Raw genomic sequence first — 288,358 nt, 5'->3', positions numbered from 1 at the left:
AACGGGACTCATCGAACCAGGAGACCCGTCTCCAACCATCCAAGGTCCAGTGCCGATGTTCTTTCGCTCAGCTGAGGTATAGATTTTTGTGTAGTACTGTTAGTAATGGGACTCTGGTGGTTCGGCGGCTCCCATAACCTATTGCAGCTAATTATCGGCTGATGGACTTGGTGGAAACGTTTCTGGCGCCTCCATTGTTGAAGTCGGCAGTGATTGGTGCCACCGTCGCTTTTCGGTTGGCTGAAACAATGCGAGACAGACGTCGACGGCCACGTTTATCCACCACCTTTCTCCGCCCACGGCACAGATGTTTCGGGAATGACGTATTCCCAATACACTCTTGACACTGTTGAACGGGGATAGTGCGATTTCTGTACCACCTCCTCGATAGAGAACCCACGAGTCGAGCACCCACTCATCCCTCTTTCAAAGTCGGTTAACCCACGACGTTTATCCATACTGACATCGAATTACCGTCTACGTAAATGCAGTGTACTTATATACCTGCTAAGCGGCGGGTTCGTCTACTAGCGAGAGGGATGACAGCGTCGCGTTACCCAGGAACCAGGATTTCTGTCCTTTCAATGTTTTTAATATTCTTAAGGAACTTTCTACCAAATTTCTGTTTTTAGGGTAGGCCATCTTTTCTTTTTGCCTTTTGGGACTGGTGTTAAACAAATCCCATCAAATACCCGTAATGTGAACATCACGGGAAATTTTCGTAAGCTTGTTAAATACAAATAGTTTTTTAACCTCTGCTTTTTTCGATAATTGAAAGTGCCTGAAATGTAACGCAATATGTACAATACATAATATGTAAGCTAATTACGTGTTCCTGAACTTTTGAGCACTAGTATACTGTTAAAAAATGACTCAACTAACAGCGTATATGCAGGTTAGGCATTAAGCGCCAGCGTAACTAAGCTTATGAGCGGACTGTATGGTTAAAATCGCTGTGCTATTGGCGAAAGAGAGCACCCTCTACCAAGCACCCAACTAACTGATTTTTTTCTCTTTAACTTTATTAGTCCTCCTAGGAATTTTATAGTGATGTCACTAACCACTTGATGAACTATTATGCCAAGAGCACCACGGAACCCGATCCCGAATCCCTTTAACCAGCATCCCGAATATTCTGCTTCTAAGCAAGAGATTCGGGATGTTGGTTAGAGCTGTGATTCTTCTGAATGACAAAGGACAACCTATGTGATGAAAAACTCCCTACGCGATTTCATCTGGGAAATCGGCTCTTATCTAACATACCCCAACTTGTCTCGGCACTCTGCAATTGAAAAGCCTGAACACGCTATTGTTCTAGGGTTTTAGGCGCATCAGTAATTTAGATCATATTGCGCAACATGTCTATAAATTGTATGTATTGTGTGGTCGATTTGTCCTTTGGATGGAAGAAAAATCCGAGTTTCCGGGGTAAAAACCCCATCCTCGCCTGAGACTGACTAACTCATCCACGTTCTGAAAAAGATCCATAAAAATTCCTCGCCTCATTGAGAGGATTCGAACTCACGTCTTTTCCATCCGTTGTGGGGAGGACGGTGATTATATCAACCGTACTACCAGCGAGAGTAAGGTCAAGGTGGACAATGAAAATGTTGCCCACACCTGAACACCACCAGAGGCCTTCACAAAGGGCAACACGCACTCTGGATCTATGGACTCACTAATTCGCAAGACTACCTCGACATCCATATACGCTCATCGGTGGTAAAAAGTATGAAACGAGATTTTTCAGACCACATATATTTCTTCTGCACCAGCACCCAATCACTGTCGCCATTAACAACACCGCAACGAACAGATATATCTGTTCAGTATGGACACAATGAGCTTATGGAGTGCAGTATGGTTACATGAGCCCATTGTCCAAGTTTCCTAGTGCAGTGCTGGTTGATATGGCTACCTCCCGTCCAGCGGTTAAGGCGTCAGTGATTTTATGCGGTGCTAACTTTCGATATTTGCTTGTCGCAGGAATAAAGTTGTCAGTGCCGATGATGGAATACAACATTGGATTACGTTGTGCCTGCGTTGTGCTTTTCACTGTAGATTTTTCCGGTCTATAACTACCGAGTACAGTATGAGCCCTTGACACACTCTGCATTGATTAACGCATCATTTCTGCTGTTGCCCTTAGGAATACTCCCACTGCACACACTGACAATTGTCTCTCCGATGAATCGCCCGCTTTTCCCATAGTAAATAATTAATGATGACACCAAGGTTACAGGCCGTCCTTATAGATAAACTCGTTTCCACCCATTAGTGAGTGAATGACTTCCTCTTCCATTAGATTTCAGAGGAAGTACTCACATACCGAAATATAAAAATAAAATAAATATTAGTATTAATGGTCCCAAGCGTTAATACCAATTAACACTTTTCAAAGGCATAATACACGGTAAGCGTTCACTAGCCAATTTGCATGTTGTGCAGGCTGAAAAACAGATCTAAATCATGGGTGTAGGACCTTACTCCTTCTATCTGAGAGAGAGAGACTTAAGTACAGCCTCGATTGAAGAGGACTTCAGAAACTGCTGCTGCTGTCATAGATAGAAATCGAATACAGGCCTCTCTAAACGAGTGGGAGGACAGTGCTATAGAGGACAACCTTGAGAGTTGGAAAGGGTAAAGGGCCGGCAGTGTCGAATGTAAGAATAAGCGAAATAAGCCATGGCTTGGTCCCACGCTATTCGGGGGAATTTGCAGTTTCATTTTGTCAGGATAAAAATCTATACGTACATACATATTTTAAGGCTTCTTCAGAAGATTTAGCGTAGGACCTCGTCATGTCTAAATCTGGTCCTGATGGCTCAACTGAACTGGCAATAATGGGTTACGCTTAAAATCTTCTTCCTTTTTTTTTTTTTTTTTTTTCTTTTGGAGTGGGGCATCGTCTAGTGGAACCAAATTATATGGTACAGTATTTATTTAATCTTAATAGCCGCAACATGGCTCAACTTCGAACAATTTCCGGTGGAAAAGATCTGAGTTCGAGTCCCATCATGACGTGAGAAATTTTTATGGGCCTCTTTCACAACGTGGCTGAGTTAGTCGGTCTTAGGTGAAGGCAGCATGGTTTTTCGTCCAGCAGAACAGAAAATCGACCACAGAATACACGCAATTTGCAGACAATATACACGGAGAAATATGGCCTTAGCTGCTGATTCTCCTAAAATCCAACAACAACCAACAGTTCCTCCGATACCCACACAATCACATTGAAATTGTTTTTTCTTCTCCGGACAGTTTTGTTATGAAGCCTTTTCTTGTAAAAGCTTTTTTCGATCATTTAGTATTAATATAACCCTTAATTCTTTTCAAGTCCTAAATATCTCGATCAAGTCACCACTAAAAAGCTTGTTTTCTTTGAATTAGAAGACTGATGTCTTTTGTCACCTGTGAATTATCCTAAAAAAGACTTAGTAGAAAGTTTTAGCCGATGATTATAAATAAATATATAAAAGCAAAATTCTATTGTCTTTTCATTTCTACCAAGTAAGACCATGCACTATTAATTTTGCATTTTTACACCTATTTGGACAATCTTCAATATAATACATTCATATAAGAATAATTTTTTTCCCCACACACAATAGCTGTCATTATAATTACCTCACTTTATACCTGGAAAAACTCGTTCTTTAGCAAGAATTAATTGCGAACTGGTTATCATCTTCGCTTCAGTTTCTTCGACTCAGCAATTGTTTTGTATGATCTGGTTTAAAGACAGTGCGTCCTAGTTTTCTTGCAAGGTAGTCAACTAGCTCTGACAGAAAGCCTTCTGGTATACAAAGGTGAAAATGCACGCTTTCGGGTGAATGAAGTCTCATGTTGCTTTTCTTTAAGTGTGATTTATGGGGTATCATTTAAATAATCACCAACTACAGTAGGAATGCCTAAGTATGTAAATCTATTATCATCTTTTCTGAATAATAGATGGCAAAGATAATTTGTACGTTCAGTTGCGATCAAATTATTTCCCATTCGTAATCCCGGTATTTTGAAATAGCTTTCAAATTATGTTCCCCTAATGTGCATGGTATGAAGGATGAATGGGTTGTCATTGAACCTTTGTAGTTTTAAAATGTGCTTGAGGAATAACAACAGGATTTATACAAAAAAAAAAAACAACAACAACAACAAAAAACGCAGCCCTTATCTCCAGAATGTTATCGTATTTGTCATGTGTTGATAACATCGGAGGATTTAGTATCTTCATACGAAACCAGATGGCATTCAGAAAATTGTCCACACTGATAAGGGATGATCGTGATTCAGACAGAAAGTGATTGCTTTGGAGAAATCCAACGAGGTTACAGATATAAAGATTTCACGAAATGAGGTCGGAATATTTGAAAAATAAAATTTTTCCAGAGATAGTAAAAGAAGGAAAGTTGGGTATTTTCAAAATACGAATAAATAAGTGAACCTAGATAAATGCAAAAAATCACTGTTTCAATTGGAAGGAAAATAACATGAAAGGCAATTAAAGATGGACGTCAACCAATCACTACAGATGAGGCTTTTTTTTTCTTTATGACTGGTTTCTTTACCAGCCAAATTTATTTCCTTTTGTAGTTTTGATTAATGGTTCTTCATCTATTTTGGTCAGACATCTATGATTAGGTTTCTAAACTTTCCCCCTTTGTTAACTCAGGATGCGAGGATGTTCAAAGAAAGTGCATCACCTAGGAATTTCACATTTCTAACCCTTTTTTCGCGATGGTATGTTACATTAATGACTAGCATCACAAATAGAAATATAAACAAAAGATATTTGAGGATATTGTTCTGAAGCTTCATCTCTGATACCTTCTTTTGTTAACTGATTGATTTATGAGTTCTTGGCGTAAGAGCTATTGTGGCTAAAATGCGCCTTGAAGGTTTTACCTGATACCTTCTTTTGTTGACACCTAGAAAAGTCAACAGTAAATGCTACAGTAAGCGCACCATTGGTGGTTTGCTGTTGTAGTGGGGTTTTAGGAGAATCAGTAACTAAGGCCATACTGCTCCGTATATACTGTTTGTAAATTGCGTGTGTTCTGTGGTCAATTTTCTGTTTGATGGATGAAAAACCCGAGTGTCTGGGAGAAAAAACAACTCTATTCTCGCCTGAAACCGATGAACTCAACCACGTTTTGAAAAAGGCCCATTAAAATTCTTCATGTCATCGACAGGACTCGAACTCAGGTCTTTTCCATCCCTTGTGGGAAGGACGCCGATTCTATCAACTGTGGTACCCACGAGGGCTTGGTGGATGTACAATGGTAGTGGTATGTGGGAAAGATATTGTATATTTCTACATATAGGTTGACCTTAGAAGAACTAAGAAATTGTCTAAAATTTTCAAGTGTCGACTTATGCGATATAAAATCCTAAGCTTGAATTAAAGGAACGTGCTTCATGTTAGAAACATAATATTTTAATAAATATATTTATATTTTTTTTACATATATATTTTAAATAAAATATATATTGCTGATCACTTTTAAAACCCATGAATTTATTCATTTTCTTCATTAGAGGGAAAACAGTTCGTGAAATTCGTGAGGAATTGTTTCCTGGTTTACTTTTGAGTTCTTGGAAAGTAAACGTTTGAGATGTCAATTTATAATAGCAACACTTTCTATATTGAAGTCCTATTTACACAGAAACTAATTAAAAATGCGCTCGAGGAATAACAACAGGATTTATTGCAGTAGTAAGGCAATAAGGAATGGCTCGGTTACATAATCAAAGCATCCCATGTAAAAATATAACATCAATAAGAGCATTCAAACCCATACCTGTAGATTTTGGTTTCGTGAACTTCTACATAAGGAAATACGCTTACCGCTTTATTTACAATTTGTCACTACATAGTGTAATAAAATATAACAGTGTACACTTGTAAAAGTCATTGGGCCTTTTCCAACTCGGTGTGAGATGGAAAAGGTCCCGGTTCGAATCCCGTCAGCGACGCGAGAAACTTTTATAGGATTTTTGCACTCTGTTGCTGAGTTACTTGGTTTCAGGCAAGGACAGCAAGGTTTTTCCTCCTGGAAACTTGGGTTCTTTCGTCCAGCAAAACAGGCAAATCGACCAGAGAACACAATCAATTTATGGACATAATACACATAGTTGGATGAAGTTGTTTGTGAACATTGTAGCTCACAGAACTCAACACAAACTTCAGTACCTCTATCAAAACATATGCCATACTTTTCTTTTACCACTATCTTACAAATGCAGTATTTTGCTGTTTCAAATAATTTAAATGATATCTACCGTACATTCCAGCGCATGAGCCGACTTCTGGTTTTTTTTTTTTTTCGTTGAAAATTTGTACTAATCATATACACTGAGCGATAACTGAATTATGACCACCCCTATGAAAACTGAATGCGACCCGTTGGCCACATGAGGTACGAGCGTGCGCAGTTAGTCGACCTACGTAGCATAGATAAGGTGTCAGTGGTTCAGTAAGTAGTACAATTCCGAGCGTGATGGGCAAAAGGAAGGATTTATCGGACTTTGATAAAGGGCAGATTGTGGGTGCTCAACGAGCTGGTGCCTCGATTTCCCAAACGGCTGAACTGGTGCGGTGTTCGAGAGCCGCCGTTGTTAAAGTGTACCAGGACTGGCTTCAAAATGGTCAAACAACGACCCGACGGCAAAACTGCAAAGGTCAGCGAAAGGTTTATGTTCGAGGTGAGCGCCGGGTCCGACGACTCGTACAGGCGAACAGGCGCAGCACTGTTGAAGAGTTCACTACCCAATACAACATGGGCCAACCCGGAACAATATCTGGTATGACCATTGGTCGCACGCTCGCACGTATGGGCTATATCAGCAGACGACCCCTACGGCATCCTCTCCTAACCAAGATTCATCGGCGTAAAAGACTCGCCTGGTGCAAAGAGCATGCAAGTTGGACGTTAGAAGACTGGAAGAAGGTGTGCTGGTCGGATGAGTCACGTTATTTATTCCACACCGTGGATGGTCGTGTACGGATTTGGCGTCAACAACACGAGGCTCTTCATCCATCATGTATGGTATTAAAAGTGCAGGCCGGTGGAGGGGTTGTATGGTGTGGGGCATGTTTCACTGGCAGGAACTTGAACCCCTGGTGCATCTGGAACAACAACAACGTATCACTGGTCTCCGCGATTGTCAACTGCTTGCTGGCTGTGTACACCCCGCTATGTTACACTTTTTCCCGACGGTGTCTTCCAAGATGACAATGCGCCGAGCCATCGGGCACTTGATGTGCAGGAATGGTTTGAGCAACACAGTTCTGACTTCCAGCATATCGATTGGCCTCCGAACTCCCTCGATATCAATCCCATAGAGCACTTGTGGGACACTATGGAAAGGCATATCAGGCGTCTGGGTACACCAATCACCTCTACACCTGCATTGCTGACCGCATTACACACAGCTTGGTTGGCCATACCTCCCGAACGCTTCCGACATCTTGTTGAATCAACCACGTCGGATAGCTGCTGTACTGAGGGCAGAAGGAGGACCTACGAAGTATTAGGTAGGTGGTTATAATTCAGTGATCACTCAATGTATTATTCGCAATATAAATCGATTCTTTTTTTAGTCAGAAATGAGTTAATTCTTGGGTTGACCTGATATGATATATTTTTTAAAAAAGTGGTGTATTACAGTAAAATGTAAAGTTGGTATTGAATTAGGTACCATCCCTCCATAAAATTCAGATCTAGCCTAAATGACAATTATTGTTTGTTCAGAAACTACAAGTCTCGTCTGCATGAACTCATTTTAAAGATGATGATGAAGAGCTAAAAGCAGTTGAAGAAGCCTGGTTTGATCCAGAATTTTTGATCATCCTTGTAGGAAAGAATGATTTAATAATATTGTCTTTATATTTACAATTATTGATAAAGCAAATGTGATCTATAGCATAATTATTGATAAACTTCAAGGAAGGATAGAGTAAACTATCGGGCTAAGCGATCCTGTTTGATAGAGTATCACAAGAAGCTTACAAAGATGTAAAGATGGACAATCATCAGACGGACTGATTCATTCACATTGAATTCCTTTCACATAAAAATTTCCACATTGAATTCAAAGCACATAAAAATTTATTGTTGCTGGGTTCTTATGGAGGCTCTTTGGCACCATGACATGTGGCTGACTCGATGATTGGGGTGATCATTACGTGTTCCACATGCCACATATCTTTGACTTTCTGTCTTAGGCTGCGTACAGGGTTGTTAAAATTAAAGTATCCCTATGTAGGGGGCTCTGGAGCGAGTTCGAAGGATCGTACTGAAGAGAAATTTGGACAATTTGTACAATAGAGAATGCGCTCGCCATTTATTGGAAAAAAAAAATAGTTACAAAATTTGTCACTATATGGCGCTGTGGCAATACAAATCACTTGAACAGCGCTACAATTGTTCAATGTGTCCTCCATTTTGGTCAACAACAGTTTCCATTCGAAGAACAGCATTTTCTACAGCAGAACGTAACATATCAACTGGAATAGCCAGCACATGACGTCTAATGCTGTCCTTCAGATCTGCCAGAGATTGAAATCCTTCCCGATACATCTGGTTCTTCAATAAACCCCGCAACCAGAAATCGCACGGGGTGAGGTTCAGTGATCGGGGTAGCCAAGGTGTCTGGAAACAACGGCGGATGACCCTTTCGTCTGTAAAGTGCTGCCTTAGCAATCTTTGGATACAACTGCGGCTGTGGGGTGGTGCAGCTTCTTGCATAAATATGGTATCCTGAAGGCACCCACGTTGTTGCAGCTCTGGTATTGCGAAATTTGCCAGCATCTCATAATATCGCTGTCCAGTGACGGAACAGGTGGGGGTTCAGTCGGTGTTACCTGTTCAAAAAAATATGGCCCAATCATGAATGTGGCCATAAATCCATACCACACTGTCACTTTTGGAGAATGCAACGGGACCTCTTCGATAACTCGAGGGTTTTCTGTTGCGCAAATGCGACAGTTGTGCGTATTCACTTGTCCATTTAAGCAGAAGTGGGCTTCATCGCTCCAAAGGATTTTCCATGGCCAAGTGATATCCACTGTCATTCGCGCCAGAAACTGAATTGCGTATGTGAAACGAATATCTGCATCACCATGCTTTAGCTACTGTAGCATGTGCATCTTGTAAGGATAGTACCGCAACACCTGACGTATTACTAGGAATACGGCATGTCCACTTCACGAGAAACAGCTGGCACACTTGCGCTACCACATGGAGATTGACTCGATAAATCCACGACAGCCATAGCCACATCTTCAACACAGGAGTCCACTCATTTTCGACCTCTACCTGGTTGAACACCAAGATGTCCTGTCGCTTCAAATTTCGCAATCATTTTGCGGACAGCACAAACAGTCATAGGTCCACGTGGGCGTTATGCGCTTCTGACGCCAGAATCCTCTGATAGCCGCAGCTGCATTGTTGTTCTTCTGATAGTACAGCTTCACTAATAGCGCCTTTTCCTGCAACGTTGTTGGCATTGCTGCTGTAGTGCAGGCAAACATCTACTGTATGATTTTGAAGAGACTGCTTTGCTTTTATACAGTACAGTAGAGCTGAGTAGTGCATAGTGCATAGCGTTAGGGTAAGGCGCCACCTGTGATTTCTCACATCTGAGCTGAGTAGCGGCCCTGTGGCAATAACTTGGCTCACGAAAGGAAGGCTAACTAAGATAGTTACGCAATACAGTGACACTAAGATAGTTATGCGCCATACAGTGACAAATTTTGTAACTAATTTTTTTTCTAATAAATGGCGAGCGCATTCTTTATTGTACCTGTTGTCCAAATTTCTCTTCAGTACGAGCCTTAGAACTCGCTCCAGAGGCCTCTACATAGGGATACTTTAATTTTAATAACCCTGTACTTCGTAATATTTTCCTCTTATGTTTCTGGAGGTTGCTCCAGTTGGGCACCTCTATGTCGATCAGGTAGGCCATTTCCTTCTTGTCTATGAGAATTATGTCTGGTCTGTTGTTCGGGATCGTCTTGGCACAGTCCCAGTATAGTTTGTGAGTAGAAGTCTCTATACTGCCTGAGGCTCTTACTTGTCATACAGTAAGCTTTTTTTTTGTTCAGCTGTGTGTGTGTCTCTTCCTCAGCTATGAATACATAAATACGTTACGATATCTATATAATATCGGTTTAGATACACCATAGACAACTCTTAAAGAAAAAGTACGATCGTAGTGTGAAAGGCATCATTTCATCTATATCTCATATTGTGCTCATCCTTCACGAGTTACCAAGTATTTCATTACTCCGAATAAGTAACGCTTCACTAATACAGAAGACTATTGTTATTTTTTCTCAGTGGGCGCCACCACCCAGACGGACCGTTTCAAAGCTAGTTGGCTGCTCATCGGTGGGAGCTATCACACTACGATCGTTGTTTTTCTTTAAGAGTTGTCTATGGTGTATTTATACCGATATCATATAGATATAGAATCTTAAAATATTATGCCTATTATTGTTGTATTCAGTTTATTTAAATAAATACGTTAAATATGGAAATCAAGAATGGTACTGCGTGGTCGTGTTAGATAAACAGAGCGCGTGATCACGCTTAAAGAGAAGCTTGTTTTACGACAGTCAAACAAGCTTCTGTTACGTATTTTTGTATTAGTTATGTATTATACATAACCCGCATCCTTCTTCTCCCGTTGACTGAATAAATATCATTAGGAGGAAAATTGTTTTAATGTATAGACTAGGGGGCTTTTCCCCCTACTCCAAAATAAAGTACAGAAGCTTTCGACACTGTGTATGTCTCTTCCTCAGCTATGAACAGGGCTGTAGTGGAGGATTACGCCGTGTACCTTCTGGATTTTTTTAGGTGAATAGCGTATACAGTACCTTCAGAGCCAAAATATTATGACTAGCGAGCCGTTATGCAAATCGAAGCAACTGCAGGTGAACTGCGGCGCGTGTTCGGGTCGGAACACGATATAAAAAACACCTGATATTGAGCTCCGTTAATCAGCGTTACTCTGGTTCCTCAGATGGGAAAAGCAGCGGACTTAAGCGAGTTAGGCGAAGTCCAAATTGTAATGGGCAGACGACTGGCTCAGAACAACGGCACAGCTGGTGGAATGCTCACGGTAGGCCTTGGTTAGTACCTACCGAAAGTGGTCCGAGGAGGGGAAACCCACGAACCGCCAGCGAGGTGTTGGACGACCACGGCTCATTGATGCTTGAAGTGATGAGCGAAGACTCTCCCGGATGGTACGGCAACAAAAGGGCGACTGTGGCGCAACTATCCGAAAATTGGAATGCTGGTGACGGTGAGCCAAAACATTATGACCAGCGAATCGTTATGCAAATGGCAGCAACTGCAGGTGAACTACGAAGCATGCGTGGGTCGGGACACGGGAACTGACTTAAGCGAGTTTGACAAAGTCCAAATTGTAATGGTCAGACGACTGGGTCACAGCATATCCGAAACGGCAGGGATGGTGGGATGCTCATGGTAGGCCGTGGTTAGTACCTACCGAAAGTGGTCCGAGGAGGAAAAACCCGCGAAATGCCAGCGAGATGTTGGATGACCACGGCTCATCGATGCTTGAGGTGAGCGAAGGCTCTCCCGGATGGTACGTGGCCACAGAAGGGCGACTGTGGCACAACTAACCGGTAATTGGATAATGTGTCACAACATACACACGCACAGTACATCGAACTCTGCTGAAAATGGGGCTGGGTCTGCATAGCCACAGGCCGCTCTGAGTACCCATGCTAACCACGGTTCACCGGCGACAGCCTACAATGGGCATGCGAGCATCGAAAGTGGACCATAAATGATTGGAAGAAGCTCATCTGCTCCTATGAACACGTTTCTTCTTGCACCGTGTGGACTGCCAGGTACGTGTGCGTTGTTTACTTAGGGAAGTGATGCCGCTTGGATGCACCGTGAGATGAATTCAAGCCGGTGGCGGCAGTGTCATGCTTTGGGTGATGATCTGCTGGGATACCCTGGGTCCTCCAGTCATCCATGTTCTGGGCACTCTGACGTCTACCACCTACCTAAACATCATTGCTGACCAAGTACACCCTTTCAGGGCAATGGTCTTTCCCTCTGGCGATGCCATGTTTCAGCAGGATAATGCGAAATGCCACACTGCCCGGATTGTTCGAGACTGGTTCGCAGAACATGAGGAAGACTTCCAGGTATTGCCCTGTCCTCCAAATTCCCCAGACATCGATCCCATTGAGCATCTGTGGTTTGTGTTCGAACAGCAACTTCGATCTGCGGCATCTCAACCACGGACCTTACAGAAGTTAAAGGATCTGCTGATTACTTGTTGGTACCAGATACCACAAGACACATTTAGAAATCTTGTAGTATCCATGCCTCTCGCTGGGTACAAGCTGTTTTGGCTGCACGTGGAGGACCAACGTCATACACTGGTGTGCAAAATTTAAGGACCAACCAGGTTTTCACTGCAGCTTCTCATAGGAGTAGCCTGGATATGGGAAAAGCATACCATAGGAACCTCGTGAGGTACAGAAATGAAGGAAACAACACTGACACAACAGCGGAAACAAAACGGTACAGAGGGGACTTTATTCAAAAATGGGAACATAGCACTGCCTACCAAGATATAGGTGCAATACTGCCAAAGATGGAACAAGGGGAAGAGGTGGTCCTCAGTAGGAGATATGGCCACCCCTAATGTCAATGCAGGTTTTGCACCATCTGTCCATACTTATAACAATGTTGTTGATAAGTTCTTGCGGTAGCATCGTCCATTCCTCTGTGAGCGCCATCTTCAGCTGGTGAACATTTTCTGGTGGGTGTGGACATGCTGCTGGGCGTCTCCCCAGAGCGTCCCATATGTGTTCGATGGGATTTAGATTGGTGGAACGGGCAGGCCAATCCATACGAACAATGTCCTCACTTTCCAAAAGCATATCAACAGCTGAAGTGCGATGGGGTGTGGCGTTATCATCCATAACACGAACTCGGGGCCAATTGCACCTCGGAACAGACGCACACTGGGAAGGATTACCTCAGTACAGTAGCGTGCACCGGTTACCGTACCGCATTCCAGTATTCGGAGTTGTGTACGTCCATCCAAATTAACGCCGCCCCAGACGAGAACACCTCGACAGCCATATCGATCCCTTTCAGTGATATTTTCGGGGTGATACCGTGTGCCAACCTCTCGCCAGATCAGCTGACGTCCAGAATCGCTGCTGAGACTGAATCTACTCTCATCAGTAAAGAGTACCTTTAGTAAAGATTTTCTGGTGTAACCTTTAGAAATAGTGTTGGTCCTTAAGTTTTGCACACCAGTGTATTAGGTAGATGGTCATAATGTTTTGGCTCATTGGTGTATATATGTGTGTGAATGTTACGTAAGCTCTGATACGTAACATTCATAGAGTATAGCTTCTGCTAATTTTACGACTACAGCACTGGCTATGAATACATAAATACGTTACATATGGAAATCGGGAATGGTACCGCGTGGTCATCTTAGATAAAGAAAGCGGGGTTGTTACGTATTACTATGTAATCTGCATGCTTCTCCCATTGGCTGAATAAATCTCACTAGGAGGAAAATTATTTTAATGTATGGAAAGAAACAAAAATAAAAAACGCGGATTAGGCTGAAGGAATGGATGTAGCCCAAAGCAATTCACAAAGAGAGTAAATCTTGAAATAAACAACAGCAGTGAAGTTATAGTATATCCAAAAATAAGTCCAATAAGGGAAGGACAAATTGAAAAGGCAAATCTTTTAACACCAGAATGGTGTCAGAGGCTATTAGTTGATACATACATCGCCATGCAGAAGAAGGATCAAGACTAAGTTGCGGAATGCTTAAGGTAGTAAGAGTCTGAGAAATACATCATCTGTTATAAGCCATTTTGGCATATTCTTGAAAGGCAGCAAAAATTTAGTTCATGAGGTCATCAAGGTGATAGATGAGGAAGAGGCAACAGGATGTATTTACGTTTTTGATATGTTTACAATTTGATTGCTTGTATTAACATTAGTATTCCTATGATTAAAAACGGCATGGCAGAAGGTTTGAAGGACTTGGAAATTATCGTTAGAAGAAATGAGTAGTACCTCACATCTAAGAGACAGGTTTGGAACTGTTACCTTTAGTGCCGATTTTAGGTCCTCGTGAAGATGGGGCCGTCGTGAGCAGCACAGTTGGTAGGATCGCGTCCTCCCCACACCGGATGGAAAAGACCCGAGTTCGAGTTCGGTCGATGATCGGCGGAATGTTTATGGGTCTTTTTCATGAGGTTGCTGAATTAGTCGGTCTCATGAGAATGAAATATGGTTTTGATCCCGGAAATTCTGGTTTTTCATCCAGCAAACAGAAAATCAATCACAGAACACAATTAAGAGACAATATACACGGAGAAATATGGCTTTAGTCGCTGATGCTCCTAAAAATTCTACTACAACGACAACAATATGAAGATGGCATTCAAAAAAAGATCTGAGAAGAGTACTCAAGTAGGCCTCATCGACAGGAGACAGTATTGGTCGTATTAATGAAATTCCGCTGTATTGGCAACAAATTTGTCTCAGCTACGCAGTATAGCTGAGACAAATCAGAGATATAAATGCTGGAGGCTTACTGCCAAATACACTGTCTGCGTGGATAGAACAGTGGTATCGTAACCGTCCTCCCAACACCGGGTGGAAAAGGCCCGGGTTCGAATCCCGTCAATGACGCGAGGAACTTTAATGGGCTTTTTTCACTCCGTGGCTGAGTTAGTCGGTCTCAGGTGTAGATAGCAAGGTTTTTCTCACAGAAACTAGGGTTTTTCGTCCAGCAAAACAGACAAATCAACCATAGAACACACGCAATTAACAGACATAAAACACAGAGCATGGCAGATGAATTTAATTATTCGGGGTAGCCTAAATATAATAATAGTTTTGCCGAATACACTGACTCGGCTTTCAGTGGTGTCGGAATGAGCTCCATGATTGAAAATAACATAGTAAATCATGAAAAGATATAAAGACTGTGTTCACTCAATGACAGGTAGATGGATCAGAATGGGATGGAAAGGAATCTGTAGTAAGTTGCCACAGCGGGTGCGTTCATTCGCAAAATAGGCGAAAGAGTGGAGCAACCAAAGCAAACCATTGGCAATGTACACTAATGGAATGCAAAATTGTAATGTGACCTACAATTAGGTAATTTTAATTACTATTTGTCAAAACGGATAGTGAGATCAAATTTCAAATAAACCTTAGTGAATTGACTTAAGAGACAATTAACACAGCTATTGTAAGTATACGATCAACAACCACCAGAAAAAAAATCTATAGAATGGATTACCATAGTTGCACATCTCTTCTCCATGAAATGTAAATTGTTACAGTGTGTGCGTTTTATGTACTAAAGCAAAAAGGCTATGAGGAGCCTCTAAAGACACAATATTGTGTCTCTTGTAAACGGTGTATTCTCTGATCGATTTGCCTGTTTGCTGGAGGAGAGACCCGAATTTCCTGGAACAAAAACCAATCACGTAAACATTGGGCGAGACCGTCTAACTAGGCCACGATAAAAAAAAAAAGGCCACAAAAGTTCCTTGAGTCATTGAGTCATTTATGGGATTTTTTCGCCTGGTGAGGGAAGAAGGCGATTATATCTACTATGCTACTCGCGAAGACACAAGAAATTCCCGTCACTTTTTATCCTTGTTTTTTTTTATAGAGAACTGCTGCATTGGTAGAGTAGTCAGAGAAAGTGAAGTGGAGTGATGAATCAGGATGCACAGTACTGGGTGTACCTGGGTGTGACATATGCTCAAGAACGATTTCAATCTGCACCAACAATGAAAATCAGTGTTGTGATCCGTTCGTATGGACTGGATTTACTGGTTCAAACTATTTCTATTGGTTGATTAATAAAACGATGAATGCAAGATGTTTACTATGATATTCTGAGCAATCATGCTTCACCTGCATTATTATTGTTGTTTGGAGAGAGTTTTATTTTATCAACATGACAATGCTCCATGTCACAAAGCACAATCATAATGGTAGTTTTTTAAGACATACAACCTCCTGCAGATCCCCAGAACCAGCCTGCCCAACAACCACATTCACTCCAAGGAGTCCACTCCAACAACAACAATTGGTCAATAGATTTAATCCCTCACCCATAAATTAACTGTTGACAGCACCTCTTGCCAGTATGCACATCCAGTTGTGGTGAATTTTATGAATTTCTTATTAATTTTAAGTATAAAGGATTTTAGATTAAATTTCCGCATGTAAATTTAACCTAATATCCTTGAGACTTAAAATTCGTAATTAATGATTATTGGAATATAATTAAAATTGTTACCCCTTCTATTTTTATACCCCTAACAGCATGGTCTGATGATGGGTATCTGTAAGATGCCTGAAATGTCACCTTAAATGTATAACGGTTTGGGCTATAAGCTTAATAAACTACTGTATATTATTAATTTCACGCGGTATGAGAGTGATTATTAATTAATCTTCATGGAAAACAACCACGTAACATCTTCCCTAATTATATTACGACAAAGACACCCCATGGTGAGAAGAAGCTACGCACCATCAGCAGAAGAGAGACGTGGATTCTCCATATAGCCACCAGATCTCGCACTGGAGAAACAGTAGTATCTGAATAGCTATTACAACAGGAAGTTCAGCTCCACGACAGAAGGAAGGTGAGGCATTGTCAGTCTCTCCCCACATGAAGCACAGAGCCCACCCAGGTTAGTAAGAAGGAGCCAAGGAGTGTAGGTTCCTGGATATATAAATCCTGTGGCGAGAGGGAAGCGGCCGCCATCAGCAGATCTCATCTGGATGCAAGGAGTATCCAGGTCAGGAAGCGCAATCCAGACAATCAAGGGGATGATGCCTGACGTAGTCATCCCACGACGATGTCCATTGATTCGCCATCAGCAATGACTTCACAGTCTTCAGTTCCCAATTATAACGGTCACGAGTGGCGTTGGAAAAGAGAAACGGTGACAGAATTCATGAATTCCATGTGGAATAGGTAGAATCCCACTCGGCTAGGCTGAAGTCAATGGGTATTGCGGTACAGTACGCTGTGGCACCCGTGGCATATTGGCCGAGTTGAAGAGTTGGAGATGAGATATGTCAGAGGACTAAAGGCTGTAGTCGTAATCATTAGGTGTTGCTGTATCCATCTGTTGACTAAGTGGGTAGCACAGTGGTATCGTCACCGTCCTCTACACAGGTGGAAAAGGCCCAAGTTCGAATCCCGTGGATGACACTAGGAACTTCAATGGGCTTTTATTTTTACTCCGTGCCTGAGTTAGTCGGTCTCAGGCGAGATAGCAAGGTTTTTTCCCCAGAAACTAGGCTTTTTTTTTTTGTCCAGCAAAACAGGCAAATAGACCAGAGAACGCACACAAATTACAGACACATTACATTTTTTTTTTTTAATGTAAATCCCAAACACGAAATATATTAGAACCTATAGTACTTAGTATCGTGCTTGGGTTGGAGGTTGAGAAGTTGAAATAAGATATTTCTTTACATTGGACTTGAACTTCTGTAGACTGTAATTTTCAGAAAATAGGTATGAAGGAAGATTGTTCCAGAAAACGGCAGTTCAATGAATAAACGAGGAAGATGAAAAGTTGATTGTGTGGGTTTGAAGTTGGACAGTAAATGGATGTAGGCTGCTGGCAGCACGTGTTCGGACTGTTTTGAAAGAGAGAGCGGGAATTATAGAAGCCAATTCAGAAGAACAGTGCCGATGTAAGTATCTGTAGAAAAGGCATGCAGCAGAAACAGTACGCCGATGAGACAGCGAGTAGACTCTTTTAGAGATGAATCATTAATTAACCTAACTGCCCTCTTCTGAATGGAATCAAGAAGCCTGAGAGAGGTTTTTGGGGCACAACTCCAGATGTGGGAACAATATTCCATGGTAGGGCGGATTCGCGATTTATACAGAGGGAGCAGATGTTTGGAAGAAAAGTAACGCCAAGAGCAAAAGAGAAAACCAAGTTTTTTAAATGCAAAGGAAGCAATATTTGTAATGTGCTTGTACGAAGAGAGATTAGAAGTCAGGGTAATCCCCAAAAGAGATATATCATTTTGCCTAGAAATCGGAGTGTCACTAAAGATAAGCATAGGAGCAGAAGAATCGTTTTTGCAAGATATAAAACAAGACTGAGTTTTAGAAGGGATGAAATCAACTAAGTTGTCTTTGCCCCACTAGAGAATTAACTGAAGATCGGCATTTAAGGAATAGGTAGCAGATTTTCGAGAAGTTGAAGTTGATTGAGCAGGACAAGGTTTCTCAAAATGGAAAGTGGAATGCAATATGTTATCATCACCAAAACTATGGATAGGATTTCCAGTCAATGGAAAAAGGTCATTAACATACAAGTGGAAAAGAATGGGGAAAAGAACTGTACCTTGGGGGACACCGGCATTAGTGGAGAAGTTAGAAGACAGAGAGACATCTACCATCACCCTCAGTGAGCGATCAGAGAGAAAAGTGGATAACCAATTACAAAAAACAGTTGGCAAACCATAAGATGGAAGCTTGTTTAGAAGACCTTTATGCCAAACACGATCGAAAGCCTTTGAGATGTCAAGAGAAACTACTTGTGTTTCACCGAACCTTTCCATTGAATTAGTCCATAAATGGGTAACATAAGCCAGAATATCACCAGTGGATCGACACTGACGGAATCCATACTGGAGGTCGTTGATCAGACGGAAGGTTTCTAGGTAGTTTAAAAGTTGGCGGTTAATTGATTTCTCCATTACTTCAGAAAGAGTAGAAATAATTGCAATGGGACAATAATTGGATGGGAGGGATTTGTCACCCTTTTTAGGAACTGGCTGGGTATAAGCAAATTTCCAAGCAGAAGGAAAAACACCTTTGGAATAAAGTGAAAAAAGGCGGAAGAAAATAGGTTCAGGAGCACTGGTTTTGAAAAAGTGGAGAAATACCATCGGGACTTGGAGCTTTCTTAGCATCAAGATTCGTCAAAATCCTTCTGACATCCTTTTGATGAAGACCACAGAAGGCATTGAATGGAGCGTGTTGGGAATGATGGGAGGTGTTTTACCAAGATAATATATGAGTTGGAAGGAAAATGGGATACTAGCAGGTCAGCTTTATCCTTTGCTGAAGTGACAACAGAACCATCTGGTTTGGACAGAGGTGGGAGCAGAGATAGGTAAAAGTTGCGGCCAAATAGCTTTGGCAAGAGTCTCAGAATGCTCGGCTACCATTAGGGCAAGAAGCAAGTTTTCTACTCTTAGCCTGTTCAAAATCTAGTTTGGACTGATTAATAACTCTTTACAATTGTTGCGAGCTTTGGTGTAGACAGAAAATGAAACTCAAGAATTAGAAATAAGCCAATTACGATATGCAACATTCTTCTCTTGAACAGCCTTAGCACATTTATTGGAAAACGAAGGTTTAGATAACGGACGAGATTTTAAAGTGGAGTGTGGGATAAAGGATTCCATTCCTGCAAGAATAAGGTATAAGGTATGTTAGTGTTTAACGGCTCCTGGGATTTCTCCCATCTCCGCGGGTGTACATTGTATCGGGGCCAGAGATTTGAAGTGTGTGGGGGTCATGTGCTGTATATTGTGTTGTGCCCTTTGTTCCTCACTGACACGATCTGAGCAGACTTTGCATTCAGAAGTGTTGAAACAGTAATCTGAACAAGGAAAAGAAGAAAAGAACTCTCGCAGGTCATCCCATTTTGCATTCTTGTAATGCCAAACAACACGAGGTTGGGAATAGCTATGAGATAAAGGCTGCATTGGAGAAGAGACAATCACCAAATTGTGATCTGATGTGCCTAAAGGACCTCTCACTTCGACCATGTACTTAGAAGGGTTGTTTGTGAGAAAAAGATCAAGCGTGTTGGCTGCATGGTTAATATTGTCCGGCATTCTTGTAGGTAAATGAACAATCTGTTCAAGGTCATTAGTAATTGCAAAAGCCTCAGCATCTCGACCAGCTGGGTTGGTGTGACTCGAAAACGGAAGCCAGCTGGATTTGTGAACATTTAAATCACCAAGAAAAGTTACTTCACTGTTAGGAAAGTTGGACTGGAGAAAGTCAAGTTGCAAAGAGAGGAAGTCAAAGAGCTCCAAGTGATTAGTGGAGTTGGGAGAACGGTTGAGACAACAGATGAATTTGACACAATGGGGTAAAGAGATTTTAAGCCAGAAAAGATCAAAGAGAGAAGATTCCAAATTGCCAAGTCTCTGCTAGGGAATATCAGAAAGGTCATACGCACAAGTACCACCTTTGAAGTGAAAGGAATCATACAGCGAATAATTTTGGCATCTGAGATGGGCAGTAGTTGAATCAACCGATAACAGAGATTCTGTCAGAAAAAGTACATGGGGTTTGGCAGACTGCAAGTGGAAATGGACATCGTTGAAATTAGAATTGAGACCACGTATATTTGTGAAATCAATTAGGAAGTGTTTGGGAGGTTTAGATCTTTTCGCAGATAAGCTTACTCTATTAATTTGACAATTCATGGTATATTGAATAGTAAGAAAAGTGTGGGTGGGGAATATGCTGGATGAAATTTTTGGATATGATGTACACATGGTAAGAATATACCCAGATCCTTGACATAAAGTGCCCTCGACAATGCTCTCCGCATACACACCACTTGGACTCCCTCCAGTCACTATCTGGCAGAGTAGAGGTAGCAGAATTATACACTAGGTGATCCGAAATCCTCCTAGAGAGTTACCAATAGGTTCGGTCCAGTGTACTAGCTAGCGTCCGGCCTGCGATCACCGTTTTAGAGCTGTACCCTAGAAATGTAAGGAATATTGGATCTCGCCATGATGTTCATCATAACCTCATAAGTCGTCAATCATACTGCATGATGTGAATTGGGGTCACAAATGTGCAAATGTGACCCCAATTCACAAAGGAGGATCAAAGGCTGACACAAGTAATTATAGACCTGTGAGCTTGACTTCTGTTCCAAGAAAATTAATGGAGGCACTGGTTAAAGACGCACTGCAGGATCATTTAGACAAGACTTCAGTTATAGCTCAGACACAGCATGGTTTTGTTAAGGGGAAGTCTTGCCTGACCAACTTGATTGGATACTATGATGCAGTCACAAAAGAACTGGATGCAGGGAATAACTTTGATATTATATACTTGGATCTTAGAAAGGCTTTTGATACTGTTGCACATGGAAGACTGCTACACAAATTGGAGCAGTGTGACATTGGAGGCAAATTGCTGCTATGGATAAAGGGGTGGTTGAGGGGGAGAAGACAGAGAGTGGTAATCAATGGACACTGCTCATCGTGGACTGATGTTATTAGTGGAGTCCCTCAGGGCTCAGTGTTGGGTCCATTATTGTTTTCTGTATTTATAAATGATATTGATGATGGTATATCGGGATTAATGTCCAAGTTTGCAGACGATACAAAGGTTGGCAGGGTTGTCAAGGACACTACTGACACTATGCTTCTGCAACAGGATCTGGAAAGGTTGAGCAGATGGGCTGAGAGGTGGCAAATGAAGTTTAACATTGACAAATGTAAAGTACTACACATGGGAAACAGCAACCCCAGAGCAACGTATCAACTCTATAGTACAACACTGACAGTGGTAGAGAATGAAAGGGACTTGGGGGTGGTTGTGCAGGCAGATATGAAGTTCCCTGAGCAGTGCAGACGGGCTGCAAGAGTAGCTCATGGAGTATTGTCAATGATATACAGGAATTTTTCCAGCAGGGATAAGGAGGTGATTATTCCATTGTATAAGGCGATGGTCAGGCCACACCTAGAGTACTGTATACAGGTCTGGAGGCCTCATTTCAAGAAGGATGTAGAGCTGCTGGAACGAGTACAGAGAAGGGCAACAAGATTAGTGAATGGAACAAAGGGGTGCTCTTACGAAGAAAGGCTTAAGTTTTGCAAATTACAGTGTCTGGAGACTAGGCACCAGCGAGGTGATCTGATAGAGGTGTATAAAGCCTTGAATGGTTTAAGCATGCTCAATGCTGATGGGATTCTTCCTCTAGCTCAGAATAATCACCTGAGAGGGCATAAATTCAAATTGAGGAAAGACAGATGTAGGATAGACGTGCGGAAATTTGCCTTTAGCCAGCGAGTGGTTGGTTGGTGGAACAGACTTCCATCCCTTGTGGTGGAGGTTGATAGCCTAAATAAGTTTAAGGCTCAGCTGGACAGGTATTTTGAACGAACAGAGGGGTGAAGTGGAAGTGGTTTTTTTTTTTTTTTTTTTTTTTTTTGGCTGATGCTGCATAAGCTTGCTTTCTTGCATCAAATGCCTCTACTAATGCTAATGCTAAATGCTAATGATGGAAGAGATGGGGATGGGTTGACCGGAACTTAGCTCTAGAGACTAAACATGGGTTCCACCAGTGGTGGTATTGCACCAGTTTATGAGCGTCATCTACCACCTAGTACTGCCTGGTAACATAGAGGGGTGGCATTCCTCCATGTGGTGCGGACGCCGCACCTCGACCCCTGCTTACGGTGGTTCACACCTGGGTGGTCACCTATCATGTACTTGTGCATGGAGCTTATACCCAGGATTACTAACAGTCCCACCATCCTGAAGGTGCAAGCAAAGGATTTGGCTGTCACAGAGCGTCCGGACTTCGCCGAAATTGGGTCCACTTGACTTGAGTGTCACCCGAATATCAGTTCCATCAGAGTTTTAGACTCCCAAATAGCAAGTACAGCTTGTCTGGCAAATCTGAGAGAATGCCTGTGACAGTCTCAAGGACGAAATGGGCATATAAAAGAAATTATGGATGTCTCTAATATTAGTTTGAGTTTGAGTTTGCATTCGTGTTTTCAGATTAGTACGCCGTTTGAACAGGTCAGTGGCAAAGGTAAAGAAGGCTCTCTAAAGCCTTCGAAATGCAACGATGAATGTGTTTCTGCAATTCGCCGGATTTTACCCGAAAAAAAGTTATAATGAAATAATTAAATTATAGAATAATAAAGATATAGATATGTTCAAAAAATTACATTCATTTAAGTCAGCTGAATAGATAAGTGGTATATTTATTCTCCTCATGTTCATGTAATTGATATGATCGCAATGTCTATATGTGCTAGAGGAAAACCGAAAACAGATCTGGAATCAGTGTCCAAATCCAAAGATCTTTCTAGTTCACAATTTTTTTCTTTTTTTTTTTTTTTTTTGACTTGTTGACCTATATAATTTGCGAATGGCTCCGTACTGTGCATGGCCCAGGTCAAATCATTTGTTCGAAAAGTAAACGAAATAATTTATAGTTTTCTCTATAGTTCAGAATTTTCAATGATAAAAAATTTAGCATTTTTATTCATGCTCTTCAATATTATAGAGAACCAGACGTAAGAGCCAATAAAATCCCAAGAGTTTGTTTGGGTGTCGAGAGTAAATGTGCTTCTTAATTTTGAAATTGTAGCGCGGCTTAACTTTGTATGTTTTACAGCAATAAAAAATTTAATTAATTGTTTACAATTAAAAAAAAAATCATTATAGTTATGATAATGTGGTAAAAGGTTATTTTAGGAAATAAAATATCAGATGTGCTATATAATACCTTCATTTTAAGTGCCAATTAGTAAAACAGGTAAGTTTTTTAGTATAGCGATACTCGACAAAATCTCTACCACTTGCTAAAAGTGTTCGAAGGTCATTTTTTGGAGTTTTATATGTATATATACACACACACGCACATTTTTTTTTTTTTTTATGTGAACCCCAAACACGAGAGGTATTGGAACCTATAGTACTTAGTACCGTGCTTGGGTTAATATATATATATATATATATAGAAACGCACACATATACATATATATATATAGAAATACACCCACCCCTATTTACATATCCACATAGAAGTGGCTTAATAAAAATAGTTAGAAATCGTTAAGTTAAAATATTAATTCCAAAACAAGTAAAAGTAAAAAATACATGACACTGTGAGCAATAAAGCAAAGCAAATCAAATCGGGAGCTGTAATTATTATTATTATTAGCCATATGGTGCAAGGAAGCCTGAGACTTATGCTGCACTGGCCTAAAAAAAAAATTGAGTTACCCTGACAGAGAGAGAGAGAGAAGTATAAAGGAATCACCAAGAAAGAGAATAATGATGATATCCAACTCAGGATCCTGGGTGTGCCAAGCCAATACTCAAGAGATGTGAACCCCCGGGATAAACTATTTTCCACATGGCACTTTCAGTCTGTCTGCATTATTTATTTCCCCACCAGTACCAACAACAAAACTCAATTAATCAAATAGGCTATTTTCACGATAAAGCCATCGATTTTGCTGCAGCTGGCTAAACTATTGATATTGATTACAGCATGATTGAATGGCTAGCTGTGGTCTTGGTTCTTGCCAACCAATACTTCTTGCGCATTAACTTTAACAAGGTAGTATCCGCAGTATCACAGCTTCCAGTATTATCATATTAATTGGTCTGTGATGATTCTTACATGTAATATTGCTTACATTAGTTACTTTAAGAATTCCACCAAATTGTGACTTTTCTGCTTTTACCAACTTAATTGTCTCAAGATTGTTATCTTTTTTTCTTAGATACTCTTATCTACTAAATTTTGCTAATTTTAATTTCAGTTCATTGTTTGTTATTTAATATGAGAAAGAACAGTCAGCGATGGTTTCTTCAGTTACTTATCCAGTTAAACACTCTTTAATATATACAATAAGCTACTAGTTTGTCTTGTGACCGGCTTTGGGCATTTTCACTTATTTTACGCAATAAAACATTAAAAACAACTTTCGTAATTCATTATAACATAATTTATATTATTATTACCACTAAGGAATTACAGTAGCGTGGTATTTAATAGTTATGCATAATGCAAGAATTATTTTTGTTTCTCTGTGGGAAGGGCTTGTTGCTTTTAAATCAGTATATTGTTATTGCTTTTATCATTATATATTTTACTTATACGCTTATATATTTAGGTTGTAGTATATTGACGTTATGACAGTGGTTTAGTACTCTCCTTAGAAAAGCTCATGTCAGACATGTCTCTTGGTAAAAAAAAAAGTTAATTTTCTTAAACCTGGGAGTAGTGGTCCCCCCCCCCCCAACATTATTGGTGATCTGGGAGAAAAAGTATTCCACGTGTTATTTTTATATTTGTGAAACACAAAGTGAAGAAAAAATTGTACAAAAACTTATTGTTTTTTTTTTTTTTTTTTTTTATGTAAACCCCAAACACGAGAGGTATTAGAACCTATAGTACTTAGTACCGTGCTTGGGTTGGAGGTTGAGAAGACGAAAGAAGATATTTGTTGACATTTGACTTGAACTTCTGTAGACTGTAATTTTCAGGAAATACGTATGAAGGAAGGTTGTTCCAGAAAACAGCAGTTGAATGAATAAACGAGGAAGATGAAAAGTTGGTTCTGTGAGTTTGAAGTTGGACAGTAAATGGATGTTGGCTGGTGGCGGCACGTGTTTGGACAGTTTTGAAAGAGAGAGTGGGAATTATAGAAGCCAATTCAGAAGAACAGTGCCCATGGAAGTATCTGTAGAAGAGGCATGCAGCAGAAACAGTACGTCTAGGAGAGAGCGAGTGGAGAGACTCTGTTAGAGATGAATCATTAATTAACCTAACTGCCCTCTTCTGAATGGAATCAAGAAGCCTGAGAGAGGTTTTGGGGGCACCACCCCCAAAACCTCTCTCAGGCTTCTCAGAAGAATATTGTTCCCAGATGTGGGAACAATATTCCACGGCAGGGCGGATTTGCGATTTATACAGAGTGAGCAGCTGTTTGGAAGAAAAGTAACGCCGAGAGCGAAAGAGTAAACCAAGTTTTTTAGATGCGGAAGAAGCAATATTTGTAATGTGCTTGTACTAAGAGAGATTAGAAGTCAGGGTAATCCCCAAAAGAGATATATCATTTTTCCTAGAAATCAGAATGTCACTAAAGATAAGCAGAGGAGCAGAAGAATCCTTTTTGCGAGATATAAGACAAGACTGAGTTTTAGAAGGGTTGAAATCAACTAAGTTGTCTTTGCCCCACTGGAGAAATACCTGAAGATTGGCATTTAAGGAATTGGTTGCAGATTTTTGAGAAGTTGAAGCTGGTTGAGCAGGACAAAGTTTCTCAAAATGGAAAGTGGAATGCAATGTACTATCATTGGCAAAACTATGGATAGGATTTCCAGTCAATGGAAGAAGGTCATTATTATGTAAGAGGAAAAGAGTGGGGGAAAGAACTGAACCTTGGGGGACACCGGCATTAGTGGAGAAGTTAGAAGACAGAGAGCCATCTACCATCACCCTCAGTGAACGATCACAGAGAAAACTGGATAATCAATTACTAAAAACAATTGGCAAACCATAAGATGGAAGCTTGTTTAGAAGACCTTTATGCCAAACACGATTGAAAGCCTTTGAGATGTCAAGAACAACTACTTGTGTTTCCCCGAACCTTTCCATTCTTGCTTATGGGTAACATAAGCAAGAATATCACCAGTGGATCGATACTGACAGAATCCATACTGGCGATCGTTGATCAGACGGAAGGTTTCTAGGTAGTTTAAGAGTTGGCGGTTAATTGATTTCTCCATTACTTTAGAAAGAGTAGAAGTAATTGCAATGGGACAATAATTGGATGGGAGGGATTTGTCACCCTTTTTAGGAACTGGCTGGATATGAGCAAATTTCCAAGCAGAAGGAAAAACGCCTTTGGAATAAGAAAGTGAAAAAAGGCGGCAAAGAATAGGAGTAAGTTCAGGAGCACAGGTTTTGAGAACAAGTGGAGAAATACCATCGGGACCTGGAGCTTTCTTAGCATCAAGATTCGTCAAAATCCTTCTGACATCCTTTTGACGGAAGACCACAGGAGGCATTGAATGGAGCGTGTTGGGATTGGTGGGAGGTGTTTTACCAAGATCATTAATACATGAGTTGGAAGAAAAATGGGATGCTAGCAGGTCAGCTTTATCCTTGGCTGAAGTGGCAACAGAACCATCTGGTTTGGACAGAGGTGGGAGCAGAGATGGGCAAAAGTTGCAGCCAATAGCTTTGGCAAGAGACCAGAATGCTTGGGTGCCATTAGGGCAAGAAGCAAGTTTTCTACTCTTAGCCTGTTCAAACTCTAGTTTGGACTGATTAATAACTGCTTTACAATTGTTGCGAGCTTTGGTGTAGACAGAAAATGAAACTCAAGAATTAGAAACAAGCCAATTATGATATGCAACATTCTTCTCTTGAACAGCCTTAGCACATTTATTGGAAAACCAAGGTTTAGTTAAAGGACGAGATTTTAAAGTGGAGTGTGGGATAAAGGATTCCATTCCTGCAAGAATAATTTCACTGACATGATCTGAGCAAACGTTGACATCAGAAGTTTTGAAACAGTAATCTGACCAAGGAAGAGAAGAAAAGAACTCTCGCAGGTCATCCCATTTTGCATTCTTGTAATGCCAAACAACACGAGGTTGGGAATAGCCATGAGATAAAGGTTCCATTGGAGAAGAGACAATCACCAAGTTGTGATCTGAAGTGCAACTCTCGCAGGTCATCCCATTTTGCATTCTTGTAATGCCAAACAACACGAGGTTGGGAATAGCCATGAGATAAATGTTCCATTGGAGAAGAGACAATCACCAAGTTGTGATCTGAAGTGCCGAAAGGACCTCTCACTTCGACCGTGTACTTAGAAGTTGGGAATAGCCATGAGAGGTTGGGAAGTTGGGAATAGCCATGAGATAAATGTTCCATTGGAGAAGAGACAATCACCAAGTTGTGATCTGAAGTGCCGAAAGGACCTCTCACTTCGACCGTGTACTTAGAAGTTGTTTGCGAGAAAAATATCAAGCATATTGGCTGTATGATTAGGATTATCCAGTATTCTTGTAGGTAAATGAACAATCTGTGCAAGGTCATTAATAATTGCAAAAGCCTCAGCATCTCGACCAGCTGGGTCGGTGTGACCGGAAAATGGAAGCCAACTGGAGTTGTGAAGATTAAAATCACCAAGGAAAATTACCTCACTGTTAGGAAAGTTGGACTGGAGAAAGTCAAGTTGCAAAGAGAGGAAGTCAAAGAGCTCCAAGTAATTAGTGGAATTGGGAGAACGGTAGAGACAACAGATGAATTTGACGCAATGAGGTAGAGAGATTTTAAGCCCGAGAAGATCAAAGAGAGGAGATTCCAAATTGCCAAGTCTCTGACAGGGAATATCAGAACGGACATATGCACAAGTACCACCTTTAAGGCGAAAGGAATCATACAGCGAATAATTTGGGCATCTGAGATGAGCAGTAGTTGAATCAACCGATAACTGAGATTCTGTCAGAAAAAGTACATTGGGTTTGGCAGACTGCAAGTGGAAATGGACATTGTTGTAAGTAAAGGAAGAATATGTTTCTTGTACAGTTACATTTTAACAGAATGAAAACATCATCAAAAACAAACAAAATATAAGTACATGTAAGTCAAAATGCATATTTATGGATTTTTATATTAATGATGCTTAATTTCAAACTGCAGTTTAACTAAAATTCATACACAATATCTGGCATGACCAGGACTTGCAATTATGAGATTTAGTCCATTCTTGACATCATAGATCATAATTAGTATTAGTGAAACTTGCATTATCATTTTAGAAAATTTTGAAGCATGGACTCACCTAGGAGCACTACAGAGGCTTGCAATTTCTGTAAATTATGACTGTATGATATTTGCATTATGCATTTCTGCACCTTTCATAGTTTTGTTATTTTCCAATGCTTAGTTGGGATAAAATTCATATCTTGATTAATTTCTCTTTAACAGATATTTTAAGTCTTCATTCTGAACTACTCCAGAATTGATTGTGGTGCAATGCTTTTTAGATAAATTTGTCAAGGTAACTCTGAACTTCATATAGCTATAGACTGTTTTATCATTCTTTGATCACAATTTCCAGTTAAGCACACCAAAAATCATGACAAACTAAAGAATAGTTAAAGAAATTTGACACCAACATTAATGGTGGTGTTGGGAGAATTACTATCCAAAAACTAGAACATACACAAAGAAAAATCTCTGTATAGAACAATGGGTAAATCAGAAATAAGTGGTTATGATATTTACACTTAGAGGGGGTGGTGGGAAAAGGCACTGAGAATGAGTTTGGTAAACAGTGATTTCATCAAAAATAAATGTGGTGGTGGTCTGTTTTTGCTTCCAATGCATAATCTACTTCTAAAGTGATTTAAACCTTACTGTAGATTCAAAAAGTACCTATAAGAAGATAAGAAATATCTTGTTTTGTTATAATAGTATGGTTTTTTTTTTTTTTTCTTGGTGAGGTTATTCAAAAAGCAGTTTTCTTGATCTATTCACTAATAGATCACAAAACCATAATTCAATCTTTTATCTTCAAAATGTATATTTATGTATATTATATATGTATGATTACCAATATTTATTTAATTATGGGTAATAATAACTGATAGACCATCTTGCATATGTTTTTTAAGATATATTTATCAGAAATATATTTGTATTCTGTTTATACAGAATGAGTATTCAAATGATGACATAAATAAATGAAACATTGATTGTTGGATGATTAATTTTGCAAATACACCATTAACAATTTTTTTCACCAAGAACATTTATATATCATTTGAAAGGCTTTGATGAGAAATAAAGCATTAAATAAGCTAATTTTTTATTACAAAATTATGCAATTCAATGAGATGTATAAATGCTTTTGGCTGTTTTACAAGGTTTTCAAGTTAGCTGTTTCACTATTATGGTGTGGTAGTAGATCACAATGAATGTTTTAGCCAGTTTAATAATATTTTTAACAGCGTAACATATGGATCAATGAGTTTATTGCATACATACTATTTGCTGGTAGATTGGTTAAATCATCTTAATGTTCTCTCTCTCCTTAAAATGAACTGGAAATGTGATCTACTTATATTGAAGTACAGTGCATACTGCTTATTATGATTGTGGATAATTTTATCACTTTTATGAGTTCCTGATCAGACATACGAATAACTAGAAAAAGATGTTTATTGTAATCAGCACTTCGGTTTTTGTTATCACTTTTTTGTTTTGTTGTGTTTTGCACATGTGTAATGGAAGTGATTACATAACATCCTAAAGTCTGACGCATTGCGTGGGTGATATAGTTATTGTAGTTACTGATATATACAGTTCATATGATTGTTGGTGTCGTTACTCTCTGGAAGAAAGTACTGTATCTGTACTCCTCCCAGTTGCTGTTTTACAGTAGAATGTTAATCCATTTCTAATTCTATTTCTAACATTTTCTTTATTTTTAATGGTTCACATGGATTTACAGAAACATTATGACAGTTAAATTAAGTATTTTATATTGCTTGATTTTAATATTTTCTTTCTGTCCATTTCCACCTTTTTATATACACATTTCTGCTCTGCATCAATAAGCAATTGATGTAGAGCAAAATGTGGCACTTGCATCTTTGTTTCTTCAGTTGTTATCGGTTTAGCTGAGTCCTGAAGTGATCACATTAAGTGGGATCCACTGTATTTTCTGTCATATTGACATTGCTATATTGTTTATAGATGTGGTTTATTGCAACTATTCATTTACTAGAGTTTGAATAATTCCAGCCCATAATGAGATTCTATAAACATATGTAGTATAATAAAATTACTGTGTGCTTTGCTATGATATTTATAGTTCTCATTAAACTGAAAAAAAAAAAAAAAAAAAAAAAACTTGACATTTAGTTCCATTCATTCCAGATCTGCATTTTCATATGTATCCGAAAAGAGTAAATATGAGCACCAATCCAAACAGCAGTGTGAAACGTAAAATAAAACGAAAACCAACCCTGGTGCTTTGCCGCAAACCAGTTATAAATTCACATGATCGCAGTCATCGATCACTACTTCAACTTTCCCTATCTGGATGTAAGTATAAAAGAAAGCATATCATTTTTACCTAGCTAAAGGCAATTTTTTTTTTTTCCCCTAGAAATATTTACTCTTTAAGGGTTAAAATAATAAAGTTATTAAGTAATCAGACATTAAGTGTCAGTTTTGGATATGATTGTACAGATTATGTATGCAGGTGATCATAAGCATTGTAGTAATGTTTCACGCCATAATTTTTTCAGATTTACATGAAATTTTTATAATTACGTATAATTTATTTGTGGCTTCTTTACTATTTATTCAGAATTTTATGGAATTCCTAAATCTTTACGTGATAAGTGGTATTCATGTTAATATGACCATCAGTCACATTAGCATGCAAATCACATTATGGGGAACATGACAACAGACTTTTCAATATTGGGGTATTAGACATTTTATTTTTATTGAGAAATTGGTTGTTACATCAGAGCAAACTCTTGTAGGTGCACCCAGTGCAAAATTCAATTTTGAAAATCCCCAGATGCATGATCCTTTATTGCACCTTCCCCCATGCCAGACTTAAATCAACTTTATGGTCTAGGAAATTGTTATAATGAATTTTTGAGAATGTGATTATCTTCTTCTTCTAGTTCTCTGCCTTCAGGCAGGTTCAGGGCTTCTTTGACACCATGCTTCTCTATCTTTTAATTCCTGCATAATTTCCTCTTCCCATACAATCCATCATTCCAATTCTCCTTCTCCCAGCAGCTCTCTTCCCATACATCTTCCCCTCAGTTACTTTCCTCAATATGCTTTCTCTTCTCAGTACATGTTCTATAAAATTCTTTTACTAACATTCCCTCTTCACCTACTTTCCTCAAAACTTCCTCATTTCCACCCATTTCACCCTTTCCATTCTTCTCCACACCCACATCTCAAATGCTTTGAACTGTCTAATCTCCTCTCTTCCCAGTGTCTATTAGAAACTTTCAAGTATTATTACCTTTTTATATTAATAAAAAGGTAATAATACTGTTTTAGCCCCTATTACTTTTTTATAGGGGCCAAGGGGATGTGCAAGTGGAATACATGAACCCACCAATTCACCAAACCACTCTCCATCCTAATTCCACTTTCACCCCCACGGGGTGGCCCCTGGCACCTGAGCAACTTAGAGGGAGGTTGGGTTTCAGCCCCAGCATGAATCTAGGTCAGGTGCAGACAAGAGAAGGAAGGATATGTAGGGCCTTCCCTTCAACATGCTATGATGACATGGCCTACATATCTGGTTACCAGTAGGTAGGCTGGTAATCTGAGTTTTGGTGGCAGGGGAACCTAAGGTCAATGGCAGCAAACAGCTTCAGTTAGAGGAAGCTACTGCAAACAGGGAAAGCAATGGGGAACTACCCTGTAAAGTAAACATATCCCAAGAAATCCAACGATGAGTGAGCAAGAGAAGACTGGATGAACTGGAAAAGACAAAGGTGGAGACAGCTTATCAGAGGAAGTGACCCAGTTACAAGACTGAATTACTGGATGATGATATTAATAAAAACAATACTAATATTAGTCATCCATCCCCCATACCTATGAAATATAAAAATTGTTATACTTTTGTTTCAATTTAATTTTGCCAAAAAAGTTCATCACTGTGTTAGCCAAAGGCTCCCCATAATCTGCCTTAGCATGCTGAATTCCCTGAGTAACTTGATTACAGTCTATATGTACTGTAGGATTCTGCATTGCCTACCTGCTGATGCGCCAATAAAACTCAACCAACCAACCAACCAGCATTGCCTACCAATTAATAATCACTCCATACATTTTTCTTCTCTGCCACTAAACTTATCAGTCCATCTGATATCCATTTTGACTTTAACCTTGAACCACACCTCTTTGTTGGTATAAAACCTTTTACTAGCTTCTAAGAATACTTCCCAGAATTAACTATATTAGGTCACTTGATATCTTTAGTAATAGTGTGAATGATCCAAAATTGGTTGCTGTTAAGCTGAATAAATATTTTACATGCACATCTGAGATTTAATTGATATTTTAACAAATACAAATACTACTTCCTATATGAAATTTGGAGGGGCCCAAATTATTGGGTGCCTTGGGGTTCTAAGGGTCCACTCAATATTTTGGTACCCCTAAAAAGCTGAAATATTCATCTGAATGTACTAAATTTTGTAGCATTAGAAGACCCCAAAATACTACAGAATCTTGGGCGTACATTGCACATGAATTATTAAATTCATGTGTTAAAACAACATTTCATTTATAAATAAATTTCCGTTGTGGGCTGAGGTTCACGAACAGGAGGATTTGTGCTTAAAGATATAACTACATTGGTTTCAAAACTCACACTATACATCCAGTTCATGATATGGTTGCAGCCACCCATTGCTACTGTGCTGTTAGAAGAGAGGCTTTGAAAAGGACAAAATACTTCATTATCTTTTAGAATGCTTTAAGGGTTTTTGAAAACCCTCCAAAGGTTTTCAAAAGCTCCTGGCTTGTAACTCCATAGGTTATATACCACTGATTTAGTTAATACAGGGTGTCTCAAAAATATTGCTACAAACGTTTAGGGGAGGAAGGTAACATCTAAAGGAATGCGAATCGCATAGGAACCCATAACCGGAAACGTCACCGTAAGTCAGTAGACGGCGCTGTTCATCAGTTCGTGAGATGGAAAATTTCTGGTTTACTCATTCAATCAGCAGTCGCCGCACGAAGAGCATGCATCAATATACGAACTGTGAGCTGGCAGACATGCGCCTAGTGTATGCATTAGCAGAGAGCAATGGACAAGCCACTCAACGAATTTATGGAGAACGCTTCCCAGACAGACATGTACCAGACCACCGTTTGTTTGCGTGTGTGCATCAAAATTTGTGCGATTATGGGTCATTTATAGGTAACAGGAGTAGTGCGAGCAGACCACGTTCGACACGAACTCCTGCCATGGAAGAAAGTGTGTTGAATGGCGTCCAGAATAATCCTACTACCAGCACACATGCTGTTGCCTCTGCCTTAGGTGTGTCTCATTGCAGTGTACAACGTGTCTGGCATGACGATTACTTACACCCCTTTCATCTCCAAAAGGGTTCAGTTACTGCTCCCCCAAGATCATCCTGCACGTGTGGCTTTTGCGCAGTGGTTTCTCCAAGAAAGTGTTCAAGACTTGAATTTTCCAGCCTATGTTTTGTTCATGGATGAGGCTTATTTCACTCGGGAAGGCTAATTCAATCAGCACAATGCTCATGTGTGGGCTCACGACAACCCACACGGTGTGTGCCCCCGTATGGTACAACATCGCTTCGCAATAAATGTGTGGGCAGGTATGGTCGGTGACTGCTTAGTCGGCCCATACCTGTTACCATCCCGCATGAACTCTGCTAAATATTGGATCTTTCTTGAACAAGTTCTGCCAGCGTTACTTGACGATGGTTTCCAGCAAATGTGAGATGCAACATTTGGTTTCAACATGACGGGGCACCTGCCCAATATGGAAGGTGTGTTTGTGACCATTTGAACAGGCATTTTGGGCTTCGATGGATTGGCCGTGGTGGACCCGTTGGCTGGCCCCTACACTCACCTGATTTATCGAGCCTTGATTTCTTTCTGTGGGGCCCTCAAATCTGCCGTGTATGAATCGCCTGTGGAGATGGAAATGGATCTCGTGGTGAGACTCGTCTGCGCTGCTGCTACTGTCAAAGAAACTCCAGGTGTGTTCAACCATGTCCGTGTTGGTGTCACGCATGCATCACGTCTCATGGTGGAACCTTCGAGCATCTGTTGTAACATCATGAAATGCATCCATCTCGTACTCCATTGTTAATATTATGTCAAATAAATGTTTGCCACTAATTACTGTCTTGTGTCATTTCTGCTTCTTGTGCCCCTACTACTACTTTCCTGTTGTGTTTCCGGCTATGGGTTCCTATGCGATTCACATTCTTTTAGATGTTACCTACCTCCCCTAAATGTTTGTACCAATATTTTTGAGACACCCTGTATAATTATACTTCAAATAAATTTCAAACTTTTACTGTAATTCTTTTGATAGTTGATGTTATTATTTAAAAAAAAACCAAATGACATTACTAATATATTGATATATTTATATATTAGCTAACTTGAAAAAAAAGGTCAAGACTCTTCTTGGCAACAACAAGGCATTAGCACAGGCTCTTTCAGTAGCAAGATGTGAAATTCATATGCTAGACCAACAGAATTTAGAGTTGAAAAAGCAACTCTCCTTAAATTTTTCTCAGGTAAGAAAAATTTCATAATTATATTTTGTATAAATATATTTTGTGTAAATATATTCACATACAATATTCCTTAACTGATCATTCTTCTAGGCAGCGGTTCCCAAACTTCTGAGATCTACAGACCCCTTAAAAATTAAAAAAAGTTTGCAGACCCCTATATATATATATATATATATATATTTTATATTTTATAATGAATTATAAAATATATATAAAATATATTTTATATATATTTTATAATGAAACTCGTGATTCTATCAGTATATTTTTAGGAAAATAAACACATATTACTTAATACCATCTGAAAGTTTCGCAACTCTCTGGTCTCCAGAGGTCTGTGGACCCCAGTTCGGGAAATGCTGTTCTAAGGTAATCCTTGAACAGCATGATGCATAGGTAAACTGTATTGTTTGAAGATAAAAAAGCTCTTAAAATGTAAGTTGGTATTATTACTTATTGCCCAATTGGAATTATGTACATAATAGGATCAAATGTTTAGTGTTATTTTCTTGCCACTTCTTCAGAGGCTGCAAAGGCAATAACTAAGGGTTATTATTATTGAATTATTAAAATTTTTAGTAGAATTAAATAGTAGAAGTTTTAGTAAATCAAAGTTAGATCTAATTTGAAGAATTATATTTTAAGGTTAATTTTTATATAGTAAATAACAATAATACATGAAGGCTTACCTTTGCAATATTACCATCACAGAAGATCACTTCAGTCACAGGAACTTAATTTGTTTATGGGTGAATATATATATATATACACACACACATATACACTGTGGTTTACTTGACCTACTACTAAGCAGAATCAACAACACCGTTACAACACAAATTTATAGAAAACCTACTGACACTGGATCTATCCTATGTTTCTCATTTAACCACTCCTTTAAATGCAAAAATAGGTGTCCTGAAGGCTTCATCCTGAGGATCTGCCACCTCTGAAAAGGCTAGGCTCTCAAGGATGAAATCCTCTAGATAATACACATCATCAGTAACTGTGGTTAGCCACATAAACTCATAATCATGATCTTTCATGATCTACTACAACATAGTAGATCACGAAAACAGTAAAAAACACAATAGAAAAATTCTCCAACAATATTCCTCACGAGGATAAACAATTCATCACCCTCCCCTATGCACACATATCAGCAAAGAAATAGCTCAAATAGCAAAATTTTTATCAGGTATACTAAAACCACAACAATAAAAGACACTAAAAAAAACCTCATCTCAACCTCTTCCTCCCCCCCAATACCCTCACCACTAAAAACCCTGTACTGGCTACAGTATCCTAAAGCCTACATAGGACAGACCCAGCTTACTGTACATGGACAGATACCACAAATGGGTATTTTCCAAAAAATCAGTACTGGCCACAGAAAGATACCATAACCGTACACTCTACAAAGAAGGCTTTTTTAAGAGGCGCCACAAATAACATTAATCAAAAACAGTTACAGCAAAAAGCCTACATACATATCTTTACCACAAATGATAGAGTTATTATGAATAGAGTCCTAGCCCATATTAAAAATAAGTTTAAACTTCTTAACCCCAACCAAATAACTCCTCCTCCCCCTGCCAACTAAGAAGTAGACTACAACATAGTAGATCAATTCCTACCAACCATCTTAGAAACAGAAGATCTTAACTGGCAAAGGTTTCCACCAGTATTTTGATTATGTAATTTGGTTCATTTATTTAACTTTGGCTTATCCTATTCTATTTTAATTTAAACAGTTTCTTTTATATCTATTTATTTAATTTTTATCACATATCCTTAAATACATATCAACACTCCCCATTAAGTCAATACAGTCAGTCCTCATATAGCATGATAGTTGTGTTCCTAGAAACCCTTGTGCAATGCAAAATCGTGCAATATAAACAACAGGCCCTATGGGAAAAATAGGGTTAGGTGCCGACCACCCAAGATTGAACACACATTGGTAACCAAATTATTACCAAACACAATAAATAAAATACTTACGTATTTTATAACGATTAAAATACGTAATAAAAAATATTATAATTTTTATAATATTTTTATTATTATTATATTATATTTTATTATAATATAATAAATAATAAAATAATAAAAAATACGTAAGTATTTTTTACGAATAAAATACTTACGTATTTTATTACGACTATTACGTAATAAAATATTGTTAATGCTTTTTCTTCTATCGTAAGCAAACTTGTTTTTTGTTTGATTTTCTATCCAAACAGATGACAGCCATTCCATCTCTTCCAATTCTTTGTGTTTTAATCTTTTGGATTTTAATTACACTTTGAGTTGTTCCTGCTATGAAAGTTGTTTTTATTTTCTCCGCATTCTTTCTAATTCTCAGTGTTGCCTCATTTAGGTCTGTAGCACGTGCAATATCACATGGTCTTTCATTTCGCTCAAAGCGTTTCACAATTTCATATTTTTTCTCTATCGACAGAGACGGACTGGCCATAAGCCTTACCGGGAAAACCCCGGTGGCCGGTGTGATTTTGGCCATAAACCATAGTATGAGGCCACTATAAATTTTCCCAGGTAAGAATTTTTGACCCAGTCCGCCTCTGTTTATTGATATTGCTTTTCTTTTTCTCTCTGAATCTGCAGTGTCTTCACCAGGACGCTTCCTTTTCACACCTTTTAAGTATTTTACTCATTTTTAGGGAATAAAGCACAATTACAAAACGAGGAGGCAAGCTTGATACACATAAACAAAGCTGCGCACGTGCAGCAACTGAATAAACAACACCGTAAAGGCAGAGATACACTATTAACACCTCACATTTTACTAAAGCACATTTCTAGGGGTTACTACCATAAAACAATAAAAACAATTTCCAGTTGCGTTTCTGCTAGTGGAATCTGTTATAAACTGGTAGTAAACTCGATCTAATTGCATTTGTGATTATACCGATAGCTGGAATTATGTTGGTTTTTACGTTATTATTGTGAAATATGTTTCCCCTTCACTGATATAAAAAACAAATACATTTTTAGAATCTTCTCTTCATTCCTATCGTATTGCGTTCAGTTGGGGTGATTCCGCGTTCGACTGCCATTTCTTGTAAACACAAAGGCGAATCGTGCATAAGCGAATTCAGTTCGTGTTATATAAGATATCGTTCCCCTATTTATAAATCGTGTATAATCGAATTCGTGTAGTGTAAACACGTGTTATACGAGGACTGACAGTACCTGCAGTACCCTCAGGGCACAAGTAAATCCTGGGATCAAGACTGTAACAGATAATCCCTTATACTCTTTTTCACCAAACCGGCTGGTAATAAGATTAAATAAACCACAGTGTATATATATGTTTAATCCAAAAAAAAATCAAGTTCTTGTGACCGAAGTGATCTTTTGTGATGGTGATATTGCAAAGACAACTGGTTAGTCTTTACATATTATTGTTATCTACTATATAAAAATTAACCTTAAAACAAAATTCTTCAAATTAGATCTAAGTTTTATTTACTAAAACTTTTAATTCTACTAAAAAGTTTCAGAATTCCATAATAACAGTGGCTGCATGCAGAGGCAAAAGTGATTCTTGCACTGCTTCGATTAGAATGAGCAGCAGTCTTGGAAAGCAAGGTAATTGAGTTTTCCAAGACTGTTCGGAGTCATAGTGAAACAAGTAAATACATGCTGTGTTAGAGTAACTAAGAGTAGAAACAGGTGCATGTATACTTAGATGTACACCAATGCTAGGAGTATAGTTAATAAATTCTATGACCTTGAAGTGCTAGTAAAGACATCAAAGGCAGATATTGTTGGGATATCGGAGACTTGATGTCACACAGATATAAGCAGTGCAGAATCGAATTTGGGGACTACAGTGTGTACAGGAAGGATAGACAGGACAGGAAGGGAGGAGGGGTTATGCTGTAAGTTAAGAAATAAATAAAATTTAAGGAAGTGCATCCAATTGACGTTGCTGGACAATGCAGTGTTGAGTCTGTTTGGTGTGAAATAAGCACTGGGAAAGGAAAAATGAGAGTAGGTGTGTGGTATAGGCCTAATCAATCTGATGAGTATAATGAGCAATTGTGCAGAGAAATAGAGTGGGCCAGTAAATCAGAATGTCTTATAATGGAGGATTTTAACTTTCCAGATATTGACTGGATTTATTGGATTACATGTTTTCTACAGCAACATGTTTGAGAGGCAACCAGAAGGAGTAATACTCTTGATCTGATTATCAGCAGTTATTATTCATGAATTAAGAATTTGCAGATAAAAGAACCACTGGGTGATAGTGATCACAATGTACTGATTTGGGAATTACTTAAAGATGTAACTACCATCAAGGCTAAAGGGAAGGGCTTTTGCTTTTGTAAAGGTGACTACAGAGGTTGCAGACAATTTTTAAATTCTGTACAGTGGGATCAACTGATGATGTTACCAACGTTGAATTCTAAATGGGAAGCCTTCAGGGACTTAATTTTGGAGTCTACTAGGCTTTTCATTCCAATTAAGAAATACTGTTCAAAGTTTAGGCCTAAATGGATGTCAGATGAATTAATGAGGCTCATGGCAGAGAAGTAAAATGTATGGGATGCATATAAAGTATCAGTTGACACAAAAGCCTATGGCAGGTATAAATTAGTCTGTAATCAAGTCATAAAGGAGGTTAGACAGGCAAAGGCAGATTATGAGAAATCTTTGGCAAAGGATGCAAAGAAAAACAGCAAAGAGTTCTTTACTTATGTAAACTCTAGGAAAGGGATGAGTCAGATTGGACCACTTAACACAGGTGGGTTGACTATTGATGCTCATGCTCAGGTAGCCGATAAACTGAATGAGTATTTTGCATCTACGTTCACACATGAGGAGTTATTCAATGAAGGGAGTGCCAGAAGTTTATCAAATTCTAACAGGGAGCTAAGTGATTTTGTAATAACTGAGAGCAAAGTGGAGGAGAAATTGTTGAAGTTAAAGATAAGGAAGGCCCTGGGGTAGATGGGATCTATCGAGTTATATTAAAGGAGGTAGCAAAAGAAGTAAGCAAACCCTTAGCCATAATTATGAGAGCTTCCTTGGACTCAGGAGAGGTCCCCATGGACTGGAAGTGTGAAAATATATCACCAATTCACAAAGGAGGTTCAAAAGGTGACACAAGTAACTACAGGCCTGTTAGTTTAACTTGTGTTCTGGGGAAAATAATGGAATCGCTGGTTAAAGAAGCTTCTTTCACCAGTGCTTCTTTAACCAGATCTAGACAAGACTGCAGTAATAGTCAACACAGAGCATGGGTTTGTCAAAGGGAGGTCTTGTCTGACTAATTTGATTGGATACTATGATGGGGTCACAAAGAAAATGAATGCCAAAAACAATTTTGATATCATATACTTGGATTTCAGTAAAGTTTTTGATACTGTTGCACATGAAAGACTGCTGTACAAATTGGAGAGGTATGACATTAAGGGTAAGTTGCGACAATGGATAAAGGGATAGTTGAGTGGGAGATGACAGAGAGTGGTAATAAATGGACACTGCTCTTTGTGGACAAATGTTATTAGTGAAGTTCTCCAGGGTTTGGTGTTGGGCCCATTGTTGTTCTGTATATTTATCAATGATATTGATGAAGATACATTGGGTTTAATGTCCAAGTTTGCAGATGATACAAAGGTTGGCAGTGTTGTTAACGACAGTAAAGACAGTCGTTAACTCCAACTGGATCTAGATAATTTGGAAAAATGGGCTGAGAAGTGTCAACTGAAGTTTAACATTGACAAATGCAAAGTACTGCATATGAGTAGCAATAACCAAAGAGAAATGTACCAACTGTTTGCTCAACCCATTCAAAGCCTTGAATGGGTTGAGCATGCTGAATTCTATGGGATCCTTCCACTTGTTCAGATTATGAACCTAAGGGGGCATAAATTCAAATTAAGAAAGGACAGATGTAGAATAGATGTGCGGAAATTTGCCTTTAGCCATCGGGTGGTTAATTGCTGGAACAAACTTCCATCTGTCGTTGTGGAAGTTGATAAGTTGAATAAATTTAAGGAACTGGACAGGCATTTGGAGGGAATGGTGTAATTTTTTTTTTTTTTTTTTTGGCTGATACTGCATAAGCTCATATACTTGCTTTCTTGCACTACTACTGCTACACTCAGGGAAGTGGAAAGTGAAAAAGACCTGGGGTTAATTGTGCAGTCAAATATGAAGTTCGCTGAGCAGTGCAGACAGGTGCCAGGGCAGGTCATGGAGTCTTGTCAATGATATATAGGAATTTTGCTAGCGGGGACAGGGAGGTGATTATACCGTTATACAAAGCAATTGTCAGGCCACACCTAGAGTACTGTGTACAGATCTGGAGGCCTTATTTTAGGAAGGATGTAGAGTTGCTAGAACGAGTACAAAGAAGGGCAACAAGATTGGTGAGGGGAACAAAGGGGTGCTCTTACCAAGAAAGGCTTAAACTCTGCAAATCGCAGCGCCTGGAGAGTAGGCACCTGCGAGGTGATCTGATTGAGGTGTATAAGGCCTTGAATGGCTTGGACAAGCTGAATGCTGATGGGATTCTTCCTCTTTCTCAGACTAAGAACCTGAGGGGGGGGCACAGTTTCAAATTGAGGAAAGATAGTTGTAGAATAGATTTGCGGAAACTTGCCTTTAGCTAGCAGATAGTTGATTGGTGGAACAGGCTTTTCCATCTTTTGTTGTGGAAGCTGCCTAAATAAATTTAAGGCTGAGCTGGACAGGCATTTGGAACGAATGGAGGGGTGTTTTTTTTTTTTTTTGGCTGATGCTGCATAAGCTTGCTTTCTTGCATCGTATGCCTCTGCTAATGCTAATAATAACCCTTTGTTACTGTGTTTACAGTCACAGAAGAAAAGGTAAAAAATGGACATGAAATGCTTGACCACATTATATACATATTTCCAATTGAGAAATAAATATAATAATACCAATGTAGCCTTTAGCTAGCAGATAGTTGATTGGTGGAACAGGCTTCCATCTTTTGTTGTGGAAGCTGCCTAAATAAATTTAAGGCTGAGCTGGACAGGCATTTGGAACGAATGGAGGGTTTTTTTTTTTTTTTTGTCTGATGCTGCATAAGCTTGCTTTCTTGCATCGTATGCCTCTGCTAATGCTAATAATAACCCTTTGTTACTGTGTTTACAGTCACAGAAGAAAAGGTAAAAAATTGACATGAAATGCTTGACCACATTACATACATATTTCCAATTGAGAAATAAATATAATAATACCAATGTAGGTTTTGAGTGTTATTTTCAAATGATCATTCTTCCCATGTTTTATGGAATAGTCTCTTTTCTTAACTAATGGGGTTTTTTTTACTGATTTGGGTATGCGAAATGTACATTTTAAGTATCTGTGCCAATAGCAAATGGGACAATTTTTGGTCCACTTAATCTACAAGGTCCAGCAGTATGTCCAACTACACTGGTGGTGCAAAACTTAAGGATCAACATTATTTCTAAAGGTTACAAACCACAAAATCTTTACTTAAGGTACTCTTTATTAATGAGGTAGATTCAGTCTCAGCAGCAATTCTGGATATCAGCTTATCTCGCGAGGTTGGCACACAGTATCATCCTGCAAACATCACTGAAAGGGATTGATGTGGATGTGTTCTCGTCCGGGGAGGAGTTATCTTGGATGTGCATACACAACTCCAGATACTGGTAGGCAGTACTGTAACTGGTGCACGCTACTGTACTGAGGTAATCCTTCCCCATGTGCGTCTGTTCCGAAGTGCCATTGGCCCTGAGTTCGTGTTATTATTATTAGCTATATGGTGCATGGAACCCTGAGGCTTATGCTGCACCAGCCAAAAAAAATCTCCGAGTTACCTTGAGAGAGAGAGAGAGAGTCAAAAGTAGAAGGGAATCACCAAGAAAGAGAAGAATGATGATATCCAGCTCAGGAGCCTGGGTGTGCCAAGCCCTTACTCACCAGATGTTGAGCCCCTGGGGTTATGAATGATAACGTCACACCCCATTGCACTGCAGTTGTTGATATGCTTTTGGAAAGTGAGGACATTGTTCATATGGATTGGCCTGCCTGTTCCACTGATCTAAATCCCATCGAACAAGAACACATATGGAACACACTGCAGAGACACCTAGCAGCACGCCCACACCCACCAGAAAATTTTCACCAGCTGAATGTGGTGCTGACAGAGGAATGGACGATGTTACCACAAGAACTTATCAACAACATTGTTCTAAGTATGGGCAGGTGGTGCAAAGCCTGCATCGACATTAGGGGTGCCCATACCTCCTACTGAGGACCACATCTTTCCTTTTTTCCATCTTTGGCAGTGATGCACCTATATCTTGGTAGGCAGTGCTATGTTGCCATTATTGAATAAAGTCCCCTCTGTACCGTTTTGTTTCCGTTGTTGTGTCGGTGTTGTTTCCTTCATCATTTCTGTACTACACAAGGTTCTTTTGGTATGCTTTTCCCATATCCAGGTCACTCCTATGAGAAGCTACAAGTGAAAACCTGACTGGTCCTTAAAAATTTTGCACACCAGTGTATTATCAAAATGGTTTAAAAAAAAAAAATCATAGAAGCATGACTTTATTTTTGGCATTTTTAAGTTGCTTTATTTCATTCAGCAATATTTCAAATAGAGGAACAAAAATTCCAGTTAAAATTAACTGCCATGAAATCTGGCAGTCATATCTCACCCTTTCCAGTTTGACTTGTTTTGAAATCCCCCTGCTGTCTCACATAATGTTCGTTCATACAATAAATTGTATGAATCAGGAAGCATCTACTGTCCACAAGACAGTAGATGCTTTCTGTTATGCATTACATCATAAATGTTTCAAGCAGGTGGCCTAGAAAACCCAAATATGATTTTCCCATATTGCATAGGTACACAAAACTATCTAGTAGTTAATTAAGCTACTTTATTTACAAGCTCTTTTGTTTCCTTCATTATATTCTTCTAGGGGGATAAACTATATGACAGTTCCCAAAAATGGTCCTTGAGGTTGTCACAGAGATTCTCTCAGATATACAAGACAAGCTGTACTTACTACCTGGGAGTCTAAAACGTTGATGGAACTGATATTCGGGTGACACTCAAGTCAAGTGCAAGATAGTGGGACTGTTATTAATCATGGGTATAACCCCCATGCGCAAGCACACTGTGGGTGACCACCCAGGTGTGAACCAACGTAAGCAGGGGGTCAAGGTGTGGCGCCCACACCACATAGAAGAATGCCGCCCCTCTGTGTTACCAGGCAATACTAGGAGGTAGATGACTCTCATGAACTGGTGCAATACCACCACTTTGCTTATTGGAGGCTTGAAGCGGTGGAACCCATGTTTAGTCTCCAGAGCTAAGTTCCAGTCAACTCTTCCCCATCTCTTCCATCATGCAGTATGACTGATGGTTTTGAGGTTATGATGGACATCATGGCGAGATCCAATCTTCCTTACATTTCGAGGGTATATCTCTAAAATGGTGTTCGCAGGCCGGTCGCTAATTAGTACACTGTACCAAACCTATTGGTAACTCTTTAGGAGGCTTCTGGATCAGCTAGTATATAATCTTGCTATCTCTACTCTGTCAATAGTGACTGAAGGGAGTCCGAGTAGTGTGTATGAAGGGGGCATTGTCAAGGCGACGTTATGTCAAGGATTTGGGTATATTCTTACCATGTGTACACCATATCCAAAAATTTCATACAGCATGCCCCCCCCCTCATTTTTCTTACTATTGAATACACCATGAATTGTCAAATTAATAGAGTAAGCTTCTCTGCGAAAAGATCTAAATCTCACAATCACTTCCTAGTTCATTTCACAAATATATGTGGTCTCGATTCAAATCTGAATGATGTCCATTTTCACTTGCAGTCTGCCAAACCCTATGTACTTTTCTGACAGAATCTGTTATTGGTTGATTCAACTACTGCTCATCTCAGTTGCCCAAATTATTTACTGTATGATTCCTTTTGCCTCAAAGGTAGTATCTGTGCATATGTCCATTCCGACATTCTGTGTCAGAGACTTGGTAATTTGGAATCTCCTCTTTTCGATCTGTGGCTTAAAATCTGTCTATCTCATTGTGTCAAATTCATCTGTTGTCTCTACTGTTCTCCCAACTCCAATAATCACTTGAAGCTCTTTGACTTCCTCTCTTTGAAACTTGACTTTCTCCATGAAATGGAGTGGACTGTATCGGAATCATAACGCTATCACTCAAAGAAGTAAACCGTCAACATTAAATGCACGTTGAAAAATGTATGCCTGAGTCAATTCATTCAGGAAATATGGTCAAACTGGCAGAAAATGGAATCGATGCACTAGTAGAACTTGCTGAGCTGGTAGGAGGGGAAGGTTTGAATGATGTGACTACTGAAGACATTCAAGAATTACTTGTAGAAAAAGAGGTTGCAAAGCAGATTTGGTGGAAATGGCATCAGAGGTAAACCAACTCAATTCAGAGGATGCTAGTGCAGATGAACATTCTGCAGTTCTAAATTTTACAGTAAAAAGCATTCAGTAAGGCATAAACATAGCTAAGCAATAAAGAGCCGTATACTGTATAATGATACTATGCATAGTGCTCTAGCAAATTTTGTTATAGCTCATTCAGTTTCATTTTAACAATGGTTGCCTTAATTGGTTTGGGCGGTCTTTTTCAATTATATAAGTGTGGGATCCAGATTAAAATTAGGCTTAAAATTTTCTGTTAATGGATTTAAAATAATCCATACTAAAATACGTATGAAACCCTATATCAGTGATTTTCAACCGGGGTGCCGCAACAACATTCCAGGGGTGCCATGTAATTTGGGTTTAAGTTACTTAAACTTATTATTATTATTTAATTTATATTTTTATTTCATTATAAAAAGGTGTACAGTATCTTTTTAATTTTGTATTGATGTTTACTTAGTACCTCTGTATAAAGAATAAAATTATATATATATAATTTGTATTATGAAATGTAATTTTTAAAATTTTATTATTGTAATAAATATCATATGACATATATATTTTTTAATATTATATATTAAAAAGGGGCTGCCGCAAAATAAAAAAAATTACTTAGCGGTGCCGTTATTAAAAAGAGGTTGAAAACCACTGCCCTGTATCGTTGGTTGGGGAACAGTAGTGACTTCGAAATATATTGCATAATTTGATATTAAGTCATTAATTTGATATAAAATTATTGAGGATATAATACATTTGTTAATTTTGTAAAAAAAAAAAAAAAAAAATTGTTAAATAAATGCAGCAATATCCTTTCATCTATTTATGAAAGGATATTCCTTTCAGGTGCAATCCTTTCCTTCAATTTTCTAAGCTATTTTTCTGTAGCCCTCTATTATAAACAGTATCTACCATTAGTTGGAGACACAGATAAGAGAGGGCAGCACATACTAGCAAAATTTGAAGAGTTTGTACATCAAAGGAATATAACGTAAGAAGTAACCTTCAAATTTTACATCAACATGTTTGGTATCTGGGCATGATGCACTTTTTTTCTTTTTATGTGAACCCCAAACACGAGAGGTATTAGAACCTATAGTACTTAGTACCGTGCTTGGGTTAGAGGTTGAAAAGACGAAAGAAGATATTTGTTGACATTGGACTTGAACTTCTGTAGATTGTAATTTTCAGGAAATACGTATGAAGGAAGATTGTTCCAGAAAACGGCAGTTGAATAAATAAACGAGGAAGATGAAAAGTTGGTTCTGTGGGTTTGAAGTTGGACAGTAAATGGATGTTGGCTGGTGGCGGCACGTGTTCGGACTGTTTTGAAAGAGAGAGCGGGAATTATAGAAGCCAATTCAGAAGAACAGTGCCCGTGGAAGTATCTGTAGAAGAGTCATGCAGCAGAAACACTACGTCTATGAGAAAGCAAGTGGAGAGACTCTGTTAGAGATGAATCATTAATTAACTTAACTGCCCTCTTCTGAATGGAATCAAAAAGCCTGAGAGAGGTTTTGGGGGCACCACCCCAGATGTGGGAACAATATTCCATGGCTGGGCGGATTTGCGATTTATACAGAGTGAGCAGCTGTTTGGAAGAAAAGTAACGGCGAGAGCGAAAGAGAAAACCAAGTTTTTTAGATGCAGAGGAAGCAATATTTGTAATGTGCTTGTGCCAAGAGAGATTAGAAATCAGGGTAATCCCCAAAAGAGATATATCATTTTGCCTAGAAATCGGAGTGTCACTAAAGATAAGCATAGTAGCAGAAGAATCCTTTTTGCGAGATATAAGACAAGACTGAGTTTTAGAAGGGATGAAATCAACTAAGTTGTCTTTGCTCCACTGGAGAATTACCTGAAGATCGGCATTTAAGGAATTGGTAACAGATTGTCGAGAAGTTGAAGCTGATTGAGCAGGACAAGGTTTCTCAAAATGGAAAGTGGAATGCAATGTGCTATCATCAACAAAACTACGGATAGGATTTCCAGTCAATGGAAGAAGGTCATTAATATACAAGAGGAAAAGAGTGGGGAAAAGAACTGAACCTTGGGGGACACCGGCATTAGTGGAGAAGTTAGAAGACAGAGAGCCATCTATCATCACCCTCAGTGAGCGATCAGAGAGAAAACTGGATAACCAATTACTAAAACAGTTGGCAAACCATAAGATGGAAGCTTGTTTAGAAGACCTTTATGCCAAACGCGATCAAAAGTCTTTGAGATGTCAAGAGCAACTACTTGTGTTTCACCGAACCTTTCCATTGAATTGATCCATAAATGGGTAACATAAGCCAAAATATCACCAGTGGAGCGACACTGACGGAATCCATACTGGCAATCGTTGATCAGACGGAAGGTTTCTAGGTAGTTTAAGAGTTGGCGGTTAATTGATTTCTCCATTACTTTAGAAAGAGTAGAAGTAATTGCAATGGGACGATAATTGGATGGGAGGGATTTGTCACCCTTTTTAGGAACTGGCTGGATATGAGCAAATTTCCAAGCAGAAGGAAAAACACCTTTGGAATAAGAAAGTGAAAAAAGGCGACAAAGAATAGGAGTAAGTTCAGGAGCACAGGTTTTGAGAAGAAGTGGAGAAATACCATCAGGACCTGGAGCTTTCTTAGCATCAAGATTCATCAAAATCTCTCTGATATCCTTTTGACGGAAGATCACAGGAGGCATTGAATGGAGTGTGTTGGGATTGGTGGGAGGTGTTTTACCAAGATCATTAATACATCAGCTGGAAGAAAAATGGGATGCTAGCAGGTCAGCTTTATCCTTAGCTGAAGTGACAACAGAACCATCTGGTTTGGACAGAGGTGGGAGCAGAGATGGGCAAAAGTTGTGGTCAATAGCTTTGGTAAGAGACCAGAATGCTCGGCTACCATTAGGGCAAGAAGCAAGTTTTCTACTCTTAGCCTGTTCAAACTCTAGTTTGGACTGATTAATAACTGCTTTACAATTGTTGCGAGCTTTGGTGTAGGCAGAAAATGAAACTGGAGAATTAGAAACAAGCCAATTACGATATGCAACATTCTTCTCTTCAACTTGAACAGCCTTAGCACATTTATTGGAAAACCAAGGTTTAGATAAAGGACGAGACTTTAAAGTGGAGTGTGGGATAAAGGATTCCATTCCTGCAAGAATAAGTTCACTGACACGATCTGAGCAAACGTTGACATCAGAAGTTTTGAAACAGTAATCCGACCAAGGAAAAGAAGAAAAGAAGTCTCGCAGGTCATCCCATTTTGCATTCTTGTAATGCCAAACAACACGAGGTTGGGAATAGCCATGAAATAAAGGTTCCATTGGAGAAGAGACAATCACCAAGTTGTGATCTGAAGTGCCTAAAGGACCTCTCACTTCAACCGTGTACTTAGAAGGGTTGTTTGTGGGAAAAAGATAAAGCGTATTGGCTGTATGATTAGGATTGTCCGGTATTCTTGTAGGTAAATGAACAATCTGTGCTAGGTCATTAGTAATTGCAAAAGCTTCAGCATCTCAACCTGCTGGGTCAGTGTGACTAGTAAACGGAAGCCAGCTGGAGTTGTGAACATTAAAATCACCAAGGAAAATTACCTCACTGTTAGGAAAGTTGGACTGGAGAAAGTCAAGTTGCAAAGAGAGGAAGTCAAAGAGCTCCAAGTGATTAGTGGAGTTGGGAGAACGGTAGAGACAACAGATGAATTTGACACAATGAGGTAGAGAGATTTTAAGCCAGAGAAGATCAAAGAGAGGAGATTCCAAATTGCCAAGTCTTTGACAGGGAATATCAGAATGGTCATATGCACAAGTACCACCTTTGAGGCAAAAGGAATCATACAGCGAATAAGGCATCTGAGATGGGCAGTAGTTTGAATCAACGGATAACTGAGATTCTGTCAGAAAAAGTACATGGGGTTTGGCAGACTGCAAGTGGAAATGGACATCGTTGAAATTAGAATTGAGACCACGTATATTTGTGAAATGAATTAGGAAGTGCTTGGGAGGTTTAGATCTTTTCGCAGATAAGCTTGCTCTATTAGTTTGACAATTCATGGTGTATTCAATAGTAAGAAAAAGTGGGTGGGACATGCTGTATGAAGTAATGAAATTTTTGGATATAGCGTACACGTGGTAAGAATATACCTAGATCCTTGACATAACGTGGCCTCGACAATGCTCCCCGCATACACACTACTCGGACTCCCTCCAGTCACTATCTGGCAGAGTAGAGGCAGCAAGATTATACACTAGCTGATCCGGAAACCTCCTAGAGAGTTACCAATAGGTTCGGTCCGGTGTACTAACTAGCGGCTGGCCTGCGAGCACCGTTTTAGAGCTGTACCCTCGAAATGTAAGGAATATTGGATCTCGCCACAACGTTCATCATAACCTCAAAAGTCATCAATCATACTGCATGATGGAAGAGATAGGGAAGGGTTGACTGGAACTTAGCTCTAGAGACTAAACATGGGTTCCACCACTTCAAGCCTCCAATAAGCAAAGTGGTGGTATTTCACCAGTTGATGAGAGTCATCTACCACCTAGTACTGCCTGGTAACATAGAGGGGCGTCGTTCCTCCATGTGGTGTGGGCGCCACACCTCGACCCCTGCTTACATTGGTTCGCACCTGGGTGGTCACCCACCATGTATTTGTGCATGGAGGCACTTGCCATATAAAGCTCATGTACGAAAACCTTACTTTGTTTGTACCACTAAAATGGTTAAACTGTATCCCATATTTTAATTTATAATAATACAGTACTGCAAAGACATTGTTGATGCCATTGTATCTTCTAACCTGTAGGTAAGGTGTATATATGTGTGTGCGTGTTTTTTATTTATTTTTATTTTTTATTATTATATTTGATTCTTGGTGTAAATAAGAATCATTTTGTTATTATTTATGCATATCATGATTTGATATAAGCCTTCTGCTATCCATATTGGATACATTGTCTCCAGTCAATTGTGTATTTCCCTGGCACAACAAATAAATGGATATTAATTAATTTATTTATTTATGGTAACAAATAAATTACAATTATTTTTACAATTCCTTGTAAATTAATATGTTCACATTATATATCTGATGTTTGGTAAAATGCAGTTACTGGTGTTAAGATAGTTGTTCTTGTTTCTCTGTACTGTTTAATGTGATTTATTAAGCAGGATATCCTACAGTTCTACAGCTGAGAACTCCAAATTAACAACAGAGAATCTGTCTTTTTTCTTTGGCTTGGCCTTCTTCATCTTCCTCTAGTAGTATAGTTGGTGAAAAATAGTTTCCTTAACTTTTTGCAAAACCTCAGTTTTTCATCACCTTTTTTTTTTTTTTTTTTTTTTTTACAAAATACAGTCAGTCCTCGTATAGCACGATAGTTGTGTTCCTAGAAACCCTCGTGCAATATAAACAACAGGCCCTATGGGAAAAATAGGGTTAGGTGCCGACCCCCCAAGATTGAACACACATTTGTAACCAAAACATTACCAAGCACAATAAATAATCGTAATAAAATACATATGTATTTTATTACGACTATTACGTAATAAAATATTGCTAATGCTTTTGCTTCTATCGTAAGCAAACTTGTTTTTTGTTTGATTTTCTATCTAAACAGTTGATACCGTTGCATCTCTTCCAATTCTTTGTGTCTTAATCTAATGGATTTTAATTACACTTTGAGTTGTTCCTGCTATGAAAGTTGTTTTTATTTTTTCTGCATTCTTTGTAATTCTCGGCGTTGCCTCATTTAGGTCTGTAGCACGTGCAATATCACATGGTCTTTCATTTCACTCCAAGTGTTTCATAGTTTCATATTTTTTCTCTATCGACAGTGGCAGACTGGCCATAAGTCTTACCGGGGAAACTCTGGTGGGCCAGAGGCCGGTGTGATTTTGGCCATAAACCGTGGTATGAGGCCACTATAAATTTTCCCGGGTAAGAATTTTTGACCCAGTCCGCCTCTGTTTATCGATATTGCTTCTTTTTTTTTTCTCTCTGAATCTGCAGTGTCTTTATCAGGACGCTTTCTTTTCACACCTTTTAAGTATTTTACTCATTTTTAGGGAATAAAGGACAATTACAAAATGAGGAGGCGCGCTCGATACACATAAACAAAGCTGCGCGCGTGTAACAACTGAATAAACAACACCGTAAAGGCAGAGATACACTATTAACACCTCGCATTTTACTAAAGCACATTTCTAGGGGTTAACCATAAAACAATAAAAACAATTTCCAGTTGCGTTTCTGCTAGTGGAATCTGTTATAAACTGATAGTAAACTCGATCTAATTGCATTTGCGATTATACCGATAGCTGGAATTGTGTTGGTTTTTACGTTATTATGGTGAAATGTGTTTCCCCTTCACTCATATAAAACACATAAATACATTTTCAGAATCTTCTCATCATTCCTATCATGTTGCGTTCAGTTGGGGTGATTCTGCGTTCGATTGCCATTTCTTGTAAACACAAAGGCGAATCGTGCATAAGCGAATTCGGTTCGTGTTATATAAGATATCGTTCCCCTATTTATAAATCGTGTATGATCGAATTTGTGTAATGTGAACACGTGTTATACGAGGACTGACTGTATAATAAAACCACATTAAAATTGGAATTTTTTTGAAAATTTAGAATTTCTGCAATGTTTTCATTAATAAATTGGCTGTCAGGTGCAGTGTGCTATAATAGTTTATGTTACAAAATAGAAATGCGGGATAATAGTGTTCTCTGTTGTGTGGTGATTTGATAATATTAGGGGTGATCATTTAATTCGCAGACTGGTGCAAGATTTCATGTTTACCTCGCAAACTTTTCATAACTGCCTCTAGAGATGCCCTCCTTGATTCCTGCTGAGCAGACTCTGTGTGCACATACCAATACTTGTCGAGCTAGTCTTGCGTGGAGAGTTTTTTTTTAGCCACATGTCGCTGACGATCGTTTTGAAGCAAGTATCATGTTGGACATACAAATTGAACAGCGATATGTGATTCGTTATTTTGTCAGACAGAGCTTAAATGCATTGGGAACAGCTAAAGAGATGAATGAAGCATATGGTATTGAGTGTCTTGGTAGGATGGCGATATTTAAATGGTACAAGCGATTCATTAAAGGCCGTGAGCCTGTTGCAGATGACCCAGGACCTGGTCAGCCTTCCTCCTCAACAACTGAGCAAATCCAAAAGCCCAGGAAATCTTGGATGAAGATAGGCGAATTATACTTCGTGAATTGGCCATTAGAATGTCCATTTCATACGGTACTTTAAAATTTTGTGAATCTGTGCCTACTGGATTCCACACAATTTGACTCCAGACAAAAACAGCAAAGAGTAGACTTGTGCAAAAAAATGTTTGATTGTTGTGAAACACAGGGTAAAAACTTATTAAATCAAATAGCAACTTGTGACGAAACTTGGATTTTTCTCTATGATCCAGAGACAAAATAACAGTCAAGTGAGTGGAAGCATTCTGATTCACCAAGACCTAAGAAATTTCGAACTTCTCATTCGGCTGACAAACAAATGGTTCTTGTGTTTTTTGACATAAAAGGCATTCTTGTTACACATTTTTGTGCTTCGTGGAACAACTATGAATAAGGAAGCATACTCTGAGGTTCTCAGAGCCAAACTGCGCCATGCCATTCTTGGAAAACCATTAACTTTCTGGTGTGAAGTGATTTCTCGATCAAGACAATGCCAGGTCCCATATGGCTAATATTCTGCAGCCAATGATCACTGCCATAGGTAGCCAAGGTTCTACCACATCTCCCTTATTCACTGGACTTAGCCCTGTGTGACTTCTTCCTGTTTCCACGTCTGAAGAAAGCTCTGGAAGGCAAGCTTTTCTCATCCAAAAACAATGCTTGCAGAGACACAGTGGAAGCACTTCAGTCTTTCGAAAAATGGCTTACAAGAAGCATTTAATGCGCAGGTACGACAGTGGCAAAAGTGTGTGATTTTAAGGGAGAGTATTTCGAGAAGGAGAAATACACAGAAGATTCAGATGATGACAATTAAGATAAGATTTTGCACCAGTCCATGAATTAAATGATCATTTTTCGTATTAGTGGTAAATGATGCAAGGAAACAAGCAAGCTTATATAGCATTATCAAAAAAAAGAAAAGAAAAGAAAAAGACTTCTACATCACCTGTACATTTCCTTTAATAATTTGCCTAGCTCTTCCTTAACTTTACTTACTTCCACATTTTCAAAAATGTGGAAGTAAGTAAATCTTATATCGATGGTTCGACAATGAAGGTTTGTGCCAACAATCAACTACCCACTAGCTGAAAGCCAATTTTTGCACATCTGTCCTGCAACCATACTTCCTCAATTTATATTTATGTTCCTCACATGTGTTGTCTGAGCAAGAGTAAGGATGCCATCATAATTTAGCTTACTCTATCCATTCAAAGTCTAAATCACCTCAGTGAATCTCTTTGCAAGTATCTAGTTTCCAGATGTTGCAATTTACAGAACTGAAGTCTCTCTTGGTATCCAAGAGTACCCTTTTGTTCCCCTCACTAATCTCATTGCTATTCTCTGCACACATTCCAACAGATCCACACCCTTCCTAAAATGAAGTTTCCACTCTCTATGCAGTATCAAAATGTGGCCTAACTATTTTTTGGTTTGCTTTTGGTTTTTTTTTTTTAGGAGTATTAGCAACTAAGGCCATATTGCTCCGGGATATGCGGTGGTCATTCCCTGACCTTTCCGCATCTTCTGTATTTGGTGGTGACGGGCTCGAACCCCGGTCTAATCAAGAAGCGTGTGCTACGCACTGCTGCTCCTTCCCACCTGGCTACGGAGGCGCCTGCCTAACTATTGCCTTATACATTGGAATAATCATCTCCTTATCTCTGCTGCCAGAATTCCTATATATCATTGTGAAAATCCCATGAGCTGTCTGCCTGTTTGCACTGTCAGAGAACTTTATATCTGACGGCTAGTTATCACCAGGTCTTTTTTTATTACTACTCATATGCAGTACCTTGCATTTGTCAATGTTAAACTTCAATTGTCATTAGCCCACCTACCTAATTTTTCTAGATCTTGTTGCAGTAATATATCCTGATCACTGTCATTAACCAACCACCCTATCAACCTTTGTATCATCTGCAAACTTAGCCTAATAGGCCTTCATCAATATCATTGATAAATATTGAAAACAATAATGAGGCCCAGCACTGAACCTAGAGTGACTCCACTAATAACATTAGTCCAAGAAGAGCAATGCTCATTGATAACCACTCTCTGTTTTCTTTCATTCATCCATCCCTTTTATCCTTAGCAGTGACTTGTCCCTAATAGGCCTAATGACTCGAATGAGTACAATGAACAATTGTACAGAGAAATAGGGTGGGCTAGTAAATCAGAATGTCTTATAATGGGGGATTTTAACTTCTCAGATGTTGACTGGAACTTGTGGGTTGGTCACTCTCACACTACTAAGACTTTTGTGGATTTATTGGATGATTGTTTTCTTCAGCAGCATGTTCGAGAGGCAACCAGAGAAGGTAATACTCTTGATATGGTTATCAGCAGTGATCATTCGTGTATTAAGAATTTGCAGATAAAGGAACCACTAGGTGGCAGTGATCACAGTGTACTGATGTGGGATTTACTTAAAGATATAATTACCATCAGGGGTTTTTGCTTCTGTAAAGGTGAGTACAGTGGTCTCAGACAGTTTTTAAATTCTGTAGAGTGGGATCAACCGACGATGTTACCAACAGTAAATTCTAAGTGGGAAGCATTCAAGGAATTAATCGTGGAAGCTACTAAAAGTTTCATACCTATTAAGAAATATTGTTCAAGGTTTAAGCCTAAATGGTTATCAAACGAACTAATGAGACTCGTGACAGAGAAGGAAAATGCATGGGATGCATTTATCAAGCAACTCAGAAGCCTATGGCAGATATAAGCTAGTCTGTAATCAGGTGACAAAGGAGGTTAGGCAGGCGAAGGCGGATTACGAGAAATCTTTGGCAAAAGATGCTAAGAAAAACAGCAAGGATTTCTTTACTTATATAAACTCTAAAAGGAAGGGGATGAATCTGATTGGTCCACTTGATATCGATGGTTCAACTGTTGATGATCCTGCTCAGATAGCAAACAAACTGAATGAGTATTTTGCATCTACATTCGCACATGAAGAGTTATTAAGGTTTGAAAATGGCAGAAGGTTATCAAATTGTAGCAGGGTGCTTAATGATTTTGTAATAACAGATCAAAGTGGAGGAGAAATTGTTGAAGTTAAGAAAGGCACCTGAGGTGGATGGGATCTATCCAGTTATATTAAAGGAGGCGGCAAACCCTTAGCGATAATTATGAGAGCATACTTGGACTCAGGGGAGGTCCCCATGGACTGGAGATGTGCAAATGTATCCCCAATTCACAAAGGGGGATCGAAGGGTGACACAAGTAATTACAGACGTTAGTTTAACTTCTGTTCCGGGTAAAATAATGGAGTCACTGGTTAAAGATGCATTGCAGGATCATCTAGACAAGACTGCAGCAATAATTCAGACACAGCATGGGTTTGTTAAGAGAAAGTCTTGTCTGACAAATTTGATAGGATATTATGATATGGTTACAAAGGAACTGGATGCAAAAAATAATTTTGATATCATATACAGTGGATTCCGGTTATTTGGGCTACCGGTTAATCGGATCAGCCGTTTATTTGGGGCAAATCTTAAAAAACAGAAACCAATCAAGAAAATAGCCAGGGTTTACTTTGCTTAATTGGGACAGCATGCTGTTTAATCGGAGCAGGAGACCGCAGCACTGGAGATTATCCTACGATTGTCTCGGACGGTACTATGTGGTTCGGTCGAAATTCTGGAGGTCACAACCACAAAGCAAAAACAATTAGCAGTCACCTGTTTATTGGGCTTTTCTGTTAGCGAAATCTATCATAAATGGACAGTAAACCCGTCTTACTGAATTTGCGATAATACTGACAGCTGGAATTCTGAGTTATTATGGTGAAATGTGTTTACACTTCCATGGAATCTTCAATCGTATAAAAAAATTAATTTTAAGATCTTCTCTTCATTCCTATTTTTAAAGCTTTGTAACTCGTTACTCCGTTCTCACTTGCGCTTATCATGTTAGTTGCAATTTGCGTGTGCCGTGTTCTTTGCTATTGATTGCTTATCTTTTTACTGTTTTAAATTTTAACCCCCACCCACAAATGTCAGTAAACAGAAATGTCAACTAGTTCGTATGTGCATATTACAGTATGTATTAATTATTTCGATTATCACGTATATTCTTCCGATTTTCACGGATTTTCACATATTTTTTAATTGGTAAGGTAATAAAGGGTAAATTTCTGCTTAATATATGTTTGCTTTTATAACCTGTGGATAATATTCCTCCTATTTTTGCTAATTAGAATTGCTATTTAATAGAATTAAAATTCAATTCACAAACGTGATCACAATGACCGGCGCTTACTGCACATTGTATAGTGAACGGTACTTTACTATGTTGAGTTCGTCGTAATGTGATTTGATTGTACAGCGAACCAATTGTAAAGGGGGGGGGGGGTACATTGCATTTTTAACTATTTACGTGAAACGTCGGATAATTGGGGCAGCCGCTTAATCGAGCCAAAATGCACTAGTCCCGATGTGTCCCAAATAACTGGAATGGACTGTATTTGGATTTCAGGAAAGCTTTTGACACTGTTGTACATGGAAGACTTGTATGAATGGAGCAGAATGGTATTAAGGGTAAGTTGGTACAACGGATAAAAGAATGGTTGATTGGGAGAAGACAGAGGGTGGTAATCAGTGGGTGCTGCTCTTCGTGGACTAATGTTATTAGTGGAGTCCCACAGGGTTCGGTGTTGTTTTGTATATTTATCAATGACATTGATGAAGGTATATCAGGCTTAGTGTCGAAGTTTGCAGATGATAAAAAGGTTGGCAGGGTTGTTAATGACAGTAATGGCAGTGTGCTACTGCAACAGGATCTAGAAAATTTGGGCAGATGGGCTAAGAAGTGGCAACTGAAATTTAACCTTGACAAATGCAAAGTACTGTATATGGGTAGAAGTAACCCTAGAGAAACGTACCAACTGTGTGGTACTACACTTAAGGTGGTAGAAAATGAAAAAGACCTGGGAGTAATTGTGCAGTCGGATATGAAGTTTTCTGAGCAATGCAGACAGGCTGTCGGGGCAGGTCATGGGGTTTTGTCAAAGATATATAGAAATTTTGCTGGCAGGGAAAAGGAGGTGATTGTCCCTCTGTATAAGGCAATGGTCAGGCCACGCCTTGATTACTGCATACAAGTCTGGAAGCCTCATTTTAGGAAGGATGTAGATTTGCTTGAGTGTGTACAGAGAAGGGCAACAAGATTGGTGAGGGGAATGAAGGGATCCTCTTACCAAGAGAGACTTAAGTTCTGCAAATTGCAGTGGCTGGAGGTGTATGGGTTGAGAAAATACAGATGTAGAATAGATGTGTGGAAATTTTCCTTTAGCCAGCGGGTGGTTAATTGCTGGAACAAACTTCCATCTGTCGTTGTGGAAGTTGATAGGTTGAATAAATTTAAGGAGGAACTGGACAGGCATTTGGAGGGAATGGTGTGATTTTTTTTTTTTGGCTGATGCTGCATAAGCTCATACACTTGCTTTCTTGCATCACATGCCACTACTACTACTACTGATGCCACACATCTCCAATTTGTGTAGCAGGCCTTTTATGTGGAACAGTATTAGTATATTCTGAAATCTAAGTATATGATGTTAAACTTAATTTTTGCGTCCGATTCCTTTGTCACTCTGTCATAGTATCCAATCAGATTGGTCAGGCAAAATCTACTGTTAACAAATCCATTGTGTGATTTCTGCATAACTCCACTCATTACTGTATAACTCATCACCTGTCAAGGTGGTCCTGCAGTACTTCTTTAAAAAGTGACTCCATTATTTTCCCTGTAACAAAATTTAAGCTTACAGATCTTTCATCAACCTTTGATACCTCTTGTGAACTGGGAATGCAGTCATACATTCCCAGGGGTTCACATCTGGTGAATATGAGCTTGGCACTCCCAGGGTCCTAAGCTGGATATCATCATTCTTCTGTTTCGTGGTGATTTCCTTCTACTTCTGACACTCTCTCTCTCTCTCTCTCTCTCTCTCTCTCTCTCTCTCTCTCTCTCTCTCTCTCTCTCTCTCTCTCTCTCTCTCTCTCGTGGCAAATGCCTGAGGCTTCCTTGATATAGCTAATAAAAATAATCTCCAGTCCACAGAGACCTCCCCTGAATCCAAAGATACATAAGGCTAAAGGTTTACTGACCTCCAACACCACCACCCGAAGTCAGCCATGGAGAGACTGACAGTTGCTCAGAAAGGAGGATGGGGCCTGATAGACTCCCATCAAGCAACAGAAAACAATGATTACAAACCTGAAGGATTATTTCCAGAAACACACAGCAGCACTCCACCAGGCCATAAGGAAGATAGACAAGCGGTATGCCCACTCAACCTAAGCAAGTAGTCCCCTCCTAACCAGGAGGCACAAACGAAGCTAGAAAGATGGGTAGAGAAGGTACTCATGGTAGGAATTACAATGATCTCCATCAAGATCACATAGATAAAATTGCTTCCAATGCATGGCTCATGAGCGGGATGCTCTTCCCCAAGACTGAAGGATTCGTGCTTGCCATCCAAGACCAGGTAGTCAACACCAGAAACTATAGAAAATACATCGCCAAGGAGCCCAGAATGTCCGATGACACATGTCGACGATGCCATCAGGCCTCAGAAATAATCTAACACATCACTGCGGGATGCAAGGGGATCACCCAGACTGAGTACACTTATAGACACGACCAGATAGCCAGGATAATACATCAGAAGCTAGCAAGGAAATACCAGCTGATCTAAGAAAGTGTACCATACTACGAGTACGAATCCCAGGCAGTACTAGAGACCCCAATCTGCAAGCTGTACTGGGACCATGCTATAAACAGATAAGACAATCCTGCACAACAGACCAGATATAACCCTTGTGGACAAGAAGGAAAAGGCTACCTATCTGATTGACATAGCGGTACCCAACATTGGCAACCTGCAGAAAACCCATGGGGAAAAGGTCAGGGAGTACACGAACCTAAGACAGGAGATCAAAGAGATGTGGCATATGCAACAAGTTACAACCATCCTGATCGTCGTGTCAACCACAGGTATGGTGCCAAATACCCTACATAGCAGCCTAGCAGCAATAGGCCTCTCAGCAAACACCTACAAGGAACTCCAAGAAAGTCGCAATCTTGAACATCTGTAGGATAGTCAGAGAGTTCCATAGAAAGAAATGCAAAAATAGATGTTGCATATCATGGTGACAATGTTGTCATATGTGCTGAATGTTTATTTGCAAATGTTGTCATAGGTTATTTGCATCTATTGTCATATATTTCCAGATAGCAAAATGAAAAAAAAAAAAAAAAAAAAATCAGTTGTGGAAGAACAAAAACAAGAGGCATTATTGGTGAAATTGCACAGATCGAAATTGCACACAAAGAAGAGGTAGTGATAGCTCTGAAAAATAGCATCTGTAGCAATCATTTTCAATTGCTACAGATGGAGTAATCAGGATGATTCCAAGCTGTATCCCATTATGGTGACCTTTTGTAATAAAATTAAAAAAAAATAGTCAAATCAAAAGTAGTCACTCTCAGTGGCAGCATTCAAAGGTGACTACAAGGTACAACATTGGACATCTACTAACCAACCTGAAAGCATATAGGATTCCTTCAAAAAACTGTTTGGCACTCACTGTTAATAATGTGGTTGTTATAGTAGGCTTAAAAGCTGGAGTAGCAAAGGTATTAAAAGAAGAGATTGAGCACTTGGTGGTAATATACTGTCCTTGTCATCTTATTAATTTGTGTGCTGAAAAGGGAGCTACATGCCTTCCTGTGAAAGTGGATGAATACTCTGTGGAAATTTACTATCCAGGTAAAAGTGTGACAGGAAGGATAGAATTAAACAATTTCAATTGATTCATGCCACTGAAGTTAAAAAATAAAATAAAAGATTTTGATGCTGTATGTATACATTGTCTGCTTTGATTAAATATGAATCTAGACATAGAACAGTAGTAACCTTTGACAAGTCTGTTTAAAAAAAAAACTAGTTTAGAAGTGATAAAAAAGGCCACATAAGCACTTTTCAGAGTTATCAGATTTAAAAGTACAGCATGCAATCACTAGTCAGTCACTGACTCATTGAAATCCAATTCATGATCCAAAAGAAGTTTTGAAAGAAGGCAAATTAATAAACTCCCCAAGAAAAAGAGCCTCTGAATCGCAAACTTCTGCTGAAAGTAAACCCAAATAGGCAAAGCAAGTTGATAATTCTAGGTGTATTATCCACATTGGTTGAAAAACTTAGATTCTTAAATTGCAAATGTAAATAGTCTAGCTCAGTGGTTTTCAACCTGTTTTTCAATAACGGCACCCCTAAGTAATGTATTTTATTTTGTGGCATCCCTACTCAATTTCCTGCCTGTTTGATCTGATTTTCTCTCTCTCTCTCTGTATATATATACTGGTCAATTGATTTAATGCTTCAATATTGGTCAATTTAATCTATTTTCTGGTATTTATTTATTTATAGGTATTTGAGTGTATATGGAACAGGTTAACAAGTTAGCATATGTGGGCTAACTTTAGCCTGGGGGCCTGTTAGCTCACACATGCTAACTTGTTAACCTATAAATAAATAAATAACATTAATAAATAAATACCAGAAAATAGATTAAATCGACCAATATTGAAGCATTAAATCAATTGACCAGTATTATTTCATGCATGTATAATGTCAAATTGCCACATGACAATAGCATTAACGTAGCACGTGATAAAGAAATAATCATATACACTTTACCAGAATTTAAATCATAAGCTTTAATAAGAACACAATATATATATATTAGTCAATTTTATATAATTTAATGGTATTTATCTGTAGGGAATTAGGTGTATATGGACCAAGTTAGTAACGGTAAAGTAGGTTTAGTTTGGGGGGGGGCCTATATAACGTTATATTAATGAAATGGAAATAAAATCAAAATGAACTTAAAAATAAATGCAAATGATGCTGTACAATGAAAATAATAATGATAATAAACAATGTAAAATGCAAATAACATTCCCTCACCTGGCCATCGGTCTGCTACTTCATCGGGGGCTTTGAGCAGAACGATAACCAGACTAAAGGAATGTCTCATACCTACCCGTTTCTGTTGTCCCCATTCCAGTTATTAATTTTTTAAGTGATAGTATTATAATTGAAATTAATAGATCTATTAATTTTGCATTTATTGCATTTTGCATTCATTTTTAAGTTTATTTTGATTTTATTTCCATTTCATTAATATAACGTTATATAGGCCCCCCAAGCTAAACCTAGTTTACCATTACTAACTTGGTAGCTTGGTCCATATACACCTAATTCCCTACAGATAAATACTATTAAATTATATAAAATTGGCTAATATAATTTCATGCACGTATAATGTCTAATTGCAATATGTACAATAGCATTAACGTTGCACAACTGATAAATACCTAATACTGTAAACTTAACCAGATATCATTATTATAATCTTCAAAAAGAACACAATATATATATATATATATATATATATATATATATATGTTATATGATATTTATTACGATAATATAATTATAAAAATTACATTTCATAATACAAATTATATATATATACAAGTAAACACCAGTTATAGATCACCACAAAATTAAAAAGATACTGTACACCTTTTTTAATGAAATAAACATAAATTAAAAAAGTTACTTAACTTAAACCCAAATTTACGTGGCACCCCGGTTGAAAACCACTGGTCTAGCTGTTACAGTTTCAGGTTCATAACGTTGTTGAAAACAAACTAAGGAGCAACACAGTTTAAGTACATTCTTGTGCATTCTAGTCTCTCTCCAGATGTAAATTGGATATTACAATCCTACAAGAAAATAGCCAGAGTAAGTCATACCTTCATTGTGGTATGACCTGACTGCTTATAAAATATTTGAGGAGTAATAAAAAATTTTTTTACAGAAATTAAAAAAAAAAAAAAAAAAAAAGTCATCTAGAATTATCATTATTATAAGTAGGAGGTAGTAGTGGCAAGCCCGTAAAACATAGCAAAAAAAAAAAAACTCCACCTCTCCATCCCCTCCAGTAATTTGTCTAGTTCTTCCTTGAATTTATTCAAACTACCCACTTTGACAACAACAGATGGAACCATTGCTCAATCCATTCATCTCCTTGTGTGCCTCACAGGTGTCTAGTCTCTCTCCAGATTCTGTAATTTGCAGAACTGAAGCCTTTCATTCTCTTCACCAATCTCGTTGCCTCTCTCTGCCTCCATTCCAGCAGATCTACATCCTTCCTAAAATGAGGCCTCTAGCCCTTTATGTTATGATGGAACATGTTTGCTGGAAGAAAACCATTATAGTAACTTTTGCTCTTCTGCTAATTTTTTGTGACCAATTGATTGCTCCAGCTTAGAATTCATCTTTGGGCAAAATATATGCTTAAAAAATAAACTGCTAATTTTGAGGATCTATTGGCACAAAAAAAAAAAAAAATATATATATATATACAGGGTGTCTCAAAAATATTGGTACAAATGTTTAGGGGAAGTAGGTAACATCTAAAGGAATGTGAATCGCAAAGGAACCCATAACCAGAAACGTCACCGTAAGTCGGTACACGTCGCTGTTCATCAGTTCGCAAGAGGGTAAATTTCTTCGTAGTCGCCGCAAGAAGAACATGCATCGATATACGAACTGTGAGCTGGCATACATGCACCTAATGTATGGATTAGCAGAGGCCCACACGGTGTGCGCCCCCATGCGGCACAACATCGCTTCGCAATAATGTGTGGGCAGGTATGGTCGGTGACTGCTTAGTCGGCCCATACCTGTTACCATCCCGCATGAACTCCACTAAATATTGGCTCTTTCTTGAATAAGTTCTACCAGGGTTACTTGACGATGTTCCAGTAAATGTGAGATGCAACATTTGGTTTCAACATGATGGGGCACCTGCCCATTATGGAAGGTGTGTTCGTGACCATTTGAACAGGCGTTTTGGGCGTCGGTGGATTGGCCGTGGTGGACCCGTTGCCTGGCTCCAACGCTCACCTGATTTATCGAGCCTTGATTTCTTTCTGTGGGGGGGCCTCAAATCTATCGTGTATGAATCGCCTGTGGAGACGGAAATGGATCTCGTGGCGAGACTCGTCTGCGCTGCTGCTATTGTCAAAGAAACTCCAGGTGTGTTCGACCGTGTCTGCCAATGCATGCTGCGTCGGTGTCACGCATGCATCGCGTCTCATGGCGGAACCTTCGAGCATCTGTTGTAAAATCATGAAATGCATCCATCTCGTACTCCATTGTTAATATTATGTCAAATAAATGTTTGACAGTAATTACTGTCTTGTGTCATTTCTGCTTCTTGTGCCTCTGCTACTACTTTCCCTTGACGTTTCCGGTTATGGGTTCCTATGCGATTCACATTCCTTTAGATGTTACCTACCTCCCCTAAATGTTTGTACCAATATTTTTGAGACACCCTGTATATATGTAAAAATAATAATAATTTATATGTTTAATTGAAACATGATTAGATGGAGGAGCCTTTTTTTTCCCTCAGTTACTAGGTATTTAGAGAAACAAAGAAAGGGGTTTGCTATTTAAACTTGCTTTAATGTAATAAAGGTGAAACTTAGATACAGAATTTTTTTGCTATTGCAACATAATGAAAATCTGATATCTATTATGTTACAGTCATTAATCACCTAAGAGATATCAGGTTTAAAAAATCAGTTTTGAAAAAAAGACCTTGCGTCTAAGTTAACCCCTTCCCGGAACATTTTTTTCCAGAAAATTTTATTTTATTTTATTATTTATTTTACTTTTTTATTTTACAGATTAAAAGTATGCATCATGCGAATACTCGTTGCATAGTTTTTTATGTTATTTATTAATTCTTTTGTAGAAAATACATGGATGTAATTAACCCATTGGGCTATCCCAAGTTATCTTGGGTACTCCAAAAAGTGTGTAAATTATACAGATTTTTAAAATTAATTAGCGCTTGAGCTAAAAGAAAGGCACAGAAAAAGTCTTCATTACTCATTATATAAATAAATTTAAAAAAACAAGTGGAATGCACAAGCAGTAATCGCGAACTAACTACTTTCTGACACACAGACACCAAAAGTGGACAGGCGAGGTAAGCGTCGCTTGCAGGCGGCAGTTCAAGAGGATGCTGAAATATTTTTCAATATTGTTTTTGTGAATTCTTTTTGTGGGTTCATTATTCTGCATTTAAGACGGCAAATAATATTTTTATTACTGACAGCACAGGAACACGTGCTACTGTTCTGACATTGCTGTACAATATAAGTAAAATGAAAGCCAGTTGTTTGCTGCAAGGCATAAGAAAATCCTGAGAAAACTCGGGATTTACCTGCCTAATGCAAAATTAGCCAGATAAATACCAGAGAAAATACGTTTCAGTCCTAAATTTGGAGGTATTATTGTTTGCTTTGGGTATTATTGTATCCCAAGATATTTAGTGTCCAAATAACATTTAAAACTAAAAACAAGATATCTCAGGATAATCCATGAAGGGGTTAAATCCTGCACATTAAAACAAATTTTAAAATAAAATGATGACAGCATTTTCAATGAAGGGATCACCATTTCAAATTAAAAAGATGAAACTAAAATAATTGCAATAAATATGCCAAAAAATACTAGTGTATTTTGTGAAATCTCACTTCTGTAACCCTTCCTTATTATCCCTAGGGAGGTGAGAGTCTCCTTTATTATGTCATCAAAATTACTGCAGAAATTAGCATTAGCATTAGTAGAGGCATTTGATGCAAGAAAGCAAGCTTATGCAGCATCAGCCAAAAAAAAAAAAAAAAAAAAACCACTTCCACTTCACCCCTCTGTTCGTTCAAAATACCTGTCCAGCTGAGCCTTAAACTTATTTAGGCAATCAACTTCCACGACAAGGGATGGAAGTCTGTTCCACCAACCAACCACCCGCTGGCTAAAGGCAAATTTCCGCACGTCTATCCTACATCTGTCTTTCCTCAATTTGAATTTATGCCCTCTCAGGTGATTATTCTGAGCGAGAGGAAGAATCCCATCAGCATTGAGCATGCTCAAACCATTCAAGGCTTTATACACCTCTATCAGATCACCTCGCTGGTGCCTAGTCTCCAGACACTGTAATTTGCAAAACTTAAGCCTTTCTTCGTAAGAGCACCCCTTTGTTCCATTCACTAATCTTGTTGCCCTTCTCTGTACTCGTTCCAGCAGCTCTACATCCTTCTTGAAATGAGGCCTCCAGACCTGTATACAGTACTCTAGGTGTGGCCTGACCATTGCCTTATACAAGGGAATAATCACCTCCTTATCCCTGCTAGAAAAATTCCTATATATCATTGACAATACACCATGAGCTACTCTTGCAGCCTGTCTGCACTGCTCAGAGAACTTCATATCTGCCTGCACAACCACCTCCAGGTCCCTTTCATTCTCTACCACTGTCAGTGTAGTACCACAGAGTTGATACATTGCTCTGGGGTTGCTGTTTCCCATGTGTAGTACTTTACATTTGTCAATGTTAAACTTCATTTGCCACCTCTCAGCCCATCTGCTCAACCTTTCCAGATCCTGTTGCAGCAGCATAGTGTCAGTAGTGTCCTTGACAACCCTGCCTACCTTTGTATTGTCTGCAAACTTCGACATTAAGCTTGATATACCATCATCAATATCATTTATGAATACAGAAAACAATAATGGACCCAACACTGAGCCCTGAGGAACTCCACTAATAACATTAGTCCACGACGAGCAGTGTCCATTGATTACCACTCTCTGTCTTCTCCCCCTCAGCCACCCCTTTATCCACAGCAGCAATTTGCCTCCAATGTCACACTGCTCCAATTTGTGCAGCAGTCTTCCATGTGCAACAGTATCAAAAGCCTTTCTAAGATCCAAGTATATAATATCAAATGCAACTCATGCATGCCTCAGTTGCATGCCTCACATGCAACTGTGTTTCATACAGTAATAATGAAAGCGAATGACAGAAATTTAATAAAATAAGCTTTAATACTGCATAAGTATAAATTTAAATGCAGAATAACAATAAAAATGGAAAAATTGAATTCTTTAATGCAGAAAAATGGCGTTAAATATATTGATAGCTGTGATATCCAGATATGGTTGTATGTTGTGTGAGCAAGTTCTCTCCCTGTAATCTGGAACTCATAGGTTCATCTTGACTCAAGCTGAGCATAGCATAATCATTGTTTTCTGTAATCTGATCCTAAATAGAGTTGCATAACTTTATTGGTCTTATAAAGAAAGATGAGACATGCTTATTCCATGCTGGCCATAACTCTATAAGGATATGTTTCTCCTTTTACAATATTCGTAGAAGAATAAGAGAAATTTACCTCAACATGATACATCAAACACACTTCCGGACATTAGCGCAAAATGATTACAGTAAAAACTAAATTGAAAACAATTAAAATTAATTTTAAAAAAGTTTAACATAAATTTTGAAAAAAAGATTTTCCTTCCTCACATGCAACTGTGTTTCATACAGTAATAATGAAAGCGAATGACAGAAATTTAATAAAATAAGCTTTAATACTGCATAAGTATAAATCTAAATGCAGAATAACAATAAAAATGGAAAAATTAATCACTTTTTTAAATTAATTTTTATTTGTGTTCAATTGATTTTTTAATTGTTTTCAATTGATTTTTTACTGTAATGATTTTGCATTAGTGTTATATTCATTTTAATTTCTAGAGAGTGTCTTATGGAAATTTTCTATGTATCATATTGGGGTAAATTTCTCTTATACTTCTATAAATATTGAAATCAAAGTAGAACATATTGAGCACCAAAGCTCTGGTTTATACTATCCTTTTAACAATAATAAATTGCAGGTTTATCATTATCAGCAATAACATGGATTTATGACTTTTCATTTACTAGCTTCTGAAGACAAAGCTACAAAAAATGTGCCTTCATTTGCAGTCCCTTACCACTTTGCTACAGGAATCAATTGAAATGTTTGATGTACCTACTATTTTTCAAGAAAGTAGGTAAGCTGTAATTGTCTTACATTTTTATTTAACCAGTTTTGAAAATTGATTTTTAAGTTTTGAATATATAAACAAACATAAATTACAGGTAGCCCTTGGATATGGCAGATTACATTTCTAGAAAAGGTGCTTTAAATTGAAATGCACAAGTCTTTATTTGTAAAAACAATGATATAATAGGGGATGACTTTTGTGACAAAGGGTCTGATATGTACATTTTTATTGATATGAATATACATAGCATGTTTAATCAACTACTAAGTATATAAAAAAGTACCATGTTTTCCAGACCATAAGATAATTTTTCCTTGGAAAATATTGCTTAAAATTCCATTTGTTCTATGGTCCAATGGTATACTAGGCACATGCAGTGATGTTTTTATTTCTAGCTGTGGCTAGAGAAAGTATGGCCAAAAGCATCCAGGTAACCTCTTGAAAAAAAGCTAAAAAATGAGTTAAACACTAAGTTAACTGTAATTCAGTTCCATTTGGTCTTATTCATTGGCCAGTGAGCATCTTGACTTAACATATATATGCTTGAGGGGTGAGTCAATTGGATGGAGATATGAAATCATAATTTGACACGAGCAGGACAATTGACACAACCAACCAGTTCACAAACATGTGAATGCATCTTTCAGTAAATTTGTAAAATCTGTAATGTGCTTGATAGATGGCACCAAACACGTTACACTATTTGGGTTGTAATGTTAGTGATGACAAGTGTGTAATGAGTTTTTGGTGTTCTGCAATGAAAGCCTCATTCTACATTGGCATTTTCTTTAGCAAGCACTTTGGAATCTTTCAAATATAATTGCCTTGTAAAAAAAATGGAGTACATCTTATCTTCCACAAAATATGGTATATAATGATGTTTATTATTGTACCTACTTTCATCATCCACTCTTCCAGTTATCACTTTTCTCTTCGCTTCTAATGTAATGGCCTTTCTACACATGCTTAATCTGAATATACTTCACCTGTGTAAAGTCTGAGAATCTGTTATTTTTGGCATGTCATCCGTAGGAGGATAGTACCTCATTGGTGCAGCATCGGAAAACCTGATGATTTAACTCGCAATATTACTAGTGTTACACTGATTTCAGTAAGTGTTGCTTATTAATAGTACGTTATTGAGCAACTTGTGGTGTATAGCCTCACAATTTGAAAGGTCATGTCTTTTTTTTTTTCTATACTATAAATAATTTTACAGCGGGAGTGCTGAAACACATGCTCTACGAGTAGACTGGAGTTCAAGCCCCTGACTACTAAATATGGTCAATCTGACAACCTGCACTGGACCAGCATGGCAGATTGTGGTCCATTTCCCTCAACATGATCATTGAGGAGGCTTCCATCCTGCAGTGAATTGATAATGGCTGCAGTTTATAAAAAATATGAATACAAATTTTTAAGGATGAAATAAATCAAAAATGTTTAGAAATCACCAAAAATTTGTATATGCAATGTGATGTGTAGTTTGCATTAGTAATCAAAATAAATTTCACTCAGCCACCTACAATATACTGGAATCATGTGTATATCCTTTACTCTCTTGAAGAAAAAATAGTTAATCATGTTAAAAGGACAATAGTATGATTACATTGAACAGTTTTTTTTTTTTTTTTTTTTTACTGCAGCTATCAAAACCACACAGGTTCACTCCACTTGACTATATCTTAAACAAGAAATAAAAGTTAAGTTCTACTGCTTGAATGTACAAAAAATAATCAACAAACTGTTTATAATGTTAGGGCCTGGCTTTCCCTGAATTCACACAGGTGTGAAACTAAGTTTTTTATAAGGTATCAAAATAATCTACTACTATATTCCTCTTTTTTTCTTTTTTTTTTAACTCAAATAAATTCACTGCAATAAGCATAAAAAACAACAATATTTATTTGCTTTACTAGAATTTATATTATAGTCCTCCTGAATTTAGTCAAAATACAAGTGGAAATTTTTAATATCTAATTAAAACAAATGTAGTTAAATGAAATTTAATGTCTTCAATTCTTATTAAAATTAATACAAAAAAAACTGTCAAGTTGCATTATTATATGACAATTGCAGAGCCATCATGTCTAATATTTTAAACACTAAAAGATAATGTAAAGTTTTTACATTATATATTTACATAAAAAGATACCAGTTTGATCCGTTCTTATGAAACAGAAATGTTTCATGCTTCCCCAGAAGAAAAAAATGGATTGAAAAGAATAAAGGTAAAACTATTCTAGAATTAGTTTTCAACTATAGAGGCATAATTCATTATGAATTTATAATGGTATATTCATTATGAATATACCAGGAAGTCAAACTGATAATAAGACTATGTACTTAGAAAAACATTGTTGTTATTTGGTTTTTAGGAGCATTAGCAACTAAGGTCATATTGCTCTGGGGATATGCGGTGGTTATTCCCTGACCTTTCCGCATCCTCCGTATTTGGTGGTCACGGGCTCGAACTCCGGTCTAATCAAGAAGTGTGTGGTACGCACTGCCGCTCCTGCCCACCTGGCTATGGAGGCGCCATTAGAAAAACGTACTTATCAGTATGCATTTGAGAGAAGCAATCAGAAGGAAGAGATCTGATCTCTGAGCAAGAAAAAATTGTAAATTATTTCATGACACTTCTGCTCATCATGTGAACATAATTTCTTACCATGAATTTTTACCAACCAAAAAAAAAAAAAAAAAAAAGGACTTAGAGAAGGGTGGGTTTTTTTTTTTTTATTATTATATAACTGATGGAAATGTGTAAATAGCCAAATTAATATTTTTGAAAATTCATTGTGAATTGTAAATATTATTTTTTACAAATATTTTACTTTAATAAAAGTTCACTTCTGGAACTTTTTGATTGTGTGTTTTATATAATGTCCTCTATGACAGTATAGTGACAAACCACTTGTCACTCATTTGTAGAGATCTGGGTTTGATTCCTATCTATGACCAAACGAATTTCTAAAGTCTTCTTCAGTGTAGGGCCCCGAGTGCCAAGCGATTTTCTTTGCGTTATATAGAGTGCTCTTTCCTAGCAATAAAGTTTCACTTTTTTTCTAGAGACTTTTCTCTTTTGTTCACTTCAAGTAGTTCTTTACTTAAAGTATTGAAGTAAGAACTCAGAAAGGAAATTTACCTTTCTTTATTTAGTGTGTGTATATATATATATATATATATATACATATACAGTCGGACCTCTGTTCAACAAACTTTCATATAGCGAACTTTTTTGATTTCCCCCTGGTCGTTATAATGAAGAAAATTTCCATATAACGAACTGATTTCGAAAGACCTGGGTACGCATTGTTTGCCCCTCTAGCCTTTAGGCAATAAAGCTGATGCTGTAGAAAGGACGAATTAAGAGTTAAAAGGATTAAGCATTAATCCCTTTAGCTTTTAATAGCTAAAGGCTTTGATTCCACGAATTAAGAACTAAAATATTTTACAATTTAATGGTGCCTGTAAAATCCTGCAGGAGGAAACTCAAGGCTAGTTTTAATGCAGGATAGAAAAAGATCGAAGTTTGGGAGAGGCCTTTGATTTGTTTAAGTTTAAGTTTAAGGCCTTTGAATTGTATAAGTTTTACTTCTTTTTAGCAATGGCTAAAAAGAAGTAAAACTTATACAATTTATACACTACTATGCTGAGAAGTCCCGCTGGTAAGCTTTCCACAGCCATTGGCAAAGATTAAAGGCATATTCCTACACAGGCATTGGCTCTGGTCAACCTATTTTCTTCTGTAAGCATCCTATTAGAGAATTAGGAGAGAATGATTTCCCTTTATCTTGGAAATTCATGTTGTTTCGAAGAAATTAGTCATCCACACTTTCACTAAATTTCACCTGTCTCTGTTTACATGGTAGCTACAAGTGGTCCCTAATTTCAACTTTGTTTTAACTGCTATGCAAGTAACCTTACAGTGTCTAAGAGGAAATCCTTGAGTGTAGTGTGAAAAAGTAGAAGTGCTTAATAGTGTAGATTTCGGCGTTAAAAAAAAAGAAATCACTTTAAAATTTGATGTCCCTGCCAGTAGCGTGTCAGCCATTCTGAAAAACCCTGTTTCGATTCTCAAACTGTTTGAGCAAACGTGATCCAGTCTGAAGCATGCGAAATTATGCCTTTGGGAAGATGTAGATGAAGCAGTTTTTAAGTGAAGTCGATTCGAGACCAAAACACGCCGATATCAGTGCTATTAATAAAAGAAAAGGCTATGGAATATGCATCTTTTCTGGGGCACAAAACATTCCAAGCCAGTTCTGGTTGGCTGGACAAATTTAAAGAGCATCATGGCTTACTCGAAAAAGTTATTTCTGATGAAAGTGGAGTTGCAATCGAAAACTGTACTCATTGGAAAGAAACAGTTTTGAAAAAAATTATGGAGGACTAAGAGTCCAAAGACATTCAACACTGATTAAACATGTCTATTTTTGAAGTGTTTGCCGAACAAAACACTGACTTTTAAAGGTGATAAATGTTTAGGTGGTAAAAATAGTAAAGAGAGAATTACACTCTTGGTTGCAAATATGGCTGGTAATGAAAAACTGAAGCTTTTGGTAATAGGCAAAAGTAAATAACCCCGATGTTTCAAAGGAGTAAAGTCGTTAGGGTTGGGCTACAACTACAACAATAAACCCTAAATAACAAGCGAAATTTTTGAGCCGTGAATTTTAAATTTCGATAGAACGATGACGAAAGAAAACAAAAATTGCATTAATTGTCAACAGCTGCCCTACCCACCTTCACTCTGTAATTTCGAAACTTAGAAGTGTGAAGCCTGTTTTCTTCCTTCTGAATAATTCGTCTTAACTGCAGCCAGTGGACCAAGGCATTATCAAGAATTTGAAAATGCACTACCGAAGGTGCATCTGAAAAATATTATACTGAGAATAAAAACCAACCAACCTATAGATTCTGTTATAAATTTGCAGTTGGGCATATCAGGGTTGGCGAAAGTGTGAAGTCAACATGTGATGGAAACAATGATTAAGAATTGTTTCGCAAAAGCAGGTTTTGCTAAAATGCTGATTAACAGAGATGAGTGGGATGAACTACTAGAAGATGTTGAGCAATCTTAGGAAGAGTTCCAAGAACTAATGACAATGTCGATGATGAGTTGGATGAAAATGAGGGCAATATTAAACATTCCAAACAAATGTTGGCAGCATTTGAAACTTTGCATCAAGACCTTCAGTGGGGAGAAAAAGTAACAGAAAATATATCTGAATGTTTAAAGTTTAAACAAATGCAAACATTTTTATGAACGGTGTACAGTAGAATCCAGTGTACAACAAAAAATAACCAAATATTTTACGACATAATTCTTAAAAGTGTACTAATAAATTGTGGGCATCATGTAAGTAGTCATAGTCATTTCTTAATATGTTATGTATTAATAAACTGTTTTAAAATGTTAGAAAATTTATTCATTCCCACTTCTTTTCCTATACAGAGTGTCTCAAAAATATTGGTACAAACGTTTAGGGGAGGTAGGTAACATCTAAAGGAATGTGAATCGCATAGGAACCCATAACCGGAAACGTCACTATAAGTCGGTAGACAGTGCTGTTCATCAGTTCACGAGAGGGAAAATTTCTGGTTTACTCATTCAAACAGTAGTCGCCGCACGAAGAGCATGCATCGATATATGAACTGTGAGCTGGCAGACATGCACCTAGTGTATGGATTAGCAGAGGGCAATGGACGAGCCGCTCAATGAATTTATGGAGAACGCTTCCCAGACAGACATGTGCTGGACCATAGGGACATAGGGATCCTCTTACCAAGGGAGGCTTAAGTTCTGCAAATTGCAGTGGCTGGAGACTAGGCACCAGTGCGGTGATCTGATTGAGGTATATAAGGCCTTGAATGGGTTGAGCACGCCGAATTCTGATGGGATCCTTCCACTTGTTCAGATTACGAACCTAAGGGGGCATAAATTCAAATTAAGAAAAGACAGATGTAGAATAGATGTGCGGAAATTTGCCTTTAGCCAGCAGGTGGTTAATTGCTGGAACAAACTTCCATCTGTCATTGTGGAAGTTGATAGGTTGAATAAATTTAAGGAGGAACTGGACAGGCATTTGGAGGGAATGGTGTGATTTTTTTTTTTTTTTTTTTGGCTGATGCTGCATAAGCTCATACACATGCTTTCTTGCATCACATGCCACTACTACTACTACTACTACCACCACTGTTTGTTTGCCATTGTGCCGTGTGCATCAAAATTTGTGCGATTATGAGTCATTTAGAGGTAACAGGAGTAGTGCAGGCAGACCACGTTCGACGCGAACTCCCGCCATGAAAGAAAGTGTGTTGAATGCCATCCAGAATAATCCTACTACCATCACACGTGCCGTTGCCTCTGCCTTAGGAGTGTCTCGTTGCAGTGTACAGCATGTCTGGCACGACGATTCCTTACACCCCTTTCATCTCCTAAGGGTTCAGTTATTGCTCCCCAAGATCATCCTGCACGTGTGGCTTTTGCGCAGCGGTTTCTCCAAGAAAGTGTTCAAGACTTGAATTTTCCAGCCTATGTTTTGTTCACAGATGAAGCTTATTTCACTCGGGAAGGCTTATTCAATCAGCACAATGCTCATGTGTGGGCTCACGACAACCCACACGACGTGCATCCCCATGTGGCACAACATCACTTCGCAATAAATGTGTGGGCAGGTATGTCGGTGACTGCTTAGTCGGCCCATACCTGTTACCATCCCACATGAACTCCGCTAAATATCAGATCTTTCTTGAACAAGTTCTACCAGGGTTACTTGACGATGTTCCAGAAAATGTGAGACGCAACATTTGGTTTCAACATGACGGGGCACCTGCCCATTATGGAAGGTGTGTTCGTGACCATTTGAGCAGGCGTTTTGGGCGTCGATGGATTGGCCGTGGTGGACCCTTTGCCTGGCCCCAACGCTCACCTGATTTATCGAGCCTTGATTTCTTTCTGTGAGGGGCCCTCAAATCTATCGTGTGTGAATCGCCTGTGCAGACGGAAATGGATCTCGTGGCAAGACTCGTCTGTGCTGCTGTCAAAGAAACTCCAGGTGTGTTTGACCGTGTCTGCCAATGCATGCTGCGTCGGTGTCACGCATGCATCGCGTCTCATGGCGGAACCTTCAAGCATCTGTTGTAACATCATGAAATGCATCCATCTCATACTCCATTGTTAATATTATGTCAAATAAATGTTTGCCAGTAATTACTGTCTTGTGTCATTTCTGCTTCTTGTGCCTCTGCTACTACTTTCCCGTGACATTTCCGGTTATGGGTTCCTATGCGATTCACATTTCTTTAGATGTTACCTACCTCCTCTAAGTGTTTGTACCAATATTTTTGAGACACTCTGTATTTCTGAATTTACAGAAACGTTGATGAAAACAGTATTTTTCATTTTTGAAAATGCCATATTTCTTTATAACAAAATTTTTGTATAATGAATTTTTTCGAGATGACAATCGATTTCGTTATATAGAGGTCTGACTGTATATATATTAATTACTAACAAACTCTGACTTCTATAACTGCTTGGTCACTGGTGGCACTGCTCCTGCCTCCATAACCTGGGAGAAGAAAGTCACTCTCCCAGGGCTAAAAGGAGCAACAATGGACTTAAAATATTTGGAATCTATTGCTGGATCATCCAAAATAGTGAAGTGACTTCAATCCAGAGACCTAGTAGAAACAGCCAACTCCAAACATTCTGAGTGGCTATTAAAGACAACTACATTTGGTGGGCTGCCATTGTCTATTAGTCCCCACAATACCTTAAATTCATAGAAAGGAGTAATTACAGATCTACTTGTAGTGTCTGAGGACGAATTAGTTCAGGAACTGAGTAATCAGTGCAAGGTGCATAATGATTAAAAAAGATGGAAATCTATCCCAACTCATTCCATCATTTTAACCTTCACACTCCTGATTTGCCATCCACAGTAAAAGCTGGCTATTTAAACAGCCAAATTCGGCCATGCATTCCGAATCCTCTTCGTTGTTTTTAATGCCAGAAATAGGACCACTCCCAGCAGGCATGCAGAGGTGATGCAATCTGGCCTATATGTGTATCGAAGGATCATACACAAGCAGATTGCTCAGCTACAACTCCGGTTTGTCCCAACTGCAAAGGGTTGCCCATCCTGCCTTTTCTAAATCATGTAATATGTGGAAAACTAGAAAGAAAATTCAAAAGTACAAAATTGAACATAAAGTGACAGATCCTGAGGCAAGCAGATAAATTTTGTTGACCATGCCTAGTCTGTCTTATGCATCTCGCACCCGAAGCCATCTTTCAGCTGCGGTTCAAACTTTTTTTTTTTTTTTGTTTGTTTGGTAGTTGTTGGCGCATCGGCTTCTGTGGCCATAATGTGCCTCCCAAGGTTTTTGCAGTACTTTGATCCAAGCCCGAAGCGGGATTTGAACCCGCGACCTTTGGGTTACCAGGCAGCCACTTTACCCACCCGGCTAGCCCGGTCGGCGGTTCAAACTGATGTAGCAATACCACCAAACACCTCTGGTGAATTGGGTTAAAGCAACCTTATCAGCCTCCACAAAAGATTCTTCTAAAACTAAAACCAGCAAAGCAACTAACATTCCAATTAGTATCCCACTGATACCCAGTGGTTTTCACCTTTATTTTAATAATGGCACCCCTAAGTAATTTATTTTATTTTGTGGCATCCCTACTCAATTTTCTGCCTGTTAGATCCAATTCTTTCTCTGTGTGTGTATATATATCTAATAATAAAAAATATGTCATATGATAGACTCTCGAAATAACAACACCTTCTGGGATTCAAGGTGCCATTATTTTGATTTTTCTGTTATCTAGAAAGATTTATTTTTAATGTGTTTAAAGCAGAAGTAATGAGGCCAAATAAGAAATAGAGAGATTAGGAATGCAATTTTATTAACTGCACATAAAAAAAAAACATAAACATGTTGACGATCCAATGTTATTCTGCCATTAATACACTTCTGCTTACGCCCCATTCTATTTTCTTTATTATATCAAGTTTAGTCTGCACAGGTAGCACAATGGTATCGTCACCGTCCTCCTCGCACCAGGTGGAAAAGGCCTGGGTTTGAATCCTGTCCGTGGCTGAGTTAGTGGGTCTCAGGCGTAGGTAGCAAGATTTTTCCCCCAGAAACTGGGGTTTTTCGTCAAGAAAAACATGCAAATCAAGCAGAAAACATATGCAATTTACAGACACAATATACCATGGGTATATGAATTAACATTCCAGTGACCCTAATGTAATACAGTAATACCCCGACTTACGCTACCCCGACTTACGCGAACTCGGAGTTACGCGGTTCTTGATTTTTTCGTTTGGCAACGCTGCCGCCCACTATCTTCAAGGTCGTTTTTCATATGTTATCGATATACGGTGCGACGGCGGAGAATGAGAGCGAAAGATGAACAAAATTCAACTTTGCTGCTTTTATGTTTTTTATATCAGTGAAGGGGAAACACATTTCACCATAATAACGTAAAAACCAACACAATTCCAGCTATCGGTATAATTGCAAATGCAATTAGATCGAGTTTACTACCAGTTTATAACAGATTTCACTAGCAGAAACGCAACTGGATTTTTATTGTTTTATGGTAGTAACCCCTAGAAATGTGAGGTGTTAATAGTGTATCTCTGCCTTTATGGTGTTGTTTATTCAGTTGCTACGTGCGCGCAGCTTTGTTTATGTGTATCAAGCGTGCCTCCTCGTTTTGTAATTGTGCTTTATTCCCTAAAAATGAGTAAAATACTTAATTAAAAGGTGTGAAAAGGAAGCGTCCTGGTGAAGACACTGCAGATTCAGAGAGAAAAAAAAAAGCAATATCGATAAACAGAGGCGGACTGGATCAAAAATTCTTACCCGGGAAAATTTATAGTGGCCTCATACTATGGTTTATGGCCAAAATCACACTGGCCCACCGAGGTTTCCCCGGTAAGGCTTATGGCCAGTCCGCCTCTGTCGATAGAGAAAAAATATGAAATTGTGAAACGCTTTGAGCGAAATGAAAGACCATGTGATATTGCACGTACTACAGACCTAAATGAAGCAACGGCGAAAAGCACATGACAATTGCAAACTTGAGAGGTTGAAAATTGAAAAGGGCTTAAAAATTTTAGAAAACATAGACTCCAACGAAGAACGCGTTATAGCTACAAAGCAAGGAATAAAAAAATTATTAGCTTGCTACGAAGAAATTCTGCGTGAAAAAAAGAACGCGCTGTGTCGTCAGACGAATTTGTGAGATTTTATGAAGCCATCGACATCGAAATAACTTTTTTACGTAAGTCATTTGTTTTTTTTAATACATATTTTGTATTAATATGTATAAAGAACTGCAATTTTATTAATATTTTTCTTCTAAACTAGTGTTTTTGTTAGTCCTTGGTCCCAATTAAGCAACATTTATATGTATTTATATGCAAAGTTGTACCCCGACTTACGCGAATTCGACTTACGCGATTTTCGTCGGACCCACCTATCGCGTAACTTCGGGGTATTACTGTAGTTTGGATTATATCAAGTTTGTCACTAAGCTTTAATGTTGTTCTTTTCTTCTCTGTATGAGGTTTATTAACTTTAGGAGCCATAGTGAGGAGTTTTTAATATAAAATAAATGTAAAACAGTGTTATAATCCATGATATCAGTACAGAATTCACTTTGAAAATGGCAAACGTAAACAAATACACTAATCACGTGACTTGCTGTTTTCTTTTTTCGCCACTGCAAGATATCTGCGCTGTTATATACATCCGATCTCAATGTGCCATTATTTCAACAGTCTACTGTATAACTATACACAAAATTACAGTTCATAATACAAATTATATATATATATAATAATTTTATTCTTTATATAGAGATACTAAATAAACATCAATTATAGATCACCACAAAATTAAAAAGATACCATACACCTTTTTATAATGAAATAAATATATAAATTTTTTTTAAAAAATAAGTTTAAGTAACTTAAACCCAAATTACATAGCACCCCTGAAATTTTGTTGCGGCACCCCGGTTGAAAACTACTGCTCTAACTGCATCACATGACAGCAAAAAATCAGACACTACCAAAGACAGTAAGAAAATGAAATTGCCAACCAACAGTATTGAAGTATATGCACACTCTGATCATGAAGAACCTATATTAGAGCTTCATGCGAATGACACTATGGATACTGGACGCCCCTCCTTCCCAAAAAAAGAACAAAAAAAATACCCATCACACAAAAAGAAGTCTGATGAATTGTCCCCAGCTAAACCTAAATAATGCATAACATCATACAATGGAACCGCAGAGGACTAAGCAGTCATTCCGATGACTGAAGGGATTTATTAGCTCAATTCAATCCCATAGGCGTATGCCTCCAGGAGACATTCTTGCCACCCAAAATTTCGCTAAAATTCTCAAATTATACGATCTATAGACAAAAAAGATAGGAACTCAGAGTCTTCAGTACATGGAGGAGTAGCCATTCTTGTTAATTCTAATGTACCATCCAGACCAGTCCAATTAAGAACCAATCTAGAAGCTGTGGCTGCACGCATTGCAGTGGGTATTTCAGTTACCCTTGTTTCCATTTATATTCCACTATCTCTACTACTTTCACAACCATATCTTGACAACCTCTTTACTCAACTCCAATTTGTCTTTTCGGTGACTTTAATGGACATGCATTGTGGGGGAGTCCACCACAATGGACATAAAAGGCAAATTGATTGAGGAATTTATAAATAACAATGATCTTAATTTACTCATCTCCTACCTATATCCACCTAACTACAGGATCTACTTCTGCAGTTGATTTGTCAATTTGTTCACCATCGATCTTTCCAATTATGACGTGGTCGGTATTATCCGATCCCTTTAATAGTGGTCACTTTCCAATCATTTGCTTAATACAAACAGTGGTAACTCAAAATCCTGATCAACGATCCAATTGGAAGTTTAATAAAGGGCATTGGGATGGCTATTCTTCCAAAATCCTTTTAGATAGAATTTTTGTTCAACAGAAACCAATTGATGATGTTACCACTTACATAACCAACCAGACTGCGGCTAATGCTTCGATTGCAAAATCCAAGACATATCATACCCACCGAGGTGCCTCCGTAGCCAGGTGGGAAGGAGCAGCAGTGCGTAGCACACGCTTCTTGATTAGACCGGGGTACGAGCCCGTCACTACCAAATACGGAGGATGCGGAAAGGTCAGCGAATTACCACCGCATATCCCAGAGCAATATGGCCTTAGTTGCTAATGCTCCTAAAAACCAAATAACAAACAAACAAATTATACCCACCGAAATCACTGGTGGAATACAGAGTGCTTTAATGCCAAACAGGAGAAAAATCGTGCTTGGAATAATTTCCATATGTATTCTACCACCAGTAACTTAATTGCATATAAGAGACTGAAGCAAAACCAAGACAAATTAGATGTAAAGTGAAATGTGATTCATGGATTGCCTTTGCCTCAATGATAACAAGAGGCGCCAACTTATGGCTCATCTGGAGAAGGATACAAGCCCTAAATGGCAAATTTGTTCGGCTGCCCTCTCCAATACTTCATTGGAAGGTTGCTAATGCATTAGCACAATGGTTTTAAACCGAGGTGCCGCAACAACATTCTTGGGGTTCCGGGTAATTTTGGTTTAAGTTACTTAAAGTATTATTATTTTTTATTTATTTATTTTTATTTGAAATTTATACATTTATTTCATTATAAAAAGGTGTATGGTATCCATTGTGCCGTATCTTTTTAATTTTGCGGTGATCTATAATTGATCTTTATTTAGTATCTTTATATAAAGAATAAAATTTTTATATAGTTATATATTGAAAGGTCAAAAACCACTGTGTTGGGTATTTCTTTTGTCCTAGGGGTGCCCTGAAAAAAATTACTGGGACACTAAGAGTGCCGTGAACCAAGAAAGTTTGGGAACCTCTGCATTAGCAGAATGGCATAAAATCAACTTCTTCACGCACCGCTCCTTCCCACATAACCAACCCTTTACATTAACAGAACTTAAAGAATCATTAAATAGTGCCGCAGGCCCTAATGGTATTCATTACATTATGCTGAAGCATTTACCTGAAAAGAACTTACACACCTTGTTGATCTTCTGTGAAAATGCCTGTCCTTCTTCCTGGTGCCATTCTTTCATTATTGCCATACCAAAACCAGGCAGAGATCCTTCCCTGGTTCAAGATTATAGGCCCATATCTCTCACAAGTTGCTGGAGTAAAATTTTCGAAAGGATGGTCCACACAAGGCTCACTTATATCATGGAGTCACAGAATCTGCTGCCGAATGACATCCTCAATGCCTTTGTCAGGAAACATCATCTGGTTATGGTCAACTTAGACCTTGAAAAAGCATTTGACACAACCTGGCATCGTGGTATTCTTATGGATATTTACCATCTGGGATAATTCAAAATTTCCTGCAATTGCATTCTTTTCAGGTCCGATATAAAAACATACTCTCTGCTTCTCACATTCGGGAAGGAGTCCCGCAGGGATCGATACTTAGTCCAACACTATTTGCAATCCAAGTTAGCAGCACGACAGAAGATATCCCAAAAACTGTTGAAACATGTATGTACGCAGGCAACCTTACCATTTCCTGTCAGTCTCAAAGTATCAATACCATCGAACGGCAGCTCCAACTTGCCATAAACAAAATAGAATCCTGGACTTCGGAACAGTTATCAACTATCAGAAAAGAAAAGAAAAGAAATGTACTGCCGCTCACTTTTGCAAGCGACAGGTTCTGCAATTCCACTTTTCACTACCGTTAGATTTCTTTGACTGATATTATACAGCAAGCTGAACTTCCAAACTCACATTACTCACTTAAAAACTACATGTCTAAAGCATACAAACATACTTCGATCAGTCTCATCTGTGTTCTGGGGAGCTGATTGATATACTTTAATGCATCTTTACAGAACTTTAATGCGGTCACGTTTAGATTATGGTTGTCCAGTATATGACTCTGCCAGAAGCACTACTTTACAATGTCTAAATGTGATCCACTACAGTGCTCTTCAGGACTTCTCCAATTTTTTTGGGTGCTTTCAGGACTTCTCCAATCCAAAGTCTTTATATTGAAGCACATGATCCTCCATTACATCTTCGTAGGAAAACATTACTACTACAATATGCTGCTAAGATCCAGAGTCTTCCATCGCACTCCAGTGGGGAGTATCTTTATACTCGGTGGGATTTTTTTCTATGAGAGCCAGCCAAATGAAAATAGACCTGCTTCACTCAGGATTAAAGTGCTTGTTCAGAGTTGGAATATCGATTTCAGTGATATTTTTCAGGACACAACTGCAGCTGTTCCACCTTGGGCGTACATTTCTATCTCTTACGATGTACACTTTCTTCAGTGGGGAAAGAATGTCATACCTCCCTGGCCAATATCAGGCAGTTGCACTCAGCTCACTCTACTCTGAATTCCCATGCCTATGAAATCTATATGGATGGATCAAAAATTGCCAGTATGGTAGGTGCTGCTGCAGTGTTTCATTCACTTACTGTTACAGCCTCGTTACCATTAGCATGCAGCTTCACAGCTGAATTATATGCCATCAAATTAACACTTAGTAAAATTATTGAGCTTTCCATCTCATCTGCCATAATTTACACCGACTCCCTCAGTGCTATCTCTGCCATAAGGAAGAATTTCTGATCTTCTCATCCTATCACGAAAGACATTCATTCCCAGCTATTCTCCTGCAGCATGTCCAATCAGTTTTTGCTGAATCCCTGGCTATTCTGGCATTCTAGGAAATGAAAGTGCTGATCTTGCCACTAAACATCCCCAGTTATCTCTCTCACAACATCCTCAGGTTCCTCGCACTGACTATAAACCCATCATTCGCAAAGCATGCTTCGATAATTGGTCACATATATAATGTGTGTGTGTGTGTGTTATGGGTGTTTAATGGCACATAAGCTGCACTGGCTATAGTGCGCCTACATATATAATTGGTCCAACAATAAACTGTACCAAATAAAAAAATATCCAAAGCTGTGGCTCTCTGGCTTAAGACGAGACAGACGAAAGGAAGTGGTATTGGCAAGACTCAGAATTGGACACACTCATCTCTTCCTGTTATTGGGAGAAAACCCACCTCAGTGCTCATCCTGTCAGACGCAACTTACGGTCTGTCATTTTTTGGTTGATTGTCCCTTGCATTCAACCATCTGATCAAACACTTTTCAATCATTCTCCATGTTGAATGTATTACCTGATTTATCTAATTTCTTAGGAAATGAAGCAAATATTGAAGAACTTTTATTGTATCTAAAACATATTGGCTTGTACAGGAGCATATGATTTAACATCTACAACTATATGTTGCCTGTAAATAAACAACGAACAGACATAATTTGGCCTCAGTAGCCCTTGTATCATTAAGCCCAATACCAACAACAACAACAACTTCAGCGTAGGTCATTAGCTGATCTTAGACAGAGGAAGTGGGGTTTCCTCTGCAAATTATTCTGTGTTTTTCAGCCTGCATAGCATGCAAATCAGCCCATGAATGCACACGTGTACAGAATAATACATAATGGCTCAATATGGTTAAGTTGCGGATGCACATAAAACATAACTTGTGGTGGAAAACACCTTGTATAATATCAATTTATTTGCAAGTACTTAATGCATTGGAGATAGACCAATTTTAAATGAGCTATTACTTAACATATCTGATATTACTATTGGACATATCTACTTGTTCATTTTATTCAAAAAAATGTATGTGAAGAATTTGCCACCTTAAACCATCACTATTGGCATTTGAACAGTGATGGCTTAAGGTGGCAAATCTATGAAAAAGTCACTCTGAGAATTCACATATATTTGTGTACCTTTTGGTTTTCCCTTGATTACTTTCTGGCTCTAGACTATAGTCTAACAAATATACAATGATTATCCCCTTATAATCATTGTACAGTCCATTCCGGTTATTTGGGACACATCGGGACTAGTGCATTTTGGCCCGATTAAGCAGCTGCCCCAATTATCCGAAGTTCACGTAAATAGTTAAAAATACAATGTACCTCCCCCCTTTACAATTAGCTCACTGTACAATCAAATCACATTACAACGAACTCAACATAGTAAAGTACCGTTCACTAAACGATGTAAAGTAAGCGCCGGTCATTGTGATCACGTTTGTGAATTGAATTTTTAATTTTATTAAACAGCGATTCTAATTAGCAAAAATAGGAGGAATATTATCCACAGGCTATAAAAGCAAAGATATATTAAGCACAAATTTACCTTACCAATTAAAAAATTAAATGATACGTGAAAATCGGAAGAATATACATGATAATCAGAATAATTAATACGTACTGTAATATGTACCTACGAACTAGTTGACATTTCTGTTCACTAACATTTGTGGAGGGGGGTTAAAATTTAAAACAGTAAAAAGATAAGCAATCAATAACAAAGAACACAGCACACACAAATTGCAAGTAACACAATATGTGCAAGTGAGAACAGAGTAGCGAGTTACAAAGCTTTAAAAATAGGAATGAAGAGAAGATCTGAAAATTAATTTTTTTATATGATTGAAGATTTCATGGAAGTGTAAACACATTTCACCATAATAACCCACAGAATTCCAGCTGTCGGTATTATCGCGAATTCAGTAAGATCGAGTTTACCGTCCATTTATGATAGATTTCACTAACAGAAAAGCCCAATAAACAGGTGACTGCTAATTGTTTTTATTGTTTTATGGTTGTGACCTCCAGAATTTTGACCGAACCATGTGGTACCATTGGAGACAATCATAGGGTAATCTCCAGTGCTGCGGTCTCCTGCCCCGATTAAACGGCATGCTGTCCCAATTAAGCGAAGTAAACCCTGGCTATTTTCTCGATTGGTTTCTGTTTTTTAAGATTTGCCCCAAATAAACGGCTGTTCCGATTAACTGGTGGTCCAATTAACCGGAATCCACTGTATATTTGTTAGACTATATAATCTACATAAATCGCTATCACATCAAAATGAGAACTCTATGAATAGTGAAAATCTGAGTGCTTCAACCCACATGAAATGTGAAAAAAAAAAAAAAAGGTAAACTGCAGCCATTATCAACCCACTACAAGATGGAAGCCTCCTCAACAATTCATGTTGAGGGAAATGTGATCTATCTATAATTCTTAAAGGAATGCAGATAATATCACTTCACTTTCAGTGAAGTGATATTATCAGGCGTCAAGTGATATTGTCAAGTGATATTTTCAGGCCTGAATTGCTATCATTATTACACCATCAACTTTACTCTAAAACATCTGTGAATCATCTATATTCTTTTAAGAAATATGAAAGACATATTACACTCTACACATTCACAATTTTGATTGAACTGCATAGCATTCACTAAAAGAACAACGTAAACTTTTTTTCTACAAAAGTTTGCCTTATTTAACATTTCTTGTTATTAATTAATGTGACTTTCTAAGTGATTAATTTTTCCATTTTTATTGCTATTCTGCATTTAAATTTATACTTATGCAGTATCAGAGCTTATTTTATTAAATATCTGTCATTTGCTTTCATTATTACTGTATGAGACAGAGTTGCGCATGTGCTGAATGGCAGCTTTGGTGAAGAATCTTTAAAGAAACAAGATTGCAGATTTGAGCAGACATCACCAGATGTTCCTGAAAAAGAGGATGAAGGAATGGAAAATGAAAATCACAACTGTCCCTTCAATATGACAAGGATTTCAGAGCAGTCATATATTCCAGATGAATCAACTTTACCACCACTTCTATTTAGTGATGAAGTGGAAGGATCATATAAAAATGATGGTAAATAATCTATTGTGAATGCATGCACATAAAAATTTTGATTGATAGTTGAAACATTAGTTACAATTAGATGTAAATTATTAATGTTTTTCAGAAATGCCAAGAATATATAAAAGCACGACCTACTTAGCACTAATTTAATTACCAAGGATGACTGAGATGTACACTGGAATACCTGTCAACTTTAAGAATTCAGAAACTGGAAAATTTTTAATACAGTTTTCTGCCAGAAAAAAAATGTAAGGTAACCTTGGCAAAAAATTATTATGATGGCAAATCACTTGTCACTTGTGTGTGTGTGTGTGGAGATCTGGGTTCGATTTGGGTCCCCTTAATTTACACTAAAGTGTACACTTTAGTGTAAATTCAGTCTACTTTCAGATTGACTGCATTGATTATATAAAGAGAGAAATCTAAAAACAATCAAAAATATAGATAATTTAATTTTGCTATTTGTCCGTAGCATTTAAGAGTGTTAAAATCAAATTCTCTGTCAGGAAACGGATTAATATTATTATATTATCCATACATAAATAGTAGATATCTATGAGAATACATATACACACACTACTTCAGTTTAGGTGAGATTTTTAAATGAAGTGTCTTTGAATTGGGCTGCGTTAAAATTTAAATTAAAAAAAAAAAAAAAAAACGACTTTTATGATGGATTATATTTAATCCAACTCCGCCCTCCCCTCCCCCTTCCAAAGGAAAAAATATGTCAGACTATCACATTTTGATGTGATTACTGCAGTGCAACTGTTCACAAGCATAAGAACAAATTATGATCTCTCGTGGTGTAATATTTATTTAACTCGGAATGCATTGAAAGAAAAATAAACAACACTTTCTTCTTATAAAATGGAAGGATATATAGTGTCAGATACCCAGTATATTTGACAAAAATACTCATGAAAAGAAAACAATCCTAAAAAATTTTAACCTTCTAGTGGGCATATCAGAAGAATCATGGCATCCTGCACATTGGTGTACAGATTTCACCAATCAGGTTTTTTAGGATAAACAACCAGAAATAGTTGAAATAGGGAATTTAAAAGTCTGTTCTTAATTCTGATACTATATTTGATAATAATATCAAAAAATATCATTAGAATCAACAGACTTATTATTCAAAAAATTATTCCAGCACTGAGCATTGAAGACATTGTTGACTCATTATAGTTGGAATTAAAACTGTCCCTATTCTGTGGCCAAGCTTCTTTTTTTTTTATATGAATTTAACGTAGTTTAGCTAATATGCCTATTGATATTTGTGAATGTTTTATAATACTGTTATTAGTGTAACTGCATATTTTCTTATAGGTTATTACACATAAAAAAACTTCTTTTTTTTTTTTTTTTTTTTTTTTTCTTGTCAGTTTACTCAGAAAGCAACATTGTGATTGCCTTGTCATACTGGTGGGAATTCGGGACAAGGGCTTAAAACAAGGTTTGAGAACTCCATGGGTGCTTTTTTGTGCACCTGGGTTAGCGTTAAGTATATACCAAACCATCTAGCAGTTTTGTGCCTCTTAGTGAAAGAAGCTATGTCAGTTTCTTTATAATCAGAAGAAAAAATCATTGAATGAAATCTAGTTCTATTACCTCATTTACTCATTTTATGTTATTTTTATCTCATTTCTATGTTACCACTTTCCCCCACTTTAACTTTGAAACACATCATAAAATTGCTTCATTTATTAATTTTTCTAATTTTTTTTATTAGATGATGGAATAAAAAAGTCAAAAAGCAAGTCCAGATCTCAGACCAACTCTGTTTCATGCGCCAAAAGAACTAAATCCAGAAGCCAGGTGATGTCGAGCAGTTCTGAACTAGCAGATACCCAAGCCAAAGAGTTCTGTGAAGTAAATTCACCTGTTACACATAACCTTGAAGAACAGCACTGCACCTATCAGAAATGGTATAGTATTTCAAATGTTGATCATTTGGGAGACTGTTTGTCAGGGGTAGCCAATCCTCAACATAATAACATTTCGAAGATACCAGTTTATAAGCCAGGAAATAGTTCTTTGGATTATTTGCACAATACTGCCATCCCTGATAGTAATTCAAGACAGTCACATGCACCAACAAAAGGTGAATTAACTCAAACTAATGAGAAATTAAAAACCCCAGAAGAACAAAAAGAAAACACTTCTGCAGCTGCACAGATAACACCAAGATTGTCTGACTTCATTTCAAAACGCAATGGAAAGAAAAGTGATGCAGAAATTATGAAACATGATGAGAAGAACAAAATTTGCAGACCATCAAAACGAGATACTTTTGTAATTGTTCCTCTTAAGGAAACAAATCTCAGAAGGGAGACATTTGTAGTGTCAGAGTGCCCATATGTTTCAGAAATAGCTAAGGCTTCTGTGGTAAATTGTCAAGGAATTGCTCCAGTAACAGTCGCTCGTGATTTGCATCAGTCGAGAAATATGGATGGAGAAATGATAACTGGTGAAAATTTACAGGAAATCCCTGTCTCCAAAGAAGCAACAACTAAAACACTTGCTAAAGAAAATTCAGTTCCTTCTGCAAAAACAAATATGGAACCTTCACAGTTACCACAAGAATTTAATCCAAACGAAACCTGCTTTCTTCTTGATGATATGGAATTAACTTGTTCGGTTGGTAATTTTTTAATACCAGAGCATGATCCAAAGCTAATTACAAATACAGTTGTAATTCAGAAACCACCACTAAAAAATGGAACAGAATATACAGATAGCAATAAAAGTGTTCCAAAAGGAGCAGCTGAAACTATTTCCACAGAAGCACATTCACTTAGAGCATTAGATAATGAACCTCCTGTATCTCGAAAAAGCATTCTTGTTAATAGTGTCTCATCAGGAAATAACAAAAGAAAAAGTGTAACATTTTCAAATGGGAGTATTTCAGAAGGAGATAATAGTCAAAAAGATCCAGACTATTTTCCAAAAAAACAAACTTTTAGAAAATCTTCTAAAAGGAAGAGTTTAAAGCATAGGGAAAATCTTCCCAAAGAACGAAAGAAAACATCTGCGGTTCCAGAGAGCAAAATACCATTATCAAAACGACCCCATAATATGAAGGAAACCCATGACCTTGTGGATAGTGTTTCTCAGGAAAGTGTTCCCTTAGATCATGAGCCTCCTACTAAATACACCATGAGAGAGGGAGAGAGTCTTTCAAAAGATGCATGTGACATAGAAGAGAGTGAGTCTGTTCAGTCATCTGAGAAAGAAAATGCTAAGCAGTGCATCTCTGTATCAAATAATGATACATTATCAAAGGATAACACAAATTTAGACAAAGAAAAGGAAATTCACTCAGAAGTTCTTCCAAATGTAGCAGATACTTCTGAAATAGTCTCACCTTTAAAACTTAAAAAGGGTATTGAAGAAAAAGAACCCAGCAAAGAAAAAGAACCTGAAACATCCCTTGTAGCTCAAGATCATTGCACAAATAATATTAATGTAATCCCTGTTAATAAGAAAACAGATGGCAATGGTAAATGTGAAGTTATAAGTAATATCTCTAAAAGAAAAAATCCTGAAAATGATATTGAACTTTTAGAAGATACAGAGGGCGTTTGCAAAAAAAATGTCCAAAATGTTAAACCACAAAGAAAAACAGAAAGAAAGCAACGTACCAAAAAACAGAGTGAAGTATCCTCACTTCATTGTCAGGAATTAGGCAGTCCAACCAAAGTACCTGAATCACCTCCTGAAGTTTTGGGCAAAAATGCAAGTCCTGAACAGTCTGCTATTCAAAGAAAATCTGTTAGGCTTTCTGTTAAGGATGGAAAACTAACAACGGTTGATTCTGCTGCTAGCATTATTTGTACTACTGCTGCCAGTCTCCCAAGAAAATCATTAAAGAGAAATAGACAGTTCACATGCAGGTCTGAAAGATCCCTCTCCTTGGATGACGTAGCTGAATTAACAAATAATAAACAAGCAAATGCTGTCGTAGCCAAGAAAAATGCCAGTGAGTTGAATGCTAAACTGAATACTAACAAAATTAAAGAAAGCCTAAAAGAAACCAGTGCTGCCTTACAAATCCCTTCAAAGAAAATACTAATATCTCAGAAAAATTCAAGTAGTATTCAGATTAATAGCGTTCATCTAAATGATCCCTGTACCAGTGGCTTTAGTAGGAAATTAAAAAATAGGAAATCTCATTATAGGGCCAAAAAAGATAAACTTACTAATACAGATATATTTTCCAAAGAAAACACAGCACCATCTAACAATAGTGAACCAATTTTTGACAGTGTTCTAACGACTGATAAAGATATTAATAAAATACAAAACATGAAAATTGTTGTTAAAAAATTAGACATTTATCCGGTCCCTACTGTGTTACAGGAAAATAATGCTTCCGAGAAATCTGCACCAATTGTTGAGGTAGGAACAAAGAAGAGTTCTGCTACACATGATATTAAAAAATGTGAACCTAAATCAGGTACCAATTCTTTTTTCTTTTTTCCTTTTTTTTTTTTTTTAATGGCTTGTTACAACTGAAATTTCTTTGTCTTATTTTTTATTAACTTATAACTGATCATAATATGTTATTTTATCAGTATAATTTAAAGCGATGATGGCATTATATTCTCTCTCACACATACACATGCACTCTCAAATATTCCCCTCATACACCACATGCACAAGGTCTTATGAAAAAAATTCCAGACCATATGTTTTAATTTGCTTAGTACATTTAGCAGCTATACAACTGTCAAAGAAGTTTCTATGTGACCTAATGCAGTCCCTCGCAGGTAACACAGTGGTTACGATTACTGCCATTTTATATGATTGTAAGTTTGAATCCTGTCAAGAAAGGAAAAAAAAATATTTTTATTTTTTACATTTTTTTCCTGCACTTATGATTTAGTAGTCTTGAACAGGGGGTTGCATGGTTGCCCCTTTGTAACAGGTTTTTTCTTACATTAAACACAGACAAACTGACCAGATGATACACACAATTTACAGGCAACATATACTGATATATTTAGTTTTGTTGGCAAAAACACACGCACACACACACACACACACACAACATGATACAGTGAAATCAGCGATTCTGCCATTGTTGAAGCATCTGTGGAAATCTTGGGTTTTGAATGCCACAAGTATACAGTTGTGCCTCCGTATCTGCTGATTCAGTTACCTACGGTTAACTACCATGGGAAAAAAATTTAAAAAACGAAAAAACTTAACACGTACTACTCGCATGTCCAATAGGATGCTTCCCTTTATTTTTTACAATGTCGCATGTGGTTTGGTCACCAACATTATAATGGTTCTTTAGAGATTTAATGGATGCACCATTTTCAAACTTTTTAATAATTTCAAGTTTTTGTTTAGTTTGAAAGCACAACTCTTCCACTTGCCCATCATTTTTGCAATTTCTAAACAAAAAAAAAAAAAAAAAATTCCGACATCCCTGACATAAATAACGAAACAAAATTTGTCCTTTTGCGGTGCAACAGAACACAACAATTGATGTGATACACGCCAGCTCTTGTCAGTTATTTACGACTTGCAAAATATCTGTTTATACTTATTCTAGTTATTATTTGAATTTTATGATTTCTGGTTGTTGTTTTTTTTTTTTTTTATTTGGAGTCTTGAAGTGTCCCCGTAAATCGAGAGTCTGCTGTACTTTATTATTACCGTATTTAATATTGGTAATGTCTTACTGTGTGTTTAATTTATTAATTAAATTTTATTATATGTATGTATGTACAAGAAAATCACATTATATATGGGGTCAGCAGGTGTTCACTTATATCCGTGGTTTCAGCCATCCACGGTAGGTCTTGGAACATATCCCCTGCGGATACAGGGGTCTAACTGTATCTTATTCTTGAATCATGATGATGCTATCAAATCTCCTCTTCTTCACTGCTAACATCAAAAAATACAATGAACATGCTTTTTCCATGTTGAAACAAACTTGTCTATTCTTTTTTCCTTTGGTCTGCATGCACACACACATCCACATATGCACAAGAAAAACCTACTTTTTTGTCACCTGTGACAGTGACCTTTGAATTCTCTCTCTCTCTCTCTCTCTCAACAAATGAAGCATGAATTTTGCAGCAATCCATTGCATGTTCAAATCTTGCATCAGGGTGCTTTGTCATGATCTAAATAAGACAACAATTCCCACTTCATTAACAAAATCATGAATAGTGATTTTTTTTTTTTTGTAAACATTTTTTTCCCATTTTTCACCCATTTTTTGTAAACAAGTTCTTTGATTTCTATTACATTTCCAGCTGTTTTGCTTGAGAATGTACATCGTGAAGTTTTTCAGCATCAGCAAAAATCATTTCACTTTTTAGCACCTCTCCAATTTTGAGTTCTGCACATTGTTTTCATTCTAAAAACAAGTTTTAACATTTCCTGTTGGGTTTTTTTTTTTTTTTGCTTCTTCTTTCCTCCTAGTGTAACCTTTTTACAAGTTTCCCAAACATGTCATCATCATCATCAGCCATTTTCAATCCACTACAGGATGAAGGCCTCTCCAGCAACTTTCCAGTTCCTTCTGTTTTGAGCACTGGCCATCCATTTACTACCCAAAAACTCATGAATTTCATCTATCCATCTCCGCCTTTGTCTTCCAGGTTTTCTTCTAGCTCCTCTTGGGTATCATTCTGTTATTTTCTTAGTCCATCTGTCGTCATATTCTTCGAGCTATGTGTCCTGCCCAAGACCATTTTAGTTCTTTAGTTTTGATAAGAATGTCCTTTACTTGAGTTTGCTGCCTAATCCATGTGTTTCTCTTCTTATCTAACAGTCTGATTCCCAATATAATTCATTCCATTCTTCGCTGTGTAGTTCTCAGCTTCTCTTCCATTCTTTTGGCGAGTGCCCAAGTTTCACTTCCATAAGTCATGGTGGGGAGTATACATTGATTCATTATTTTATGTTTCAGACAAACTGGGATATTGCTCTTCAATAAGTGACTATATTTCCTGAATGCTATCCATCCAAAATTTATTCTTCTCTTGACTTCCAGCCATTTATCATTATTACAGCTAATAACTTGTCCCAGATAAGTATATGACTCCACCTTTTCAATTACTGCTCCTTCAATCATTATTTCCCTTTCTGTGGCATACTTGTTCATCATTACTTTTGTTTTAGCCATATTCATCTTTAGTCCAAAATCCTTACTAACTGTGCGTAACTGATTAAGATTTTCCTCTAATTCTTTGGGATCGTGGCTTATGACCACAATGTCATCTGCAAATCGTAAATGGTTTAGGTACTCTCCGTTCACATTGACTCCTTTCTGCGACCAGTCTAATCTTCTGAAAGCTTCCTCAAGGGCAGCAGTAAACAGCTTCGGAGATATTGTGTCTCCTTGTCGAACTCCTTTCTCGATTTTAAATTTCCTACTGTCTTTGTCTAGTCTAATAAAGGAGGTAGCACTCTCATATATTTTCTTCAAAATCATAATATATGGGGTACCTATGCCTTGTATTTCCAGTGCCCGAAACATTGCCTTATGCTGTATGGAGTCAAATGCCTTTTCATAATCCACAAATGCCAGGCATAATGGTGTTTTATATTCATTTGCTTTCTCCATTAGCTGTGATATTACGTGAAGATGGTCCATAGTTGAGAATCCTGTCCTAAAGCCAGCTTGCTCTTTCGGTTGATTCTCGTCAAGTATTCTTTCTAATCCGTTAGTAATGACCCTTGTGAACAACTTGTAGATGTGGGATAACAAGCTAATTGGTCTATAATTTCCAATTTCTGATTTATCTCCTTTCTTATGCAGCAAAACTATGATTGCATTATTCCACTGCTTAGGCGTCACACCTTTTCTAATACACTTTGTGAAGAGCCTTGCCAGTTTTTGTGTTATGTCTCTTCCTCCCAATTTTAACAACTCTACAGTAACTTCATCTTCCCCCGGGGCTTTCTGATTCTTCATTTTCTTCAATGCATGTACTACCTCATCAGGAAGAATATTGGGTATGTCGTATGGGTTGCTAATTTGCAATCCATCTTCCCCACTGCTGGCATTATTCCCTTGTTCCTTGTATAATTCTCTATAGAAGTCTTCTGCCATTTGAATTATGCCTTCTCTGCTGTTTATAAGTACACCCTCGCTATTCTTCAGTTTCAGTATCATTTGTCCTTCTGTATTACTGCTCATGGCTGCTGATTTAAATCCTTTGTTTTCCCTTAATGCTTGTTCTACTTTTCTTGTGTTAAATCTTCTTATGTCCTCTCTGAGTCTCTTTCTAATGGCTTTGCATAACTCAGTATACTCAATTTTCTCCCTGTCAGTGTTTTTCTTGCTCTTCATTTGTCGTCTTCGGTTCATCATGACAAGTGTTTCTTGACTAATTTTTTCTTCTTCAGATTTCTTTTTCCCTATAGATTTCTTGGGCTTTATCACTTTCAGAAAGTTGTAATATTCCTCGTCGATATCTTGGTCCTGAGCAGTCTGCAGAAGCTCAAACTTGTTCTTGAGTTCCAGTACATACTGCTTTTTCTCCTCCTCTGTTATCTCAAAGACCTTTGTATTATTTACTCGAGTCAGTTTTTTCCTTTCCTTTCTTACATCTATATCAAGTATACATCTTACCATTCTGTGATCACTTCCAACATTTACCTTATTCAGGACGGTAACATCATTCACAATATATCTTCTGTTAGTGAGGACGAAGTCGATTTCATTAGTTGTTAATCCATTTGGACTCTTCCATGTCCACTTTCTGTTCACCCTTTTCTTGAAAAAAGTGTTCATTACTCACAGTCCTTGAGATTCTGCAAATTCCACAAGTCTTTCATTTCTTTGACCAATTCCAAAATTTCCTATAGTTCCCCTTTCTGCGCTGTTTTGTCTTTTTCCAACCTTAGCATTGAAGTCTCCCATAATAATAGTGTAGTGGGTTTTCTGCTCATCTAGAAGACTCTCAATTTCAGTGTACATTTCTTCAACCTCTTCATCATCATGGCTCGATGTTGGTGCATAAATCATTATAATCTTTAGCTTGTACCTCTTAGAAATCTTGAGTATTAGTCTTGACACCCTTGGTGATGTACTTTTGAATTCCAAAATGTTGTTTTTAAAATCTTTATGGACCAGAAACCCAACTCCACCTTCACTCCTTTCACTGTTTCCATTGGTGTACAGCAGATTTCCACTTGATAAACTTAAAAGTGATTCATTTCTTCTTCTTGTTTCAGCCAAACCGATGATATTCCAATTCACATTTTCTAATTCCTTTTTCAGCTCTAATATCCTGTCTTCACTGATGAGTGATCTTACGTTATAACAGGCCAAGTTCAGTTTCCGTGCATGGCAGCCTGGTCGTACCCAGAGATTCTTAGCACCCTCTGCTTCCACTCTGTTCCTCTCGCTGCCGTAAGAGGGAGAGTGAAAGCTGCTGGGGACTGAGGGCCATTTGTTTCGTCGTGCTGTCATATGCTGGAGGGTTTGGTCTTTTCCTCTTCACGCCGACCAGGCGTCTTGAAGAGGAAACCATGTATGGCATCCTAATAGTATGCTCAGTGAAATGAGTTCCTTCATAAAATTTTAACTTTTTAAAAAAAATTAATGCTTTTAAATATTAATTTATTCATGTTCTGATTGTCCAGCAGTAAAGTTATTGTCAAAACTTAATCTAAAAATCTTTTAAAAAATAAACATGCCATTACTTTCTTTTTTAGCAGTACTATTCTCTACATTTAATTTTTAATACTTAATTCAATTTCATCAACTTCTGGATCTGAATTCCATAGAATTTCTTTAATTTTGACTTTTGTAACAAAAATTGAGTGAAAATGGCTGACGGGTGTGATGTCTTCCCTCGCCGGTTTTCGAAGCTATTTTCATTGTTTCATCAACCAAATTCTGTCTACTGATTTGTTGGAAATACACATTGGTAACACATACTGGAAAAATATCTGTATGAAAATCTTTTCTGAGCCATTTCTGGGCAGAACGTGGCAAAACATAACCTAATATACCAGTAACAAGTGCGAAACAATGAGTGCAAAGACAAAAAGCGGGAAATGCAAGTAAAAAAATCTACAACCACTGTATAAGACGCACCCAGTTTTTAGACCCCAAATTTTTCGAAAAAAGGTGCATCTTATACATGGGGAAATACGGTATATATATAATAATAATAAATAATAAAAAAATAAATAAATAACAAAAAAATAAAATACTAATAATAATAACAAAAAAATAAAATAATAATAATAATAACAAAAAATTTTAAAAAAATAATGTAGCAGATGAACTTTATACACTGGTGTGCAAAATTTAAGGACCAGTCAGGTTTTCACCTGTAGCTTCTCATAGGAGTGGCCTGGTTATGGGAAAAGCATACCAAAGGAACCTCGTGAGGTACAGAAATGATGAAGGAAACAAAACTGACATGACATTGTAAACAAAAAGAAAGTGGCAACATAGCACTGCATACCATGATACAGATGCATCACTGCCAAAGATGGAACAAAGGGAAGAGGAGGTCTTCAGTAGGAGATGTTGTTGTTATTATTTGGTTTTTAGGAGCATTAGCAACTAAGGCCATATTGCTCCGGGATATGCGGTGGTCATTTGCTGACCTTTCCGCATCCTCCATATTTGGTGCCTCATGGGCTTGAACCCCGGTATAATCAAGAAGAGTGTGCTATGCACTGCTGCTCCTGCCCACCTGGCTATGGAGGTGCCCAGTAGGAGATATGGCCACCCCTAATGTCGATGTGGGCTTTGCATTGCCTGTCCATACTTAGAACAATGTTGTTGATAAGTTCTTGCGGCAACATTGTCCATTCCTCTGTCAGCACCATCTTCAGCTGGTGAACATTTTCTGGTGGGTGTGGATGTGCCGTTAGGCATCTCCCCAGAGTGTCCCATATGTGTTCGATGGGATTTAGATCAGTAGAATGGGCAGGCCAATCCATACAGACAATGTCCTCACTTTTCAAAAGCATATCAACAGCTGCAGTGCTATGGGATGTGGCATTATCATCCATAAACACGAACTCGGGGCCAATGGCACCTTGAAACAGACGCACATGGGGAAGTATTACCTCGGTACACTAGCGTGCACTGGTTACAGTATCTGGAGTTGCGTACATCCATCCAAGATAACGCCTCCCCCAAACAAGAACACCTCGACTGCCATATCGATCCCTTTCAGTGATGTTTGTGAGGTAATACCGTGTGCCAAACTCTCGCCAGATTAGCTGACATCCAGAATCACTGCTGAGACTGAATCTACTCTCATCAGTAAAAAGTACCTGAAGTAAAGATTTTGTGGTTGTAACCTTTAGAAATGGTGTTGTTCCTCAAGTTTTACACACCAGTGTACTAACTGCGGCAGTTATCTTGCAAGAAATTTGGAAACTTTTTATTATATTTAAAACTCTGACAACTCAAATATTCAAAACTTGTGAACAGATGTATTTGACAGAATTTGGTAGAGAGGGTTTAAGCCAGAGGAGATTCCAAATTACCAAGTCTCTGACAGGGAATATCAGAATGGACATGTGCACAAAAACCACTTTGCTACTCTTGCAGTGCAGATGGTCTGCAAGAGTAGCTCATAGTGTCTTGTAAATGATATACAGGAATTTTTCTAGCAGGGATAAGGAGGTGATTATCCTCTTGTATAAGGCAATGGTCAGCCCACACCATGAGTACTGTATACAGGTCTGGAGGCCTCATTTTAAGAAGGATGTAGAGCTGTTGAAATGAGTACAGAGGAGGGCAACAAGATTAGTGAATGGAACAAAGGGTTGCTCTTACAAAGAAAGGCTTAAGTTTTGCAAATTACAGTGTCTGGAGACTAGGCACCTGCGAGGTGATGATTGAGGTGTATAAAGCCTTGAATGGTTTGAGCATGCTCAGTGCTGATGGGATTCTTCCTCTTGCTCAGAATAATTGTCTGAGAGGGCATAAATTCAAATTGAGGAAAGACAGATGTAGGATAGATGTGTGGAAGTTTGCTTTTAACCAACGGGTAGTTGGTTGGTGGAACAGACTTCCATCCTTTGTTGTAGAAGTTGATAGCCTAAATAAATTTAAGGCTGAGCTGGACAGTATTTGGAACGAATGGAGGGGTGAAATGGGAGCGGTTTTTTTTTTTTGGCTGATGCTGCATAAGCTTGCTTTCTTGCATCATATGCCTCTACTAATGCTAATACAACGAATAATTTGGACAACTGAAATGAGCAGTGGTTGAATCAACTGATAGCTGAGATTCTGTTAGAAAAGGTACATAGGGTTTGACAGACTGTAAAGTAAATGGAAATGAACAAGGAAGTGTTTGGGAACTTTAGGTTTCTTCGCAGATAAGTTTGCTCTATTAGTTTGAAAATTCATGGTGTATTCAGTAGTAGGAAAAGGTGGAGAGGACATGCTGTATGAAGCAATGAAAATTTTGGATATCGTGTACACATGGTAAGAATATACCCAGCTCCTATACAATGCCCCTCGCACACACGCACACACACTACTCAGACTCCCTCCATTCACTATCTGGCAGAATAGAGGCAGTGAGATTATACGCTAGCTGATCTGAAAGCCTCCTAGAGAGTTACTAATAGATTCAGTCTGGTGTACTAACTAGTGACCGGCCTGCGAATTCCGTTTTATAACTGTACCCTCGAAATGTAAGGAAGATTGGATCTCTCCATGATGTCCATCATAACCTCAAAAGACATCAATCATACTGCATGATGGAAGAGATGGGGGAGGTTTTGCCGGAGCTTTGCTCTGGGCGGCACACCTCTATCCCTGCTTACATTGCTTTACACCTGGGTAGTCACTCACAGTGTGCTGTATTTCAGGACTTGCACATGAGGATTATACTCAGGGCTACTAACAGTCCCATCATTGTGAAGGTGCAAGCAGAGAATTTGACTGTCATAGACCAACTGGACTTTGTCAAAATTAGGTCCACTTGACTTGAGTGTCACCCGAATATCAGTTCCATCAGCATTTTAGACTCCCAGGTAGCAAGCACAGCTTGTCATGTGTGAGCGAATGTTTGCAGCACCCTCAAGGACCAATCTGTCCAACATCACATGAACAAGAACTAAGTATTGTTGACCACTTTATTTTTTTATTTCAAGTTCCTCTGTACTGCTTATAAGGCAGCAGTGCTATTTCCTTAAAATTTATACTTCTTTTAATGAAAGGACTGGCCTTGAAAAATAAGTCTGTAAAATTTCTTGTGCCACTTACATTATGTTATTTACCTCCCGCAGCGTGAGTTTTAACTTCTATACCTTTGTCTCACCATCCTTATTCTTAATAGGACAACTTAATGAGCTTCTTCAGATTCTTCACAGTAGAGATTAAGGTCCTCTATTTTAGCTGCACTGAATCTCTCACCTCCACTGATTTCATACATAATGTGATGCATATCTCAATACAGATTGCCGAAATTAGCCAATACTGTGTGGGGAACATAGATACTCAAAATTTTCAGTGGTGTGACTACTTTGCTCATAGACTGTCAGTTCAGATTGTCTATATTGTGCATTATGATACAAGCATGTGTTCACCGATTGATTTGTGCTATAAAAAACAGAATAACTGTAAAAGTTTTGGAATACTAAGTTGTTCAACTGTTACATTGTGTGTCTCCCAACTCGACTAATCACTTGGAACTCTTTGACTTTCTCCAGTCTACTGGCTTCTGTTTTCTAGTCACATGCATCCAGCTGGTCAAGATGCTGAGGCTTTTGCAATTACTAGTGACTTCTGGGCGCCTCCATAGCCAGGTGGGAAGGAGCAACAGTGCGTAGCACACGTTTCTTGATTAGACCGGGGTTCGAGCCTGTCACCACCAAATATGGAGGATGCGGAAAGGTAAGGGAACGACCACTGCATAATCCCGGAGCAATATGGCCTTAGTTGCTAATGCTCCTAAAAACCAAACAAACAAACTAGTGACCTCACACAGATTGTTCATTTACCTACCATAATACCAGACAATCCTCCTAACCACATGGCCAGCACGATCTTTTTCTCACAAACAACCCTTCTAAGTACACGATTGAGGTGAGTGGCCCTCTAGGCACTGCAGATCACCACTTGATGGTCTCTTCTCCAATGGAGCCTTTCTCTCATGGCCATTCCCATCTCGTGTTGTTTACGATTACAAGAATGAAAAATGAGATGATCTGTGAGATTTCTTTTCTTTGTTTCCTTGGTCAGATTACTGTTTCAAAACTTCTGAGGTCAATATTTGCTCAGATCATGTTGGTGAAATTATTATTGTACATATGGAATCCTTTATTCCACACTCCACCTTAAAATCTTGTCCTTTATTTAAACCTTGGTTTTCCAATAAATATGCTAAAGCTGTCCAAGAGAAGAATATTGCATATCGTAATTGGCTTGTTTCCAAATCTTCAGTTTCGTTTTCTGCCTACACCAAAGCTCGCAACATTGTAAAGCAGTTATTAATCAGTCCAAAATAGATTTCGAACAGGCTGAATAGAAGTTACCCAAATGGTGACCGAGCATTCTGGTCCCTTGCGCAAAGCTATTGGCCGCAACTTTTGCCCATCTCTGTTCCCACCTCTGTCAAAACCAGATGGTTCTATTGCCACTTCAGCCAAAGATAAAGCTGACCTACTAGCTTCCTATTTTTCTTCCAACTCATCTATTAATCATCTTGGTAAACTACCTCCCACCATTCCCAGTAGGCTGCATTCAATGCCTCCAGTAGACTTCCATCAAAATGATGTAAGAAAGATTTTGAGGAATCTTGATGCTAAGAAAGCTCCAGATTCTAATGGTATTTTTCCAATTGTTTTCAAAACTTCTGCTCCTGAACTTACTCCTGTTCTGTGTTGCCTTTTTTCCCTTTTTTTATTCCAGAGGTGTTTTTCCTTCTGCCTGGAAATTTGCTTATATCTTGCCAGATCCTACAAAGGGTGACAAATCCATCCCATCCGATTATCATCCATTGCAATTACTTCCAATCCTTCTAAAGTAGTGGAGAAATCAATTAACTGCCAATTCTTAAACTACCTAGAAACTTTTCATCTTAACTACGATCACCAATATGGATTCCATCAGTGTCCATCCACTGATGATATTCTGGCTTATGTTACCCATCTATAAATAAAATATAAATGCTCAAGGCATAATATATTATGAGTTTAAAATTCACTATAAAATAGTGTAAATGCACCATAGTGAAGTCATAATGAACAACTACGCAAGTAGTGTAAAGACATCGATTTAATTGTATCTCGTATTGTGACTAGCTTTACAACAAGTGGCCCTGAAATTGTACCATCCCCGTTCAACAGTATCAAGAGCATATTGAGAATATGCCATTTCTGGAATAACATCTCATCATGGACAGCGCCGTGGGTGGAGAAAGGTGGTGGATGAGCGTGGCTGTCAACGTATGTCTCGCATTGTTTCAGCCAACCAAAGAACGATAGTGGCACAAATCGCCGCCGACTTCAAAAAGGGAGGTGCCAGGAAATGTCTCCACCAAGAGCATCAGGCGATCATTAGCCACAAAAGGTTATGGGAGCCGCCAACCCACCAGAGTCCCATTGCTATCACCATGACACAAGACTCTACGCCTCAACTGGCCAAAAGAACATCAGCACTGGACCTTGGACGATTGGAAACAGGTCTCCTCATCTGATGAGTCCCATTTCCAGTTATTTTGAGCAGACAGGAGGGGGTGTATCTGGCAGAAACTGCATGAAGGTATGCACCCGTCATGTCAACAAGGAACTGTTCAAGCATGTGGACAGTTGGTAATGGCCAGAGAGTGTTCAACTGGCACATCTTGGGACCTCTAGTACGTCTAGAAGCATCTCTGAATGGTCCAGGTTACATGTCCATCCTTGCAGACCATCTGCATCCCTTCATGGTCATTGTGCACCCATAGGGCAATGGACTATTCCAGCAGGACAATGCACCTCCCCACAGAGCAACGGTGACTAGAACATGGTTTGAAGAGCATTTTGCAGATTTTACCACCATGGAATGGCTTCAACTGTCATGAATCCTGTGGAAAAGTCCGTTTGAGCTATGGATCTGCCACCCACGAATGCAACGGAATTATGGGCAGCGGGGGAGCAATCATGGATGAAAATACCTGTGGAACGCTTTCATGAACTAGTAGACTCAATGCCTCATCATGTGACTGCCCTTATCCAGGCAAAATATAAGCCCACTCATTACTAGGTAGGTACCCCATGATTTCTGTCCACACTGTACATTGCATTCCGCTTTTCAGTTTGAGAAACCTTGCTCTGCTCAAACAGCTTCAACTTCTTGAATATCCACTACCAATTCCTTAAATGCTGATCTCTAGTGGGGCAAAGATTACTTAGTGGATTTCCCTTCTAAAACTCAGTCCTGTCTTATATCTCGCAAAAGGGATTCTACTGCTCCTATGCTTATGTTCAATGACACTGATTTCTAGGCAGGATCATACAGCTCTATTGGGGATTACTTTGACTTATAATCTCTCTTGGCATAAGAACATTACAAATATTGTGTTCTCCATATCTAAAAAACTGGGTTTTCTCTTTCGCTCTCGGCGTTACTTTTCTTCCAAACAACTGTTTACTCTGTACAAATCGCAAATCTGCCCTATCATGGAATAGTGTTTAAAACTTGCACATCTGAGGCAGTACCCCAAAATATCTGTCAGACTTATAGATTCCATTCAAAAGCAGGCAGTTAGGTTAATTAATGACTCATCTCTAACAAAGTCTCTCCACTCTCTGTCTCACAGACATTCTGCTTCTGCTGAATGCCTTTTCTATAGATACCTCCATGGACACTGTTCTCCTGAATTGCCTCCTATAATTCCAGCTCTCTCTTTCAAAGCAGTCTGTACATGTGCTGCAATCAGTCAGCATCCTTTTACTGTCCAACTTCAAACTCACAGAACCAACTTTTCTTCTTCCTCATTTATTCATTCAACTTCCGTTTTCTGGAACAACCTTCCTTCATATTTATTTCCTGAAAATTACAATCTACAGAAGTTCAAATATCCACCAATTTCTTTTTTCATCTTCTCAACCTCCAACCCTTGCACTGTACTAAGTACTATTATAGGTTCTAATACCTCTTGAGGTATTAAAACCTATTTCTAGAGAGGTGTATGATATGTCTACAAAGACATATTATACAGCTCTCTGGAACAGAAGTCTTAACTTTGAATTTCTTAACCACATTATCTTAATTCTAACTACTTGCACAAAAAAACTGAAATTAAATAGCCACATAGAGCTGTGAGATAGCCTCAAGCATTTTAAGCACTTATGACCGTTTTTAACCGATGCTAATTTTTTTTTTTTTTTTTTTTTTTTTTTGCTGGACTCTAGGTGCAAATTATATGTACATGGTGATTATTTTAAATGAGAACAAAGATGAAAATGCAGATAACTTTGAGTAAAAGAATGCTAGAGACATGGAAATTTACAAATTCTTTATTTTGGCACAACATTGCCATCTGTGGACAACCTGTTTTTTATGTTTGGTAATTGAAATATCGAAAATTTTCTTTTCAGTTTGTTGCAGACTATAACATTCATTCAGTAACATTATTTAATAATAATAATATTTACAGATTATTTCAATATTTAAAAAATGAGGTGGATTATTATTTAACCTGATTGCTCTCTTTTGAATGGGGTCTGGAAGCCTGAGAGAGGTTTTGGAGGCACCATCCTAGGGAACAATATTCCATGGTTAGGTACATTTGCAATTTGTACAGAGTGAACAGCTGTTTGGAAGAAACGTAATGCTGAGAGCGAAAGATAAGACCCAGTTTTTTTAGATGCAGAAGAAGCAATATTTGTGATATGGTGATGCCAAGAGAGAGATTAGAATTCAGGGTTATCCCTAATAGAGATATGTAATCTTGTCTAGGAACCTGATTGTCATTGAAGATAAGCATAGGAGCAGAAGAATCCTTTTTTTGCAAGATATAAGATAGGACTAAGTTTTGGAAGGATTGAAATCAACTAAGTTATCTTTGCCCCACTGGAGAATTGGCTGGAGATTAGCATTTAAGGAACTGATAGTGGATATTTGAGAAGTTGAAGCTGTTTGAGCAGGGCAAGGTTTCTCAAACTGGAAGGTAGAATGCAATGTGCTATCATCAGCTGGAGTTGTGAACATTAAAATTACCAAGGACAATTACATCACTGTTAGGAAAGTTGACTGGAGAAAGTCAAGTTTCAAAGAGTTCCAAATGATTAGTGGAGTTGGGAGAACAAATGAGGCAATAGATGAATTTGCAGAATGTGGTAGAGAGATTTTAAGCTAGAGAAGGTCGAAAAGAGAAGATTCCAAATTACTATGTTGCTGACAGGGAATATCAGGGTGCACGTGTACAAGTACCACCTTTGAAGTGAAAAATCGTACACTGATTAATTAGGACAACAGATCAGCAGTGGTTGAATCAACTGATAATGGGGTTTCTGTTAGAAAAAATTACATGGGGGTTTATTAAACTGTAAGTGGAAATGGACATCATTGAGATTGGAACTGAGACCATATATATTTGTGAAGTGAATGAGGAAGTGTTTCATAGTGTACATTAAAAAGAATGTGTGTGTACAATGTGAATGCTTCCAGCACATTCTGTAATTGTTTTAATTAAATTCTACATTTCATTTTTAAGAAAATTGTACTGTATTGCAAACAGGGTTGCATTTTGATTAGATAACACTATAATTATTAGCCCAGGCAAAAAAAAAAAAAAAAAAAAAAAAAAAATTCAATGGGAAATATTCATAAATGTTGGTACAGGTAGTTCTCGACTTTACGAGTTAATTCGTTCCTAGCGTGTGCTCATAAAGCGGGAATTTATTTCTTGTAGACATAATGTTAAAAATAGGGGTTACGTTGTCAACAATGAAATTAGTTAGCTAATTAGTTTGTTTAAACAATGATTGATTTATCCAAAGAAATGAAAACGTAGCCTGTAAAATCAAGTAAATTATAATAATAGAGAAATTATTTATGACTTACAAATGTTAAAGAATGTTTATTCTTCATCATCAACTAAATGCACACTCGTTGATCACTCATTAGCATTAGCATTGTATATCATTGACAATACTCCATGAGCTACTCTTGCAGCCCGTCTGCACTGCTCAGAGAACTTCATATCTGCCTGCACAACCACCCCAAGTCCCTTTCATTCTCTACCACTGTCAGTGTAGTACCACAGAGTTGATACGTTGCTCTGGGGTTGCTGTTTCCCATGTGTAGTACTTTACATTTGTCAATGTTAAACTTCATTTGCCACCTCTCAGCCCATCTGCTCAACCTTTCCAGATCCTGTTGCAGCAGCATAGTGTCAGTAGTGTCCTTGACAACCCTGCCAACCTTTGTATCGTCTGCAAACTTGGACATTAAGCTTGATACACCATCATCAATATCATTTATAAATACAGAAAACAATAATGGACCCAACACTGAGCCCTGAGGGACTCCACTAATAACATTAGTCCACGATGAGCAGTGTCCATTGATTACCACTCTCTGTCTTCTTCCCCCTCAACCACCCCTTTATCCATAGCAGCAATTTGCCTCCAATGTCACACTGCTCCAATTTGTGTAGCAGTCTTCCATGTGCAACAGTATCAAAAGCCTTTCTAAGATCCAAGTATATAATATCAAAGTTATTCCCTGCATCCAGTTCTTTTGTGACTGCATCATAGTATCCAATCAAGTTGGTCAGGCAAGACTTCCCCTTAACAAAACCATGCTGTGTCTGAGCTATAACTGAAGTCTTGTCTAAATGATCCTGCAGTGCTTCTTTAACCAATGCCTCCATTAATTTTCCTGGAACAGAAGTTAAGCTCACAGGTCTATAATTACTTGTGTCAGCCTTTGATCCTCCTTTGTGAATTGGGGTCACATTTGCACATTTCCAGTCTATGGGTACCTCCCCTGAGTCCAAGGAAGCTCTCATAATTATGGCTAAGGGTTTGCTTACTTCCTTTGCTGCCTCCTTTAATATAACTGGATAGATCCCATCCACCCCGGGTGCCTTTCTTGTGTTTATCTTCAACAGTTTCTCCTCCACTTTACTCCCAGTTATTTCAAGATTCTGTAGCTTACTGCTAGAGTTGAATACACCTCTGGCATTCCCCTTGCTGAATAACTCCTCATGTGTGAATGTCGATGCAAAATATTCATTTAGTTTGTTAGCTACCTGAGCAGGATCATCAACAGTTGACCCATCAATATCAAGTGGACCAATCTGATTCATCCCCTTCCTTCTAGAGTTTACATAAGTAAAGAACTCTTTGCTGTTTTTCTTTGCATCCCTTGCCAAGGATTTCTCGTAATCTGCCTTCGCCTGCCTAACCTCCTTTGTAACTTGGTTGCATATCAACTTGTATCTATCATAGGCTTCTGTGTCATGTGTTAATTTGTAAGTATCCCATGCATTTTTCTTCTCTGCCATATGCCTCATTAGTTCATCTGACATCCATTTTGGCCTAAACCTTGAACAATATTTCTTAGTTGGTATGTAAAGCCTAGTAGCTTCCAAGATAAGTTCTTTGAATGCTTCCCATTTTGAATTTGCTGTTGGTAACATCATCAGTTGGTCCCACTGTATAGAATTTAAATACTGTCTCAGTCCATCGTAGTCGCCTTTACGGAAGCAATAACCCTTCCCTTTACCCCTAATGGTAGTTACCTCTTTGAGTAAATCCCACTTCAGCACACTGTGATCACTGCCACCTAGTGGTTCATTTATCTGCAGATTCTTAATGCATGAAGAATCACTGCTGATAATCAAATCAAGAGTATTACTCCCTCTAGTTGCCTCCCGAACATGCTGATGTAGAAAACAATCATCCAATAAATCCACAAAAGCCATGCTAGTGTGTGAGTAACCAGCCCCCAAATTCCAGTCAACATCTGGGAAATTAAAATCTCCCATTATAAGACTCTCTGATTTACTGGCCCACTCTATTTCCCTGTACAGTTCCTTATTATACTCATCAGAGTCATTAGGCCTATAGCACGCTCCTACTCTCAATTTTGATCTCCCAATGCTTGTCACACCAAACTGACTCAACACTGCACTGTCCAGCGATGTCGACTGGCTTCACTTCCTTGGTTTTTATGTGTTTCTTAACTAATAGCATAACCCCTCCCCCCTTCCTATCCTGTCTATCCTTTCTGTAGACGTTGTACTCCCCAAATTGCAGTTCTGCATCCCTTATATCTGTGTGACACCTCGTCTCTGATATCCCAACAATATCTGCCTTTGATGTTTTGAGCAATACCTCAAATTCATCAAATTTATTTACTAAACTCCTAGCATTGGTGTACACGCAAGTATACCTGCACCTGTTTCTATTCTTAGCTACCCTAACACAACCCATGTGTTTACTTGTACCGCAATGGCTCCCAGCAGTCTCTGAAATACCATGCATCTTGTTTTTCAGGCTTCTGCTCATTCTAATAGAAGCAGTGCAAGAATCTCTTTCACCTCTGCCAGTTGCTACTGTCAATCTATTGGTCTTTGTCTCCCCCCAAGCTAGCAGTTTTCCGACCCACCTAACACTGCCTCGATAGCATCAGCAAATATTCTTGCACCCTTTCTATTTAAGTGTATCCCATCCCTGTAGAAGCAATCTCTCCTGTTAACAAGTACAGTCCAGGCTGAAAAAAATTCTACCCCTTGAGCCTTGCACAATCTTTCCAGGGCCGAATTGATCGACAAGGCTCTCATCGTATACTCCCTCCTATCGTGTCTGGGCAGAATTGCAGACACTTTCAAATTCAATCCTAATTCTCAGCTTTTGTTCAACAGTGACCTGTACTTGTTAAGTAATTCTGCCGGTCTCCTACTCTTAATATTATTAGTGCCAACGTGTACAACTATATCACCTTTTGTGCCCTTAAAAGATGATATTCGCTCTACAACGTCATCAACCTTTGCCCCTGGCAGACATACCCTGGTCCTGTTCCACCTATCTTTTTTACAAAGCATGTTCCCCGTTTCCCTGACAATAGAGTCACCAACAACTACTAGTTCCTTCGGGACCAGCGCATTCTGCCTTGGGGGTTGTCTCTGTGTCACACGATGCCCAAGTGCAAGCTCTGGCGTTGATGTGGGCAGCTGAGAGCTTGATGGGTAGATCACGCTCTCATTATTGGCTCAGCACTCAGTTTGTTGCACAAGGAGTCGTCTTCTTCAGAAATGCTTCAAGAGGCGTTTATTTCCAAGATAGTCTTCTCTTTTCTTTATAAATTTCAATAGCATGCATAAGCATTTTTTAACGAATCGCACAAATCGCAACTAACACGATTTGCGTGAGTAACAAGTTTACGAAGCTTTAAAAAAAAAAGGAATGAAGAGAAGATTCTGAAATTTTATTTATGTTTTTATACGATTGAAGATTTCGGTAAAGGGGAAGCGCATTTCACCATAATAACGTAAAAAACCGCAATTCCAGCTATCGGTACTATAGCAAGTGCAATAACATGCCATTTACTACCCGTTTATAATTGCTTGCAGTAACAGAAAAGCCCAATAAACCAGAAAGTGTAAATTGTTTTATGGTCATGACTTCCAGAAATGTGCTTTAGAAAAATATCACAAAGCCATTCAAAATTGGTTCTTATAACATATGATAACAATGAAAGTGTAGTGCGTTTAATGATTTGAATTGGTAACTAATACAATTTACTCTATAAAAATGACCTTTTAGGAGTTATATAGCGAGAATTTAAACTGCTGAAGTTGTGGAATGAATTATCAAAAAACAATGTGTTATTGGGTTCACATTACGATATTTTCGCGATACGATGGCAATGGATTAATATCATAAAGCGGGGTACACTGTATTGTATAGATATGTGCATGGTTTGAAATGCGGTATTTATGAATGTTCATATTTTCAATTTTGTTGATACTGGATACTTGTGGGGGAAAAAAAACTCGTAAAGCGAGAACTGCCTGTATTATAAGTTTCTGATTGTTGGAGATGTGTATCAGATGAAAATAAAATTATTTAATTTTCATCAATAGATCGGTGCAACTTCTGACAGTACAAAATTGTATGCAATTCCATTGTTAATTTACATAAGGTGTGTCATTATGGAAGAAGGGCTGGGAAAAACCATCTTGATTATGTATAAAACATATTTTGCATGTATGGAAGAAAAATGTATTTATAATATAGTGCACTGAATTGGATTCATTTATTATAGCGAATTGAATTTCTGAGAAAGATGGTAGCTGTTCTGACAAAATACAGAAGCATGAGCTGTGATCTATTTCCAAACTTAAAAGCATAAAAATTTAATATATTGTTGATGTTTTAAGTTGTTTTAAATTTCTTGTCATTCAGATTTGGTTTCTATAAAGCTGAATTTATTTTATACACAGGTTTGACAAATGCTTCTTCTCCAAACTTAATACAGTCACTTGGTGATGAAGCTGATGGTTGCAAGAGAAGAAGAAGAAGAGTGACATCAGTTTCTTATAAGGAGCCTTCATTACAAAAGTAAGATCATCTCACTTGCTTTCTTAATAAATGGGTGGATGATGTTTAACTTTTATATCACTGAATCGAAGTGATTTTTTTTTACTATTTATATGCAGTAAAAAAAAACCTATAATTTAGGCAATTAAATCAGAACTTGTAGAAATGATCAGCATGAGATAAGGTAGACTTTATTCTCTCTCTCTCTGTTGATAATAATTGGCCTTCATTAAGGATTTGCACAATTCATGAACTTGGAAGACAAAGGTAAAGTTTCGGCACAGGAGCCATTCTGTAGGTGATATCCAGATTAACCTTGAAAAGCCTTGTAAATAGCCTTGTTGCATAACTTCTTCCAAATTGCAATCCCTTGCAGATAGCATGGTTGATGTCCTGATCACACTGAGTCAAAAAGACCTGAATTCAAATCCTGTCAATGACATGAGCAATTTTTACAGGCTTGCTTTCTTTCTTCCTTTTTTTTTTTTTTTTTTTTTTTTCACAACATAGCTGAGTTCGTTGGTCTCAGGTGAGGGTGGCATGGTTTTTCCCTCACAGAAACAAAAGTTTTTCATCCATAAAACAGGCAAATCAACCGCAGAACACACAATTTACAGACATAATATATATGGCACAATATGGTCTAAGTTGCTGATGTGCCTAAAATCCTACAAACAGCGACAGCAGCCAACCAATTTGAAACATAAACATTCAAACTAAAGGAAATATTGTTTCATTTTTGCAAACTGACAGCATACTAGATAGTAACGAGTTAATAGTTTTGAAGTTGGGAAAGCAATATTCACATTCATTTAGATAAATTCCATATTAAATATTACTATACTACTATGGAGTGCAGAAGTGCAAGCAGTTCGTAGTTTTAATATGAAATGTGAAGCGGTGCTCATTTTTAATGAAAATCCAGATACTTGGAGTTGCAAGAAGCCAATCTAAATACCATAAAATTCCTTTACCATGAACTTCTCGGTTCATGGTAAAGGGATGTCACCAACTAGTGACATGCCACCAGGGCTTTAATGGCATCAGAACAGGTTAATTGACAGCTCCACCAACTAGTGACTGGAAATAGGTTTGTCACAATCCACTAGATTTCGACATCATACTGTCATCCCTGCTTGCACCTGTGTCAAAATTTCAGTACAGTGAATCGCTTCACTGTACTGAAATTTTGTTTTAATAAATAAATTCTATGCACTTTTCTGACACACATCTCATTTTATTATCAACTTTAAAATCAATAATAAATAAAATGGCAACATATGTGCTACCAGTGTAATTATACACTATTTGTCATTACAATTGTCTCACCTGATTAGATTTAATCAAAAATTTGCATGAATAACTGTGGCTATGTAGATGTAAATGATTAGCATGTCAAGCTGATTGCTGCAGTAAACCACCCCAATGTTGGAATCCAAAGTTGCTATAAAACGTGTAAATGTTAGCAGGGAGGCAAAAATTAGCAAATCTAAGAGTGTGCAATGCCTTTAACACATGTAAGGTAACATTATTTACAGTTGACAGTCTTTGAAAAAGGTTGGATCATTGAGTTGTCAGAGGCTAGATAGTCAGCATGCCAAATTTCCATTTATCTGAATTGTAAAGCCCCATTGGTTGGATGCTATTGGCAGTAATGGGTACTGAAAAGTACTCAGACATGCCACCAGGGCTGTAATGGCATCAGAATAGGTTAATTGACAGCTCCACCAACTAGTGACTGGAAATAGGTTTGTCACAATCCACTAGATTTCCGACATCATACTGTCATCCTTGCTTGCACCTGTGTCAGAGAGAATCTTTAGCAGATGACTGAAAAGTTAGACTGCATTCTCACAGTCCATTGCCTCATCTGCCTCTGACACTATCTCATCATTGTCAGCATTTGTAGTGGCACAAGGAGAGAGCTGCTTGGGAACAAGAAGAGTATCACATCATATTTAGCTATGAGTTATGTTTCTGTTTCAGATTTTTAAGAGCCACATACACATTTATTTCACAGATTGTACATCTGTTTTGCTTATTAAGGGTTCATTGTTAAAATTGTGAAATGCTTCCTGCATCATGTTTCAGATAATTTCCTGCTTTTTTCACAACTGTGATATACATAGTACACAATCTCTCTCTCACCTAATGTAGTGTCCAATGTGAAGTTTTTTATCCATTAGATCATTCTAACATTTTTTTTCTATACAAACCAGGTGAGAAGAGTGAACTGGCTAATTAATGCTCACTTGTAATAACCATACCATAAAGTGATACTTTAGAATATGAATAAATGACTTTCTTTAAAAGTATTCAGAGTTTCTTGATGATTATGCTGCTTGAAAAGATGAAACCAACACTAGAAACCATAAAAATTCCATTACAAATATCATTGACAACTTATAAATATAATCACAAAGCCAAAAATGGGATGGCATACAAGGGGGCACAAAAAATCTGTACCTTACCTAGAAAGGTGAAACTTCACAGGAACTTTAATCCTTTTCTATGTACTCTCCATGTATAGTAACACATTCCTCCCATCTATATATCAGTTGTTTAATGCCTTGATCAGAGAAGTCCACACTTTTTTGCCTGAAACCACGATTCCACTTCATCGATGACTTCCTGAGACGAATCAAAGCGGTGTCCACGCAATGGTTTCTTCATTTCTTGAAACAAGAAGTCTGATGGTGCTTGGTCAGGAGAATAGAGTGGGTGCTGCAATAGTTCAAAGCCATACTGGGCAACAAAGTTGTTGGTGACAATGGTTGTGTGAGCCGACGCATTGTCTGACAGAAAACAGACACCTTTAGTTAACATTCTATGCCTTTTCATCATAAAAGCATCGCGTAACTTTTTCAAAAGATTTCTGTAGTATTCTCGGGTAAGTGTGGAACCACGAGGTAGGTAATCTGTCAGGATAAACCCTTTACTGTCTCAAAACACGGACAACATCACCTTCCTCGCAGATGGAGTGGTCTTTGCCTTTTTCGGAGGTGGGGAGGAGGTGTGCTTCCACTGCTTTGACGTGTCTTTAGTCTCTGAATCATGCTGGTACACCCAGCAGTTGGCGAGAACATTGCATTTGACATTGCGTCTGCAAAGGCATCAGAAATCTTGGGCTGGAATCCATTGTGTGGAGACCTTAGACGTATGCAGATGGTCGTGTAAAATGCTGTGGACAGATCCATAACTAATTCCGACTGCATTTGCGATGAAATGAATTGTCACATGTCTCACTCAGCACCAGCTGCTCAACCTTTGCAACCCTCTCACTGTCTGTGGATGTTGATGGCCTTCCTTCTCTTTGCTCATCCAAGACACTTGTGTGGCTGCTGGAACTCCCATTTTCACTTTTTTACAGTTTCATAGGATGGACAATTCTGCCCATACCCACTTTCATTTCTTCGTCAATTTCCTGAGCTTTCTTGCCCTGCAAAGGCAGGAACTTGATCACTGCTCGATACTCCACTTTGTGAACAATAGTGTCCTTGCCTCAGATTCCATTCTCCACCTCTGGTGTACAATCACCTATGGGAATGAAATTTCACATGTTAGTTTTTGAATATATAGACAACTTATATTAAAATGACTCCTTCCTGCTGATGTTTTATCAAGGTCAGGGTATGAACTTTTTGATACCCCCTCATATATAGCTTCATACTCCAGATTAATTTATCAGAATCTGTGACTCCTCTGTTTCATCTTCATAACATATTTTTTTCCATCTTTTTTTTTTTTTTTTTTTGCAGGAGGGTACAACATTAAAATTAGGATTTTTAAAAAATTCTATGAATTTCCTCTTATTTTCATTAATGAATAAGGCTGTATTAAACACCTGAGAATAGTTTGCCATAATTGTTCAGTTATCCATAAAACAAATCAAACTTTATTCTCCAACTTTTTAATTTCTAAAACAATGCATACAATTCTGCCCAGGATGATACTATCTCACAATTTAGAAAGCAGAAGATTAATAAATGCTCGAAGTTTATTAAAAACTAATATGATTAAAGATTTATTTTCAAAGAAAATAAATTTACAGGATGGCAACTCTTCTAACAACCTTTGCTGATAGAATCTAGAAATATAACTCAAAATACTGCCCCTCCTGACTATAAATTAGTAAAGGCCATCATCAAGTACAGCTATAAAAGCTAATGAGAGACAAGTACAGAGACAATACATCACGAACATCAAAATTATATTAGCATTAGCATTAATTGAGGCATATGATGCAAGAAAGCAAACTTATACAGCATCAACTAAAAAAAAACCCTTCCCATTTTGCCCATTCAGTCACTCCAAATGTTTGTCTAGTTCAGCTTTAAATTTATTTAAGCTGTCAGCTTCCACAATAACAGATGAATTTGAATCTATGCCCCCTCAGGTTCTTAACCTCAGCAAATGGAAGTATCCTGTCAGCATTGAGCCTGCTCAAACAATTCAAGGCCTTATACACCTCAATCAGATCACCTTGCAGGCGCCTAGTTTCCAGATGCCGCAACTTACAGAATTTAAGCCTCTCCTGGGAAGAGAATCCATTTGTTCCTCTCACCAATCTTTTGCCCTTCTCTGTACTCGTTCTAGCAACTCTACATCCTTCCTGAGATGAGGCCTCCAGACCTGTATGCACTACTCGAGGCGTGGCCTGACCATTGCCTTATACAAAGGGATAATCACCGCCTTGTCTCTGCTAGCAAAATTCCTATATATATCATTGGCAAAACTCCATGACCTGCTCTGGCAGACCGTCTGCACTATCCAGAGAACTTCATATCTGACTGCACAGTTACCCCAGGTCTTTTTCATTCTCCACCTCCCTGAGTGTAGTACCACACAGTTGGTATGTTTCTCTTGGGTTACTGCTACTCCATGTACAGTACTTTGCATTTGTCAATGTTAAATTTCAGTTGCCAGTTCTCAGCCCATCTGTCTAACTTTTCAAGATCCTATTGCAGTAGAATACTGTCTTTAGTGTCATTAACAACCCTGCCAACCTTTGTATCATCTGCAAACTTTAACATTAAGCTTGATATACCTTCATCGATATCATTCATAAATACACAAAACAACAATGGGCCTAGCACCGAACCCTGAGGACTCCACTAATAACATTAGTCCATGTAGAGTAGTGTCCATTTATTACCACTCTCTGTCTTCTTCCACTCAACCATCCCTTTATCCATTCCAGCAACTTGCCCTTAATGCCATACCTCTCCAATTTGTAAAGCAGTCTTCCATGTGCAACAGTATCAAAAGCTTTCCTGAAATCCAAGTATATGACATCAAAATTATTTTTTTGCATCCAATTCCTTTGTGACCACATAATAGTATCCAATCAAATTGGTCAGACAAGACTTCCTCTTAACAAACCCATGCGATGTCTGAACTATTACTGCTGTCTTGTCTATGTGATCCTGTATCACCTCTTTAACCAGTGACTCCATTATTTTCCCCAGAACAGAAGTTAAACTAACGGGTCTATAATTAAATGATTATAGACCCGTTATAGTGCCACCCTTTGAACCACCATTTGTGAATTGGGGATACATTTGCACATTTCCAGTCCATGGGGACCTCCCCTGAATCTGAGGATGCTCTCATAATTATGGCTAAGGGTTTGCTAACTTCTCTTGCTGCCTCCTTCAGTATAACTGGATAGATTCCATCCACCCCAGGTGCCTTTTTTATGTTTAACTTCACCAATTTCTCCTCTACTTTGCTCTCTGTTATTACAAAATCACTTAGCTCCCTGTTAGAGTTTGATAAACTTTTGTCATTCCCCTCCTTGAATAACTCCTTATGTGTTAATATGGATGAAAAATACTCATTCAGTTTATCAGCTCCTTGAGCAGGATCATCAATAGTCAAACCATCTATGTTAAATGGACCAATCTGATTCATCCCCTTCCATCTAGGGTTTACATAAGTAAAGAACTCTTTGCTGTTTTTCTTTGCATCCTTTGCCAAAGATTTCTCGTAATCTATCTTTGCCTGCCTAACCTCCTTTGTGACTTGATTACAGACTAGCATATACCTGCCGTGGGCTTCTGTGTCACCTGATAATTTATATGCATCCCATGCATTTTTCTTCTCTGCCAAGAGCCTCATTAATTCATCTGACATCCATTAGGCCTTGAACAGTATTTCTTAGGTTGTATGAAAAGCCTAGCAGCCTCCAAGTCCCCAAAGGCTTTCCATTTAGAATTCACTGTTGATAACATCATCAGTTGATCCACTGTATAGAATTTAAAAACTGTCTGAGACCACTGCAGTCACCTTTAGGAAAGCAAAACCCTTCCCTTTACCCTTGATGATTAAGTAAATTCCACATCAGTACACTGTGATCACTGTCACCTAGTTGTTCTTTTATCTTCATATTCTTAATGCGTGAATAATCACTGCTGATAATCAAATCAAGAGTATTACTCCCTCTGGTTGCCCCTCGAACATGTTGCTGTAGAAAACAATCCTCCATTAAATCCACAAAAGTTTTGCTAGCTAGCAAGTGACCAAACCACAAGTTCCACTCAATATTTGGAAAGTTAAAATCCCCCATTACAAGACATTCTGATTTAAGTCATTAGGCCTATAACACACTCCTACTCTCATTTTCCCTTTCCCAGTGTTTATGTCACACCAAACAGACTCAACATTGCACTGTCCACACTTGTCAACTGGATGCACTTCCTTAGATTTTGTTTCTTAACTAACAGCATAACCCCTCCTCCCTTCCTACCCTGTCTATCCTTTCTGTACACATTGTGCTCCCCAAATTCCAATTCTGCACTGCTTGTATCTGTGTGACACGATGTCTCTGATATCCCAACAATATCTGACTTTGATGCCCTGATCAGCACTTCAAATTCATCAAATTTATTTACTATAATTCTAGCATTGGTGTACATGCAAGTATACATGCACTTGTTCTTAGTCTTAGTTACCCTAACACAGCCCATATATTTACTTGTTCCATGATGACTCCCAGTAGCTCTTCAAATCCTCAGCAACTTGCTCTCTAGGCTGCTGCTCATTTCAATAGAAGCAATGCAAGAATCACTTTTAGCTCTGCCTGTGGCTACTGTTACTCTTTTAGTCTGTGATTCCCCCCCCAAGCTAGTAGTTTTCCGACCCGCCTAACACTGCCTCGATATCATCAGCAAATATTCTTGCACTCCCCTTCTATTTAAGTGTATCCCATCCTTGTAAAAGTGGTCTCTCCTGTTAGCAAGCATAGATCACGCTGAAAAAAATTCTATCCCGTGAGCCTTGCACGGGATAGAATTGTTTGACAAGGTTCTCATCATATACTCCCTCCTATCGTGTCTGGGCAGCATTGCAGACACTTTCAAATTTAACCCTAACTTGTGACTTTTTTTCAGCATTGACCTGTACTTGTTAAGTAAATCTGCAGATCTATCACTCTTAAGGTCATTAGTGCCAACATGTACAACATCACCTTTTGTGCCCTTAAAAAGATATCTGCCCTGAAACATCATCGACTTCTACCCTTTGCAGACATACCCTGCTCATGTTCCACCTATCCTTTTTGCAGAATATATTCCCTGTCTCCCTGACAATATAGTTACCAACAATAACTATTTCCTGTGGGACCAATGCATTCTGCCTTGGAGATTGCCACTGTGTTGCCTGATGCACAGGAGTGAGCTCTGGCATTGAGTTGGGCAGCTGAGAACTTGATGGGCCTCTCATATTAATTTCTTCAAGGGTATATACCCTAAATGGTTATATGCATTAGGGCAGTGGTTTTCAACCAGGGTGTCATGTAATTTGGGTTTAAGTTACTTAAAAACTTATATACATATATTTGAAATTTATACATTTATTTCATTATAAAAAGGTGTACATATCCATTGAACCGTACTTTTTAATTTTGTGGTGATCTATAATTGATGTTTATTTAGTACCTCTACATAAAGAATAAAATTATTATATAAGTATATATAATTTGTATTATGAATTGTAATTTTGTTTATAATTATATTATAATTATGTTCATAATTATTATAATAACCATCATATAACATATTTTTTAATATTATATATATACACAGAGAATCGGTTTATTAAAAGGTCGAAAACTACTGTGTTAGGTATTTCTTTGGCCTAGGGGTTACCGTGAAAAAATTACTGGGACACTAAGGACGTCGTGAACCGAGAAAGTTTGGGAACCTCTGCATTAGGGCATATGCCCTAAATGGTTGAGGAAGATGAACTGATTAATAGCTATTATTGTAGCCATATTGCATAAGCATTTCATAAGTGCAGTAAAAAAGCATTAATGTAGTTCTACCAACATTGTGCTGTTGATGTGATGTGGTTTGTATGTCAATACAGTCTAATTGTTAAGCTTCAAATATTTAATACACTCATAGCATAAGCTGTGTGACTTTAGGAATAAATTTGGTAAATTGTGGACTTAGTTTGGTAGCCATCTGACTCTAACACCAATTCCTAAGGCCAAAGCATGTTCTCTTAGAGCATTTGAAAGTCTGCTAAACAGAATTCATAGATAGCAAGTAATCATTTGTTTTTTGAAGCATTAAGTTAAATATTATTTAATGTTAACTTAAATATAATTGTATCTGGAGAACCAATTCATCATTATTTTTACCATCTAATAGTGCTATTCAGAGGAGAGGAAAAGTTTTTTTTTTTTTAACTAAAATATTAAAGTTATGTGTTTTAGGCCACTTGTCCCTGGGTGGAGAAGTAAGCTTGAAATATAACAGGACATGCTTGGCATTTTAACAATTCTTCATAGCAATGTTGAGTATAAGAGAAAAAACTGAGTTCAGATCTTTTCTTTCTGCTGAAACTTTGAAAATGCTCGTGGCATCCAAGTCCGTTGTTATAAACAAAATTTTATTAATGAATTAATAAGAGGAGTTTACCTCAATATAGTACGTGGAACATTTCCGTATGATACCCTCCAGAAATTAAAACGGAAAAAACGAAAAAATCGACAACTTACCGGTACATTAAAGTAAAATATAAATAATTAAATAATTAAAGTAAAATATAAATAATTAAATAATTAAAGTAAAATATAAATAATTAAATAATCAATTTAACACAATTCAAAACAATTAAAATTCAAATTAACGCAATTAAAAGAATCTAACGAAAATATTCAAAACGATTTTCCTTCCTGAAGCTGACAATGCTTTTCGACCGACTGTCGTGATCACAGGAATGAAAATTACCGACTCAGGCTAAACCTGCAACTTAAATAGTGATTATATGTCTTCGCGCATGCGCGTAAAGGTCCACGCATCGGAGATCAAATATGGCCGCCGAACATTAACAGAATTCTCGTGTAATTTAATTTCAACGGTTTCTGCAATTAATAGTCGCGTATAATTACGTTGAACGTTAAGTATTTTGGCCTCGTTAAATAAAAAAGTATGTTTTTCGTTAATGGCATGAAAGGTTAATTCTGACGCTGCTGAACGAGAAGCACGAACTGAGGCTTCGTGTTGATTTACACGAATATTAAGAGAAAACCGCGTCGAACCCTGGTAAGACGAGTCGCAATCACCACAAGAAATGTTGTATACTAGATCATTAATTTGTGTTGCGAACGCGGAAAGAACCGAGCGATTGTTCAGTATAGTGTGTAACTTCCGTATAGGCCTAGCTATAATTTTAAATTCGGTATCTTTAAAGAATCTATTAAGTTGTTTGTGCCACTGTTCAACATATGGGACAGAAATAAAGTATTTTTTGATATTACCATTGTTGATTGGTGTAGTATTTTTTATCCTATCCTTAGCTTGTACCCTAATTCGATTTATTGTGTTAATGGGATAACCCCTGTTCAAGAATCTGCTAGTTAATATTTGTATTTCTGAGTCCAAAGCAGAATCCGTCGTTGAATATTTATAGGCATTTAGAAATTGATTAAAGATAATCGATCTTTTGTAGGTGAACGGGTGGTAGCTATTATAATGAAGAAGCATACCGGTGTTTGTGGGTTTTCGATAGATGCTAAATTGTATTTTGTTCGAGTCACGGGTAAGCGTGAAATTTAGAAAGTTTAATGACTTAGTATCCGTATCTTCCCTTTCCAATGTAAATTTGAGTCTAGAATGAATATTATTAAACGAGTGTAAAATGTCTTGGATAGTACTACTATCAGTAATAACTAGAACATCGTCTAAATACCTCCCATAGTATGTGATACGGGGACGAAAAGGTGTCAAATGTATCTGCTCAATCGTTGAGAGATAGATCTCTGACATTAAGCCACTCAGGCTCAAACCCATTGGTAATCCAAAAATTTGTTTGTACACCTTGTCTCGAAAGGTGATGTAGTTAGCCTCAGCTAATAGTTTAATTAAGTGAAAAATTTCCTTAATGGGCAGCTTCGTATAATTAATCGGTGTCGAGTTTTTATTTAACATATCCCAAATAATATCTAATGTGTATTCAACCCGTTCACCTACAAAAGATCGATTATCTTTAATCAATTTCTAAATGCCTATAAATATTCAACGACGGATTCTGCTTTGGACTCAGAAATACAAATATTAACTAGCAGATTCTTGAACAGGGGTTATCCCATTAACACAATAAATCGAATTAGGGTACAAGCTAAGGATAGGATAAAAAATACTACACCAATCAACAATGGTAATATCAAAAAATACTTTATTTCTGTCCCATATGTTGAACAGTGGCACAAACAACTTAATAGATTCTTTAAAGATACCGAATTTAAAATTATAGCTAGGCCTATACGGAAGTTACACACTATACTGAACAATCGCTCGGTTCTTTCCGCGTTCGCAACACAAATTAATGATCTAGTATACAACATTTCTTGTGGTGATTGCGACTCGTCTTACCAGGGTTCGACGCGGTTTTCTCTTAATATTCGTGTAAATCAACACGAAGCCTCAGTTCGTGCTTCTCGTTCAGCAGGCCTATACGGAAGTTACACACTATACTGAACAATCGCTCGGTTCTTTCCGCGTTCGCAACACAAATTAATGATCTAGTATACAACATTTCTTGTGGTGATTGCGACTCGTCTTACCAGGGTTCGACGCGGTTTTCTCTTAATATTCGTGTAAATCAACACGAAGCCTCAGTTCGTGCTTCTCGTTCAGCAGCGTCAGAATTAGCCTTTCATGCCATTAACGAAAAACATACTTTTTTATTTAACGAGGCCAAAATACTTAACGTTCAACGTAATTATACGTGACTATTAATTGCAGAAACCGTTGAAATTAAATTACACGAGAATTCTGTTAATGTTCGGCGGCCATATTTGATCTCCGATGCGTGGACCTTTACGCGCATGCGCGAAGACATATAATCACTATTTAAGTTGCAGGTTTAGCCTGAGTCGGTAATTTTCATTCCTGTGATCACGACAGTCGGTCGAAAAGCATTGTCAGCTTCAGGAAGGAAAATCGTTTTGAATATTTTCGTTAGATTCTTTTAATTGCGTTAATTTGAATTTTAATTGTTTTGAATTGTGTTAAATTGATTATTTAATTATTTATATTTTACTTTAATTATTTAATTATTTATATTTTACTTTAATGTACCGGTAAGTTGTCGATTTTTTCGTTTTTTCCGTTTTAATTTCTGGAGGGTATCATACGGAAGTGTTCCACGTACTATATTGAGGTAAACTCCTCTTATTAATTCACTAATATTATTATCAACGTAGAACTTATTGAGTATTACAGCTCTGATTCATACTATCTAAACAAAATTTTAATAAATATTTCTGAAGGGAGTGAAGCCTGCAACATATAACTTAACATTATATCTTAAAACAATCATAATCAGCTGTTGTCATTGGTAAGCTAATGTTTGAAAGCATACTGTACTGTTGAACAGTGTCCTGTGTATGCTGTATTTTAATTTAAAATGTTTATGTTATCAGTGAAATTTAATTTCTAGTGCAGAGCTTTTTTTTTTTTTTTTTTTTTTTTTTTTTGCCTGTTTTAGCCGAAAAATCTTTTTTTTTTTTTCCTTTATAGTTACGTAATCTAGAGTCAAACTCTAGAGTGACTTTAGCTTTACTAGAGTCAAAAGTTGGAAGGTATGCATATGCAGTAAACTCCTGTTATAATACTTCTGTTTATTGTATTATCTCACTTTTAACAGTGTTTTTGCTTCTGGTCCCATGATCAGTCCTATTAAGTACCATGTATTTTTTAATGGCTGTAGCACTTAAATACAATATTTAAATACTTCCCTCTTATATTGCTTTTTAAAGTCACAAGAAGGAATTAACCTAGATGTAACCTTCCTTCCTCTTGATTTTTTACTTTGAGAAAGGCATAATAAAGATTAGACTTGTACAGTTTTGTTTACCTCATAGAAATAATATCTGGCACAGGTGATGTTTATTTTATACATAACTCGAAACTCTGAAGGTTGATCTTTACAGCTCAGTGTCTAACTATTTATCACTGCATTTGGATGCTCTCCTCAGCATTTTTTAAATTTGATATTATTTGTCTCCTTTCCTTGTTAGTACAGTACAGTACAGTTTCATACATTAATACTCAAGATTTATTTATGAAATTTTAAAATTTTCATTCTTTTTAAGCAAAAAAAATGTTGAAGGTGCCAAGCGCAGTACATTAAATAAGCAAATTTTCAACTTGATGTAAACCATTGCATCATAAACACATAAAAAAAGCAAAAAGTAGCTACCATAATATTGATGAAAAATGGCTTCAGCTTATAGTGCTTTTTGGGCCACTTCAAAAGCTCTATAAGAAGTTTATCGCCGTGAATACTGTGATAACAGTATTCATGGTGATTACCATGAATGCTGATCATAGAAGATCATAGTCTTTCTACGGAATTCTGCTATAATTGTTTGACCCAAGCTGTATGTGGAATCACCACTTTGAATGGATTTTACTGCTGCTAATTCAAACTTAATTTTGTTCTGAGATGTAGTTGAGGTTTTGGTAAGTGAAACTTTTTGCAAAGAAAAGATGCTTTTTGCAACTGGAGTGTATTGTAATACTATATGCCTGCTGAGAGATTTAGAAAAATAATGTCATAATACATATTGCATCCTTTCTGAAGGTCAAGTAGATGTACAGTGTATCAAAAAGGTAAGTTCCCTACCTTTTACAAAAAACTGATGTCATATCAAAGTGTGTGTACAGATAACCAAGCATATCAACTAATTTTCCGTATAATCACTTAGTTTATTTAAGCAGTTATCACAGCATATGATCAAATTTGTTATACTATTGCAGAAGGAAGTTGTACCCTACTGCATAAACAATGTTTTCACTGTCGGTTGAGCATCCTTCTTGGATTGAAACTGCTGGCCCTGAAAATGTTTCTTTAACCTGCTGGATGGATGGAAATCAGAGGGAGAAAGGCTTCAATCTGTATGGTGGATGGTCCAGAATAGCCTGTGTTTGGTGCACTGTGTGTAGTCATGTATTGTCTTGAAATCACTATTAGAAGTCACCAGAAATGACCAGGTCTGCTGGTCATTTCACTTATGGTTTATGCAGTGAGTATAAAAAATTTGATTGTAAGCTTGTCAAGTGCCTAAATAAATCAAGCTGAAACATAGTTATCTCCAACCAATTGTACATACTATGTTTTGTTCAATACAATAATGCACTTTATTAATAAAAGGAAAGTGCTTCATTTTTTGATGCAGCCTCACATCTATACCATTCTTCGGTTGCACCATTTTCAAGACTACTAATTCTTACTGCAGTCATTTTAAAATCATTAAACAATTATATTAATGTATGATATTTGTTGTGAAAATTATAATATATATATATTTTTTTTTTTCCCTCATATAAAGCAGAGATGGACACATCAGCTGGAGAGCAACATTTAAGAATTAGGCAGTAATCAAGAACTTTGTACATGCGTTAACATATATACAGGGTGCCCAGGCTAGAGGTATCCAAGAATAGACACATACCTCAGCATCTATAAGGAATATTAAAATAATTTTTTTGTTATTATACAGAGTAACCAAGAAGTTTTTATGAAAGTTAATAAAGTTCAATATGGGCACCTTTTGTAGCTCGACAGATGTCAAAACGATACTCGAGCTCTTGCCATGCGTTTTCCAACATCTGAGGCGTAATTAGAGCAACTGCTTCAACGATATGCTGTTTCAAATCCCAAACTTTTCTCTGGTACACACAGTCTTTAATAAAGCCCCATAGTTTTTTTTTTTTTTTTCCCCATGGTCATGTCTATTTTTTTTTTTTTTTTTTTTTTTTTTTTGTGCCCTTCTTTGTGCATTCCTAACCAGACATTGACTTTTGGTGTGTCCCTTTCATTTTCGATCACTTGGTGAGGATTCTCTGTACCCCAAATGTGGCAAAATGTGACGAAACAAATCTGGGAGAGATTTCCTATTGACTGCACTTTCATATGAGAAAATATAATGAGTGGTTCTTGCATTATAAGCCGTTATTTTTGGATACCTCTAGCCCAGACACCCTGTATATATAAGAAAGTTATAAAAATTAAGTGAGAGGGGAAAAAAAACCGACAGAGGGAAATGTAAAGAGCACAAGATGCCAAACTAGTAGAGAAAGGATAGAAAGAAATAGTATTGAGTGGATGAAAGGGAAAGAAGCTGAAAAAAACCTGTGATACTTTGAATTATACAAAATTAAAAGTTGAATTAGAATGGAAAAAATATTTTATATTTTGTGAAATCTGAAGATGAGAGAAGTAAGAGGTAGACTAGTAAAAAAAAAAAAATGTATGCTATAAATAATTGATACATACATTGACTTATTATTATTTATTATTTTAATTTTGTTATACTGTTTATTTAATTCTACCTTAATTTTTCACATACACTGCATTAGGACTACACTCCCTATCTTTATGGAAGGATTTGCTGCTTTTACCCTCCACATTATTTTATTTTTTTTCCCCATATTGTTTTCACTCTAACAGAGTATCCTCTTTTAATATTTTTTCTTCCATAGCTATACATAGGCATAGAAACCCAGTTTATTGATACATAATCAAGTGTAGTCCCCAATGAATTACCTTATTTATGTATCAATTATTTATATTATTCATCAATTTTATTTATTTTTTTTTACTAGTCTTTACTTTCTCTCATCTTTAGATTTCTCTTGCATCAAAAAATAAAATATTTTTTCCATTCTCTTATTTGATGCATGCTTGTGTATTATAATCATTAATATTAATCATTTATTTTTACTTTTCCTTTTAGCTTCATTCTATCTAATTGGCTTTCTTATTCAGCTTTTAATTTTGTATAATTCAAAGTATCACTTAAATTTTTTTTGCCTTCTTTCCCTTTCATCCACTCTAAATACTTATCTTTCTTTCTATCCTTTCTCTACTAGTTTGGCACCTTGTGCTGTTTACATTTCCATCTGTCAGGGGTTTTTTTTGTTTTTTTTTCTCTCACTTAATTTTTATAACTTGTTTATATACTTTTGTATCCTTTGTTGCTGCTTTGTGCACCTAGGTACAATTGCCATATAACTAAATACTTATATATTCCCATTTTTTCCATGTATATAATTTAAAAAAACTACCTTCAGCTGGCGAAATCCTCTGTGGAAATGGATGCCCTTCCCTAGCTCAAAAGCTTTAATTTTTTTCTATTTCTGATATGAGGGATAAATGTTATAATTTATCATTATTTTAACAGGAAATTACGTCAAGGAGACCATGTATTTAGCATACCACAATAATGAGGATGACACAGCCATAAAAAAACTATAATGGTAAGATTATTGCTCTAAAATCTTTTGTCATTCTTTAACACTTAGAACTATTTATCACTCTTTTAAATTTGCATGTTTATTTTATACTTTTCCATAATGATATTTGGCTCAGTGACATTTTATTAGAACATGTCCTTAAAAAAATAAAATGCAGTATGAAATAGTTAGTAGTTGCCCGCATACCTCCAGTTTCTATGTTAATCATTTTGATTACTGTGTTTAGCATAGAGGATGGTGGTGCACAGAAATTTCTTTCATTGATATTAATTTGAAGAATGTGCACAATTACAAAAATTATGTTGATTGCAATCCAAATTCACAGATACAGCAGTGTGAGCAAATCTGCCATCTTTTCCTGTTTTCCAATACATTCAATATTGTGTGTCTTAAACAATTTTATGGAAAATTTACTTCCAGATTTGGGTGAGTTTTTTTTGTTTTTCAAATACTGGCCTGCTGAATTTATCAACATAAGCTTCTGAGCTGCTGTTAAGTGGCTCTGAATCACCTTAACTCTAAACACAGTGGATGCTGAACACATGATTTGTGTGGTTTGGTTTCTTGTTTTTTACCACAATGTATCACTTAAATTCTTCAGTGGACCCAAAGCATTATACAATGCTTTTAAATTTTTTAAAATATTTAAATTAAAAATTTAAATATTGTTTAATTAAAGTATTTTGCTAGATATACACAGGAGAACTTCTATAAGTCAATTGTTATTAACTTGAATTGGATTTGTTTTATCCAGTTAAATTTTTTTATCCATAAGTTGAAGTTTCAGGTAAATGTATTGTCCAATATTGATATTTTGCTATTCTCAATATTGATATTCTCAACCATCAGTTTTTCCAAGATTATTTTTATTATCATAAAATGTCAAAGTAATGACTTATTCAGTAAAACAAAATCAGTTTATAATGTACCTTTATGTAAAAATGCTTCATTTTAACAAATGTCATTACAGTGAAAATACACCCTACCCTCCATATTCATGAATGACAAATTTTGTTTGGTCTTTTGAAAATAGACCCTTTGAAACTGAAATCTATGTTCTGTGCAGTGGAGCTACACTCTCATGCTACACCAGATTAGCATGTGAGTTATTGTTTGAATGGCAACATCTCACAAAGTACAGATTTTGTTTTTGGATATTTTATATAAATGAATTTTTTTCAAAAAAATATCCAAAAATGCTAATGCTATTTGGTCTTAACACAGCAGTACAAATTTTGCCTTCACAACAAGTAACCGTGATATTGCACTATTTTCAAACAAATCACATCACCAAAAGGTTAATTGGGATTTGTTGGTTCCTTTTCATAAAAAAGGTGCTCTCTTTTAAATAAATGGGGATTAACTGTTTAATGCCATTTTTTTAAAAATAGTGCAATACCAAGGCAATTCACTACGAAGGCAACGGTTATTCTGCTGTTTTCAATAAAATTATTGCATTAAATCTTGCTGGCTAGAAAACAATCAAAAGGACAAGACAGTCATCTCTGTCCTTTCAATTGTCCAAAAATAGTATGCTGGCAAACTGTTGCTGGACATTGAGCAGAGAAGGCCCCTAATAATTACAAAAAAAAAAAAAAAATTTGACTGTTTTTACATGATTTTAATATGTGGGAGAAATTTAAAATTTTTCAAAATTTAAATAAAATTTAAAAGTTTAGTAAGCATAACTTCATTCTTCTCTAAATCTGCATATACTAGACACTATCTGACTTCAGATTTGGATTCAGCTCATCATGATCTATGTGATGTACTATATGTTGGGGAGGAAAAATTAAAATTTGTTGTTCAGTGTTATTTAATCCAATGTTTAGAAATATGCTTCTAGTCAGTGAGCTAGTAAAAAATATATATATTATGCATGTACAAGTATTTATTAACTGCTTTTTTTTTTTTTTTTTTAACTTGTGTTCATTGTTAGAATAGACAGTTTCTTACTAAGGGCATTTAAAAATGTGGCATTTGATTTTCTAGTTTAAAAAATAAAGTTAATTTAAAATTACAGTGAATTAGATTTTTATCAGTTTTGCTTATTTACAGGTTATCATCCTTGGAGAAATGAAGCTGTTCAAGATAAAAATTGATATATTTTTAGCATTGCTAAATTACTAGTATTTCATGTAATTTTAATTGAGAATTCCACTGTTGTATAGTTTTTACAAAGCTGTTTGTTTCTTACAGTAGATATAGACTTTATTTTAAAAACTTCTTAAGTTTTTCTTTACTCTTATAAAGGCTATAGGATATGTTTACCTCTCCAGTGTTTCATATACTTTAATAATACAGTCAGTTGGAGATGGCATTTTGTTGTATATACTAAGTTATGTGTTCAAGTATTTGTGATTGTTAAAAAATCTGTAAATATATTTTACTATCAATATATCTTACAATTATTACTACCTTCTTCATGGACATAAATATTATTTTTATTTTATTTTTTTTTTGTAGGATTATTTAATTGCCTGACAAGCACCTTTTGTAACACTTAATCTGTAAAGAGCTTTCTTGTATCATTCATTACTTCTACTAGAACACAATAGTTGTGTTGTTAGTGTGGCAATTTTTAACTTTAATTAGTACTCTTATTTTCTTTATAAACATTTTTGGGAAATTTTAGCAGGCATAAAAATTCTCTTTTATGCTAACCTTGAATTTAACTAATTTACAGAAGTTTTGGATATACAGATTAAATAGCAGAGGGTGTTATAGTGTTCAGGAAACAAACTACTTATGACCAAGTGAATGGTGTAATTATTCATATATATATAAGCACAAAAACTAATAGCACTTTGAGACTGTTGCTGTTAAAATAAATTTTAATTATTCTGATAAAAAGAATCCTCTGAGGTGGGGGGTTGGTTTAAAAAAAAAAAACTGACACACCAACCAAATAAAACCTTATTTACAATAAAATAAATGTAAAATATATGACTATTTGCAATGTACTGATGAGTTAAAATATGATGCTGCCTTTTAAAGCCTACATGCCATCTTTTTCAACCAAAATTGCTCGCCTAATGCTGTCTTGTTTATAACACAAAGGCATGTAGACAGTAAGGATCTCATGGGACAGACACCCAATGGATGGGCTAGTCATCCCCAGTGGGGTAATAAAGACATGCACATGTGATTGTGAGTTCACTGTTCAGTAATGATGATGTGGAGAGCTACATAACCATCCCTGTGTCTGAAAAGTGGACTTGCAATCACATGGAATGACACTAAATAAAGCTTTATTTAGTGTCATTCTTGTTTTGTTTCTTTTTTTTTTTTACTTTTTGTAAAAAAAGTAAAACTCATTTTTACAAAAAAGTAAATTTTTGTTTTTTGTTTACTTGATCAAAGAACTTTACTCCAGAAAAGAGCAAGTATTTTACATTGCAGTTGTCATGTTTAGAATCATTGATTAAATTTAAATTACTGCATAATTTTAATTTAAATGCCTCTGACTGACAATCTTTGTGATAATACTGAACAGATACCTAAATTCTGTGAAGAATTTGCGAACCGTTATGTTTGAAAGCATTGCAACTTTATCTAGGCTGATTTGTGCAGGGGAACTATTCAGCATTATATAGTGTTTGTATAATTTTTTCATGGCTGCTCATTATGACTTGTAAAATGCAGTACAAAAAGCATGAAATATATCTGTAAAAGAATAATTATAATTGTTTAAGCTCTGCCCACCATCATAATTAAATATTTATTATGAATGGCATTTATTTCTCAATTATAATAATTTAACAATTGCACTATAAACAGTGGCTTCTGATATTTATAGCAGTTTCATTCTATTCCTCAGAGTTGTGTACATTCAAAATGTGACGGCATTTTGAATAAATTGTCAGATTTGCAGTCTTTGTCTCTAATGAAATGAACTAAATTTTTATCACATAAAAATATTAATTTTTCTGAAGTAATTCTAGTAATTTAGTTAAGGCCATTTTGAGTGCAAGGTGATTTGATTCCCCTGCTTCTCATTCTTAGTAGCAATACAATACACAATTTCACAATGCAATTTCTCAAAATACTATATTAGTTAGACTTAAAAATAAAGAAGATGTGAGATATAATAGTAGATTGTTTTAATCTAATAATTTTTTCCCCTGAAGAAGGAAATAAAATTAACTACTTCATACTTATTGAAATGTGTGCTTATTAATATAACCAAATACACAGACATTTCTTGGAGTGATATATTATTATTTAATAAAATGTACTGGCATGTATTACCAATAGCAAAAATGATCAAAAAATGTGAATGCATTACATTACATTTATTTTTATAAGCAATATTTTTGGTTTAAGAATAGACACATGAAGGAAATAAACTGCATCAACTTTAATAAAACAAATTATAATACATTGCACATACAAAGTTATAAATAGTAAATGCAAATTCCAAATGAACATGTAATCTGTTTTTGTCTTTGTTCGTTTAATTAATTTTATATCAATAATGTCTGTTAAATTACCAATTAGAAAAATATTTAAGAAGTGAGTTTTTCTTTTAAATAACTGCTCTTCAAAAATTGATAGATAAATTCCTTTCAGAAAATGTACAAATTATGTACCTGCTTTAAAAATTACTAAAATATTTGATAGGATGTTTAAAGGTTGAAGAAAAACCTATATATTGAGTAAACTGAAAACATCTTTAAAGAGATACAATCTTTTAAAGATGACATAAAAAGCTAATTTAAAACTAGTTATTTTTTTAAAAAAAACTTCTATGTAGAGTAAAGTTTACCAGTATTAGTAGTATTGACCAATGGATAATCCTTGAGGATAATCTTCCAGAAATTCTCCATCTCTGAAAATGTTCTCTACTCATATCATCGGTAGTGTTTCACTGATAATATTTCACAGTATAAAAACATTTCTCTCAGTTGTTACATTTAAAGTGGATTAATTATATGCAGAAATTCACATCAAAAATAAATAATTTGGTAATTTTTTTGTAAACAAAGAGACAATTTCTACTCATAACCAAAGTTACAAGATATAATGAAATAATTTAACAGTGCTTACTTTCTAGTACATTATTCAAAACAAATTAAACGTATATAGTATGCCTAAAGTACACATACCAAAATAGCATTATGACTAAGCCACATAGTTTTCAATCCTAAGCAAACTACTATAAAAAGATTTGTGTTTAGCTATTTGCATAGCAGACATAAGGAAAGCACAGTAATGTTGGAAAACTTTCTAGAGATAAAAAATATTCTACTGGAGCAGTAAAGGTTTTTTAGGTTTGTGATATTTATACTACTCATTATGTGCAAACAAAAAAAATTCAGTTAAGTTAGTTTTTAAGCGTATGAAATATGAACAAGAGTTAAATGATTAATAGTAAGTGAAAATTTTCATTACAACGATACACTTTACAATTTTTAAATGTTTTTAGAAAGCACCAGTGAAAGATCATTTGCCTGCTGAAACTGGTCTCTTCTACCGACTCACAAACAGGACTGTAAGATTTGTGAAAAGTTCAAAAAAGCAGTACTTGTAGAGCTAACAAACCTGAAGCTTTTTTTTTTTTGTTGTTGTAGAAACACTGGGTATGTGAAAAGCCAGACTTGGAAACTAAATGCAAACCAAATGTCATGGTCTGGCTCTGATCTGGAGTAATGTACTCAGTTAAAAGTATACACTGCAAGATTGAGCCTGAACAATGCCACAAATATGAGCTGTTGTTAATTGTCTTTCTGGTTTATCTCTGTGAAAAAACAGTTATAATTAAAATATAAATTTTTCTGGTTGCAGTGGGCATATGGGGTATATAAATGGAAATTTATATTTATAAATAATTCAAAAGAACAAAGATGTATTTGCTGGAGTCCCATATCGTAAGGGGTACCATAAGGACTTGCATATGGATGGTAAAATAGCAACTAAAGTTAATGCTTCTGAATGTAAAGTCATGCATTTGGGGAAGAAATCATGGCATCACTTATAAGCTAAGGTGAAAAGAGCTAAATCCTAATATCCAAGTCTAATGCAGTGTAAACAGGTGGCTAGGAAGGCACATGGAATCCTTTCCATGATTTCTAGGATATTTTCTAGTAGGGAGAAGGATATTGTTATCCCTTTATACAACATGATGGCTAGACTGCATCTGGAAGAAAGAAAGTACCTAAAAAAAGACATGACTTCTGGAGAGGATTCAAGATTAGTGATGAGTTCAAATCAGTGCACTTATGAAGAGCATCTTAGATGTGGATTGCAAAATTTGACAGCTAGACATCTAAAGGGAGATCTGATTGAAGAGATTGGGCAAAATGTGGAAAGTCTGCTCTCCCTCATAGGTGAGACAAGAACTAGGGGCACAAATATAAAATCTCAGAGAAAAATAACAGAAAGCTAGATCTCATGAAATTCACCTATGGGCAGCAGATTGTTGGACACTGGAATATGTTGCCTGCCAGTATGGCAGATCCAGTGAGCCAGCTAAATTTAATAAGTTTCTTCCCCCTGCTCAAAGTGAAGCACCCTCACTCACCCTTGGAATTAGATGGCTACCTAGTGGGAATGGGAATAGTACGAATATTCTGTTTTTTTATATATAATATATATACATTAAACCTCAAAAAGCAAGCCTCCGTACAAAATTTAGTCATACTTAACCAATAAATACTGTTCAGATTTTCATTTTAGAAACTGGGGGCCAAAAAACTTAAGTTCTGTAAGTTCAAAATTTTAAATCTTAAAAAAATATATTATTTTTAATGTTAAAAAGTCTTAAAAAAAGAATAATCTTGGGTTGTAGCTTAACAAAAGGTAAGCTTAAACCCAAAAGTATTCTTTTTCATGTGTTCCTTACTAAAGAACTTTTTAAGTAGTATCTGAAATATAAATGCATCCTCTATTGTAGGAAATGAAATACTGTCGAGAAGTTTAAAAATTATAAATTATGGTTAAACGGCAAGTCAGAAGATTTACTTATAAATTGATTTTGGTTTTTTTTTTTTTTTTTTTTTTGCAAGCCTTGTGATGTGAGCTGCATCTTTCCATGCATTCATTTATTTATTTATTCCTCATGGTAAACTCACTCTGTTAAGTTAGCTTTAAAAATAGTGTTGAATGTGACATCAGCTCAGATATCCATCTAAAGCCAATGCTATGTGTATCAGAGTTATTTTATATCAGGCTAACTTTGATACACTCTCAGATTACCCCAAAGAAAAACATCACATGGATTATGTCTGGGGGACACAAACCATGTGTATTTATGTCCTTTGGGGGATACAAACCACAGTATAACACTACCCCTGAAAATCATTGTGAAATAAACCATTATGAAACAAAGAAGAGCAAATTTCATTGATGTCACTTCATAATACCACCCATTCTGGTATGATATATATAAACTACTATAAAAACAAAAATTTTACAAATTAATTGACATTTACATTAATCATTAAAAATTTGCATAATAGTCAATTCATAGATATTTCATTTATTGTATAAAACAGAATTTTTATGCTCACAACAGTGTGGGTTGGTTAATTTATCCAGCCTGTTTGGCTTTTTCACAAACTTCCTGGGGTTTTTTTATAAGCCTTATTCTTTCAATTTTTATTTCTATATATTTCCTCAATTTAACTTTCCATAAACAAATGTTTTCTATATACAACTTGACAGATCATTAGAAAACAACCCTTGGATGTCAGGTTACATATCACTATAATTTCTTGTAACAATTAACAGACCTTATTAAAATAACTTAAAATAAAATACAATATAAAATATATAAATAAATAAAGCACTAAAACAATGTAAAAATAAGAAAGCGTTAAAATAAGATAAAATAGTAGCTTTTGGAGCAAGGTATCCCTTCATCAGCTCCTGACGAAACGACAACTGACACCTATTTTTTTTTTATTTTAATGCTTTTATTGTTTTTAAAATTTATTTTAATAAAGTTTGTCAGTTGTTACAAGAAATTATATTGATAGACTACAAGATTCTTTAGACATTTTAACAGCAATGCCCAAAACTAGATACAAAGCATGAACTGTGACTGTCATTTTTTTTTTTTTTTTTTTTTTAATCTAGGTTATCACTTTTTTAGCAGATGAGGAAATAGTTTACTAATCCAAATCAGCCAGAAATTGAACTGAAGAGGGACATTATGATAAATATACCACAGAAGTCAACACCAGCCAGTGAAGTGTTTATCAAACTACTACTAGAGAGGTTGAATAGCAAAAAAAAAAAACCCTGAATGTGGACGTGTTCAAAGAAAATGCAGATATCGCAATGGGGGGGAAGACTGTCTTTTGAGCGAAAAAAAATTGGGAATTATTTTAAAATTGTATAAAAGCACATATAATACAAAACATGTAACTAATAAATGCAATTTTCCCTCATTAACTTTTTCCTACTTCCATTTTATATGTAGATAAAGTGCATTTAGAATTAATTATCCAAATCCTGATTTTTTTTTTTTGGATAAACGGGATTCTACTGTAATCGCAATTTTTTTAGAAAGGAAATATAATTACACAGATACTGTGTGAATGAATGGTGGAGATTCTATTGGTAAGTGGACAAGAACCATATAACTCACAGCTTGCCAAGCTATGGGTTGTACAAACCCTGCATTTTCACAACGAATAGCATGATTTCCACCCCCACACACATAAATTGTAAACTTTAATTCATGTATAAGATTTATGAGTATATCATTAGTGTGCACTAGAAATATAGTTTGCCCTTTATATTAGAAATAATTGTCTCTGCTAGTTATGTCATTGCCCTTGTCTGGTTTATAGCAATTCCCAAAAATGGCTGATGTTGTGTCAACTTTCACATGTGTTTTCATCTCTCAAACTTTATCATGAGAGCAAGTGTTTTGATCATTGGAATCAGTTGATTGTACATTCGCTGTTGCACCAGCAGTAGTATCTTTTGGCAGCTGGAAAAAATGTACAAGTCTCTTTGGGTTTAGTTTGTGTAACTGACTAGATTTTTTGATCTTATGATCGTCGTCTGTGCATTTCATATCTTCTACATCCTCCTCTTCAATAACTTCCATAGAGATCTGGTATTTCACTACATCACTGCCATAAAGAGGTGAACTTGCATCCTTTGAACCTGAACATGCAGAATCATCTTCTTCCAGAGTTAAATGGATCTCCTCAAAATCTGCTTCTTTTTCACCTTCTTGCACATTATTACAGTTTGGGTACTCCAAATTTTCTTCCCTTGAATATTCTTCTGTAACAGAAGTTTTGTTCTTTAGTTCACCCTCAGAATTATCAGAAGATTGGTCCACAACATGCTTTTCACCTGATTGTTTACAACTGAGGGTTGTAACATTTGTTTGTTCAGAAGAATGATTTTGATCATGGTCAGATGTAGGTACATGATTGTATACAGCATTATTTTTCTCCCTTGATAATTTGCGGTTTTGTCTGCTGTTATGCGATTCCACAGAGTCTGAATTTTTTGAATTGCCTCGTTTTACACTCAGCTGTATAAATGGCAGGCTCATCCAGCTTGTTTGAGAGAGAAAACGATGTTTTCGGCGCCCTTCACCAGCAGCAGCAGGACTCTTATGGGATACTCCATGCGAATTCTGACCTATAGAAAAGGAAAAATCTTTCTGTAACTGAGAAACATGAAAACAGGGTTATTTTTTATAATGCATGCTAAAAGAAATTGCAGAGTTAAATTAAAACGATACTGTAAACATAATTATTCTTAAGCTATTCACAATGCATCTTATGAGGAAGTAACTTTCATTTGGTATCATTATAACATAAGTAGATGACTATTGACTTTTTTTGCTTCAGTGCTCCCATCTTGAAGTATTCTGATCGGAATGCTCTGATCTGATCACTTCCCTCAGAATGCTTCAAGCTTCTTAAAAGGATGTCAGAATATTAGAAGGAAATCCATTCAGATAAGTTGTAATTGTATTTTTAGGCATCAATATATATTCTTTTTAATTTTCAATTTTCAAGAATGGCTCTTTAGAGAAAGAAGTTTGACACACAATGCCTGACAACTTTGACCCTTAAAAATGTCTGACCAAATACAGGGTGGCGACTGAATGATATAAAACAAAAATAACTTTTACAAACACATGTTTTTTTAATTTTTTATTATTTTATTTGGAAATATAATTAATGGATTTTTTTTTAGTATTATGTGTGAAAATCAACATCCCTTGAATGACCACCATTTTCCTGCTCACAAATACAGGCTCTTTCCACAGCGTTTTCCATGACGTACACAAGATTTCAGGTTGTATACATCGGATTTTGGCTCGAATGTTCTCCTTAAGTTCTTGAATTGTTCGAGGTTTATTTACGTCTGACCAAATACATAAAAACAAATGAAAATAAAAAGTGTAAAGCAAACATTCTTAATTCATGGGATGATATTTATACTCAAAAAATGTTAACGAATCACTCTCCTTTCTGTTAATATCTATAAATTTTGTATTTGGCAATATCTACTCTTCCTTTTACACATTTTTCTAATCTTGAATGTCCAACTTCCACTTACTCAGATAACTTCCATTCTTGTAAATTTAATTATAATCATGTATCATGCTTACTGTATGAGGTGATAAAAAAAAATTTTGCATCTTGAAATGTCAGCATCATAATGAGTCAGTGATTTGTTTGTGACATGTTTTAGTGACATGCTTGATGACTCATCTAGACATGGTAACATATGAATCACTCATTTATCTGCAGTCAGTCTGAATAGAGTATTATGTGTTTCATCACATTTTAAAATAAGACAAAACACTAATTTTTCTAATTTTAAACAAATTTGTTTCTAGGAAAAAAAATGTTAGGAAAAAGAGCAAGTCATTTAGAGATACATAGCGTCTTCTCTTCATATTCAGTGATTTGCAAACTTTCAAAAGAGCCACTTATCCATTGAAAATGGCCACCCTTCAACTTCTGAAATCAATGTTTCTATCACTTGTTCATGAACTGATCTGGAGTAACTGACATTTAACTATCTGAAGTTGCTAGTGAAATTGCTATTTCTTGTGTGGACATGTCAATCAATTTTAAGACAAGATCTGGGAATACAAAACATTTCAGTTTGTGCTTGCATCCTAACCTATGATTGCAGAGAACAGCAAGTTCTCAGGATCTTTGTCAATATGCCAATGCTGATCTACACTATTTCTTCTATCATTACTGGTGAAAAAACTGTGGGTGTATGGCTATGACCCAATCCTCTCAATACAAGGCTGTCTTTTCTAAGGCTGAAGTGTCAATCAAATATGAAGATCATGCTTATTCCATTTTCTATTCAGGGCACTGTTCATTATGAATCTGTCCTGCATGGTCAAGCAATGAACCAGGAATACTACAAAACATTTCTACCATAAATGTTGCCAATGTACCATTAAACAACAAATCAAATCAAACCACAATTGCACAAAACGGTTTAGAGAAAATGATTGAAAAAGTGGACTTTGGTGCTTGTATCGTGACAAATCCCTGCATACTCAATGCTTCCCATTCAAGAATTTCTTCTGAGGCACTTCACTGCCCCTATCCACCATAATTACTAGATTTAGTTCCCTGCAATCCCCCCCCCCAAAGCTTAAATTCTTCCTTGACAGGTCACAGATTTGCAAAAACTGAAGAAATTATTCAGAACAGGAACTGTTAACAATTCCAAAAAAAAGCCTATCAAGAATGTTTCCAGAAGTTGCAAAAGCATTGGAATCAGTATATACTGTGTCAAGAAGACTACTTTGAATGAGTTCATTCCAAATAACCAGTAAGCTTCATCAGTTACCAAATATTAATTATTCCCAAGCTTTTTGATCATATTTCATATTTCTGCAGAGAAACAGTGATATTTTTGGTCGTTTCTCTAACACTTCAAGTATTTACCTTTGACAGGTATGAAACAAGAAGAGAGAAAAATATTTAAAAGGCTTAAATGGTCAAGGGCTGACCATATCCAGAGAACTGACAACAGATAAACAAAGATAATTCACTATACCTGCTTAAAAAAAGAGAAAAATAGAAGACAGAGAGAGACTGATGGAATAAAAAGTTCACAGCAAATTGCAGTGGATAAGAATGGCTCAGTTAACTGGAGTGACCATCATTGATGGACCAGACCAGCCTGAAAATAGTGATGAGGTATAAAACCCAAAGACAAAACAACTTGATTTAAAAAAAGATGTAATTTTAACATTAGAATATCGTAATAAATGATCACCCTGTATAAGCATAAACTTAGTTATAAAGAATAAATAATATGGAAGTAATCCATAAAAACAGTGTTATAATATAAACACAGCAAGTACAAACACAAAATGAATTTTTAAATTAAGAGTTAAATGCAAAAAGGTCAAATTCTTTTATAGAAAACCTAAAGCAATTCAGAATGAATGTCATGATATGTTATAATCTGGTTAAAGTCACTAACAATTGAATTAATGACACACTGGTAGATTTAATTTTCATTCTTCATTGTCAAATACTTTCCATAGGACCATTTTATGACTTTCCTTATAAATGAATATAGAGCTGTTACCATTTTAGTAATTTATTATAAATATACAGGGTGTTTCAGTTAAACGTTTCAGAACTTCTAAGAGGGGTAGGGTACATCCTGACAACTCGAAATCATATAGCAATGTGGGGTCGGAAATGCTTTCCTGAAGCGGTGTTGTACACAGAAGCACCATAAAAAGAAAAGAGACCGTAAGTGAGAAATCGTTTTAATAATACATGAAAAGAAGCAAAAGGTATATGGATTAAAGTAAGTGTTCGAAGTTTCTTCAACCTCATATTGCTTTCGCACAGTGGTACCTTGGAAAATGTGCTACAAATCCCCTTTTTCCTGCTGAAGTGTTGTTTTCCGATGAGGCATCCTTCACAAGGGAAGGAATTTTCAACACGCATAACGACCATATCTGGGCGGTCGAGAACCCGCATGCAATACGACGTCGTGCAGCACAGATTCGATTTTCGGTCAATGTATGGGCCGGTATTATGGGAGATCACCTCATCGGACCTTACCTGTTACCGTGTCGTCTAACCGGACCTATCTACTTGATCTTTCTGCAGCAAGTATTGCCACAACTTTTGAGAGATGAACAGATTTCTGCATCGACGCAACAGACAATGTGGTTCCAACACGATGGAGCCCCTGCCCATTATAGCGGAGATGTTCGTAACTACCTGGATGTCACATTTGGTCAACAGTGGATCGGACGTGGTGGTCCCGTGCGTTGGCCTGCTCGGTCACCCGACCTATCATGTCTTGATTTTTATTTCTGGGGTCATATGAAATCGCTAGTTTATGACACCCCTGTTGACAATGCTGAGGAGCTGGTTGCAAGAATCGCAGTAGCTGCCGAAGAAATTCGAAATTCGCCTGGAGTATTCCAGAATGTTCGGATGTCCATGCGTCGGAGATGTGAGGCGTGCATTGTAGCCCGTGGAAGAAACTTCGAACACTTACTTTAATCCATGTACCTTTTGCTTCTTTTCATGTATTATTAAAACGATTTCTCACTTACGGTCTCTTTTCTTTTTATGGTGCTTCTGTGTGCAACACCGCTTCAGGAAAGCATTTCCGACCCCACATTGCTATATGATTTCGAGTTGTCAGGATGTACCCTACCCCTCTTAGAAGTTCTGAAACGTTTAACTGAAACACCCTGTATAGAAATTACTGCTTTAACCACTGTAGTAAAATAAGAATTAGAATTTTACAATTTATTTGGGATTCTTAGAATTATATGGGTTCAGGAGGATGAAAAGTTGCGGTTTCAGTACAGTGAGACAACTGTGACCTGCCTCGATGTAAAGAACCGTGGGTTGAGGTTGCAAAGGCCTAGGAGGGCTTACTATGAATTTTTGATTGGGAGAACAAAGGTATGGCTAACATGTGAAATGTTTATGAAAATATGGCAAATACTTAGAACATATAACTGGAAAGTATAAGGCCTGCATTCTGGCCAGCACTAAGCAGCTGTAGTCGAGAACAGGTAGTAAAGTAACCAGTTTTTGGATATTAATGACTGTTTTATATGTAATGCACAGTGAATTAAGTAAAAGGTAGTAAGCAAATGAATTATAACTAATAACATAGAAAAAATATATATATAATTAATGAATAAATAAATACAGTCAGTCCTCATATAACATGTGTTTACACTATACGATTTATAAATTGGGGAACGATATCGTATATAACATGAACCAAATTCACTTATGCACAATTCACCTTTGGGTTTACAAGCAATGGCAGTCAAACATGGAATCACCCCAACCGAACGCAACACGATAGGAATGAAGAGAAGATTCTGAAAATGTATTTATGTTTTTTATATCAGTAAAGAGGAAACACATTCCAGCTATCGGTATTATCGCAAATGCAATTAGATCGAGTTTACTACCCGTTTATAACAGATTCCACTAGCAGAAATGCAACTGGAAATTGTTTTTATTTTTTTATGGTAGTGACCTCCAGAAATGTGCTTTAGTAAATTTGATCTAGTGAGGTGTTAATAGTGTGTCTCTGTCTTTACGGTGTTGAGCAAAATGAAAGAATGTGATATTGCACGTGCTAAAGGCCTAAATGAAGCAACACCAAGAATTAGAAAGAATGCAGAGAAAATAAAAACAACTTTCATAGCAGGAACAACTCCAAGTGTAACAAAATCCATTAGATCAAGACAAGGAATTGGAAGAGATGGAACGGCTGTCATCTGTTTGAACAGAAGATCAAACAAAGAACAAGTTTGCTTATGATAGAAGCAAAAGCATTAGCAATATTTTATTATGTAATAGTTGTAATAAAATATGTAAGTATTTTATTATATTTATTTATTGTGTTTGGTAATGTTTTGGTTACAAATGTGTGTTCAACTTGAGTGGTTGGCAACTAACCCTATTTTTCTCATGGGGCCTGTTATTTATAATGCACGATTTTGCATTGCACGAGGGTTTCTAGGAACATAACTATCGTGCTATACGAGGACTGACTGTAAAGGATAATCAAAAACCAAGGTACATGTTATCAAGAAACCACAACATGGTTCCATGATCATGTTGTGGCTTCTTGATAAGATAACATGTTCTCAGTTTATGATTATCCTTTATTTATTTATTCATTAATTATATATACTGTATATTTTTTTCCTATGTTATTAATTATAATTCATTTGCATTAACCTTCTCTTAACCCCACTGTTCATTACATATAAAATAGCCATTATTATCCAAAAACTGATTACTTAATGTACTATTCTCTAAAATTATAATACAGTCGATTCCGGTTATTTGGGACACATCGGGACTAGTGCATTCTGGCCCGATTAAGCGGCTGCCCCAATTATCCGAAGTTTCACGTAAATAGTTAAAAATACAATGCCCCCCTTTACAATTGGTTCACTGTACAATCAAATCACGTTATGATGGAGTCACCATTGTAAAGTAGTACCGTTCACTACACGATGTGTAATAATAAGCGACGGTCATTGTGATCACGTTTGTGAATTGAATTTTAATTCAATTAAACCGCGATTCTAATTAGCAAAAATAGGAGGAATCCACAGGCTATAAAAGTAAAGATATATTAAGTACAAATTTACCCTTTATTACCTTACCAATTAAAAAATTAAATGATACGTGAAATTCGGAAGAATATACATGATAATTGGAAGAATTAATATGTACTGTAATATGTACATATTAACTAAACTAGTTGACGTTTCTGTTCACTGTCATTTGTGGGTGGGAGTTAAAATTTAAAACATTAAAAGATAAGCAATCAATAACAAAGAACACGGCACACAAATTGCAAGTAACACGATACGCACAAGTGAGAACAGAGTAACAAATTACGAAGCTTTAAAAATAGGAATGAAGAGCAGATTCTGAAAATTATTTTTTTTTATATGATTGAAGATTCCATAGAAGTGTAAACACATTTTATCATAATAACCCACAGAATTCCAGCTGTCGGTATTAGCGCAAATTCAATAAGATCGAGTTTACTATCAGTTTATGATAGATTTCACTAACACAAAAGCCCAATTACAGGTGACTGCTAATTGTTTTTATTGTTTTATGGTTGTGACCTCCAGAAATCCGACCGAACTACTTGTACGGTCGGAGACAATCATAGGGTAATCTTCAGTGCTGCGGTCTCCTACCCCGATTAAACGGCATTTTGTCCCAATTAAGTGAAGTAAACCCTGGCTATTTTCTCGATTGGGTTCTGTTTTTTAAGATTTGCCCCAAATAAATGGCTGCCCCGATTAACCGGTGGCTCAAATAACCGGAATCCACTGTATATATATATATATATATATTCAGATTACAAGAAAAAAAGTTGTAACTAATTTTGTATATATATATATTATACAAAATATGGTAATACCTCTTTTACAATGACTTAAGGGAAGTAATTTTTCGCAGTGAGCCTCAATTAATCTCCTGTACAGATTGTCTACTTCTGTAGACAATAACAGAAGTAGACAATAGCAAATTCAATAACATCAATATTTCATTATTGAAAATTTTTTCCCCTCTCTCTTACCTGTTGTCATATTTGGCATTGATTTGGTCGATGATCCCCTTCCTGAACGAGAACGAAAACTCAGTGAAGCTGAAATTTAAAAAGAAAAAAAAAAAAAAAATGGATTGTATAAGTTATATTTTTATTTTCTCTGTTTCATTTAAAAAACATAAGCAATATACTTTATACACATAAAAGCTTTCAAAATCTATTTTTTAGACAAGGACAATCAGTGGCAATTCCAGGATTTTTTTCAATGTTACCTGTGAGGAAACATATTTTCCTCACAGGTAACATTGGAAAGCTGAATGATCTGACTTTCAAATTTTTACCCAAGGAAATATATCATATATCAAATCAACCTACAAATTTATCCCACCAAAAAAAAAAATTAGAAAAATAAATGCCTTACTTAGGTTGGGGAGAGGGGAAGGGAATACCATCACTAAGATTAATTTGCTTAGCAAAATTGACTAACAAATATACAGCCAAAGTAACTGACAGACATTTCACCAGTGATTAATATCAACAAAATAAGCTAATAAAACATTTGTTAGGGACCACTATTAATACTGCATCAGACTTTTAATAATAAGAGTAAGTCAGTTGGGTTGGGCTATTTGACAACTGGAATTTGCTTGATGGGCCTGAGAAATTTAAAGAAAATTTAAGTATTCATTTATTGGCATTTCAACAGATTTATTTTCAATTTTTCATTCATTTTGTGTGTTCATCAATTATAAAATTATCAACAGAAATTAAATGGTAGCCTGCTTATCTAGAAATTTTGCTGGTTGCCAATGCATTGCAAATTTAATTACATTTTTTGATTTTTTTTTTTGTCATGCAAACTGAAATTTTTAAAATTTTAAATTCCTTTTAATGAGAGCTGCTCTGATTTCTTCCAAAGCCAAAGTGATTTTCCAGTCAAACCATGAAGGTAGCTAAGTTCAGTAGTAGATAGGTTCACAGTTATCTCAGTGGTTTAGCTGCAACTAAAATCTGAGGCTATGGAGAATGTCCTAGGCACGTGAAATGAGTATTAGTGGCAAACAGTGCAAGAAAGAAAGTTTGGGTTGTTTTTTTTTTTATGAAAATCCCAAACATGAAAGGTATAAAAACATATAGTACCTAGTACCATGCATGGGTAAGGAGATGGGGAGGGAGGGTGGAGATACCAGAAACTTTGCTCTGATGACTAAATATGGCTTTCAGCACTTCAGGCTTCTAATAAGCAAAGTGGCATTGTACTAGTTGATGAGAGTCATCTACCACCTAGTATTAGTACTAGTAAGTAGTATTATATTATAGTATAGTAATTATTAGTATTTTATTGTATTATTAGTGCTATTTTATATTAGTAGTGGTACTAGTTAGTATTAGTACTAGTAGTAATAAGCATAGGTTGAAGAAAAAGGAGGAGGGTACAGTATTGCAGGGGGAAGAACACTTCCTGTATCACCTATCCATCCCCTCTAATTGTTTACTTCTTTGAATTTATTCAAACAACACCAGATGGTTCCAAGAATCAACCACCAATTCACTGAAGGCAAGCCTCTATCTATCTGCAACCATCCTTCCTCAATCTGAATTTATGCTCCCCTCACATATATGTAGTTTGAGTAAGAAGAAGAATGCCATCAGCATTGAGTTTGCTCAGTTCATTCTGTAGACTAAGCACCTGCCATTACCTGTTCAGTTTGTCAGCAACACGAGCAGGATCATCAATAGTTAAACCATTGACATCAAGTGAACTAATATGATTCAATCCTTCCTTCTGCTGTTAATATAAGTAAAGATGTCTTTGCTACTTTTATTTGCCAGAGGCTTCTTGTAATCTGCCTTAATCTCCTCTGACTTGATTACATACTAGTTTATATCTACCATAGCCTTCTGTATCACCTGATAATTTATATGCATCCCATGCATTTTTATTTTCTGCCACAAGTCTCATCGGTTCATCTGACATTCACTTAGGTCTAAGCCTCATACAGTATATCTTAATATGAAAAGCCTAGTAGTTTCTACGATTACTTGCCTGAATGCTTCCCATTTAGAACTGCTGTCGGTAACATCATCAGTTGGTCCCACTGGATAGAATTTAAAAACTGTCTGAGACTATTGTAATCAACCTTATGAAAGCAAAAGCCCTTCCCTTTACCATTAACAGTAGTTATGTCTTTTAAGTAAATCTCACATCAGTACACTGTGATCACTGCCACCCAATGGGTCTTTTACCTGTAGATTCTTAATGCATGAAGAATTGCTGCTGATAATCGGATCAAGAAGAGCTTCCTCTTGTTGCATCTCTAACATGCTGCTGCAGAAAGCAGTCATTCAATAAATCTACAAAAGTATTGCAAGAGTCACACAAGCTCCAGTCAATTTCTGGAAAGTTACAAATCCCACATTATAAGACATTCTGATTTACTAATCCACTATTTCTCTGTACAGTTGTTTGTTATACTCATCACGGTCATTAGGCCTATAACTCACTCCTACTCTCATTTTCCTTTTCCCAGTGCTTATGTCACACCAAACTGACTCAGCATTGCACTGCTTTAGATTTAATATGCTTCTTAACTAAGAGCATAAACCCTCCTGTCCTGTCTATTCACACTGTACTCCCCAATATCCCCCTACCTATTCTTTTTGCACAATATTTTTCCCATTTCCCTGACAAATCACCTGGTAGTCCTTTCCTTTGAATCAGTTGTAAATAAATCTCACTCCAGTGGGTAAAACTGAAGTAAAAAAGTTATTTCTATTTTAATTTTAACTTGACTTTTCATCTGGAAAAAAGGATAATTACCTTTTAACATAATACCTGTTAACAATAGTACAGTGAGGTATAATTATTATTATTATTATTATTAATAGCCATATGGTGCAAGGAAGCCTGAGGCTTATGCTGCACAAGCCAAAAAAAAAATCCCGAGTTACCCTGAGAGAGAGAGAGAGTCAGAAGAAGAAAGGAATCACCAAGAAAGAGAAGGAGGATGATATCCAGCTCAGGACCCTGGGTGTGCCAAGCCCATACTCACGAGATGTGAGCCCCTGGGGCTATGTTAGCAGTGTAAAATGAGTAAATATGTTGTTCTCCAGTCTGCAACATCTATAACATCCTTAGCTTTCAGATATACTAGGGGTACTTGATGCGTACAGTATTTCTCACATGTAATCTGAAATAGAATGAAATACAATCAGTTCCACACCAAACAAGTATGATGAGGTACTTACCCCCACTATATGTGTAACTAGGTTCTCCACATACAATCTCTTTATAACCCTGTCGGAACGATGGACTCCTGAAGGCATAGATAATAGGATTGCAGGCAGAATTCATATAACCACACCAATAAGCCTATAATGAATAAAACAAAACAAGCTGGCTAGTTAGTTATTTCCATATACAAAATATTGACATTTTTTAACAAATAAGGAATATGATTAAAGTAAAAATTGCAATAAAAGAGTATTCTGTTTTTTAAGGTTACTGTACATTAAAATACCTATTTAATAATGTTTTAGTGGATATATTGGTAATAAAAAGTTTACTGATTTCTCCTCCCCACTTAGAGAGAGAGAGATAATCTTTATTACCCTTCACGGCCATAAAGCCAGGTGCTTACTCTGTCTGACATGTTTTGTCTACCCTAATATTAGTTGCATATGCCCAGCCTGGGTAGTTTTATAATGTCATAACTCTGAGTATAAGCACTGCCATTTGATGTTCCCACTGAACCTTGACAATCATATAAGTTCAGCTACCATTAATGATTTCACTAGTCAAGCAAAGCTTATCCCCACCCTGCCCATACAGCCACAGCCTCTCCTTCCTCCCTCCCTCTACTATTCTTGCTGCCTTCTAAGTAACAGGTTTTCAAAGTGAGGTCCACAAGAGCTTGTTGGGGTTCTATGACATTTTTAATGAGGGAGGGAGAAAGATGATTTTATGATCTTTGTTGAGTTTGTTTTTATTTTTTAATTAAAAAGTTTGAACAGATAACAAGTTAAAAGTTTGGAATGAAATTATTGAGATGTACTACATATTACAGTATCTTAATATGAATTGAGAAATATCCAAGGTTCAGAACTCCTACAGCAGCAGTTGTTAAGTTTCTTTTTATTGTAAATTTAATTTTTAATTTGTACACACATATTATTGTTTTTAATTTATTAAATTAGTAATATGTTTAAAGATATTAGAATTCTGTAGATTTATTTGCAGAAGAGTTCCATGGAAGCTTTAAACTTGCAAAAAGGTTCTTAAGCAAAAAATAAAAGTTTGAAAAACTGGTCTAAGCCACAACCTACAGTAGGATTGATAACTGTTCTGATAAAACTTATTTCTCAACTCTTGCCTAAGGTTGAGGATCAAGATTTTTTTAAAATAAATTTAGGATTTAAAATAACTGTACAGAAATTGAATACAGTACTTAAATTTCTTACCTCCATATTGCTTCTAATAATTAGGCACTTCAGATTATATTATTATAGATACTGGTAGGTTGGAGCCTTTACACCAGTTCTTATCAAATCTACTGACACCAATGCTAAGGTTTTATAGCAATGGCCAGCTTCAGGGCAAATAATTTACTTTTTAAATTTAAGTAATTTTCATGGATTACTTAAAGATATTCAATCATTTGAGGTGGTATGGATATTTGAAAATTAGTTTACTGCTGATTACTAGTGATGAACTTTACTCAAAATGTATTCAGTTTAATATTGACCATAATATTCATAATGGCGGCAGCATCATCAGCATTCATAGCATACAATGTGATATCATATTCAAATCCAGCTCTATCCCCCACTTATTTTTTTTCTGCAGTATGGACAAGTGACATACTGGCATATTTTCATTACAAAATAATAATAATAAAATAGTATCATTCTGTGTGGCAGTCATGAATACTAGTCATTTCTTTTGCTCCTTGAATAATTGCTATAAGTGGTCTGCCAGTTCAGCATCATTAGATTAGAATTACTAATCTTGTTGGGTAATCCTGAGCTTTAGTGTTGTTAACTCCCAAGTTTTGAATGCAAAAAAAAAGAACAAAAAATGGAAGAATATAAAATGAACCTAGTATAAAAAAAATCAAAAGGAGTAATTTTTCACTTTTATTTAATCTTATAACAATGTCCATTTAATGTATTTTAATTAACTGAGAAGATACCTAATGTGAAGTTGCTATGTGATGTTTTAACATCACATAGCAACTTTATAGGGAAAGGGAAAACAATTTTATCCTTTTAAACATGATTCAGAAACAAATATTATAGAAACAGATTGAATTCAACCATTTCAATCCTTGTTTTTGAAGAAAACCAAAGATGGGAAACTAGTTTCACAATCTTTATATGGCATGACTTGCCACATTCATGAATATTGCATAATAATAATCAGATCATGCAATGATTTGCATATTTTCTTGGAAATATGTCCCCATCATCTAGTACTGTGCTACAGACTGCACTGTGGGAAATGTTCATATAGATTAGATTATGATTTTATCGGCACATTAGCATCTAAGGCTATTATGCGCCAGGAGATGTATTCATATAGAATTTTTTTTTTTTTTTTTTTTTTTTATTCAGATTGACCAATGAAATCACATCCTGTAGTTATGCACATTTTGCATAACTCACTCAGTACTTATTTACTGTAAAGTATAATCATACTTTTCACCTTTGCTGTAAAAGAAATGTGGTCTTATGTCAATTGTACATATCATAAATTATAAAACAGACAACCGACAAAGTTATATCTGAATACCAAACAATATTTCATATTATTGTTATCAAAGGCAGAAAAAACAAATAATCAGTTACAACAAATAACAACATTATGCTTAACTTGAAGTTACTGCTATCTTTCAGCTAGAGAGAGAGAGAGAGAGAGAGAGAGAGAGAGAGTTTTACGCATGTTAGTAATACATCTGCACATCAACCACAAAAACTCAGTAGGGTATAATAATTCATGAAATGCTGAGACTGACATGCAAAAGTACTTAAAAATCTAAGAATTATCTTGATTTATACAGTAAACCATTGATATAATGAATACCAGACCGAGGGAGGAAAAGCAGTTTCACAGAAATTGCTTTTCCTCCCTTGCCAGTTTATTGTGTATCTTTATATAAAAATGGTTCATTTAATGAATATCACTGAAATTAAAAAATGTAATCGTTATACCATTTTGTTTAAAGAAAATCTTTTAAACAATATGACATACACTTTTGGATCTTCTTTGATCTTTATCATCTGGCAATGCTTTACTAACTGAGTAGTTAATTGTCTGTTTGAGATTAGTGAGTTTTCATTTGTATACCTTCCTGAAAGCTCATTTCAGCAATTTTGGAAAGGACAGGGATTGTTTACACAGTTACGTATTTAATGAAACACTGGTGTTGAAGCTGTTTGTTTACAGCTTTGCATGAAGAAATACAATAGTGCACATTGCATCAGCTGACTGTTCAGATTATTAGTTTTATAAATTTGAAAACAGAAAAGACTGCAGTTTCAGATATATACTGTATATATATATATATATTTTTTTTTTTTTTTTTTAATGCAAACCCCAAAACATGAACGGTATTAGAACATACAGTACTTAGTACTGTGCAGGTTGAAGGTTGGGAAGATGGAAGAAGTTGATGTTAGACTTGAAATTCTGTAGATTATAATTTTTGTAAAATATGTGTGAAGAAAGGTTATTCCAGAAAACTGAAGTTGAAGGGATAAATGAGGAAGAAGGAAAGTTGGTTATGTGAGTTTGAAGTTGAACAGTAAATAGATGCTGACTGATAGAGGCATATGTTTGGACTGGATTTGAAGAGAGAGAAGTGGAATATCAGAAGCCAATTCAGGACAGTGCCCATGGAAGTATATAGAAAAGGCATGCAGCAGAAAAAGAAAGTCTATGAATCAGTGAGTGGAGAGACTTTGTAAGAGATAGGTCATTAATTAATCTGATTGCCCTCTTTTTAATGAGGTCTAAAAGCCCTGAAAGGTTTTGGAAGCATCATCCCCAGATGTGGGAACAATATTCCATAGTAAGGTAGATTTGAGATTTGTACAGTGAGTAGCTGTTTAAAAGAAAAGTAACATTGAAGAGTAAGCAATATTTGTGATGTACTTATGCCAAGAGAGATTAGAAGTCAAGGTAATCCTTAATAGAGATATGTGATCTTGTCTAGAAAGCTATGTGTCATTGAAGATAAGCTGTAACCTTTTCACAAGATAAGATTTTCAGTCCTAAACCTAAGACTGAGGTTTAGGACTGAAAATAACAAAGTTATTTGTCCCACTGGAGAATTATCTGGAGATCAGCATTTAATATTTGTGAATTGGTAGTGGATATTTGAGAAGTTTAAGCCATTTGTGCAGGGAAAGGTTTCTCAAACAAATGAATAAATGTTATATTTCATCGAATATAACAAGCAAAAAAAAACTATTTTTTAATTTTTTAATTAAAAAAATATAAAATTACATTTAATAAGTTTTGTTATAATCATTTTGTAATATTGTTACTTATTACTGCATTCACTGTAATGAAATTTCATTGTAATGAATATATTGTGTTCACCTACACAAATGCATTATATTGTACAGTGATATTTCACTGTATTTTGAAATTTCAGATGAAAAAGTTCTACTAATAACCATGAGCTCATTTAGAGGATGAACCTATTTGGCAATATATTGTAAATTAAACAATGCTATGATGCCCCAGTGCTGCACTCTTCTAATTGCAAACAGACGGATAACAGAGACAAAGAAGAGCAAGCTTTCATTCCTGGTATGTGTGTGTTTGGGAACAGAACAGAGAAAAATGTGGAAGTCATAAGTGCTATTACTCTAAAAGGGCAATAAAATACGATGTTGAATACTTCTGCAACCAGTATGAAGATAGCCCCTTAGAGGTGTGTGAGGGATTTTTTTGGTGCAATGGCTGTTCTGTTCATAATGTGCCAGTTCTTGTGGATTTTTTTTCGTTTCTTGTGCTTTACAAGTGCATTCACAGGAGATTTTTACGTTTGGTGTCAAAAACCTGAAGCTGCTATATCACCTTATTTTTTATAAGGTGATAAACTAAAAAAACTAAAAAGAAAGAAAAATACAGTAGTTACTTAAGCTCTACTGTGTCTACCTCCTCTGTAACTAACTCTTCCATCAACCAGATCATCCCTGTTATGTCTACATGTGCCAAGGATCATATATGGTCTTATTTCCATTATTAAATTAAAGGGAAATTAAGTGCATGCATATTTTTATACATATCATTTACTTTATTGATTTTTCCTATTCCTGTTGCATAAAAATTGTGTTTCTGTATTTTCCAACTTGCCTTGAACATAACTCATCTTTTTTTCCATTACTTTTAAGTATTTGCCATTTTTTTTTTTTTTTTTTAACTCCTTCCTTCCACAGTAAAAGATATACTAATTTTCCAAAACAATACATATGGCTTAAATAGCTGGAAAAATCTGCACTTTTTTTTTTTGTTGTGACAGGTCCCTTTTTCATATCTCTGTTTTGTAGGTCCCTTTTTCATATCTCTTTTCCAGTGATGAGCAGTAAAGTCATCCATGAAAGACAATCCAATCAGATACTAGAAATAGAAATGTCAGTGGAGGCCTGAACTCCTACATAATGCCCACGCATGAATTGCAAAATTTCGGATTATCTGAATAGGAATAGTTTGTTTACCTTTGAAATTCAATACTCACTTGGGTAGAAGCAGTCACCAGTGCAATTTAGAATAGCTGAAAGTGACACAAAACAGTGACAAATGAAAAGGGGAAAAACGATCTTGAATCAAAGGATAATGGGTTAAAAGATTAATACATTGTTATAATTTGCTTGTCACAAAAACAAGCAAACCATAATGTGCTAAAAGATGCATTTTGCATTCTACCTGATTTACTGATTCAAATTTGTGTGCACTAAAAGTGACACCAAATTTTCGAACTTGCCTGGAATGTAACCTACCTTTTCTACTACTGTAATATTTTCCGTTTACAGATTTTCTAAATGCGAGAGTTTGCCTAAGCTGTGTGATGAGCAAGAGGGCATTACCCCACTTGCCTTAAAAGTATATGCTCTGTGTCCCACTTGCCTAAACATATATGCTCTATGCCCACTTGCTCTAATCACATTTCTATTGTGTGTAGGTAACCGTATCCTATTTTTTCGGAGAAATAAAATTATAAAAATGGACTTCAAAAACATAATGAAAGAAATAAACAAAAATAAAAATACAGTAATAAAAAAATTTAGTTAATAAACAGTTTATTTTTCTTTATCTATAAATGTTTTGATATCAAATAAAGAAATAAACAAGTTTAAAATACAAATAAGAATTATTAAAATTTAAATTATACTAATCATTCAGTGGAAGAAAGTAACCAACTGTTTGCACAAAAGTATGTAAATCGATGTCCTCGTCTTGTCTATCTGCTGTTAATTGCATTAATTTCTTATTAAGGCCCTCATATTTATGGTTTCTACAAGGTGGAAGATTTCTAACATTTACTAATCCTAGTATTCTCTTAAAGTTAGCTTATGGTTTTTTTAAATGGGTAATCATCTTCCAATATCAACATGATGGTGCCCACAGATTTATTTAAGGCATAATGCCATCCTTCCACATGATTTATTGTCGAAGTACCAAATTAGCATGATGATTCCAAAATGATGGTGAAAAGCAAGCAGTGGGTCCAATCTGATATGTTTCGAAGTATTTTATGAGCTCTTCACACTTTTAATATAAAGGATGTTCTGGCGGTGGACATTCTCGAATGATTCCTTCCCAAGCTTCCTATTGTTCATCTAAAGAAACAAATGCCAATCCCACCTAAATGTTGTCTGCCAAATTGCTTGAAATAAACAGCCCTTAACATCAGCATCAGAAAAGTTTCTTCTATGGATCTGATGACAGCACTTTCGTAATCAACTTGGAATTTTCTTGTTTGAAATATTGTCCCAATTTGCAATGCTTTCTGTTGAATTAATCAAAACATGCAATTCTAAGTTGATTTTGACTTATCTGGAAGAAGAATATAAAGAAATGGAAACATTTGGTCTCTATGCATGGCATGAAGAGTATACAGTTGGAAAAATAATCGAGGAACAACTTTAAATGTTCCATCCACGTAAATAGCATTTCAGCATGGTCTGATAATAGGAATCGGTAAGATCCTGAACCAGCCAGCACACCAGCTATAAATTATACTCTTAATATTATTATATAATAATAATTATGTTATAATATAATAATAACCTTAATAGGTATTATCCCCCCCCTGTAAAGAGCAAATGTCATTAGAGGGATTGCAATTATATACTTGCTTAGAGCAACTGACAGTAGCACCCCCCCCTTACCACTGGGACGTGATTAGGGCAGGTTACCATTATGGCAAGTGACCATTAGTGCTTCTGAGATTAGGGCAAGCAAGAGATACTTGTATTCTAGCTATATACTATAGGTGAGCTGGATGGGGATAGTGTGTGCCCCCTTGTTAAATTTGTGGGGATTATTCGAGTCCCCTTGTTAAAAAATTAGTTGGATAAATGCGATCCTTACCTGAAATTCTTCTTGGGTGGCCTCCCTGTTTACCTATTAGAAATGATTTGAAAATGGGAATTTGTGGTGCATTTATCCACAAGTCTTGTATTATACTTATTGATATCATACTTTACAACCTCTAAGCTAATCACAGCAAATACGTTTAACAACCTGGGGTGATACTTCCCCCCAAACTCAATATTCAAACTGGACTACACTGGAACACTACTGCTGTTGTTAAATTTTTCAAAATTTTAAGATGGTCATTGCCCATTACAAGTTTGAGAAGATTCTTAAATATTCATGACTCCAAATTTCAGTACCAATGAAAACTGGTGTACAATCTTTGCAGCTGTTAGTAAAAACTTTTGACAGATAATATATTTAATCTTATTTTTGTAGCAATACTACCCATAAAAATTGCTGCAAACTGTAACTGATAATGCCAAAAGTGGGGCTAACTGCCTGCATACAAACACAAAAAATAATAATAATTAATTAAACTATATAATGAAATAAAATAAAAATACCAAATTTAGCAAGTGGATAACCTGCACTCACCCAGATAAGCGACACAGGATCCTATGATATAAGAGGCAACTTTGCCTAAAAATCATGCAAGCATTCCCCTCCCCCAATCCCTCATTGCACCAACTGTCGGCCTAATACAGGTAACAAGAAAGAAAAATACAGCAACACAAAGTGTTTTTGATGTACTCTGTATCTGTGTGTAAATAATTTTTCAACAATGAAATCGATTTTTAAGTCATTAAATAAAACTGTTCATATTAATAATATTTAAAGTTGGCTACAATGTGTGTTTAAACCAGCTGCTAAAGTTAGATAATATCTAATTATTTCAGCACCACCACAATCTGCCAGGATCGCAGAGCAGAAAACTGAGAGATGCTTCACACAGAGAGAAAGATTCACTTCCATCCTTTTCTTTTTTTTTTTTCATTCCCTTGAAATTTTTAGTCCCACCCTCCCTTTTCAGGAAAAATTTTAGTGTGCTCCTGGAGACCAGCCTGGGTCTGCTTATGTTACAAAAAAGTTGTTTTAGCATTAACGAAATGCAATCTCTTTAAACCCAGAAGCTCATATTTGTTGAGCATGGGCTCGGCACACCCAGGGTCCTGAGTGGATATCATTCTTCTCTTTCTTGGTAATTTCCCTTCTACTTCTGACTCTTGTTTTTTCTCTCTCTCTCTGGGTAATCAGATTTTTTTTTTTTTTTTTTTTTGGCTGGTGCAGCATAAGCCTCAGGCTTCCATGCACCATATAGCTAATAATAATAATAATAATAATAATATCCCTCTATTGCACTTCCCCAATACGAAATTATGCATCCCGAATATGAATTTTTGGTTGGGCCAATGCTTAAACTTGAAAGAAATGTCAAGCGTTTGTGCTTCCATCTAGTGGTAAGTCACTAACAGTTTTATTTATTTTTATGTTGTGTGATACAGTACAGCGAAACCAGCATGGAAGTACCATCTCATAAGATCAGGAAAAATGTGGTGCTCACTACAATTTCACGATTAATAAACGGCACTAATACGATTTTAACAACTTCGAAACAAATATTTTATATACTTAAAAAATAAACAATTCTTATAACCATTTTTTTAAAGGTTTTCCTCATGTCAAAATTACGTTAAATTAATTAAAATTAAAAGTTGAGTTTAATCTTATTTTTGTTTAATTGTATTTTTGTATACTCAACTTAATTTTAATTCAGTTAACTTATGTTCTTTTTTAAGTTAAAAGTTTACGTTTTAACTTTTAACCTGTAAACTTTTAAAGTTAAAACTTTCTGAAAAATTGTATGACATTTTTAATCGTACTGCACAGTAAACTGTAAAGAAAACCATATATGAATTATGAAAAGTAGAACTTTTTTATCCTCTTTTATGACTGACAGGATTTAAATTGGTAACTAAATCCAATGGTCATAGCGGAAAAAACTTCGCGTTTACCACAAATTGCCTTCATATTGCCCTATTTTTAAACAAACGGTATTAAACAACAGGTTAATCTGCCATCCAGTGGCGGATCCAGAAAAAAAAATGACAGGAGGGGCACCATTTTGTGCACTAGAATGGCGATCACATTAGTATCAGTGCTAATGCTGTAGTCAGTTGAAAATAATAGATTGCAAAAATAGATAAAATTCTATGTTAACAATGAAAAAATAAATTTTTGTAGCTAAATGAAATTTAAACGATTGGTGTATATTTTCAGAAAAATGACAGGGGGAACGTGCCCGATGCCCCTACCCTGAATCCGCAACTCCTGATGTCTTTCCCATTTTGTCGGCTCTGAGGGTTGGCCTTGCGATTGGCTTCCAAATTAACACCGCCTGTCTCTATGCATGAGTCAACCGAAGTACAGTATGTAATTCGTTCTCACTTCAACTAGATCCGACCAGCGTCGGTACAACCGAACCCGGGCGCCAAAAATAAGCCATTCAAAGAAATCTTTTCCTTCCAAGAAATGTGATTGTGTCAAAGTTTAGCGACGCTTCCCCCAGCGACAGCTGTTGATAACTGTTCGACCTTGAAAGAAACTATGATTCCACTTAAAAGCAACACTACTCCAAGAATCGCACTCAGTCTCGCTGTATGACTTGATAAGTTTCCGCAACGGTACTTTTAAAGGACTCATTAAGCCTATACTGTTGCTTTTCTTTTTGTTGATACCTTTGCTCTACTGATAATAAGTTCATTTCATCCCTAGTTATAGCTTAAATAAAGAACCATTGTAATATGACAAAGCAGAAAATTCTCGTCAGAACGAAGGTCTTTTATATTTACATAGTTATACGATTTTCCAGAGAATGTCGCTAGCTTCAGTGAACAATCTTTTAGTGTTGGAAGTTTTAGGATGGTGAGTTGAGGGAATTATGCCGTTCAAGGTCCCACAAGAATTCTTTTAAAATTCCCTAATTGGAAAAAAAAAACCTCAATTTTACAGAAAGTAGATAAACCTCACTGTCATTCACTACAAAATAAATCAATCTCAGTGAGGTTAAACGTACGTGACGGCTTGACGTCAGGAAAAACACCCGGCTGTAAAAGTCAGTACCATTTATTATTATTATTGCTTTTATATTATTTCTCCCTGATTGGAGGTTCCATCTCGTGACGAGTATTGCTACCAAGTATACAGGGTGGCTGTTGTTATGTCTGGTGTTACTTATTATTATTAGCCATATTGGTCAAGGAAGCCTGAGGCTTATGCTGCACCAGTCAAAAAAAATAAATAAATAAAATTTCTGAGTTACCCTGAGAGAGAAGTAGAAGGGAATCACCAAGAAAGAAAAGAATAATGATATCCAGCTCAAGACCCTAGGTGTGCCAAGCCATACCAGATGTGAGTCCCTGGGGGGGGGGGGGGGTGTTATTATTGAGAAATCCCAAAACGGAGGAATGAGCTGTTGCAAAGATTTTTATTTACAGTAGCACGTTTCAAACTGTGGTGTTTAACTTTGAAATATTTAAAGTACTTATATTAAAATATCTAAACGTACTCCACTAGGAAAGATGCAGTACATTTGGATAACGTATAGGTTAGTGCAATTGCATCATTTTAATTCGTAGCCATCTACCAAAGTACAGTAGTTAAATTGGCACCGTTTTAATTATATCTCATATTCTGTGAATACCTTCACAACGAATTGCCATGATATTGTACTACCTCGAATCAGTAACGCTTCACCAGTGGAGAAGACTAATGTTACTTATTCTCGGCGGATACTACCACCACCCACACGGCTCCGTTTCGAAGATTATTGGCCTCTCTTCGGTGGGTGGGTAGGTGCCCAGGTGTTTCAATAGTGACAACCCAGTTATGAAGTATAACTCCACTCGTGAAGTATTCACAATATGAAATATAATTAAAACGATACCAATTTGACTATTTTAGTAAATGGCTACGAATTAAACTGATGCAACTGCACTAACCTATTTGTCAGTCATTCTACCACGTAGCTTTAGCCCTAAAATACTTTATAGTACATTTGTATATCAAAATGCTGAAAATTCTCCAAGCGCACAAAAGACTAAAATATGTAATTTACAATATTATTGACATCCTGGACACTAAATGTTTAAAAAAAAAAAAAAAACTTTAAAATATCAGTATAAAGCTTAATATATTCCTATATATGTACACAGTTTGACTTCAAAAATATTAATTTATAAATATTTTATTTTGTACAATTATACATTATAAAATAGATGTTTTAGCTGAGGTAACGAAACGTTTATAATCATGCTACGACAGGATTTTATTTTTATTATAGCGGTATATGTGTTTGTGTGTACTTCTATGTTGCTATAGGTATGTGTACACTTAACTGTGTGTATACTTCTATGTTGCTTTCGCTTTTCCATTATTATGAGTTAATAAACATTGCGTCAATTTGGCCAATAAGGTTTTTGAAACTAGTTTTTCCCTACTACTACTACTCAAGGAAAGTTCACTCTTTTTTTTTTTTTTTACTTAAAGTTCAGGAGGGGAAAGGGGAGGAAAAACGAAACGTTTTCAGAAACCGATCGAACAACAAAAAAGTCTCTTTCTCTTTTTAAACCTATTATTATTATTATTTTAATACAGTACTAATATTATACCTTACTGGTTTTCATTTTTTTATATTTCGACTACATTTCAGTTTTAATTCTGATTTATGTATACAACTTTAGCTTCCGTAGGTTTAAAAACGTAATAAATTACATCCCGTGAGCTGATATTTATATCCATTTAAACATCAGGGTAAGCATTTGACCTTCACGTTAACTATATAAAAAGTACTAATAGGTATCCGTCATTAAAGTTCATTGTGGATGAAAGCATAATAGGGTAGTTAGCACTGACATTACCACCTTTTCAAGTGCCTTCGGTGGCATAACTACATCTTTGCAATTATGGAAAGTAAAATAAAACAGAACGTCGAAAGCGCCTTGCAAAATTCGTAATTTTTGGTCCATTAAAAATTATAGAAGTTAATTAATAACAGGACTTTTAAAGTTGCATAAGTTTATTACAATTAATATCACTTCCCGCCGAACTTCTGAAAATTTAATTCAAAAATTCGGAGAGAGATGATCTGGCAAGGATGATGGTAGGGCAGGTCCGGGTGGTAATACGGGTGCAATGCATCCAGCCCTACCAGTAAAAAGGCTCCTGCCCTCAGTCCCAAAAAAGAAGACCGGATAGACTAAACTCCAGCCATGATGGTAGGTCAGTCGTAAGCTGTGGGAACTGGTAACCAGAGCCTTAAACGTACTCAAGGAAGCGTCTCGAGAGATGTCTGCTATCTGGAGCTAACAGCCAGTTTCCGCAGATAGGTGACATCCAAGAAACTCTCTCAATCTTGTTGTGCTTATGGGGTATCAGCAACTTATGTTTATACCAATGCGCGTCTGCTCAAGGAAAGCTGTATACGTTGTTTCGGCTGAAAAACCCGGAATAACTCACTGCAAAATCCCTACTTCTTCCACCCAAGATCGGCTAACTACAGCCCATAGGATGTCGAATTATTATAAAATATTATGCATGGAGTGTAGAACGATTTCTGGCAAGTACACAGTGTATCAGCGATAAAAAAAAGTTTGGAAAGAATTGCTTTAATCCCTCACGAAAAGCAATGGCTAATGTAGGATGATCTAGAGAAATGAATGACCGCATCAATCTCCACACCTGAGGGAAGCATCTTAACTGTTCAAAGGCATTGGTAGATGATCTTTGAGTTTTTCAGGGCTTTTCAAAAGTGCCATAAAATTTTTGAAATAACGCTATTCTAAATAGGACTCAACTGCTCGACAGATTCCTTCAAATTGAGGTTACCCTTCGGATAGCGTGAGCTATCCGAAAAATGATCTAAAATCTCTGGTCTGCAATAAAAATATCTCGTTGAACATATTTAGGATGATTTAAGACGAAGTGGGGAATGTCGACCTCCTCGGGAGGGGGGAGATTTATAACCATACGGCCTTATCACCAGCATAAGAGCTCACTTATTTCGCATGGAGGTTAAAAATGTAAAATTTTAAGTAACCGAATGGCACATCTGGTGAGTATGGACTTGGCACACCCAGAGGCCTGAGCTCAATATCATCATTCTTTTCTCTCTCTCTCTCTCTCAGGGTAACTGAGATTTTTTTTTTTTTTTTTTTCGCTTGCTGCAGCAAAAACCTCAGGCTTCCTTGCACCATATGGCTAATAATAATAAAAATCTTATTTTTAATAATCAAGTATGCACGTGACACTATCGATGCAGGTGACCAACCGGAAGTTACACTATACTGCGGTACTTTCTGGGGTCTGGTTTAGCTGTCAGGGTAACCAATAATCAAATTTATAGTACTGACCCCTTCCGTTTTTCAGCAGCCGTGATATGATTATTATTCAGAAAAATACAGGCACCTTTCTTGCAAAACAAAGTACGAGGGTGTCACTCAAAAAGTTATCTGCCTCGGTAATAAACAATGTAGCCTATTTTTAATTATTTTTTTCCCCTCAGTATATATCCCCTTGAATTCAATATACGTCCTCCATTTTGAGGGCAAAGAGGAAACACCTGGAAAAAAAAAAACAGTCTTTATTTTAGTTTCTGAGCCATTTAGCGTCTTTGAAACCGTCATAATTTGATAATCGATTATCACGCAGGCATTTCTTCTGATTTCTTTAGTGGAAATAATCATTACAGATTAGATCTGGACTGTAAAGCAAGTGATTTAATTTCTGGAATCTGCGGTCTCTTAAAACAGCAATTTCCTTTTTGTTTTTTTATTTCCGTTTTCTCTGTTCCTTTATAGAACTCTTAAATTTTTTTAAGAACAGCAGCATAAGCATCTCCAGTGATTGTTATAATAAATCTCAGTGATGAATCCCCGTTTCATCTCCAGCTAAAATTCTTGAAAAAACCTTTGTAGATCTGCATCATGTACGTGAAAATTTTCCTTCTAAATTTGAACTCTGCACTATTTCTGAAGAGGTATGAACATTCTTGGCACCCAGAATGAACTAACCAAAACATGGTCAAGTATTCGTGGAGGATGATCAGTACCGACCCCTCAGAAACATTACATTTTCTGCCAATCGTAGACACTTTAATACTGCCTAACCAGGTCTTCAATTGGTACGTTTCTGGGGTTTTCACTTACGATGGGCGTCCCGAGCGGGGGAATCATTTATCACGGCAGGAAGGAATCTAAAGGGAAATTTAAAATATGTGCCCTAAATAACATTCTGAGATGGAAAAAAGAAAAAAATTTAGTCGTTTATATTTTGACGGTAAGAAAGAAAATAAAGACCAGAATTTATTCAACCGTTTATCGATCCCATTTAAACTGCCTAGATAAAAATTTTTTAACAGGTGTTCCACATATAGATTTGATGCTTTCACAAAACTTTTGGTCCATTCTCTTCTTTTATCAAAAATCTGATGATGGCTAGATGCTCCAATTCCGTGACATCCACGTTTTTGTTTGGATTGACACTAAATCCCTTCCGTACTTCCACACTTCACTGTACTGAGCTAGAACTACGCAAATAAGATACAAACATTTATAAAAATATGATAACACAGTTTTTTTCTCTCTATTTTATTCATAAAGTAAAATCTTACTGAATGTCCTCTAGCAACTGAGTCCTTATAGCAATATTATTCCACAAAACAATTAAACAGAATTCCGACAAGTACATATTTTCTAGTGGACACCAGTGCATATCAAGCAAGAAATCTAGCTATGATAGAATGACGTTACTTCTAAAGAATTTCTCTAGTTAACAAAATTATCTTAATTTCGACAAAATTAGCCTATGCTGGAGCACTGAGTGCAGTTTGATCCTCAAAATTATTTTCTATTTTATTCCTATATTTGGTGTGCGCTCTTTTGTCCGAATCTCGCGACACTGCAGAACAAACGTCTAGGGCAGCACAATTAGCGTGAGAACGGAACAGCTTAGCAACGAACGTAGGATAGCCCTTATTATAAATAAATACTGAAGTTTCCTCTGTAGTCATAATTGGAGTCGCCCTTCACACACGCGTATAGCAAAGTGCACCATACCAGTAGCGTTGTAATTGCACCTAACGACAGGCCGACTGACGCCATTCCTAGAGCAAAAATAATGACTGGATGTCACCAGACTGAGAACCCGCCAGCTGAGTAATGACCACAATCATTCTAGAAAACAACCAGACATATCGGAGCGGTCACTCTAATTGTTTCCCCTTGCCTGACCAATATAACTGCCACCTCTTTCATCTAGTGATGGACATATATCCAAAATTACGTTAGCTGATCAACACATTATATTGATGGCAATAAAAATATAAATTAGTTGGTTGACACATTCCACTCTTAACTTTGTGAACTACAAGGATCGTTAATTAAGAGCACTAATGTCTAATATTTATCCGATAAGCAAAGAGCAGGTTTGTGAAAGTACCCAATACACCGGACTTCAAATAAGGCTGGGCAGAAATTTACTGTTTCTCTTAGTGCTGCGCACTGCCGGTTGAATAACTTCTGGAGTATTTATATTCTATCTGATCGTCAAAATAAAAATCACTACGAATTTCTTTTTTCCATCTAGGAATGTTATTTATTTAGGACGCATCTCTTAAATTTCCCTTTACATTCCTTCCTGTCTTGATACAAATCTCTTATGTTCGCTTCCTCTACTGCACCCTGTAAAAGTTAACGTTCTCTATTTCCTTACACTACACATAACGTTTCTTTATTCATGACCTCATTCTGAACTAATGATTAGAATTCACTTTTAATTGCTGCTACTTCGAAAGATCAGCTTGCAATATGAAAAAAAGTGATCGTAACGAAGTTCGTTGCAATGTCTTGTTATAGCTAATTACAAGAAAAAAAATTAACAGAACAACGGGGAGTTCAGCTAAAGAAAATTATTATAAAGAGGTATAAACTTACCAGCGGATTCATAATCAGAGGCATCTTAGATTTATTCTTCATAAATGCTAGAGTAGTGGAATAGATGATGAAAGGTGTCCAGCATATCAGGAAGCAGGCTAGAACCAGGAAAAGAGTGATTGATATCTTTCTTTGTTGATTAACTGAATTTTCCGGATTAATGTTTGAAGTTTCTCTGATACGATTCATGTGATCGTGAATCTCTTTAAAGATATTATAATAGCAAAAGGACATTACCCCCAAGGGAATGATGTAGTTCGTAGTGGTGATTACAAGGGAATGAGAATACATCAGGGAATTTCTCGGAATTGCCGGTCCACACTGAGATGTCCCTTTCTTGAACTCAATTCTGCTCCATCCAACGAGTGGTGAAATCGCGCACACTGCAGCCCATATCCAAGCAGCTGCAATCATCATTCGTATCCGTCGAGGTGTCATGGCCCTACTGAAGGGCCTAGTGATAGACATGTACTTGTGGATACTGATATACATCAATGTATGGATGGAACAAATGAGAAGCAGAGCCATTGTGAATCCATTGAACTGGCAAAGTTCGTGTCCAAAAATCCATTCTCCACGAATGATGGTTGTGAGAGACACTGGCATGTTGAGAACTCCCACCAAGATGTCCGTCACCGCAAGATTAATAATGAACATGTTAGTTCTAGTTCGCATGCCTCTGTGTCTTACTATTGTCAGGATAACCATAGTATTTCCTGCAATGGCCACAATCATAAAAACCACCATAGCAATAGACAGTGGAACCACAGCTTTAATTCCGTGATAATAGTAAGTCCCGTTTTCTTTGATGGGATCCTCTGTGTCGTTAATACTTATATTCACAGGGAATGTCATTCGGAGAAGCGTTGGAGGGTGGGACTCAGACAGCGCCGACTCCACACCATAAAATATTGGAGATGGAATGGAGTTCGTCACTGAGTGCTCCATGATCCTGAACTACACCAGCTTATTGTCAACTTCAGAACGACCTATTATCTGTAAAGAAATCAAGAGATATTTTTAAGAACTAAACAGTACATAGTATATTTAACAAAAAGTATGAATAAATTATTTAAACTACTGGTCATCATTAAGACCATCAATGTTGTTCACGATGATCGCTTTAATAAGATGATCATTACTACCATTGCCAAAATCATCAATTAATCCTCATTCTTTCTTTAGGAGTAATGGAAGGGTTTTGAGTTTTCTCTTTATGGATGCGAAGCGACAAATAATATCACAGAAATGATCAGTAACATAAAGATTAACTTTTACCTTATAAATATACATCATTAATACTATTTCAGCCTCTTGATTATGGAATGCCATTTATATCTACTACCGCAAACCATAGCAACCTACCCGGACAGACGTTTTCATGATCTGTTTCTAAGATACTGTTGTTGTTGGGTTTTAGGTGCATTAGTGATTTGGACCATACTGGCCGCATATGGTATGTTTGTAAATTGCATGTGTTCTGTGGTCTATTTGCCTATGCTGGACGAAAAGCCGAGGTTTCCGGCAGAAAAACCCATGCAACCATTGCCTAAGACCGACTAACTCGGGCACGTCATGAAAAGAGCCCTATAAAATTCTGAGATGCAATTCAGCGGCTTTGAAGAGTCTGCGTGAACTGTTTCAAACATGACAAGAAGATTAGTCTACCAAGTCATATCTATTCAGAACGTTCTTTCTTACTATTTGACTTTAAGGAGGAGTTAGGCTGAGGGAGAATGTCTGTTATCTATTTGTCTTTTACTACAGTTTCTATTCTGTGTTATGAATTACAGTATTAATTCTTAACAAAGCCTGTCCCTATAACTTTTTGTTCCTGTAACTATATCAATCAATTTATATCAAGAATCTGTTTTTCAAGAAAAAAAAAATCTGTCTCATCTCTTTGGCTTTTTTTTTTTTACCTTTTAATGTCACTTTCAATTATCAAAATAACGTTTTAAGATTGAAAATGGTCCTGGTTGATGGAAAACAGAAACAGACTTCATCTTGGATAAGCCGAAAAACGGAACTGTTGTCAAACGTTTACCTAAATTACTTCAAGTTGACGAGGTAGCTGTACCATCAGGTCGTTACTTATTGGTGCAATCACCTCTAACAGACTTTTTGGAGAGATGAGGTAGGGGGGGAAAAGAATCATTATGTGAGGGCATCGTTAGCTGTCCTACATATCCAAGGCGTATTATTCCAAATGATTTTGTGAATGAAAGGTCAATACCTGACTTCAGTAACTGATTATCAATGTAATTTTTTTTAGTAATCCTTCCAATCTAGAAAGATATTTTTCTTTTACAGAATCCATACCATTATTAAATTTCTCGGGTCTGACTGATTGCTAAGGTACACAGTTGCCTAACAACGTGACGTAAACGACAGTAAGCATGACGTAATTTACGTATACACGTGTATTGACGGCTAAAATAGAGAAAGTACGAGTAATGTACAGGGGGGTCACCGGTATCCGAGTATTCATTATGCCGCAGTTACGAAGATTTGAATATTAAAGAATTAAAGTTTTATTCCCTTGAGAAAATTAACCAAGCACTTGAATATTTTTTGTAAGAATGATCTTCTTCATGATCGTGCAACGACATGAAGAAGAAAAAGTTAAGCGCGAAGTTAACCGTATTTTTGTAATTATATGCTACAACACAATTTTATCTGGAAAAAAAAGGCAAAAAAAAAAAAAAAACAGCTTATTGCGTTGGTTCTGATTAATTACAAATGTGCTCAAACTTGTAATTAGCTGACTATCTTTAACATTTTGAAAAACTGTTTTTGGAAGTTTAGCAATCGGAACGCTCTGAGCTTCAATATGAAAAAGTAAATTTATCAGCAACACTGGTGTTCCCTTGCATTTCAACCCAGTTCGAACTAAATTACTGATGAATTGGATATTCGTGATACAAACAAAACAGCAGTTTATTTCTTAGAGGTGTGTGCTGAAGGGAAAGGTGGAATCCTGCTCTCCTAAGGGCGGAAAATTACTCTCAGTAGCACTGTTTCTTCCTGGAAGACAATGAGTTTTTCTAGATTATTCATTTCCTAGAGTTTTCGGGCCATCAATCAGATGAATTCCTCTAAACAAGTACGCTAATTGGAAGGAAAGTGTATCATTCTCGGTTAACACTGTACGTAACCAAATGCCACAAAAGTTCCGCATCCTAATTCATTTTAAAAGGCGAGTTACTTTCTGTTATAGAAAGAGCAAAATTAACAGAAAAAGGCACAAATTTAGAAGAAATGAAACAACGAGAACAAGCTTAACAAATGCAGCATTCCAGACGAATAGGCTTAACCACTTTCAATCTTTTATTTAACTGCAATTTACTGAAGGATTCAAACTACTATATCATCAAGATTAAATCTTGACGTATATTGTTATTTGGTTTTTTTTTAGGCGCATTAGCAACTAAGGCCATATTGCTCCAGGGATATGCGGTGGTCATTTCCTGACCTTTCCGCATCCTCCGTATTTGGTGGTCACGGGCTCGAACCCCGGTCTAATAAAAGCCTTGACGTATAGTAGTGCATCGAATTAGTAAAACCATCGTAAAGTGTCGAAGGTTTTGTTGACTGGTAAGCGAGAGCCGGGCATGGTTATTTCAATACCTGCTACATCGTGGGGAATGATAATAATAATGATCTAAGTATGTTTAAATAATAATTTAAATATGTAAAAATAATCTAAGTATGTTAAAAGTAGCGAAACCAAGAATTCTGACTGTATAGAATGGGGTGGGAGAAAAGCAAAAAAAAAAAGTCTGTAGAAAACGCCTCCTTTTCATGCAGATAATGTGCAGAAAGTGACTTCAAGAAAAGCTTTGGTGAGGGAGGGAGTTATTCAGTCGGTTTACATGATGTACAGTGCAAAAGGAGAACCTGCTAGCGCAGGGGATCCGCACCCCTTGAGATTATATATCATGTCAACCGACTAGATTACCTCGGCAGACGACGATATTGTACTTGTAAGCAGTAATAGATCAAAGTAGGAGTCAAACTGGAGTTTTCGAGTGATACTATTTTTAATAATATTTATGTCTAGATATTTCTAGATCTGGGTCTAGATATTTATGCCTAGAGATGCTGCTCCTACGTCCAGTCTGAAGACGCTCTGGGGTCTAGAATTCTGGATCCTAAAGTGGGCCAACAATTGGGCTTACCTACCCTATACAACATCAAAATCACAACTCTGCATAAATCTCAGATACACCCCAGCCCAGCATTTGGCATATGCGAGGAAGCTCACAATGGCGCTTAATCTGTGCTCCGCTGTTCTCGACTTCATCAACATCTAGGAAATCGTAGGCTGGAAAATTCCGGGTAGAGCCCTCACAAACCCACCTGTGCTCTGTCCTAACCTGCAGAAGCTCTCGATCTTCAAGCGGCACTTTCCGAATAGCATCATTGGCGCGCTGAACTCAGCCAATATTGATTTGGATCTGTGGTCCAGAGATTCGGCCTACAAATGAGAAAGCGCAAATCCATATTCACGTGCCGTCAAATCACTCTCCCCTCGCAGCACTTTCTCTTGCACAGCGTATAGTCCTACACGTCCAAATTTAAAATACACCAAAAAAATTTCGCCCGACCTTTTAGGCACTTCAGAAACAGGCCTTCAGGGTCAAACCCTATATTAGCGCTTTAATGTGACTGAACTAAAATCAACCGCGCTCGTTCCAATTTTATTTTAGGTCCTAGCCACTAAAATCCCAAGAAAGTAAGTGGCAAGACCTGCCAGAGTACAACAGACTCACTGGTAACACCGGCTAGCCTCCACGTGGCGAGGTATGGACAACGTCGGGTCCAATTAGGGGCCAGGCAGCCAATAAGCCGAATAAACAATGGGCACAACATATAACACTACTCATGACCCACGCCACACACTTCTAAATCTCTGGCTTTGACAGGGTACTGTCACCGATACATAGAACATTCGCAGAGATGGGAGAAATCCCAGGAGCCTCTAGACCCTCGATGTACCCCGTACCGTCAACATTCCTGCAATTAGCATTAGCATTAGCATTAGTAGAGGCATATGATGCAAGAAAGCAAGCTTATTCAGCATCAGCCAAAAAAAAAAAAAAAAAAAAACAACCCTCTCCCATTTCACCCCTCCGTTCGTTCGAAATACCTGTCCAGCTGAGCTTTAAATTTGTTTAGGCTATCAGCTTCAACAACAAGTGATGGAAGTCGGTTCCACCAACCAACCACCCGCTGGCCAAAGGAAAATTTCCGCACATCTATCCGACATCCGTCCTTCCTCAATTTGAATTTATGCCCTCTGAGGTGATTATTCTGAGAAAGATGAAGAATCCCATTGGCATTGAGCATGCTCAAACCATTCAAAGCCTTATACACCTCTATCAGATCACCTCGCCGGTGCCTAGTCTCCAGACTCTGTAATTTGCAAAACTTAAGCCTTTCTTCGTAAGAGCAACCCTTAGTTCCATTTACTAATCTTGTTGCCCTTCTCTGTACCCGTTCCAGCAGCTCTACATCCTTCTTGAAATGAGGCCTCCAGACCTGTATACAGTACTCAAGATGTGGCCTAACCATTGCCTTATACAAGGGAATAATCACCTCCTTATCCCTGCTAGAAAAATTCCTGTATATCATTGACAAGACACCATGAGCTACTCTTGCAGCTCGTCTGCACTGCTCAGAGAACTTCATATCTGCCTGCACAATTACCCCCAAGTCCTTTTCATTCTCCACCACTGTCAGTGTAGTACCGCAGAGTTGATACATTGCTCTGGGGTTACTGTTACCCATATGTAGTACTTTACATTTGTCAATGTTAAACTTCATTTGCCACCTCTCAGCCCATCTGTTCAACCTTTCCAGATCCTGTTGCAGCAGCATAGCGTCAGTAGTGTCCTTAACGACCCTGCCAACCTTTGTATCATCTGCAAACTTAGACATTAAACTTGATATCCCATCATCAATATCATTCATAAACACCGAAAACAACAATGGACCCAACACTGAACCTTGAGGAACTCCACTAATAACATTAGTCCACGTTGAGCAGTGTCCATTGATTACCACTCTCTGTCTTCTGCCACTCAACCATCCCCTTATCCATAGCAGCAATTTGCCTCCAATGCCACACTGCTCCAATTTGTGCAGCAGTCTTCCATGTGCAACAGTATCAAAAGCCTTTCTAAGATCCAAATATATAATATCAAAGTTATTCCCTGCATCCAGTTCTTTTGTGACTACATCATAGTATCCAATCAAATTGGTCAGGCAAGACCTGCCCTTAACAAAACCATGCTGCGTCTGAGCTATAACTGAATTCTTGTCTAGATGATCCTGCAGTGCTTCTTTAACCAGTGCCTCCATTAATTTACCTGGAACAGAAGTTAAACTAACAGGTCTATAATTACTTGTGTCAGCCTTTGATCCTCCTTTGTGAATTGGGGTTACATTTGCACATCTCCAGTCTATGGGTACCTCCCCTGAGTCCAAAGAAGCTCTCATAATTATGGCTAGGGGTTTGCATACTTCCTTTGCTGCCTCCTTTAATATAACTGGATAGATCCCATCCACCCCAGGTGCCTTTTTTATGTTTATCCTCAACAATCTCTCCTCCACTTTCCTCTCAGTTATTACAAAATCATCCAGCTCACTGCCAATGTTTACTTTACCTACCTTATTCTCCTTCCTGAATGACTCCTCATGCGTGAATGTAGATGCAAAATACTCGTTTAGATTGTTAGCCACCTGAGCAGGATCCTCAACTGTTGAACCATCAATATCCAGTGGACCAATCTGATTCATCCCTTTCCTTCTCGAGTTCAAGTATGTAAAGAACTCCTTTCTGTTTTTCTTTGCATCCTTTGCCAAGGATTTTTCGTAGTCTGCCTTTGCCTGCCTAATCTCCTTTGTGACTTGGTTACAGACCAACTTATATCTATCATAGGCTTCCATGTCACCCATTAATTTGTATGTATCCCATGCATTTTTCTTCTCTGCCACATGTCTCATTAGTCCATCTGACAACCATTTAGGCCTAAACCTTGAACAATATTTCTTAGTTGGTATGTAAAGCCTGGTAGCCACCAATATTAGTTCCTTGAATGCTTCCCATTTTGAGTTTGCTGTTGGTAACATCATCAGTTCGTCCCACTGTATAGAATTTAAATACTGTCTCAGACCATCATAGTCGCCTTTACGAAAACAAAAACCCTTCCCTTTACCTCTGATGGTAGTTACCTCCTTGAGTAAATCCCACTTCAACACACTGTGATCACTGCCACCTAGTGGTTCATTTATCTGCAGGTTCTTAATGCATGAAGAATCACTACTGATAATCAGATCAAGAGTATTGCTCCCTCTTGTTGCCTCACGAACATGCTGATGTAGAAAACAATCATCCAATAAATCCACAAAAGCCTTGCTAGTGTGCGAGTGACCAATCCACAAATTCCAGTCAATATCTGGGAAATTAAAATCCCCCATTATAAGACTCTCTGATTTACTGGCCCACTCTATTTCCCTGTACAATATATTATTATACTCATCAGAGTCATTAGGCCTATAGCACACTCCTACTCTCAATTTTGATTTCCCTATGCTTATGTCACACCAAACTGACTCGACACTGCCCTGTCCATCGATGTCAACTGGCTTCACTTCCTTTGACTTTATGTGTTTCTTAATTAATAGCATAACCCCTCCTCCCCTCCTGTCCTGTCTATCCTTTCTATATACATTGTATTCCCCAAATTCCAGTTCCGCATTACTTATATCTGTGTGACACCACGTCTCTGATATCCCAACAATATCTGCCTTTGATGTTTTGAGCAATACCTCAAATTCATCAAATTTATTTACCAAACTCCTAGCATTGGTGTACACGCAGGTATACATGCACCTGTTTCTATTCTTAGCTACCCTAACACAACCCATGTGTTTACTTGTAACGCAATGACTACCAGCAGTCTCTGAAATATCCTGCATCTTGTTTTTCAGACTTCTGCTCATTTGAATAGAAGCAGTGCAAGAATCACTTCCACCTCTGCCAGTGGCTACTGTTAATCTATTAGTCCTTGTATCCCCCCCAACTAGCAGTTTTCCGACCCACCTAACACTGCCTCGACAGCATCAGCAAAAATTCTTGCACCCTTTCTATTTAAGTGTATCCCATCCCTGTAGAAGCAATCTCTCCTGTTAACAAGTACAGTCCAGGCTGAAAAAAATTCTACCCCTTGAGCCTTGCACAATCCCTCCAGGGCCGAATTGATCGACAAGGCTCTCATCATATACTCCCTCCTATCGTGTCTGGGCAGAATTGCAGACACTTTCAAGTTCAACCCTAATTCACGGCTTTTTTTCAACAGTGACCTGTACTTGCTAAGTAATTCCGCCGGTCTCCTACTCTTAATATCATTAGTGCCAACGTGTACAACTATATCACCCTTTGTGCCCTTAAAAGATGATATCCGCTCTACAACATCATCAACCTTTGCCCCTGGCAGACATACCCTGGTCCTATTCCACCTATCCTTTTTACAAAGTATGTTCCCCGTTTCCCTGACAATAGAGTCACCAACAACTACTAGTTCCTGTGGGACCAGCGCATTCTGCCTAGGGGGCTGCCCCTGTGTTGCCTGATGACCAAGTGCAAGCTCTGGCGTTGATGTGGGCAGCTGAGAGCTTGATGGGCCCCTCAATTTATTTCCTTCGAGGGCATCCACCCTGTCCTTCAAGGTCTCATAAAGGCCCATAACAATGCTGAGTTGTCGCCTGATTTCCTTGCACTCCTTACATCGTGCACACACAAAGACATCCCCCTTGGCAGTATCATGTCCCGTACCCGACTGCTCCGCAAACATCAAGCAAACAGTGCATTTTAATAGACTGTGATTCAGAGGGCAACTGCCCCCCTCAGTTCTCCCCTGAACCACAGCACTCCCATTAGCTTGAGCCTTTTGCTTTGCTGCTCTGGTCAGAGTCATGATTCCAATTTAATTCAATAAAATTTAAAACAAAAATTAAATCCTTAAGTTATATCCCAAAACAGTTATGTTATATATATATATATATATATATATTTTTTTTTTTTTTTCGGTATCTAGTGTTCCCTTTATACAACTTCCGTATCACGTGTACCACTATAGTTATGTATTAATTATTTGTTACGATTAAGTCGTTATATATATTTATAGAGTTAAAAATACAATTTAATTGACAATAAAGTTTATCAAGATTAATAGATTTACTGATTAATTGACAATATTATATTATGCAGTATACTACACTAAGCTTATGCTATCGTGTAAAAATGGCGGGAATTCACGAACGGTATTTCTACGGACTCGTAAGTATTGATTAGCTTCGAAATCTCGCTATCTCAATTTAGACTAAACTAAGGATCCTGCCTAGGTCTATAATCTACTTATAGAAGATAATTTGATATAACAATTGGTTAATAAATCGACTAAATTTGGTTAAAAGACCACTCGTTCAATTTGTGACACGTGGATTTGATACCGTTACCGATACTAAGTAATATCTACGAAATCTCTGTCTAAGTTAAACTTTAAACTAAGTATCGTAAATAGGAATATAAAGCTACTCTAGAAAAAAGTTAATATGACAATTTAAACTAATAAAGCAGAAAATAAATCAGGAAAAACTTCTCTGTTTGAAGAGCTTTAAGGAGCAATGTCTGCACAGGCTAACCTCGCACCCAATTGTCAGCGGAACTAGTAATAACTCCCAGTGAAAGATTTCCAGGTTGTCTCAATGTGTTATATAATAACTATATAACAGTAAGCCCTGTATAATCATAATCACTAATTCAGAAGAACCAGCTCAAAATGTAAATTAGCTTTAATTCAAACCTGATTATGTTAGTGAAAACGAGGTATTAGCAGTTTCTATGTATTTGCTATGTACCTACGTAGTTTTGTATGTACTTAATGGAATGTGTCCAGTTCACTGTTAGATTCCTCTGGTTGCTTGTAGCGGGAATCGTGTCCCTGTACATTTCTATGAATAAAGAATTTTATTATTATTATTATTATTTTCTGGTTAATAGTTTTTGTAATTAAGTTTGCCGAAGGCTTAAAAGGTGTGGGCTGCAAAGTTTGGCAACCGGACATCGAAGGGGGAGATCTGGTTGAGTGTATAAGGCGTTGAAGGAATTGAGTAAAATGAATGAGGAAGGTCTGTTTCTTCCTCGTAGTGAGACCAAAACTATGCGCCACATAACTGAAGCCTGGATCTCGTGAAGTTCACCAGTGGGTCGAACAGGAATAAGTTTTCTCCCAATGGAAGTGGCAGTGAGTCTAGCTAAAGCAGACTCACTGCCACTTTAAAGCAGAATTGGATGGTTACCTAGTAGAAATGGGAATGGTATGAATATTCATTTTATATTAATATTATTTTTAAATTTTTTGGCTTTTTTTGATATTTCTAGTATAGCACGGTGCTATTCAACCTTTCAAGGGGGCTCTTCTATCCCAGATTAAAAGCCTCATTTAAAATGACAATGAGAAATAGATAGCAGAGTATACATTAACTTATTTTCAGCTACACCCATTTATAATCTCAAAATGCAACTAAATTAGAGAAACCAATTAGTATTACCCTGGGTAAATTCGTAAGGAGATTGTGAGCCCTTACGAAGGCAAATCTCCCATATTTTTCCCTCTTCGAATATCCTTACATAATCAAGTTCAATTTGCATAAATCTAATTACACACGAATGGCTAATCTGCATTTGGTTCACCTCTATAGAATTTCAATAAATTTCTCGCATCTTTTCACATACGATTTATTCTAAACCAACAATTCTTAGCCTGTTAGTACGGGAAATAGAAATAATCTGTTAATGATCCATGTTGTCTTGTTTATTGCCGAGAACCGGTCCATTATTAAAAATAAGATAGTTTATTAACGAGAATTCTGTTTCGCAAAATTTTCCATTTCGACCCCTGCCGAGAACGTATCCTGGCTGATCTTGACAAAGAGCAGTTCACCCTTGCTTCATATCCTTGCTCAAATAGTTATTAACAAACAAAGAAAATGGACAAACGTCCTTTCATCTTTCGCAATTGGTAACACGATAATCTCTGCTGATATCACATTGTCCCCGTTTATACGGACTTCTCACATTACGAATGTCCATAACAGAAGTCCGCTATCTTTGTTATCCCACTGCAAAAAGAAAAACTCCTTCCTATCTGGAATACCGACTACAAACTTTCGTTCTCATCATGTCACGCTATTAAGACTCCTAATCTCCTTTTCATTAGTGTCCATATATTTCATATTGGCACCGCTTGTTAGCACGCAGAAAGGCATAGTTAAGTTTCAATGTCTCTTCATCCTCTTAAAATATACAGAACGAAAACAAACCTTTCAAACTTTATTAATAACAGTTTGCCTAACTGTTTAGAAAAATGCAAGTTTAATACACCACATTGACTGATTTTAACACAACATCATCTTACGAAACCTCTGCCGATTTCTTGCTCAACTAAACCTTGGTTTAGTGACGTATGCGATCAAGAAACAGGCAGCGATTACATACGTAACTGAGCGCTATTATATCGACTACCATAAAAACAATGGAACTCTAAACTCAGCTCGTTACTAGTGTCTGTGGAACCACCGATTATTAAGAAGCAAAAAAAAAAAAAAGGCACGATAATAAAAGTGGGTTTTCATGTAAGTTCATATTGGAACAGTTCACATTGCCCTAAATAATTGCTCGATACACACAGTTTGAGAAACGCTACGCTGTTAACATTTGTCATAACAAATGCTAACAGCTGTTATTTGATGTAAAGGTAGCGTTTTAACCTCCTTTCTTTTTTCCTTCTTTCCCTCCCCCCCCCTTATTTTCCAAAGGTTTGCAAAATATTGCAAAATATGGTAGCACATCAATAATCTCAAACCGGCTGGCATGAATAGATGCATTAATACCATCAATAAAAACAAAAAAGCTATCTGATTTTTCATTACTCTTTATACTTTAAATTTATGAAAGCATATAATTGATCGATAGGACTTCGAGACGTCAACATTTTTATAACTACATGATACGCATGAACAGAACGCACTACATTTCTTAACCATAATTATTTGGACGATACATCTTCTCTATTGGATAAAAAATAAATAAATAAAAAGAAAAGATTTCAAAAGATTGGCATTCCTTTAAGTTTCCCTATAATTTTCGCTGAATGCCGTGACATAGTTACATGCATTATACTCGTGTCGAGTGCAGTTTAAGGAAACTGGAGTAGGCGACAAGGTATTATTTCTCCAGCCTTGACAAAATACGACATGCAGTAGCTTCAGGTTTTCTTTTCTTTTTTTTTTTAATATACAATATCGATAGTTGGCTCTTCGTATTTTGCGTGAGGATATATTAATAATAAATTGTTTTTAATGATGAAAGGTAAATGTTAACAATCAACATAACACTAGATCTAGTTTACTTACCTTTTTTTTTTTTTTTTTTTTTAATCCTTATCAAATCGAAAATATATCCATATTTTCAGCTGTGGGGGGGGGGGGAAATTTTAAAAAACGAAAGAAAGAAAAAAGGCGTTCCAGTCTTTTTAGTCGCATAAAAGATACATTTCGCATTATACAACTTTTCGTGCCTATGGTGGATATGGGGGAAAAAAATAATAATCTCGTGTTTGATCCCATCAGTTACATCAAGCCACGAAGTGACACCGCAGGAAATGGGAACTGCATATCCGGTTTTGGAGAGGAAGTTTAAGCCACGTGATAAGTGTAGAAAAGGATGCGAGAGAATGGAAAATTGTGTCAAATGATAATTTCTGTAACTGATCCGTTGTTCGAATATTTCGGTTTAAAGACTTCATCACAATAAAACCGAATGCCCCGGATGAATTATGACCTGGGTCTATTTACAGTTCACCGTACGACAATATAAAGAGGCGGACAGGCATTGGCAAGCCAAAAGCAATTCAGTTTTGGGCTCATCAGCGACTTTCACCATACTGCGCCATATATATTACATCTTTAAGCTGTGTTCTGTAGTCGATTTGTCTATTTGCTGGACGAAAAACACCCGAATTTCCGGAGGAAAACTATGCTATCCTCGCTTGAAATCGACTAACTCAGCCACACTGTGAAAAGGGCCCATAAAAATGGCGTCACTGACGAGATGCGAACTCTGTCTTTTCCACTGTGCTACCCTCGAGGGAGAAACAATTCGGAGGTTTATAAATCAGAATATTAAATATCAACGCTGGTTTCGTCATCGTGTGTGATCCCATCTTAAAGTGTTCTGCATTACGACACCTAAATATATATGTACATAAAGGTCCTAGGTATAGCGTTTCTGCAAAAAAAAAAAAAAAAAAAAAAAAAAATCACCATAGTTCATGAGCCAGAAATGCAGACTAGATAGGGCTATAGCCATTTGTCGCTTTAAGATTATTGGAAATGAAGATGATATCTCGTGTCTTTTTTATTCTGAAAAGGAATAGGAACTAAACGAGATTATTGTTATATCTCAGTGCTTTAGTTTTCGGTCTGGCTGGAGTCCCTTCTACAATGACTGCAAGCAAAACATTTTTAAATGAACTGGAGAAGAACAATATTCTGTTAAACCAGATGGTTGGTAAATTTACTTTTCTCAACGAAGCTGAAAGCGGTCCATTTTTAAATCCCCCCCAAAAGGAGGGGCTTTCTATGATTGAAATGGTCATTACTTGTTATAAGAACATACCTGTAATTAATCAATCCATTTGAAATCCAAAACCGATAAGAATTGGTGTATAATGTTTATATGCGTTGGATAAACTTTTTATAAAAATACATATTTAATCTTGTTTTTGTTACCAAACATTAAAATTCAGAATGTTTCCAATTTGTTTCGGAAAGGTGGATGTTTGTATGACTATATTTGTCTATTTAGGCAATAAAGATGTTGTTTTGCTGTCTTCTAGACAAAGCCAACACTTTTACTTTCCTGTTGTACTTGATAGTTACAATTTTACTTTAAGATTTCTTCTAAAAGATTTAAGATCTCATCTAAACAAAAGGTAACAGTGATGAGAATTCAAGGTTGTCCAAGTATACACTGAGTAGACACTTTATTAGGTACCTAATACCTACCTAACAAACAGCGAGAAGGATTCTTCCCCTTTAGCCTGGATTCTTCGTGACATGAATTCAACAAGGTATCAAATGGTGCCACAGGGATGCTTTGACTAAACTGCTTCTCCAAGTTGTTACAAACCTCTCCGAAGAGCTCGTTCCACCTCATCCCACAGATACTAAATTCGACTAAGATCTGGTGGCAGGCGAGACCACTGCAGTAGGCCGAATTCACTCATGTTCCTGGAACCAGTTTTGGACAATTCTGGCCTTGAGACTTGGAGCATTATCCTGTTGGAAGAACTCTTTCTTAGCGCCTGCTAAGAAATAATGTCCAGATAACCCGTGGCATATAAATGTTGCTTCACTGCAATCAAGGAGCCCAATTTTCACCACGAAAACACTCTTAGCCTGCAACTGTTGACATCTGGAAAGATGAGTCCATGAACTCAGGCTCTTTTTGCCATATTCTGTTGGATCATCAAACCAGGCAACATTTTTCCAATCGTCCTCTGTATACAATGTCGGTGTTTGTGAGCGCTCTGTAACTGTACCTTGTTTTTTTGGGGACAGAAGTGGAACCTGGTTCAGTCGTCGAGTGAAATACCCCCATCTGCGAAAAGGTACAACTAGCTGCGAGTTCCGAGATGCCGCTTTCGTTACCACTGTTGTATTGGGTTGTTGTTTGACTGACTGCAGCCTTTCTGTTGCCCTGCACAAGTTTAATTAACCTCCGTTAGCCTCCTGCATCAACGAGCTGTTTCCGACCACAGGACTGGATGTTATTTGGTTATTGAACCAATCTTGAAACAGTCTTACGTGAAAATCCCGGCTGGTTACAAGATACTTATACTGTCACATGTGTGGCACAGACTACCATACCACGTTCAAAGTCATTTAAATCTTTCGTCTTATCCATTCTTGTGCTAAATTGTCCTCGTACATCATTCCTGTATATTTTCCCACCTGCTTTATATCGCAGGTACGAATAGGTGAAGGAGCGCTCTGTTCCATGAAAAGGTTAAATATGAAAGTATATCTAATAAAGTGATCCATCCGTGTACAATTTTCTGTTTCCTCTTCACCGTCGTCTTCTCATTCCAAAGAAATAACATTTTGGTGAACGACAGAAAAGAATATTTGATGGATCTGTGGTGGGATAAACTTTTCAGCAAATTTTGGTTGCTTCAAAAGGGGTTGTTATTAAAAAAAAAAAAAGAATAATTACGCAATAATTTACATAAAAGCTTATACCATTACATTACTGTCTTAAAAAAGTTTTTAAAATTAGTATCAGCTTTTACATTAAACAATTTAAAAAGTTTCAAAACAAAATAATCTGGTACCTTCAACATGTACCAGATTGTACAATGTGAAACACGACTATTTTCGTAAAACTAATCAGTCAGTAATTCTCTCCATCACTCTATTCTGAGGGCGAGACTGATGACTGGTGGAAAGATGTGCGTGAAAAGATTGAGATGATAATGACTGAAACCTTTCCTACGTTTACGTATAAAAGTGTTGCGTGTCCTACTACTAATATCACTTTGACAAAGCACGAAGAAGTTGCCCTCGTGGGTAGCACAGGTGTTAAAATTGCAGTCTTCCCCACACCAGGTGGAAAAGATCTGAGTTCGAATCCCGTCAATGACACGAAGAAATTTTTATGGGCCTTTTCACAACGTCGCTGAGTTAGTGGGTCTCAGGCAGGGTAGCATGGTTTGTTCTCCGGGAAATTCGGTTTTTTGTCCAGCAAAACAGAAAATCGAACTCAGAACACACGTAATTTACAGACAATAAACACGGAGCAATATGCCCTTATTCGCTGATGCTCCGAAAACCCTACAAGAATAGAACAAGAACTGAGGCGATGGTAGATGAATTTTTCTACAGCAAATCGACCACAAAACACACGCAATTTACAGATATATTATACAGTATATATATGGCCTAAGTTGCCGATGCACCTAAAACAACGACAACAAGAAGTTCAAGTTACAGAGTTCAACTGCGTAAGTGTTGTACCTTCGCACCTGTTTTCCGCCAGATTGAGCTTGCGCAGTTCTGTCTTCCGTTTTGAGAAGTCGGAAAAGGGTTGCAGGCATATCTCTCAATACTAGAGACTAGTGCTTCCTCTTGGAAAACAGCTAGCATCCTCCTTCGGGGTCATTTCTTTTCATTTCCTTATCTTTAAAGTACCTTTCTTTCGGTTACATTTACCCAGAAAATCCCGCTTTGTTTCTTTTTGGGCACGTGCAATTACACGGGACAAACCTTTATTTGTACGAAGGAAGGAAATTTCTTATCAAAAGAGTTTCGCTTAATGTTAAGGTTTATCAGTGCTGAATGACATCAAATGTTGTGTATGTGTGGGTGGATGGGTGATAAATATGTTCATCCGCAACGAAATTTCATAAAATTTTTGTTTGGCTTTTTTTTTTTTTTGAAAGATTTGCCGAGCCAACCCAAATTTCATTAAATTTTGAACCAAAATAACTACTGTACAATTCTTTGTCCGTCCGTGTTTGCACATAATAATTCGACTTCTTGGATGGATCTTCATTAAATTTGGTTTTATTAGAACCATTTGCCGAGCTTGTACCAACTTTGATTAAAATCAGACGGATAGAAATCTGAAAATGATTATTTCTCTGTCCGTCCCCCATGTAATAACTCGGCTCTTAGTGGATGAATTTTCATGAAATTTTATATTATTTGACTGTTTTAGAATGATTTGTCGAGCCCTCCAAAATTTCGTTAAAATGGGACCGATAGAAATCTGGCAATTATTATTATTATTATTTTATGAATATCACATAATAATCCGTATATTGTAGCTGGAGCACTTTGATGGTCATCTGTTGCTGCGCTGACTGGAGGAATGAAAGGGCAACATGGCGGTTGGGTAGAAATGAAATGTCCTCGTCCTCGGTTCGCGCATAATAAAACTGGTTGCTTTTTTTCGCTCCTTTCTTTCTTTTTTTTTTTTTTTTTTAATAAATAATGAATTATTACTATTTGTTAGCGTGCTTGAAGTGTAACGCACTGCTTACATTAAGCTGTCTTAACATTGTGTGTACATGGGGGGTAATTGGGGAACATGAAACCAGAATTGATCCTAAAACCTTAGTAGGGGCAAACAGGATGCTGAAAATTGGTGCCCATCTGATATTTCTTTGTCAAGTATCGTCAAGCATCCGAAACGCACATCCGTTTATGTATAGAAATAACTCGAAATTTTACGAGAAAAAAAAAAAAAAATGCTGAATTCTATTGATCCGACTACGATTAAATTTGGGATGGCTCGACAAATCTTTCTAAAAGACTAATACAGTGTATATATATATATATATATATATTATTTTTTTTATAATTTCATGAAAGTCCATTTGCTGGGTGCAGAGATTTTACATGCAGACGGATAGACAGAAGGCGCTCTACATATTTATGAACGCGAGGGGGGGGGGGGGGAGAGGCAGGGTGCTTCGTAGTTATTAGCCTGCCAAATACCAAACAGACAATGTTGCTCGACTGTGTTAATCAGATAAAAACCGCTGTATTCAATGAGGCATTACAGTTGAGAGACACTGGAATTCGGAAGAGTTTTGTTTAGTATAAGGCTCTGATCACGTATCACGACTACTTTATTTCTCTTCAGTTCACTTTTCGTAAATTTTGAAAGGGGTGGTCAAATCTAGCCTTCGTGAGAGGTTTTTATTTCAATCTAGCGCATTTATCTTTCTATCAAAATGGAATAGCTCAGCACAAATACACGGATGGATGGCTAGCCACCATCGGATTTTAGTACAGAGATATTATCATTCAAGCAGTATGAAGCTTTTAAAAGACAAGAAAATGTTCCTTACTGAATCATGAATAAAATTCATTGAAACTTTCAGTATCTCCTGGCTTTACAATAAAAGATTCTCAAAAGAAATCACTTGTGGGGGGGAAAAAAGTATTTATCCAGTCAAATTTTGAAAAATATTCTTAGCTTATCGAAATTTACGACGTATTGAAATTCCAAAATCATTTGTAACCATCTTGCACAGGAAGACCTAGCTTAAAATGGTTTCGAAGTTACGTGGCTCAAAATTCTACTCAGGCCTCGATTAACGTCGACATCAAGCTTTCTGTTAACATCAAAGTTGATCAAAAAAATTTTCCGAGTTATCCTGAGATAGGGGGAGAGGAATCACCAAGAAGGAGAAGGATGGTGATATCCAGCTCAGGACTCTGGGTTTGCCAAGCCCAACTCACCAGATGTGAGCTCCTGGGGTTAAATATTAACGAATAAACTTTAATACAGCGAAATCTTGTGGTTTAACGTTTCTTTGGCAACAAGGCTCTTATGTATACCTTTAATAGAAATAAATGTTAAGTAAGGACAAGTTGTCCTACATTATTTCCTTGAATTGCTGTACCCGACGGTGTATGTTTAGGAGGTTTAAAAACATAACACACGTAGCTAACCTTGTTCGCAATACTAAACGAATTACTGCATACCGCATAAAATTTATCGTACTATGCGCTTCGATAAAAAGGCAAACTTTTACCCAAACAGAATTCCCAACGTCAACAAACACCCTTCCAGGTCATAAATAAATTAGAGTATAAGACATGATCTGCAAAATAGCTTACTGTATAGTATTATATTACCGGCCTTAATCATCCAAATGACCTTTCATAGCATCATTACTATATTCAAACAACGCAGTTAAAAGGTGCACATGCCGCCAGCTGAACTTGTGCTCCAAATTCTTGTGCCATTTCTGTGTTATAATATTTTGCCCTTCTTGAGTTTTCCTTTTTATGCAAACTGTCATGAAATCTGTTTCTGTTATTTGACAAAAGAAAAAGTAAATCCTCTGAAACTTCTGAATCAAAAAAACAAAGATCCTTAGAAACAAAATTAGATGTACTGTAGTTAAGTCATCCGATACTGGTGAATGTCCTGTCGATATTATCAGCTTCTGTTGAAATAAAAAAAAAAAATAAATAAAAATTGTAGCTACTTCATCTACTACTGTAATGGTTTGAAGTAGAAATGGGTGAATGAGTAATGTGGAAAGAGGGTGGGGGGGTAAGAGGCCCGAGAACAGCCTACAGTCACATCTTCGCATCAAGGAACTGTAGCCTTTTCGCCTCATTAATTCCATGACCAATCGCATTTAAAAACCCACTTATGCAATCAAAGGATGTCTGCCAAAGAAGTTGTCCTCGCAGTTAGCGTAGAGGTTAAAGTCTCTCCCAAGTTATCTGTCCTGTCAGTGGAAAAGGTCTTGGTTCTAATCACTACGGGGTAAATTTTTACGAGCGTTTTCACAGCGTAGCCGAGTTGGTTGGTCTCGAGAGAGGACTGCATGGTTTTTGCTGCCAATTGTTGCTGCTAAGTTTTATTGCAGTACAACCAAAACTACAAGGAGCCAGCACTATTTTGCTGGATGAAAATTCCACGTTTTCGGAGGGCGATGTAACTGGGCAATCTTAATCTCACACTGACTAACTCGGCCACGGTGCGAAAAAAAAGCCCATAAAATTCAACAAGATTCGAAACTAGACCCCCAAGGACAACGATAGTGACAACTTACCAAGTTACTGTGTGGGAGCGTTTTTCATCCAAAAAAGCAAACTATGTCATAATATCTTCTTAAAATAGCATTTAAACAACTAAATGTTAATTTAAGAAGCTAAATAAAGTTCCAACAGATAAAATATTGATGAGACAATATGTCTCCTTTGCTAACTTAAAGCTGAAGTCTTAGTTGGCTTTTCCAATGCCCATTTAGTCAGCGTCAGCAAGGTTTTATATTTATTTACTTCAACGAGGACCTTTGTTTGGTTTAAAATACACAGACACCCTATACTGACGCCTTGTAGCCGTAGTTGCCTTGGTGCAAATCCTAAAAGTAATGTTTTTTTTCACTCTTACCTATCATTCCAATCAGTTCAGTAGTGAAACTACCATAGCGCCATGTCCATAACTGTGGAGGGACCCATATTTTGTAGTTCATGGCTTTTTTTTATAGTCAAAAACTGGCGACAGCGTGAACTGTTTACGTATGTATATATAGTGTACACTATCTTTCCTTAGTTCCAGCCGGTTTACCTGTTTTTCTAGACAAAACTAATTAGTTTATTTAAATTATATGAAACTAAAATCATTCGCCATTATATAAATATTAAGTACAATTGTTGTTAAGGTATTTATTCTTCTTTTTTATATAAATTTGATCTGCAACCGACTTTTACAGTTTTAGACGACATTACAAAAAGGTTCACCCACCTGTTTCGATTTTGCCTAACTGTCTTTTTAGGTTTCCATTTGAAATAATTTTAGTCTTATCTGTCCACAGAAAATATTTTCCAATGAGTTATCAGTCAACGTAACTCCAATCTACGAGTATAACAATGAGACTCCAGAACAATCGATTTTAATTAACGTCGTTACGATTAACGTTGTTTTTCCAGGAAGGTCAATGAAGTTAAGAGTGGCCTCCTGTACATTTATTCTTATTTTTAATTTCCTCGCTGAAAAAATCCAAACTGTTGGTGAGACGGTATATCTCCTTTGCCAACTTAAAGCTATCGCTATCACAAGCTGAAGTCTGGTGGGCAAACAGTACCAAACTATCAGGTCTGCCACCGCGGAAGGGGCGAAGTGTCAGAGAACCCAACGGCTAATAAGGTATGGTTATTTTGAATCACGTGGAGACCGCTTGGAATTCTCACAGGAAGTAGGGCAGAATTTATACTTATGCCACTGTTTAAATCATCACTTCCTACTTTATTCTTGCTTTACTTCTTCTCACTTCTAATTATTGGAGGGTCCCTCTGTTGATCCTCCTCTATTCTATCCTTTTACCTCCTCAGCTCTCAAACTTCTCCCTCTATATTTCTCCTTTTCCACTTCATTCTTTTTCGAGCACTCTCAAGTCTTATGCCCTGGGCTTGCCCAGCAGAAGATAGTAGATCCTGTCCGCCTCCACGTGGCGGGGATGGGGGTGGGACGTGGTGACCAGGTGTTGCTGCTTCTTACCTGTTAAGAGCCAGGCACCGGCAGAAACATAACAACAGAACACATAATACTTACTCGCCCAACACACTACATACAAATGGCCGGTTTTGGCGTTAGCTTCAACACAAGAAGTACAATAGCTGCAAATGGGGGAACCCTGGGGTTCGCCACAACAACACATAAATATCCCTGAATATCCCCCGTGTAAATCATCAATCAAATTAGATTAAACAAGATTAGATTATTAAATATGCTGACTTGTTATCATTCAATTTAGATATAAACGTTATCTGTTATATGCACTTCATTAAACATATCATCACGTGATATTAAAATCCTCACACATTAAAATCATGTTTAATATTACCCGCAAAACTGAAAATCTTACCAAGAATTTGCATCTTATTAACACCTGCACAAATTGTTATAGGTTCCATCAATTACAATCAGTAAACAAATAGAAGTACTGTATTCATTAATCTTATTTGTTGCTAATGTTTGGATTTAGCGCCATCTGGTGTGGCATTTTTCTTGCTAGATGCACATTAAACGTAAAAAAAATGTGCCCTATAACTTGAATCATATATTTTTATTTATCAGGAACATTCATTATAACACGGAAACATTCCAGAGAAGAATAAATTATCTTTAATATTCTATAAACAGTTTAGTTAACCCCGAGGCTCGGCCACACTTCCTCCAAAAAAAAAAAAAATTTTTTTTTTATTGTCCTACTTTTTGTTTTCTGTGTTAGCTACCCTTGACCTCTTTCTTGTACGGTAGCGGTTGATGAATGCTCAGAATTTTTCAAGAACAGCAGTTATTAGGGTTTTTTTTTTTTTTTTTTAACAGATAAGTAAAATCACTCCCAACTTAACTACATTCAGGACATAGATGCACACGTATCTAGTTTACGAGGAAAGGATGGGGGAGAAATTTATGGCTGAAAACGTCCTGGGGATAAGCGTATTACTGCCACGAGACTATATCCTGCAGTCGTTCACGATGATGGCTGAAGCCCGATTCCCTGGAACACTGCTTTAGCCAACTCCCTAACTGTTTTACCCTTCCTTCAAAATCTGGCCCTCCATAATCACATCCTGTTAGACCCAACTTACAGTTCGCCACTTTCTTGTAGACTGTCCTCTTTACTTATCAATCCGTTCTAGCACCTTTCGGTCACCCAGCATATTAAACGAATCCCAGATTTTATCCCATTTTCTTGGAAATCGTACTGGCCTTTTGTTTTGTTTCCGGATCCCAGTGATGAATCTACGTTGCATCACCGGTTACAATTCTCACAAGAAACTTGTGAATCTGCATCACACGTGATGAAAACCTAAACTTCTAATAGCAAGCGTGGAAGAATCAGAATGACCATTGTCATACGTGATGTATGCCATTTCGACTTACAGATGCGACTGCACATATAGAAGAGAAAGTGCTCCAAACGACCTGATGAAACTGAACACACATCTCAAGGAAACAGAGATTCGATATATAGGAAAAGGCACAGCAGGACCAGGAAGAATAGAAAATAAGATTTCATATATAGTGCCAGTTAAAGTTGAAACGTGGCATACAGTACATGATCCTGTATAAGACTTTTGATGTACACTCAGTGATCAGTGAATTGTGACCATCCCATTCGTAATAGACTATACCGCATAGTTCGCAGTATAAAAAACCGAACGGCTTCGTACACTAGAGCAGTGGTAATTTCTAGTCGCGCAAATCAAAGTGAAAAGTATCAGTTATGGGACATAGTAAAGATATCACGGAGTTTCAAAAGGACATCGTGAGACTCGTGCGTTGGGTGCTTATATATCTGAAACGGCACGTCTTGTAGGCTGCTGTGGTGTACAATGAATGGTGTCCAACGGGTTAAGCCACCTCCCGCCGACAGAACTGTAAAGGTTTGCGCAAGGTAGACGTTCGTGGTGAGCGAAGGGTACAGCGCGTTGTACGGGCTGAACGGCAGGTAACTGCGGGACAGTTGACATCGCAATACAATACGGGGAATGCAAGAACAATATCTCAAATGACGATGCGCTACACACTCAGACGTTTGGGATTCCACAAAACACGATCCAAGAGATACCTTCTCCTCACCGCTGATCATTGTTGACGGCGAATGCTGTGGTGTCAACAACGCGTTGGTTGGACACTAGAGAACTGGAAACAAGTGTATTGGTTGGATGAGTACAAATACCTGATGCAACACGCCGAAGGACGCCTTCGTGTGTGGAAGGTTTCCTTCCTCACACGAAATTCATGGATCCATCGTGCACGGTGCCCGCTAACCAGGAAGGTGGGTGTGGTTACTTAATATGGGGTATGTTTTGCTAGCAAGAACTAGGACCTGCGTATGGACCAACTTTTCACTGATGCGGTCGCATTTTACTGTGCTCTGTGTTCAACATAGTTTTCTTGTCGGATCTAAATCGCCAACGGTGTTGAAAGATTGCCTATCGTGAGGACGCAATGTACACTTCATACAGTGTTAATCTCCATCCTCTAGGACAGATACAACAGGTAAAATCTTTAATAATTGCTTTCGAAAATTATGTTAATAAATGACTATATTCGCATAGTCAGACTGTTCAAGGTACGCCGTCAAGGTCGCGAGCCTCGCAAGAAGGCTTGGAAGTGACCCCTGCAGGTTAATCCTTGCCTGAAGCTTCTTCACTGCCTTCACATAAATAAGGAATTTGAAACAGTATGGGAAAGACAATTGTAGTACATTCCTACTGTAAAACGAACCATGTCCGGATTAACATGCCATTCTGCATGTGGGCCAAGTAGCCTTACTCCAACTGATCTTACCTTGCTGGACTGATTGCAAGGACAAAGACTGTGACTGCTATACAGCGCGGCCAGAAATCGCTTAATCCTAACTCTTCTTGTGGACTGCTCCTGGTGTGAACGAAATCTCAAGGCTTACTGAACTAAATTAAAGTCAGGTGTTTCTTCCAGGTGTGGTTTAGTTTTAGTCACAGGAAAACCGTTAACCAGTGTAATGATGTCTGATGATTATTCTTTATCGGACATGCCTGGAGATCTAATATTAGCTCCAGACTTTTTAAATACTGGGTTGAAAGAACCTATAGACGAATTTATAGAAATGCTAGGGAAGGAATTACCCCAACTGGGATCACCTGAATGTGCAGCTGACTCTCAGTCGGTAAATAACCCGGGTAATTTAGATTACTTAAGTGTTCTGAAAAATAATTTTCTAGATATTTTTAAGTCAGGATCCACCGTTACCCCCCTCATGGTGGTGGAAGCTGGTAAAATCTGGAACAGTATGGAACGATTGGTGATTGATCTCACCATCGACAATGAGAGGTTAAAAACAAATTTAGACTTAAGAGTTTTGCCTACGTCCACCCCTGTGGCCACTTATGCTAAGGTGGCTGCAGCGAGTCCAGGCATAAAGACTGCTGCTGAACTGATTCCCTCGGGAACTCGGTCAAAGCATGTAGTGTTGATTAAAGCTAGTGAAAAGTGTGAATTAAAAACGAGTGAAGAAGTTAAACAGGTGATTGCAACGAATTTTAAATCCGAACTTAAACGGATTAAAATAAAATCTATCACAAAAGTTAGAGAAAAAGGCGTTGCAATTGAAACTGCCACTGACGAAGACATTACTAAATTAAAGAACTGCCCGAAATTTGGGGAACACAAATTAATTGTAGACTCGCCCCGAAAACTAAACCCGACTGTGATAATCTATGACGTACAAAAAGATATGTCAGACCAAGAGTTCTTGGAGGATCTGTATGTCAAAAACCTGTGCGAGCACAATGTTAGTGAGGAAGATTTCAAAAAGGGGGTTAAGGTGAGATTTAAGATTAACGCTAAAAACAAAAACAACAAACACTGGATAATTGAAGTTCCTGCCTATATCAGGCGAATAATATTAAAAAATGCTCGCGTCTACCTGGGCTGGTCGGTTCACAACGTGAAGGATTTTATTATCGCTTCACGTTGTTTTAAGTGTCTGGCCTATGGGCATTCGGCTAGATATTGTAGACAGCAGGACTACACATGTGGGCATTGTGGACTGCAAGGTCACCAGTCGCAATCGTGTCCCACTCCTGAATCACCCGTTACATGCCCAAACTGCAAAATAAAAAAGAGGAAATCAGATCACTCATATCGTGACTCGAAGTGTCCCGAGTTCTTGCGAGCTCAGGAGGTCACCAAATCTCGCACAAATTACATTCAGTAAGATAAAAAATGTACAGCATGGTGAGAGATTAAAAATATTACAGTTAAACTGCCAGCGTTCTGCATCTGCAATGAGTGATATCTCCAAATTAATTACGGATCACAAAATTGACATTCTAGGACTTCAGGAATTATACTCCTACAAAGGCAAAGTTAAAGGATTACCAAACGGCTGTAGGGTGGTTCAATCTAATGTATCTGTTACAGGACAGGGTGCAAATGCTGTGTCAAGGGTGTGGGCAGCTCTCGTTATAGCGGACAAGCGGATCACGGTCACGAGGGTAAATGGTCTCTGCTCCGAGCATGCGGCATGTGCATGCTTGGAAGGCAGTTTTGGACAAATATTCTTCATCTCAATCTACATGCAGTGCTCACAGCATTCTCAACAAATTGAGCCTTATCTAAACTTCCTTGAGACAGCTTTAATTAGGTTATCAGGCAAAAAGATAGTTATAATGACCGACGCAAATGCTTCTTCCACCATGTGGAACAGCCCCATAACGAATAATAAAGGTGAATTACTGGAAGAATTAATAATAACTAACGGATTGATTGTCTGGAACACCCCTGGGCATTTGCCCACTTATTCATCCCCTTCTGGTCAGTCTTACATAGATGTCACTCTGTCGAATGCAACATTCGGGAGATCCATAGAAAACTGGACTGTTCACTCCTCTTGGTCGGTAAGCGACCACAATGTAATAACCTTTGACATAATATCTAATGAAAACGCAGCAGCTTTGAGGGGAACTCATGACTTCCCCAGATACAAAACTCGACAAATCAATTGGAATCCTTTTGAAAAACTACTTAAGGAAAAATTTACGGAGGAAAAACTGACAAATCTGACAGACCTTACTTTGGACCAGCATCTAAAAGAATTGATGGCAATCATCACCGAAATATGCGACGAGACGATTAAGAAGAAACAGAGAAGGCAAAATTCGGTTCCTTGGTGGTCCCAGAACCTTTCTACTCTAAGGAATCATACAAAGAGCGCAAGACGAGATGTTCAGAGAGCTAGGAGAGATGGTAGACCTGAAGACGAGATAAACCGATTGAATGAAATATACAAAAACGCGAGAAGGACATATTTCAACAATATTTACAAAGAAAAACGCTCCGCTTGGGAACGCTTAGTTAAACAAACTATGGACCAGGAGCCCTGGGGCTTGATTTACAAGCTGACTCTAGACAAAATTCATCCGGGGGAAATATTCTCCTCTGTACTTAGACCTGATAACTCCGAAACCCTGACATGGGCCGAGACTATGGAAACAATTTTGGATGAATTGATCATGCAGGATGAAACTGTACCAGAAAGTCCGGTACAAACAGGCATTCGTTTAGAACATCTTTCCTACATAGGCCAAAGCCACGAAGATGATTTTGACAGAAACGAAGTAGGCCTTGCTGTTGAGACTTTGCGTGATGGAAAATGCCCTGGACTGGACCTATTAGAAGTTACCATAATAAAAAGAATCTGGAGCACCTGTCCCCAACTGATGATGAACCTCTTTAATGCCTGCCTACAATATGGATCCTTCCCCTCTCCTTGGAAAAAAGCAAATCTTAAATTACTCATTAAGAATCCCAACAAAACAGCAAATCTGGCAAATTCATACCGCCCAATTGCTCTACTTCCGGTCTTCGGAAAAATACTAGAGAAGTTGATTGTAGCGAGATTCCAAAAGCACTATAGAGAAAGAAATCTAAACTACAAATATCAGTTTGGCTTCACTGCTGGGATGTCTACAGTGGATGCCATTAACCTAGTTATTAATAACGTCTCAGCCTCCAATGAAAAGTATGTCCTCGGCCTCCTTGTGGACTTCAAAGGGGCCTTTGACACTGTTTGGTGGCAAAGTGTCCTGGAGAGGTTCCGAGAGGCCGGGGTCTCCGTGCCTATTTACCGTCTCATCACGGATTATTTCCAGAATCGCTCACTTGTGGTCTCCAGTGGATCCTGCTCTGTTGCGAGACCTGTGACTCGCGGTTGCCCTCAGGGATCAGTTCTCGGACCAGTATGCTGGAATGTGGTCCTTGATGGGTGGCTGGCTACCGAACATAATTGCACTACTAAGATGGCTTACGCAGACGATTTAATTATCCTTGTTTCTGGAAACTCCAGACTACAACTTGAAATCCGTGCCAATGAAGTCCTATCAGACCTAGATGAGTGGTGTAGTACACATAAATTAACTATTTCTGTTCCCAAAACAAAACAAATTCTTCTCAAAGGAAAATTAGACCCAAATAGACCTCCATGTATTAAGATTAAAGAACAATCAATAAAATTAGTTAACTCGTACAAATACCTAGGAATTATGTTAGATAACAAACTTCAATTCATTACCCATGCTAAATACGTACTAAGCAAAATCAAGACTTTGACAGGCAAAATAATCAGAATTACCAAAGGTTCTTGGGGTCTGAAACCCTCTACCCTCAAGCTGTACTACAAATGTATATTTATTCCTATTGTCTGTTATGCTGCGGGCGCCTGGGGCCCCAGTATACGCAGAGTCATGGTGGAAAAAATCTTGACTCAAGCCCAGCGCTTCTTCCTGCTTGCAACTTCAAGAGCTTGTCGCACAATTTCAACGTCGGCATTACAGGTAATCAACGGCAAACTACCAATTAAATACGAAGTGCTGTACAATTACTTTCAGTATTGTAGAAGGAAGGGTATTGCGGCACAGTTCAACCAGTTTTCTGTTAACCTGGATGTGCCAGTGAAAGAAGACAACACTAGATTAAGAAACCAGTTCCTCCAGGAATGGCAAAACGAATGGACTAATGCCAACACTGGAAGAATTACTACCCTTTTTATACCTCAAGTTTCCGAATTTGACAAAAAACATTGGCCCTGGTTTAACCCGGGTCTTCACCTAACTTTCCTTTTATCCGGGCATGGTAGCTTAAACTCAAAGTTATTTACTCTGGGTTTGGCTGCGTCTCCTCTCTGTAAATGTGGCTCAGAGGAGACAGTCCAACATATAATCTTAGAATGTCGATATTATGTAGACATTCGATTTGAACTTCAGGCATTGACCGAAGTTTACGATGTAAATAACTTCACCAAGTTTTTAGAATGTAAAGAAAATTATGAGGCACTGGCTAACTTTGCAGACAAGGCCTTCCGCAGAAGGAAAGGACTTGCCGGCTGAGAATAAATATGTAATGTAATAAGTGTACTACCACTGTATATAGTTGCCTCCTTGGTATTAATCGCATTGTTACAAGACCTCTGATGAGGAAATGTATTTGTATTTATTGCCGGAAGGCATTATTAGCATTCAGAATATATCAGTCGATGTGCCAGGATCACTGTTGGGTGGACGGTGTCCTGGGACTTCGGCTTGTAAAAAAAAGGTACATAAATTGTAAATCTAAAATTGTATAAATTGTAAATCTTACATTGTATAAATTGTAAATCATAAATTGTATAAATTGTAAGATATACCGGACCTCATTGTAACCCAACTGGTAGGTCCTAACTATCTGTATAGTTGTATAAGTTGTGAAGGTTAATACAGAAATTGGTGCCTTCAACAAATTGTAATAACTTAGTTTCAAGTGTTAAGGTTATATAATATGTTTGTAATCATTCCTGTGAAGATGCTGGATCAAGATGTTTTGTAAAACCACAAATTGTAAATAATGTACAGTTACTCTTCAGCGGCGGATAGGGGAAACCCTGGAGCCCGCAGATAATAATAAAATACTTTGAATACTTTGATGAAGTCTTTATGTATGTATGTATGCGTTTTGGTATTTGAGTGGCCCCTAGACTTATATCCAACTCCACCTGGTGTAGCTGTGCGGAATACAAACTCTGTATAAGTGATCTGAAGTGTCTTTTGTGTAGTAAGTGTATGTTTCAGACCTCTTTGCCAACAGGGAGCAGCCAACACCTGGGCAACTGCTGGCTGGTATCCGTCCCTAGCTAGAGAGGAGGCGGGCCTATTTCTACTGTCTGTGCTGTTTACACGGAAAAAATTCCGCATCCACTGGAGGTAGTGCAATACCAGTTCTGAAATTAATCAGATTCTGTTTGAAAATCTCCTAAAACCAGAGAGATACTCAGGAAAGGAATATTTATTTCTTGGATTCTTGAAGTATATAAAATTATTGCCAAAAAAACTGATACTTTTAGATAGGCATGATATAATAATGTCGGAAACTTGAGACGTCGTAATTAACAAAGGAGTTGACGTACAGATTTTTTTTTTATTATTTTTTTTTTTATTCTAGATCACCGTATGAAAAGATATTTCAGTGTAATTGATAATACAGTAATATGAGACCCCCCCTGCCTGTCGGCTGATGCAAAACACGAAGTAGCAATTAGTTTCAGACGAGATTCAGGATGGATGCGCAACGATATATTTAGCTGCCACACGTTTTAACCCCAACCTACTTCCGAGGCGCGCACGAACGTACTCACCTGAAGAAAAACAACCCCAAGCTATATCAGCTGTAGGCTTTCAAGGGCTTTAGCGATCACTCTGTCAAATGCGCGTACCAAAGCGCAGACACACATTAGCCGGCATGGAACTACCAAGGTGAGGAAAAGGGAGCAGAGATAGCGCGAATTCGGTTTAATATTTCAGTGATTCAATTAAGATTAGAACTTATCTGTTCAACTACACTCACAAAGAACCGCATGTCACTGTGAAAGCTTAAGCGTCAAAAAAAATAAATGAGGTTACCAGGAGAAGCATTCTAGCTTTCCTGTCACTAACCGGAAAGATTTATGGTCGTTTGCAAAATGGAAGAATTTTATAATTCAATTTGTATCTGTTGACAAGCACAACATTCAAAAATGATGCCTATTTATCTAAATCTAAGCTTCTCCCGGTTGATGTGTTATATATTTCACCACTTGATTCCACAGGTGATAAAAATAATATTTTCACTGTCAGTTTCTAAATAAAATTTAAAACGCCCTCTATTGGATAGTTAAATCAATTAGCAGTGCTAATAATACTGGCAGCATGAATAATTACACTTTTTTTGGTTTTTGTCCTTGCAGTAAGCATGTTCAGCCTCATCCTATGTGACCCTGAGTGAACCTATGAATAATAACAAACCTTGGAAAAGGTCTGGTTCTTGTCTGCATCCTCCTACCTTATTCTTGGTAACGCCTGGGATTTTCCATGGTTTTGTTGTTGTTGTCGGGTTTTAGGCGCATCAGGAACTTAGGTTATATCGCGCCGTATATAAAATGTCTGTAAAATGTGTGTTCTGTGGTCGATTTGCTGTTTGCTGGACAAAAAGCCCGAGTTTCCGGGGGAGGGGGAAACCATGCTTCCTTCGACTGAGACCGACATCATAAAAATTCATCGCCTCCTTGATGGGATCGGAACTTGGGCCATCTTTAGTGGTAGATATTGTACTCAATAGTGCCCATAATGGTAAGAACTCCAGAGGTTTATATCCCATTAGCACAAAGAAGAAAAATAACGGATAACATACCGGTAAAGCAATATTGATGGATACACAATATTAAGGGACAAGAATTGGAAGAGATGAGCAATTATGTAATTGATCAAAGTAATAAATAAATAAATAAATTTTCTGTTTATACTGAGAGACGCGACCAAACAGTCAGAGGAGTAGTTAAAAGAGGACATCATGAGGTTAGCAGGAATTTATTCACACACAAGGTGTGTCCTTAGGAACTGCTATAAAGGTTGCAACAGTCATTGTTGCATTACATCCAGTTCCTTCATTTTCAGATGACATCCGGTGTTACCAAGGCATTATCTGCAGGAAAAGGATTGGCCGGGCTTCTGTACTTGTTACTGCAAGCAAATTTCAAGAGATCACCATCAATGCCCTGTAGTCTAGTTAGCATTTGGTCTGATATCGAAAGCTTGTTGGGATTCTGTATGTTTGCTTTCCTGAGGAATTTCCCTTCGCATGGAACAATGATCTTTAACAGCCTCTTATGCTAAGATCTTAATATAGAACGTTTAATTCACATGCAGTGTTTACCCGTATAAGACTTTAGATGGAAGAAACACTTTCTATACGTTGGAGGAGAAACAAAGAGGAAAGTATTGCAAGATATAAAAAATACTGGCAGTCGGAAAAAACTATGGTATTTTAAAATTTAAGATTTTGTGAAACAGAAAACATACAGCGATGGGTTTGTAAAATGTTGACCAATTGTACAGATTCTGAGCACTCACCAAATCTTTATAAAACCATATACCACATCAGCAATTGGGCCCCCTCACTCTTTTGGTCCCCTACCGTAGCGAATCTGACGGTGTAATAGTTTCGCCACTAGCTCCAGCGCATACAAAAACATTATTTAGATAGTTTGGGGACTTTCTTTTGCAGAAGCTGATGGCAGTAAATTCAATTCCGATCATTTTCAAGAATGACTGCACCTTCTGAACAAGGAGGGCCAAAAATCATTAACGATTTTGGCCCTATTTTTAATAAGGACTTTTCGCCACATGAAATTGCTAGGTCGATACACCAGGCAGAGATTTACCAACTTTCAGATACTGCGACCCTCTAAAATAACAAATCCATTTGTGCATTCTCCCACCCCCATGAATAATATAGATGATTTCATTTGGTTCTAGAATGGGCATGAAATACATACACCACTTACTTTTAATAATTAAATTTTAATCCGTGTGTCAAATAAAACAATAATAGAACCATATACAGTACTTTATAAAATAAAACTGTAATTAAATTCTTAATAAATATAATATAAACTCTATAAATATAATATAATATAAACAAATATAATATACACTCTGAACAAAATTAAAGTATAAAAAAAAACAAAAAAAACTTACGAATATAATGAAAATATTTTTTATCTGAATTAAATGCATGAAGTGCAGAGAAAAATTGAGAATTATTAAGGTTTGAGTATTAAGTTTGAATATGGTAAATATTGAGGTTTGAATATACAATACTGCATTTAGAAATAGGGATGTTATAAATGTGTGTAAAGCAGTTAAATGGAGAGAAGAATAACAAGTACTGTAATACAAACAGGATGAACTGAGAGTAAACAAAAACAGTGGCCCATCACTAGGGAAGGAGTGGTTATTTGCGAACATGCAAGAAAGGGTTGCAACGAGCGAGGGAACAAATAGGACCATGAAATAGAGTTATGAAAAAAAGTTTAATCTAAGCCACAGTTTGACGAAAACAGAAAGTTGACAGGACAGTCCAGCAAGGAAAGTGTAAACAAGAAAATAGCTACTTTTCGAGGCGCTTGGCATACATGGAAGAGTTGTATTGCTGGGGTGTGAAATAAACAGAAAATCAAGGAAATTACAAGAGAGGATTGTTTGTGGCAAAAGGGAGAGAGTTGTGGTAAGTTTTTTTTTTAGCAAATAGGAAGAAGGGGAAAATTAAGATTTGCGAGAGTTTAGAGTTCGCAAATCGTGGAAGAGAGAGATGAAGAAGAAAAAGAGAAAAAAATAGTGAGGCGGAGAGGACATGGACATGTGGACATGTGTGTGGACATGTGTATATGTAAGGGCGGCACCTAGAACGTTTGTTCAACTCCGCCTCGTATCTCTGTGAAGAACAGTATCACTACAGATGGGCCAGATGTGTGTGACGTCGGTTTGTGTGTATTATGTGTGTGTTCTGTTGTTCTGTTCTGGCCTCTTGGCTACCCAGAAGCATCAGTCACCTGGATAGATGATTCTGGGTACTCGTCCACACCACGGGAAGGTGGGCCAGTCCCAGTAAAACACGTACCGTCTCGAAAGAGACTCTGACCCACCTGCTGTTGTCAGCAGATGGGCCAGGAACCTCTGGGGGCCCATTCCAGAGGGAAGAGAGGAGAGAAAAAAAAAAAAAAAAAAAACTACCCGTGGTGCAAGTTGTAAAAAAAAAAAAAAATAATAATAATAATAATAAAAGTAATCCATTGTAATATATTATAATAATACAGTAATATATTTATGTATGAGAAAAAAAAGAAATAAATAAATAAAATAAAATAAGAATTGATAGTATGGCAAATTTAGCAAAAAGAAATAAAAAAAAAAAAAAAAATTTAACAAAATTTTAATAAAAAAAAAAAAAAATAATAAATAAAAATAAATAAATAATAAAATAAAAATAAAATAAAATAAAATAAAAATTGATAGTATGGCAAATTTAGCAAAAAAGAAATAAATAAGAATAAAGTAAAATAAAGAAAAAAAAAAAAAATTAGAATTTAGCCTTTCCCTTCACAAGAGTGAAATCTAGACTGCAGAATTGCTTATCTGGTTTTGATTGGCATACAAGGTCTTTCGCCGGGTAAAGATGCCGGATGCAAAGGCCTGCAGGGAAGAAAGATTGTCTGGAGTCTGGATTAGTTGATCCACGTTGGTTGGGGAGAAGTTCAGAATTTTTATCCGAAGTTGATCTCTGAGATCCTCATACAGGTCACAGTCAAAAAGAAGGTGGTACCAGTTTTCCTTGCCTCCACAAAAGCATAGGTCGGTAGCGAGAAGCCCCAGTTGGTGCAGCTTTTCATTCAGGGAGCCGTGGCCAGTCACCAAGAAGGACGTTTCAAGGCTGAGAGAGAACCAGGATCTTGTAGTTTTAGTCATCGCAAACTTTACCTCGGGGAGGAATCTTTTGGTTACTGCGCCTTGTGGCGACGTATTCCACCTGGTTTGCCAGATGTTGATCAGTTCATTGTAACATCTTGATTTTTCACGTTTATCATCTGCAGTGAGATTAGGCTCAATATCCAGAATACAGGTTGGTATTTTTTTTCTGATTCTGAAGCAGAGCCCACGGAAGATTGTAAACAAATCAAGCGGGAGAGTTCCCGCAATTACCTGAATAGCTGCCGTGGAGACAGTCCTGCATATACGGTGAGTGGCCAGAATCATTCCTCTTTGGATGGAGTTCAGTTTGTTTCTCATTTTTATGATAACTGCACGGTGGAACCACACTCCGGCAGCATAAGTTACAATGGGTAGGAATACTGCTTTGTAGTATAGCGATAACGTTCTCTTAGACAAACCCCAATCACTTCGAGAGACTCTGAGGATGGAGGCAGAAATACCTTTAACTTTGGTGCTGAGGTGTTGGAGGTGTGGGAAGAAGCAGAGTTTGTGGTCTATAGTGACTCCTAGGACCCTTGCTTGCGTAACTAAAGGCAGTTGCACACCAGAGATCTTGATTTGCGGGGGTCTCCGCAGGTCAAGCTTGTTCTTGAAGATCATCATTTTGGATTTAGTTGGATTTATGTGCAGCTTGTTTAACCTGGTCCAGATGGAGAGATTGGACAAAACGTGCTGAGCATTAGCTTCCAGAGCAGAGCGTGAGTTTCCAGACACGATAATGGTGAGATCGTCCGCAAATGCTACAATTTTTGTGTTGTCAAAGGAGTTACCAAGCCAATTTTGGAGAACCATGTTCCAGACCAGAGGCCCCAGGACAGAGCCCTGAGGACAACCCCGGTAGACAGGCCTTGTGATCTGAAGAAATTTTGATTTAACTACTACAGAACGCTCTGAAAAGTAGTTGTTCGGGTTCGAGTTGGAATAGAGAGAAGTGTAACAGATCTAAGATGAAGAAGGAAAAAAAAGGTAGTGAGTGGCAGCGACCGCAGACTGAAGGCTTCTGTGGGGGGGAGGGACGTGTGGAGAACGTGGTCTGAAGTTTAAAGTACTGCATAATAAAAGTGGAGTTAGTCATTAGTCGGGTGGTCGGCATGTCTAGCAACGTAACCACATGCTGTATTTCTGAATAAATTTCATGTAGGAATCTCCAGATGTATCTAGATCCGGCCCTTTTTTTTTTATTATCATCAGTTTATTTTTTTTTTAGGAGAACACCCGGTTACAGCCACTGGCTAGAGGGTGATCATACATATACAACTATGTTACAAAATATACATCTATGTTGCAATTATAAAATACATATCTGATTTACAAGTACACTTTATCTGGAATATAGAATATTTGAGTTATTAATTACTCGCAAAGGCTTTTACTACTGTAAACTGGTAAGAACATAATACCGTGACAATTGAAGCATACCTTCTGCTTAAACACACACAAGTGGGAGTTTCACCATATTTACATAAACACAAATATTTACAGCCAAACAACGTACAACATATGAAACAACAGGAATGAACGCGATACAGCAAAATAAAAATTTGAAAGTTCAATTTGCCAGCAGTCGTCTTCTTCTGTGGGGATTAGAGTTGTGTAGGTAGGGCAATCCTGACACCTATTTCTTGATGAGGTCGGGTTTCCTAAAGCCCAGTGGCTCGTGCCTGGCCGAACAAGGTGCCGAAACTGTATCCTTACATCTGTATTTGCGAGTAAGAGTTTCTGAGAACTACCTTTCTGTAGGATTTGCAATTGCAGAGCTTTTCAGGATTGATATTGAGGTTGTTGAATAGCTGGATGGTGTTTGCTGGAAAGAATCTTCCGAGGCTATCCATCTGCGTAAATGCCGCTTTCAGTTGTGGTTCCTTATCTGCAACTCGTCTTGGTTTTTCGCCGGGTATTATTATCCACTCTCGGGCTTTCGGTGCATCCAGTCGTCCTGTTAAAAGCTGAGCGAGGGTCATTATGTTTCTTGACGTGATTATTTGTCTCCAGGTTGTGACCTCTAAAATTGGAGTATAGTATAGCTCTTGAGATGGTAAAGGCTTAGCTGAAATTCTGTTCAGCCATCTCAAGAGCCAGTATTCGAGTCCTAGAAAGGCTTTGATACTGCATTCGGGAGCTGAAGACCAGATTTGTGCCGCGTATAGGGGAATAGGAGTAACACATTTGTTGATGTATTGCTTCATCAGACGGGGTCTCTAATACCGGTGAGCTCCTGCCTGGTTGCCCAAAGCGCCGCGTATGTTTTGTTACGGATGTATGCGAAGTGCGGGCGGAAGGTCAGGCCTTCGTCCCACTTGAGTCCAAGATCAACGTGTGACTGTGCCTTTTGGACGAGGATGCCGTTCACAAATATTTCCATTTTGTTTGGCTTTATTTTATTTGTGAAAGTCATTTGTGCCGTCTTTTTTTCATTCAACTGCAGCCCGATACAATCTAGATACTCTTGAAGTTCTTTTATTCTAGTATTAGCCACTTGGTTGTGGTAGTCAGCTGATTTCTGATCTCCTGAGGTAATAAAAAATTTTATATCATCGGCGTATGTGATGAAGTGCTTCTTATTCTGGGCTAAGAAGGGTTCAAGGGCTATGGCAAAAAGTGTGGCAGACAAGACTCCGCCTTGCGGGACACCTTTATCAACCTCATACGTTGCGCCCATGTTTTCGTTTGTCACCTCAATTTGTCTGCGCCGAAGAGTGCTCTTTAATAAATGGAGGGCATTTCCTGTAATGAGAAAGTAGTCCCGCAGAATGACTATGAGAGCTGGGATGGATATGTTATCATACGCGGCTGCCACTTCTAAAAAGACTACGTCCACCTGCTCCTTGCTGTTTAGTGCTTGCTGGATCCTTAGCAGTGTCCCCATGAGGTTGGTGATGGTCGATCTCTGTGGAAGTACTGAGTGCAGGTATTGTGGCCTGTGCTTAAAGCAATGCTCGATAATGGTGTGCAGGATTGTTTTTTCAAAGATTTTTTGCAAAGAGCATCCGATAGCGATTGGTCTGAAGTCTTTTACAGATTTTGGGTTTTTTTATTTTGGGGATAGGTTTTACAAAATAGCTTTTCCACAGCTTCGGGAAGTTCTCCTCCATCAAAATTCTCTGGAATATGTGTAGTAGTACATCGATGATGTAACAGCTACAGATTTTGATCATAAATAGTGGGAAATTATCTGGCCCAATTGTTGCTTTATTTGGGAGGCTGTTGATTGCACTTTTTAAGTTCTCTTTGCTGATACTGATTTCTTTTAGATGTTCATTGTTAGTGACAATCCGATTACTATTGTTAGATTCCTTAAACCCCTTGATTACATCTTGTATCCTGGTACTGTTTGCTTCGCTGTCAATTTGGTTTTCCTTGAGGGGTGTTCCGAAAGTGGCTTCGGTCCCTTCCTTAAAGGATGTCTCAGTCATTTTATGCGCGAGGCTTTTTTTTCTGACAATTCTTTTGCCTTTTTTTAGTTTTGCTTTAGCCATATCTATGTGTGCCCCTTTCTTCCCCTTCACGAAACGTGCTTTTTCATGTTTGTACCGGGTGTGGTCCTCTGGATGCCCAGTTCTTTTCCATTTCCTGAACAATTTTTGCTTATTTTTGAAGATTACTTTCAACTGTGAGTTGAACCAGGGCTTTGCCCTGTCTGATAATTTTATTTCTTTAGATGCTCCTTCTTCAGCCATATGCATGAGTGATTGTGAGAGCGCTGATAAGGCATCATCCGTGCCCAAAAGGTATAGGTTTTGCCAATTATATGCCATCAGATGTTTCAGAATGACGTCACTTTTAATATATTTTGATGAGAAAATTATTTTTGTATTACTTTTTGGATGCGGTTCAGTTTGACGGATGTCCCGGATTCTTCTTAAAGTGGCTTCACACGTGAGTGGTCGGTGATCCGAAGTGAATTTCATGTAGCTATTCCTCAACTTTATATCTGGGGTATTGTAGTATATGAGATCTAGGCACTGAGTTCCTCTTGTTGCTGGTGTTTTCAATTGGATCATGTTTAAAGCTTTCATTGTATCGTCCAACTCGCTTTTTGCCTCCCGATGTTTTGGTAGTGGCATATTTAGGTCCCCCATTATGATTGTGTCTGTGTTCGTGCTCAGATTTGAGGTGAGCCACGTAAGAAGCTCGGCTCTGTTTTCTTTAGTGTGCTCCGGTGGTAGGTATATTACGCATAATTGCAATCTCCTCGTTTCAGTACCAAAAGTGGCAATGATAGCCTCGAAATTTTCCGATTGCGCCGCGAGTTCTTTGACTACTGAGAATCCTTTCTTGAAAAGAATCATTACACCGCCTCCTCTTTTACCCTCTCTTCCATTTGCGATGCAGTTGTAACCGGAGGGGGGTGCAAGGGCGTCCAGGTGTCTGTTATTATGGAGCCATGTTTCAACTAAGCATATGCAATTATTCTGCGAGTTGAGTAGTAAGGTTTGTAGTGCGTGAAGCTTATTCGATATGCTTCTTACGTTTTGCAAGAAAATAATAATCTGGTTCGATTCTTTTGCGAGAGAAAAATTGACTGTTGATTGCTATTGGGCTCTCCGTAGGTTCGCGGTGCTGTTCCTAATTGTGGGCCTCCCAGCCCTTTCTCTGTATGTCTTCACTAGCGTTCCTACTGGCCAGATGTTTCTGTCCAAGAGCCGTCCTTCACTATTTAGTGGGCAGGAGGGTATGAAAGAGGAATATGCAGGATGTCTTGTGCGTATTTGCTTGACCTCTACGTCAATCCCTAATCCTCTGTCGCACATTTCTTTAATAAGATTTGGACCTGTCTGCGGGTTGAGTCTTGAAATAAATATTTTTCCTTTGGTTTTTACTGAGGATATGTTAAATCTATCGGCAAGCCTCTGACTGTGTACCGCGACACGTTTCGTTGTGGTCTCGGTTCTATTGTGCTCATCATTGATTTGATTTGTTTTTTGAACCCTATAGTCCGCGAGATTGTTCTCAAACATGGATTTATTTGTGCGGGAGGGTATCGATGGGGCAGATTCACTCGTCTTGTTTTGTTGCGGTGCCTTCGGGCTAATGGCCGCAATCTGCGCAAAGGTAGGTTGTCTAGTAAACCCAGTATTTATTTCAGTCGTCATTGTGCTCTGGGGGTTGTCATGGGTTGATAGGGAGAGGGGACTAGCTTTGGTTGGGTCTATTCTTGTTTCTAGCCTAGTCGTGTAGTTTTTCTCAGTGGAGATTTCAGATCCTGACACTCTTAGACGCAGTAGTGACTCGCCTCCCTCATTTTTAAAGTTATTATTCTTATGATTCCTTGCTTTTCCCTTCGTATCCCTCTGTAATTTGGATGTCTGTGTATGCTGATCTGCCCGTGCCTTATCCGCATCCTTGTATTGGGTCCTATTATCTTGTTTTTTCATAGATAGTACAGCAGTGTCCATTCTTCTATCTGTTAGTTGTAACTGCGCTAATAGTGTGTTCAATTTTTCTTCTAATAACTTTTGACTTCTGATAATTTTAATGTTTTGCTCCTTTAGCTCATTGTTCTCCTCTTGGATCTCCAGTAGGGCCCTGTACATCGGAGAGAGGAGCTCTGTTAAGTAATATTCGTGATTGCTCGTGTAGGGTTCCGAGCCGCAGTGTTGGTTTTTCCCAGTTCCATTGTAATGAGGGCTTTCTGCAACATTCTGTAGAAATTTTTTTCAGTGTCGTGGGTTCCGCTGAGAAGTCTCCGATGTTCGCAGTCATCTGGACATGCGTCGCACCCGAGGATTTCCGTTATCGAGTCACCAATGACATTAATTGGTTCTTCGGGTACCCCAGAGAAGATACCTTGAGAGGAGTCCGTAGGCTCGCGATCGCTGCAGGCGTCATCGCCCGACTCGCCTTCGCTAGACTCTTCTTTGGATGGCTTATTTCCATGTTCACCCCCCATCGTTCTCTTTCTTGGATTTACATGTTGAACAAAGAAATTTCATCTTTCTAGATCGGTTAAGTCGAGAGATGTCAACCGAGGAGCAACATCTCCCAATAACCGCCTTGCATCCGGTGCATTTAATAGCGTATTTGTTCACTTTTTGGCATATATTACATATTTGATCAGTTGCTTCTGATCCCTGTTTTTCCATTCTTTGTAATCCAGACATGTGTGTTCCTTTGGCTTTTAAGGTCGCTCTTTCCCTGAGGGCAAAAGAAGTCCAGTGAGCTACTGAAACTTTACTAAGGCCTTTCTGTCCACCTATTAAGGGGAAGTACAGCGGGAGGTATGACCTTGTAGTGATTTAAAAAAGACTACCCTCGGTAAGCGGACACGTTGCGAATATAGAACTAGAAAATGTCCGATCAGGTATTCGCAGTTTTAATCTTTAGAAATAATATTTACCTGGATGCTTTAGTCTTTTGTTGGTAGTTGTTTCAGAAGCTGGAGAAGAGAGCTACCCACTGATACCAAATACACTTAGTTTAACACTTTTAATCCATACTAGATTAATGTAAAAAGCGGAGCACATAATTCCTCAGTCAACTTCCGCCACCTAGCTTCTCTTAGGTGGCGGAACCAGGTACGCAGGTGTGTGGAAAGAGTCCAGTCGTCGGTTGATGCGTGTCTAGCAACGCAATCGCATGCTGTATTTCTGAAGTTAAATCGTGTAGGAATCTACAGATGTGTCTAGATCCGATCCCGTCGAGAATGAGGCAGGTATGCAGATATGTGAGTGGAGAAATGTACGTGGAAGGAGTGTTCAGTCCAAGGGCCCCAGAAAGATTTGAAAAGGATGTGAAAAGCCTGTCCGCTACTGAGAAAAGAAAAAACCAGAGTGCGTTCCAGTTTTATTGAACCTCGAACTCAGATTAATAAGCTAAACTCTGAGAAATTGTTTGATAGTTTCTTTCAAAGTAAATCTTTTTTTTTGTAATGTACAATTAAATTATTAAGTTGGGTTAGATAAAGTTAATGACCATGAAATGATATAAGGTTACTAAAGGGATAAAAAAGAAGGAAAAAAATAAAGGAATTAATAATAGGCGTAGTAGGATGAGAATGTGGTAACCTATATTATTATTCTAGACAATGTGTTAACAGCTATTGTTATTAGGTTTTTTTTTTAGGAGCATTGCAACTAAGGCCATATTGCTCCGGGTATATGCGGTGGTCATTCCCTGACCTTTCCGCATCCGGTGGTGACGGGCTCGAACCCCGGTCTAATCAAGAAGCGTGTGCTACGCACTGCTGCTCCTTCCCACCTGGCTACGGAGGCGCCATGTGTTAACAGATGATGATATAACAGATAAGATTCTAGGTAATGTGTTAAAGGAAGGAAATTTTTTTACTGAGAAACCTTGAGAGAAAAGAGGAACTGTATCGGAACAGGGAAGTAACAAAGATGCTTGTGGGTGAGGTTGTAGTAAATACCACTGATGTAAGGTGAAAATAGTAATTGATTTGATAAGTGATTTGATAGACATTGTTGATTTGCAGTAAGTGACAACTGATGTAAAATGATATGTGTAAACCTGTAAAGGAAGAGAAGCACCTTTTCCTAAGAAATGGTTGGAATTTATTAATTGTGTGTGTGAGAGATTACCAATAAAGAAAAAGGAAAGGAAGGGTTGTGTTAACCAACATAAATTATGTATATATATATATGAGGAAAATTTGAGAATAGTTGATGATGTGTATAAGATGGTAAATTTTCTTGTATCAAAATTTAAATTTGTATGTACAAAGGGTACTAGGAAAGTTTTGCAATACAGCTTTGTTTATTTAATTTTTTCAAAGTAATTTCCTCTACATTCAATACACCTCTCCATCCTCCGAAACCAATCTTTAAACCAGTTCTGCCAAGTTTCACTAGGGAGTAAAGCACACTCGTTGTCCCAAGCCCGTAGAAGGTCCTCATCACTGGAAAACCGCCTCCCTTTTAGCTTCATTTTCACATGCGGGAACAGTGCAAAGTCGCAGGGAGCAAGGTCTGGACTGTAAGGAGGGTGCTCGAGAAGTTTCAGTCCTGTCGTGGTCAAATATTCGGTGCAGGCTTTGGCGCGGTGAGTGGAGCATTATCGTGATGGAGGTACCAGGTGTCCATTCTTGACTTTGGCCGCAGGTTCTTCATAGATCCAATGACTTTAGGCAGGCATTGTTCAGTATACCACTTAGCTGTGACTGTCTTCTGCGTGTCCGAAACGACACGTTCCACAATTCCACTCGATTTGAAAAATACAGCTATCATTTTCTTCTTTACAGATCGGGATTTTCTGACAATTACGGGTATATCGTCATCATCAAAGACCCAAACTTTGTTTTGAGCCTTGGTCGGCAGATCGTAATAGTACAGCCAAGTCTCGTCACCTGTCACGATGTTGTTCACATACCGAGATTGTCCCTTATCAAACTTTTTTAACATCTCCCGGCACCAAGTCACACGTCGTGTCATCTGCTCTTCAGTCAGTTGATGCGGCACCCAGAGAGAACAAAGTTTCTTCACGTGCAAATGATCTTGCAGAATCGAACGAATTGCTGGTGCATTTAGGCCCAAAGTATCCTCTATCTGTTGGTAGGTCACTCGCCTGTTTTCGTCAAGCATTTTCCTCACAGCAGTAACGTTTTCCTCCGTAACTGACGTTCGTGGCCTTCCCGGCCTCTCAGAATCCTCCAGAGTGAAATTTCCCCTTTGGAATTCTCTATACCACCTGAATATCGTTGTACGATGTGGACAATCATCATCTAGTGCAAGAGTCATTTCTTCTAAGCACTGGTCTATGGTTAAACCACGCACGAAATTATACCGCAAAACTGTCCTTATCTCATTTCGTGACCACGATGCCATCGCAAGCACTTTACACTCTCACTACTAATGAATAACTGAGCCCATCGACTTGGCGCGGCGGCTACTATGCACGTATGAACATGTCTCAACATGCAGCAACAAGCAGCTTCCTGTGATTCATTGTTGCGTCATATTGCAAAACTTTCCTAGTACCCTTTGTATATATGTCAATTTTGTTTATATAAGGCTCATTAAAAAATTTGCTATTTATGTAAATTTTGTGTCATCTTCATGCTCTTCTATCTCACCGCTTTATACACTCTAGAATTTGGAATTTTCTGATAATTACAGTCACAGTTATGGTTTGTGTCCGCCCGAGACTTCGGTAGGGTGGAAGTCAACAATTATTTTAAAGGGTGGTGTCGCCATTTTTTTTAAATTTTGCCGGATGTTTTAATTTTTATTTTTTTTTTCCAATGAAATAGATTTTTTGGTCGCCCGATTATATTTTATTTATCTTTATTTAACTACCTATACGGCAATTGTTGTACCATCCCTGGCTGGATCGCCAATTTTGGTTGCTCAGCCACTTATAATTTATTTTCTTTTAAGTTGCTCGCGATTCCTCTGAGAGCTGTTGTCCACAGTTTGAGAACCTCTATACTAGGGTAATACCGTATTATGTTTATACCACGAGAAGGCATTCCTTTGTTCACTTTTTCCCCTCCCATGACTCGATCGCCCTTCTACTGACCCAATTTCATGAGTATCATTAACGACAGCAACTCATCACAGCACTGTTTACGGAGTATTATGTTTGCATAGCTATTAAAACAGCCAAAAACTCTCTTCTTATGGCATGGATAGAACTTAATTATATCGGTGGAAAAGCCATAGCGTAATTAACAATGCAGATATAGAGATATCATGAAAAACCAATTATGACAGCATTCACAAGAATGTGGCAATTTGTCAAAAGAATCAAAACAGTCATGGCTGATGACAAAAGACAAACCAGACCACACATATCCAAAAATTATAAAGGGAACAACACAAACATAATCAAAGATTGCAGATATCTTTCAGGATTCGGATACAGACAGACTAAGAAAGGTCCCATATAAAATCTAGAGAAAGAAAGCAAATATTGAAAATATGATTTTTACAAATTTCTTAATCTGAATAACTCAAAGGTACCATACATCTTTGCAAATATTAGAGTCTATAAACAGGAATTTCCAGCGAGCTCCACCATCAACAGAAGGTCACACCATAGCAGAAGTACAGTATATTCGACCGCGCCTAAAAGCAGATCGAACCTGACATGGCAGAAATGGCTGTACCAGCAGTGCGACTACACAGGACCTCGTGTTTACGCAGACCCTCGCTCATTCTCTAAAAAAATGTAAGTTTGCATTTTTTTAAAATTCTGACATTTACTATTAAACATTTTTGAATGATAAAAGGCCCAGCATGCATACTGCATAGTGTACTTCGCTATTGCCCTCGTGGGTAACACAGTTGGTAGAATCGCTGTCCTCCCCATACCGGGTGGAAAAGACCCGAGTTCGAGTCCCGTCGATGACGTGAAGAATTTTAATGGACCTTTTCACAACATGGCTGAGTCAGTCAGTCTCAGGCGAGAGTAGCATGGTTTTCCCTACCGGAAACTCGGTTTTTCGACCACAGAACAAACGCAGTTTACAGATAGTATATACTGAGCAATATGGCCTTAGTCGCTGATGCTCCTAAAACTCTGTTAGAACAACAACTTCACTATTTTCCCAGCTGTCTCTGGATATCACAGATACATTGCCCTACCATTAATATCCAAACTTCGTTGATGAGCTGGTCACGTCCTATCTAGGCACTACATGTCAGATAACTATAAAATACGCTCGTAGGCCTTCGAAGAGATAGTACAATTGTGAATGGAGGATGCTGCGATCGACGGAGCAATTGGTCTGTACGTGATATTTCAACGTATTGAGGATCCCTAAGTCGACGATTAATGATGTGATCTGCAAATGGAACGGACTAGTGCCGAAACTGTCACGAAGAGCCCAGGAAAACCTTCGGGACCGACGAAACGTGGCAGAAGAGCCTGCAAAGAATCGCCCGCTCGGAAGGCAGGTCGATGTCACAGCACACACACACACACACACACACACACAGGCCGTCAGTGGGACGACTGGGACATATGTCAGCCCTAGTACAATGTACAGAACTCTGTATGATATCGGTGGTGTAGATGTTCACACGACACTAATCGCCTCGACTAATGTCAGACGCCATACAGCTTGGTATAAGGCCCACCGATCTTGGACCGCAGACCAATGAAAAGTTGTGCTATGGAGTCAGTCACGGTACATGGTCTACCATGTCTGATCGTGCCTGGGTATGATGGCGGATGCCGGAACAAAGCTACCTGCCGGACTGTACGCTTCTACAATTAAGTTTGGCGGTGGTAACGTGTTGGCCTGGGACCATTGTTTGTTTTGGACAAAACCATGAATGCTTAGGTCTATGTAGATGTCCTGGACAATAAAGTGTTATCTACGTAGTGGAAGCATATCGGGGAAGGCCCGTACTTGTATCAACAGGACAACACTCCATGTCATAGCGTCACAATGAAAATATGGTGCTTATATTCTGGTGTGAGGACATGAGAGTCGAAAAGTTGGATTGGACAACTCAGAACCCTGACCTCAGTCCCATAGAGAACTTCTGGGATTGATCGTCGGGTACTGTGAAGAAAGATTGCCCGAAAAACAGCTGAACTGGCTGCCACTTTGAAGGCCGAATGGCGGAAAATATCAGAGGACATTTACAAAAAAAACTGTTGGAGAGTGTTCCAAGGACTAAAGGCTGTCAAATGCTAAAGGTTTCAGCACACGTTATTAGTTTTTCTGTAAATAAAGATTATTTGTTAATATTCAGGTGTCCGGATATTAATGGTAGTGCAGTGTTTATATAGGCAAGGCGACCCACAGTTTGAATCTCTTGGACGTCAGAGTAAATAGCCGTCTGCTGGTTTATTGACTACATCAAAATACGTAAATATATCGATGTTTAAAATAAAATTTCGCAGGAACGAAAGAAAAATAATAATTTTTCATAAATTAATGTGCGCATGCCAACCCAAATGTCATGAACGCAGCTGCAGTTTTATCTCGCTGATTGTTCTTACTGCTTACCTGCTGTAAACAGAAAAAGGAAACGTTTGCGATCAAGAAATCTATTATTCAACGCCGGCTTTACCCCTTAATGTCAGATACCGTCACACCCTGGCTACGCGGAAACAAGAGAAAAACCTAACAGGACGCATCAATTAACCAGAGTCATCATATTATTTACGAAGAAGGTAGGGATATCTCTTTATTTTGGCCGAGGTAAATAAATGTTTGCCACTTTCATTTAATACGCTCTCGCAGAATGGACTTTTATTGGTTGCGCTGTGGGCCACATACAACAGAGCATCATTAATAGATGCGCTGTGGGTCGCATACAAGCGAGCATCATTAATATATTTGGATTACGGCAGGGACCGACAGATGGGTCCACTTAGCCATAATATTACTGTAATATCACTGAAGGTTTAATCAGACTGGTGCTCTCGGCACTCAGCAATTCTGCTTGAGGTAAACAAAAAAGTTTCTTTTTTCTTTGTTTACCTCAACCAGAAGGTTTAGTGCCAGCAGACACAGCCACCAATACAACTTTCCTTTTACTGTACACATTTTCATCGAAAACTATATATAAAAAGAAATACTAACAAGTTAGTCGCATCTCTAGCAAATAGATTCCGGCTGTTCGGACAGCACAAACCAGTTTCCCATGTTATACATTCTGTGCAATCCTTATATATTAAATATCCTATCTAAATACACTGCATTGCCAAAAGTATCTGCACACTCCTGAAAAACGAGAAAAAATAAACCATTACCTCCATTCATGTGTCACGAACAAGTATAAAAGCAGCTACGTTCACACTAGGAATAAGCAGATTAGTGAGATACAGTAGACAGATCAAGATGTTGAGCATTGCGACTTTCGACGAGAAGCAATCGATCTGTTCGTTCCACTACAGAAAAACTACAGCGCCTGAGATCAGCGCTTTCCAGACTTTTTTAAGCCGACAAAACAATACGTACCAAAAATAATTCGACGTCCCCACCCAGAATTTTGTATTTACACTGGTGTTCAAAGAAAGTGCATCACCCCTTAAAATTGTAATTGTCGTCCGAATAAAGTAAGTACATGTATATGGCAATATTTCTTACAGATTGCATCAGATAAGATTGACACGCGTATGTGATGACGTAATATTGCATCGCAATATTACGTCATCTTACTTTCAGCTATATAAGCACGCTCTGCAAGAGTTGCAGTCATTTCTTGCTTGTGTCAGGATGGCGAGTTACGTGCAGTTAACACTATGAAGAAAGAGTGCTATTGTCGCTTTACGTGAGGAAGGATGTTCTTCCCGTCATATTGCTTATAGAGTGTCTTGTAATCAGTCGACAGTGAGTAGATTTCTTTCCAAACTCAAGAATACTGGTTCTGCTGATAGAAAAAAAGGAACCGGACTCAAACAAACGAGTCTCTACGCCAAAACAGGACCGCGTTTTGAAGCGCTTATGCCTTAAAAACCGTAAAGCTTCTTCGTCTGAGCTTAAAAGAGAATGGGACGAACCTACAGGAGTGGTAGCAAGTGCAGTAACAGTCAGAAGACGCTCTTCAAAAATAGATTGTTCTTCGGGGGGCCTCTTCTTAGGACTTCTTCAAAACTAGATTGTTCTTCGGGGGGCCTCTTCTCACACAAAATATGAAAAAGGCCCGATTAATTTGGTGTAAGGAGCATGTCAAATGAACAGTGGAAGTCAGTTATTTTCTTGGATGAGAAGAAATTCAACCTGCATGGCTCTGATGGGAGACAAACGATTCCTGTAGACGTGGTGAAGAATACCATCCAGACTGTATGGTGTCTGCAGTGAAATTCCCTACCAGCCGAATGATATGGGGGTGCATTTCGTATCGCGGAGTAGGTCGGCTGCAGTTTATAAAAGGTTCCGTAAATGCCAATGGATACCTGGCTATATTGGAAGGCAAATTGCTGCCAACCATTAGAGACCACTTCAACCTGCCAAGTAACTGCATATTTCAGGACGACTCTGCTTCTTGTCATCGGGCGAAAAGTGTAAGTAGGCATTTCTGTAGTTACTTTAGCTTCATTTCTGCATTAGAGGTTCGACAGAATGTGTTTCCATTTGTTACAGGTGAAAAAATGGATGGAAGAACGGTCCATTACAACTCTTAGCTGACCAGGAAACAGCCGGAACCTGAATCTTACAGAAAACTGTTGGCATCGTGTGGAATCTGTAGTTGCCAGAAAGAAACCAAAGATCCGTCGTGAACTTCAAGAAGCAATAATTCGTGTTTGGAACCACGAACTATCAGTTGATTATCTTCAGAAATTGATCTTGTCAATGCCTCGACGGTGTGCTGCTGTCACCTGGTGAACTTTTCATTTTGTTTTCAATTTAAAATGATAAACTGAAGCAAATTGAGGGCTTCTGACAACATTTCAGCCATAATTGTTGTGCTTACCAAAACTGTTGCTCATTTTGGAATATTTTGAGAGCACCTGTCAAATATTACTTAGTTTTGCCTTAACTATTAATAAATATCTTTTGTTTATATTTCTATTTGTGATGCTAGTCATTAATGTAACATACCATCGCGAAAAAGGATTAGAAATATGAAATTCCTAGGTGATGCACTTTCTTTGAACACCAGTGCATTTCACAACCCACCCATCTTGTTTCTTATATTTAAGTCGATGGTAAGTGTAATGGTTAGAGAGAAAAAGGGAGGGGAGTATGTTTTTTTTTTTTTTTTTTTTTGTAGTTGTTGGCGCATCGGCTTCTGTGGCCATACTGCACCTCCCAAGGTTTTTTTTGCAGTACTTTGATCCAAGCCCGAGGCGGGATTCGAACCCGCGACCTTTGGGTTGCCAGGCAGGCACTTTACCCACCCGGCTAGCCCGGTCGGCGGGGGGGGGGGTATGTGTGCAGTGCTGAGTTCTGGAGGCCAAAGGAACTGATATTAGTACAAGGGCGGTATTAAGCGCGGTATATGCAGTATTAAGCATAAGTTTAATTAATAAAGTCAATTTAAAATCAACTATAAATAATTTTTTGTTTATACTCCAGGACGACCACACGGTTGGAGGAGTTCACAAGGTAGATAGAACTAGTTAATAGCTTTCAAAGAGAATGTAACTTAAGCTCGCCGTCTGTAAAGAAAAGGTATAGGAAACAGGAGAAGAAACAGATATCGTAAATTTTTAATGGTATTACTCAATAATTGTGGCAAACTAGCAGCTGAACACCGGTGAAGAGATTGAAGCCATGACAGAGGGAAGGGAGAGACATACAAATATCTGGAGATGATGCAAGCCCGCCAGTAAGAGCACAAGGAGATCACGGCCGCACGACTGAGAAGCCTGCTAAAATCAAAGCTGAATGGCAGGAACATGGTCACAGCCATAATACTTATTCAGTTCAAATACTAACGTACTCCTTCAGGATCATAGATTGGACCACCACTGAACTGGAGATCGACCAGAATAATGATGACCAAGAGGCATCAATATCACCACCTGAGATCGGCCATCGAGAGACTGACCCCAGCGCGTAAAGAAAGAGGGAGTGGATTGATTGACCTCGTTAAACAAGAGAAAAAGGCAATTAAGAATCTGCGGGATTACTCCAGGAAAATACAGCACCAATCTACCAAACCATAAGAAAGATAGCTAAACGGCGCACAACGCTAAATCTCAACAAGTGGACAACACTGACACGGACAGAAGAAACAAAGACAGAAATATGGGCGAAGACGACACTCAATGGCAGACACCACAATGACTTCCATCAAGACTACATAGATAAGATGGCTTACAACGCTTGGCTCACAAACGGAAGGCTCCTCCTCCTCCTCGAGACTGAAGAATTCACGTTCGCGATCGAAGACCAGATAATCAACACCGGGAACTACAGGAAATACATCGCCAAGGGCCACGGAGTAACAGATGACACATGTCGACGATGCTTCCTGGCCCCAGAAACAATCCAGCACATCACCGCAGGATGCTGGGTGATCACCCAGACAGAGTACACTCACAGATACGATAATAGGCCAGGATAATACATCAGAAGCTAGCGCAAAAATACCAGCTGATCAAAGAAAGTTTATCGCATTGCACGTACAGTACAAGCTCCAGGCCTTACTAGAGATCTCTATTCACGAACAATACTGGGACCATGCCATCATAACGGACAAGACGATCTCGCACAACAGACCAGACATAACCCTAATTGACAAGAAGGAAATGGCTACCTAGCTGATGAAAACAGCGATGCCCAACACTAGAAACCTCCAGAAAATATACGAAGAAAAGATCAGGAAGTACTGAGACTTAAGATGTCAAATATATGTGGCATATGGAACAAGCAATAACCATCCCGATCATCGTGTCAACAACCAGTATGGTGCCAAAGAGCCTTCATAAGAACCTAGCAAGAATAGGCCTCCCAGATAACACCAATATGGAATTCCAGACAGCCATTATCCTGAACACCTGTAGAATAGTAAGAGAGTTCCTCGAGCAACAGACAAAATAATAATAGTAGTATTAACCAGACACAACCAACAACCCCCAATAGCACTAGGTACCCGTCACGGGGCAGAAAAAATCCCATAAAAAAGGAGAAAATGTGTTTATACTGATAATAAGGAGGAAGGGGTTTGACAGACCTCATTGAACAACAGAAGAAGGCGATTAAAAACCTGAGGGTTTACTTCCAGGAAAACACAGCGCCAATCTACCAAGCCACAACAAAGATAGTCAAACGGCACACAGCCCAACCTCAATAAGGAGACCCGCTTAGAGACAAAACAAAGACGGAAAGGTGGGCGAAGAAGGCACTCCACGGTAGACACTACAATGAACTCCATCAAGACAACATAAATAAGATGGCTTCCAACGCATGGCTTACGAACGGAAAGCTCTTCCCCGAGACCGAAGGATTCATGCCGGCAATCCAAGACCAGGTAATCAACACCAGCAACTGCAGGAAATACATCGCCAAGGACCCGGGAGTGACAGATGGCACATATCAACAATGCCATCTGGCCACAGAAACTATCCAACACATCATCGCGGGATGCAGGGTGATCACTCAGACGGAGTACATTCACAGACACGACGTTGTTGTTGTTGTAGGGTTTGAGGAGCACAGTGACTAAGGCCAGATTGCTCCGTATATACTGTCTGTTGTTGTTGGTTTTACGACGCAACGGCAGCTAAAGGCCATTATGCGCCAATATACTGTTTGTAAATTGCGTGTGTTCTGTAGTCGATTTTCTGTTTTGGTGGACGAAAAACCCAGAGTTTCCGGGAGAAAAACCATGCTACCCTCGCCTGAGGCAGACTAACTCAACCACATTGTGAAAAAGGCCCATAAAAATTCCTCACGTCATCGACGGGACTCGAACTCGGGTATTTTCCACTCGATGTGGAGAGGTCGGCGATTTACGAACTGTGCTATATCCATGACCAGGTGGCCGAGATATCAGATGCTAGCGCAAAATTACCAGTTGATCAAAGAAAGTGTACCGTATTACAAGTACGAAACCCCTACTCACAAACTATACTGGGACGGCGCCATAATAATGGACAAGACGATCCCGCACACAAAATAACAGACATAATCCTGATCAACGAGAAGGAAATGGATATCTACCTGATCGACGCAGTGGTGCCCAACACCAGCATACTCTAGAAAACCAACAAGGAAAATATCAGGAAGTACACATACCTAAGCCAGGAAGTCAAAAAATGTGGCATATGGAACAAGTAATGACCATCCCGATCACCGTGTCAACCACCGGTAGTGTGGCAAACAGCCTTCATAAAAACCTAGCAGCAATAGACCGCTCAGAGAAAACTTACACGGAGCTCCAGAAAGCCAAGATCCTGAACATCTGTAGGATAGTCAAAGAGTTATTCGACCAACAGAAATAATAATAATAATAATAACTGGACACAAGATGGCTTCCAACGCAGTTGACACCGGGTGCGTGGGATGGTTGGTTCTGTCCAGTTACTATTATTATTTCAGTACCCATCGAGGGATGAAAAAAAACTCATAAGGAGAAGAAAGAGATAATACATAATAATAAAAGGCCAAGAGTCAGCCAACACATTATTAAAATTTGTATCAATAAGAGGGTTTTTTTTTTTTTTTTGGTTTTTTTTAAGTGTTCGGTTACTTCTGGCAATACAGTGTATTTTTTAAAGTCCATATTCCGACTTAAAAAAAATCCTAATGGCATCTTTAATGGGGCTTATTTATATCTTCAAATTTATTATATTTTCCTGGTCCTCTGCGAAATTCTGTTATCGATTCAATATTTTTACTCCACTTTTTAAAACTGAGGAATAATAAATAACAAAGGAAAGCCAATAAATGAATAAATTAATAAAATTTGAACAAAAATATCTTCGCGAATTAATCACTACTATCTCTGTCATCATCATCGCGTTCAAATTATTGAACGGATGACCTAAATATTCAACTCCAAGGCCATGAACGGAACATGGGCTTGGATATTTTAAGTGAAAATCAATTTATTTGCTTCCGACGTGCTGAATGCGCATTAATTAAATTCTGCTCATTAGCGATAGGAATCCTACATCCTGGAAACAACAAGTTACTGACACTTCCTGGGGATTGAGAACGAAAGTTCAAAGCCCTTCGTTTAATACTTCCCGTTTGTGATATCACCAAAAGCTCTCCCTCCCTCTAATAAGCAACAGAACAATTTCGACATGTTCAAATGGTTTTTCATTAAGAACGTGCTGGAACAAATATTAACAGCTAAAATGGAATAATTATTAAAAATATGCCCCTGCACGTGTCACAAACCTCACCCATATCGATGTTTTCCGACAAAATTAAATATTAAATTAGAAGATAATAATAACACAACCTATGACAAAAAAAAAAATACAACCGGTATCATTTCTACGCCAGCAAGTCTTTTGGCAAGGATGTTGTGAAGTAACAGATGTTTTAATACAAAATACAAGTTCGTTTTAAAACCCAATAATCCCCAAAAAGTTGAATTAAGCAAGCAATATTCCCCATACCATATATTTCTAGTGCTAAAGACAATCGGTCCTTTGTTATTAATTAACAGAATTTTTTTTTAAATTATTTATCGGTAGAAGAGAACTACATGCAAAAAAACAGTGACAGTAGTACTAATGATTGCAATATCGATAACAAGAATAATATTTTATAGCAGTCCATAATAGCTGTCAAACTATCAGAAGAATTCTGAGGTGGAGGAATGGTGAAGGAATACGAAAAGTACTTTTGGGATTCTTTGAAGGACGATTGATAAAGACAAAAATGAAAAAAAATCGTAGATGGATCTGAAGAGCCTTAAAATACGATTTAAAACGCGATTAAATGAATAGTAGGTTATTAAATGTTATTAAATGAATAGTAGGTCATTTGGGCTTGGATCGTCTAAATTTCTCGAGGTCAGCTGGTACAAATATCAAATGAATCGTGTTTCTACATTTCTCCAGCAGAATCAAACTATATATGCTGCGCCAACATATGTAAAAGCCAGAAGTCGTATTTTTGTTTAAAGATTAAAAATCTCTAAATATTTTTCTGAATATGTTCCATCGCCTCTCACAGGAAGTCTCCTTGACAGTATAGTGGGTTCGCCACTTATTGCTCTGGAAGATCATGGTTCGAATCCTATCAGAGACTGGAAGAATTTTTAAAGACCTGTTTATTTGGAGCTATAGCAGGAGCGGATTTATATATTTGTACGACACAGACAAAATAATGGCAGAAACACAATTTAAGGAGTCCGAAAAATCATGGGCCCCTTATCTGTTTAGGCGCAAGTGCTATAATTAGTCATTCTCAAGAGGAGAGAGTATTCGATGCACAAAAAGCCTTCCAAACTACCGAGCCGCCAGCCTCCTTCTGACATATTATATACCAGATCTTAATGGAAACATAATCTAGATTGGGAAGACAAATTTTTATAGGCATTGACAAAAATATCAATGAACTCTTCAAATATCTTTTTAATAAAACCTCTTGGAAACAGTGCTAAAAAGATATACAGTGTGAGAGTTGAGAATATTCTGAAGCAATAATGAAATGTGATGCTGGACCTGGGGATGTGGCCCACTTGTTGTCACTTTTATCGTGGAGACTGCGCAGACCCTCCCCCCTTTTTAAATTGCTGGAACTAGGGATATGGCATATTACCACGTGCCCTCTTCACATTAGATACAACACGTCTTCGTGGGTAGCGCAGTGGTTATAATCAACCCTCCTCCCCACACTAGATGGAAAATGTGCGGGTTCAAATCTCGTCAACGACGCGGCCAACTTTTATGGACTTTTAGCCCCCTCCATGGCTAAGTTGGTCGTTTTCAGGCGAGAATAGCAAGGTTTCCCCCCCCCCCCATTAGTTTTTCGTCCAGCAAAACAGACAAATCAATCACAGAACACACGCAATTTATGGGCATAATACACACAAGTAATTCTCGGGTGATCTTATGATTACTCACAGGGACTCACATCTGGTGAGTATGGGCTTGGCACACCCAAGGTTCTCAGTTGGATATCATCATTCTTCTATTTCTTGGTGATTCCCTTCTCTCTCTCTCAGGGTAACTCGAATTTTTTATTTATTTTTAATTTTTTGGCTGGTGCGGCATAAGCCTCAGGCTTCCTTGCACCATTTGGCTAATAATAATAATAATAATAAAATTTTTGTTCCCCTTACCAGTTTAATTTCCATCCCTGTTTCTGTCTTTGATCTTCCGGACGATCACATTCTTTTTTAATCATAACTGCAGAGTTGAACAGATAGTAGTAGCCATTTACATTATTACAAATAACAGATCTTTCGTACATTATTTTACTTTCTAGCACAGATGAGATGGGAATAACTAATGAAAATGTCATCTGGGGGCATAATATCGCATTACAAATAAATAGCATTATTAGTGCGTGTTATTGTCCACGTAATAACACAGGTGAGCTCTAAAACGCACATTGCGAGTCGTTGCCACAAAAATGTACTGCTGTGTTTATTAACTGTTGCCCAGGTACATTGACTCCAATAAAACAGTTATAATTGTACACTCCTCTGGCCTCGGTCATACAGAATATAAGTGGAGATTTATTTGTTTTATTTACAATAAGGAGGCAACTCGTTGTGACAGATTCATAATATGAGTGATGGGAAAAATCGCATCGCAGAATTCGAAAATTCTGTTTGCAAACCGTTTGTCCCATTAAAAAAAAAACAAAAAAAAAAGTCGAAAGAAAGTTCTACCATGGTAACAATTTACTGGTAATATATGCTGCAATAAGAATCGCTTCCAATAAAAGTCGTGACCAGCACTGTTATGTTTTTCACCACAAATACAATTAGTTAATATCGTACATGACATTACAAAATAGCTTCGTACAAATGTTAGAAAAACGATCCACAAATAAAACCTCACTAATTAGAGCATATATACAGTTGAGCTCAATTCGTTTTCTAATGAAGCCTGCACAATTTAGCTGTTTCCTTTTAAATGACGTCATAACCCTCCATTAGGGACTTCTCTTCGTACCTCACGAAATTCCAAGTAAAGCTAGCGTTTCTCATTTAACTCTGGAGTACTGCACAGAGCATTCACGACAGACGCTCGCTTACTGGAAAGACTAGAATACAATTCCGGTCAAAGGACTCAGTAAAATTTCCCGCTTCTTCCATTCGGAAATTATTCGGTGATTTATTGAATTACTTTGGATCGTGAGCAGCAAGCAAAGTTTCCTACTCTAAAGCTATCCTTTCCCAAACAGGAAACTACAAGGACATACGCACACTTTGCAACTGTAACTGACCAGGCTTTAAAAATTCAGCAGGCTAGTATGATGATACCCTTAATGCAGAGGTTCCCAAACTTTTGTGCCTTGCTTCCACCTTAAAATATTTCCTAAATTTCATGCGCCCCGTCTTCCAGAACAAGTGTAAATAAACAGATCTAACAAAAAAAATTTAGCTGAGTATACTGTACATACATACTTTTATAAATAACATATATTTCAATCTATGACAATTGTTTGGTGCAATTACATCATTACTACATAGTTGAATTTTAGGACAAGCTGAAGTTTGTACGTGAGGCATCATCATTATAACATCTCATATGAAACCCCTCACAACGAGAGAGCCAAATAGCTTCCAAACGGTGCTGTTTGGGTGGGGGAATATTACTGTATTTCGAATAAGTAACATTTCCCCACCTAAACAGCACCGTTTGGAAGCTATTTGGCCCCTCATTGGTGGGCGGAAGGGTACTCCAGAAGTATAAGAGCCGAAGACTCGACTTTTTTACACAATACGAGAGATTGCCAAAATGTATACTTCTCGGACAAGTAAAATTTTACGGCAGAAAGCCTCAACCTATTTAAAAATTTCACACTACGACATGCCATATATTAATTCATAACAACGGTGGCAGAATTATTTATAAAATTGAGGTTTCATCATGATAAATTAATATTTTATAAGTTTAATAAACTTCTAAAATTATTTATGTACTCCTCTGGAATTACAGAGTAAAACTAAATAGCATTTATATCATTTTTTATATCGATTCACTGGATAATGGGTGCACAGTACTCTCCACTTCAAATTGTTTTTTTAAGCCATTTCGAAGGACAAGAGAAAAACAACTACATCCACTCTATAAAATAAACATAAATAACTGAAATATTAATTTTAAAGAAATGAATAACAAAAACCAATACGTTTTAGGAAATACAAAAGGCTACTTAGCAAATTTCAAAACATTTCTCCCTATCACTGTGGCAAGCGTAAAGCAGACTCCGCAGAACTTTTTTTTAAAAAAATAATTTACTTAAAAATGTATTACTATCTAAAGAATGACTTACCTTTAGGCCAATACGCTTTATCAGTAATTAAATTCAATCAACATGCGCGTGTATATTCCGATCAGAAAGAAACCAGAATTTAAATAACGTGGTATAGAACTCTTCCCTCAAAGCCTCGTTCTCATAGCAGCAACAGATCCGCTACAACATCTGGTACCAAACATAAACAAATAGCTTAAATGCTCTCTGCCGTTTTGTGGCTTTTTAGGGTATGTTTATCAAGCGCAGACCGTTCTGGAGCTTTCAGAGACCACCTCATAAATTCCAAACCTTTCTCCCTTCTAGACGCTCAATTAAAAGGAATAAACATGGGCGCGTTGTACACCATAATGGCTGGAAAAGTTATTGGGAAAAAACTCACGAAAAACAGATCTTTGGATAATGTATAACTTTACAAAGCTTTCAGACAATAATGCTTTTATTCTAGATATTTAGAATTCTGCAGGTGTATTTCCGTAAAGGAAAACATTACTACAAAAATAGCTCATCAATAAATAAGCCTAACAAAAGAGGTCTCCTTGTCTTACGAATTTTTAGTGGACTCGACAGCTACGTTATTATGGTTATCAAGTATGTCCGATAGGTGGCGAAATTCAGATATACATTGTACTCATAACAAAACGTCTTTGAATAATTATTATTATATCTTGACTTTTTCCGATACTGTTCACATGCTGTAAAGAAAATTATCCTGTATCTGTAAAAGGGTCCACAATAAGTAATTTTTAATTATGGTACCACATTATTCATACATAAACCTGTAATAAAAGCTTCTGATAAATAAAAGAAGCAGTGACTAGTCTCTGTTACTTTTATACGTTTTATTCGTTACGTTGATAAGCGTAATGAATTGAAATTGAATCAGCACGTGAAGTCAGCGCGTGAGCTATAACTGGGGAAAGAAAAGAAAAAAAAAAAAATTACGAATAAATAAATAAAAAAGCCAACTGACAGTAAGCAATATTATGGATTCCACATAAAAGGCCAATACCGCTTTTCACTTCAGACACGCTTCGTAGTTTCCAATATTAGTATGGTCGTAATTCTTCGAAATAAAAAGCATACATACTGTATAACGCTCGCATTAATACTATCATTCAGCAGACGACAAAAAATAACAGATATTACACTTTTTTTTTCTTTCGATCAAAGAATTGAAAGGATATTTCCCCTCACCATCTTTTCTGTAGGGAGAATGGCTCCAAATATCTCATAAACTTCTGACCTGAACCATAAGTGTTTAATTAAAAAAGGAAAAAAAATCTATGCGTTTTTCCATCACCGTGCTGAATGTGTTTAGCACTTCAAATGCTATAAAGAACCACTTGAGAAAGCATGAGAGACCGATTTTAAAAAAAGAAAGAAAAGAAAATGACACAGAAGTAATGTAAAAGTTCCCTCGGTGAGGGCAAAATGTCTTTGTCCTTTACTACTTAGGTCTCCCTGAAGGAAAATAGCACATTTCCCAAGCCCGTTCTATTTGACCAAATTGAAGGGCAATATTTAGTAATTCGGAGGTAAATATTTAACTATGCTTTCCGAACATAGTATTATGCTTTGCGATGATATATTACAGAAATAATTTAACACGTGTGACTTTTAATAATCTGGTAATATACTCGTATTATTGGATATTTTAGGGTACACTTTAACATAGAGCAAAGCACGAGTGGGATTATTTTGTCGAATTGTGTATAATTCATATTACGTTACTTACACATAAAATAGAACCAATGCATAAAACGGAACCCACGGCCTTGTACGTAACCGTAATGAATCTGTTTGGCGCATCAGCAACTAGGGCTATAATGTGCCAATAATGAATCTGTTACATGTTAGTATAGTACCTACCAGGATGGTAGGTACTGGTAGGTACTATACTAGCTGACGCTGTTCGAAAATGCTAAGCGTGTTCTCACTAACAAAGCACTGCCAGAAACTAGCGATCTGTCAGAAAAGTTCAAGGCTAAGTATGACTCTGGCTAATAATTCAACACTGACTTTATAAGGCTGGGTGGGCGTTTTCACCTAAATGTCACTTTATGCTTCCGATGTACCAGGGGTTCACATTCAGAATCAGCAGGCCGGTGTTGATCTGCCTCTTAATTTCTGTTGGGAGACAAAAATTAATCAAAAACTGTTATGCTCTGCTAGATTTTTTTAAAATAACCCAATATGAGTTGATCTTCCAAACATCGCAAAGAGCCTAGTCATCGCGAGAAAAAAAAAAAAAAAAAAAAAGGAACAATTTTGTGTAAAAATTGCATAGGAAGATCCAACATTGTGTTAAATTGCTGGTTAGAACAGCGGCTGGTCAAACCAACACATCCGACAGTGCAGTCTCGAACCTGGGATATGCTGACCTCTGTACCTGCACAAGATGTCATACACTAACATAAAAATAAAAACATAATGATAATAATAATAACAGACTTCTTGCTTTTATTATACATATTAAGACTTCCATAGATTCCCCTTTTTTCTTTTTATCTTCAGTACGTCTTATCTTCCTGACACTGTTATAAGAGTAAAGTTTAAAAAAAAAAAAACGGCAGTTTGTTTTACACGGCTTTTAGTGCTGCTAAATAGAAAAACAAAGTACTGTTTATTTAAACGTACTCTGGCAGATAAGTGGGGTCCTTATCCACATGGGGAGTTTCCTAGGTGAGTTTATGACAAGCATAAATCTATCAGGAGAGTTAGTGGAAGTTGTAATGTTCAGTGGAGCACTAAAAGTTCTTATCGCTGGTTTTGTAAGCACTAAAATTTCTGAAGTCAACGTTACTGCTATCTGGTGTTCTTACCTTTGAGATTAAAAATATTCCGTGTACTTTTAGGAAACGCTTTAGTCTTAAACTATTAATAGTACGACTGGACTAAAACGAACTACTTTAAAGGAATATATCTAGCCTTGAGAAAGCGTATCTTAAAAAATGAATGTTAGTGCATTTTTCTCTCTTCCCTACATAAATTATTAGAATAGTTTACTATCTGTGAATGAGATTTACAGGAATTGCTTTACAGTTTGCGTGAAACAACTCCAAGTGTTCTAAAAGTATGTGAAACTTCGTCTGAAGCCGTGGTAGTAACTGTTGTGTCGGGAGATACTTTGGCTTCCTCTTATCACAGACCAACTGGCCTTAGAACGGTGCAGTTTTCAACAAAAATTGTACACGGTGATAGATTCACGGATTTCTGCAGATATGAGTATGAAGAATCCACTACTGTCAACCCTTAAAAGTGGAAAGAGAAACATACAAAGGATGACGTCATTTCTGGAACAGGATACGGATGTATAACTTCACAAAGATAGCAATCATCACTCTGGCAGGTGCTTCAAGAGGATAGAATCGAATTTATCAAATTTGAACCCTTCTCCCCCTCCCCTATGATTGCCAGTTTGTTGCTAGAAATAATTTACTTTATTTACAATCTATTTAAATTTTAAAACAGTCAGATTCCCGGATATCACTTTACTATCAAAATGGAAAGTTCGCAATTTTTGCAGTTCTGGTTTTTTTTTTGTGTGTTTTCCTTAACTAATATAAAATAATTATAAAACTTGGCAGAAGAAAACTGCAAGTTCATAGAAATATGCAAAGACTATGTCTATTAAATAGCGATTTGTCGTGAGTACGTCTATGTTTTTCAAAGAAGCGCTGTGCACCTTAAGCCTAGTTTGCCGGAAATTTTAGATTTCAATAAATTACCCATTTATTTTTCTTAGTATTTCTCGGTTATCAGCTTAATGTGACCTTAATTACATTTTCATCTATTTTCTTAAAAAAAAAAGTTAGTATTATCAACCTGTTTTTTTTTTTTTTTTAATATACTGTATCTTCAATTAGTCAACAGTGTCAAAACCATCTTCGCCCAATGAATCCACTTAGCTTAATATTTAAATCTTTAATCCAATAATTATAGTGAATGCCTTTTTTTTTTCTTTTTTTTTTTCATTATAAATGACTGTAATTAACAGCCATTACTAAACTGATTAAAGATTTTTCATTATTAAGAAATTAAAAAAAAAAAAAGAATCTTCGACCCTGACGTACACTTTCTAAAGGAAATTCTGCTGCACAATAGAAGTAAAAATTAAAATGACAATTTAATTCTGGCAATTTTCCGAGTGCGGATTCATATTAGTATGTACAGTTTGTTACGTAATTCTCAGATTTGTGAGTCTGCATGCAAATTTCCGAGAAGAAAATACAAAAATTATGACATATAAAGAAGACGGATTTCGAGTTAAATGAAAGTAGACCATCCTTCGTGTTAAAGCCCGAGGCCAAAATGGAACAACTGGGGGAGGGGGGGGGCGCACTATACAAGGTGTTCGCAGTAAGTTTTACCGTAAACGAATTTAAGGATGAAGTTAAGGGTTGCCAGTTCATAAACTGCAAAATAACAACATTAAAAATTCTAATTTTTGCAGATAACAGAACGTCCCGTCCCGTATGCAAATTATTGTAATGTTTTCGAAAGGCTAATTGTCAGATTTTTCTATTACAAGTCTTCCTTGAATTTAGTATTTAATAGTGTTTGTGAGCCTATCAACGCTGAACAGGCTCCAATGGGTTCATTATTTAAAAGTGCTTCACAGAATGCTTCCGTTTGCTTTCGGAATGAATATTTCAAGGTCTGCAGCAGAATTGGAAGGGTATTCTTCTGGAGAACTTTAAAAAAGCTGCCATTTTGATAACAGTGACAAAATTGTTGCTGTAAATGAAACATTGACGAAATTTGACGGCAATATTATTGGGCAGAGTAATTATATCTTGAAAATAAGACTGCCCTCCCGCATAATGTTAAATTCCAGCAAGGGGAGTACAGTGAGGAGTAAAAATGAATATTATTATACTTATAAAGACGAAGTGAACTGGGCATCTTCGTCTCACTGCGCGTGTTAATGAAACCAAGCCATTGAACTCTTCTGGTGCCCTAAACTCAGTCTGTGAGAAGAGACAGTATCAAGGCGTCATGTTTCCAGACGCTCCTTTTTTATTTTTTATTTATCTATTCATTCTGACTCTAGCGCAAGAGACATACTTATTTACCGGGTGATGTAAGATTAGTCAAGCCTTTTCCTTCTGATTTTTTTTTTTTTTTTTTTTTCTGATTTCGTGTGCAGTTGCCATGTGTAAACTCCTCTTTCTGCTACGTAGATTATCTGCATAAGGTTCGGAATAAAAAACATGATGGAAAGGCGATTCACAGATATAGAATGTTACTGCCTGAGTTGAGAAACTCGCGGTTGACTAGCATTTTACTGTTACAGAGCATGCAAGGAATTTCATGCTCCAGTAAACAGTAAAATAAGACTGATACAGAGATAATCTGGCCTTGGAACATTAGGATGAAGCCAAGTAGGTTTATAAGAACGTAAACGATCAAAGGAATCGGAGTGGAAGTAGCAAAACACGTAGTCCGAAACGCCCAACATCATATCAGAGACACGCTTCGATTTTAGGGTCCCCGTAGAAGTTTTAAATTAAATATTTTGTCCCCCTCCCTTAAGCAATATTGTTATTGTAGAGTTTTAGGGGCATCAGCGACTAAGGCCATATTGCTCCGTGTATAGTTTCTATTGCGTGTCTTCTGTGGTCAATTTTCTGTTTGCTGGACGAAAAATCGACGATTCTACCAACTATGCTAACCACGAGGGACCCTTTAGCAGTGAGGAACGATAGTTACTTGTTGATCGGAAAGCGTTTCTTGGAGCAATTCTAATCTTTTTTTCAATTAGGAAAACCCTTTTTTGACTTCTTCCTTTTATTCCATCTGCTTGAGATGTTTTTGGATTTCTCCTAACCTGGCCAAAGTTTCTTTAGTCTCTCCGATCCTTGAGATTAAAGATCTTTGATTAAAGTGGCCCCAGTTATGAATATCATCTGACTGCATACCACTACATGAACGCATGCCGTTAATTAATACGTTTAATGCTGTGCGGATATTAATATAATAATGTATTTGGAGATTTTTATTCATACATTACGTAATGTTAAGTAATTTAGGTAATATAACGAAAATTTAATTTAGGTAATGTAACTCGTAATTTAATTTACACAATAAGACGTGCGATGTGATACCAATGTAATGGATTCTTTAATGTGTGTAATAACTATTGGCAACAGTAATGGAAAGTTCCTATCTCATTTTTCGGAAACAAATATTTAAAAAGAAAAGTCGTAAAAAATATGAAATAGAAGTTCGGTTTGGCATTATAATACTGAATAGAAAGAGGGAAAAAGATTTCCCTTTCTCTCTCAGGGATGCCAATTTTTCCTTATATTTCTGGAAAGCCCCAACGTTAATGGCATTTTTTTTTTTTTTTTTTTTTCATTCTCATATTTACTAAGCCTATAAGAGCGCTGTCGTTGTTGTTATTAGATTTTAGGAGCATTGGAGATTAAGGCCATGTTACTCCGTGTATATTATCTGTAAATTGCGTATGTTCTGAGATCGACTTTATTTGCTGGACGAAAAACCCGAGTTTCGGAGAAAAAAACCATACTACTCTAGCCTGAGACCGACTAACTCAGCCACGATGTGAAAAGTACCCATAAAAATTCCTCCCGTCATCGACAGGATTCGAACTCAGGTCTTTCCACACGGTGTGGGGAGGATGGTGATCCCACCAACTGTGCTACCCACAAAGGCGGTAAGCGTGCTTTCGTGTATCTATTCATAATGATTACGTCGAACTACATTTACCCATTAAAGTTGTTCAAATTAAAATTTGGTAGTTTAAAAAAAAAGGAAAGAAAAAATTCAACACATGTCCCACAAATCATAAACCGGCGACGTGAAATCTGGGATACTGGGGGATACACAGGAATTATTATCCGATGTTGGCTTTACACTATTTTACACCAGTCTCCTTATAACCCAATGCACTTTTCTCATAGATGATCCCCATTCATGATCTAAATTTTGTAATGTTTCTTGTAGGTCTGAAAAAAGGAGTATGAGGCAGTTATTGTCGTATCATCCGAACCAAATTTACTTCCAGAGAAGTCGGTTTTTAATTTGAAGAATAGGTGGAAATCAGATGGGGCTAGATCTGAAGAGTATGGCGGATGGGGACACATACATAGCCAGCCTGACGTATTGTAGCCGTCGCAACCGCCGATGTGTGAACAGGAGTACTGTCTCAGTGAAACGAAACACTTTTAGTCAGCTTTCCTGACCTTTTGACTTGCATGTCGTATACTAAGTTAGCACAGAGCTGTCCATTGATTGTTTGTTCCTTTGGAAGGTAATCAACCATTATTATTCTTTTTGAACCTCAGAAGACAGATGCTATGACAATGTGTGCCGACGGGGCTGACTTGGACTTCTTTGGAAGACAAGTCTTATTATCTCACTGATTACTGATTACCTGCACGACAATGTAGTGCGCCCATTCTGTTGAGATGCCTATAACCTCTGCTGTTTCTCTAACAGTTACTTGCTGATTATCCATCACCATGTCATGAACTTTACTAGTATTTTCTAGAGTGGGCTGCTGTTGATGGAGGTCCACTGTGCTGTCACCTACGAAGCCACTGGTTCTGCCACATTTAAATTCAGTTACCAATTTTTGATGGGGCACATTCTCCTAATTATTTACAATGTCTTCATGCAGATCCTTGCTCGATAACCATTTTTCTTAATGGTATTTTATGTGGCTCGATGTATAATTTTTCCTTCCTCCTCAGCGCAAGAGATCGCTAACGCCCTGGAAGAAGCACTTACTCTCGATTAATGAGTCGCCCGTGGCAGCCTAGCCAGCACGCTACATCACCGTCTGCTACTCGTTTAGAGAGGTCAGAGTTCGACTCCTCAACAACTGGAGGAATTTCTAAAATCCTCTTCATTCGAGACTATAATTAGCCGATCTCAGGCAGAGAATGTTAGGTTCCCCGTGAAAATTCTTATATTTATATTATCTGCAGTAATGACATTCAGCCAGATCTTTAAGAAAATCAAAGATAAAGATGAAAATTCTAAAGTTAATTTTCATACGAATACCTCCGCCCCTACAATCAGCCATTTAAGTTATCTGAACAGAAACGATTCTGTTCAGATAACTTGAGGGAATCTGCAAGACTCAAGGGGATATTTATCAGCGTGGCCCGCACTTGTAGGTAGAAGGAATTTATTTTATAGAGATAGTATTCATTTGAACAAAGGTGGTGCAAGGATTTTTGCTAGTATCATTGAGGGTACCTTAAGGGTTCAGGGAAACTGCTAGCTAGGGGATTGGAGAAAGGTAGTATAGCTTCGAGTTTATCTGATGATATGGGTCAAAGTAATGCTTGTACTGACCTCAGGAATTCTCGTTTGTTGCCACAACAGCCGACGTTGTCAAAATGTTCTGAGGTTTTTTTTTTTTTTTTTTGATTTGGTAGTTGTTGGCGCATCGGCTTCTGTGGCCATATTGCACCTCCCAAGGTTTTTGCAGTACTTTGATCCAAGCCCGAGGCGGGAATCGAACCCGCGACCTTTCTGAGAGTTGTCAAAATGTTCAAAATTTAACAACGTTTCAAATGAGTGCGATGAGAAAGGTAGGGAAACAAGCCGGGATGTGTCAGAATTGTAAACTATTGAAGAATGCTAAGTCTCCACTGTGTCTTCAACTGAACTGAGATTCACTTCTTGCATCCAAGTTCCATCGGGCTGATATCTACAACTAAATCCACAGGCAAGATCAATCAATCGGACTATGACATTGCCTGATTTAAACCACAGGACCTGACTACCCCTTACACCAGAAACAAGACACGGATTGACACCTAAAACTATTATCTGAGTTGAGACGCGATAATTTGGATTATGACATCAATTCTGGACGACTCCCTTCAAGGGAAATTCTCAACCCACCATGACAGAGGCTATTGGCCTCTTGATTATCTATACTGAGTTCTCATACCCATAATCCCTGCACCCCACTCACCTGATGGATTCATTTCCATTGTTTCTTTGAGGATGACTATCTACTTCCCCAAAACTTCTGAGCCTTGACATTTGATATCCATCGTTGAACCTTATCCATCATCCAGTTGAACTTTATTTTAAGAATAATTATAATTTTTTAATTTTTTATTTTATTAATTTTTTTATTTTATTAATTTTTTATTTAATTTATTATTAATTATTTTATTATTATTTTAATTATTTATTTATTTTAATTTTTTTATTTTTATTTTGTCTCCGTCCAGGAAGCTCAGGAGACCCTGGTAGAAACAAGTCAGAGAATAATGGGCTACCTGGATACCTCGAAGTGGTATCCAGGTAGCCCATTGATGTCACGGGCAACGTGGGATCCCACCAGGAGCCCTGCGGCAAAATGCCAGTACATAACAACAGAACCCAACGTAGTACAGTACTACACACTCAACGCACAACACTTTCCCGGAATTTACTACTGTAAATTCCAGGAAAGTGTTTTTCTTCACACTGTATTTCTTCACAGCGTACATATACAGGGCAGATGTGGGAAACCACAGGTGGTGGTGGTGCCTGACCCTATGTGTCTACAATAATGTCACTAGACTTTGATCTTAGCCAAAAGGCCAAGAATATCAGGGGATATTCATGTGTTGTTGTTGGGCACCCCAGGGTTCCCCCCATTAGCCGCTTTTGTACTTCTTGTGTTGAAGCTTACGCTAAAACCGACCATTTGTATGTAGTGTGTTGGGTGTGTAAATGTTATGATGTGTTCTGTTGTTATGTTTTCGGCCGGTACCTGGCTCTTAGCAGGTGGGACGCGGCAACACCTGGTCACCATGCCCCACCCCCCAGCCCCACCACGTGGAGGCGGTCAGGATCTACTATCATCTTGCTGATCCAAACCGCATAAAACCCCAGCATAGATCAAATTTAGTGAACGAAAGAAATATTGGATACAGTGGGAACAGTATGGGATGGAAGGGAAAGGAAAGTATAGAAAAGCGGAGGATCAAACAGATGGAACGAAACGGAAGTTATAGAAGAACCGGAAGTTATAGAAGAACATAGATTAAAGACATAGGAGGGAGTGGAAAATTACACATCTTTCATTTCCTTGAGAAATCCCATCCCGACATAGAGCAGCATTCGAAGATCTTCAGCAAGCCGCAATCATGGGAAAAATCATCATAGAACCACTTCCAGTCAGGATCACCAAGAGTTAAAGTTATCTCCATGGTCCTATCCTCTTGAGGGAATGAAAAAGGTTTATGTACCACATCAGACCAGAATTAGCAAGGTAATTTCCTCTTACTGGTCCATACTTTTGAAGAAATACAGAAGGAAGTTGGTCTTCGACAAACCAGCAATGTTACGGAGTAGAGTTTAGTCCTGAGCCCATCAGTCACAGGTCCAACAATGACACAGCACTGGGTTTAAGATGTGTCGCACAAACGTCAAGATAAAACTTCTTACTCAGTTATTCAGTCCGAGAATGTCAGCAGCGCTGTCAATAAAATGGCTGAATTTGAACTCCTGGTCAGGACAACTAATGCTGATATAACAGAGCTAACAGAAACGTGGCGCCACCAGGAAATTAGGGATGACGAGTTCCACTATGGTATGTATAATGTAATATTATACATTATGTAATATATGTAATGAAATATTAAGAAAGATTGGGAAGACAGAAGAGGTGGTGGTGTCATGCTTCTTAGTCTACCGCGCAGACTAAGAAGACAGAAGAGGTGGTGGTGTCATGCTTCTTAGTCTGCGCGGTAGCACGGTGGTATCGTCACCGTCCTCCCCACACTGGGTGGAAAAGGCCGGGTTCGAACCCCGTCGATGACGCGAGGAACATTAATGGGCTTTTTTCACTCCGTGGCTGAGTTAGTCGGTCTCAGGCGTAGATAGCAAGGTTTTTCCCCCCAGAAACTAGGGTTTTTCGTCCAGCAAATCGACCAGAGAACACACGCAATTTACAGACATATATACGGGTTTATGTAATCAATTACGGGTAACCCTAAAATAATAATTTGATTTTTTTTTTTTTTTTTATTTGTCATGCTTCTTATCAAAAGCAGCTTGAGTGAGAAAAGAGCTTCTGGTGAGTCTGAAGTTACGCCTGCCACCATAAAATATGTGTGGTAGGAGTTAGTTGGAAGAGAAAATACAATGAGAGTGGAAGTCAACAGACCAGAAGAATATGACGAGAATACATGCAGATGGATGGACAAATAAGCGCAAATGTCTTATTGTCTTATTATGGGTGAATTCAATCTGGCAGATTGAATTCATCCAGATTGATTGGAATAAGTGGGAGGGAAACTAACCTTGGGGAATTTTTTTTCTAAATAAACTACGATTATTATTTGTACCAGCATGTCAGAGATAATACTAGGGGTGAGAATATTCTTGACTTCATCATTACTCACGAATTAGATGACATCACAGTGCTTAAAACAGAACAACCATTGGCAGGTAGTGATCATGCAGTCGTCAGTTGGAAGATGAAGAAAGATGTTGCAGTAGTTAAAGGTAAAGGCACTGGTTTTAATTTTAGAAGAGGGGACTTTGATAGTTTAAGACGCTATATGGCATCTCTTAATTGGGCAGATTGAAAAGCTAAGGCGAATACACTTGAATTATGGAATATCTTCAAAGCAAAAATCACAGAAGCAATGAACGCATACATACCATTAAGAAATCATTGCAAGAGGAGACTGCCAGAATGGATGAATGCCGAGCTGGCCGGTCAAATAGAGCAGAAAAAGATAGCATGGGACATTTACAGAGCGAGGAATAGTACTGAAGCCTACGACTACAAGTTGATTTATAATAGAACCACAGATAAAGTTAGAGAGGCCAAGACTGCATATGAGAAAGCATTGGCCAAGACAGTAACGAATGGGGACAAGGAATTTTTCATGAATGAGAATACAAGGAAAGCCCTCTTGAGTAGCACAGTTTGTAGAATCGCCCTCCTCCCTACACCGGATGGAAAAGACCTGAGTTCGAGTCCCGTCGATGACGGGAGAGGAATTTTTGTGAGCCTTTTTTCTCAACGTGGCTGAGTTCGTTGGTCTCAGGCGTGGGTAGTATGGTTAACTCTTCTGTTTTCATCCAGAAAACAGAAAATCGACCATAGAGCACACGCCATTTACAGACAGTACATACGAGCAATATGACCTTGATTGCTAATGCTCCTAAAACTCTACTACAACAACAAGAACAATACAAGAAAGAATAAAAGCGAATCAGATCGGACCTTTATGCACTGGGTATCACAGGCAGCGATACTAAGTCCCGCTCTTTTTTGCTCTCAGACTAAACCAACTAACCAATGAACTTCGAAATACAGTGCAACCGTATCTCTTTGCAGATGGCCCCATCTCATTCTCGATAAATATTATATACAGAAAAACAACTGAGGATTTCAGTAAATAAAATCACTGCATGGGCAAACTGAAATAGCTATTATCGCTTAAAACAAAAAACAGAAGCTACACATTTCTGTAAAAAAACGTAACCTATGTCCAGGTTCCTCCCTAGTTATAGTACATCGACAGGACCACACGATTCGCTTTACTTAGCGTGCGATTCATTGGAAAAAACTGAAGAAAATTAATGTTCTTCCAGCAATATCTCTGATCGTACCACCCTCTTTAACCTCTTTAGATAAAAATCCATATCTAAAGGATCGATCTCTTATCAGATCATGCCTTGACAATGGAGCTCCAGTCTATGACTCTTTCAGAAAGATTGCCCAATTCTGGCTTGAACCTGTTCAGCGCAACGCACTCAGTATTGCTTCAGGGGCCTTTAAACTTTCCTCAATTCAAAGTTTGTAGCCATCACTGTATCTCAGAAAGAAAATGCTATTAATAAGCTATGCATCTAATAATTGGACCCTGCCAACTCAAACTATTTATCCATACTTTTTTAAACCTTAATCGACAGCATTACAAACAAATAAGCTTCATATGAACAAAATTGCAAACATTCGACTTCATGAGATCACTTTTAACTGAAACCATCGGATTAACAAACTTTAGCAATATACGGACCCATCCGGATGCCAATTTCAGCAAATACGAGTTATTTTACCCTGTAGGGGAGAAATTCCCTGGAAAGCCTAAATATTAACCATTTTTAACACTGCCCACACTCAAAATTATGCTAATTATAATAGCTGTTGCAATCTTACCTACCTACGCTGTTTCAGCTTCTCCACCAACAGAATTCGGAAATTTTAGAATGGTGAGGACTTTCAGCAATGTACTCACTGCCATATTGTTTTTACAGTAAAAATTTTTTTACTTGGCTGCTCCTTTTATCAGCAGGAAAGACTGATGTCAAAATTTGCTGATGATGTGAAGATTGGGAGAATGATTAGTGATCAGCGCTGAGCAATGCTTCTTCAGGATGACTTGGACAGGCTTCAAGGATCTGAAAAGTGGCAGCTGATTTAATGCAGAAAAATGTATAAAGTCTTACACTGGGGAACAGCAACCCCAAAATAACTCATACATTTAGGGCTGAATTAAAAATAGTGGAGGAAGAAAGCAATTTATCGAACATTTGTTTTTAGAAATAAGGAGGTCATAATTAAGCTGTATAAAGCAATTTTAAACCCACTTTGGAATATTGTATCCAAGTATGGAGTATGGAGATCATACCTTTTAAAAGACATCGAGGTGAGATATGCAAGGGGCACCCATATGAGGAAAAACTTCGAGTGGCTACAGAGCTTGGCGACCAGGTACCTTGCAGGGGTGCCCTTATTTCAGGTCCGTAGGTTCTGAGAGTAGATAGCAAAATAAAAGAAGGCGAAATTTTCACTGTTATAAATTATTTCAGAGCTATGGAACATAAATTCAAATTACGGGGAAGAGATTTAGACTGGATTGTCTTTTCTTTTAGCCAGCAAGTTGTTAATTAATTAGTTAAGGCTGACAGCTTGGAAAGTTCAGTCAGCTGGATTATTACCTACTGTAGCAAAAGCCTGTGACCTCCTTGCACTATATAGGTCATACTAATACTAAAGACAAGAGATATTTTTCTCTCTTAGAAATCCCACGGCGGACTAGCATTTTGGGAGCCGCCTTACATAAAATACCAATACAGTACACGTTTACATGTTTCATAGAAATCTAAAGGTACACGTAACATCGAAACATTTTGGGAAATAAAGCAAGTCGAGAGGAGCTCTTCACCTTTCTAAAGAAGATACGCGTGTTTTTCTTTTTTCATTTCTAATCGGTGCCATCTCGAAATTTGATATATAATAGCTGCGATGGTACAATATGACCACTACAGCCTTGTACCAAAACACCTTACAATAACAATATCCCAATCACAAGGAACATGTATTATTCTAAAGCAAAGTTTGCTAGATTATTATCGCTCAGCTATGACGCGATAATTCATTATATATTGAATTAGTTAAAATATAAGATTAACGATAGGCAGATAGATTTTCAGGTATAGAGAGAGGCTGAGTAGAAAGAAAGAAAAACATACGAAGATTATTCAAAGCAGTAAAAAGAATCTACATTGATAAATTACTTTCACAGCAACACTTTTTTTTTTTTTTTTTTTTCATACGGTAATACTTACGAATAATAAATAAATGTCTTACCTTTGACTTTCATGTTATATTGAGAAAGTTAAACCATCTAACTAGTTTACTCGCTTCGATAACGCCAGGTAGATTCGCAATGTCAGTTTTCTTAATTGATAACCGTACAAGGTCAAAGTTCGGCATTGCTAAATTGCGGTTCGATCAATTTACTTAGACTTAAAAAATATAAATTAGCAATATAGGCATCTACTTGATTTACACAAGCGAAAAGCTTTCACGTCCACCAAAAAAGTGCACGTGCTTTATTAAAAAATTCGATAGAATGCCACCTGGAGTATTAATCGATTGAAATAAATATTTTCGCCTATACTCTACATCTTGGGAATCATTTAAATAAAAAAAAAAAATAAAAGAGTAAAGGATTCTATTTATCCATGGAAAAAGAGGGAAAAACTGCCTGACATTTGAGAAATTTCGAATTTAGTGAAATGCTGGTCAATACTTATCGTCCGTTATATACAGTTCCGTCGTCTGCTATCTTTTACCTTCCACCGATATTTTAACAACGCTCCCGTCTGCGCACATCCATCCGCTTTTCCCGGTATTTTTCCGCGCATGCTTACTTTACTTTCACATTTGAAGCTGATTGTAACGAGTTTATGATACAGTTGCATTTGCACGCGACACCGAATTGATCAAAGTAATTTCGCTGTACAGTATACAGGTGTGTATTTAATTACCAGAAGTGGTCGGCTGTGGCTTAATAATGTATGAGCCCCGCACTCGCATCATTTCTTAACCTGCAAAGAATGGTATAATTCAGCATTTTGCCTTAATGAGGTTGGGAAACGTCAAATGTAACTAGAAAAAAAAAAAAAGAATTGTCATACACTATTTTTGTAACATACCAACTTGAAATCATACACAAGTCAACTGGAAGATTCGTTATTTTAAGTTTAAAAATAAAAAACAAGCGTCCGTGATATATATTTTTTTAAATAAGTTTAAATTACTCGCACATTCTGAATAGTAAAAAAAGTGCACGCAAAAATGATAAATCATTTTCTAGATTGTGCGCTAAATATTGAAGTGATGATTAACACAAAATTAACCTGATGAAATATAAAAATAAAATTATTATTAAATTAATACTTAATATCAATTAAATAATAGCTAATATTTGAGACGCTAAAAGAACTTTTGGCGCTCGGTAATACATCTAATGAAAATAATACCTAAAAAAAAAAAAAAAACTTATAAGCAAATTTTAAACGGTTTCATGTTCTTCTAAAATATTAATAGAGCGTGATAGAGTAAATAAAATAAAACAGAGTGATATAAATAAATAATAGTTATATAATTAAAATTATATACATTTTATAAAAATAATTATATAATTAAAGAAATTAAACTATTTCTAGGTTTGTAGACACATTTATAAATGGATCCAATTCAAATTGGATTCAATCCTTTTAAGCAGATAAGTGGATCTAACGGTCGCTTGGGAGACCAGCCTATTGATGGAACATTTGCTTGTTTCTTTTTTAGCATGTATTGGGGGTGTGTATTGAACGGTGGTCTTCCTATAAACCGTGTATTGGGGGTATGAATTCCCCCGAAAACTGGAGGTCATACAGGTTCGGGATTCCTTTTCTTGTAAAGGAAAGAACCACTGCTTCTAAACCTGGCCGCAGTGACAAAGCAGCTATTGGAAGAAAATTCATTTATCAATGAGCTGTTACCAAAATAAAATTATGACTTTCTATCCAATACAATTATAGTCATCCCTAGTTCGAGGCTAGTTAATCTCATTAATTTTGTGTACAGAATATAAATCAACAGTTATAAAACAGACGAAACTTCCTTTAGTAAATGTTATTTCTGTTCGGCTCAGCTGTTGACATATTATGGTTTATTATTCTACAGACAAAAAAGCTACTAACTAATTTTACTTTCAAATAACTCATACCCAGGGTGGAGCTTAAATCGAGGACGTCAGCTGAATGTGTTTGCATAGTCCTCTTCTGTGTACAGCAGAATTTCCTGGCTGTGTGGCTCGAGGCAGCGAGCTATTGGTTGTGTGCCCTTCATAATTTTTGCTATGGACACTGTAAATTAACGAACAGAGCAGAGAATTCACCTTTCTCAATTACTCTATTTTTAACTAGTTCATAAATATTTTTTGGTACAATTTTGTACTCTTTTATTGATCATTTATTTTAAAAAAATAATAATACAGTAGTAATAAAAAAAAAAATTTGCTCACTGACTTCCTAATTAAAAAAAAAAAAAGAAAAAAAAAATTATGGAGGTCTAATGCGTCCCGTAGGAAAAAAATGCTTTCTTCGTTTTAGCAACGCTTAAGAATATTTGTGTAATTTATGAATTTTCGTAATATATATATATATATATAATACATACATATTTTTTATGTTCTCCTTTAAGTTTCACAACGTGCAGAATTGGAATCCCCTTTAGACAAAATAAGTTTGCCTGTTTTGTTGGTACAATTTTTATTCAACAAAAAAAAAAAAAAAAAAACATCAAAGGGATGAGGGGGAGAATGCCGAACTCATGTACCTAGGATTCGTGACATGTAATTGCGGCTCTGACTATATGCCGTTATTGTCATATAGAATAACACCATGAACTTGTAATAATTTGCAAAATGTGGGTCTGATGTCTTCCACTCCTTCACAGGTGTTAATGATGGATTACGAACGAAGTCTGCATGCTTCACTGTTAATATTGATATTATATTAAAATTAGCTACCCAAATATTTGGGGGAAAATATTTTATCAGTTACAAAGTTTTTTTGAAGAGTCCATGTATTATTCATTATATTAATTAATAATCTAATAATCTATAAATATTATTGTTAGATCGTCAGTTTAACTTCTCGCCCTTTCTGTAATTTTTTTTTTAAATTCTATATTTTTTATATCTGTACCCAGAAATGTTCCTTTCCACTCCCACCTATCGCACACAGATAAGGGCACTTTATCTATAACCATTTCTTGACAGGCATCAGTTCTATACATGAAATGTGAAGAGAGTGGGGGTTGATTGTGTAAACACCTGATTTTCTACAACTGCTTGCAACAGCAGAGTTATCAGTAGCCAAAACTTCAGATTTCGTCGTTGTGTGTTATTGTAATTGATAAAAAGGATCCGCTTTTAAAAAATAATATACTAGTAACCTCCGAACAGCAATAAGAATATTTAATAGTTTCTTTTAAAGTGAAATTTCGATTTTTTATTTTTTTATTTTTTATTTTTTTTTTGGAGGTGATCAGAGGTTTGGAGGTTGCGAGGCTTGGTAACGAAGTGACTTCGCTGTTTGCTATCCTTTTGGAAAGGTCTATGATTCTTCGACTCCCCTTCACTGATTTAAAGAACTAATATAAAAGTGGTTTCACTGGGGTTGTAAGCAATCTGAGGCGGAGGTGTAGGGCTTCTCCCGAGATTTATTTTCGGGTTTTCATCCCAAATATAAAAAATGGGCCTTGAACTCCCCGCCTATCAGGTCTGCTAAAAGTCACAGAGATTGTTAAGCAAGCGTGAGACAACGTAATCAAAGTTAGTTCAGGCTTTTCTAAGATAAGTTAGTGTCCTAAGTTGAAAACCAGTCTGACGGATGACAGCTGTATTGTATGCTTGGATAAAAAAGAAAGAAACAGAAAAAGTCAAATTAAAGTTGCCCAAGAACAATATATCCACCCACGTACGTACGTATATTCATAAAATACGTATGTTCTTTGGTCGGTTTGTCTTCTTTGCTGGACAAAAAACCCGAGTTTCTTGGGGAAAACGTTGCTGCCTTCTTCTAGGACCTACTAGCTGAGCCACTGGGTGAAAAAAGCCAACAAAAGTTCCTCGCGTCACTGATGAGATTCGAACCCGGGCCTCTTCTATCCGGTGTGAGGAAGACTGTGATTATAACTACTGTGCTACCCGCATGGAGGCGCCTCCGTATCCAGGTAGGCAGGAGCAGCAGTGCGTAGCACATGCTTCTTGATTAGACCGGGGTTCGAGCCCGTGACCACCAAATACGGAGGATGCGGAAAGGTCAGGGAATGCCCACCGCATATCCCCGGAGCAATATGGCCTTAGTTGCTAATGCTCCTAAATAACAACAACAACAACAACCCGCATGGACTGAGTCCAGCTATTTCCAACGAAGAAGAAAACTGTTTTTAAGCATGAGAGAATCGAAATGAGATTCTCTGCAGTCTTTATACTTTAATGACAGTTGATATACATTGATACGACTTAGCAAAAGAGAACTTTTTTTTTTTTTTTTTTTTTTGGTTCTACGACAAACGATTACTAGTTAATTGGTTTTTTTTTTTTTTTTTGGTTTTTTTTATTGGTGTTGTGTGGGAGAACTGTGAAAGGGAGGGAGTATTTCAGGATCGTGGACAACCTGACTTACCCCAGGAAAGGCGCATATTTGATACCTTTTCATTGCTTCTTTATGCGACTTATAATAAAGTGATTGTCATGCAGGACAACAGTCTAAAGCAGAGGTGGAGCGCTGCCTCACCTCTCATTGCTACCCACATTTGGAGTTATTTGTTCCTTTCTGTCCATCAACCACCCACTTGATGACCGTGGTTTCGTGACTGTCCGCCATTCCCGGGCACTGACATTTTGCATGGCTAAAAATGTCGATGTTAGACTAGTTAAGGCCAATAGTTAATACAAGTAACAAGATGGGTTTTTAAAACTGGAATTAGGTAGGGAGACTTCATTCTTCAACTCTGAAATCTTATGGTGGGCTACCAGCAGATAGTAACTGCTGATGACAATCATTTTAAGGCGTATTAAAATTAGAAAAGAAATCCTGAACTCCAAAACAACATTGTACTTTGGTCTGGACTGCAGATCTCTGCCCACACTCTAACGAGGCCATACCAATGCTCAAATATGTTCCGATTGTAAGGAAATCCAAGTAGGATTTAAAGTTTACCTTTTTGGGAAAGTCAGTAAGCGAACCACTCACCTGAATCATAAGATACGCCCATTAGATAGTTATAGTTGTTGCAGTCTATGCAGAAATGTGGACGGTACGCTAAGAGCCTGCAGGAATACATGATCCTCAGCTAATCCAATATGTACAACGCTGCCTTTATCCCATACCATTATATACCTCAATATTGTCCTCGGCAACCAAAACTCTCTTAAGCAAATTGTTTGATGTAAAGTAGCGTTTCCAAAACTGGGATCCGCGAAACGTCCAGAAGGGGTATAAAGTAATGTGCAGGGGCGCCTCCCCCAGCAGCATCCCCAGCTATTTAAATATAGATATACAGTAAACGGAGTTATATGAAATATTGTGAAGAACAATGCAACGCAATGAATATTTTTATTAAACGGACCCGCATATAGTACGTATAGGCATCCTCTAGTTGAAGTTATATTATGAGGTGATGTGTAAGTAAAACATTATTTCTAAGACACACGATTTTGTGAAATTTGATTCGATCATGGCCTCCATGCTTCCCCATGAAGTAAATCGCGTGACAGTGAATAAACTTCAGCAACTTAGTTTTTCACAATTATCTCTTTAGGAGGGAGTATATGATGAGAGCCTTGTCGATCAATGCGGCCCTGGAAAGATTGTGCAAAGCTCAAGGGGTAGAATTTTTTTCACCTGGTCTGTACTTGTTAACAGGAGAGATTGCTTCTACAGGGATGGGATACACTTAAATAGAAAGGGTGCAAGAATATTTGCTGATGCTATCGAGGCAGTGTTAGGTGGGTCGGAAAACTGCTAGCTTGGGGGGAGACAAAGACCAATAGATTGACAGTAGCCACTGGCAGAGGTGAAAGAGATTCTTGCACTGCTTCTATTAGAATGAGCAGAAGCCTGAAAAACAAGATGCATGGTATTTCAGAGACTGCTGGGAGCCATTGCGGTACAAGTAAACACATGGGTTGTGTTAGGGTAGCTAAGAATAGAAACAGGTGCAGGTATACTTGCGTGTACACCAATGCTAGGAGTTTAGTAAATAAATTTGATGAATTTGAGGTATTGCTCAAAACATCAAAGGCAGATATTGTTGGGATATCAGAGACGTGGTGTCACACAGATATAAGGGATGCAGAACTGCAATTTGGGGAGTACAACGTCTACAGAAAGGATAGACAGGATAGGAAGGGGGGAGGGGTTATGCTATTAGTTAAGAAACACATAAAAACCAAGGAAGTGAAGCCAGTCGACATCGCTGGACAGTGCAGTGTTGAGTCAGTTTGGTGTGACATAAGCATTGGGAGATCAAAATTGAGAGTAGGAGTGTGCTATAGGCCTAATGACTCTGATGAGTATAATAAGAAACTGTACAGGGAAATAGAGTGGGCCAGTAAATCAGAGAGTCTTATAATGGGGGATTTTAATTTCCCAGATATTGACTGGAATTTGGGGGCTGGTCACTCACACACTAGCAGGGCTTTTGTGGATTTATTGGATGATTGTTTTCTACATCAGCATGTTCGGGAGGCAACTAGAGGGAGTAATACTCTTGATTTGATTATCAGCAGTGATTCTTCATGCATTAAGAATCTGCAGATAAATGAATCACTAGGTGGCAGTGATCACAGTGTGCTGAAGTGGGATTTACTCAAAGAGGTAACTACCATTAGGGGTAAAGGGAAGGGTTATTGCTTCCGTAAAGGCGACTACGATGGACTGAGACAGTATTTAAATTCTATACAGTGGGACCAACTGATGATGTTACCAACAGCAAATTCAAAATGGGAAGCATTCAAAGAACTTATCTTGGAAGCTACTAGGCTTTACATACCAACTAAGAAATATTGTTCAAGGTTTAGGAAAAATGGATGTCAGATGAACTAATGAGGCATATGGCAGAGAAGAAAAATGCATGGGATACTTACAAATTAACACATGACACAGAAGCCTATGATAGATACAAGTTGATATGCAACCAAGTTACAAAGAAGGTTAGGCAGGCGAAGGCAGATTACGAGAAATCCTTGGCAAGGGATGCAAAGAAAAACAGCAAAGAGTTCTTTACTTATGTAAACTCTAGAAGGAAGGGGATGAATCAGATTGGTCCACTTGATATTGATGGGTCAAGTGTTGATGATCCTGCTCAGGTAGCTAACAAACTAAATGAATATTTTGCATCGACATTCACACATGAGGAGTTATTCAGCGAGGGGAATGCCAGAGGTGTATTCAACTCTAGCAGTAAGCTACAGAATCTTGAAATAACTGGGAGTAAAGTGGAGGAGAAACTGTTGAAGATAAGCACAAGAAAGGCACCCGGGGTGGATGGGATCTATCCAGTTATATTAAAGGAGGCAGCAAAGGAAGTAAGCAAACCCTTAGCCATAATTATGAGAGCTTCCTTGGACTCAGGGGAGGTACCCATAGACTGGAAATGTGCAAATGTGACCCCAATTCACAAAGGAGGATCAAAGGCTGACACAAGTAATTATAGACCTGTGAGCTTAACTTCTGTTCCAGGAAAATTAATGGAGGCACTGGTTAAAGAAGCACTGCAGGATCATTTAGACAAGACTTCAGTTATAGCTCGGACACAGCATGGTTTCGTTAAGGGGAAATCTTGCCTGACCAATTTGATTAGATACTATGATGCAGTCACAAAAGAACTGGATGCAAGGAATAGCTTTGATATTATATACTTGGATCTTAGAAAAGCTTTTGATACTGTTGCACATGGAAGACTGCTACACAAATTGGAGCAGTGTGACATTGGAGGCAAATTGCTGCTACGGATAAAGGGGTGGTTGAGGGGGAGAAGACAGAGAGTGGTAATCAATGGACACTGCTCATCGTGGACTAATGTTATTAGTGGAGTCCCTCAGGGCTCAGTGTTGGGTCCATTATTGTTTTCTGTATTTATAAATGATATTGATGATGGTATATCAAGCTTAATGTCCAAGTTTGCAGACGATACAAAGGTTGGCAGGGTTGTCAAGGACACTACTGACACTATGCTGCTGCAACAGGATCTGGAAAGGTTGAGCAGATGGGCTGAGAGGTGGCAAATGAAGTTTAACATTGACAAATGTAAAGTACTACACATGGGAAACAGCAACCCCAGAGCAACGTATCAACTCTGTGGTACTACACTGACAGTGGTAGAGAATGAAAGGGACTTGGGGGTGGTTGTGCAGGCAGATATGAAGTTCTCTGAGCAGTGCAGACGGGCTGCAAGAGTAGCTCATGGAGTATTGTCAATGATATACAGGAATTTTTCCAGCAGGGATAAGGATGTGATTATTCCCTTGTATAAGGCAATGGTCAGGCCACACCTGGAGTACTGTATACAGGTCTGGAGGCCTCATTTCAAGAAGGATGTAGAGCTGATGGAACGAGTACAGAGAAGGGCAACAAGATTAGTGAATGGAACAAAAGGGTGCTCTTACGAAGAAAGGCTTAAGTTTTGCAAATTACTTGTCTGGAGACTAGGCACCAGCGAGGTGATCTGATAGAGGTGTATAAAGCCTTGAATGGTTTGAGCATGCTCAATGCTGATGGGATTCTTCCTCTAGCTCAGAAAAATCACCTGAGAGGGCATAAATTCAAATTGAGGAAAGACAGATGCAGGATAGACGTGCGGAAATTTGCCTTTAGCCAGCGGGTGGTTGGTTGGTGGAACAGCCTTCCATCCCTTGTAGTGGAGGTTGATAGCCTAAATAAGTTTAAGGCTCAGCTGGACAGGTATTTTGAACGAACAGAGGGGTGAAGTGGAAGTGGGTTTTTTTTTTTTTTTTTTTTTTGGCTGATGCTGCATAAGCTTGCTTTCTTGCATCAAATGCCTCTACTAATGCTAATGCTAATGCTAATGCTAATCTCTACAATAAAAAAATGCTATTAAAAAAGAAGGCCACCCGACATCAAATATTCAAATTTCTCAGCGGGGAATAAGTAATAATAAGGAATATATTCGCAGTTTTAAAACTGAATGGTACCAAAGGAAAAGTTGGCTTTGTGGTTGTGAAGTTAAAAATGCATTGTTTTGTTTTTCATGTTTACTGTTCGGAGGTGACTTAATGTGGACAAAAAATTGGCTTTACAAACATAAACAGAATAAAAGAAAAAACTTTAAAACATGAGAGTTCGAAGAAACATATTGATAATGTGATTTCACTATCGCTTTTAGGAAGCGTAAATATTAAAGAACAGCTTGACGAGGCCTACAGAGTTTCGATCTGCAAACATAACGAAAAAGTTACCAAGAATCGTGAGGTATTATCTAAAATAATAGACTGCATTAAATTTTGTGGACAGTTTGAAATTCCTTTACGTGGACATGACGAAAAAGACGATTCTAAAAATCCAGGAGTATTCAGAGGATTACAGATCACAGATACAGCCAGGACCTCACTTACGCATGTTACGATCTCGCGAGATATGATAATGAAAGCAATTAACAGCCTACCCAACAAACCTACAGTTAGTCCCGACGGATTTCCGCTCTTCATTCTCAAAATTTGCAGTGTCTACGTGATCGACCTTTTGCATAGCATATTCAACCGCATTCTACAGTCTGGTTTCACACCGACAATGTGGAATATCTATCACACCCCCTACCAGTAAGTACCGAAAACTAACAAACCGAATGTCCTAAAAGGCTACAGGGCAATCTCCATATCCTGCGGGCTGCTAAAAGTCTTTGAAAAATCGATCCAGCCCATCTTAGTCGAATACTATTTCAACAGACGACCACAGCATCTCCATACTGTTATTCCGAGAAGGTCCACACTGTCTAATCTCTTAATGACCAGCTAGACAATCCAAAAAGCCCTAAATACTAAGAAACAACTCGAAATCGTATTCCTGGATATAGAAGCAGCCTTTGACACACTTTGCACAAGAGAGCTGGTGAAAATTTTGAAACATTACTTCAGAATCGAAGGAAACCTACTTATTATTCTAAACCAACTTCTTAACAACAGAAAAATTATTATCAAATATAACCATACATTGGAGAGCACCATCACGACCTCTGTCGGCATCCCACAAGGGGGAGTTCTTTCCTCATGGTTCTTTGCCACTGCTTTGGAGCCCTTCCTTGCCAAGCACCCAAACTTCCTTGCATATGCTGACGATCTCACGATGTTCGTCACATTAGATGATCCAGCAAAAGCAGATGCTGTCGCCTTTAAAACACAGAACGTCCTGGTTGAACTTCAGGATTATCTACGATGTCTCGGACTAGAGTTGAGCCCTCAGAAAGCAGCACAGATGACCTTCACAAAAAGGAAGACAAAGAATGAAATTACACTGAAAATCAACGGGACCGTCATTGAAACGGTAAACTCGCACACCGATTTAGGGTTGAAGTGGGATGACAGACTTCAAAGACCAAAATGGCCAGGCAGAAAACGCTTGCTATTCTCTGGGAAATCCGACAGGAGCTGGTCGGTCTTAGGCCACGAGAGTTTATCTTGGATTACGTGCAAAGAAATTTGATCCCCGTACCACTCTATACATCTGTGCTTTGGTTAGGGGCCTCTCCTGCTCAACTCAAGAGATTCCTTGGGACAGGGTATTGGCTCCTGAGATGGTTAAACAGGGTAATGGGCCACCCTTTTACCATCTCTCGGAGCGTGCTCTATGCAAACCTTGGCCTGAAACCATGGGAAACCATCATCAAGGAGAGGAACCTGCACACATTGGCTCAACTCCTTTGTGGCCGAATGGATTCACCCGACATCTGGGAAGTGATGACAAACTCTCGGACTATCCAACGAACCCGGTGCAACACCTTGTCCACGATGTTCACTACAAAACCTGCAATACCTAGGATCAGGCTAATATGGTCGGACCATATAACTCCCTCGTAATCGATGCCTCAGCTTTCTGCAGCTCGAAGCGCTACAGACAAGACACCCTGAAAGAACTGTACAAAGTAGAATTATTGGATGCACCACAGTCACAGTTTTGAAACTTCAATGTTATATCATGTCATCTTACTTGTAAATACAATGTGTGTTCATATATTTTTTAAACTTGATGTGTTTATATATTTATTATATAATTTGAATATTTGTTATGTACACCCCTCTAGCCGAACCAGGCCGTTCCGGAGGTGCCCACTGATGTGTAAATAAAAAGATGTTAATAATAATAATAATAATTAATAAATTTCGCCTGTATATTAGATTCAAATTTAAAGAACAATTTAGAAAGTAATAAAGCATTTAAAGCATTTCAAAAACTATTTAGAATGATATTCTTGACTGTTTGCTGCAAATATGCCGGGATGAAATAAAAAGAGAAATTAAAGAAGCTTTATTCGTAGCTGTCATGGCTGACAACACAACAGATGTTTCAGAACATATACAAATGGTAATTGTTCTGAGATATGAACTGAATGGAGACATTTTTGAGCGTTTTTGGGGGGTTTTTTCACTCCGGAAAATCAAACGGCAGACGGAATATCGAAATGCATTCTAGATCAGTTAGACATAATCCTCGAAGGAAATACTCAAAAACTGGTTGCTCAGACATTTGATGGCGCAAGTGTGATGAAAGGCAAGAAAGGAGGAGTTCAGGCTAAAATAAAAGAAGTGTACAAAAATGCACATTTTATTCACTGCTATGCACACCAACTAAATCTGATGATGAGAAATGTAGCAAGTAGTACCCGAGATTCAAGAATATTCTTTTCGAACCTCACGTCGATGCCAACATTTTTCTAGAGATCACCACAGCGTCTCTCTGTTCTCAGAAACATATGGACAGCCGTGTTGCCCGACCTTCCCCTACAAGATGGAACTTCAATATACGCACCGTGAACAGCGTTTATGTAAATTTTGAATCCTTAAAAAAGTGCATGGAGGAACTACAAGCGACAGCAAACGCAGATAAGATGATTTCAGAAGCAACTGGAATTTTGCACACCTTGAGTAATGGAAAATTCGAGTTCCGGTTAGAACTCTTCCATCAGATAATGCCTCACGTGGAAGTTATTTATAATCAAATGCAATCTCGAGAAATTGAGGCAGTTAAAATACATGAATATATAGGAAACTTTAAGAATGCCATTCTAAAAATCAGGAATTCAATGTACTGTGAAAATCCTTCAAAAATACTCATGATTGGAGCGAAGGAAGTATGCGACTATATAAGTGTTGACATAGGTGAGAGATATTCTTTTGCAAAGCAATTAATTGCTGCTAAATTGTTTAACAAGGAGAACTTTGTTATTTTTCGTACGAAAATGCTCATGGAAGAGGTACGGGAGACTACTGAGGCATATCCCATGATTGAAAGAGAAAAACTCCTTATGGAATTACAAGTTTTCTATAGCAGACATGATCTACACAATTATTGCAAATTAACTGACTCGCTGAAATTTATCTCAGAAAATAATCTAGCTGAAGTTCTCGGTGAACTTACAAAACTCATAAAAATTCTTTTGACTATTCCGATGATTACTTCACAGCCCGAACGCTGCCATTCGACATTAAAAAGAATAAAAACATTTTTAAGAGCACTATGAATCAGGAAAGGCTAAATGCTCAAGCAATGCTTTCAATAGAGAAAAGCTTGGTCAACAGTGCACCAAACTTGAATGAAAAAGTTATTAATCTATTTTCAACAAATAAAAACCGAAGAATGGATATATATATATATATATATATATATATATATATAGGGGGCCGCAGATCTCAGTAGTTTGGGAGTCGCTGGTGTAGAGTATGGCTAAACAGAATAACTTGAGAAAGAACACTATTTCGAGATCTGAGCTGTATTCGAATCTAGAATTATGCCTTAGAAACAACAGAGTGCAGCTCAAAATATCCAAACCCCTGCAAAACATAATCAGCCGCATCACTACTCCTAGAATCAACGATATTGTCAGGAAACATGATAACAACTCGTAACCAGGCTGACGCACGACCACCTCCGTAAGCCGAACCAAATAACCTAGCTCCTCTAAGCAACGTGTTTCTAGGAAACACAATTGAGTTTGTCAACATACTAGTAATTGACTTAGACAAGCTCTTGTCTAAGAACAGAATCTTGTTTAAATAAAATTTTTGTCTAAGAATTTTGATTAGACAAACATGGTATGCATTTCTTCCAGGAGGGTTATTCGACTTAAAATAAATTATTTATATTATAATTTATTTTAAGTCGAATAACCCTCCTGGAAGAAATGCATACCATTATTTATTGATTCAGTAGTCCAATTAGCGTTTTCAAAAACATAACGTCCCTTCTTCATAATAAAAAATACAAATTTTTACTTTTTATTTTTTTATAGTAAAGAGCCTATTGTCTCCACCACGTCCGTCAGTCCGTCTGCATGTAATAACTCGACTCCCAGTGGATGGATTTTCATAAATTTTATATGTTATTTTTTTTTGGAAGATTTGTCGAGCCATTCTAAATTTCATAAAAATCAGAACTTTAGAAATTCGACAATTATTATTATTTATTTATTATTATTTTTTTTTTTTTTGTTCATCTGTCCGCATGTGAGATTCGCAAGTAATAACTCGACTCCCAGTCGAGTTATTACATGCGGACAGTGGATGGATTTTTATGAAATTTTATACTTGGCTCTTTTATAAAGATTTTTCAAGCTTTATATATATTATTTATTTATTATTATTATTATTTTTTTGAAGTCCGGGGTTCCGACTATATGAAGTGCAGTATATCTGGACTACATTGAAGTATATCTGATGGAAACAAACAAGATACTGTTATCTTTCACCAGGATGCGTTGGGATACCTCAATTTCAGAAATAATTTATCAAATGGTAAGCAGACGACACTATAGATATAGTGTCATATTTGCAGCATTACATAGCTTTTTATCATTTGGAGTTTGTGTGTCCTTTTGCAAGGTTCGGCGTCACTCAAAATAATTGTTTTCATAAGTCCCAAAGGGCCGAATCTTGATAATTCCGAATCCTATTAAATCCGAACATTATTTCCCATCTATCTTCATCTGACCATCGTCTGTAAGGGGCCAATGAACTAACATTTTTCCCCGATCACTGACAATCCACGATAATACCGCTGATGTTTGATTTATAGCGCCATCACACAACCGACAGACCTCATTAACTTACGGCCTTTGCTGCTGGCGCCACGAAAGAAGCATTCGAAATCACCTCTGAGAGGAACAGTCACAGTGGTATTTGTTTATCGGAGCGGGCAGCAAAGTGACTTTTCCCGGACATATAAATTTAGGTGTCCTTGTGGCCAGAGCCAATCTAATAAGGAAGAAATAGAGTAAACATCCTTTTATGCTAGAATATTAATTAAACATTATTATAGTGTATATTTAGAAAGTGGGTTTTTTAAAGGGAAATAGGCTACTCAGAAAAGTTTGATACCTTTCAGTAATACACCTACATGTGAACTGATGCATTCATAAGAAGCATATAAATGGATACAAAATTCCCATTCGAGACTTCTAATAATCACGTTAGCGACGTGAACAAGGGGCGTGGTGTGGGGTTATATGTAACCCCACTGGGCACGCTGCTATAGTACATATTATATTGTACGTACATTATATATTAGTCACTAACTGGAATTTTCCGGTTATGCTGCTGATACTTTGCGAATTGTTACGTCATGATAATTATGTAAGACTGTATTAAATTAATGAATGGGTCAAGTAATTTATGATATTAGGGGATATCTATAGGGTGTTTCGTAGCACCCTATGTAGATATCCCCTAATCTGGATCGATCCACATCCTCTACGATTTTTTTTTTTATTAAATTAACGATATTTTTTATTTGAAATGAAAATGAAATTGAATAAATTAAATTAAAATAAAAAAAATAAATTAAATGAAATAAATTTTCTGTTTATATTCTGGGACGACTCATGTATCCTAGCGCGTACCCACATCTTAATAACTAATTACGAATTGATTAAGTAACATCATAAAAAATCAATTGTTTTCACATCACTGCGCATAACTCACAACATAATTATATGTACTTAATTTTTTGTAACACTTGCTTATTACCTCTGATTTTAGCCAAGTGGTCAGTAGCGAGAGTACAATAATACGAGCTCTTTGAGTGGACCGGGATTCAAACCTGTGACTGACTGCTAAATACGATTAACGTTTGTATTGATAATTTATTATTAACTCTGTTGGTCGTGCCGGAGTATTTTTTTTTCTGTAATTAAAAGAAACAAATAGCAAATACAAATACCTCAGACCGTAAGTCTTGCAGGTCAACATTTCTGTAATATACTTTACTTATTTCCTCCTGGATTTTAATAACATTTGAAAAATAACATGCATTTCACATTTCTGCTGTGATTAATATGATGAGCAAAAAGTAACAATTCGTCATTTACATACAGTATTTAGTAAACTAATTAAAAAAAAAAAAATGAGCTCATAAAAACATGTTATATGCTTTAACAGAGAAGATTTCTTTTCTACGCATCCATCATAACGGCAACAAACAATGTCCAATGGTTCAGTGTATTAAAAAAATAATAATAATAATAAATAATAATAATTGCTTAATATCTATTCGTCCGAGTTTAACTAAATTTTGGGTAGCTCGGCAAATCTTTCTAAAAGAGACAAACATAGAATTTCATAGAAATCCATTCTCTGGGCGTCCAGTTATTACACATGAATTTAAGCAGACACATACCAGTAAAATGTTTATTTATACCATTTACATTTACAATTATTTTTGTTATTTCTTTACCATCGACAACTCCATAGCCATTTTTTTTTTTTTTTTTTTTAATCCAAACAGCCAAAGCTTCGTTACTGTTCAGAATCGGACACACTTTTATATAAACTTTTTCCATTGCTTTCGAGTCCTAAATCGATCCTGAAAACACAACCCATATGTTATGAAACACCTTGCATTTTATATGCAGCTAATTTTTGGGATTTTAACCCCTTTCTCCTCTCGATTAACAGATTAAGGTCACCCCTCCCCCAATTTCCATTGAAAAAAAAAAAGAAAAAGAAGAAAAGTGTTCAAATGGATACGAATGTTTTCTATAGCTTACTGTCAGAAACCGTAAAAAAAAAATAAAATAAAAAATATAAAATAAATAAATATATATTTATTTAAATATAATTAAATTAATAAAAATAATGATTAATTCAAAATAACTAAATTAATAAAAATAATGATTAATTCAAAATATTTAAATTAATAAAAATAATGATTAATTCAAAATAATTAAATTAATAAAAATAATAAATTTAAAAATAATAATTAATAAATATTAATTAATAAGGTGGAAATTTTTCAAAACAAAAGTACTTGTAAAAATTAGAAACTTCTGGGGAATTTGTAACATTATGTTGAAATGGAAATATAAAAGCTTATAAAACAATGTTTGTCCCACAATAAGCAAATACTCTGCATCCTCTAGCTGGGTAGAGATTTGTGAAAATTATTTACGATAAATTATCAATTTATTATTTTTTTGTGAATTTTATGTTTATTATCAATTAATCACCGTATTTTCATTATTTATCATTAAAAAATAATGCAAAATCCTGCAAAGAAAACAAAGAAACGAGCAAGATTTTTAAACGATACCAATACACAAATCGTTAAGTTTTTTATCTAATGCGCTTTGTCGTTACTGGGGGCGCTGCGCATTGCAATGTGATCATCAAAAGCTGTCTTTTGACTTAAAAGAAATTCCGTTTTGTTAATATAAAGCTTAGATACAATAATACTAAAATTATTATTTAGTGATAACGTAGTGATCAAAACTGTCAAACCTTGAACAGTTTTTGCACTCACAGAAAATAAAACCAAAAATATAGGCGTATATGTTTTTAATATATATAGTTTTAATTTTTATTTTTAGCTCTGACGTCAGTTTCCTAAATCATCCATCTCAGTTTCCACGTCCAAGGTGAGTGTAAAAATCTTAAAATTTCATATTTTCCTATAGCGTTACTTAATATATATATATATATATATATATATATATATATATATATATGACCCCTGTATGTTGCGTTGCTAAAAAGATTACCAATTTGCAAGCTTCCAATCTTATAGTATTTGCGTTAGTTAGTACTCTTTCATATGTTTTAAAAAAAAAAACCTACACATATACTTCCATGTTATACTGAATGAAACGACAGTTTACGTGATATTCGTGAGGTTGTGGTATAGTTTTTGAATCCAAATATGAGTATTTTAAATTATTTTTCATAAAAAAAATCGTCACCTCTAAACTCTATAATTTAATTATTAATTTAACCATAAACTCGCGCATCTCCTCCCGCTACCTGTATTTAGTCGCTGTTGTACGCGCTAGTTTAAATCTTATGTTGATGTTCAAAATGGCTGATTTTCTGGTGAAATCTGGTTTTTGATTTTTCTTTTTTTTTTTTCATTCAGTAAAACAAGCAAACTAACGCAATTTACACATTAAAATACACTGACGCCTCATAGCCTTCGGTTGCCTTGGAGAGAAAAAAATTAAATAAACTAAGTAATCATTATCTCCTCGACTTACGTATTTTGTGAATGGCTCCACTCAGTGACATCTATAGAGCAAAAGTCTGCGCGGTAGCACAGTGGTATTGTCACCGTCCTTCATACACCGAGTGGAAAAGGCCCGGTTCGAATCCCGTCAATAACGCGAGGAACTTTTATGGACTCTTTTCGCTCTGTGGTTGAGTTAGTTAGTCTCAGCCGTAGATAGCAAGGTTTCCTTTCCGGAAACTTGAGTTTTTCGTCCAGCAAAACAGGCAAATCGACTACACGCAATTCGCAAACATAATACACACTTGGGTAGGTTGAACCAATGTTCCGGGTGACTCTAGTGTGACATTTATTTATAGAACCTAAAGAGCTTCCGTCACTAACAGGATCAATCTAAAACGTTCTAGTTTTTAAGTTTTATAAAATCCGCATTCTTTAATGCAACCTCCATCTATTTATGAGATACGTAAAGAAACTTCTTAAGTATCTGTACGTATCTCATTACGTTTTTCACACTTAGAATATTTACCAAAGAGTTTCTTGTTTTTGATTGGTTCTTGTGGTCGCTCTTTAGAAGATTTGAATGAATGAATGAATGAATGATGCAAAAAACGCCCAAAAAGAGGGAAAGCTTAAAGGCGAGATGTCAGGAGGCTCTGTTCATTGAGAACTGTGGGAAATGGTTTCTAAATATTCCGAAACCGATTATTAAGTTAGTTTGTGATATCACCATACAGATAAAGATGACATTTTTTGCTGAGAATTTATACATTCTAGTTCGCTTGATCACACAGAATACAGTACATAACGAACACTGTCGTTAAGGTTAAGTGGGTTCAATGTTTTGATGGATGTGGAAAATTGAGAAATGTAAAATAATATTAGCATTGTCACTGTGCTCAGGGCCTGTGCTTTTTAAACGCCGTAGAGTCAAAATATATAAAAAAATAAACGACCCATGTGTTGCCTTCCTCAAATAGATGTCTATCCAGCTGACCTTTGAATTTACCCTAGTTGTCATCCTCAACTATCCGCGGAGGTAACTTATTCCAAATAATTAACAAGTAGCTGACTAAAAGAAAACTTCCTACAATCCAGTCTAAACCTTCGTAATTTGAATTTATGGACTTTAGTTCGTTTATATAGTTTAACTGCCTAGAAAAGAAATGGCGCAGTGCAAGAGCTGCCCAAGCGCAGATGCAATACTGGAATTTTAGGGTTCTTGTTTATATATTTCGGCAAGAGAAGTTTTTACAATAAATCGTGAATACAATCGTTAACGATATTCAGCAGTCACGCGAGTTTGAAAAACGGATACTGAAAGAGCGTGTGCTACTATGTCCTCGTCCCTGACCGCTCGGCCACGTTGTTCCGTCGTACTAATGGTACCGATTCGTACTGCAAGCGGTACGCGACACTATTACACATTTATGTATGGTATCCAAACTGAAAGTAAATAAACATTTTCACTCGACTGATTTCTAATTGGGCGATTTATGTTATGTAAATCACGTCCCCAGAGTTCTTGTCTAAGCGGTCAAGCTATAACAGTGAAAATTTCTTCTTCACTCACTTTACTATCTCCTCTCACAGCCTTATAGACCTCATTCAAGCTTCCTCTAAGGCGCCTAGTTGCCAAGCTCTGTAACCTCCATATTCGAAGTCTTTCCTCACATGGGTGCCCTTTTGCAGATTTACCTCTTTGGACCTTCTCAAAAAGCTCGATGCCTTTTTTGAGAAGTGATCGCTTGATAAAGGAATAAAGGAAGGGGAATGCAATTTATCCTTAACCCAATTGCATTGTCATTGTGACCATCTAGTTGGGAGAGCATATCATTGCTGAAAATAAATTTAAATCCAATTCACCAAGGATGGTGTAATAGCATCGACATAACCACAGGTTTTAAGTCCCTCTTCTGTAGAGATACTGTTTTACAAGTTGTTCGATGATTAGCTCTATCAGAACAGGATATAATTTACACCTAAATTATCATAGACCTTACCAAATTACAGTCTTTAGACCGTAATTATCATAGTCATTACCAAATTACAGTCTAAAGACTGTAATTCGATAAAGGAATAAAGGAAGGGGAATGCAATTTATCCTTAACCCAATTGCATTGTCATTACAAATTATCACAGTCCTTACCAAATTACAGTCTAAAGACTGTAAGGTAAGGTAAGGTGTAAGGTAATATCATAGTCCTTACCAAATTACAGTCTAAAGACTGTAATTTGGTAAGTCCTTACCAAATTACAGTCTTTACCAAAGTCCTTACCAAATTACAGTCTAAAGACTGTAATTTGGTAAGGACTATGATAATTTCCAGCGCAGTTGCTGGTGCATCAATTAAATTATATTTTGATTACAGGTGCATGTAAGTGATAGAATTCGACCACTTCTTTGGATCTTAATTTTAAAAAAAAAATAATAAAAATAATAGCCTCAAATTAATGTTTTGAACATTACTTAATTTTTTTTTTCAGGAACCCTTAAATCCTGATATTTTCTTTAGGCTCCGTGTATGAATATTTTGTCTAGTGCCCGAAAATTTATAAATATGGTCCTGAGTTAGATGACTATTTCTGAATAACAATATAAAATAATGAATTTAAATAAGAGGTTAGTTTGTATCAATCTCAACAAGGTCAGAAAATTAAGAAATAAATTAAAACAAACATCGTTTAATAAAGTTCAAAACTTAAGGACCTTTCTCCGATCTGGAGAACTTAAAGTTGAGGTTGCTTAAGTTTACATGCATAACGTCTTTTAATCGCCCTCCCATTCAAGAAACTTAATACATTTTAAGTTACATATATGGTAAGTTTACAAATATAGTTATATCAAGATAGTCAGATTAATATAGCGTTCTTCTATTTTATGAAAAGTATAAGTTTCACATTGTGGAAAAGTTTCTTACCGAAGAACAGTTAGGGTCCTGGCTGCTCTGGGCTTTGATGCGTGTCAGGACTCTTTCTCTCAGCTGGGTTTGATCAGTCTGAGTCCCTTGATCTGGAAGATCAGCATGGCACAGGCCATTGATTAGGGAACTGGGAACCACTATGCTTCATCTGTTTATCCGTTCCTCTCTTTCTTAGCTTCACTTGACTCCTTGCTCCGCCTCTTTTTAAAGGGGTTCAGCAACAGGGCCTCACATTTAGTTTTTTTAAGTCTTTTTAAAAGAGGTTTTCGGTGTCCAGTAGAAAGGTCGGGAGGATATGGCTGAAATGTCGAATAGGTGTTTGTCTGCCTCTGAGATTACAGTTAAACAGTGTGGTTTACAGTGAAACAGGTCGAAGGGTTGAATCTGAGAACTGTTTCTGTTTAACGGTCGTTCTTATGGTCTTATTAAGACAACGCTAGTTTGATATTGGTACCATTAGTACCACTATCTGCAGTCAGTGTTATAAACCGTCCCTTGTTGGAGAGAGCTGATTGCCAATGAAGCGTATATGGTTTCAATGTAAATACCGATATGCTCAGTAAAATACGAGGTAGGCGACTTTCTTAGACTGTTTTTTTTTTTTCTTTTAGTTCTAATGGATGGTGGCCATTTGTGGATTGTTATTAGTTATATCTGATCGCACTCAGTCGTCTGGTTTGTTGCACGCTGTCAGACACTTTGGAGTAAACAAGTAACTCTGTCAGCTGAATGCTGTTATTCAGTTATAAATGATGTTATATTGATAGTTGCTGTAATTAATTTCTAGGGACAGAGAGTTTCAATTAAAGTAAGTCTGCTTTCAGACTACGCTCATCATGCTTTCAAACTGATGCCTACCACTTTTGCATAAAAATATTCCTGTTTCCCATCTAAGAGAAGAGAAAACTCAACAAATTTATGCCTACGTGATATTTTCTTCCAAGGTCTAATTGGATTAATATTTTCGATGTTATTAGCTATGTGGCTCAATCTGTAGAGATTAAAAATGTAAGGTTTACATTTATAAAATTGACTGAAACATTTTTTTTTTTTTTTTTACTAATTTTTCAAAATAAGTGGAGTTTTCATTGTCCTTTTGAATTTCATTGTAAATACAGTATTCACAATTACCAAGCGGTTAAGAAAATTACAGAACAAATAACTGGCCATCTTCATGATGGAGGTAACGTGTAATCCTGTAGTTGGGTCAGCAAGGAGCTGAACAGTGTTGATTCCTTTTTTGTATGATTTGCAACTTTTTTGTGAATAGTATGTACGAGTTCTGGTTGATAAATTAACTTTTAAAAAACATTCAAAAGCGTTCTGGCGGCTAAATTTAAAAAAAATAATAAAAAATAAAAAAATAAATAAATAAAAAAATTTAAAAAATTCAGAAATTATATATTACCATTATTAATAAATTATGAAATATATTATTAATATTACAAATGAATAATATAATATTTAAAACATAACACAATTATATAAAAATTTCTCCTTCATTAAACATTCAGTCCTCGTAGCTGACCCAGTGGTATAGTGGTAACGAATGACAATTACTATCCTTTCTTTCTTTCTAACAAGCTAGACAAGTTACAGTTTGGTTAGATTTGTCTAGACCAGCGGGCTCCAAACTTTTTTGGTCGCGCACCCTTATTTTACTTAAAAGGACTAGCGCGCACCCCGGAATAAAAAATTAAATATATAAGTTAAATATATTTTTTATTTATAAATCATTTACATGGAAGTCATTATATCTAAAATCACATATAATTTTAAAAGATCACAAATAAAAAAATACAAAACAAAATCAAATTGAAGTTCAGGTACAAAATGTACAAAATTCAGGTACATGCACTTGAACGTGCGTGATCGATGGCATGATCAAATAAAGCCACGCGATCAAACAAAGCCGCATATTGAAGTATTAAAAAACATTTATTTATAATTTTTATTTTCAATTGCGTTTCAAAAAAACTAGTTTTCATAATTAATAAATATTGATTTCTTGCGGATTGTCTCGCGCACCTTGGTCTAGACTCTAGACCAAGCAGGCATCAGCAACCTTATGCATATGTGCCACTAGATGGCACTCAGAATATTTTCTGCTACGCGTCAGTGGTTGATGCTTTCTAAATTTACCATATGCATAATATATAATTACATTTTGGATACACTTGCCCAAGTGGCAAGTTTTAAAATTTTTTTGTGTAGTTATATTGATGAAAAATGGCGCTCCAGAGTCTAGACGGATTTCATATGTTATGGACAAGCCAGAAGCTCCTCTTTATCATAGGAAGGAAACGTGTTCATTATAATAGTTTAGAATACATAAAATATTCATTAAGTCAGCATATCTTGATTTAAATGGTTTTGAAATATCTTCTTCTTTTGATGTCGTTTCCTTATTGGAGGTTGGCGATCACCACGCTGTACCTCTTGGGCGAGATGAAAAAGATCCTCAGCTGATCTGCCAGTCCAGTTGTTGGTGTTTTCCAGACATGAAAGTTTCCTTCTCCCCACTCCTCTCTCTCTCTTTCCCTCTATTTTCTGAAAATCTTTGCTTTGGCTGAGGCATGAGCCTGCTATATCCTCTGCAACTCCAGTTCCTTGTGCTGGCATTTCTGTTCTCTGCAGCTCGTTGTGCTGCTGGCTTTCCAACAGACTCTGAAAATATGTAGCTTTTTGCGATGAAGTTTGGACTTTGTCTGAAATTTAATTATATGTAATTTGATTATTCTGTTTTTTCATATGTATCTGTTTTGGTCAAGACAGTTTTTTCTTCCCTGTACTTGGGCAAACAGGAGAGGGAGTATATTAGAGTACTGCTAAATTATGTATAACTGACAGCGGGATTGCCATAGCTTGGCTGGGACCACTTTAATTCATAAATGTAAATGTGTTTTCCTCTATTTCCCCCTTTATTATTACTTGGAGTAGTTTATATTTCTCATTTCTAAGGATGTGTCCCAGGTAGGCAGTTTTTACTTCTCTTCACTAAACTCAAGAATTCACGTTTTCTTCCTGCTCTTTTCAAGGCTTCTATATTGGTGACTTTGTCTAACCGAGATATTTTTAGCATGGTCTGTAGATCCACCTTTTTAAAAAAATAATCACCATGGCTAGTTTTGAAATATAGTATAATATTATTAAAATGTACTTATATATTTTATTTATTTATTTTTTCAAATTCCAAATAAAAATACATATATATTTTTTTTACATTTAAAAAAAATTCTGTTTACTTTTTTAAAATTCTATTTACTTTTTACTGAACAAAAAATACTTTTTTATTTCATAAAAAGCTCCAAGCATATGCCATGCGCATGCGTAGAATGCTTCTCTCCAGTCCTATGGATAATTGCTAAAGTATAATTTTCACCAATTTCTAGAAAGATATTTCACCAGCAGAAGTTATCGTTATCTAACAAAATGCAATCTTGATATTTCTGCAAAAACATCAGATTGCATAAAATGACAGTTTTCAGTGCACACGATTTACTAATGAAGATAACGAAAAAAAAAAATGCTAATAAATTAATAATAAAAACATAACGCCTAATAAATATAGCTTAACAATCCGGTTTGCTTAACTTGCTCTAAGACATGACCTTACTTCTTCCCAACTAAAACAGGATATTTATTGGCACCCATCAAGTTTGCAGACTTGGCAAACTTCTCTTTACATTTATTTTTATTTTTAATTTTTTTTTAAAAAACAAAACGTACTGAAATCCAGGAGATTTTGGCTAAGAATATGAAAACACGTTTGGCAGCCTTGGGTGATATCGAATTGGACAGTTTGAAATATGAACGTTTTTGTTTGTTTCTTTTTTTCTTTCTTTCTTTGCTTTTTGGATGTACTTTTAAGTCAGATTATTCATCGTGAATAATCTCTGTGTGTGTGAGGGGGGGAGTAAATAACTTCACCAATATTGACTGGGTTGTTACTAATTTGTATTTTGAAAAAAGTCACGATATGCGCAAAGTTAATCTTAATTCTAAATTTAGATTCACGGGACATTGTGAAAATTTTCTGCCTCGACAGGTAGCAAAAAAACCCAAAAATAAAATAAATAAATAGAAATAAATAATTAATTAATGAAACAAATAATTAATTAATTAATTAATGAAATAAATAAATAAATAAATAAATAATGAAATAAATAAATAAATAATGAAATAAATAATTAATTAATAAAAAACGAAATTAACTAAACAAGTTATATTTCATGTTAAGCTATGTTAGGTTAGATTAGTTGAGCTAAGTGGGGGGATGCCAATTACACCAATAGCATTAATTAATGACAAACACAGAGCTCCAGATTGCATATGGATCCATTTTGTCATTGGTATTCTTTTGTTATTGGTTTTGTCATTCAGATAAAAGCATTGTTTGAGTCTGTAGAGTGAGATGCAAACAGCAAGATTCTAATTTAAGAGCGCCAAATTTTATCAGGGTGAGCCGAAGCTCGTGTAACTAAGGTCGTAATGCGTATATATTTTCCTTAAAACGGTTAAATTAATTTGGTTTCTGATTTCACACAACCGACAAACCGACCTTTACAGCACACTCAATTTACATCCATAATTCACATATAACAAAGCCGGCAGAGAGCGTAGATAAGAAGCTACACTTCTGTTATTTTTCAGTTATTTCTCTTTTTTCTTTTTCTTTTTTTTTTTTTTTTTTTCAAGATTATGACGCATTGCATCAAGGTCGCCAATACTGAAGAACTGGTACAACGATTACTTTGTACTATTAAAGAAAAAATAAATCATCTCTCCTCCGTGGAACTTTTAAAATCCTTGGCTTGTTTCTACCTATTTTTCTCGCTAGTATTGCACGTTATTTTTATTATTTATTTTTTTTTTGCTTTTCTCATATTTTTGGTATATTTTCACTTGACAAAATAATAATAATAGAACATACGCCTTTGGGAATGTCATAACAAATTCTGTGCTATTTCCCACTTGGTAAACTTTACGTGCCAGGTGACGCACGCGCTAAAGAGCAAAGCCACCTGGCAAAATGCCAGCTCGCAAGAAACGTCAAATAAATGCGTAATAAAAATTGAACAGCCAGAGGTGTCAAAAAAAAAAATAAAAATAAAAAAATAAATATATATATATATATATATCAGAAGTAAGCTTATTTATTTTTGATATATAAATAGCAGCAATTCTATAGGATATGAAACCACTATGTTAAGTGGCTCCGGGCACTTGATATATTTTTTGCAAGATTACATCTGAAGAAAAGTTCTCTTGAGTCTGACCATTAACGTTGCGAGATGATGCATGGCTAACCACACTGCACTTGATCATTATGTACTGACCTTTGCACAATAAAAAAAAAATAATAAATAAAATAAAACATGTCCACACACCCACACGGATTGCGTGTTGTAAACGATGGCTAATTTGTAACCCAAATTCTTGGGTGGTGAGAGTGGAGGCTTTACAAATGGTGTACTATGAGTCACGAGGTTAAATAATCGTTAGGTTATCGGGAACATGGTAATACTGAAAGTAGAAGCTGAAGAAATTGAAAGGACATACTGTTTTTATATATATAATGTATATTATTGTTAATATTATGTAGTTACAAAAACGCAAGCGGGTTGTAAAATAAAACTTTATTCAGCTTAATTTGGTAGCTAATTTTAAGTTTCTGTTGCATTTTTTGTTAATGATTACGCAACTTATAACAATGTGTTTCAAGCAATGTTGACACTATAAACAAAAGGGAACTGCTTTTTTTCTCTTTAACAAACAGCCCAAACAGGATATTTTGTCACTCAGTGCAAACAATGATAATGACGTCCTACATGCCAATTATTATTTTATTGCCACCTAAGTAGTTACCTGTATAGCTTAAAGTAACTACTACTTGTACACGTATACACAAAAACATATCATAATCACAATTCACGGTGCATATACTTACCACAATACTGGTTTGGCATTGGCCGACCTGAGAAGCTACGCAAAATGAAGTCTTTCTTTAATTTGCATAAGAGGATTAGCACAGGCTTGCGTTTGCCGTTTAGTTCAGAAAATGCTCTCAGCCAGGGACTTATTTAAGTCCGTAAGCCCATATGCCCAACCGCAACATTGCTCATGTTCATCATAACAATCACCAAAAAGAAACAGTCTCACCGACAAAGTTTTGTCTATAATTCTGATTTCCCCTAACACTCACCCCTTTACCTCCACGTCGCCGGTGTCTGTAGGTCACAGTCCTCTTCCCGTGACGTCACATCCGATTAGGATGATGCTAACAGCTTTCTTCCTAGAAGGTGCTAACACTGGGTGATGTGACACAAGACTTTTCCGGATTTGCTTCCTATATCCTTTACTTTCACATCATGGAGGTGCATCAGTTTTCAGCTTGTTGAACATCCTAGTAGTATTTTCCAGTAACATACGAATATTATTAAAGCGTGCGATGTTTTGTAGACAAAAAGTAAGCGTTAGTACCCGTACGTCTGGTAGTGCAGTTGGGTCAGCACATGCAGTTTCGCTTAAGAATTCCTTCTGAGATGGCATTATGGGGTCCTGAGATAATGTTACTTTAACTAACTGGAACACCCTTTGAACGGACCTTGTTTGTTCTTCTGCTTTTTTTTTTTTTTTTCTGCATAAAAGCCACTAAGACGAATGAATGTGTCTATAGTTTGCATTTATTCTATGATCGGTGTGCCTGTTTTGCGGATGAAAAATCAGAGGTTTCAAGGAAGGAGGAGAAACCAGGCGATCCGCTTCCGAGACGCCGACACAGTTCTAAAAATTTATTACGTCTTGATGGGACTCGAACCCAAGAGTTACCACATAGTTTGGAAAGACAGTGATCTTAACCACTGCGCTACCACGAAGGCGTTGTTTGAAGGGTTAATCAGTTCAACTTTATTAAGCAAAGAAACGTTTTGAAGATCTGATGACCTATTTCAAGTTGCTGGTCTTGTCAATATAGATAACTGCCAGTGCTGCTTGCGAAATGATGATTGAATGCAGTGTAATCTGTCAGAATTGCTTGTACAGTATTCTCCATGATGCAATGCGAGGTCGGAGGTGATGCTCAGAAATACTTCAAAACTTTGTTCTTCCAAGAATTCAGCAATGAGAAAATACAGGTGAAACGATTTTTATTCACGATGGTGACTCCTTTCGCACTTCTCCGTTGAAATTCGTAATTGGTTGGATGGTTTTTTTTGGTTTTTTGGTAGTTGTTGGCGCATCGGCTTCTGTGGCCATAGTGCACCTCCCAAGGTTTTTGCAGTACTTTGATCCAAGCCCGAGGCGGGAATCGAACCCGCGACCTTTGAGTTGCCAGGCAGGCACTTTACCCACCTGGCTAGCCCGGTCGGCAACTGGTTGGATACCCACTTTGCGCAGACATATCGGCCGATAAGAACCGATAGGAGATTTCGCCCCATGCAATTTCTTTTTGTAGAGATATTCCGAATCAAAAATATTCATAATAAATTCTTTCTGAATATTTTATTCTTTTTAAGAATTTTTGTCTCATTACTTTTCAGACGCACTTTGTACATTTACATTCTTCCTTCTAAACCAGACGTTAAGAAATTCTTCATTAACATCTTCCTTGTCTGAAAATATCAACTGGATCTCCAAGAAGACATTTTTTTGCTCGTCAAAAAAAATTCATCTGCATGGAAACTTCTGTCTCATCTGAATGCAGACCATTTTCATTTAACTGGCTTAACAACGTTGTTGTTATTTTGTTACATCAAATTCATTGTTTCTATTTATTTTAAATTACATTATGTTTGCTCGCCACGCTGCTTGTTTGGTTTTTTTTTTCGTCCTGTTGTATACATTTGATAAAAAACAACAACAAAAAAAAAAACGAATAGGGAAAAAGGAGGTGATTATTCCTTTGTATAAAGCAATGGCAGGTCACACCTTGAGTACTGCGTACAGGTCTGGAGGCCTCATTTTAGGAAGGATGTTGAGTTGCTTGAGCTAGTACAGAGAAGGAGGATAAGATTGGTAAGGGGAACGAAGGGGTCCTCTTAATAAGAAAGGCTTAAGTTCTGCAAATTGCAGCGGCTGGAGACTAGGCACCTGCGAGGCGATTTGATTGAGGTGTATAAGGCCTTGAATGGGTTGAGCATGCTGAATTCTGATGGGATTCTTCCGCTTGCTCAAATTATTAACCTGGGGGGGGGTCATAAATTCTAACTGAGGAAAGACAGTTGTAGAATAGATGTGCAAGAATTTTAGTCAGCGGGTGGTTAATTGCTGGAACAAACTTCCATCTGTCGTTGTGGAAGTTGATAGCTTAAATAAATTCAAGGAGGAACTGGACAAACTTTTAGAGGGAACGGATGTGTGAAATTTTTTTTTTTTTTTTTTTTGGCTGATGCTACATAAGCTCATACGCTGGCTTTCTTGCATCACATGCCTCCATTACTACTACTACTACTACTACTACTATATCACCTCGGAAATTAACCAGGTTTGTCAGGCAAGACTTTCCTTTAACAAAGCTATGTTGTGATCCTTTTAGGAATTCATCTTCATCAAGATGTTTCTGTATTGTATACTGAAATACTAATTCCATTATCTTACTGGAAGCTCCTTTCTTGTCATTTTATAAACTACAGCATTTATATTTTACTTCGTAAATGAATTTACGTATTACGTATTTACTGTATTTGGCTAGTCTAATAATGGATGTGCTTTTTGAGGAGGTAAAGAGCGTTGCAAATGTTATGTTGCATAAAAACTTATTATGCTATTAATAGCACAATAAGTTATTAGTAAGGAGAGAAACCCCCAACGAGTTGTTGTGGAACGGAATAAAGATCACATTATTACTATCATTATTTATTTATTTTAATTTGTTGATAAGGGATTTTGCCTCCTTAATGAGTTATTTTCATGTACACAAGTTGTATGTTTTTATCACACAAGTAGGATGGTATGTGACTATGAGAAATCTTTGCTTCGATATGCATCGATCTCATATTGTGAAAGCAAATAACCACGAGTTTCCTTGTCATTGAACCAAGGGAGAAGACATATACAGTCTGTTTCCACTCCTCATAGGTAGGCACAGCCAGTGATTTAAAAGGTTGGTAGGATGATTATTATTTCTAGTTTTAATTTAAAATTATATATTTTTTAAATTTTTGTGAAAATATTTTATAATTTAAATCTATAAAAATTACACTTTTAGGGAGCAAATAAATGTGTATGATTATTATTACTATTATTATTTATGATTTAGATTTTTTCAGCAGTGAATTAAAAAAAGCAAATAAATATAATATAACTTGATTTAACTACTTTTTCCATTTGCTTTGATTTTTCTACTGTTTTTTTTTGAAAATGGGTTTTATGTTTGGCACACTTGCCAAATTTAAACAATTAATATCGAGTTACTGTAAGTCATAATTTTGAAACTAATTAGAATGTTTAAGTGCTGCTTTTATAGGCGGATAATTGGGAAGATTGTTTTCACATTTTGTTTAGAATCACGATTTTCCATGATTACAGAAACAAGCAAATCAGTAATGAAACTACGAATTCTACAAAGTGTAATAAATAAAAACGTACAGTAGATTACTATAAGCATAAATTAATATATCTGTAGTAACTATTTATATTCCATTCATTAAATCTGGCCGGCCTTCTTCAACGTGAGGACATTAAGGACGTGTTTTGGAACATGATTAATTTACGGCCTTCTTGCGAGAGCTCAAAAATAGTCGATCTAAATGCAGATGGTACAGCCTTGACGAATTCTCTTGATTCAGTTAACGCACTCACTGATTACTACGAAATCTTAAGACACTGAACATAATAACCTCTGCTGTTTCTTGTTTGAGCAAGAAACAGTATAATAACCTCTGCTGTTTCTTGCTCAAACAGAAATGTAATAAACATTATTACAATGGTTAAGGCTTAATTAAACTCAAATAATACGGAATTTAAAGTATGAACACAAGAAGGAATGTGATGATACTAATTAATTTTTTGAAGTTATGGTGGCTTAAAATTGCTCTTGCAATCTCTATACATGCCAGAGATATTCTAAATTACCCTTTAAAAATCACCGGGTCCCAAATATTAATGAATCCCATAATGAAAATTCATGGTTTATTAATAATTTTTTATTATTACTTAATCATAAATTAAAACGAATAATTTATAAGAAATTAACTATTTCTTTTGATCTTATATTATTAAGAATGGATATTTTCAAAAAACCGATGTTAAACTACGATATTATGACAAGCTAGTTTTAAACTCGGAGAATGCATACTTTTGGCTGACTACATGGCCGAGGTTCGCACAATGTGAAGGAATGGGCAATACAGCGCCCTGGGTTGCCCTCATGGGTAGCACAGTGGTGACGGCTATAATGACTGTCCTCCCACATCCGGTGGAAAATGCCTGAGTTCGAATCCCGTCAATGTTGTGAAGTATTTTAATAGGCTTTTTTTTTTTTTTTTTTTTACTCCGTGGTTGAGTTAGTCGGTCTCAAGTGACGATAGCAAGGTTTTTTTTTCTTCTGGACACTCGCGTTTTCGTCCAACAAACAGCAAACCGATCGAATAATATACCCAATTACAGGAACAATGTACTAAAGTCTTAGTTGTTTTGGCGCTTAACATACATACGCACCTAACTTAAGCTACGGGTTGGACATCCTGTGAAAGTAAAGACCATGTAATCAGATAAAAACAGCATGATTTTGAAATGAATTTTGCATTATTGCTAGCGCAGAACTTGCCAAATCACCACAAGATTGTGATTTGGCAAGTTCTGTGCAATCAGCAGCCTCCTTGATGTACATGAGGGCTTATATCAGGGCATATCGTGCATAGAAGGCGTCGTTAAAGCGGTCTTTATGCACGACGACTGATTGGTCGAAATGTAGTTTTCTTTGGAGAGAGAGAGAGAGAGAGAGAGAGAGAGAGAGAGAGAGAACGAGAACAGTGTACCAGATTCCAACCTGAAAATATCACGAAGATATGCACTTTTAATACCATGGAAGTATATGGAGGTGGTGGTTTAATGGTGTGCTGGAATCATTGTAACTGGCCATACAGACATCTCTATATATTTCCGTGAGGAGCTACAAAGTTGCGAGGTGTCAAGATGAAATCGTTGATGCTTATTTTCTCCCATTTGTAGGAACAACGGGTCCAGACTTTTTTTCCTCGACAGACCATACACAGAGTCCCTCTAATGGGCCAATATCTTCAAAGATGAAAAATTAGTCTTATGGAACAGTAAGGCATACAGCCCACCCTTAAAGTATCTATTTCCAAGAATGGGAATAGATCGCATTCTTAATTGTACCTGTTGTCCAAATTTCTCTTCAGTACGAGCCATAGAACTCGCTCCAGAGCTCTACATAGGGACTGGGAATAGATACTTTAATCAGTTATTAACAGTCTCGTTCTCAGCATGAATAGATTTGTATCCACGAATATTACATGCCTTATTAGCTCATATTCCTACGGATCATTGACTGCAATTTTGGTCGTTCATGAACTTCTTTGCATAACCGCTGTGATTTCAGTTCAAAATTTGTCGTTTTTGTCCATTATTGAGACATATTAAAAAATAATTTCATTTTTTTTACGTTTTCATGTTTTTTCCTTAGCATCTGGGAACTAGTGTAGTAAGCGATGGCACTAAATCTAAAAATCTAAATCTCTTATTTTGAATAACGAGTATTTAGTACAGAATATATAAAATATTTGGAATATGCTTAGAATTAATATTCACATCAACCATTTAGCAGATAGATTAAAATTTACAATTATACAATTCTTTAAAGCGGTAATTTCTCGATAACCAACTAGAAATTCAGCCATATTCATGCCATAGTAGTTCTGTTGAACACATATCGAGATTTGATTAAAATATTTATACTCTAACTGATACCAATCGTTATTGCAGAAAATTTTAAATTTAATTCTTTAAGTGTAATTTTTTTTTTATCATATGACCTCATTTCAAAAATGCTGTATTGTTAATTAATTGTAAAAAAAAAAAAAAAAAAGGTTCTATTTGTTTATCGTATACTGGTATTGCATTATTATATTAAAAAACGCGTTATAATTAGGAATAACCTCGTTATGTATGCTTGTTTAAATTTAAAAAATGTTAAAGAAACGAATAGATTATTATTTTTCACAGCAATGAATCAAATTTTTATGTCCAAAGATACGCTATGCGAGCACATTACGTTAATTATGCAAATAATATTTGAATGACTACTAGCCAAAAGATAAGGTAGTCGAGTATTATATAAAAAAAACTTATAAAAACCTGTATGAACAGATCCTGTAAAATGTATGTATGTATGTGAGACTATTTCTTTTACGCTTTCAAGAAGATAGTTATCGCATTTGACTGTCCTGACCTCTCTCGACTATTAGTAGAACTTGCTATCAGGAACAGGAAGTATGGTAGACTAGGTTGAAAGACTCAGTTCAGAATCAGACTACGTGAAAAATGAACGAAACTGTGTGAGTGACATCTTTTTAGTTTTTGTTGCGTAAAATCTTGTCTGCTCAGATGAAATCATGTTCCGTCAGTAAAACTAAATTTGTAATACTTCTTTAAGCTAATTAATAAATTATAGTATTTACATTTTCTTTTTCATAGTGTAAATAAAATGTTTTATTATGAGTACTCTCGGAAAGCGTAGGAAAATTTATAATTAAATATGGAATAAGCGCTACTTTGAAAACAACAGTTAGTTATGCACTAACAATTTCTACGAATAAGCCATGAAATTGAAAATTCTATGAAAAACTAGAGGAAACATTATGACATAAAACTACCAACGTTATTTGTAGAATTGTTGAAGCGAACAACTTTACATAGTGAACAGCTTAGTCCAAGGGTAATACTGAAAACGAATTAGACTCAACATAACGAATAACTGAAAAGAAAATAACAGGCCTAGATAACAGAATTATAGGAAGGAAATATTTTGAAAAAGAATACATTCTAAGGTGCTGCAATGTACCCAATACATAGGTGGTCTGCGCATAGGTGATCCCTTATAATAGGGGAACTCCTATCTTTGCGATGAACCGCGATTTAAATTTCAGGAACAAGAAACAAAAAATATTAAAGTCGACGAATAATTATTATATTTTTATAAAAATATTAAACAATTTTACAGTGCTTTGCTGATAATACAACTAATAATTTTAATATGACAATATAAATCAAACAAAACTTTCATCTCATAAAAATAAAAATAACTATCGCGGTATTTGGTTTAGTTTATGGAACAACAAAACGGCAACATAAATGGAAGTGCCTTCAACATTTTGAACGATCTTAATACAGGTATTTGTCCAGTGTGACAGCATTTTTCAATTTGTAATGTTATTTTTTTCATTTTTGGTATCATCTATAATGCGGCCCGCAAACATTTTTTTCCCCTCCCGAATTGATTTGCCTGCCAAAAAGATTGCTTACCGTATAGGCCCACCATCACCAACTAACCGACATAAATTACGAAACTATAAAGTAGTTTGTTTGAATAAAAAATTTCTTGATATTCTTAGTGGTATTTGAATTTACCCTTTTCAGCAACACCATCCAACATTGCCATTATAATAAAGGATCGACAGATAATACTGAATTATTCTTTTAAATGCGTGACTGTATCCTTTTGTACCGTATAGTGGTGCCCAGAATTTGTCCACAATGCAAATGGGTTTCATACAAATGGGTAGTTACAGATGCATTTAGAGTTGATATCTTTCCACAATCTCTGGGTTTAGAGATGACCGGCCTGGAGGATGGAGATGAAAGCAGTTCTGAAAATTTTCAAGTAAAATAGTTTTTTAGATTACCTTACAATGAAAAATTAATTTCTTAAATGTTATTTATTAGGAAAAAATAAAGTACTAAAAAGGACTTTTGTGATAATTATTTACTCATACAGATTTATAATTTCCATTTTAGGACCTTTTCCAGGTCCTTTTCCATATTTCGGACCATTGCCAGAAAGCTCACATTTATGTATATGCGAGATCTGGCAATGAAGTTCCCGAACTGGTGCTGTTGCTTTCATGTTCGATGAGTTTGAAAATAAACGGAAGTCGTATGTAGTTCAAACTTTCTCCAACAGATAGTGATACACAGATTTTCCAGTAGGCTGACGGGTTGCAAGTAACAACCGGTTTCGTTAGTAGCGTTAATGTTCTGTATTACGATTTTTCAATTGAACGAATATCAAATTTCGATTTAAGCTGGAAAAATTATTATTATTATTAGCCATATGGTGCAAGGAAGCTTGAGGCATATGTGCTGCACAAGCAAAAAAAAAAAAATTTTGAATTATCCCGAAAGAGAGAGAGTGTCAGAAGTAGAAGGGAATCACCAAGAAAGAGAAGAATGATGATATCCAGCTCAGAACCCTGGGTGTGCCAAGCCCATACTCACCAGATGTGAGCCTTTGTTAAAAATTGTTTATGGTGATGAAATTTTAAGTCTTACCACTGTGTTTGAATGGTATAAGCGGTTCAAAGATGAACGTGAGGACGTTCGCGATGCCCCAAGAAGTGGGGGTCCGTCAACCTTTCGAAATGACTGCAGAGTTGCAACAGTTCGGGAAATTGTGACAGGAGATAGCCATTTTACCCTCAGAATGATGGCTTGAATGAAGGATGAGTTGGATGTGAATAAGGAGATGATTCATCAAATTCTTCATAAAGATTTAGGTGAAAGGAAGGCTGTGCAAGATTTATGCTGAACAGCCTCACGGATAAGCAGAAGCAACGAAGAGTGTCATCATGCGAAGACTTCATCCAGACTTATCAAGAAAATCCTAATTTCCTCGACTATATTGTCACTGGAGATGAACGTTGAGTGCTTCAATACGATCCAGAGACAAAGCGTCAGAGCATGCAGTGGACTCCAATATCATCACCAAGGCCCCAAAAATTTTCGTTTACAGAAGTTCAAGATCAAGATGATGCTAGTCGTGTTTTTTGATAAAGAAGGTGTAATTCACAAGGAATTTGTTCTTCAGGGTGAGAGCGAGTCAATGCTGCGTTCAATAGAACGCAGCATTGCGCTCATAGAACGCAGGTGCTTTTCCAGATGAGGCCGCAATTTTGAAAGAAAGGCAGCTGACTCTTGTTGCGCGACAATTCCCCCTTCCATTCCACACTTGTTGGGAAGACATTTCTTAAGAAACTTGCCATTGTACAGATCAATTATGCATCATACTCTCCCATCTAGCTCCAGCGGACTTTTTCCTTTTACCCAAAGTGAAAACTGCCCTCAAAGCAAACAGATTTCAGGATATTGAAGGCATAAATAAAAAAATATATATATTTATATAAATAAAATGAAATTAAAAAAAAAAAAAACATGATTAGCATTTGGCCAAAGCAACGCAATTGTATGTAATGACTGTGAACTCTTACACTGTACTGCCACTTTATTAGGTATACCCCTGCTGTGCACACAAATGGTTTGTCCCACAACGTTGCAAGTCACATGACCACAGTTGTGGATATAAATGCAGCAGAACAACCTTTCTAGTATCAGTTAAATGTACAAACCGTAACAAGTATGGGGGGAAAGGAGTGATCTAATGGACTTCGAACGTGGCATGGTAGTAGGTGCAAGACGTGCTGGACAAAGCACCTCTGAAACGGCAGTTCTCCTGAACTTTTCACGCACCACAGTTTCAAGGATGTATCGAGAATGGTGGAACGAACAGAAAACATCCTCTCAACGGCACTTCTGAGAACAAAATGGCTTGTTGATGAGAGATGTCAGAGGAGGATGGCTAGAATTGTGCAAGCAGACAGACGGGCCACAATGTTGCACATCATGTCAGAATACAACCTTGGTGCGCAGAACAAAATTTCGAAATGGGCCACTAGTCGCACTTTGTTGCGACTAGTCGACGGCCACATCGCGTACCTTTGTTATCAATGAAGAACAAGAGAGCACGCCTCGTGTGGGCACAGCAACACCAGCGCTGGACTATCGAGGATTGGAAAACAGTTGCTTGGTCTGACGAGTCGAAGTTTATGGTGCATCATGTTGATGGAAGGCTCAGAATTTGGCGAAAACAACATGAATCCATGGACCCGTCATGTCTGACGACTACTGTGCAAGGTGGCGGAGCAGTGTTATGGTGTGGGGAATGTTTTCTTGGCACACGTTGGGTCCATTGATACCCATAGATTCATATCTGAATGCCACATCGTACCTAAACATCGTTGCTGACTAAGTGCATTCGTTCATTTTGACAGTTTATCTCAGTCAGATGGTTACTTCCAGTAGGATAATGCCCCGGTGCACAAAGCCCGAATCACTATGGAATGGTTCCAGGAACATGACAATGACTTTTCTTTGCTGCAGTGGCCCACTCAGTCCCTGAATCTCAATCCTATTGAACATCTTTGGGATGAGCTGGAAAGGGCTGTTCGCAGCAGGCCTATACCTCCGTCCAATCTCAAGGAACTGCGTGACACACTCATGTCTTCATGGTACTCCATTCCTGCACAACATTTTCAGCATCTTGTTTAATCCATGCCTAGACGAATTCAGGCTCTTTTGAAGGCCAAAGGAGGCTCAACACGGTACTAGGTAGGTGTATCTAATAAAGTGGCAACACAGTGTATTTAGCTCTTAGAAGTCACACTTGGTACTGTATCTAACTCTCATGGTATGAAACACACACACACACACACACACACACACACACACACACACACACACACACACACACACACACACACACACACACACACACACACACACACAATTTACAGTGGTCAGGTTAGTTAGTCTTTTGTGAAGACCCTTTTTTTTCCTTCTGTAAATTAGTGTTTGTAATTTCACAAACAGGCGAACTGAGCATAAAATATCGAGTTTTACAAACCATTCCATGTACGTACTTAACTTGTCTACAGAATGGCTTTTTTCCAGGGAGGCGTGTGCTGCTAATTTGTTAACAAAGAAGCTCATTTGAGAATTTCAGCTAAGGGCCGTCTCCGGTAAAAGTAGTCATTAAATTTTATCAAACTAATTGTTTTAACAACGGAAATAATTCCAAAATATTTAACAAGGGGGTAACTCGCACGATCCGCCGCCGAGCTCCTTCAGCATGCCCCAAGCTTTATCTGTTTCTGTTTATTCCAGGACAACTCAACCTACTTAGTTTTAAAACTGATTACTCCAATTTTACTATACTCGAAAAGCTAAGTTCGTATCCTGTTTCGATTTCCTGTACTAAGGTAGGACCTGATATCGTGGACATCAAGACGGAGGCAGGGGACAAATGAGGACGTAGTCTCTCTCGGATTTTAGATAACATTAGTTTTTACATTCATACATTTTATTCAACCGACACTGTCTATCGTAACGTAGGTGTCGTTCACTCAGAAAAATTCCGCTGATACTCCTGCATTATAATAAAGCTGAAACTATGCGTTTTTGACATCAATCTAATGAGTAGCACATGCCTTCAGAAATCTTATTCTAGAACTGTGGATGAGATCGCGTAGTAAGTGTGTAAGAATTCGATTCACGTTTTCAGATTAACATCTAAATACAGTAATTATTGCTACAAGTAACCGGACATCTGAATGTTTCAAAGAACCTTTTATTGATACAATATTTAATAACCTGATGGCCCAAATTCGGCCTTAAATACCTTAATTACTTTAGGAGACCCCAAACTGTTTTTTTTTTTTTTTTTAACAGGAAGGCAGTATTTTGGCCGTTTCCTCCATCAACACAGCGGTATCTTCAGCTACTGTGTGTTTTCTGCGTGTTGGGTTGGCCCGAAGTTAAAGTCAGGGCTCTGAGCAGGTCAGCGAAACTTTTGCATGCTCATATCTCAGATTCAGGAGGCGCCAACGCTCCCTAAACCCTGACGAAAATTGCTAACTTAATCATTTAAAAAAAATTAAAATCTTTGCATAGGCGGGAGTGGGACGCTATCATTGTGCCAAGGGTCGCCATATACCCTTGAGCCGGCTCTGTCAAGCCTTCAATCCAAGTCACTACCGGTTTTGCGGTATGAAATGGAACATTTTCATGCTGACACAAAAAAGACCATACCAAACTATTATTTTTAGGCCACCCGAATAATTAAATTCATCTGCCGTGCATTGTGTATTATGTCCGTAAATTGCGTGTGTTCTTTGGTCGATTTGCCTGTTTTGCTGGACGAAAAACCCGAGTTGCGGGAAGGGAACCTTGCTATCTACGCCTGAGACTGACTAATTCAGCCACAGAGTGAAAAAAGCCCACTAAAGTTCCTCGCGTCAGCGACGGGATTCGAACCCGGGCCTTTTCCACCAGGTGTGGGGAGGACGGTGACGATACTACTGTGGTACCGCGCAGACACGGAAAAGGACCCATTTTTTCCATTTTCCATTTATTTACACACACAATTTTATGTACATTCTCATGATATAAACAATTTATATACAAGATTATATACAGTTTTATAGACATCTTATATATATATATATATAATGGTAATCAAGGTACTGTGTGTGTGTGTGTGTGTGTGTGTGTGTGTGTGTGTGTGTGTGTGTGTGTGTGTGTTCTTATATCGGGGTGGCTCTTAGGCCTTAGCCCATCTCCACCTTTGTACTCTGTTATGGTTCAGAAACTCTGCATAATGGGCCTGAAAAGTGTCAGTGTGTGTGTGTAATATTAATGTGTGTTTGTGTCAGGCTATTATGCCACCAGGGTGCAGCCAACGTATGGGTAACTGCTGCCTGGTGCCCGTCCCTAGCACCGGGCCTGGGGTTAACAGTCCTCCTTTACCGGTGTTATTACCACCGAAAATCTCGACGGAAAAGGACCGACTCCCAAACTTCTGCCACAAGTGTAGGAAGTGCAAAATTTTCCATAATGTCAATATACCACATGTAATTCATTGTTCCAGGAACGCCAAGCCAAAACGACGAGAAAAACCCCATGACCCTGGATGAATCGGTGGTTGCGATTCCACAGTATATTGGGCTCGGAAATATGGGATTCGGCTTCTCCACTTCTTGACAATAGATGTTCTGTTGATGGTGCTACTAAGTATGAAGCAAATGATCACAATATAAATTTTAGTGCATCTAAGTCACCGCATAGCATTCTTATTATATTGAATAATTAATATGAAGTGTATGCATTCTATTTTTTTATTATAGCAGTGCTCCCACTGCCATGAAGAAGTTCACTTAAGGAAGAGCTGCCCACGTGTCCAGTAGTGGATGACGCGTACAAGAAAAGAAGAAAAATATTAATGACAAATATAGAAGGGCGAAATACGATCCACACCAAAGTACATACGTGATTTTTAGGCAGAAACAAGTAGACAATGTCAAGATAACGAAAATCATTTGTTATCCGTGTCTTTCTTACTCATCTCCCTATGAAAAGACACATTTTAACGATACCTGAAATTGTTGATTTACCAGAAAATTTTATGAAGATATTTTAAATGTTCCCACTAATTTGAAAAAATAAAATTCCAAACTGATATATGCAATCTTATAGTTACTATTAGGATAAAAAAAAAAAAAACATTTTCAAAGTACATTGCTAGCTACTACAAAAATAATTCTTGAATTAAAAGTAAAAATAGTGCTTACAATTTCGTTTTTTATTTTGCACCAGAATAAAAACTAAATTTCGGAAAACATTTTGGTAAACTTATCAAAGCATAGCATTTTTACTAAAAATTGAAGACGGTGTACTGTAATGGTAAATTTGTCAAAGTCATATTTTTATTGAAAATGAAACACAAAGAATTTTAAGATATTATACGTCTTTTGATAGATACTTCCACGTTTACAACATTTTTAAATAAACAGGCTAAGTGAGGTTAATATTTTGCAAAAAAAAAAAAAAAAAAAAATTGTGTCTATATTGACTGGACATTACAGTTTTAGCAGGTGTCGCCTATGCCGAATCAAAATATAGCGGTAATCGCTTTTGGAGTTTCCGTGGTTATTTTTTAGTAAGGATATATATTTATATTCATTTCATATTCGTATTCACATTCATATTTCGTATTCATATTTCACATTCATATTCGTTTTTTAATGCATGTTTTAATAGTTTTTAAATTTTATGGTTTTTTATTACAATGTTATAGATTTGTGTTTATAAGATGAACGTTTGTATTTATTATTTTTTTATTTATATTTTTATATAAATAATTTTTATTTATTATTTAATATGCTTGTATTTTTGTTTGTATTTATTATTTAATATGCTTAAACTGGTTCTACGACTATCGATATGATTGCCTTACCGACATCACCGCTGATTGTTGGTATCGATACCAACTCGGAACTCTGTGAAAAAAAAAAAAAAAAAAAATCCCATCAACATTCCTTCTGTCTATACGGGACTCGAACCCAACTCCTAACTACTCTTTGTGGAAGTAGTTATAGCTATTATGATTTAATTAAATATCATTCCGTATCACTATACAGTAGTATGTCTCAGGCTAACTTGAGACTGAGGCAGTGAGTGCTTAGGTTGCTCAACCGAAGGGAAGAAATAGTACATTAATTTCCTTCTTAACGCTTTATATTTTTGGATTGAAAAATTTGGATTGAAAAATTAAAAAATAACATAAAAAGAAAGAGTGGGCCCCAATGCAAAGTTCGTGTGAACCCCCTGAAAAATAGGTGCAATAGTAATATTATAATCAATAATAATGACTCCCTATAAATGGGCCCCTAATTGACTTTGGTGCCGACAGTTACAAATTCTTAAAAAAGTGCCCTGGAAACAGCTGCTATATTAATGCCATTTTATCTCTATTTACTGCAGTTTCGCTTTTGCTGTGCAGCTAGCTAACAACAAACATGCTTCGTGTGAAAAAATTGTCCGTAGACATAATAAATTTTATCATAAACATAACTAAAAAACTTACATTTTTACTCAATAAATTTTTTTTTTTTTTTTTTTTTTTGTTTCTGCAGGCGTGCAGTGTACCCCCTTTCGGTCGTAGGCCCCAATGCACCGCATTAGCTGCATTGGCATAGTTATGCCACTAATAGGAACAGAAAACACGATTCTATAGTAAATAAATGTTTCAACTTGCCTGACTAATTATTACAGTTACAGTGTATTAATATAAAGAAAAGGCAATGGATTATGGTTGTTATTTAAATAATCGTAACCTCGAGGTATACGTGTCGTCAACAAGGTTATTTTTATTTCAAGAGAGAAGTATGGTGGCCGACTTAATAATAATTAAATATATGAAATAACGAATTAATTTAATTAATGGTTAAAATTATATTTATAATATTAATTAATAATTTAATTTCAATATTAATTAAATTATAAAATTATTATAGTATGTGTAGTTAGGACTATCCTCTCCACTTTAATTTTAATTATTTCTTTTCTTTTTGGTTTTTTTGTGGCTAGCAGAATTTGATCTGCTTATTTAATGGAATGATTTTAATGTGACAGTAGAACAAACTCTCCCTTCACGAGTGAATTAATTTCAAACAAATTTAAATGCCAAAAAAAAAAAAAAAAAAGGAGTTAATCTGTCAATTGTTTTTCTTCGAAACAAATGCTTTGAAAGTAGCCAATACAAGGACAAATCGTTGTGAAGGCAAAGTTTGTTCTGTTGTGAAAGTTAAAACCGTTGCTTTTAACTGAGTAATTTAAATGAAGATGACCGCAAAAAATCATATGAGAGAACGGGACATTCTCTTAACTCCATATAATTTCAATGAGGACAAATAGCATTTGGCTATTTTATTTTATAAATATTAAAATATTATCTAAAAGTCTGCATCTTTTATGTAAAAGCTAAACTTTTGGATAATAATTTAATCTACGGAATCATAAAGTTCAAATATAAGTTCTAAAAGACACTGTCTATTGTGTAACCACAGAACAGTTTAGCAACAAATGAGGTGATTTTACTTCTTTCCTCCAGGTCCAGAAAATAACAGTAGTTTCCCTATTGAAATCTTAGAAGTAATACAATAACTGCACGATCTGCTTTCTAAATTAAAAAGAAGGAAAACCACAGCTTTTAATAGAGGAAAACTGTGGTGTCTAATACGAAGGATAGAAAACCAGTTCAATAACATTGTTTTCAGGCTTTTCCTATACTTAACGACCACAGGTAAATTTGACTTGGAAAATGAAAAAATACGGTATAGGAACTGAAAACACGATGCTATGATGTTCTGCCCGTAGATGAGAGCAATAATAATAAATGTTACACTAGGACTACCCGGAATATCAATTCATCTGCCAAAATGTATTATGTTCCTGAACTGCGTGTATCCTCTGGTCGAGTCGCCTGTTTTCTGGATAAAAAACCAGCGTTTAATAGTAAAACCTCGCTATCTACGCCTGAGGCCGACTAACTCAGCCACGGGGTGAAACAAAGTCCATAAATAGTTCCTTTTTCACCCGGTGTGGGAAGGACGGTAACAATGCCACTGTGCTACTTGCGCAAACCCATAGATGAGAGTAGGAAATTCATTCAAAATGCATAACAGTTTAATAAAATACGATAAGAAACTGTATAAAATAAAATATAAAATAAATAAATAAAAAAAGCGCTACATTATGGCTGGCTGAATAAAAGCACAGAAAAATAAACTGATGGAAAAGCAGAGAACGAATTTATTATTATTATTAGCCGTATGATGCAAGGAAGCCTGAGGCTATGAGAGAGAGAGAGAGAGAGAGAGAGAGAGAGAGAGAGAGAGAGAGAGAGAGAGAGAGAGAGAGAGAGAGAGAGAGAGAGTAGAAGAAAATCACCAAGAAAGAGAAGAATGATGATATCCAGCTCAGGACCCTGGGTGTGCCCAGCCCATACTCACCAGATGTGAGCCCCTGGGGTTATACACCGGGACGACTAAACTGACACTGTCAGAGGAGTTTACAAGATAGGTACTGAACACCACTGGAATAAATGTTTAAGGTACTTCGAAAGAATATAATAATTAAACCTATTTTTCAAGATCCCACCTCAAAAACCTGATGAATTCGCCAATGAGCTGAAAATACTACATAATGGTTATCCAAAGGAAATAAAATGTGTATTTCAGTGTTTGTTCGCAAATGATTATTCAAAATCGTTGTTTTTCATATCACACAAATACTTAAATCCACTCTCCTTGTGTAGAATTCTGGCAACTGCTATTTAACTGTAAACTGTGTCTATCCTGTGAAAATGAAATATGTCTGAGCTGTATGGAGAATGTTTCAGCATATCCCAACGAACTCTATGAGTTTGTGCTCCTGAGGAGAAGCTATGCGAGCGAGGCTCCTCAGTATAAAATTATCCATATTGAATTTACAGGAGATGGTTTCATTCATATTTCTTGTTAGAAACTAATTAGAAGTACTTTTCAGCTTAAAGGAAAGCAAGGCTCCAGGATAGCATACACCAAGTAATTTGAAAAGGCTGCGAGAAAGTAAAACGTAAAGGACATTGAACCATTAGGTAAATTATAAGAGCATCGTTGGACTCGGGTCACTGAAGTAAAATTTTTCTCTACCACCGAAGTCAGATCGTTCGGTTTAACTTCAGCGGTAGAGGAAATCATTAAGACAGTGATCAAGAGTGTGTTACAAGATCATTTAGATAGAAAGGAAGGATACAACACGGTTTCTTACAAATATTTAGAAAATAATTATGACATTATGTATCTGTTTAATGTTATTGTTTATTTATTCTTTAAGTAAACGTTGAAATCATTAGATGAATCACAGGAAGGATGTAGGGTAAGAGGTTTGAAATTAATGGATACTCTTCAGATTGAGTTAACATTAGAAGTGGGGTCCCAGCCATTGGTATACTAGGATGATTGTTGTTTCTGATTTTCTTAAAATGTATCTCTTGATTACAAAATTTACACATGATGTCCAAATTGGAGAAGGTGCTAATGAACAGTGCAAAACCACACCTTTAGGATGATTTGGAGAGGCTTCAAGCTTCAATGATGGTTAGAAAAGATGCGACTGTCTTTTAATGCTGAGAATGTTTAGTCTTACACTTGAAGAATAGCAATCCCAAAATAACTTATATACTTGGTGGAGCTGAATTAAAAACAGTAGAAGAAGAAAGGGATTACAATAGGGCAGACATGAGGTTCACTATGCAGCATGATTAGGCAGAAAGGAAGGAGTCCATGTGATCTATCAATGATTTATTAAATATTTGCTTGATTAGATAGGAAGGTCATGATCCTGTTGTATCAGACAATTATAAGTCTGCACTTAAAATATCGCGTTCTTTGAATACCGCACCTACAGCGCCGTCTTTTTCATTAGAAACTTTTGAGCACTGTTCCTAGGGCCTACGAAAAAGCGGAGACTTGAAAAAATATAATTCAATGATTTTTTCCAACAATAAAATTCTACGAACTAATTTTTAAACACGGATTTCAAAGATAAATTCTTAATTCTGCTTTTTCTTAGCAAAATCATTAACAACGTTCTTCTTCCTAAAATTTATTTAAGCTATCATGTCAATGTCCATATATCGTTGTGGAAGTTTTTTCCAGTAATCAAATACGCGCTGGCTAAAGGCAAATTTCCGCACATCTATTCTACAACTGTCTTTCCTCAATTCCAGTTTATGCCCCCTCAGGTTTGTAATCTCAGCACGAGGAAGAATCCTATCAGCATTGCGCCTGCTCAATCCATTCAAAGCCTTATACACCTCAATCAGATCACTTCGCAGGTGCCTAGTCTCCAGATGCTGCAATTTGCAGAACTTAAGCCTTTCTTCGTAAGAGCAACCCTATGTTCCCCTTCTCTGTACTCGTTCTAGCAACTCTACATCCTTCCTAAAATGAGGGTTCCACACCTGTACGCAGTACTCAAGGTGTGGTCTGACCATTGCCTTATACAAAGAAATAATAACCTCCTTATCCCTGCTAACAAAATTCCTGTATTTCATTGACAAACCCCATGACTTGTCTGCCAGCCTGTCTGCACTGCTCAGCAAACTTCATATCTGACTGCACAATTAACCCCAGGTCGCTTTCATTCTCCACTACCCTGAGTGTAACGCCACACAGTTGGTACTTTTCTCTGGGGTTACTGCTACCCATATGCAGTAGTTTGCATTTGTCAATGTTAAACTTCAGTTACCATTTCTCAGCCCATCTTCCCAACTTTTCTAGACACTCTTGCAGTAGCATACTGTCATTACTGCCATTAACAACACTGACAACCATTGTATCATCTGTAAACGTCGACATTAAGCTTGTTATACCTTCATCAATATCATTGATAAATATTTAGACTAAGGCGCATATGATGCTAAGCACTTTATATACATAGTCATTGATAAATATATAAAACAACAATGTGCCCAACACCGAACTTTGGAGGAATCCACTTAAAAACAGTGTCCATTTATTGCATTGTAGCAACATGCCCTTAATGCCATACTCCTCTAATTTTTACAGTAATCTGTAAAAATGGGACATCTTTTTATGAAAAAAAATGTTACATTTTCGATATTTCCATATATGGATCTTTATATTGTGAAATATGGGAGAAATATACATGTACACTGAAAGGACAGAATTCGTGGGATACCTGGTTCCTAAGCAACGCGACGCTGTCACCCCCTATCGCTAGTGGACGAACCCACCGCTTGGCAGGTATATGCATCACTGCATTCAGGTAGACGGCAATTCGATGTCACTATGGATAAACGTTGTGAGTTAACCGACTTTGAAAGACCGATGATAGTGGGTGCCCAAAGCATGGGTCACTCTATCGCAGAGGTAGTACAGAATTTGCACTGTCCCCCGTTCAATAGCGGCGCCATTTCCGGAAAAACAACTCATCGCAGAGAGGGCTGTGGGTGTAAAGTATTTAGAGTTTAACGGCATTAGGGGTTTCCCCCATTGTATGCATTGTTTGTTAAGCACAGTACTCTGTGGAGGACAGAGATTTAAAAAGTATATGGGTATTGTTCTGTAGTGTAATGTCGTGGTGCGTTGTATCTTCTAACCATTTAGCCGTTGGGCCTCTAATGAAACCCACCGTTGCCAATACTTTAACTCGAAGAGGCAGGTCAGGTAGCCAGTATATTATATTTCGTACACAGCCAGGCCCTGCCACCTAGTTTCCAAAGATTTCAGTGGCAAGGGCCTATTGTAAAAAAAATAAGGGATAAGCGCTAGAGTTTGATAAGGCCGAAATGGTTTAATAAGAATGAGGCTTGAATTTTAATGCTAGTAATTTCGCTTTGTTAATTTTGAGGGTTTAAGCTGTCGTTTTATGGGTGAAGAAAGGTGGTGGTTGAACGCGGCCGTCGATGTCTTTTTCGCATTGTTTCAGCCAACCGGAGAGGGACAGTGGCACAATCACCGCCGACTTCAACGAGGGAGGTGCCTGAAATGACTCCGGCAAGACGATCAGGTGATCATTAAACACAGTACGTTATCGGAGCCGCCGACCCACCAGAGTCCTCTTGCTAACACCACAACGCAGGACTCCATGCCTCATCTGGGTGAAAGAACATCGGCACTGGACCTTGGATGATTGGAGATGGGTCTTCTGGTCCGATGAGTCCCGTTTCCAGTTATTCCGAGCAGACGGGAGGGTGATTATCTGGCGGAAACCGCATGAAGCTATGCCAATGACTTGCCAATGAGGAACTGCTCAGGAATGTGGACGATCGGTATTGGACTAGGGCGTGTTCAACTGGCACACGTTGGGACCTCTGGTACGTCTAAAAGCATCTCTGAACAGTCCAGATTACGTGTCCATCCTTGCAGACCATCTGCATCCCATCATAGTCATCGTGCACCCACAGGGCAATGGACTCTTCTAGCAGGACAACGCGCCTCCCCATGGAGCCCTGATGACTAGAACATGGTTCGAAGAATATTCTGCAGATTTTACAACCATGGAATGGCGACTCCGTTCACCGGACATGAACACTGTGGTGAATGATTGGGATGCGGTAGAATGGTCCGTTTGAGTTTAGGATACTCCACCCACGAATGCGACGGAATTATGGACAGCGATGTAGCAAGCATGGATGGAAATACCTTGGAACGCTTTCTTGAACTAGTGGACTCAATGCCTAGCCGAGTGATTGCCCTTATCATGGCGAAAGGTAGGCCTACCTGTTACTAGGTAGGTATCCAATGATTTCTACCTACTCAGTGAAAGATTTAATGGTCACTGTATTATGACTATCTCACTTCATCCGTAATAGACTATGCTGCATAGCTCGGAGTATAAAAAGCCGAACAGCTACACACGCAATAGCAGTGGTAATTTGCATCTGGTCGTGCAAGACTAGATTAATGATCTTGGAAAAACACCTTCCACCGTTCCCAACACGCTCCATTCAATGCCTCCTGTGGTCTTCCGTCAAAAGGATGTCAGAAGGATTTTGACAAATCTTGATGCTAAGAAAGCTCCAGGTCCTGATGGTATTTCTCCACTTGTTCTCAAAATCTGTGCTCCTGAAATTACTCCTGTTCTTTGCCACCTTTTTTTACTTTCTGATTCCAAAGGTGTTTTTCCTTCTGTTTGGAAATTTGCTCATATCCAGCCAGTTCCTAAAAAGGGTGACAAATCCCTCCCATCCAATTATCGTCCCATTGCAATTACTTCTACTCTTTCTAAAGTAATGGAGAAATCAATTAACTGCCAACTCTTAAACTACCTAGAAACCTTCCGTCTGATCAACGATCGCCAGTATGGATTCCGTCAGTCGCGATCCACTGGTGATATTCTGGCTTATGTTACCCATTTATGAACAACTTCAGTGGAAAAGTTAGCATTAGCATTAGCATTAGTAGAGGCATTTCATGCAAGAAAGCAAGCTTATGCAGCATCAGTCAAAAAAAAAAAAAAAAAAAAAAAAACCACTTCCACTTCACCCCTCTGTTCGTTCGAAATACCTGTCCAGCTGAGCCTTAAACTTATTTAGGCTATCAACTTCCACGACAAGGGATGGAAGTCTGTTTCGCCAACCAACCACCCGCTGGTTAAAGGCAAATTTCCGCACGTCTATCCTACATCTGTCTTTCCTCAATTTGAATTTATGCCCTCTCAGGTGATTATTCTGAGCAAGAAGAAGAATCCCATCGGCATTGAGCATGCTTAAACCATTCAAAGCTTTATACACCTCTATCAGATCACCTCGCTGGTGCCTAGTCTCCAGACACTGTAATTGCAAAACGTAAGCCTTTCTTAGTAAGAGCACCCCTTTGTTCCATTCACTAATTTTGTTGCCCTTCTCTGTACTCGTTCCAGCAGCTCTACATCCTTCTTGAAATGAGGCCTCCAGACCTATATACAGTACTCTAGGTGTGGCCTGACCATTGCCTTATACAAGGGAATAATCACCTCCTTATCCCTGCTAGAAAAATTCCTATATATCATTGACAATACACCATGAGCAACTCTTGCAGCCCATCTGCACTGCTCAGAGAACTTCATATCTGCCGGCACAACCACCCCCAGGTCCCTTTCATTCTCTACCACTGTCAGTAGTACCACAGAGTTGATACGTTGCTCTGGGGTTGCTGTTTCCCATATGTAGTACTTTACATTTGTCAATGATAAACTTCATTTGCCATCTCTCAGCCCATCTGCTCAACCTTTCCAAATCCTGTTGCAGCAGCATAGTGCCAGTAGTTTCCTTGACAGCCCTGCCAACCTTCGTATCGTCTGCAAACTTGGACATTAAGCTTGATATACCATCATCAATATTATTTATAAATACAGAAAACAATAATGGACCCAACACTGAATCCTGAGGGACTCCACTAATAACATTAGTCCAGGATGAGCAGTGTCCATTGATTACTACTCTCTGTCTTCTCCCACTCAACTATCTCTTTATCCATAGCAGCAATTTGCCTCCAATGCCACACTGCTCCAATTTGTGCAGCAGTCTTCCATGTGCAACAGTATGAAAAGCCTTTCTACGATCCAAATATATAATATCAAAGTTATTCCCTGCATCCAGTTCTTTTGTGACTGTATCATAGTATCCAATCAAATTGGTCAGGCAAGACTTCCCCTTAACAAAACCATGTTGTGTCCGAGCTATACCTGAAGTCTTGTCTAAATGATCCTGCAGTGCTTCTTTAACCAGTGCCTCCATTAATTTTCCTGGAACAGAAGTTAAACTCACAGGTCTATAATTACTTGTGTCGCCCTTTGTTCCTCCTTTGTGAATTGGGGTCACATTTGCACATCTCCAGTCTGTGGATACCTCCCCTGAGTCCAAGGAAGCTCTCACAATTATGGCTATGGGTTTGCTTATTTCCTTTGCTGCCTCCTTTAATATAACTGGATAGATCCCATCCACCTCAGGTGCCTTTCTTGTGTTTATCTTCAACAATTTCTCCTCCACTTTACTCTCAGTTATTACAAGATTCTCAAGCTTACTGCCAGAATTGAATACATCTCTGGCATTCTCCTCGCCGAATAACTCCTCATGTGTAAATGTCGATGCAAAATATTCATCTCGTTTGTTAGCTACCTGAGCAGGATTATCAACAGTTGACCCATCGATATCAAGTGGACCAATCTGATTCATCCCCTTCCTTCTAGAGTTTACATAAGTAAAGAACTCGTTGCTGTTTTTCTTTTCATCCCTTGCCAAAGATGTCTAGTAATCTGCCTCCGCCTGCCTAACCTCCTTTGTAACTTGGTTACAGATCAACTTGTATCTATCATAGGCTTCTGTGTCACGTGTTAATTTGTATGTATCCCATGCATTTTTCTTCTCTGCCATATGTCTCATTAGTTCATCTGACATCCATTTAGGCCTAAACCTTGAACAATATTTCTTAGTTGGTATGTAAAGCCTAGTAGCTTCCAAGATAAGTTCTTTGAATGCTTCCCATTTTGAATTTGCTGTTGGTAACATCATCAGTTGGTCCCATTGTATAGAATTTAAATACCATCTCAGTCCATCGTAGTTTTCATAAAAAAAAAAAAAAAAAGACACAGTTATGAAGTAGCAGTTATGGGTAGTAGTAAAAATATCACGGAGTTTCAAAAGGCATGATTGTGGGAGCTTGTGCTTCGGACGCTTCCATATCGAAAACTTCACCTCTTGTTCGTTGCTCACGACCACTGTGGTTAAGCTGTACAAAGAGTGATTTTGAACGGGTAAAAATATCTTCCGTCGACAGGTCTGTAAAGGATTATGCAAAGTGGATGGATAAGCGAAGGGTGCAGCGCCTGTCGGGCTCAACGGCAAGTATATGTGCGACAGCTGAAATCGCAATATAATATGGGGGATGCAAAAACAATGTCCCAATTGATGATGTGCCGCACCGTCATACGTATGGGGTTCAGCATCAAACAACCCAAGAGACATCTCTCCTCACCGCTGATCATTTTTGACGGCGAATGTCGTTGTAGTAGTAGTAGTTGAGGCTTGTGTTGCAAGAAAGCAAGCTTATGTAGCATCACCAAAAAAAAAAAAAAAATTATTTCACACCTCCAATCCCTGTAAACGATTGTCCTGTTTCTCCTTGAATTTATTTAAACTATCAACTTCTACAACGACAGATGGAAGTTTGTTCCAGCAATCAACTTCCCACTGGCTAAATGCAAATTTCCGAACATCTATTGTATAACTGTCATTTCTCAATTTCAATTTATGGCCCCTCACTTTCGTAATCTGAGCAAGAGTAAAAATCCCACAGAATTGAGCCTGCTCAACCCATTGAAGCCTTATACACTTCAATGAAATCACCTCGCTGGTGCCTGGTCTCCAGACGTTGCAATATGCAGAAGTTAAGCCTTTCTCAGTAAGACCAACCTTTCGTTGCTCTCACCAATCTTGATTCCCTTCTATTTACTCGCTCAAGCAACTCTATGTCTTTTCTAAAACGAGGTCTCCAGACATGTGCGCAGTACTGAAGACGTGGCCTGACCACTGACTTATACAAAGGAACAATCATTCATCTCCTTTTGCCTACTAGCAAAATTTCTGACCAGGACTTACTCTGGCAGCTTCTCTGCACTGCTCCGAAAATTTCATATCTGACTGCACGATTACTGTTATGTTTTTTTTCATTTGTTGTGTGAACAACACGCTTATTAGACACTGGAGGACTGCAGACGGGTATACTGGTCGGATGAGTTCAAATATAAGATAAGAAACACATAAAAACCAAGGAAGTGAAGCCAGTCGACATCGCTGGACAGTGCAGTGTTGAGTCAGTTTGGTGTGACATAAGCATTGGGAGATCAAAATTGAGAGTAGGAGTGTGCTATAGGCCTAATGACTCTGATGAGTATAATAAGGAACTGTACAGGGAAATAGAGTGTGCCAGTAAATCAGAAAGTCTTATAATGGGAGATTTTAATTTCCCAGATATTGACTGGAATTTGGGGGCTGGTTACTCACACACTAGCAGGGCTTTTGTGGATTTATTGGATGATTGTTTTCTACATCAGCATGTTCAGGAGGCAACTAGAGGGAGTAATACTCTTGATTTGATTATCAGCAGTGATTCTTCATGCATTAAGAATCTGCAGATAAATGAACCACTAGGTGGCAGTGATCACAGTGTGCTGAAGTGGGATTTACTGAAAGAGGTAACTACCATTAGGGGTAAAGGGAAGGGTTATTGCTTCCGTAAAGGCGACTACGATGGACTGAGACAGTATTTAAATTCTATACAGTGGGACCAACTGATGATGTTACCAACAGCAAATGCAGAATGGGAAGCATTCAAAGAACATATCTTGGAAGCTACTAGGCTTTACATACCAACTAAGAAATATTGTTCAAGGTTTAGGCCAAAATGGATGTCAGATGAACTAATGAAGCATATGGCAGAGAAGAAAAATGCATGGGATACTTACAAATTAACACATGACACAGACGCCTATGATAGATACAAGTTGATATGCAACCAAGTTACAAAGGAGGTTAGGCAGGCGAAGGCAGATTACGAGAAATCCTTGGCAAGGGATGCAAAGAAAAACAGCAAAGAGTTCTTTACTTATGTAAACTCTAGAAGGAAGGGGATGAATCAGATTGGTCCACTTGATATTGATGGGTCAACTGTTGATGATCCTGCTCAGGTAGCTAACAAACTAAATGAATATTTTGCATCGACATTCACACATGACGAGTTATTCAGCAAGGGGAATGCCAGAGGTGTATTCAACTCTAGCAGGAAGCTACAGAATCTTGAAATAACTGAGAGTAAAGTGGAGGAGAAATTGTTGAAGATAAACACAAGAAAGGCACCTGAGGTGGATGGGATCTATCCAGTTATATTAAAGGAGGCAGCAAAGGAAATAAGCAAACCCATAGCCATAATTGTGAGAGCTTCCTTGGACTCAGGGGAGGTATCCACAGACTGGAGATGTGCAAATGTGACCCCAATTCACAAAGGAGGAACAAAGGGCGACACAAGTAATTATAGACCTGTGAGTTTAACTTCTGTTCCAGGAAAATTAATGGAGGCACTGGTTAAAGAAGCACTGCAGGATCATTTAGACAAGACTTCAGGTATAGCTCGGACACAACATGGTTTTGTTAAGGGGAAGTCTTGCCTGACCAATTTGATTGGATACTATGATACAGTCACAAAAGAACTGGATGCAGGGAATAACTTTGATATTATATATTTGGATCGTAGAAAGGCTTTTCATACTGTTGCACATGGAAGACTGCTGCACAAATTGGAGCAGTGGACCACTCAACTATCTCTTTATCCATAGCAGCCATAAATTGCTGCTATGGATAAAGAAATAGTTGAGTGGGAGAAGACAGAGAGTAGTAATCAATGGACACTGCTCATCCTGGACTAATGTTATTAGTGGAGTCCCTCAGGGTTCAGTGTTGGGTCCATTATTGTTTTCTGTATTTATAAATAATATTGATGATGGTATATCAAGCTTAATGTCCAAGTTTGCAGACGATACGAAGGTTGGCAGGGCTGTCAAGGAAACTACTGGCACTATGCTGCTGCAACAGGATTTGGAAAGGTTGAGCAGATGGGCTGAGAGATGGCAAATGAAGTTTATCATTGACAAATGTAAAGTACTACATATGGGAAACAGCAACCCAAGAGCAACGTATCAACTCTGTGGTACTACACTGACAGTGGTAGAGAATGAAAGGGACCTGGGGGTGGTTGTGCCGGCAGATATGAAGTTCTCTGAGCAGTGCAGATGGGCTGCAAGAGTTGCTCATGGTGTATTGTCAATGAAATATAGGAATTTTTCTAGCAGGGATAAGGAGGTGATTATTCCCTTGTATAAGGCAATGGTCAGGCCACACCTAGAGTACTGTATATAGGTCTGGAGGCCTCATTTCAAGAAGGATGTAGAGCTGCTGGAACGAGTACAGAGAAGGGCAACAAAATTAGTCAATGGAACAAAGGGGTGCTCTTACTAAGAAAGGCTTACGTTTTGCAATTACAGTGTCTGGAGACTAGGCACCAGCGAGGTGATCTGATAGAGGTGTATAAAGCTTTGAATGGTTTGAGCATGCTCAATGCCGATGGGATTCTTCTTCTTGCTCAGAATAATCACCTGAGAGGGCATAAATTCAAATTGAGGAAAGACAGATGTAGGATAGACGTGCGGAAATTTGCCTTTAACCAGCGGGTGGTTGGTTGGCGAAACAGACTTCCATCCCTTGTCGTGGAAGTTGATAGCCTAAATAAGTTTAAGGCTCAGCTGGACAGGTATTTCGAACGAACAGAGGGGTGAAGTGGAAGTGGTTTTTTTTTTTTTTTTTTTTTTGACTGATGCTGCATAAGCTTGCTTTCTTGCATGAAATGCCTCTACTAATGCTAATGCTAATGCTAATGCTAATATCGGATGGAACACCCCAGTACGCCTTCGTGTGTGGCGCAAGGAACACAAATCCATGGACCCATCGTGTGTATGTCTACTATCCAGGCAAGTGGTAGTGGTTGTTTAAAATCTACCCAGGGGCTCACATCTGGTGAGTATGGGTTTGGCACACCCAGGGTCCTGAGCTGGATATCATCATTCTTCTCTTTCTTGGTGATTCCTTTCTACTTCTCTCTCTCTCTCTCTCTCTCTCTCTCTCTCTCTCTCTCTCTCTCTCTCTCTCAGGGTAATAGGTTTTTTTTTTTTTTTTTGGTTGGTGCAGCATAAGCCTCAGGCTTCCTTGCACCATATGGCTAATAATAATAAATAATAATAATAAATATGGGACAATTTGGCTCACAAGAACCAGCATCCCTGTTGCATATGGACTAATGTTTCAATGGTGAGGCCTAAACGAACTAAACTAAATTGTTATATTAGAGTCACCTAGGAAGTCAGTTTCAACTACCCATATTTATTGTGAATTGCTTGGGTTCTCTGGTCGATTGGATTGTTTTGCTGTACGAAAAACCCTAATTTTCTTGGGAAAAACCTTATTTCGCATGAGACCGTTTAACTGAGCCACGGATCGAAAAACGTCCATAAAAGTACCTCGCCTCATTGATGGAATTCGAATCTGGACATTTTCTACCCAGTGTTTTGAGGACGGTGATGACACTACTGTGCTATCTGCGCAGACACTGGTGAGGTCTACTGGCAGCTCTTAGGATACGATGTGCGTCCTACCATGTTGCAATTTTTTCTGAACAGAAAAGGAATCTTTTGAGCCTCCACTTTGCAAGAGTAGTTCGAGAAACACAGTGAAAATATTGCCCATCTTAACTGGCTTCCAAATTCTCTTGACCTCAATACAATTGAACACCTGTGGGATGTTTTTGGAACGGGAAATGAGGCGTATGGCCATGCAACTGTCATTTCTTCAGACAGAGTGGAAAGCCGTGCAGGCAGTACGGCAGTAGATAACTGCGGACATGTTCAAATATCTAGTGGAGTCAATGACTAGGCGAATAGCGCCTGTTTTTCGTTCGAACGGTGGCCGAACACGCTATTAGGTAGGTGATGACAATTCAGTGATCACTGAGTGTATAGAGATTGGGATAAAATGAAGAGCAGAAACAGTGAACAGGAGACGATCAATACTTTAATTTATAACCAAAATTTCAATTATAGCAATTAAGACTAAAATAATTTTCGGAATTTTCATCTGAGTATATTGGCGTATATGCATGATATTAGAGCTGTCCCAATAAAAATGCCATCTCTGTATTATTTGTTGCTGAACCATGGCAAAGGGGGCCTAAGAAAGAAACTTGGTACCAAGCTTTTTACTTGTTATTTGCAACGTAATGTTATATCCTTCGTTGAATTAGTTTCCCTCCAGGTGTAAGTATTGTATGAAAACACCAACAATGTTTACTACTCTATCCAAAGGAGGATCCTACTGAGCAAATAGTCTCAAATATATGCAGTTCAAAACTCTTAGGGAGGGTCCTTAAGGCATTTATTGATAGGGTCTAAACTGAAAGTTGTGCTTCTGGTTTTAGCGTTATTGCTCGCTTGCTAAAAAAGTGCTGGAGCCTCCAGTATACTGTTAGTGTGGTGATTCCTTTAATACAACAATAATTCAAAGTGAGTCAACTGATACAGTTCCCATAGTAATCGATTTTTTTCTCTCTTCCGAAACCTCTAAACCCTAGAGCTTCGTTATACAAAAGAAAGGATGGATTATAAAAATTTTGAGTCTGTGATTTGCTAACCC

The 288,358-nt window shown here is 37.4% G+C and overlaps 1 protein-coding gene across 2 annotated transcripts; it reads right to left on the bottom strand.

Annotated features, from left to right (window-relative positions):
* Positions 1-133,687: 133,687 nt before the first annotated feature.
* LOC150079464 (uncharacterized) lies at positions 133,688-258,721 on the bottom strand. 2 transcript variants are annotated; one of them, XM_090384092.1, is made up of 5 exons: positions 258,677-258,721; positions 161,047-162,042; positions 144,757-144,880; positions 141,538-141,606; positions 133,688-134,574 (listed from the first exon to the last, which is right to left on the bottom strand). In XM_090384092.1, the coding sequence occupies exons 2-5, from the start codon at positions 161,992-161,994 to the stop codon at positions 133,817-133,819; spliced, it is 1,899 nt and encodes a 632-aa protein (XP_090240218.1). In that variant the 5' UTR covers positions 161,995-162,042; positions 258,677-258,721; the 3' UTR covers positions 133,688-133,816. The 2 variants fall into 2 exon arrangements, with proteins under 2 accessions (XP_090240218.1, XP_090240217.1); XM_090384091.1 differs by lacking the exon at positions 258,677-258,721 and adding an exon at positions 232,386-232,477.
* Between the last annotated feature and the right edge of the window lie 29,637 nt (positions 258,722-288,358).

This window comes from Mastigoproctus giganteus, chromosome 10, assembly GCF_048544385.1.
Source record: "Mastigoproctus giganteus isolate SK-2022 chromosome 10, ASM4854438v1, whole genome shotgun sequence".
Lineage (NCBI taxonomy): Eukaryota > Metazoa > Arthropoda > Arachnida > Uropygi > Thelyphonidae > Mastigoproctus > Mastigoproctus giganteus.
The sequence above is the reverse complement of the archived record's forward strand: the minus strand, read 5'-3'. Positions and strand labels throughout refer to the sequence as shown.

Excerpts from the sequence above, each read along its gene's own strand:
- LOC150079464 (XM_090384092.1), bottom strand. The coding sequence starts at position 161,994 with ATGGAGCACTCAGTGACGAACTCCATTCCATCTCCAATATTTTATGGT. Across the intron at positions 144,881-161,046 it reads CTCTGATTATGAATCCGCTG|GCTTATTGGTGTGGTTATAT; the intron begins GTAAGTTTATAC and ends TATTCATTATAG. Across the intron at positions 134,575-141,537 it reads AATGCCAAATATGACAACAG|GTCAGAATTCGCATGGAGTA; the intron begins GTAAGAGAGAGG and ends CCTTTTCTATAG.